This window comes from Bombina bombina, chromosome 2 (assembly GCF_027579735.1).
Source record: "Bombina bombina isolate aBomBom1 chromosome 2, aBomBom1.pri, whole genome shotgun sequence".
NCBI classification, from domain to species: domain Eukaryota; kingdom Metazoa; phylum Chordata; class Amphibia; order Anura; family Bombinatoridae; genus Bombina; species Bombina bombina.
In genome coordinates this window covers 699838304-700126661 of record NC_069500.1, presented here as the reverse complement: position 1 = coordinate 700126661, position 288358 = coordinate 699838304, and the positions used below count along the sequence as shown (strand labels likewise).

The following is a 288358-nucleotide window of genomic DNA, read 5'->3' as shown; positions in this document are numbered from 1 at the left end:
TTTGGCTCGGTTTGGGCAGTAGGGGGTTAATTGACTTGAGATTTGCTGTGCAATCTTTTCAAAGCATTAGGATCATATGGTGAAAATTTCATAAAGATTGGATGATTTTTGGAGGTTTAGTAAAAAAGTAGTGCGCTTTTTATTATTTAAAGGCACAGTACCGTTTTTTCAAAAATTGTATTTTATTGTATTTGAGTGCTGTCAAAGTCTGTTTAACATGTCTGAGCCTACAGATAGACCTTGTTCTATGTGTTTAAAAGCCATGGCGGTCCCCCCTTTACATTTGTGTTTAAAGTGTGCTAATATATATAAACATTTAAAGACCATGCAGTGTCACTTAAAAATGTGGACCCAAGATGATTCTTTAATGGAAGGTAATGAGGATAGCCCTACTTCCTCTCCCATGTGTCGACACCAGTTCCGCCCGCGCAAGCGATGCCTAGCACCTCTAGCGAGCATTGGCCCCTATTACATTGCAACAATTAGCAGCAGTCATGGATAATTCCCTTGCAGCATTTCTATCCAAACTGCCTGTTTTTCCTAAAAAGCGTGATAGCTCAGTTTTAAGAACAGAGGATGAGCAATCAGAAGTTTTGGATAATTTATCTGTTGTACCCCTTCACAATCCTCTGACGTGGGCGGTGAGGGATGTACTGTCTGAGGGAGAAATTTCTGACGCAGTTTAAAAATTTCTCAGCGGGCAGAATCAGATTCCTTAGCGTTTAAACTTTAAGCTCGAACACCTCCGCGTACTACTTAAGAGTTTTTAGCTACGCTGGATGATTGTGACCCTATGGTGGTCCAGAAAAATTGTGTAAAATGGACAAGTTTTTAGAAGTCCCCTGTATACACTGATGCATTTCCGATCCCTAAGAGGGTGGCGGATTTTATGACTGGGGAGTGGGAGAGACCAGGCGTACCTTTAGTTCCCCCCCCTATCTTTAAGAAAATGTTCCCCATAACTGACCCCAGGCGGGACGCGTGGTAGGCGGGTCCCTAAGGTAGAGGGAGCAGTTTCAACACTAGCTAAGCGCACAACTATACCAATAGAAGACAGTTGTGTTTTCAAAGATCCTATGGATAAACAAATTAGAAGGTTTACTAAAGAAAATATTTGTTCAACAAGGGTTCCTTCTTCAACCAATTGCCTGCATTATTCCCTGTAACTACTGCAGCGGCTTTTTGGTTTGAGGCGCTGGAGGAGTCGCCTCCAGAGGGAGACTTCATATGACGAAGTCATGGATAGAATTCATGCTCTAAAGCTGGCTAATTCTTTCATCACAGATGCCGCTTTACAATTAGCTAAATTAAGCGGCGAAAAATTCTGGTTTTGCCATTGTGGCGCGAAGAGCGCTCTGGCTCAGTCATGGTCGGCTGATGTGTCGTCCAAAACAACGTAATATTCCTTTCAAGGGGAAGACCCTATTCGGGCCCGGAGTAGGAAAGAAATTATTTCAGATATCACTGGGGGAAAGGGCCATGCCCCTCCCACAAGATAGACCTTTTAAAGCTAAAAACAAGGCTAATTTTCGCTCTTTCGCAACTTCAGGAGCGGACCCTGCTTCAACCTCTGCAACCGCAAAGCAAGAGGGTAACGTTTCCCAGCCCAAAGCAAACTATGAAAGCCTTTGCAGGGCTGGAACAAGGGTGTAAACAGGCCAAGAAGCCTGCTCCTGCTAACCAGTACAGCATGAAAGGGTAGCCCCCGATCCAGGGACCGGATCTAGTAGGGGGCTGACTTCTCTCTTTGCTCAGGCTCGGGCAAGAGATGTCCCCAGATCCCTGGGCATTAGAAATCGTTGCTCAGGGGTATCTTCTACAATTCTAAGACTCTCCCCTAAGGGGAAGGTTCCACATTTCTCGTTTGTCTTCAGACCATGACAAAGAAACAGGCGTTCTTACGCTGTGTAGAAGATCTTCTAAAGATGGGAGTGATACACCCAGTTCCAACTGCAGAGCAAGGACTGGTTTTACTCAAACCTGTTGTAGTTCCCAAAAAGGAAGGAACTTTCAGGCAAATCCTGGATTTAAAAATTCTAAACAAATTCTTCAGAGTTCCATCATTCACGACTGGAAACCATTCGGACAATCTTTCCGATGATCCAGGAAAGGTCAATATATGACTACCGTGGATTTAAAGGATGCGTACCTTCATATTCCTATCCACAAAGATCACCATCAGTTCCCCAAGGTTCGCCTTTCTGGACAAGCATTACCGGTTCGTGGTCCTTCCTTTTGGGTTGGCCACTGCTCCAAGAATTTTCACAAAGGTGCTAGGGTCCCTTTCTAGCGGTACTAAGACCGCGGGGCATGCGTAGCACTTTATCTGGACGACATATTAAATTCATGGCGCCGTCTTTTCAAAGAGCCAAGGCTCATACAGATATCGTTCTGGCCTTTCTAAGGTCTCACGGGTGGAAGGTGAACGTCGAAAAATGTTCTCTGTCCCCGTTCACAAGGTTTCCCTTCCTGGGAACGCTAATAGACTCGGTTAGAAATAAAAATATTTCTGACGGAGGTCAGGAAGTTAAAACTTTTAACTACTTGCCGAGTTCTTCATTCTATTCCTCGGCCTTCTGTAGCTCAGTGCAAGGAGGTAATTGGGTTAATGGTTGCGGCAATGGACGTTGTCCTCTTTGCCAGAATTCATCTCAGACCATTGCAGCTGTGCATGCTCAAACAGTGGAATGGGGGATTTTGCAGATTTGTCTTCTCAGATACAAATGGAACAGAAAACCAGAGTATTCTCTTCTCTGGTGGATTTCTCGAGGATCACCTGTCTCAGGGAATGTGCTTCCGCAGACCAGAGTGGGATCATTTGTCACGACCGATGCCAGTCTGTTAGGCTGGGGTGCGGTCTGGGACTCCCTGAAAGCTCAGGGCCTATGGTCTCGGGAAGAGTCTCTTCTCCCGATAAACATTTTGGAACTGAGGAGCGATATTCAACACGCTCCAGGCATGGCCTCAACTAGCGGCGGCCATGTTTATCAGATTTCTGTCGGGCCAACATCACTACTGTAACGTACATCTATCTGCAATTCACATCCCAGGAGTAGACAACTGGGAGGCGGATTTTTCTGAGTCGTCAGACTTTCACCCGGGGGAGTGGGAACTCCATCCGGAGGTTTTTGATCAGGTTACCCCAGCTATGGGGTATTCCAGAGTTGGATCTGATGGCATCCCGTCAGATCACCAAACTTCCTCTTTACGGATCAGGTCCAGGGGACCCCCAAGGCGGCATTGATAGATGCTCAAGTAGCGCCCTTGGTCCTTCAATATGGCTTATGTCTTTCCACCAATTCCTCTTCTCCCTCGGCTGGTAGCCAGAAATCAAACAGGAGAAGGCTTCGCGTAATTTTGATAGCGCCTACGTGGCCACGCAGGACTTGGTATGCAGACCTAGTGGACATTGTCATCTGTTCACCATGGACACTGCCATCGAGGCAGGATCTTTCTAATTCAAGGTCCATTCAAGCATCAAATCTAGTTTCTCTGCAACTGACTGTTTGGAGATTGAACGCCTAATTTCTATCTAGGCGTGGGTTATCTGAATCAGTTATAGATACTTTGATCCAGGCTAGAAAGGCCTGTCACCAGGAAATTTACCATAAGATATGGCGGAAGTATCTTGGTTGGTGTGAATCCAAGGGTTACTCGTGGAGTAAGATTAGGATTCCTAGGATTTTGTCATTTCTCCAAGAAGGATTGGAGAAAGGATTGTTACCTGTTCCTTAAAGGGACAGATATCTGCTCTGTCCATTCTGTTACACAAGCGTCTGGCGGGATTTACCAGACGTTCAAGCAGTTGGCACAGGTTTTTGTCAGAATCAAGCCTGTCTATAAACCTGTGGCTCCTCCATGGAGTCTAAATTTAGTTCTTTCAGTGCTTCAAGGGGTTCGTTTGAACCTTTACATTCCTCAGAATATTAAGTTTATTATCTTGGAAAGTTTTGTTTTTGGTAACTTTTTCTTCTGCTCGAAGAGTTACAGAATTGTTCTGCTTTGCAGTGTAATTCACCCTATCTAGTGTTTCCATGCAGAGAAGGTTGTTTTGCGTACAAAACCTGGTTTTCCTTCCTAAAAGTGGTTTCTAATAAGAATATTAACCAGGAAATCATCTGTTCCTTCTCTGTGTCCATAATCCAGTTTCTAAGAAGGAACGACTGTTACTCAATCTTGATGTGGTTCGTGCTTTAAAATTCTATTTAAAAGCAAACTAAAGATTTTAGACACACATCATCCTTGTTGGTTGTCTATTTTGGTAAGAGGGAGAGGTCAAAAAGCTACTGCTTCCTCTCTTTCCTTTTGGCTGAAAAGCATTATCCGATTGGCTTATGAGACTGCTGGACGGCAGGCCCTCCTGAACGAATTACAGCTTATTCCACCAGAGCTGCGGCTTCCACATGGGCTTTCAAGAATGTGGCTTCTGTTGAACAGATTGGTAAGCAGCGACTTGGTCTTCACTGCTACTTTTGCCAAATTTTACAAATTTGATACTTTTGCTTCTTCGGAGGCTATTTTTGGGAAGAAAGGTTTTGCAAGCAGTGGTGCCTTCCATTTAGGTTACCTGACTTGTTCCCCTCCCTTCATCCGTGTCCTAAAGCTTTGGTATTGGATCCCCACAAGGATGAATCCGTGGACTGGATAACCATGTAAGAGAAAACAGGAATTTATGCTTACCTGATAAATTACTTTTCTCTTACAGTGTATCCAGTCCACGGCCCGCCCTGGCAATTAAGTCAGGTTCAAATTTATTTTTGTAAACCTACAGTCACCACTGCACCCTATAGTTTCTCCTTTTTCTCCTAACCGTCGGTCGAATGACTGGGGGGGCGGAGCCTGAGGGGAGCTATATGGACAGCTCTGCTGTGTGCTCTCTTTGCACTTCCTGTAGGGAATGAGAATATCCCACAAGTAAGGATGAATCCGTGGACTGGATACACCGTAAGAGAAAGTAATTTATCAGGTAAGCATAAATTCTGTTTTTTCTGTAGCGTATTTCCTCTTGTCCAAGCCACGTATTCCTCTTGTCAAAACAGAATAACAAAAAATCCAGAAAACCGCATTTCAAAAAAGTAGAGCTGCAATAACTAATCGATATAATAGATAATAATCGATTATGAAAATAGTTGTCAACGAATCGATTAGTTGGTTTGCACTGCTTTACTCCAAATGAGTTCCTGCACATGGTATTGTGTTTTATGGTTATGCCCTTAGCGTAAAAGGACGTCTACAGACATTTACTTTTCACTTTTTTTAGGACAGTATAAGTTTACAACGACTCCTGGCTTATGTGCAACCCAGAAGTAAAATAGAAGTCATCATTTGGATTGTTTATATTAAATCAGGTGATTTCCTTTGTGTTGTAAAGGAATATGTAGTCGAAACACTAACTTTTCTTTTTCTGGTGCATGTCACCCCGCACTCCAAAACCAATGGCTTACCCTGATAAGTTGTGAAAGAGTGCACAAGCAAATAATATATTTATGATATAGCTTGGTATGTGAATCACATGCAAATGTAGCATAAAAAATGGCCATCAGCATATTACAATATTCTATACAGTGTTCTCCACAGAACATAGTTACCAGGCGGGTGGGGGCAGAGTAATACTTTGCAATATTATACAATTTTCTGCCATTTATAAATGTTACTTAAAGGGACATGAAACCCAAACATTTTTTTTAAACAACTTTCTAATTCATTCTATTATCTCATTTGCTTTGTTCTCTTTGTATTCTTTATTGAAAAATATATCTAGGTATGCTCAGTTGCTGTGAGCTAGCTGCTGATTGGTGGCATTGGTTTACTTTATGTGTTCAGGTAACTCCCAATAGTGCATTGCTGCACCTTAAATAAAGGATGCCACGAGAATGAAGCAAAATTAATAATGATATTTGAGGCCTAAAGGGTATTGCAAGATGCCTCAATATCGAGGTATCGTTGCAATACCCTGAGAGCAGCTGGAAGCGATTTTGATCGCTTCCAGCACTCAATTTGACCGAGAATATGCCAGATACGTCCATGGTCCTTTAAAGGGACACTGAACCCAAATTTTTTCTTTCGGATTCAGATAGAGCATGAAATTTTAAGGCAACTTTCTAATCTACTCCTATTATCAATTTTTCTTCGTTCTCTTGCTATCTGTATTTGAGAAAGAAGGCATCTAAGCTTTTTTTTTTTTTTTTTTTTTTTTTTTTTTTTTTGGTTCAAGTACTCTGGACAGCACACTTTTTATTGGTGGATGAATTTATCAAAATCAGATCAGATCAAAACAGACTTATCCTGGATTCAAAACCCAGAATCACCACTTCCAAGTGCTATATGGTACCACTATGCTACTTTTGAAAAGGGAAGAGCATTAAAACTCTGGGTAGTTAACGACCGTACCAGAGATATTAACAGAATTAGATAGATTTGGACAATACTCCCATTTCCTAGTTAACAAGCAGAAATCGGAAATCCTAAAATATAACTTTACCAAATTCCCAATTCCTTTTCCCTATCAAAGATTTGCCCACTAAAATTAAGGAAATGACTGCATTAAATACCTAGGAATATACCTAGCTCTAAACAGACAATACTCTTTCGCAAAAACTATATTACTTTACTAAATAACACACAGAATGACCCTCAAATAAACCATTATCATGGTGGGGGCGAGTTCGGGCCATAAAAATGACCACGCTCCATAGAATTACATACATATTACAAATGTTGCCTATGCATCCTGCCCCGCTGGTACTTAAACAAACTCCAAAGCAGTATCAACTCATTTGTTTGGGGGAAGTGTAAACCTAGAGTGAATAGAGATACAATGTATAGATCAACTGCGGAATGGGGGACTAGGCCTACCAAAAATCGAGGAGTACTACTTAGCAGTCACACTACAAAAGATACTGGATTGGCACGGGAAACAGGAATTAAGGCATGGGTCGCGTTAGATTCACACATACTCAAGACACCCCTAGTACACGCGCTGTGCTGGGTACCAAACGACTTAAGACCACCACAAAGTAGACAACTTAGATATCCACAAAACACTTATTTAAAAGTTGGGACCATATAACATCTACCAACCACATATCTCCTCTAGCAGGTCTCCCTTGTTCCCGTTGTCCTAAACCGTAGAAATGATAGGGTGGCCTTGACAAAGGATTCCCAGAGGGCTCTCTGAGTGGGACTACACCATACCGTTACTTAATTTTATCGAAGCGGGTTAAGCTTCTAGAAAGGACAAACTGACCAGTGTAGCCCATGGCAAATACAATAATTGGCTGAAATATGCACAGTTAAACCACTTTGTACATACCTCCCCCTTTCAAAGCCTACTTGCTAAGAGCACCCACCACATTTGAAACGATATGCAATGGAGGGATCATAGCGAGAGAGGAACATTGTCACTCTCCCGCAAAACTCCTATTAAAAATACCAGGGACACCCTGCCCCCATACACAGCTAAATGGGACACTGACTTGGGAAACCACATAACTGAAGATAACTGGGACAAAATATTTAAATTAGCAAAGAAATCCTCGACACAGCGCCTAACATACTAGAGTTAAATTATAAGATCATTTTACGATGGTATTTAACCCCATCGAAATTGAATAGCATTTACCCAAATCTGTCAGACAGGTGTTGGCACAGCTGCGGGGGTCTGGCAGCCTGATACATATGTGGTGCGATGCGCTAAAGTACGTCCATTATGGAAAGCGATAGAACAGCATTTTAGACAAAGCATCTCACCTGAACTAAACATTTAAACCCAAAAATTGCACTTTTAAGAAAACGACCTTTCCTAATTTACCATGTCGCTTAAAAGCTGTTGGTGTTTCAAATAGGCCTTGATTAGCGCAAGAAAACTATATAGCCCGCCATTGGAAAAAAACAACACCTAACCCTAACTAAAACAATGTGGCTTGAGGAAGTAGAGGAACAATTTACATTAGAACAATATGGCTATCTACGCTGTAATAGGAACTGACACCCTTTTAGATGCCAAGTTTATTTGGCAAGAGTCTTTACACTCCGCATCTACCTCACATTCCCCCCAAAAACCGTTACCCGCCCTCTCTAGGACAGGATGGCCATTTCAACAGCCTGCCAAAACAAAGGAGCGTCCCCCATATTGAGTTACATACAATATGTAAACCTATAGCCCTATGCTAACCAGATTCTCTTCCTCATAGTGAACAGACCTTACAATACCATAAGCAAACACATCTATAAGAGCCAATGCGGTCCAGACGAAGATATGCAGAAGTAAGTTATCATATTATCTATCATATTGTTTGTCTATTTGTTGTATGGATTTGTTGTTTGATCCTGCTCTCTTTTACATGCTTGAAAGTACCGCATGGAAAAGCTGCAATAAGGACATTGAACCATAACCTTTACAATAGCAGCGAATTATATAAGCTTTAGTTCTTAAATGTCAATACGTACTTGTAGATGACCATTGGTTATATTGAAGCTTGCCAATGTTTAAGTTCAAAACTTTCAATAAAAATAACATTTAAAAAAAAAAAAAACTCTGGGTAGATTAATACTGATCGTACTGTTAGGACACAAATTTAGCTTTTCGAGTTTGGTATGCCTATGATTACGGCTTGTTTAAGCTGAAATGCGTAAGCATTCTTCTCAGCTGATATGTGTGCTACTGAGTGTAGCATGTGGACTGTCTGTTAACGTTTTAAATGTTATGCTGCAATAAATGCAAAGTTTTAAGGATATACTCTGGAAGCCTCTCCTTTCTTTGCTTTTTTGTGGATTTTCCTGTTTGCCAGCTTCAAGGAGCAGACTTCACCTTGCAACCAGTGTTTTTTTTTTCCCGCCTGCCTTGTAGCCGTCACTACAGCAGTTGTAGCCATTGCTACAGGGCCGTATACCTGCCTGGAGGGGGTGTCTCCCAGTGACCAATTGCGGCTACACTGGAAGTATCATAGGGAAGGATCCTGATGGCCTTACCTCCAGCCGACGCCCCTTACACTCCCTCAGTGAGCACACTGGATCAGACAGCAACCGGGAGTGACAACGAGTAAGAGAGGGTGAGATCACCCACACCACACAAGGACATCTGTAACCATTTGGGTTTGAGAACCACCCTCTGTATATAAGTTTTACCTTATATGATAAGGCAAATCAGTGGATTGAAGTGTACCCGGAGGGGACTAACATGCACCAACAAATAATGAACGCTCAATTCTGAGACCCTACCAGCTGTTTCTCTAATTATCTAAATCTCTCCACTTCAGGCTAACAAATTAACTAATTAATTTTGACATACAAGTGTGCAAGTATACTATTAACACTACGCCTTCCATATAAGTGTATTATCTATTTGTGTTCCCTCCACATCTCCCCTTGTTTTTGCAATCTAAATCATAACCCCACATTTTTATAAATATATTATATATGGTCACAAATAATAGCTAAACGGTTAAAAAGGAGAGACAATGCCCTTCGCTGAAACCCTAAGGGGTATTCAGTTTACCTCTATATCACATATCTGCTCTAGGCTAAACCATGCGTATAATGTTGTTTCTTAAACCCTTAATGACCAAGGAGCTTGCTATGTACGTCCTCAAAAAACACGGTCGTTAACAACCAAGAATGTACATAGCACGTCCTCAGTCAAATTGAGTGCTGGGAGCAATCGTGATCACTTCCATGCCGCTCTCAGGGTATTGCAGTGATGCCTTGATATTGAGGCATTGTGCAATACCTTTGGCCCCTCTCTGCATCGGCCAGCGATGGTGCCGATCGTTGGTGTCCGTGGGGAGGAATATGAGGAGGCGGGTGGGGCGGCCCATCGCTGGAGGGGGGCGGGAGGGGGTTGTGTGAGGGGCGGGAGCGCTATGCTACGACAGAAAGTTTAGTAGCATAGTAGTTTAGGGGTAGGAGGGAGATAGTGTTTTGTTAAAAGATCTGGGAGGGGTAGGGGAATGAGGGTGAGGGCAGCTACACTACAGAAAAAAAATGGTAATTTTATTACTTTTACAAAAAAACACCTAATTTCCTGCAAAACTGGGTACTTAGCAGACAGCTGCCAGTACCTAACTTGGCGTGCTAATAGGAGAGGGGGAGGGGTTAAATGAGCTGTTTGGGGGGGGCAGGGGAGGTTGGGTGGTAAGGGGGGATCCTACACTGCAGAAAATATTTAAAGTGAAGGTCAATTTTCATGTGAAAGTGCCCGGTTTTAAGAAAACTATTAAAAACAGGGGGCACTTTCATTCATTGAACAATGACATAGCACCATATTTAAAAATACTTACCTTGTTCTTCTGAAACAACTGGATCGCCATTCTGAAACGATGCTCCGCCTGCTTATTCCTGAGTTTACTTACCCAGCAATGACGAAGCGGCTTCCTCCAATCACGGCGTTGCCTCAGGCAATGATTACCCAGGGGGGAAAGCTGTGATTGGAGGATGCCGGAATCGTCATTGCTGACGTATGAAGAGGCATGCGACGGGCTGGTGAAGCACTGGAGCGGCTTCAAGAAGAAAAGGTAAGTATATTTTAAAAAACGGCTGAAATGAATGTCAATTTTCATGAATGAAAGTGCCCTTTGTTTTTATATAGTTTTTTTTAAAAAAAAACTGGGCACTTTCATATGAAAATTAACCACTTTAAAAAAAAACAAAAAAAACTTATTTTTATACTGGCATACTGGTCACACATGGGGTGACCTTTGGGGGGTGGGAGAGGGATAAAGAGCTGTTTGAGAGGAGTCAGGAAAGGATCAAGTGGTGGGGATGTGTAAGGGTGGGAGACTGATCTCTACACTAAAGCTAACATTAACCCTACAAGCTACCTAATTAACCCCTTCACTGCTGGGCTAATACAAGTGTGGTGTGCAGCGGCATTTAGCGGCCTTCTAATTACCAAAAACAAATGCCAAGGCCATATATGTCTGCTATTTCTGAACAATGGGGATCCCTGAGAAGCATTTACAACGATGTGTGCCATAATTGCACAAGCTGTTTGTAAATCATTTCAGTGAGAAACCTAAAGTTTGTGAAAAAGTTGATTTGTTATATTTGATCACATTTGGTGGTGAAATGGTAGCATGAAATATACCAAAATGGGCCTAGATCAATACTTTGGGTTGTCTACTAAAAAAAATATATATACATGTGAAGGGTTATTCAGGGATTCCTGACAGATATCAGGTTCCAATGTAACTATCGCTAATTTTGAAGAAAAAAAAATGGTTGGAAACAGCAAAGTGCTACTTGTACTTATGCCCTATAACTTGCAAAACAAAAACTCAGGACAAAATTTAGAAACTATTTAGCATGGGAATTTTTTAGTGGTTGTAGATGTATAACACATTTTGGGGGTCAAAGTTAAGGGACACTGTACCCCAAATTTTTTCTTTCGTGATTCAGATGGAGCATGACATTTAAGCAAACTTTCTAATTTACTCCTATTATCAATTTTTCTTCATTCTCTTGGTATCCACCAATAAAAAAGTTCTGTCCAGAGTTCTGAATAAAAAAAAAAAGCTTAGATGTCTCTTTTTAAAATAAGATAGCAAGAGAACGAAATTGATATAGGAATAAATTAGAAGTCGCTTAAAATTGCATGCTCTATTTGAATCATGAAAGAAAAAATTTGGGTTCAGTGTCCTTTAGAAAAAGTGTGTGTTTTTTTAAATTTTTTCATCATATTTTATAATAAATTATATGATATGATGAAAATAATGGCAAAAAATAAATGACTTTACAAAGTCCATTTAATGGCTAGAGTAAACAGTTTATATTATGTGTGGGTACAGTAAATGAAAAAGAGGAAAATTACAGCTAAACACAAACACCCGCAGAAATGTAAAAACTGCCCTGGTTTCTTAAAGGGACACTAAACACCAATTTTTTTTTCTTCATGATTTAGGTAAGAGAATACGATTTTAAACAACATTACAAGTTACTGTCTATTATCTAATTTGCTTCCATGCTTAGATATCCTTTGTTGAAGAAATAGCAATGCACGTGTGTGAGCCAATCACACGAGGCATCTTTGTGCAGAACCCAATCAGCAGCTACTAAGCCTATCTAGATATGCTTTTCAGCTAAAGAATATCGAGAGAATGAAAGCAAATTAGATAATAGAGGTAAATTAGAAAGATGTTTAAAATTGCATGTTGTTTCTGAACCATGAAAGAAAAATGTGGGTTGTATGTCCCTTTAACGGTAAGAAATTTTAAAAAATGGTCTGGTCACTAAGGGCTTAAAGGGACATTCAACACTTAGTGTAACAGGTTTTTATATTGTAAATTAAGAAACGGAGGTCCGCCTACACTATACCCCCTCCTCCCTTGCCGCCTTGCTTCTGTCCTAATCAGCGGCGCTAACTACTCTAATACCCGGTCAATATGGATGCCGAACTCCCCCACTATAACGTAGCTGCCTTCTTCTTAAACTGATAAGCAAATCAGAATTCAGTCCTCGGACTGAAATTGCACGCCGCGTGTAATTTCAGTCCGAGGACTGGATTCTGATTTGCTTATCAGTTTAAGAAGAAGCAGCTACGTAATAGTGGGGGGAGTTCGGCATCCATATTGACTGGGTATTAGAGTAGTTAGCGCCGCTGATAGGACAGAAGCAAGGCGGCAAGGGAGGAGGGTATAGTCAGTGTAGGCGGACCTCCGTTTCTTATTTACAATATAAAAACCTGTTACACTAAGTGTTGAATGTCCCTTTAATCAACTCATATGTGTGTATTACACTGAAGGATCATAGATTATTTAATCAAACTATTTAGCCGTATATCACTGAAATAGAACTACATAATAGTAATGTTCTAAGGAGTTGTGCTATCACTAATAAAAAAAGAATATATAAAACTAAGAAAAAAAGAAAAATCTTGTTCGAGGACAGAATACGATTTGTAGAAGCCAGAATGCACTAAAGAAAACTTTGCTACTTGCTGATACTAGAATACATTATAAAAGGGATATGAATTAAAAGTGATAAAACTGTTTTGTGTTTAAAACTTTAAGTAAACGCCTTTAAAAAGTATATTGACGGATATCAGGAAATGCATGTTTGTGCACAGTCGACACTGTGTCTACACTTGTAGGCTCATTATCTTTATTGCTAGGTTGTAAAATGTTTCACAAGAATTCAGCGAAACATTGTGGTCCATCCATTTAAGACCTCGCTACTAGGAGAAGTCAAAAAAAGAAAAAAAATAGCTTTCATATCTGTTTATCTGCAATAGACATGCCCTATGTAATATATGAACATTACCTTCTTATCATGAAAACATATAACCATCTGATTGGAACAAAACGCTAGTAATAAACAGGTAAATATCGTACGGGCAAAACGTAAGAATTAAAAATATGCATGTCACGACAGTCTAGTCTATACATCTGTAAAATACCTGCACCAGGAGGAGGTGTAGCCGCCATCTTTGTACACTAAAAGTGTGGGCGTGGCCAGTAACTCAGCAACAGGAATGGGGTGTTTTAGCCACCATCGGGGATTTTTCCTGTTTTTATCAGCACAGGGGTAAAGTGTTTTCCCCACATTATACAATATACACTTTGTTTTTATATTTACCTTTGTAAACATGCGTTTCTTTACTTTAAAGTTACGCATAGAAAATACAAATTTAAATACGTTATATAGGATTAATACCATATGGAAGATGGCGACAAGTGCGTCCGGAAGTTGCCTGTCCTAGCGTATTTACGTAAAGTGGCGCCTTCCTATCAAGAAGCGCGTTTATTATAATTTGTGTGCTGCGTAACGAAGCATGTGCTAATTTCTTTACTGCCATTAAAAGGATATGGTGTGAGGAAATAATTCTGTAATATGTAAAATATGTTTAACCCTATATAAGTAGTTTTGGTTGATATGTTTGACTTACCATTATTTTTTGAATATTAATAAAGCTTTAGTGGGGAGCATATAAATTTGTATAATAGTAATTTGTCACTAGATGGCAGCCAAGCTACTGTTTGTGTGTTGCTTGCACACAGTCAGCTTGAGAAACCAAGGCATAGCGGATAGCAGCACTTTTCAAGCATATAAATAACGTCGTGGATTTTTTTAAGCTAATACACGAACAATCGTACACCTGCAAATTTAAAAGCAACGACCAATTGATCATAGACTGCATTAAACCCAAATTTTATATTTCATAATTCAGATAAATTATATTTTTAACAACTTTCCATTCTCTTGGTACCCTTTGTTGAAAGAACAGCAATGCACTACTGGGAGTTAGTGAAACACATCCAGTCAGTCAATGACAAAAGGCATTTAATGTACAGCTACCAATCAGCAGCTAGCTTCCAGTAGTGCATTGCTGCTCATGAAGATGCCTAGGTATACTTTTTCAACAAAGGATAACAAAACAAAAAAGCAATTAGATAATAGAAGAAAATGGGAAAGTTGCTTAAAATTGCATGCTCTATCTGAATCATGAAATAAAAAAAAAATGGATTCCTGTCCATTTAACCTCTCTTCAATACTGGGAATTTTAAAAGAAAACCTTGCTCAAAGTACTGGAGAATTGTTAGCATTTTTGCTATCATTCCATTTAAACATAAATAAAGTCTTTCTGCCAGATTACTAATTTTGCATTAGGAGCTGTGCGGGTGCTAACGAGCAGTTTTTTCTCACCGCTCACCTGCAGCGCTGGGTATACGGGTTTTTAGGGCAAGAAGTGAGCGTAGAGCAAAATTGTGCTCCTCCGATTTCCCTGTAGACATCAATGGGGAGAGCCGGCTGAGAAAAGAGTCTAACACCTGCAAAAAAGCAGCGTAAATCTCAGTAACGCAGCCCCATTGATTCCTATGGGGAAACACATTTTATGTTTACACCTAACACCCTAACATGAACCCTGAGTCTAAACACCCCTAATCTTACACATATTAACCCCTAATCTGCCGCCCCCTGACGTCGCCGACACCTGCATTATATTTATTAACCCCTAATCTGCCGCTCCGGACATCGCCGCCACCTACTTATGAACCCCTAATCTGCTGCCCCCAATATCGCAGACACCTACATTATATTTATTAACCCCTAATCTCCCGCCCCCAATGTCGCTGCAACCTATCTACACTTATTAACCCCTAATCTGCCGCCCCCAACGTCGTCGCCACGATATTAAATTTATTATCCACTAAACCTAAATCTAAACCCTAACCCTAACAACCCCTAATTTAAATATAATTTAAATACATATAAATAAAAATTACTATCATTAACTACATTATTCCTATTTAAAACTAAATACCTATAAAATAAACCCTAAGTTAGCTACAATATAACTAATAGTTACATTGTATCTAGCTTAGGGTTATTTTATTTTACAGGCAAGTTGTATTTATTTTAACTAGGTAGAATAGTTACTAAATAGTTATTAACTATTTAATAACTACCTAGCTAAAATAAATACAAATTGACCTGTAAAATAAAACCTAACCTAAGTTACACTAACACTAAATTACAGAAAATAAAAAAACAAATTACAGATATTTAAACTAATTACACCTAATCTATTAGCCCTATCAAAACAAAAAAAGCCCCCCCAAAATAAAAAAAACCCCTAGCCTAAACTAAACTACCAATAGCCCTTAAAAGGGCCTTTTGCAGGGCATTGCCCCAAAGAAATTAGCTCTTTTTCCTGTAAAAAAAAAATACAAACACCCCCCAACAGTAAAACCCACCACCCACACGACCAACCCCCCCAAATAAAATACTAACTACAAAAAACTAAGCTCACCATTGCCCTGAAAAGGGCATTTGGATGGGCATTGCCCTTAAAAGGGTATTTAGCTCTATTGCGGCCCAAAGTCCCTAATCTAAAAAATAAACCCACCCAATACACCCTTAAAAAAATCCTAACACTAACCCCCGAAGATTCACTTACCGGGATAAGTCTTCATCCAAGCGGCAAGATGTCTCAACGAAGCCGGCAGAAGTGGTCCTCCAGACGGGCAGAAGTGGTCCTCCAGATGGGCAGAAGTCTTCATCCAGATGGCATCTTCTATCTTCATCCTTCGGGCGCGGAGCCGGTCCATCTTCAAGTCATCCGACGCGGAGCATCCTCTTCCAACGACGGCTTCTTCGTAATGAATATCACTTTAAGTGACATCATCCAAGATGGCGTCCCTTAGATTCCGAATGGCTGATAGAATTCTATCAGCCAATCGGAATTAAGATAGAAAAAAAGATTGAGCTGGGCATTCTATTGGCTTTTTCCAATCAGAAGACTTCTGCCCATCTGGAGGACCACTTCTGCCCGTCTGGAGGACCACTTCTGCCGGCTTCGTTGAGGACATCTTGCCGCTTGTATGAAGACTTCTCCCGGTAAGTGAATCTTCAGGGATTAGTGTTAGGATTTTTTTAAGGGTGCATTGGGTGAGTTTATTTTTTAGATATGGGACTTTGGGCCGCAATAGAGCTAAATGCCCTTTTAAGGGCAATGCCCATCCAAATGCCCTTTTCAGGGAAATGGGGGAGCTTAGGTTTTTTAGTTAGTATTTTATTTGGGGGGGTTGGTTGTGTTGGTGGTGGGTTTTACTGTTGGAGGGGTGTTGTATTTTTTTTTACAGGAAAAAGAGCTGATTTCTTTGGGGCAATTGCCCTGCAAAAGGCCCTTTTAAGGGATATTTGTAGTTTATTGTAGGTTAGGGTTTGTTTATTTTGGGGGGCTTTTTTATTTTGATAGGGCTATTAGATTAGGTCTAATTAGTTTAAAGATCTGTAATTTGTTTTTTTATTTTCTGTAATTTAGTGGGGGGGGTTTGTGATTTAGCTATTTAATTTATTTAATTGTATTTAATTTAGGGAATTTATTTAATTATAGTGTAGTGTTAGGTGTTATTGTAACTTAGGTTAGGTTTTATTTTACAGGTAAATTTGTATTTATTTTAGCTAGGTAGTTATTAAATAGTTAATACTCTCTCTGTGCAAAGAAATCACAAAGACAAGAGCGCCTCCTCGTGTGATACAGTTTGGACAAATGTAAAAATAGGTGAATACAGATTTTATACTCACAAGTAAAGCAGCACTCTGTTGTACTTATAGAGCAGACTGGGAGTTCACAGTGTCCCAGTTCACTGACCAAGGGAGTGCAACAAATCACTCCAGGGTAGATTTCAATCAAGCTCAGGCTCTCAGCAAAGAGTTAAAATACCATAGTTTAATGGTGCAGTAAAATACAATATAAAATGTCACAGATGTGACCGTAACCATATAAATGTGACCGTAACTTAATCCATTGTTACGGTCACATTTGTGACTATTTTATATTGTATTTTACTGCACCATTAAACTTTTTTTAAAAATTATATTTTAAAAAATTATATATTTCTTCTAGCGCCCCCTAGAGTTACGTTTGCATAGTGTAACAGGTATTACTTAGGTTAATAACTATTTAATAACTATTCTACCTAGTTAAATAAAAACAAACTTGCCTGTAAAATAAAAAATAAACCCTATGCTAGCTACAATGTTACTATTAGTTATATTGTAGCTAGCTTAGGGTTTATTTTATAGGTAAGTATTTAGTTTTAAATAGGAATAATGTAGTTAATGATAGTAATTTTATTTAGATTTATTTAAATTATATTTCAATTAGGGGGTGTTAGGTAAGACTTAGGTTTAGGGGTTAATACATTTAATATAGTGGCGGGGACGTTGGGGGCGGCAGATTAGGGGTTAATAAATATAATGTAGGTGGTGGCGATGTTAGGGATGGCAGATTAGGGGTTAATAATTATTAACTAGTGTTTGCGAGGCGGGTGTGTGGCGGTTTAGGGGTTAATATGTTTATTATAGTGGCGGCGATGTCCGGAGCGGCAGATTAGGGGTTAAACATTTTTATTATAGTGTTTGCAATGCGGAAGGCCCTCGGTTCAGGGGTTATTAAGGTAGTTTATATGGGTGTTAGTGTACTTTGGGGTTTTTTTTGTTTGCTTTTTTTTAAACTTTATTGAAAAAGAAAAGTTATGATACAAATGTTTAGAGGCGCAGATCCTATACTTCACTTTTACAATACAGGCAAATTCCATTATTGAAATAATACAGACAATTACCTTCACAAATACTTCTATCTAACCTAAGATAAATTCTTATATATTTACATGATGTTTATCTGTTTGGTGCCTGTCCTCTATTGTTTATGGCAATTGGAGAGAGTTCTCCACCTCTGCGGAGTGGAGTTATTAAATGCTACAGAAGAATGTGTTTATTAGTTTACAATAACACTCAAATTTCAAGTAGTACGAAAACTCCTGATTCCCCCTTTGAGTCCCATAAATTAGTCTAACTTAACCTTACTTTAAAGGGAGCCTAGAGAGGGAGGCTCATAAAGAGAGGGGCTACGGGGGGGGGGGGGGGGGGAGAGAAAAAAAAGAAAAAAGAGAGGGGAAGATACGGAAGCAATGAAACTAGTAACGTGTAACTGAGGGAGTAGACATATCAATCTCTTTTGAGAGCTAATGGTTTCAAAAAACCATGATCTGGAAAGCGAACCCAGCTCTATTTGACGTTGTACCCACGCTGAAGATTCATATTGAATCAACGCTTGTCTTTGCATCTCTAGGGGAAGTGCATAGATATATTTCTTCCATTTACTAAAAAATCTAGCTATCATTTTTGAATTATTAACTTTTATCTGACACTGTTCCATCACCATTTGGTGCTTGCACTTCTTTTAAGAAATCTGTAAAACCTAGGTGAGTTATGACTTTTCCATTTTTTTAAATTATATTACGGCCGTCAAAATAAGTAAGTTAATAAATCTATTGTTGGGTAAGGCAACTGAATATTTACAAAGAAATAGTACTTGGTGTGGAGTCACTTTAAACTTTGTCCCCGTTATTTTGGCATGCACAAAAGTTTATCTTTTGCCAGAATTGGAATATTTTGGGGCATTCCCAGAAGCAGTGTAAAAAATCTGTCTGTTCTTTACAGCATTTGGGGCAATTCCTATTTTCAAAACTCCATTTTGCCAGTCTAGCAGGCGTTAAATATGCCCTATTTTAATAATTTCATGTGAGTTTCTTTCCAAGTATGCATACATGTTGCCCCTGCTGCTCGTGTAATACTCTGTATAATGGTCTCACTCTCTACCTCTACTTTTTCTTTAGCACACTTTGATGATATCTCTAGTATGTTTTTTCTGGCCCAGAAATTTCATAATTGTACCATAGGTTAGAGAGATAGAGCTCACCCCCTCACAATATTGTGAGATAATGTTCTGCCAATATTTGCTATCTATCTCCAGACCTGATTCCTGCCTTAGTTTCTCTACCCAGTGCCTAATTTGTAGGTAAGCAAAGAAACTGGACCTTGGAAGATCGAACTGCTGTAATATAGTCCTCAAACGAGTGGAGCCTCAGATTGCTCCCTTCACATATCTGGATCACATAGTTCACTCCTCGTTCAGCCCACAACTCAAATATCGAGGGGTTGTGAGCTGCTGGGGAAGCTAGGATTACCACATAAGGGTAAAAATTCTGATTTTCGGAAATCTATTCCAGTTCCTTACATACTTTCTGCCAAGCCTGTACAATATATTTAAAGGAAAAAAGATGGTTAATTGGGTCTGGAAGTTTACTTGCTGGGTGGTGAAGAATCACTTTAAGATTAAACGGTTTTTATCAACATTGACTCCATTTTATAAAACGAGATCAATTTTTTTTTTCGGGTAATCCAGTCCAGAGCAAATTTTGCGACTGCTGCATAATTGTAGAACTTTAAATTGGGACAAGCCATTCCACCAAAAGCTTTAGGTAGTGTTAACTTATGGAGTGATATACGCCGGTTTCTTACCTTGCCAAAATAAATTGATTAAAGGACCTATTGAGGAGAGCCAGATCTTTTTTATATAGCAAGAGAGGGAAATTCTGTAGGAAGTATAGAATTTAGGAAATAAGACCACTTTGATTAACATAATTCGGGCCGTAAGTGAGAGGGGGAGGTTACCCCCAACTCTGTAGTTTAGAGACTAATCCCTTGATACATTGTTTGAGATTGAGCTCATACCAGCGATTGGGATCCCTAGTTAGCCTGATTCCTAGGTATGAGATCTGTAGCGATTCTGTGAATGGATGCTGGCTCTGACCTAAAGGTTTACGGCTCCACATAATATCAGATTTTCCATAATTATTTTGTACCCTGAAAAGGAACTAAACAAATTGCATATTTCCAGAAGACAGAGGATAGAGTCCTTTGTGTTGCTGAGAAAAAGAAGGAGATTGTCTGCGTATAGAGAAAGAACTAACTTGTGACCTTCCTACCTGAATGCCATGTAATTCTTGCCTTAAATAAGTTGCCAATGGTTCAAGGGAGAGATTGAATAGAGAAGGCGATAACGGGCACCCTTGCCGCGTAACCTCGCCCGAGCGTGATCTTTTCCGTTGCTTCCCCATTCACTTTAATTGTGGAAGTTGGCTCCTTATATAGCTGTAAAATGAATTGTTGGAAAATACCAGATATGCCAAATTTCCTCAGAGCCGTTATTAAATGATCCCAAATAATGGAATCGAACGCTTTCTCAGCGTCGATCGTGAGAATAGCGAGGTCTGGTTTAGGATGGGTTCTCTGTCTTTCCACTTTATTCCAGAGAGAGCAAAAGAAAGGGGAAAGAGCAATAGAGAGGGAGAGATACAGCAAAAGAGAGGGGGAGATAGAGAGCGAAAAAGAGAGGGGGAAAGAGCGCAAAAGAGAGGGGGAGAGAGAGCAAAAAGAGAGGGAGAGAGACAGCAAAAGAGAGAAGAGAGAGAGCAAACAAGAGGAGGGGAAAAGAGAGCAAAAGAGAAGGAGAGAGACAGCAAAAGAGGGGGAGAGAGAGCAAAAGAGAGGGGGAAGAAAGAGAGCAAAAGAGAGGGGGAGAGAGAGAAAAAGAGAGGGGGGGGAGAGAGAGAGCAAAAGAGAGGGGAGAGAGAGAGAGCAAAAGAGAGAGCAAAAGACAAAAGAGAGGAGGGATAGAGAGAGAGCAAGGGGTGGGACCGCTGTACTGCAAAAAATGGCCCGTGTACACGGGCTTTAGGACTAGTAATGCATATATACACAAATATAGATCAGCTCTAAGGAATGCGGTAGTCATTCTAGTGTAAATCGTGATTGCGTTCATGCGTTTACGTTTACTCTTACTTGTAATATGAGCGCTAATGATGACGCATGCAAACACCCATGATAAACTCCTTTTGCTTGCACGTAACTGTTATTGTGACACTCGTAATCTGGCCCATTGTCAGCTTTTGCCATTAAGGTCCCTCAAGCATGAAATTGTTTGTATAAATTGATATGTTTGTATATCTTTTTAAACCATTTGAACTGGGGCATTATAGCTATAGTGGGCATGTATATTTGTTGGGTTATGGATTTCTCTACTTTTTATTAGTGTAGAGACATCTCAACCTGCAAAAACTAATTTCGGGGAGGTGGCTTCACCGGCTACTGCCCCCCCCCCCATACACACCCACCAAACATGTATGAACAAGGACATGACATTTTTATTATGACAGAACACAACTATTTATTCAAGAACATATTGCAACTGTTTACACACACTAAAGCAAATAGCTTTTCTACTTATTTTGCAAACTTTCATTGTACAGTAGCTCCTTATAGCAGCTAATTAAAATAACATTAGCTATGGTAATGGTCTAGTAACACCTATTAAACTCACCTCAACATGTCTTTTACAGTCATTTAACCCACCATGGGCACTCTGCCATGGCGCTTGCAGACACTAAACTGAACTGAACTGATGGATGAACTGGAGAGAGCGAGAGGTTGACTGTAAAGCCTGCCTACCGAGAAAACTGATAAGTTGGTTAGCATAAAGACAGACCAATCAGGACACACGCTGTGTCACTCTCTCTCACCACGTCTGTCACTCGCTCTATCAGCTTTTTTCCAGACCTCGTCTACCATTAGAAATGACCATTAAACTCTGTCACTCGATTTCTGGAATAATGTATATAATTTGCGGGTGTCTGGGAGACGCTATTAAAATGCGGGGGACTCCCAGAACTTCCGGGAGAGTTGGGATGTCTGCATCTGTTTGGTGGTATTAGTTCCTGATTATCATCCATATGGCTGTGGTAATGTCAGTGCATTTTGCACATATGCAAAACAAGTGTAGCATCCTATAACTGTTTGGGGTACCAGATAATAAGCTTGTCTGTGAGTTTATCAAGTCTTTCTTAGATGTGAAATTATAAAAAGTGTCTCTGAAAATATGTTTGATAATTACAAAGGTTTTTTATTGTGATCTGTCACAAATGACATTTTAAAGGGACATAAAAGCCACATTTCTTTTGTGATTCAGATAGAGCATTTATAAACAGACCAGCAGTGGCCTGGATTAATCAGCTACAGCAGTTTTAAAACGGTAAATTATTTTTCCAAGTATTGTCAGATAGTGCATTGCTGTCACATGGAAGGGAAATACTGCTGATCTTTGCTTGTTCATTACTGTTTGCACATCCTTAGATTGTATTAAATGAGACGAATCAGCTGATATTAGCATTTTTTCCCCCACTGGAGATAATATGTGTTTGTGTTTAAAGAAAAAATAAAAACAGAATCTTGTTAAACATATAACTACTTAAAGGGACATGAAACCCATACATTTTCTTTCATGATTCAATTATAGAATACATTTAAAAAAAAGTTTCTTATGTACTTTTATTAAATTTGCTTCATTCTCATATTCTTATTCTTTGTTGAAGAGATATCTAGATAGGTAGCGTGCACGTGTCTAGAGCACTACATGACAGGCAAATAGTGCAGCCATCTGTAGTGGGAAAACAGGAAGGCGCCAATAGGGTAGATAACGTTTGAGACCCTTACAGGTAAGTATGAGGAAAAAGGGTACTCACAAGTAGGGCGGCACCTTAGACGTGCCAAACCAAGCAGGCCCGGGACCTCAGCGTCGCCCGAAGACTCAATAAGGCAACAACCAATCGTCAGGCCGGACCAAATTCCGTATGGCCAGTCAAGAGCACTGGATGCTGCCACACCTCTCTCTTCGTATGCCGATTCCAAACACTGGCAAGAGGATAGGAGATAGGGATATCACGTGTGTAGCTCTCCCAATTACCGAGAGTTTAGTTACCACACGCCAACAAACTGGATAACGAACTGGATAGAGGAAGGAGCAAACTCCAGCAAAGTTACTTAAACAAATTTATTAAAAAGTTTAAAAACAATGCATAAAAGCCTAACCGTTGACATACGATAAAGAAGAGCGGCCTCACATCGGATTGTTTGCACTGACTTTCGTTTACGTCACCTTAGGCGCACCTCCATCAAGAACTGCTTTTGTTTTGATTTCTTGTTTCCAAATAGTGCAGCCATCTAGTGTTCTTGCTAATGTATATAACATTGTTGCAAAACTGCTGCCATATATTATATATTTAGCACTCCACTTGTAATCTGGCCCTGCATATTTAAAAGGGGCATGAAACACATTTTTCCTTCATGATTCAGACAGGGCATACAATTTAAACAACTTTACAATTAACTTCTATTATCTAATTTACTTAGGTCCCTTGTATTCTTTGTTGAAAAGACTATCTAGGTAAGCTCATGAACTGGGAGCTAGCAGTAGTGCATTCTTCAACAAAAGAAACCAAGAGAATGAAGCAAAATTGACAATAGAACAAATTTTGGGTTTCATGTCCCTTTAAATTTATTATATCACACTCTGATAATGGTATAATTAATACTTATAATTTGTAATGAGTTATTAATGTACTTATGAATAAAATATGATTAATAAATACACACTAGAATTTTAACACTAGGGGCACGATCCGATATAGATCGTAGTTTGCGGCGCAAGCGAGGGAACCCGCGTCGCCCGCAGTTTCAGCTCGCAACTCGAACTATCCCATATACGGCGCCGTCAGATGCTAACGTGCCGTAAGTCAGATAAAACCAGCGATGTCCAGAAATCTGCGCAAGTACAAATTTCTGGCGTCGCCAGTGACTTACGGCACGTTAGAAACTGCCGGCGCCTACAAAACCTGACTAAAGTCTAAATCACCCGCACTGTCTAACACGCCTCCCTAACATAGCCCGACACGTCTAACCCTCTATCCGCTATCCCCCCTCACTATCTAACAATAAAATATGTATTAACCCCTAAACCGCCGCTCCCGGAGCCCGCCGCTACCTAATAAAGTTATTAGCCCCTTAAACCGCCGCCAGCTATATTAAATCTATAACCCCCTAAGTGAGCCGCCTAACACCGCCGCCATCTACCTTACCTACCCCCTAAAGTGGAGCCTCCCTACCCCGCCGCTATCTATTTTAAAATTATTAGACCCCTAATCTAATCCCCCTACCACCCGCCGCATCTATATTAAATTATTTAACCCCTAAAATACTAAACTATCCCTACCACTAATCCTAAGTCTAAACCCTACAAATAGCCCTGAAAAAGGGCGTTTTGCGGTGGCATTGCCCTCAAAGTAACAGCTCTTTTGCCAGCCCCTATAAAAGGGCTTTTTGCGGGGCATGCCCCAAAGAATTCAGCTCTTTTGCCAGCCCTTAAAAGGGCCCTTTTGGGCGGGGCTTTGTCACAAAGTAAACTGCTCTTTTGCCTACAATCTACATCCCCTACACACGTGGCCACCCTATAATAAATGTTTAACCCCTAATCTAATCCCCCTACACCGCCGCCAGCTATATTAACTATATTAACCCTAATTATATTAGGGTTAATATAGTTAATATCGTTATTATATTATATATATATATATTAAGTATAATAACCCTATCTAACTCTAACATCCTAACTAAACTCTTATTAAAATAAATCTAATATTAATATTATTAATTAAAATATTCCTATTTAAATCTAAATACTTACCTATAAAATAAACCCTAAGATAGCTACAATATAATTAATAATTACACTGTAGCTATGTTAGGGTTTATATTTATTTTACAGGTAAATTGTTATTTATTTTAACTTGGTATAATAGCTATTAAATAGTTATTACCTATTTAATAGCTACCTAGTTAAAATAATTACCCAATTACCTGTAAAATAAATCCTAACCTAAGTTACAAATACACCTACACGATCAATAAATTAAATAAACTACAAATATCTATCTAAAAATACAATTAAATAAACTAAACTAAATTACAAAAAAAAACAAACACTAAATTACAAAAATAAAAAAAAGATTACAAGATTTTTAAGCTAATTACACCTATTCTAAGCCCCTAATAAAACAATAAACCCCCAAAATAAAAAAAAATCCCTACCCTATTCTAAATTAAAAATAGTTCAAAGCTCTTTTACCTTACCAGCCCTTTAAAAGGGCCTTTTGTGGGGGCATGCCCCAAAGAAAACTGCTCTTTTGCCTGAAAAAAAAACACAATACCACCCCCAACATACAACCCACCACCCACATACCCCTAATCTAACCCAAACCCCCCTTAAATAAACCTAACACTACCCCCCTGAAGATCTCCCTACCTTGTATTCACCCCGCGGGCAGAACTCCTCATCCGATCTGGGCGATGTCTTTATCCAAGCGGCAGCAAAGTCTTCTTCCATCCGTCGATGTCTTTCTCCAAGCGGCAGCAAAGTCTTCTTCCATCGGGCAGCATCTTCCATCAAGCGGCATCTTCAATCTTCATTCTTCGCTCCTCCAACGCGGAGCATCCATCCCGGCCGACGACTGAACGACGAATGAGGTACCTTTAAATGACGTCATCCAAGATGGCGTCCGTCGAATTCCGATTGGCTGATAGGATTCTATCAGCCAATCGGAATTAAGGTAGAAAAATCTGATTGGCTGATTGATCAGATTTTTCTACCTTAATACCGATTGGCTGATAGAATCCTATCAGCCAATCGGAATTCGACGGACGCCATCTTGGATGACGTCATTTAAAGGTACCTCATTCGTCGTTCAGTCGTCGGCCGGGATGGATGCTCCGCGTTGGAGGAGCGAAGAATGAAGATTGAAGATGCCGCTTGATGGAAGATGCTGCCCGATGGAAGAAGACTTTGCTGCCGCTTGGAGAAAGACATCGCCGGATGGAAGAAGACTTTGCTGCCGCTTGGATAAAGACATCGCCCGGATCGGATGAGGAGTTCTGCCCGGCGGGGTGAATACAAGGTAGGGAGATCTTCAGGGGGGGTAATGTTAGGTTTATTTAAGGGGGGTTTGGGTTAGATTAGGGGTATGTGGGTGGTGGTTGTAATGTTGGGAGGTAGTATTGTGTTTTTTTTTCAGGCAAAAGAGCAGTTTTCTTTGGGGCATGCCCCCACAAAAGGCCCTTTTAAGGGCTGGTAAGGTAAAAGAGATTTGAACTATTTTTAATTTAGAATAGGGGTAGGGAATTTTTTTTATTTTGGGGGTTTATTATTTTATTAGGGGGCTTAGAATAGGTGTATTAGCTTAAACATCTTGTAATCTTTTTTTTATTTTTTGTAATTTAGTGTTTGTTTGTTTGTAATTTAGTTTAGTTTATTTAATTGTATTTTTAGATAGATATTTGTAGTTTATTTAATTTATTGATCGTGTAGGTATATTTGTAACTTAGGTTAGGATTTATTTTACAGGTAATTGGGTAATTATTTTAACTAGGTAACTATTAAATAGGTAATAACTATTTAATAGCTATTATACCTAGTTAAAATAATTAACAATTTACCTGTAAAATAAATATAAACCCTAACATAGCTACAGTGTAATTATTAATTATATTGTAGCTATCTTAGGGTTTATTTTATAGGTAAGTATTTAGATTTAAATAGGAATATTTTAGTTTATAATATAAATTAGATTTATTTAATAAGAATTTAGTTTAGGGGTGTTAGGGTTAGATAGAGTTAATATAGTTAATATAAATACTATAGTAACTATATTAACTATATTAACCCTAATATAATTAGGGTTAATATATATAATGTAATAACTATATTAACTATAATATACTTAGGGTTAATATAGATAATATAGCTGGCGGCGGGTAGGTAGATTAAATTAGGGGGTTAATAATTTTAATATAGATGGCGGCGGTGTAAGGGGCTTATATTAGGGGTTAATACCATTAATATAGGTGTGGCGATGTAGGGAGGGCAGGTTATAGGGCAAAAGAGCTGTTAACTTTGGGGCAAAGCCCCGCAAAAGGCCCTTTTAAGGGCTGGTAATAGAGTTTATTACTTTATGGATATTAGATTAGGGGTTAATAATATTAATATAGCTGGCGGCGGTGTAAGGGGTCAGATTAGGGGGATAGATCAGGTAGATGGCGGGCGGTTTTAGGGGCTCACAGTAGGGGGTTAGTTTATGTAGATGGCGGCGGTTTAGGGGTTAAATACTTTATTAGGGATTGCGGCGGGCGATCGCGGTTGACAGGTAGATAGACATTGCGCATGCGTTAGGTGTTAGGTTTATTTAGCAGCTAGTTTAGAGAGATACGGGGCTCCAATAGTCAGCGTAAGGCTTCTTACGGGCTGTTTTTGTGGCGAGGTGAAAATGGAGTAAGATTTCTCCATTTTCGCCACATAAGTCCTTACGCTGTATATTGGATACCAAACTGCGCGGGTTTGGTATACCTGCCTATGGCCCAAAAAACTACGGGCGACGGCAGAAATATACGCGCGTAACTTCTAGGTTACGCCGTATATAGGATACCAAACCCGCGCAAATATTGGCGTCGCCAGCTTTTGCGGGCGACGATTTTTATCGGATCGACCCCTAGAATTTAACCCCCTAAAACAAATTCCTAATTTATGTTTGGTAGTTAATGCTAAACACATTGTGCAATTAAAATGATTAAATTATTATAAAACATAACAAATTCAATGACATTAATAAAATACAAACTAAAAATCATTCAAATTATATTTATCCCAATCCAATGATCTGTTACACTATGTCATAAACACATATGATTATTCTGGTTACCACATCCTGACCAAGGCCTAGTTTCCATTGAGTTGGTAAAGTTTGGAAACTGGTGGTAACATAAAACATCTCCATAGACTTTAATGGAGATAAATGTTTTTATCACCAGTTTCCAATCTTTACCACCTCAGTGGAAACTAGGCCCAAGTAACTATAAATCAAATACAACAATTAAAAAGCCTTATGACTATTCCAACAAATCAGTAGCATTTACCAGTTAAACTCTTCAGTCTCAACAGGTAAACTCTATGCTATTAGACTGGTTCAGAAACGCAGATATTTGAATTATTCTCAGAATAGCCACATGTAAAATATACCACACACTGTTATACTGAAATCTTAAATCTTTGGGCCACTATAATGAGTTGAAAACGTTTCCAATATTCATGTACCATTGTGCCTTTTTAACCTCCTAGATCAGACATCCTCAAACTTGGCCCTCTAGAGGTTTTGCAACTACATTTCCCATGATGCTGAGCCAGCATATCAGCTGGCTGAGCACCATGGGAAATGTAGTTCCAAATTATCTGGAGGGCCAAATTTGAGGATGTCTGTCCTAGATCATATTGGATAAACAAACATTAATCATAAATACACAAATGCACCCAAGTTGTTAGTACAAATTGCAAAAGAGATTGATCAGTTAACTGTCTTGATACATATAATTATATTCCAGACCTTATATCAAATTATTAATACTACCATACAATATTTGGATAGTTTAAAGAAATCGTACCCTAGTGAGTATAAATAATTGATTCCCACATTCAAATAAACCGGGACAATCAATACTAGCTGGCTGACAATCCTACATTATTTGCTCTACCAAAAAACATTACTTTAAATAGCCTCCAATGAACTAAACACAGTGCTAACAATGTATCTGCATTTATATACAGAGGCAGAAACTGGGAAGCCACAAAACCAAACTTGACATCTGCATTATTTGACCAATCAGGGGCTTAGTTCCCACTACAAACATACTGCGCAACACTATCGCCCACAATTTAAAGTGCAACTTCTTACAAACAACCAGCTCCTGTGTGTAGTATGATGCATTGCTTTCCTCTGTTAAAATATTGTTACAGCACTGTTGTCACTCTTCCCATCAGTTTTTTAACACACAAAGCTTGACCCGCAGTCACGCTGTGTGTACATTTAACCCTAAAGTATGAGCAGCCCACAAGCTTCCCTTCCCCTAAGAAGAGTACCTCTTCAGTAGCCGTGGGACAATATGGCTTAACAATTAGAATGCACCCCACAATAGTAATGGTGTTAGGTGACACCGTGTCAGCTACAACAGGATCCTCTCCACCAGTCAACTCCAGTAGATCTGCATAGAAGGTTCCAGCAGGGAGTGCACCGAGGTGTTGTACTTGTGCTCTTCTAGCCGCTTAAGTTGCAAGGCTGTAAGGGGCTCCTGCAAACACTGAGAAAGAGCCATGCTCACAGGCTGTCCTGTATCCCTGCTTCCTTGACAGCTGAGCAAGCTCTTCGGTAACTCTTCTGTATCTACTTATTGTAGGGTAAACTGGGTGGATCTGGAGGCCATGTCCCGGGAAGTACAGCACCACATTTTGATGAATAACCGCTTCTGACTACAGGTTAAACTCCACAAGGGAGGAAGGACCAAGCAGCCCTTAAATAACAGCACCACTGGCCCACTGCACCCCACCCACCCTTAAAAAACGGCCCTGGTAAATAGTTCCGCCCCTGAAAACTGGGAATTATAGGGAACTGGGCGGGCCATATACTAACATCATAAAATTCGGGACTTTCCTGGTTTTCCAAGACGTATGGCGACCTTAGTACAGTGGCATAGGAACCTTACTATTTCTGCTGCAAATACCTCTACTAATACAAATTCGCATTTTATTGACCTTACTGGCCAAAATACTACATTGTTCACTAAATTTTAAATAATCTGAAATAATATTTCTCAAGTCCCGTTCCTCTTTTGTTAAAGTCAGTAGTGTCATTGAGTCTATAATTAACATTTGGCTTTTTCTTTTCTAAATGCATACTTTTGCACTTTACAATGTGAAACTTTAGATTCCAGTCATTTGTCCAATCGCCCAATTTTTTTAAATTACTTCTCATTTGGTCCACCGCTCCTGGAACATCAACAACTCTATTACAAATGTTTGTATTATGTGCAAACAGACATACTTTCCTCTGTAGCCCTTTGCTGATATCACAGATAAATATGTTCAACAAAACAGCACAGAACTGACCCCTGTACAACACCACGAGTAACTGCCCCCACTGCTGAATGCAGTCCATTTACTAAAACAATTTGTTGTCTATCCTTAAGCCAGCATTCTATCCAGTTGATGAACTAGTTTGTTGTGTGGGAAGGTGTCAACTGCTATGCTAAAAACTAAATACACTACATATGTGAATCCCCATAGAAGCCACGAGATAATGCAGAGATTGTATTCTCTGCTAGGAGGAAGTGGGTGACTGAGAATTGGTAATTGAATGCTTATTTCTTGGGGAGGGTGAAGTATACACTCTGCACAGCTCCCCGATCCCCAACAATTTGCTCAAGCCAGTGAAAAGTAGTAGTTTAGCTGAACCAAGGTGCATTATTATAGTCCAAGACCAAGCATTCTTAGGAAATAAATTTAAACTGCAAACATACCATAATTATTTTTTTTGGCATACATGGTAAATAATATTAGTTCACCAATAGGGGGGTAGTTATCAAGCCGTCAACCTCAAATACGCTGCGTATTCCGCAGCGTATTTGTGGCGAGGCTGATACGCCTTAGTTATCAAAGGCTCGAGACCGGCAAAAGTAGAATTTTGTGACGTCAGCTTCGATCCGCCGGACTCAGTCCGACACAGATCGATTCTTACGTCACTCCAGATGTTCCGCACACAAGTGCGGCACATTCTCACTACTTTTGCTAGCTATCAAAAAACTAGCAGGTACGCTCGGCACTTTTACGGCCCAGCGTACCTGGTTTTCAAAGCGCCAGCCTGGAGGCGGCGGATCCCATAGGAATCAATGGGAGTCTGACCATAGCGAAAGTACAAGTTCGCTGCTGACAGACATCCCATTGATTTCTATGGGAGCTGTCTACAACCTAACACCCTAACATGTACCCCGAGTCTAAACACCACTAATCTGACCCCCCCTACACCGCCGCAACTAAATAAAGTTATTACCCCCTAAACCGCCGCTCCCGGAGCCCACCGCAAGCTACTCTATACATATTAACCCCTAAACCGCCGCTCCCGGAGCCCACCGCAACTATAATAAATGTATTAACCCCTAACCCGCCGCAACCTATATTAAATGTATTAACCCCTATCCTGCCCCCCCTACACCGTCGCCACCTATAATACATTTATTAACCCCTAATCTGCCCCCCCCTACACCGTCGCCACCTATAATAAATTTATTAACCCCTATCCTGCCCCCCACTACGCCGCCGCCACTGTAATAAAATGATTAACCCCTAAACCTAACCCTAACCCTAACGCCCCCTAACTTAAATCTTAATTAAATAAATCTAAATAAATTAACTCTTATTAACTAAATGAATCCTATTTAAAACTAAATACTTACCTTTAAAATAAACCCTAATATAGCTACAATATAAATAATAATTATATTCTAGCTATCTTAGGATTTATTTTTATTTTACAGGTACCTTTCAATTTATTTTAACCATGTACAATAGCTATTAAATAGTTATTAACTATTTAATAGCTTACCTAGCTAAAATAAAGAGAAATGTACCTGTGAAATAAATCCTAACCTAAGTTACAATTACACCTAACACTACACTATACTTTAATAAATTATTCCTATTTAAAATTAAATACTTACCTGTAAAATAAACCCTAAGATAGCTACAATGTAATTAATAATTATATTATAGCTATCTTAGGATTTATATTTATTTTACAGGTAACTTTGTATTTATTTTAGCTAGTTAGAATAGTTATTAAATAGTTATTAACTATTTAATAACTACCTAGCTAAAAGAAATACAAAATTACCTGTAAAATAAATCCTAACTTAAGTTACAATTAAACCTAATACTACACTATCATTAAATTAACTAAATAAACTACCTACAAAGAACTACAATGAAATACAATTACATAAACTAACTAAAGTACAAAAAATAAAAAAAGCTAAGTTACAAAAAATAAAAAATTAAGTTACAAACATGTTAAAAATATTACAACAATTTTAAGCTACTTACACCTAATCTAAGCCCCCTAATAAAATAACAAACCCCCCCAAAATAAAAAAAATCCCTACCCTATTCTAAATTACATAAATTTCAAAGCTCTTTTACCTTACCAGCCCTTAAAAGGGCCATTTGTGGGGGCATGCCCCAAAAAGTTCAGCTCTTTTGCCTGTAAAATAAAAATACAACCCCCCCCAACATTAAAACCCACCACCCACATACCCCTAATCTAACCCAAACCCCCCTTACAAAAACCTAACACTAATCCCCTGAAGATCATCCTACCTTGAGTCGTCTTCACTCAGCCGAGCCACCGATGGAACTGAAGAGGACATCCGGAGCGGAAGAAGTTAATCCTCCAAGCGGCGCTGAAGAAATCTTCCATCCGATGAAGTCATCATCCAGGCGGCGCTGAAGAAGTCTTCGATCCGGCCGATGTCATCTTCAAAGAGGCGCTGAAGAGGTCTTCTATCCGGGCGAAGTCATCTTCCAAGCCGGGTCTTCAATCTTCCTTCCGCCGACGCGGAACCACCTTCTTCACCGACGGACTTACGACGAATGACGGCTCCTTTAAGGGACGTCATCCAAGATGGCGTCCCCTCAATTCCGATTGGCTGATAGGATTCTATCAGCCAATCGGAATTAAGGTAGGAAAATCTGATTGGCTGATGGAATCAGCCAATCAGATTCAAGTTCAATCCGATTGGCTGATCCAATCAGCCAATCAGATTGAGCTTGCATTCTATTGGCTGATCGGAACAGCCAATAGAATGCGAGCTCAATCTGATTGGCTGATTCCATCAGCCAATCAGATTTTCCTACCTTAATTCCGATTGGCTGATAGAATCCTATCAGCCAATCGGGAATTGAGGGGACGCCATCTTGGATGACGTCCCTTAAAGGAGCCGTCATTCGTCGTAGTCCGTCGGTGAAGAAGGTGGTTCCGCGTCGGCGGAAGGAAGATTGAAGACCCGGCTTGGAAGATGACTTCGCCCGGATAGAAGACCTCTTCAGCGCCTCTTTGAAGATGACATCGGCCGGATCGAAGACTTCTTCAGCGCCGCCTGGATGATGACTTCATCGGATGGAAGATTTCTTCAGCGCCGCTTGGAGGATTAACTTCTTCCGCTCCGGATGTCCTCTTCAGTTCCATCGGTGGCTCGGCTGAGTGAAGACGACTCAAGGTAGGATGATCTTCAGGGATTAGTGTTAGGTTTTTGTAAGGGGGGTTTGGGTTAGATTAGGGGTATGTGGGTGGTGGGTTTTAATGTTGGGGGGGGGGGGTTGTATTTTTATTTTACAGGCAAAAGAGCTGAACTTTTTGGGGCATGCCCCCACAAATGGCCCTTTTAAGGGCTGGTAAGGTAAAAGAGCTTTGAAATTTATGTAATTTAGAATAGGGTAGGGATTTTTTTTATTTTGGGGGGGTTTGTTATTTTATTAGGGGGCTTAGATTAGGTGTAAGTAGCTTAAAATTGTTGTAATATTTTTAACATGTTTGTAACTTAATTTTTTATTTTTTGTAACTTAGCTTTTTTTATTTTTGTACTTTAGTTAGTTTATGTAATTGTATTTCATTGTAGTTCTTTGTAGGTAGTTTATTTAGTTAATTTAATGATAGTGTAGTATTAGGTTTAATTGTAACTTAAGTTAGGATTTATTTTACAGGTAATTTTGTATTTCTTTTAGCTAGGTAGTTATTAAATAGTTAATAACTATTTAATAACTATTCTAACTAGCTAAAATAAATACAAAGTTACCTGTAAAATAAATATAAATCCTAAGATAGCTATAATATAATTATTAATTACATTGTAGCTATCTTAGGGTTTATTTTACAGGTAAGTATTTATTTTTAAATAGGAATAATTTATTAAAGTATAGTGTAGTGTTAGGTGTAATTGTAACTTAGGTTAGGATTTATTTCACAGGTACATTTCTCTTTATTTTAGCTAGGTAAGCTATTAAATAGTTAATAACTATTTAATAGTTATTGTACATGGTTAAAATAAATTGAAAGGTACCTGTAAAATAAAAATAAATCCTAAGATAGCTAGAATATAATTATTATTTATATTGTAGCTATATTAGGGTTTATTTTAAAGGTAAGTATTTAGTTTTAAATAGGATTCATTTAGTTAATAAGAGTTAATTTATTTAGATTTATTTAATTAATATTTAAGTTAGGGGGGCGTTATGGTTAGGGTTAGACTTAGGTTTAGGGGTTAATCATTTTATTACAGTGGCGGCGGCGTAGTGGGGGGCAGGATAGGGGTTAATAAATTTATTATAGGTTGCGGCGGGTTCATGGAGCGGCGGTTTAGGGGTTAAACTATTTATTTAGTTGCGGAGAGGTGCGGGATCAGCAGGATAGGGGTTAATAATTTTATAATAGAGGGCGACGGTATAGGGGGGCAGGATAGGGGTTACTAGGTATAATGTAGGTGGCAGCGGTGTCCGGGAGCGGCGGTTTAGGGGTTAATACATTTATAAGACTTGCGGCGGGGTCTAGGAGCGGCGGTTTAGGGGGTTAATACATTTATAAGACTTGCGGCGGGGTCTAGGAGCGGCGGTTTAGGGGTTAATACATTTATAAGACTTGCGGCGGGGTCTAGGAGCGGCGGTTTAGGGGTTAGTAACTTTATTTAGTTGCGGGGGCCTCCGGGGGCGCCGTATAGGGGGGTAGAAACAGTGTAGTTTAGTGTGAGTGCTTAGTGACAGGCTAGCAATAAAGCTGGGAAAAAAGCCGAAGGGCAGCGAGATCGGATGAGTGATAACTGTCACAGTCCGCTGCTCATCGCCCCGCGGCTTTTTGACAGCTTTATTTGATAACTTAGGCGAACGTATTCAAGGTCCGCGGCGGCGAAGGTAGGCGAGCTTAGGCGGACGTATTGGGCCGGCGAAGCCAGAAAAGTAGACGGCTTGATAAGTAGCCCCCATATTGTTCAATGAAAATTAACACCTTCGGGCTGTTTGGACGTTCCATGCCGTCCTAACAGCACTGCAATTTATTGCTGTTACGACGGCATTGAATGTCCTACCATATACGGCGTCCTGCAGGTTTCCCCCTTTGACAAATCAAGAAACACATATTAATATATATTTATGTGTTAATATGTGTTTATACATATATGAATATATATATATATATATATATATATTATATATATATATATATATATATATATATATACACACAGAGAGAAGCACACACACAGTATCTCACAAAAGTGAGTACACTACTCACATTTTTGTAAATATTTTATTATATCTTTTCATGTGACAACACTGAAGAAATGATACTTTGCTGAGATACTGTACATATAATGAATATTTACTGGGAACACAGTTCTCATAGGCCGCAATGTAAAGGCACTTTTCAGTGCCGTTTTTCCCCCTCATATACATATATATTTACTGGGAACACAGTTCTCATAGGCCGCAATGTAAAGGCACTTTTCAATGCCGTTTTTTTTTTCCTAACACTACACTTCACCCACTTTAGATCCCAAAAACTGCTTATTAAAAAAAAAAAAGCTACATTTTTTTTAATAAAAACTATAATGCCCTCTATTTTAAGGGCATTTGTGGCCCTTTTAGAAAATTAACCAGAGATTGGATCTCTGGTTAATTTTCTGAGCGATAATTGCTACCGCAAGCCAATTTGCCTGTTTGCGGGGTCACGATAATTTAGCACTTCATTTGTAATCTAGCCCTTATTATATTTGTCACTATAAATTGTCTATTAAATAAAATAAGGAAGAAGTTTCATGTCTGTAGAATTGAAGAAATCTAAATAAATTTGACATCTGGTGAGTGTAAAAATATGATATTTTGTGAAATACTATATACTGTAGGATTATTTTTGGTGCGACTGTTATGGGGTTTTTTTTGTTCTTTTTTTTTTTTGCTTTTCAAAAGTTTTGCTCTGCTGGGTAAGTATAGCTATGGCTAGGAGCATGTATATTGTCAAAAATGTGTTAGCCCTTTATGGCCTTAAAAGTTGGTGTCATTTTAATTTTGACATGTGTAAATATTCCTACGTTGTTTTTCATATAATAAAGCAAATAATGAAGCTGCAATTTTTTGGGAAGCACTTGTTCAGCACGTAACAAACCAAATGAACAAATACAACAATAACAAAGTATGAATATTTTTACATGTTTACTCCTTATTTAAAAGATAAGGATAACTGTTTTCAAATAAGGGGTTTCAAATTTCTGTCTGTGTATTGAGGGGGGTTACATTGGCAATAACCCATCCCCTGTTGTGTCATATGCTTTTAGGTGTGTTAGAGAATCACTGTTGCCATTGTAATTAGCTGATAGCCACCTAGACATGTGATCCCTCTTTTGAAAAAGGTGCCTCTTTTAAAAGGAGAAGTCACTTGACCTATTTTAGTGATTACTTAGGGGTGCTAGGGTCACTTTTAAAACCAAGTGCATCATAAATGTCACCTAGTAGACAGGTAATTGCAATTTCTTATGCAATAACCTGCTACCGAAAATCCTCTTTTATGTGAGGGGTATTGCGTGTGTGTGTGTGGTGTATACTGTCATTAATGTATAGGTGCTCCTTTTGATGCCATGCACATACAGTAGAATTTCATAATCAACAAATGCACAATAAAAAGACAATGCAAGAAGTAAATTTCTTTCTGAGAAATTTTAAACCGCTAGATTTAGAGTTCTGCGGCCAAAGGGGTGCGTTAGCTACGCGTGCTTTTTTTCTCCCGCACCTTTTAAATACCGATGGTATTTAGAGTTCACAGAAGGGCTGCGTTAGGCTCCAAAAAGGGAGCGTATAGCATAATTTACCGCCACTGCAACTCTCAATACCAGCGGTGCTTACGGGCGCGGCCAGTTTCAAAAACGTGCTCATGCACGATTCCCCCATAGGAAACAATGGGGCCGTTTGAGCTGAAAAAAAATCTAACACCTGCAAAAAAGCAGCGTTCAGCTCCTAACGCAGCCCCATTGTTTCCTATGGGGAAACACTTCCTACGTCTGCACCTAACACCCTAACATGTACCCCGAGTCTAAACACCCCTAACCTTACACTTATTAACCCCTAATCTGCCGCCCCCCCCGCTATCACTGACCCCTGCATATTTTTTTTAACCCCTAATCTGCCGCTCCGTACACCGCCGCCACCTACGTTATCCCTATGTACCCCTAATCTGCTGCCCCTAACACCGCCGACCCCTATATTATATTTATTAACCCCTAATCTGCCGCCCCCAACGTCGCTGCCACCTACCTACACTTATTAACCCCTAATCTGCCGACCGGACCTCACCGCTACTATAATAAAGTTATTAACCGCTAATCCGCCTCACTAACCCTATAATAAATAGTATTAACCCCTAATCTGCCCTCACTAACATCACCGACACCTAACTTCAAGTATTAACCCCTAATCTGCCGACCGGACCTCACCGCTACTCTATTAAATGTATTAACCCCTAAAGCTAAGTCTAACCCTAACACTAACACCCCCCTAAGTTAAATATAATTTTTATCTAACGAAATAAATTAACTCTTATTAAATAAATTAATCCTAATTAAAGCTAAATACTTACCTGTAAAATAAACCCTAATATAGCTACAATATAAATAATAATTATATTGTAGCTATTTTAGGATTAATATTTATTTTACAGGCAACTTTGTATTTATTTTAACCAGGTACAATAGCTATTAAATAGTTAATAACTATTTAATATCTACCTAGTTAAAATAATTACAAAATTACCTGTAAAATAAATCCTAACCTAAGTTACAATTAAACCTAACACTACACTATCAATAAATTAATTAAATAAAATACCTACAATTATCTACAATTAAACCTAACACTACACTATCAATAAATTAATTAAATAAAATACCTACAAATAAATGCAATTAAATAAACTAACTAAAGTACAAAAAATAAAAAAAGAACTAAGTTACAAAAAATAAAAAAATAATTTACAAACATTAGAAAAAGATTACAACAATTTTAAGCTAATTACACCTACTCTAAGCCCCCTAATAAAATAACAAAGCCCCCCAAAATAAAAAAAATGCCCTACCCTATTCTAAAATACAAATAGAAAAGCTCTTTTACCTTACCAGCCCTTAAAAGGGCCTTTTGCGGGGCATGCCCCAAAGAATTCAGCTCTTTTGCCTGTAAAAATAAACATACAATACCCCCCAACATTACAACCCACCACCCACATACCCCTAATCTAACCCAAACCCCCCTTAAATAAACCTAAAACTAAGCCCCTGAAGATCTCCCTACCTTATCTTCACCACGCTGGGTATCACCGATCCGTCCAGAGGAGCCTCCAAAGTCTTCATCCAAGCCCAAGCTGAATTCTTTGGGGCATGCCCCGCAAAAGGCCCTTTTAAGGGCTGGTAAGGTAATAGAGCTTTTCTATTTTTATTTTAGAATAGGGTAGGGCATTTTTTATTTTGGGGGGCTTTGTTATTTTATTAGGGGGCTTAGAGTAGGTGTAATTATCTTAAAATGGTTGTAATCTTTTTCTAATGTTTGTAACTTATTTTTTTATTTTTTGTAACTTAGTTCTTTTTTTATTTTTTGTACTTTAGTTATTTGTAGGTATTTTATGTAATTAATTTATTGATAGTGTAGTGTTAGGTTTAATTGTAGGTAATTGTAGGTAGTTTATTTAATTAATTTATTGATAGTGTAGTGTTAGGTTTAATTGTAACTTAGGTTAGGATTTATTTTACAGTTAATTTTGTAATTATTTTAACTAGGTAGCTATTAAATAGTTATTGTACCTGGTTAAAATAAATACAAAGTTGCCTGTAAAATAAATATTAATCCTAAAATAGCTACAATATAATTATTATTTATATTGTAGCTATATTAGGGTTTATTTTACAGGTAAGTATTTAGCTTTAAATAGGATTAATTTATTTAATAAGAGTTAATTTATTTCGTTAGATAAAAATTATATTTAACTTAGGGGGGTGTTAGGGTTAGGGTTAGACTTAGCTTTAGGGGTTAATACATTTAATAGAGTAGCGGTGAGGTCCGGTCGGCAGATTAGGGGTTAATACTTGAAGTTAGGTGTCGGTGATGTTAGGGAGGGCAGATTAGGGGTTAATAATATTTATTATAGGGTTATTGAGTGAGACGGACAGGGCCGCCATTAGAAATTTTGGGGCCCCTGACTTAACCATTGATCAGGCCCCACCTCCTTTGACATGTGCAATTTTTGACCAAGTGACTAAAACGTATATGCACTTTATTCTTAAGTGTCTATTTAAACTTGGAAATGTTGTAAAGGTAGTAACATACACTGAAACACACACACATTCACACATAAGAATTCACATATAGACACTCTAGCAAACACGCAAAGAAACTCAGACACAGACACCCAAACAGACACTTAGCACTGGTTTACATTGACCTGACAAGTAATGAGGTAAACTACAGTTTTGTAAAAAAAAAAAAAAAGGAGATTTAGAAAACAAAATATGGAGTTCTGATTATCTTTTTGTAAAGGAAGATACCAAGTAAATGATGACAACAGCATGCAGTGGCTGAAAGGAAGGGCCCTGATCTGCCTAAACAATAATTTAAAGGTTAAATGGTAGATTGATGACTTCCGGAAAGGTCTCATTAGTCTCAAAGTCTGTAGAAAGATGTGAATAATCAGTAGTAAGATCAAAATGTCCTAAAAATGAACAAACAATGGACACACACACACACAAACTCAAACTTGCACATACACCCAAGGAAACACCAACGGAGACAGCCTCAGAAAACACACAAAGACATACACACACACACACACACAGAGACACCCACAAAAAACACATAAAGACATACATACACACCCTCACTGAGACATCCACAGAAAACACACAAAGACATACACACACCCTCACAGAGACACCCACAGAAAATACACACCCTCACAGAGACATCCACAGAAAACACAGACATACATACACACACACTCACAGAGACATCCACAGAAAACACAGACATACACACCCACCCTCACAGAGGCATCCAGAGAAAATACACAAAGACAAACACACGCCCACCCTCACAGAGACACCCATAGAAAAAGCTCAAAGACATATGCACACACCCTCACAGAGATCCACAGAAAATGCACAGACATACACACCCACCCTCACAGAGATACCAACAGAAAAAAAATACATATACACAAACAAAAGCACAAAGACATAAACACAGACACCCACAGAAACACTCACAGTAGGAAACATTTATGCCATTTATGCACCTTGCATCCCCTAAATCAACAGTGTGTGACATGCATGATAAAAAAAAAATGCAGAAATTAAGAGATCACTTTTTAAAGAATCATATTTGTAAATGTGCAAACAAAAATAATTCTGTGAATTCAAAATTGTACATTAATGATCTGGGTAGATGACTAGATGAAGAAAAGTATTTTTAAAAGGTTGACATATGTTTGATATTTTCTCAATTTTCCCCAACCAAGAGCACCACTTCAAATATAGTGTACAAATGTTCCCATCTGTCAGCTGTACTTGTGGATTTTGAAAATGCTGTACTCTATATGGTCTTGGGGGAACCATAAGCTGTGGTACTCATGCCATTAGATCTGGTTAAATGCAGGATTTAAGATTGTTGGTATGCATTTCAAAATTAAGTCAGCTGTAGAGTAAACTGAACAGTTTTAAGTTAACCTGTCTCATTTCCAACACTGAGCAATCTTAGTCTGAGAGTATAACATGTTATGCAGATGTAAAAATCTTAGATAAAATGCCTCCTTGTATCTGGAAAGTCCTTGCATAAAGGGGCAGTAAACTGGAATGTAATATATTTCATTTGTGTATTGAGGAGGAAACATTTCTGCATGGTTTTAAATATAGAATTTCTACAGCATTGTCAAATAATCATAAATACACTGCTGATAAAAAAATTGTTTTTATGGACCCCTGGCCCCACCATACAACTACTACCACACTGAAGTTACAATTTTAAATTGCACAAATAAATAAAAAACATTTGCTAAGTAATTCCTACCTCCTCTGTAAATGAAAGTGATCAGCCGTCTGACTCAGGCACACACTCTACAAACAAAGTGCCAAGTCTGTCTCACACTGTGCATAGTGGTTTAGTGCACACTCAGAAATCCTATCAAATGCTAATACTTTACTCATTGTAATAACATTTCCCATGCTCAATTAGCACTCTGCTGTAGTACCCACTGGTGGCTGCCAAAAAAAAAAAACATTTTTTTTTTTTAGTTCTTGCCTCATGGGGCCCCCCTAGCCCATTGGGCCCCTGACAGGAGTCACCCCTGTCACCCCCTGATGGCGGCCCTGGAGACGGATTAGGGGTTAATAACTTTATTATAGTAGCGGTGAGGTCCGGTCGGCAGATTAGGGGTTAATAAGTGTAGGTAGGTGGCGGCAACGTTGGGGGCAGCAGATTAGGGGTTAATAAATATAATATAGGGGTCGGCGGTGTTAGGGGCAGCAGATTAGGGGTACATAGGGATAATGTAGGTGGCGGCGGTGTGCGGTCGGCAGATTAGGGGTTAAAACATTTTATTAGAGTGGCGGCGATGTGGGGGGCCCTCGGTTTAGGGTTACATAGGTAGTTTATGGGTGTTAGTGTACTTTAGAGCACAGTAGTTAAGAGCTTTATGAACCGGCGTTAGCTCAGAAAGCTCTTAACTCCTGGCTTTTTTCTGCGGCTGGAGTCTTGTCGTTAGATTTCTAACGCTCACTTCAGCCAAGACTCTAAATACCGGCGTTAGAAAGATCCCATTGAAAAGATAGGATACGCAATTGGCGTAGGGGGATCTGCGGTATGGAAAAGTCACGGCTGCAAAGTGAGCGTTAGACCCTTACCTACAAGACTCTAAATACCAGCGGTAGCCCAAAACCAGCGTTAGGAGCCCCTAACGCTGGTTTTGACGGCTAACGCCAAACTCTAAATCTAGGCGATTGTTAGTTAAAATTTCCTTCCTAGTGCCTCAGAAAATGTTTATATAAAAAGATTGTGCACATTTTGACAATGAATTGGAAGTTGTTTACAATTGTATGCTCTATCTGTATCATAAAAGTTTAATTTGTTCCTTTAAGGCCACAAACCCACCCCTGAATTATCAAAATAGATTGCAACACATGTAAAATTTGAGAAACGATAAAAAAATAAAATGGTGGAACAGCAAATTCCCAGAAATGTGATATACATGAACAAGAGCCTATTACACTTTGAAAAGAAATCAGTTCCTGGGTGAAAAATATACAGTAGTTTATTGCAAGGTAGTTGCTTCTTCTCTCCTTTTTCATAAACTTTTATTCTTAAATACACATATGCATACTTAACCATATACATTTTTGTTCATTTCAATCTCTCTATATTGTCCTTGAATGCCTACAAGCAGTTAAATCAGTATCCCATTTATTAACACTCGGCTAGATTACAAGTTTTGCGGTAACAGGGGTACGGTGCTAACAAGCCTTTTTTTTTTTAACGCTACCTTAAGACAACGCTGGTATTACAGGTTTTTTTCAACCCGGCGTTAGCCACAAAAAAGTGAGCGTAGAGCAGAATTTAGCTCCACATCTCACTGTAATACCAGCGCTGCTTACGGTAGCAGTAAGCAGGCTAAACATGCTCGTGCACGATTTCCCCATAGAAAACAATGGGGCACAGCTGGCTGAAAAAAAAACTAACACCTGCAAAAAAGCAGTGTTCAGCTCCCAACGCAGCCCCATTGTTTCCTATGGGGAAACCAAATTTATGTCAACACCTAACACCCTAACATGAACCCCGAGTCTAAACACCCCTAATCTTACACTTATTAACCCCTAATCTGCCGTCCCCGCCATCGTCGCCACCTGCATTATAATTATTAACCCCTAATCTGCTGCCCCCAATATCGCTGAACCCTACCTAAATTTATTAACCCCTAATCTGCCGCAGCCAACGTCGCCGCTACTATAATAAAGTTATTAACCCCTAAACCTAAGTCTAACCCTAACACCCCCTAACTTAAATATAATTTAAATAAATCTAAATAAAATAACTACAATTAAATAAATAATTCCTATTTAAAACTAAATACTTACCTATAAAATAAACCATAAGATAGCTACAATATAATTAATAATTACATTGTAGCTATTTTAGGATTTATTTTTATTTTACAGGCAAGTTTGTATTTATTTTAACTAGGTAGAATAGTTATTAAATAGTTATTAACTATTTAATAACTACCTAGCTAAAATAAATACAAAAGTACCTGTAAAATAAAACCTAACATAAGTTACAATTACACCTAACACTACACTATAATTAAATTAATTACCTAAACTACCTACAATTAAATACAATTAAATTAAATAAACTAAAGTACGAAAAACAACAAACACTAAATTACAGAAAATAAAAAAATAAAAAATAATTACAAAAGTTTAAAACTATTTATACCTACTCTAATCCCCCTTATAAAATAAAAAAGCCCCCCCCCCAAAATAAAAAAATCCCTACCCTATACTAAATTACAAATAGCCCTTAAAAGGGCCTTTTGCGGGGCATTGCTCTTTTACCTGGAAAAAAAAATACAATACCCCCTCAACAACATTAAAACCCACCACCCACACACCCAAACCTACTCTAAAACCCACCCAATCCCCCCTTAAAAAAAACTAACACTACCCCCTTGAAGATCTCCCTACCTTGAGCCATCTTCACCCAGCCGGGCACAAGTGGACTTCCAGAGGGGCAGAAGTCTTCATCCGATCCGGCCAGAAGAGGACATCCAGACTGGCAGAAGTCTTTATCCAGGCGGCATCTTCTATCTTCTTCCATCCGGAGCGGGTCCATCTTGAAGACATCCGACGCGGAGCATCCTCTTCCATCCGACGGCGACTGAAGAATGAAGGTTCCTTTAAGTGACGTCATCCAAGATGGCGTCCCTTCAATTCCGATTGGCTGATAGAATCCTATCAGCCAATCGGAATTAAGGTAGGAAAAATCCTATTGGTTGATGCAATCAGCCAATAGAATTGAAGTTCAATCCTATTGGCTGATCCAATCAGCCAATAGGATTGAGCTTGCATTCTATTGGCTGTTCCAATCAGCCAATAGAATGCAAGCTCAATTCTATTGTCTGATTGCATCAGCCAATAGGATTTTTCCTACCTTAATTCCGATTGGCGATGTTAGGGATGGCAGATTAGGGGTTAATAAAATGTAACTAGTGTTTGCGAGGTGGGAGTGCAGAGGTTTAGCGGTTAATATATTTATAAAAGTGGCGGGGATGTCCGGTCGGCAGATTAGGGGTTAAATAATTTATTTAAGTGTTTCCGATGTGGGGGGGGGGCTCGGTTTAGGGGTTAATAGGTAGTTTATGGGTGTTAGTGTACTTTGTAGCACTTTAGTTAAGAGTTTTATGTTACGGCGTTAGCCCATAAAACTCTTAACTACTGACTTTTAAATGCGGTAGGAGTCTTGACAGGAGAGGGTGTACCGCTCACTTCTTCCAAGACACGTAATACCGGCGTTAGGCAAATCCCATTAAAAAGATAGGATACGCAATTGACATAAGGGGATTTGGGGTAAGCACGAGTCGCGGAAGAAAAGTGAGCGGTACACCTGTACCTACCAGACTCGTAATACCAGCGGGCGTTAAAAAGCAGCGTTGGGACCTCTCAACGCTGCTTTTTAAGGCTAACGCAAGACACGTAATCTAGCCGACTATTTCTCTGAACATCTATATTTCCTACTTTGAATGTCAATACAAAATATCTTTTACTGCCCAGCATTATTCAGTGTAATATTGTTTAACAATAAAGAGACACTGTATAGTACATTGAAAGTAATTTATCACACACCAACTTCTGAAATGAATAATCAAATTCCATTTTAACGTTTTTTGTTTTTTTTTCAGTTTATTTTATAATTAAAAAAAAATATTATAAAATGAGCAATTTGTATTTATTTATTGTAACCTCTAGTGCTGCATAATATGTACATTGCATACTAAGCTTTGCTCACCAAAGCTCTTACTGTGAAGATGGAAATGTATAGCAGGGATGAGCAGGAGCAAAATGAACAGTCAAGTCAAAATTAAACTTTCATGATTCAGATAGGGCATGCAATTTTAAACAACTCTACAATTTACTTTTATCATCAAATTTGCTTTGTACTCTTGGTATTCTTTGTTGAAAGCTAAACCTAGGTAGGCTAATTTGCTCATTTCTAAGCCCTTGAAGGCCACCTCTTATCTCAGTCTATTTTGACAGTTTTTTACAGCTAGACAGCGCTAGCTCATGTGTGTCAAATAGATAACATTGTGCTCACTCCCTTGTAGTTCCTTAGGAGTCAGCACTGTTTGGCTAAAATGCAACCAGTGTTGGTTATGCAAAACTGGAGAATTGGTAATAAAGGGATTATATATCGCTTTAACCAATAAAAATTCTGAAATAGACTGTCCCTTTAAGTGCAACAGTCTTATATGTCCTCAAATGCTTGTTCTACATATCAAAACTAAGGTTGCCATCTGTCTGCGAATGACTTGGACAGTTCGGGTTTCCATTTGTGTGTCCGGGTTTGAAGCTGAGTCAGGCCCAAACATGCAAATGTCCAGGTTTGGTGGGAAAGAGCAAAAGCCAAAAAGGTGGCATTCTGCCTTTGCAACATACTGCACATGCCCTACAGTTATTTCTCTCTTGCAAGTGTGTGTGTTTTTGTGTGGGAGTGTGTCTATGTCTTTGTGTGTGTGTGTGTCTTTGTCAGTGTATTTCTGTGTGTGTGAGTCTGTGCGTGAAAGAGTGATTGTATTCTTGTGTGTATAAGAAAGAGACAGTGGGGCTGATTTATCATATGTATGTCTGTCCAACCGGCCGCTAGCAGGGGGTGTCAATCAACCCGATCGTATCTGATCAGGTTGATTGCTGTCCGCCGCTCAGAGGCGGTGGACCAGTTAAGGAGCAGCGGTCTTAAGGCCTGAAGGCTTGCGCGGAAACAGATTTATTAGGTACCATACGGTGCTTAAAGTGAAGGTAAACTTTGATGAATAAAAGCACGTTTTTTAAAAATACTATTATAAACAGGGGCACTTTCATTCATCATAGTTTACAAAGCAGCCATTTTTATTAAAAACTTACCTCTCTTCTTTGCACAGCCAGAGCAGCTTCCCTCACACGGAGATCCTCTCTTCACAGGTCATCAATGACTAATCCAGCTTCCTCTAACCACGGCTTTCCCCCCAGGGTAGTCATTGCCTGAGGCCATGCCATGATTGGAGGAAGCTGGATTAGTCATTGATGACGTGTGAAGAGAGGATCTCTGTGTGGGGGAAGCTGCTCTGGCTGTGAAAAAAACAAATGTAAGTTTTTAATCAAAACGGCTGCTTTCTAAACTTTGATGAATAAAAGTGCCCCTGTTTTAAATAGTATTTTTAAAAAACAGGCTTTCATTCATTAAAGTTTACCTTTCGTCATAGAATCCTCCATGTGGAGCAATTACAGCCTTGCAGACCTTTGGCGTTCTAGTTATCAATTTGTTGAGGTAATATGAAGAGATTTAACCCCTTGCTTCCTAAAGCACCTCCCACAAGTTGAATTAGTTTGATCGGCATTTCTTACATACCATACGGTCAAGCTGCTCCCACAACAGCTCAATAGGGTTGAGATCTGGTGACTGTGTTGGCCACTTCATTAAAGACAGGATACCAGCTGACTACTTCTTCCCTAAATAGTTCTTGTATAGTTTGGAGCTGTGCTTTGTGTCGTTGTCCTGTTGTAGGAGTAAATTTGCTCCAATCCAGCATCCTCCACAGGGTATGGCATGGCAAAATGGGCTGATAGCATTCCTTCTTCAATGTCCCTTTTACCCTGTATAGATCTCCCACTTTACTATCATCAAAGCACCCCCAGATCATCACATTGCCTCCATGGCGTCAAGCACTTCTCCAGCATCTTTTAATATGGTCTGCGTCTCACGAATGTTCTTCTTTGTGATCTGAACACCTCAAAATTAGATTGGTCTGTCCATAACATTTTTTTCCAATCTTCCTCTGTCCAGTGTCTGTGTTCTTTTGCCCATCTTAATCTTTTCTTTTTTATTGGCCAGTATAATATATGGCTTTTTCTTTGCAACTCTGCATAAAAGGCCAGCATCCTTGAATCACCTTGAGACTGGTGGTTTTTTTTTGTGGGTACTGTTTAATTTAATATGAATTGATAGGTTTACTAAGTTGTTGCACCAATGTTGAGAAAAACACCTGCATATGTTCCCTCCTGGGTGACTGCAGAGTGTGGGAAAATGGTGTTACAAGTTGTAGATCTCATCAACTACATCCTACATTTTCACTTTTCCACCCTACGAGAGCAGCGGAGCAGTGAGAGTGGAAGAGGCACTCAGGTCTGCACTCTCCCCCTGCTTCCTCATGGCAGATCAGATGGAGACGGTATAAAAAGTTCTGAGTTGCCCCAGGTAACAGTGGTGCACCAGGAAAATCTCCCAGTTCTGTCATTCAGCTTACTCTGGTTTTGGCTGCATAAGGGTATGCCTAGGCACACCTATGCCTGAAATAGTGCCTTTTGAGGAGTTGACAAAAAAGTTGGACATTTGTTTAGTAGCAATATCGTTGGATCTGAAGGGGGAATGGTTTCTAATATTTTCTTTATTTCAATCTTAACATTAGACCAAAAGACATAGGCCATAGTGCAGGCCCACCACATGTGATACATGTCGCTATGGTCGGCACCACATCTCCAACACTTCATCCTACATCTAGAAAAGAGTTTGTGCAGTCTTTTGTGTTAACTAAATTTGAGTTAATCAGATCCACAGCCCCGTATAAAAAAAAAAACAATTCAAAAATTCTGGTTCAAAAACAAAGACATTTCCCACAATTTTGTTAAGCCAATAGTTGATTTTGAGCCAAAACTGAATATTTTTTGGGCAAAACCAGAAACAGTGTAAAAGGTCAGCCATGGGGAAATTACATTTAGGGCAGCTGCCACGGCTTGAGGTAGAGCATTTAGATAATCTAGATGGTGTGATATAGACCTTGTTGAGTATTTTTATATGAGATTTTTTCCAGGAGGAAGAAAGAAGTGCCTGCCTAGACCAATTAATGCTTGCTTTAACTTTATCTAAATCCAGATCTTCAAATTACCTTGCCCAATTGGCAAGAATTCTATCAAGATATATTTGACCTTGTTTGGCCAGTAAAATTTTGTATAATAGTGAAATTGAATGAATACCTGTCCTATATAGATTAATGAAATCCCCAATCTTAGCAAAATTGGCCTCTATTGATATATTCTGGGTAATTGAAGGTATGCATAAAAGTTCTTATTGGATAATGTATATTCTTTAGAAATACTGTCAAAAGTCCTTATATTGTATGATTCATCCAATAAATGTATTACATTAATCAGGCCTTGCTGTGCCCATATCTTAAATAGCTCTGAATTTACCCCAGGTAAGTCTGGATTGACTCTCATAGGTAAGAATTTTGAAATACAAAAATTAATATTAAGTGTCTGGCATATTCTCTGGCATGCCTTAACTATGTTGCATAGTCCAGATATTTTTTTAATATCATCTGGAAGCTGAGAAGGGGAACAGTGTAAATTAGCCTGAAAAGAGAAAGGATAGATTATCTTTTCCTCTAAGGAAGTATTAGTCAGATAGTTATTTGTTGTTAACCAATCTACTGCAAATATGGCTAACGTTGTCAGATTATAAGATTTAATATCTGGGAGGGAGAAGCCCCCAAGTTCTGATAGCTGAGAAAGTCTTGATATAGATAACATATGTCTCTTCTCATTCCAGATAAACTTAGCACATTCTTTATTAAAAAATAGAATAAATGAGAGGGTGCTAAAAAGCTAGAAGTAACCAACACATTTATTCTGTAAACATCTAGTCAGATATAAAAGGTATAGAATATAAAATCAGATTAAAATTTGCATAAATCTAAAAATGAAATTACAAACAAGCGAACAGTAAATAATAGTGGGGGACGTCTCCCTTAACGCGTTTCACCCGTTATGTTGGGCTTTTTTTCTTTTCTTGAAAAAGCCCAACATAACGGGTGAAACGCGTTGAAGGAAGCAAAGCTATTTGTCTCACTTAACGCGTTTCACCCGTTATGTTGGGCTTTTTTTTTCTTGAAAAAGCCCAACATAATGGGTGAAACGCGTTGAAGGAAGCAAAGCTGTTTGTCCTGTTAAGAACAAGACTTTTTAACTAGGTACCTAGTCTAACCCACGCATGATACACTCTAAGTGCGGGCCGTCCTATCTTTGGAACACAAACTTTGCAACTGCCGGGATTCTATCAGTAATCTCCACGCATAGGAACTGTGAGTAGTGATATCTATCACACAAGACACCGACCTGGTAGAACTGCGATCCAGCAGGACTGTGAGTCTGAACACAGATAAACAAGCTGCTTTTTGGAAAAAGTGGGGTGCGTGCCATTAATTTTACTTCCCCTGAAGGTGAGCAGTGGTTTATTACAGTTGCCGACCTGAATATATTGGGATCCGGCGGGCTGTGTATAATTCTTTACCAAGGCTGTCTCGTCTTATTGAAGCAACACAGTTACTAATAAGAAGATTTGTCACTCGCTTCAAAGAGTTTCTATAAGTTACCATCTGTTACATTGTTACATGTGGCCACAGTAACATTTTTGATTTGTTGCCTTTTGTATGTAGACACGGACTTGTTGCTTTCTCTTTTCCTGCCTCGGAAAAGTACAATTGTACACTGTTATATGGAACAACATCACCTATAAACATTACTATTTTAAGGTGGTTTTTAATATTATAAGGTGGTATTTTGGCATTTATTTGTGCACATACTTCTTATTTTATGTATTGTTTTTTATGAATACAGGGAGTGCAGAATTATTAGGCAAATGAGTATTTTGACCACATCATCCTCTTTATGCATGTTGTCTTACTCCAAGCTGTATAGGCTTGAAAGCCTACTACCAATTAAGCATATTAGGTGATGTGCATCTCTGTAATGAGAAAGGGTGTGGTCTAATGACATCAACACCCTATATCAGGTGTGCATAATTATTAGGCAACTTCCTTTCCTTTGGCAAAATGAGTCAAAAGAAGGACTTGACAGGCTCAGAAAAGTCAAAAATAGTGAGATATCTTGCAGAGGGATGCAGCACTCTTAAAATTGCAAAGCTTCTGAAGCGTGATCATCGAACAATCAAGCGTTTCATTCAAAATAGTCAACAGGGTCGCAAGAAGCGTGTGGAAAAACCAAGGCGCAAAATAACTGCCCATGAACTGAGAAAAGTCAAGCGTGCAGCTGCCATGATGCCACTTGCCACCAGTTTGGCCATATTTCAGAGCTGCAACATCACTGGAGTGCCCAAAAGCACAAGGTGTGCAATACTCAGAGACATGGCCAAGGTAAGAAAGGCTGAAAGACGACCACCACTGAACAAGACACACAAGCTGAAACGTCAAGACTGGGCCAAGAAATATCTCAAGACTGATTTTTCTAAGGTTTTATGGACTGATGAAATGAGAGTGAGTCTTGATGGGCCAGATGGATGGGCCCGTGGCTGGATTGGTAAAGGGCAGAGAGCTCCAGTCCGACTCAGACGCCAGCAAGGTGGAGGTGGAGTACTGGTTTGGGCTGGTATCATCAAAGATGAGCTTGTGGGGCCTTTTCGGGTTGAGGATGGAGTCAAGCTCAACTCCCAGTCCTACTGCCAGTTTCTGGAAGACACCTTCTTCAAGCAGTGGTACAGGAAGAAGTCTGCATCCTTCAACAAAAACATGATTTTCATGCAGGACAATGCTCCATCACACGCGTCCAAGTACTCCACAGCGTGGCTGGCAAGAAAGGGTATAAAAGAAGAAAATCTAATGACATGGCCTCCTTGTTCACCTGATCTGAACCCCATTGAGAACCTGTGGTCCATCATCAAATGTGAGATTTACAAGGAGGGAAAACAGTACACCTCTCTGAACAGTGTCTGGGAGGCTGTGGTTGCTGCTGCACGCAATGTTGATGGTGAACAGATCAAAACACTGACAGAATCCATGGATGGCAGGCTTTTGAGTGTCCTTGCAAAGAAAGGTGGCTATATTGGTCACTGATTTGTTTTTGTTTTGTTTTTGAATGTCAGAAATGTATATTTGTGAATGTTGAGATGTTATATTGGTTTCACTGGTAAAAATAAATAATTGAAATGGGTATATATTTGTTTTTTGTTAAGTTGCCTAATAATTATGCACAGTAATAGTCACCTGCACACACAGATATCCCCCTAAAATAGCTATAATTAAAAACAAACTAAAAACTACTTCCAAAACTATTCAGCTTTGATATTAATGAGTTTTTTGGGTTCATTGAGAACATGGTTGTTGTTCAATAATAAAATTAATCCTCAAAAATACAACTTGCCTAATAATTCTGCACTCCCTGTATATAAATCTTCTATCATTATTATTATCTTTCAATTAAGGGAGACGTCCCCTGCTATTATATACTGTTTGCTTGTTTGTAATTTCATTTATTAGATTTATGCAAATTTTAATCTGATTTTACATCCTATACCTTTTATATATGACTAGATGTTTACAGAATAAATGTGTTGGTTACTTCTAGCTTTTTAGCGCCCTCTCATTTATTCTATTTCTGTATTGCCTATTGTGTCCATTTTAAGGGAGGTGGTCTGGGAGTGGCAAGTTGTAACCTTTAGGCTTAGAGCTGTATTTATATCTTGTTGTGCACATTCTTTATTAAAACAGTTGATATCTTTAGTTAGGATAAATAGTGGTAAGTTGCTTTTAAAGTATAGTAGCTGGGGAAAGAGGATGGACTTTATCATCATTATTTTTGCAGAAAGAGAAATAGGGAATGAACTCCATCTTTGTAGTGTGGAGGATGCCTCAGAAAAAAAGGCATATAGTTCATTCTATACCATTTATTGGGATCTTTATGAAAGTGAATTCCTAGATATTTCAAGTGCTCTACCTCTTTAAACGGATGTTGGGTATAGCTATCTTTACCTTTGTGGATCCAAAGTACTTCTGTTTTGTCTCTATTAATATTATATCCGGAGAAGGAACTAAAGAAATCAAAGGCCTTAGAGTTCTTAAAGTATAAGGGCAGATCATCTGCATATAGGGACATAACTACATTTTGATCTCCAAAAGCAATACCTTGTAATTCCTGTCTGAGGAAAATAGCAAGGGGTTCTATGGCAATATTAAATAAGAGGGGAGAAAGAGGGCAACCCTGTCTAGTTCCTTTAACTTTAATAAAGAAGTAGAGCTAGCATTATTAAGAATGGAAGAAATAGGGTGACTGTAAATGGACTTAATGAAAGACATATATTTCCGGAAAAAAACAAATTTAAACAAAGCAGTACATAGATGATCCCATACTATTAAATTGAACGCCTTCTCAGCATCCACTGTCACTATAGCAAAATCTTGTTTAATTGATTTATTCCTTTGCACCTTGTCCCACAAATGTTCCAGTAATAGATAAGTTCTCCGTTTATTTGTAGTTGGTGATCTTCCAGACTTGAAGGCTGTTTGATCATCGTGTATAATTTCCCCTAAACATGGTTTAAATCTATTGGCTATTATAGAGGTGAGTAATTTAGGAGTGAAATAGGTTTAGAGGCTCCGGGTTCCAGAGTGTCCTTACCTTTTTTCAGTTTTAAAGTGATAAGTGATGCTGAGAAGTAGTCCGATATTACCTGTTTTTTGATGAAATAATCATTAAATAAATTAGTTAAAGTATTGGCCACTTCTAATGTAAGAATTTTGTAGAATTCTGAGGGCAATTGGTCTGGTCCAGAAGCTTTATTTAATTTGGCGGCCTTTATAGCTTCCAACACTTCATCCAATTTAAAGGGATACTAACCCCACATTTTTCTTTCATGATTCAGATAGTGCATGCAATTTTAAGCAACTTTCTAATTTACTCCTATTATCAATTTTTCTTTGTTCTCATGTTATCTTGATTTGAAAAAGCAGTAATAAAAGGTCAGGAGCTGGCCCATTTTTTAGTTCAGCACCTTGGTAGAGCTGCTGATTGGTTTGCTACATTTAGCCACAAATCAGCAAGTGCTACCCATGTTCTGAACAAAAAATGGTCTGGCTCTAAAGCTTACAGTACTGCTTTTTCAAATCAAGATAGCATGAGAACAAAGAAAAATTGATAATAGGAGTAAATTAGAAAGGTGCTTAAAATCTCATGCTCTATCTGAATCATGAAAGAAAAAAATTGGGTTTAGTATCCCTTTAATGGGAGAGTTTAATCCCTCTAGTTGACTAGAGGAGATTTTTGGGATAACAATTTTATTCGAGGAAGTATTTTTATTGACTAAGTCAATCTCTTGGGATGCATATACATTTTGATAATAATTAAGGAACACCTCTTTAATATTGGGGAGATCAATTATTCTATTATTCCCTTCTTGGAAGCCGCAATCATATTATTTTTACCCTAGCTTTATCAAGTCTAGAAAGATATTTAGCAGATCTGCCATATTGACCTCAACAGACAGCACTTAATTTAAGTTCCTCACGCACTACCAATATATGCAAAATTATTACCTCTATACTCTCTCCATTTGTGTATTAACACATTTTGAAATTGAATATCATTACCTAGATGTTTAGGGAAACAAAAAGTTGGCTGTGGGATCTGAATGAGATAGTCTTAACGGTATTGCTAATGACATAATAGCATGATCAGAAATAATAATATCGTTTATTTGTGACGACCTCTAAATTAAGTAAAGAATTGGATATTAGAAAAAAATCAATCCTTGATAGGGATCTATACGATTTAGACTCACAAGAAAATGTGTATAGCTATCTTTACCTTTGTGGATCCAAAGTACTTCTGTTTTGTCTCTATTAATCTTATATCCTCTGCTCGAGACTTCACAAAGCCGGCATCCGCGACAAGGCCCTGGAATAGATCACCTCCTTCCTCGCCGGCAGAACCCAGAAAGTCATACTCCCATCCTTCACCTCCAAGCCCACAGAAATCAGCTGCGGTGTACCACAAGGCTCCTAACTAAGCCCCACACTCTTCAACATCTACACTGCTCCCCTCGCAGCTATCGCCTGACATCACAACCTCAACATCATCTCCTACGCCGACAACACCCAGCTAATCATCTCTCTCACCAGAGAACCCACCACCAGAAAGAGAAACATCCAAGAAGGGCTTACAGCAATCGCCTCCTGGATGAATAACAACTGCCTCAAACTGACCGCAGACAAAACCGAAGTACTCCTCCTCAGACGCCACACCTCAGCTTGGAATAACTCTTGGTGGCCCACAGCCCTCGGACCCTCTACAACCCCCACCAACCGTGCACGAAACCTAGGCTTCATCCTAGACTCATCACTATCCATGAACCGACAAGTCAACGCCGTCTTCTCTGCAGGCTTGCACATGCTCCATCTACTGCAAAAAATCTTCAGATGGATCCCACCCGACACCAGAAAAAACGTGACCCACGCACTCGTCAGCAGCAGACTAGACTATGGCAACGCACTCTACGCCGGATTCACCATCAAGCTCAAAAGAGACTCCAGCGCATTCAGCATGCCTCTGCCAGACTTATCCTCAACATCCCCCGCCAATGCCCCATCACAAAACACCTGCAAGACCTTCACTGGCTCCCCATCAACAAAAGAATGACCTTCAAGCCTCTTACCCATGCGTTCAAGTCCCTCCACAACACCAGCCCTGAATACCTAAACCACTGTGTCACCTTCTACACCCCCACCAGGCAACTGCGATCGGCCAACCAAGCCCTCGCTCTCATCCCCCGCATTAGAAAAACCACGGCTGGAGGCAGATACTTCTCTTACGAAGCAGTCAAAACCTGGAACACCCTCCCTTTGCACATCAGACAGGCTACCGACCTAACGAAGTTCAGAAAGGACCTCAAAACCTGGCTTTTCGACTGAACTCCATATCTACTCGCACCTAATCGGTACCCATCAGCGCCTCGAGACCCTTATGGGTGATTAGCCGCGCTTTATAAAAACCCAATAGATAGATAGATTTAGTCAGGGAATGGAATACAACATATCAGAGGAGGTTTAGTTCTTCTACTACTCTGGCTGGGAGATTAATATTTAAAAACTAGAAATAGTTTTTTAATACATCACAATTTAGAATTATTAGTATTTGAAACATAAAATACAGTTATACCATTTCAGATTCCAGACCTGCAACCTGAAATTAATATTTAGTAAAATGTGCATGAACACACAGGACAGGGAGAGTCATGGAGCTAGCTGAGCAGAGGTCAAATAGGCCAAGAAATACTTAAACTTTCAAGCTAAAATTGAGATAATCAGAGCCTTCATAAGGATGTAACAATTAATATACAAGGATGAAAAGTTATTGCTTTTAAAATGACTTTTCACATGAGACTGCAACTAAAAGGAGACTTTTTTCAAGCATTTGCACACAATTAATTAAAGAAGGAAGATATGTTTCACTACTCTACCCAGCTAAATTCAGAATCAAATCAGGCAATTACTTTCTTGTTTTTGAACCTCCTGAACAGGCACAACTTTTTTTGGACAAGAATTAAACCATTTCTTAAATTTTGGGGTTGACTTCCCTTTCATTACTTTTTTTTTTTTTAATGTCTCTTACACCACCAACTGGTGGAACTTCAATAGGAGTAGGTTATGGGTATGGAATAAGTATTATTGAAAATACAATTAGAAACTTAAATTGCACAAAGTATAGTTTAGAAACTGAATATTTAATAGGCGGTTATTGTTGTATAGCACGAGAGCAATTAAATGGAAAATTCAAACGGAAAATGTCTGTAAATAATGCAGGGTGGAGGACCCTACTATCCTCCATTTGATATATTTCTGTCCAAAATGATGTCAGCTTTGGGGCAAAATTGAATATTTAACCTTGTCTATTTTGGGAAGAACTATTAGGATAACAATAGAAAATATCTTGTTTAAAAAATTAAAGCAGTAGATTGGGGTCCAAAGTATAAGTTTCTGAATTATAAGCTCTGTCTACTGATCAACCCTTCTTGGTTTTTCATCAGGATAAAGTCTTCCTCCGAACTAAATATGATTTTCTTCCGAAGGTAGTGTCTTCAGAGAATATTAATCAGGAAATTGTTGTTCCTTCACTGTGCCCAAATCCTTCTAATTCTAAAGAAACGCCTACTACACAATTGGATGTAGTCAGAGCCTAAAAAGTCTACTAAAAATTTTAGACAGACTTCTATCTTATTTGTCCACTTTTCAGGTCCCATAAAGGGTCAAAAGGCTACAGCGTTGGTCTTGGCATAATGGCTGAAGCAGAGTATTCGTAAGGTTTACGTGGTTGAAGGAAAAATTACCCCTCCTTGGAACAGATTTGCAAGGTGGCAACTTTGTCTTCTCTCCATACCTTTTCTTAATTTTACCATTTTAAAATTAATGCTTCTTCCAAAGCTTCTTTTCGCAGGAAAGTCCTTCAGGCCGCAGTGTCCAACAAATAGTAACTACCATCATTTTTATCCCACCTGTCCTTAACATGCACTCTCAGCTTGTATCCCACATGCTATGTACATCTATGGACTCTCATCATCTTACGAAAGAAAACAGAATTTATACTTACCTATAAATATCTTCCTTTCTGAATGATGAGAGTCTATAGGATCTGCCTCTGGTTTTGCTATATTGGCGACAGTTCTTATTTGCGACTCTTCATCTTGCTTTCTGTCTTTCCTACCTTTTCTGTCTCTCTCTCCACTACTCGGCTATATGTCAACTGAGTGGGGAGAGTAGGTGGGAGGGATAAAAGCTCTTGACCTCCCCCTAGTGGCAGGAAATATATCCCACATGTTATGGACAACTATGAACTCTCATCATTCCGAAAGAAAGAAATTTATTAGAAAGTATAAATTCTGTTTTTTTTTACAGTAATGTAGGGAGGGCTAGTACATTTGTGTTTGAGTATGTGTTTTTGTGTATGTGTGTGACTGGTAGTGTACTATCCCAACTTCCCCTATCCTTTCTTGTTCTTAATCCTTTCCTACCCTATTCCAAACCCCCTAACTCTTATTAAAAACTAAATGTTATTAATTTTTATTTCAATAAAGTGCAAAAAGTAAAACACCAAGCAGTTTGCTTGACTACATGCCGTAATATATATCTCACAGCAACTATTTCTTTTTATTTTTCTACAAAAACAAACATGCAGAGGAAGAAGCCTGCCAACAAGGGGCATGCCCCCTTAAAGCACAGACCTGCTTCTTACATAGGTATCACAGCCACAACAACATCTGTAGCAACCCTTGCTACAACCACAGCCACTGTAATAATGGAGTGACCCTCTGCCATTGCCACCAGTACTAGTAGAGGCGGAGGGCTGTTCTATTTGAATAGTTGTTAGACATAATTTCTAGTAATAGCCCTCTTATTGTATTCTGTTTGCAAGTTAAAGGGACAGTCTACAATATAATTTTTATTGTTTTAAAAGATAGATAATCTCTTTATTACCCATTCCCCAGTTTAGCATAACCAACACAGTTATATTAATATATATATACTTTTTACCTTGTATCTAAGCATCTTCTGACAGCCCCCTGATCACATGACTTTGTATTTATTATCTATTGACTTGCATTTAGTACTGTGTTGTGCTAAATCTTAAATAACTCCTCAGGTGTAAACACGTTATCTATATGGCACTATCTATATGGCACACATGAACTAGCAGTCTCCTGTTGTGAAAAGCAAAAATAAAGTATGTGATTAAGAGGCTGTCTATAGTGGCTTAGACAGAGGTTTAAAGGGACAGTCAACACCAGAATTTGTGTTGTTTAAAAAGAAAGAAAATCCCTTTATTACCAATGCCTCTGCTAGGCTCATCTTCCTTACTCGTCGATCTTCATCTGCTGCGCCTCTCTGCCAATACCTCTGCTGGCTTCCTCTTGCCTCTAGGATTAAACACAAAATCCTCACTCTGACATACAAAGCTCTCAACTGCACTGCTCCCCCCTACATTTCAGAACTTGTCTCCAGATGCTCTCCCTCCCGTCCCCTTCGATCAGCTCAGGATCTCCTCCTCTCCTCCTCTCTTGTTACTTCCTCACATTCATGTTTACAGGACTTCTCCAGACTGGCCCCCATCTTTTGGAATTCCCTGCCTCGCTCCACAAGACTCTCCCCTAGTTTTTACAGCTTCAAGCGCTCCCTAAAAACTCTACTATTCAGGGATGCTTACAACCAGCACTAACCTTTCCTAACTCCATTGCTTTCCCCTTGAACCCCTTAGAATGTAAGCCTATGAGCCCAGCTGTTTGCAGATCGCCTTCATAAGAGCCGACTACAACAGTGAAACTCTCGGCAGGGCACTCTACCCACTTGATCCCTGCAAAAGCTATCCTGTACACCGACTATGTTCACAGCGCTGCGGAATCTGTTGGCGCTCTACAAATACCTGATAATAATAATAATAATTCCCCAGTTTTGCATAACCAACACTGTGATAGAAATACACGTTTTACCTATGTGATTACCTTGTATCTAAGCCTCAGCAGACTACCCCCTTATTTCAGTTCTTTTGACAGAATTGCATTTTAGCCAATCAGTGCTCACTCCAGGGTAACTTCACGTGCATGAGCTCAATGTTATCTATAGGAAACACATGAACTAATGCCCTCTAGTGGTCAAAATGCATTCAGATTTGAGGCAGTCTTCAAGGTCTAAGAAATTAGCATATGAACCTCCTAGGTTAAAGGGTCATGAAACCCAAATTTTTTCTTTCGTGATTTAGAAAGAGCATGTCATTTTAAACAACTTTCTAATTTACTTCTATTACCTCATTTGCTTCATTCTCTTGATATCACTTGCTGAAAAGCATATCTAGATATGATCAGTAGCTGCTGATTGGTTGCTGCACAGAGGCCTTGTGTGATTGGCTCACACATGTGCATAGCTATTTCTTCAACAAAGGATATCTAAAGAATTGAGCAAATTAGATATTGGAAAGTTGTTTAAAATTACATGCCCTATCTGAATCATGAAAGTTTAATTTTGACTAGACTGCCCCTTTAATCTTTGTTTAAAATGACATGCCCTATATAAATCATTAAAGTTTTTTTTGGACTTGACTGTCCCTTTAAATGTTATAAAGTATATTAATATATCAATGTTGGTTGTACAAAGCTGGGGAATGCGTAGTAAAGGCATTATCTATCTTTTTAAACAATAACAATTTTATTGTAGACTGTCCCTTTAACTGATGACTATAATAATTTTCAACTGGGGTTATTTGTATATTCATGTACTGTCTCTTTAATTATTATGGTATAAAATGTATACAAGACCGGGGCTCCTTAGGGCAGTGATCAAGTGCACATAAAGTCCATCTGCCACAGAGTGTCAGCCTCCCCTGCTATATTGCTTTTGATGTTTTTATTCAGGAGTCTGGATTTTTCTATTTTCTGCTTTTAATGAATAAATAAACTTGGACTTTTATATGCCACACATTGGATATACTTTGCAGTGTTCGTATCTTGGGTGCTGTGATATTCACAATGGGAATGTGGCCCCTGCTTGCCAATAGGCTCCGAGGCACCCCAGAAAAGTGGCCACTACTAGCCAAAAGGGATCCAATCAGCCTGGGAAAGTGGCCCCTACTAGCCAATATGTTGCAATACATTCTGAGAAAGTGGCCTATGCTTGACAATCGGTGCACAGACACCTTGAGAAAGTGGCCCCTGCTCGCCAATTGGCTTACTGTCACCGTGATAAAGTAGTCCCTGCTCGCTATTAGGCACCCAGGCATAGCGGGAATGTGGCCCATGCTTGCCATTAGGAGCCCAGACACCCTGGGAAAGCCCTTGCTTGCCAATAAACACCCAAGCACCCTGGGAAAATAGCACCTGCCAAAAGGCACCATGGGAAAGTGTCTCCTGCTTGTCAATAGCCGTCTAGGAACCCTCAAGAAAAGTGGCCCCTCCTCACTAATTGGTGCACAGGCACCCTGGGAAAGTGGCCTCTGCAGGTCAGTAGGTAGGCATGTTTTGGTGAAGAGGGGCCACTTTACTGGGGTGCCTACTGGCAAACAGAAGCCATTTTCTAGGGTGCTTTGGCTCATATTGTCAAGCAGGGGCAACTTTCCTTGAGGGTTCCTAAGCAGCTATTGGCGTGCACCGGCCACTTTCCTGGGGTTCATAGGGCCCTATTGATGAACAAGGGACACTTTCTTAGGGTGGGGACACTCTCTTAGAGTGTCTGGGCATCTATTGGCAAGCAGGGGCCATTTTCCCGGGGGGCTGGAAACCTTTTGCTGAGCAGGGTCCACTCGCCTTCAGGGTTCCTAAGCAGCAAGTAGGGGACACTTTATTGGGTTGCCTAGGCTCCTGTTGATGAGCTCGGGACACTCTCCTGGAGTGCCTGGGTGTCTATTGGCAAGCATGGGCCACTGTCACCATAGTGAGCAGGTGCTGCTGCACAGAAGTACCTGGGTGCATATTGGTGAGCAGGGGCCATTTCCTTGAGGGTTCCTAGGAGGCTATTAGTGACCAGGAGCCACTTTTCTGGGGGTGCCTATTGACAAGCTGGGGACACTATCCTGGAGTGCCTGGGCACGTATTGGCAAGTAGGGGGCACTTTCCTGTGTGCCTCTGAACCTATTTGTCTACAGGAGCCACTTTCCTTGGGTACCTAGGTGCATATTAGTGAGCAGGGGGCACTTTCCTGTGGCACCAGGGTTTTTGTTGGCAAGCTGGGGCCACTGTCACAGCCTATTAGCAAAAAATCCAAAGAACTCCAGCCTCCACATTCAATAAAAGACCTTTATTCTTTCACATATAGGGTCCCAGCAACATATACAACGTTGGCTTGAAACATTGTATATGTTGCTGGGACCCTATATGTGAAAGAATAAAGGTCTTTTATTGAATGTGGAGGCTGGAGTTCTTTGAATTTTTTGGATATTGAGGAGACTTGGCAAGTCTGTCACTCCGTGCCCCACTGGAAAAGATAAAGGTATGCTGTTTCCATTAACTTTGGATATCACAGCCTATTAGCAAGCAGGGGCCACTCTCCAAGTGTACCTAGGGATATATTTGCAAGCAGGGGCCATTTTCCCTGGGTGAATATTGGTGAGCAGGGGCAACTTAAATATAAAACCAACTTTAGACCTGTACCCTAAAGTCCCTCTGCCAGCCCCTGTGCTTGATTTGCAACAGCCCTTGACCTTGTGTGGGAAGAAAAGCAATCAGCCATTGATGCAGTGCTCTCCAAGTGCCTCTTGAAAACACTGGTTTCACAATAAAGCTCTTATATTCTGTAGTTATCAGGATACAATTAAACAGTATGAAAGCATTTTCAGTATATATATATATATATATATATATATATATATATATAATAGATCAATACAAAGCAAAGTACTATATTAAAGTCATATTTCAATAGATCTTCAAATGTAAAATGTTTGGACACAGTTCAAATGATTACAAATATTTAAGAGATGTCAAAGCTTGACACACTGGCTTATGTTTGCAGTACTGTAAACATGTACTAAAGCAATCCGAAAACTATCTGCTTTATAGTACAGACAGAGCACAGTCCTAACAAACACTTCCTGCAACCAAGGCTTGAGGTTAACTTCCTCTTAGTCACAGAGAATGGGAGGGGGTTAAATTGGAATGGAGGAAAAAAGAGATAGAAAGAGAAAAAGGAGGAGTCTGAGGAAAGCTGGAACTGTTACAGCTCTTCTTGCTCCACTGGTTTCATGTAAACTCGATTTTGTTTAAAATTATTTGTTTTTGTGCGTGAAGGACCTAAAGGAAGGGCAGAAAGACTCTGAGTGGAGTTGCTGACAGACGCTTTGCTGAACCTCATTTTCTCCATTGCTTCTGGAGCAACAAGCCTCGACCCAGGGGAGGGTTGGATAGATTTTTGCTAGTAAAGAAGACAACGAGCACTTCCAATTGTTAGAGAGTGGGGAAAAAAACCTGTATGTTGTAGGCAACACGGATGATGTAATGTGACTGAGGCAGATGTAATGTGACTGAGGCGGTTACTGCTGATGGTTTTCTGCCTGTTTGCGTTGCAGTTCAAGCATCACATAATCTTGATTTTGTAAATGACTTTCCTGAATTAATCCTTATATTACACCTCCAGCCCCACCGGACACCCACTCCCATGCTGTTTGTGTGCAGCTCCCTGGTGATGTGGCCATGACTTTGGGTTATTGACATAAGCTTTAATTTTGCATTTTTTTTATTTTTTTTTATGATTCTCTAATCTGCTAAATATGTCAGGCTCAAGTACACCTAAATCTTTGACCTCTTCTGGGCAGAAGTCCCTGCACGACATAAAACACCCTCTCAGCTGCTCCCCCGGGGCTGAAGATGAGGCAGAATGTGGTGAAGGGGCAATTATTAGTGGTACGCCAAGCCCGGACCTACCCCACACCGAACCCAGCAGTATAGCAGACAAGGTAAGCCATCAGGGATCTAAAATATATAGTAAACCTTGAGTGCCGGTAAAATCTGCAACGCATGTTGTTGGTCTCTGACAAACAAGGGGTTAATGCTGTGCCTCTGTTGTCTATGAAGTGGATATTATAATAGTGTGACCTGGATACGGTTTGTGTGAAGTACTCTTGCGCTTATTCGTCGTCATAACATATGTTTATGTATACATTTTATTTAAATGGATGAGCTTTGCTGGCCTCGTATTTTTGCATTGCTTTGCTAGAGCGTACATATCGATAAAAACTTCTGCAGATCTTCTACAGCGACACTTGAATAAGTTGAATTTGTCATTTATCCCCTCCTCCAAAAAATGTGTTTAATACATAACTGTCTTTTTTGACAATAGACGATGAAATAAACTTCTGATACATATTGTGTTTTTTTTTTATTGCTGCTTTGCTGTATTGATTTTTGTTTTTTTTTATGCAGAAAATGTAGTGTATAACAAAAAAAATCTGACATGTAGATGAGTAACTTTCTATATTAAGGTGGTAGTGTAGCTGTGTATTGTAAGCATGTGAGTTATTAGTTGCCTTTTATGAAAGAAGCATTATTGTGATTACAAAGGACTAAGTGATAATAAAGAACATATGATTTTGCTAAGGATTATGGGAGATAGTGTCTGTACATCACTAATATTTGTTTTAAATATGTGAATACTAATTGCAAATGATTTTGAACAAAAACAAGTGAAAGCATCAATGTGTTTTTCTGTGATTATTGCATAAACAACAGTGAAGATCATGGGAACCAAATAATGGTAAGGACTCCTGAAATTGCACTGATTGCTATTATTGTTTTGGAAATGTGTAATGTATTTTTAGGTGAGCCTTCCTGATGCTCAAGTTTAAATAAAAATAATTACATTTTTATATATATATATAATCTATATCAATAAACAAATGGCTAGCACTCACTGGTCCTTTTACTTATGTGCTTTTATTTGTCAACAAATAAAAGCACATAAGTAAAAGGACCAGTGCGTGTTAGCCATTTGTTTATTGATATTCATTTTCTGCATGCACCCTGGCAAGCTGACCCAAGAAGTGCTATATATATATATATCTATCTCTCTTCAGGCGTACCTTGGTGATATTGCAGGTTTAGTTCCATACCACCGCAATGAAGTGAGTCACACTAATCTCTGTTTCCTAGTGCATGTAAAAGTTATATTTACTCTATACTGTAGTCTATTAACCCCTTGTACAAACACTAGGATTGACTATTAAAAGAAATAAAGGGCACTTTCATTCATGAAGTATAATATGCTTCATGTAGAAAGCTCCTTTATTTGTTTCAACAGATCGCCATTCTTAGCTGCTACAGCAGCCCACGGCTAAAAAATTTTTTTTGTTAAGAGGTTTTCACCTCTTGGCCAATAACCGTGCGGTAAATCCGGCTTGGTGCCCATGGGAACGTCACCTCTTACCAATTTTTTTTTTAGCCATGGGCTGCTGTAGCGGTTGAAACAAAGGAGCTTTCTACATGAAGTATCTTATACTTCATGAATGAAAGTCCCATTTATTTGTTCTAATACTACGCTAGGATTGATTTTCACTTTAAGGACCAGACAATTTTTCATTTTCTTACCCTTAAAGGGACAGTAAAGGTTCAGAATAATGTTATATAATTCTGCACACAGTGCAGAATTATATAACATTATTTAAGCGGTAACTTTGAAAATTAAAAGCATTTCCCAATTTTGCTGTGTAACGTTGGACTCCAATATCCAAGACGCTTTGTGGGCTTGCTGGCTAGTTACAGCATGCCTGGTCGCGCTATTGGAATAAATGTAGCTCGCTCCCGCTACTAGACAAGAGCGGGAGCGAGCTACATTTATTCCAATAGCGCAACCTGCTCAGTAGATCCTGGAGCGGAGTCCAACGTTGCACAGCAAAATTGGGAAATACTTTTGATTTTCAAAGTTACCGCTTAAATAATGTTATATAATTCTGTGTGCAGAATTATATAACATTATTCTGGACCTTTACTGGACCAGGGCTATATTTACATTCCTGTGGTGTTTGTGTTTAGCTGTAATTTTCCTCCTACTAATTTTACTTTACCCACACATATTATTATATACCGTTTTTCTCGCCATTAAATGGACTTTCTAGAGATACAATTATTTTCATTATTTCTTATAATTTACTTTAATTTTTTTTTATAAAATATGATGAAAAAAACTTTTTCTAACTTTGACCCCCCAAATCTTACACATCTACAACCACCAAAAAACACCCAATAGCTAAATAGTTTCTAAATTTTGTCCTGAGTTTTGAAATACCCAATGTTTACATGTTCTTTGCTTTTTTTTGCAAGTAAAAGGGCAATAAGTACAAGTAGCACTTTGCTATTTCCAAACCATTTTTTTTTTCTTCAAAATTAGCGCTAGTTACATTGTAACACTGATATCTGTCAGGAATCCCTGAATATCCCTTGACATGTATATATATTTTTTAGTAGACAACCCAAAGTATTGATCTAGGCCCATTTTGGTATATTTCATGCCACTATTTCACTGCCAAATGCAATCAAATAAAAAAAAAAAAAAGTTCATTTTTTCACTAACTTTTTCACAAACTTTACTTTTCTCACTGAAATTATTTACAAACAGCTTGTGCTATTATGGCAAAAATGGTTGTAAATGGTTCTTTGGGATCCCCTTTGTTCAGAAATAGCAGACATATATGGCATTGGCATTACTTTTTGGTAATTAGAAGGCCGCTAAATGCCGCTGTGCACCTCGCTTGTATTATGCCCAGCAGTGAAGGGGTTAATTAGGGAGCTTGTAGGGTTAATTTTAGCTTAAGTGTAGAGATCAGCCTCCCACCTGACGCATCCCATCCCGATCCCTCCCTGACCCCCCTCAAAAAGGTCTCGGCCCTCACCATTGTCACCGCCATCTTAATTTTTGAGTACTGGCAAAAAGTCTGCCAGTGCTAAAATAAAAGGCTTTTTTTTCATATTATTTTGTAGTGTTGGCTTCTCCTTGATCTCCCCCCCCCCCCCGTTTTTTTGTTTTTTTTTTACCCCATCCTTTTTAATCCCTATCATTTTAAGTTGGCTCCCTCCATACCCCCCCCTCCCTCCCAGATCCCTTTCCCAACCTTTTATTTCTTCTTTCTTCCCCTCTTCCACCTTCTCTTATACTTGATCACTTGTGATCTGAAGCGGGCTCCTGCGCATGACCGGAACTTAGATCCCCCCCGGCATTACCGGAACAGCTCCAGCGATGGGCCGCCCACCTGCCTCCCTGCTATGGCTCCCACCGACTGCCCGATGCAGAGAGGACCACAGAGTGTCCCTCTCTGCATCGGTAACTCTGCAAATCTATTTCTGCAGTGCCCCACTCATGGAGCATGCAGAAATAGTGCGATCTCGCTATTTTTAGTGAGATCGCAGCAGAGAGAAGCCCAGGACTGCAGCAACGTACAGGGTACGTCGGTGGTCCTTAAGGGCATAACGACCAGCGTCGTACAGGGGTTAAGTGTGCAATAGCATTATGCCTAAAGAAAACAATGTTCATACCTTAGTTAAAAAAATGCTTTATTGCTACAAAAATCTAATTATCATCTGAGCCTTCAATGAGTCATAATCTCTTTGCTGGTGGTGTGTATTAATGTACACATATGAAAAATGGCGCTGATAAACTTGCTTGACCCAGGGTTGCCATGAACCTTTCATTTGTAAAAAGAGCAATATCTGCAAAGTGCTATAAGGCTACTGAGGAATGACATATTTTTGCCATTTCATGGATATATAATATCCCTTTAGATAATATTGTAGACATTCACTCACTAACTTTCACTCACCACTGTTAAATTTCAACTCGCCAATGGCTAGTGAGCTATTAAAAATAAATAAATAATATATATATTTATTACTGAGCATAAAGAAAGGGCAATCTTTGTATACAAAAATTCTCTCTTTATCAAGAGATTAAAAAAACAAAGAAACCTGTGTATACATGGTTTCCAAATACATTTTAGGATACTTTTTTGGAGTTTAAAGAGCCGGAGAGTACGTTTTTCTTTATGTTCCAGATTATAGTGAGCACCCGGGCACATGTTACATTGACCTAAAGATCAGCTTTTATTTTTAAAGGAACAGTAAAATCAAACTAAAATTATGTGCTCTGTCTCATCAATTTAAAACAACTTTCAATAAACTATAAATAATCAATTTTGCTTAGTTCTCTTAGTAGCCTTTGTTAACGAGTAATCCTAGGTGAGGTCCGGAGCATGCACTTGTCTATAGCCACCTGGCAGCAGTGTTTGTAACATTGTATAACACTGTTTATTGCAATGTTTCAAACATTGGTGCCATAGACTGCTAAAGGCACGTGCATGCTCCTATTAGCCTACCTAGGTTTACTCTAAACAAAGGATATTGAGAGAACAAAACAAATTTAATAATTGAAGTAAATTGGAAAGTTGTTTAAAACTGCATGCTCTAGCTCGGGGTTCTTCAAACCACGGGTCGGGACCTATTACTGGGTCACACCACCATGTGTACTGGGTCACACCACCATGTGTACTGGGTCACACCACCATGTGTACTGGGTCGTGACTTGAGTGTGTGTGTGTGTGGGTTACATGAAAATGTGTGTTATATGAGAGTGTGTGTGTTGTTATGTTTTTACAACACATTCAAATTTGATTACAATCAGGAATAAAGCATGCACATATTTTAGTCTCTTTGCCAAAAATTGCAGCTATCATGTTGGTCTGAAAATTTCTTAAGAAATAAACAAGTATAAAAATTGGGTCTCAAAGGTATGTGGTATCATGGAACTTGGTCTTAGGGGAAAAAGTTTGAAGGATCCTGTTCTAGCTGAATAAATAACAAGTTAAGTTTGGATAATTTCTATGTTACAACCAGTTTCCAAACTTTACCACCTCAATGGAAACTAGCCCTTAATCTGCACAATAATATGAAACATTTCAAATATTAGATCCGACAATGTTTCCTTTGAAAGGATTTATCTTTTTCAGTGCTCAGGAAATAACATGCACTGTGTAAGCAAACTGATATGGACCTTATCAGATGCATTATTAAAAGCCTTGCAAAATTACTTTAAAGGAACATGAAAATTTAAAACCAAACCTTCATGGTTCGTATAGACTGCAATTTTAAGAGATTTTCCAATTTAATTATCAAATGTGCTTGGTTTTCGTAGTGTACGTATTTGAGGTAGGCTCAGGAGCAGCAGTGAGTGCACTATTAGACACTGTTAATTGGTGACTACACAAATATGCCTGTCTTCATTGGCTCACCAGATGTGTTTTAGTTAAATTACAGTAATGCACTGCAGCTCATATGTGGTTCATATCTTTGCCTGGGAAAAATCACATTGTATAATGGGTTTGTTACATGCGTATAATGCAAGCGATACAAAACGTAAGTAAAATGGGAAATGTTTTTTTAATTGTATGCACATCATGATAGTTTAATTTTGACTACCATATCCCTTTAAAAAGACACACAACTGGTATTAAATAGGTTAGCTATATCACATGGAGTTTTGTAGGAAATCATTTCAGAAATAATATGCCTTGCATAGTACTGTCTATATACTTATAGTTTATTTTTTTCATATGGTTTTAAAGGGACATAAATTCAAAATTATGATTCAGAGGCCTCCCTAACAGGACAATTTTTGAGGATATGTGAACTAGAGCATAGGTGAAATAATCAGCTGATTAGTAAAGATAGTTATATTACCTGCTCTCACCCAAGGTGATCCTGAAAACCTGGCCTGTTGGGGAGGCCTGGGGATAGGCTTGAAAACCAGTGAGAGAGCATATAATTTTAAGCAACTTTCCAATTTAGTGTCTGTTATCTAATTTTTCTTTGTTCTTTTAGTATCTTTTGTGGGAAATCATACCTAGGAGCAGCAATGCACTGCTGGGAGCTAGCTAATCACTCTACTGAAGAGTCATCCACTTTATACTTTGTTGCAACTTGGCTTGCTGATCCATCTGTGCCAACTAGTAAGGATATTCTCATCCCTAAAGAGCCAGAACGGTGCAGCATGCAGCGGTGGCTCTACAAACGATCCGGCCTCTACCCACCGGTGACCCCATTATTGCAAATTCTTATGCTGTTCTAATGTTTTGTATTTGCTTTTTAAATTCTGCAAAGGAATTTGGAATGATTAAGAGATCTGGCCTACAAAGCACTTTTAGTGCTTTTACTGAGGTTAAACATTGGCCTTGGTGAGTGGCCTAAACAGATTTCATATATGTAGTGTGCTGAGGTGATGCAAACAAATCAAATAGAAGAATCTTACTTGCAGCTCACAACTGTGCCCGGCTCTAGTTACTGTGTAAGCTCTCTCTACTGGGAGGTGGAGGCTATTGAGACCGGGCTGCTGGAGATTTTGGAATCTGAGTGTAGCCATGTGTCTGCATTAGCTGCAGAGGTTGAGGTGTTGCTAGTTGAGGTGCACTCTGCCACCCTTTTGCCTTAAGATACTCAAGGAGACTCTGACATACTGGAGCAGAAGGAACTTCAGTGTTTCACGTGTGCAACACTATTGATAGAGGATGAGAGAGACCCCAGCTTTTGACTAGAATTCTATGGGTTTTACTCTTCACCCGCCACCCTGCTATGGCTCCCACCCACCAACGATCTGCACCATTGCTGGCCGATGCAGAGAGGGCCACAGAGTGGCTCTCTCTGCATCAGTGTCTAAAGAAAAGGGTATTGGGGTATATATATAATATATATAAAAAAAAAAGAAACACAAATTTTTTCTTTTATGATTTGGGTAGAGCATACAATTTAAAAAAAAACTTTCCAATTTATTTCTATTATCTAATTTGCTTCATTCTCATGGTATCTTTTGCTGTAAAGCATATCTAGATGAGCTTGGAGCTAGCTGCTGATTGGTTGCTGAACTTGTGTGTCAAATTTCATTGGCTTACAAATGTGTTCTCAGCTAACTCCCAGGAGTGCATTTTTGCTGCTTCAATAAAAGGTACCAAGAGAATAAAGCAAAATTGATAGCGGAAGTAAATTGGAAAGTTGTTAAAAATGGTATAATCTCTGAATCATGAGAAATTTTTGGGGTTTCATGTCCATTTTTTTCTATTTGATATTGCTCATTTTATCATATCTCAAAGTATCTAACTCAATTTATGTATTTTGAGTTTTTATAGTGCTTTATAATTGAGTTTAACATGATATATATATATATATATAATGTGTATATATGTGTATGTGTGTGTGTGTATGTGTAATAAATAAATATATATATATATATATATATATATATATATATATATGTGTATGTGTATATATATGTGTATATATATATATATATATATATATGTGTATGTGTGTGTATATATATATATATATATATATATATATATATATATATATATATATATATATAATTTTATGTGTCTTATTTGTTAATTATTTCTTCTGCTGAGATACTGATTTATGAGTGGCCCTACCAGATTTGCAGGCTTCTTTTGACAGTTTGATTAACATCCCTATTGAATAATATTATTCTTTGCTCACTATACCAACTGCTAATATTTTAACTATATATGTATAATGTGTGTGTTAAAGGACCAGTAAATACAATAGATCTGCATAATAAACAAATGCATGATAAAAAGACAATGTCATAGTACTTAGAGCCCCATTACATATGCCGCGTCGCCAGCATTTACGCAGTTTTGGTATCCAATATACAGCGCCGCATATAAATGCGGCATGTATATTTCACCCATCGCCCGCAGTTTTTACTCCCAAAAGCTAACATGGGGCCGCATCGCAAATTGGTATCCAATATTCAGCGCAAGGACTTACGTGGCGAAAATGGAGAAATGTTACTCCATTTTCAGCTCGCCACACAAAGGCAGCCGCAGCAAGCCTTGTGCTCAGTATGGGAGCACCGTAACTCCCAAAACTGCCTGCAAAAATAAACTAACACCTAACGCATGCGCAATATCTACCTGTCAACCGCAATCCCCCACCACAATAATTAATAAAGTGTATTAACCCCTATATCCACCATCAAACCCACACCGCAACTAAAAATAAAGTATTAACCCCTAAATCTGCCAACCCCAACATCGCAAACTACCTAATAAAACTATTAACCCCTAATCCGTCATTAACCCACAACGCAATAAACCTATTAAATCTATTAACCCCTAAACCACCAAATTCACAACGCAAACTACCTATTAAAACTATTTACCCCTAAAACGCCATTCCACACAACTCAAATAATTAAATTACCAAGCCCCCTAACCTAAAATCCCCTAAATGAGCCCAAATTACCTAAATTACAAAATACTAAAGTTACTAGTAAAATAAAAAAAGCTAACATTACTTTAATTTATACTTAGTTTTTTTTAATTTTTAAAGTGACAGTTTAGTCAAAATTAAATGTCTGCTCTGTAGACTGTCCCTTTAAGCTACAATTACAGAAAAAAAAATCTTATATTACAGAAATTATCAAATTTGAAAAAATTATACCTAATCCCTATGAAAATAAAAAGCCCCCCCAAAATACCCCCCCCCCCCCCCAATTTAATGCTTAACTACCAGTAGCCCTTTAAAAGGGCTTTTTGCAGGGCATTGCCCTAAGTTAAACAGCTCTTTTACATTCAAAATACACAAAGGTCGCCGCTTGGAAGAAGATTTCACCTAATTTAGATTAGGGTAGGCAATTTGTAAAAGAGCTAAATGCCCTTTTAAGGGCAATGCCCGAACAAATGCCCTTTTTAGGGCAATGGGTAGTTTAGGTTTTTTAGTGTTTTTTTTTTTTTTGGGGGGGGGGATTTGATGGGTGGGGGGTTTTACTGTTAGGGGGGACTTTGTATATTTTGAATTTAAAAGAGCTGTTTAACTTAGGACAATGCCCTGCAAAAAGCCCTTTTAAGTGCTACTGGTTGTTTAGCATTAGATTAGGGTTTTTATTTTTATTTTGGGGGGGCTTTTTTATTTTCATAGCAATTAGGTATAATTTTGTAAAATTTGATAATTTTTAGTTTTTTTATTTTCTGAAATATTAGATTTTTTTTTATTTTCTGTAATTGTAGCTTATAGTGAAGGTTCATTTTGATGAATTAGTGCTCTTGTTTTTAATAATCCTATTAAAAACAAGGGCACTTTAATTAATCAAAATTGACATTTCACTGTTTTCTTCAAAAACTTACCTTTTTAATCCTGAATGCCGCTCCAGCAATTCCCCCGTCCGTCGGAAGCCTCTGCAGACGTCAGAAATGACGAATCAGGCTTCCTCCAATCGCAGCTCCCCCAACCCCCGGGGAATCGTGGCCTGATGCAACACTGTGATTGGAGGAAGCTGGATTCGTCATTTTTGACCCGCGAAGACGGCTTGCGACGGGCGGAGGAAGTGCTGGAGCGGCTGCCAGGATTAAAAGGTAAGTTTTTGAAGAAAACGTCGAAATGTCAATTTTGATTAATAAAATTGCCCTCGTTTAATAGGTTTATTAAAAACCAGGCACTAATTCATCAAAATGGACCTTCACTTTAAAGGGACAGTCTACAGCAGAATTTTAATTTTGCCCAGGCTGTCACTTTAATTTATACTTTTATTTTTGTTGTAATTTTAAAGTAATGTTAGTTTTTTTTTTATTTTAATAGTTTGTAACTTTAGTATTTTGTAATTTGGGTTTATTTAGGGGGTGTTGGGTTAGGGGGCTTAGTAATTTAATTATTTACGTTGTGTGGGATGACAGTTTAGGGGTTATTAGTTTTAATAGGTAGTTTGCGTTGTGGGCTTTGGCAGTTTAGGGGTTAATAGATTTAATAGGTTTATTGCGTTGGACTTTAAAGTGATTTGTAAAGTGTCTTAATTTAATGAACAGTGTATATACATTTTAGTCTGCAAAACAGGGGGACTTTAATTGATTACATTTTTCTTTACTTTACTTTATTTGAAAACTAGTTACCATTTTGTGAAGGTAAACATTGTGCCGTTCCTCCGGCTGCATTTCATTCTTCCTTTAGCTGAGCGATGACGAATCAGGCTTCATCCATTTGTTGCGTGCCCCACGAGCCGGATGCCATATGGGGCACCTAACTTGTTGTTTGCATAAATGCTTCCTTGAATAGTTATCATAGGCTTTGTAATAACAACATTTTGTGTGAACTCTAACACTGAGCATACAACAGTAGGCCACTTGCATGTGCACAAATGCTCCCACCACCAAAGCATAAAATGTCCTTATAGAATTAAAGGGCCATAATACCCAAATGTTTAAACACTTGAAAGTGATGCAGCATAGCTGTAAAAAGCTGACTAGAAAATATCACCTGAGCATCTCTATGTAAAAAAGAAAGATATTTTACCTCAAAAGTTCCTCAGTAGCCACATCCCATTGTAAAGGATTTCTAAGCAGCATATTAGTGTGTCTGTCCTGGGACATCTGAAGGGATGAGCATCGTGAACTCTCATATTATTTCACCAATCAGGTAAAGGAAGCTTACTATGAAATCTCATGAGAGTTAAGTCAAATCTCATGAGATCACAGTAAGAGTTCATGACCTCAGCACTGCTGATGCTGATTGGCTGCTGTTCATTTCTTCATTTTTTTTTTTTTATTTTTACCTGCAGCTGGGAGCAGGTGAAGTATAACTTTTTACACAGAACTTACTCTGCAGAGCTGAGGAGATTGTGAGGTAAAATATCTTAGAGATGCTCAGGTGATATTTTCCTGTCAGCTTTTTAGTTATACTGCATCAGTTTCAAGTGATTTAACATATGAGTATTATGTCCCTTTAAAAGTGCACTGCTGTGTGTTTCAAATTAACTTTGTCTGTTTTGGGTTGACAATCAGTAGGAAGTTCCTGACCACTTGCAGTTATTCATACACTGGATCTGTGGTTCAAGCTGCTGCAATAGAACAGGTATTAAGGAATCCTGGGGGCAACAGTTTCTAGAATGTTACCTCTAGGACCTATTTATTTGTTGTTGATTATTCTACTTACAGTATGTCTGTATGCAAAACAATTGTACAGCTCTGCTGGTTCTTCATTTTTCTGTCTCGCTTCCAGATTTTATATATTTTTGATATCCTCCTGGATGAGAGAGAGAGGTTCACTAAAGTCAAACTTTCATTATTCAGTGTACAGTATATGGTTCATACATATAGTACACTCCTGTATCTAGGAAAGAACAAGATTTCATAACATGTTTTGTTTAAATTATACACACCCAAATGCATTTGTTCTCAACCTGTTGAGTAATGAGATAAACATTTCCTATAACGTATCCACTATGCAGCTAAATTGATTGCCCTCTTTCCTGGACATAGATTTTCTTTCTCCTGACAACTAAATAATGTTTATAATAATGGTAGAAGGATAATGTGAAGGATTCCTTTTTATGTTTTAGGATCAGAGCACAGCCGTGTTTACAGCACACTGTTGTCATTCATACAATGGGCTTGGTGGTTTTCAGTCAGACCAGTGCCTACTTATGGCATACAATGTAGTACAAATGGAGGCTGAGCTGTGGGAGGGACAAGTGAGTGTGTTAGATTTAGTGACATAGCAATGGCTTAAAAGTGATTAGATGCATCCACTGAACTGTATGGGATAAACAATCGGCCAACGAGTGTTGTGCAAAGAACACAACTTATTTAAACAATGGAAATGGTTCATATCGACCAGCTAAAAGTAAGGAGTTCTCATATGTTATATAATGTGTGTATGTATAATGCCTGAATCTATCACGTGAATAGCTTCTTCCTTCTCTGTGCCTTAAACACTTTTTTTTTTTATTGTATCTTTTTTTTTTTGTATTGTTTTTTTGTAAATATTTACTTGGGTTATGCCCTTAAGCCTTAGTTGTTGTTTTTTGTCTCTTGATACACATATTGATGAGTATCTGTTTTTAATTTATAGTGCCATAATGATAAATTGCAGGCTGGGGCTGTAGATCAGTTTGTGATATTGATGTATTTATTTTAACACCTTCAGTGCCAAGAACATTCATTTTAATGTGCTCCTGGAATTGGGTTTTCAGCGCCAAGCGTATTAAATGAATGTATATTTGGGAAAGTTGATCAGACTATTTGAGCTGTAGTAAAGAGAAGGGGCAACTGTCATATCCCATTCTGTTTTTTTTTATTATGTATTTCAATTTCTTTACCTGAATGATATAAAAAAGTTTATTTAAAAAAACAAAAACAAATAGGATCAAATCACCCCCCCCCCCTGGAGGTCTTTGGGGGAGTGACACTAGTGTCTAGTGCTGGTGATGGGACAGCAGAGTGCCATTAGTAATGTTACTGTCTCTTTCCCCCCTCCAGGTTATCTATCATATTGGCTGGGTTTCAACTGTTTATAGTTCTGAATTCCATAAGTTCTGGGTAAGGGGTCTACGTGCATGTCAGTGCCCCTCATCACCACTAGGCACCAGGGTTGTACCCCATGGAACTTTTGGTACAGGATACATACCCTTTGTGGTAGAAAGGCAATGGTGACTTTAATAAAAAAAAAAAAAAATTAAGTTAAAAAAACCGTGATAAAAGATTGGATAGTAAAAAAAATAAAAACAATTAAAGGGGCAGTAAACAAATAAACAATAATATTTTTTTTCTTACTACAAAAGATCTTTCCCAATACCCCCCCCCCCCCACCCTGGTTCCTGGCGCTGCAGTTTCTTGCCTATGGGTTTGGAATGCGATGTCCAACAAGCTCTTAGAGGTGTGATAGTAAGTTGTCCAAATACTTTTTGGCCATATAGTGCAGTGATTTGCAACCTTTTTTTTCCCGTGGCACACTTTTTTACATAAAAAAATCCTGTGGCACACCACCATCCAAAAATTTTACAAATTCACACATTGTAGCCTAATACAGGATATATATACAATGTGTGTGTGTGTATATATATATATATATATATATATATATATATATATATATATATATATATATATATATATATATATATATATATATACATACACACTGTACTATGCTGTCATGCCATGCCTCCTACAAACTATACATGACATATTGACATTCATTCACAAACAATCATAATGATTGTCTGAATGAATGTCAGTGTCATGGTTGTAAATGATGCCGGATGAGCCTGTCACATACCTCCCAATATTTAAAAATTTGAAAGAGGGACACCCCCACACTGTTGTCAGTCTGCCGCGGCACACCTGAGGATTTCTCACGGCACACTAGTGTGCCACGGCACACTGGTTGAAAAACACTGATATAGTGTATAGGATTATAATTGTTAGAAATATATATTGGATAATAGCAGAGGGGAAATATATTTTAATTCATTGTTTCAGATGTATTACGTCATATTTTAACCTTATTGTATGTTTTTACATTAATAGATGGAAGCTAAAATTACAGCTAAAAAATTAGTTTACCTGTGTACATGTAATTCTGTATTGATACATGGCAAAATTTTTGTAAAATCTGTGGCACCAAAATTTTGGTGCCAGTCAAAGTATTAAGAAAAGAGTGCAATAATTACACATGCGCTGACTGGTGGGTCTGTGCTGCTTTAACGGGGGGTTTGGGATCCCCATGGGATGACTTAAAACTTTCTGGGGGTCCCCACAAGATTTGATAATCTACTGTACACAGGGAGACAGGAGGGAGCTAAGTTGCAATTACTAACTAAACTACAGCAGTGCAACAAATAGTTAGAAAGGAAAAGGAGGCTGCTTGCTCGTCTTCGACTCTTCACACAACCTTGTTCATGAAAGGAAAATGAATGAAGGTACAATTCTTTGTATTAAAGGGCCATAATACCCAAATGTTTAAACACTTGAAAGTGATGCAGTATAGCTGTAAAAAGCCGACTAGAAAATATCACCTGAACATCTCTATGTAAAAAAAGAAAGATATTTCTCCTGTTAAGTGTAGTCAGTCCACGGGTCATCATTACTTATGGGATATTAACTCCTCCCCAACAGGAAGTGCAAGAGGATCACCCAAGCAGAGCTGCTATATAGCTCCTCCCCTCTACGTCACACCCAGTCATTCTCTTGCACCCAACTAATAGATAGGATGTGTGAAAGGACTGTGGTGATTTAACTTAGTTTTTTATATCTTCAATCAAAAGTTTGTTATTTTAAACGACACCGGAGTGTGTTGTTTCCTTCTCAGGCAGAATTTGAAGAAGAATCTACCTGAGTTTTTGTATATGATCTTAGCGGACGTAACTAAGATCCGTTTGCTGTTCTCGGCCATTCTGAGGAGTAAGGTAACTTCAGATCAGGGGACAGCGGGCAGGTTCACCTGCAAAGAGGTATGTTGCAGTATATTATTTTCTAAGGAATGGAATTGACTTTGAAAATACTGCTAATACCGATATAATGTAAGTACAGCCTTAAATGCAGTAGTAGCAACTGGTATCAGGCTGACATGTATATATGTTAACACTTAAGTATTTCTGGGGAATGGCACTTCACTGGGAAAATACTGTATGCATATAATTTTTAGCCTAACTTGCAGTGGGAGCGACTAGCAGCAGGCTTTTTAAAGACATTTCATATATTTGATTTTAAACGTTTGCTGGCATGTTAAATCGTTTAATTCTCTGAGGTACTAGGTGAAAATTGCTTTGGGCTTTATTTTCCACATGGCTGTCGTTGTTTTAAATTAAAACAGTTTACTGAGCTCCCCTCACTGTTGTAGTGTGAGTGGGAGGGGCCTATTTTGGCGCTTTTACTACGCATCAGAAATTCAGTCACAGTCTGTCTTTTTCTCCCTGCATGATCCAGGACGTCTCCACAGAGCTCAGGGGTCTTCAAAACTAGTTTTGAGGGAGGTAATCACTCACAGCAGACCTGTGAGACTGTGCTTGACTGTGATAAAAACGTTTATATTGTCAATTGTTATACGTTTTTTTCTGATATTAAGGGTTAATCATCCATTGCTAATGTGTGCAATCCTTTGCTAATTTTCATTTATATAACTAATCCGGTTCATTGTTATTCAACTGTGATAGTTTTTGTGTGCTTCTTAAAGGCACAGTAACGTTTTTACATATTGCTTGTAAATTTAGTTGAAAAGTATTTCCAAGCTTGCTAGTCTAATTGCTAGTTTGTTTAAACATGTCTGACTCAGAGGAAACTCTCTGTGCAATATGTTCAAAAGCCGAGGTGGAGCCCAATAGAAATTTATGTACTAATTGCATTGATGCTACTTTAAATAAAAGTCAATCTGTACATGTTAAGCAACATTCACCAGACAACGAGAGGGAAGTTATGCCGACTAACTTGCCTCACGTGTCAGTACCTGCATCTCCCGCGCAGGAGGTGCGTGATATTGTAACGCCAAGTACATCAGGGCGGCCATTACAAATCACTTTACAAGACATGGCTAACGTTATGACTGAAGTTTTGTCTAAATTGCCAGAACTTAGAGGTAAACGAGATCACTCTGGGATGAGAACAGAGTATACTGATAATGCTAGGGCCATGTCTGATACTGCGTCACAATATGCAGAGCATGAGGACGGAGAGCTGACGGATCTGATCCAAATAAATTGGATTCAGACATTTCAAATTTTAAGTTTAAGCTGGAAAACCTCCGTGTGTTGCTAGGGGAGGTGTTAGCAGCTCTGAATGATTGTAACACAGTTGCAATCCCAGAGAAAATGTGTAGGTTGGATAAATATTTTGCGGTACCGACGAGTACTGACGTTTTTCCTATACCTAAGAGACTTACTGAAATTATTACTAAGGAGTGGGACAGATCCGGTGTGCCTTTCTCACCCCCTCCTATATTCAGAAAAATGTTTCCAATAGACGCCACCACACGGGACTTATGGCAGACGGTCCCTAAGTTTCTACTTTAGCTAAGCGTACCACTATCCCGGTGGAGGATAGCTGTGCTTTTTCTGATCCAATGGATAAAAAGTTAGAGGGTTACCTTAAGAAAATGTTTGTTCAACAAGGTTTTATATTACAACCCCTTGCATGCATTGCGCCTGTCACGGCTGCGGCTGCATTTTGGTTTGAGTCTCTGGAAGACACCCTTGACTCAGCGACATTAGATGAGATTTCACTTAAGCTTAAAACCCTTAAGCTAGCTAATTCATTTATTTCCGATGCCGTAGTACATTTAACTAAACTTACGGCTAAGAATTCCGGATTCGCCATTCAGGCACGCAGAGCGCTGTGGCTAAAATCCTGGTCAGCTGATGTAACTTCTAAATCGAAATTACTTAACATACCTTTCAAGGGGCAGACTTTATTCGGGCCCGGTTTGAAAGAAATTATCGCTGATATTACGGGAGGTAAAGGCCATGCCCTGCCTCAAGACAGAGCCAAACCTAGGGCTAGACAGTCTAATTTTCGTGCCTTTCGTAACTTCAAGGCAGGAGCAGCATCAACTTCCTCTGCTCCAAAACAGGAAGGAGCTGTTGCTCGCTACAGACAAGGCTGGAAACCTAACCAGACCTGGAACAAGGGCAAGCAGGCCAGAAAACCTGCTGCTGCCCCTAAGACAGCATGAAGGGAGGGCCCCCGATCCGGTAACGGATCTAGTGGGGGGCAGACTCTCTCTCTTCGCCCAGGCTTGGGCAAGAGATGTCCAGGATCCCTGGGCGTTGGAGATCATATCTCAGGGATATCTTCTGGACTTCAAAGCTTCTCCTCCACAAGGGAGATTTCACCTTTCAAGGTTGTCAACAAACCAGATAAAGAAAGAGGCGTTTCTACGCTGTGTACAAGACCTTTTACTAATGGGAGTGATCCACCCAGTTCCGCGGTCGGAACACGGACAAGGGTTTTACTCAAATCTGTTTGTGGTTCCCAAAAAAGAGGGAACCTTCAGACCAATATTGGATTTAAAGATCCTAAACAAATTCCTAAGAGTTCCATCGTTCAAGATGGAAACTATTCGGACAATCTTACCCATGATCCAAAGAGGTCAGTACATGACCACAGTGGATTTAAAGGATGCTTACCTTCACATACCGATTCACAGAGAACATTACCGGTATCTAAGGTTTGCCTTCCTAGACAGGCATTACCAGTTTGTAGCTCTTCCCTTCGGGTTGGCTACGGCTCCAAGAATCTTTACAAAGGTTCTGGGCTCTCTTCTGGCGGTACTAAGACCGCAAGGAATTTCGGTAGCTCCGTACCTAGACGACATTCTGATTCAAGCGTCAAGCTTTCAAACTGCCAAGTCTCATACAGAGTTAGTACTGGCTTTTCTAAGGTCGCATGGGTGGAAAGTGAACGAGGAGAAGAGTTCTCTCTTACCACTCACAAGAGTTCCCTTCTTGGGGACTCTTATAGATTCTGTAGAAATGAAAATTTACCTGACAGAGGACAGGTTAACAAAGCTTCTAAATGCTTGCCGTGTCCTTCATTCCATTCAACACCCGTCAGTGGCTCAATGCATGGAGGTAATCGGCTTAATGGTAGCGGCAATGGACATAGTTCCTTTTGCACGCCTGCACCTCAGACCGCTGCAATTGTGCATGCTAAGTCAGTGGAATGGGGATTACTCAGATTTGTCCCCTACGCTGAATCTGGATCAGGAGACCAGAGATTCTCTTCTATGGTGGCTTTCTCGGCCGCATCTGTCCAGGGGGATGCCCTTCAGCAGACCAGACTGGACAATTGTAACTACAGACGCCAGCCTTCTAGGTTGGGGCGCTGTCTGGAATTCCCTGAAGGCTCGGGGATCATGGACTCAAGAGGAGAGTCTCCTTCCAATAAACATTCTGGAACTGAGAGCAGTTCTCAATGCCCTACTGGCTTGGCCTCAGTTAGCAACTCTGAGGTTTATCAGGTTTCAGTCGGACAACATCACGACTGTGGCTTACATCAACCATCAGGGAGGGACAAGAAGTTCCCTAGCGATGATGGAAGTCTCAAAGATAAATCGCTGGGCAGAGTCTCACTCTTGCCACCTGTCAGCGATCCACATCCCAGGAGTGGACAACTGGGAGGCGGATTTCCTAAGTCGCCAGACTTTTCATCCGGGGGAGTGGGAACTTCATCCGGAGGTCTTTGCCCAAATACTTCGACGTTGGGGCAAACCAGATATGGATCTCATGGCGTCTCGCCAGAACGCCAAGCTTCCTCGTTACGGGTCCAGGTCCAGGGACCCGGGAGCGGTCCTGATAGATGCCTTGACAGCACCTTGGACCTTCAGGATGGCTTATGTGTTTCCACCATTCCCGATGCTTCCTCGTTTGATTGCAAGGATCAAACAGGAGAAAGCATCGGTGATTCTAATAGCACCTGCGTGGCCACGCAGGACCTGGTATGCAGATCTAGTGGACATGTCATTCTGTCCACCTTGGTCTCTGCCTCTGAGACAGGACCTTCTAATTCAGGGTCCTTTCAAACATCAAAACCTAATTTCTCTGAAGCTGACTGCATGGAAATTGAACGCTTAATTTTATCAAAGCGTGGATTTTCAGAGCCAGTAATTGATACCTTAATACAGGCTAGGAAACCTGTTACCAGGAGAATTTACCATAAGATATGGCGTAAATACTTACACTGGTGCGAATCCAAGGGTTACTCATGGAGTAAGGTTAGGATTCCTAGGATATTGTCCTTTCTACAAGAAGGTTTAGAAAAGGGTTTATCTGCTAGTTCGTTAAAAGGACAGATCTCAGCTCTGTCCATCCTTTTACACAAGCGTCTGTCAGAAGTTCCAGACGTTCAGGCTTTTTGTCAGGCTTTGGCCAGGATTAAGCCTGTGTTTAAATCTGTTGCTCCGCCGTGGAGCTTAAACTTAGTTCTTAACGTTTTACAGGGTGTTCCGTTTGAACCCCTTCACTCCATTGATATCAAGCTGTTATCTTGGAAAGTTCTGTTTTTAATGGCTTTAATGGATTTTTCATTCAGACAAGGTAGTTCTACGTACAAAACCTGGGTTTTTACCTAAGGTAGTTTCCAATAAGAATTTCAATCAAGAGATTGTTGTTCCATCATTGTGTCCTAACCCTTCTTCAAAGAAGGAACGACTTCTGCACAATCTAGATGTAGTCCGTGCCCTGAAATTTTATTTACAGGCAACTAAAGAGTTTCGACAAACTTCTTCCCTGTTTGTCGTTTATTCTGGACAGAGGAGAGGTCAAAAAGCATCTGCTACCTCTCTATCCTTTTGGCTTCGTAGCATCATACGTTTAGCCTATGAAACTGCTGGACAGCAACCTCCTGAAAGGATTACAGCTCATTCTACTAGAGCTGTGGCTTCCACTTGGGCCTTTAAGAACGAGGCCTCTGTTGAACAGATTTGCAAGGCTGCAACTTGGTCTTCTCTTCATACTTTTTCCAAATTTTACAAATTTGACACTTTTGCTTCTTCGGAGGCTGTTTTTGGGAGAAAGGTTCTTCAGGCAGTGGTTCCTTCCGTATAGAGATCCTGCCTGTCCCTCCCGTCATCCGTGTACTTAGCTTTGGTATTGGTATCCCATAAGTAATGATGACCCGTGGACTGACTACACTTAACAGGAGAAAACATAATTTATGCTTACCTGATAAATTCCTTTCTCCTGTAGTGTAGTCAGTCCACGGCCCGCCCTGTTTTTTAAGGCAGGTCTAAATTTTTTAATTATACTCCAGTCACCACTGCACCCTATAGTTTCTCCTTTCTCGTTTGGTTCCTGGTCGAATGACTGGGTGTGACGTAGAGGGGAGGAGCTATATAGCAGCTCTGCTTGGGTGATCCTCTTGCACTTCCTGTTGGGGAGGAGTTAATATCCTATAAGTAATGATGACCCGTGGACTGACTACACTACAGGAGAAAGGAATTTATCAGGTAAGCATAAATTATGTTTTTACCTCAAAAGTTACTCAGTAGCCACATCCCATTCTAAGCAGCATATCAGTATGTCTGTCCCGGGACAGCCGAAGGGTTGAGCCTTGTGCACTCTCATGTTATTTCCCTATTCAGTGTAAGGAAGTTTACAATGAAATCTCATGAGTTAAGTCAAATCTTATGAGATCACAGTAAAAGAGTTTATGACCTCAGCACTGCTGATGCAGATTGGCTGCTGTTCATTTCTTCATTTGTAAAAAAAAAAATGTTTACCTGTAGCTGGGCTGCAGCTAAGTATAACTTTTTACACAGAACTTACTCTGCTGAGCTGAGGATATTGTGAGGTAAAATATCTTCCTTTTTTACATAGAGATGCTCAGGTGATATTTTCCTGTCAGCTTTTTACAGTTATACTGTATCGGTTTCAAGTGATTTAGCACCCTTTAATGTTATGGGACACCCTGGCAGTGTGTGTGCGTATTTATGTATGTGTGTTTGTGTGCGTATTTATGTGTGTGTGTGCGCGTATCTGCGTGCGCGCGCATGTGTGTGCCTGTGTGTGTGTGTGCGTGCCAGTGGTCCCAGGTGAAAATAGTTTAAAGGGATATGAAACCCAAAAGTTTTCTGTCATGATCCTGATAGAGCATGCAATTTTAAACAACTTTCTATTTACTTGTATTATCAATTTTTCTTAATTTTATTGGTATCTTCGGTGGAAAAGCAGGGACGTAATGCTTAGGGGCCGGCCCATTTCTAGAGCTCAATGGGTTAGATTTATCAAAGGCTTCACCTTGATAAACTGCAGGTTCTCACAAGAGAACCTGCAGTCGGTATTTATCAAGCAGTGGTTATCAGACCGCTGCTTTCCAGCCTCTTTTCCACCTTTTAGGTGAATAATTTCAATCTCCCTGGTCTCGTCCGACCGGGGAGATTGACAGCTCCTGCCAGCGCATGAAGGGCTGCGCGTGGGCGGTGTTGCACAAGAGCACAAAATAGCGCTCTTGTGCAATGCTGAATTCCGCCAACGTAATTCATCCCGCCAGAGGTGAGCTGCGGTGGACAGGGGCGCATATGTATATATCGCTTGATAGATCGAGCCCTATACGGCAGCAGTTTTGCAAGAATGTTATCCATTTGCAAGAGCACTAGATAGCAGCACTATTTCCTGCCATGTAGTGCTTCAGATGCCTACCTAGGTATCTCTTCAATACAGAATATCATGGGAACAAAGCTAATTTGATAATAGAAGTACATTGGAAACTTTTTTTTTTTAAAATGGTAAGATCTGACTGAATCACAAAATAATTAATTTTTTTGAGTTTTATATTAGTTTAAGAAGCTCTTGTGCCCAAGAGTGCACTTACTTATCTGCAAGCACCTTCCTAACTCAGCACCTGGAACAGTTTAAGGTGTGTTGAATTAATACAAAGAAAAAAAATGTTGCTTATAGCCCTTCCTCTCCCCCCCCCCCCCCCACAAGGGTCTAGGAATATAGCAACCTACCAAGTGTTTAAATAAAATCTCAAGTTAACATTTTTGAAATACTGATTTCTTTCATGTAATTGGCAAGAGTCCATGAGCTAGTGACATATGGGATATACAATCCTACCAGGAGGGGCAAAGTTTCCCAAACCTCAAAATGCCTATAAATACACCCCTCACCACACCCACAATTCAGTTTTACAAACTTTGCCTCCCGTGGAGGTGGTGAAGTAAGTTTGTGCTAAGATTTCTACGTTGATATGCGCTTCTCAGCATTGTTGAAGCCCGATTCCTCTCAGAGTACAGCGAATGTCAGAGGGACGTGAAGGGAGTATCACCTATTGAATACGAGGATTTCTCTAACAGGGTCTATTTCATGGGTTCTTTGTTATCGGTCGTAGAGATTCATCTCCTACCTCCCTTTTCAGATCGACGATATACTCTTATATACCATTACCTCTACTAATTGTTTTAGTACTGGTTTGGCTATCTGCTATATGTGGATGGGTGGCTTTCGGTAAGTATGTTTTCATTACTTAAGACACTCTCAGCTATGGTTTGGCACTTTATGCATTTATATAAAGTTCTAAATATATGTATTGTACGTATATTTGCCATGAGTCAGGTTCATGTATTTCCTTATGCAGACTGTCAGTTTCATATTTGGGAATATAAACACTTTAAGAAATTTATTTCTTACCTGGGGTTTAGTCTTTTTTCAATTTGACTACTTTTTGCAATTGCGGGTGTTAGGCCCGCGGGTGCATCAAATGTTAGACTTTATTGCGTCATTTTTGGCGCAAACTTTTTTGGCGCGGAAAAATACGTGATTTTATCTTCTCAGAGTGTCAGTTGTTTGTAATTTAACCTTAGAAACTTTATCTTACAGTGTTGCAAAAGCTTCCTAGCACACTGCTTATTTTCATATTGAGTATCAGTTGCGAAATATAAGTAGGTTTCATTAGCAACAAACTGCTTATCATTTCCAGATCTGATTAGTGGGAGGTTTTATTTTGGTTTCAGCTTGTCCCTTATTCCAGTTGAATGAAATTTAGGACACATAATCACCTGCCCTTCCGTTTTACCTGCTTTAATTTGATGTTCTGAAACAATTCCCTTCAGAAATGTAAATGAGATATTGATCCCAGTGTTCTTTTAGAGGCTGTTTTCAGTTGTTTTATGCCATAAACTCTGTTCTTTTCTGCTGTTTAGAAAATGACAGCAGGTTATGTAGAGCATAAGAACATATTTTGAACAAGAAGGGTAAATTAAAGGGATATGAAACCCCATAATTTTTTGTGTGATTCAGAGCATATGATTCAGAGCATATGTTTTTAAAAAGTTTCACATTTACTTTTATTATGAAATTTGCTTTGTTCCCATGATATTCTTTGTTGAAGAGATACCTAGATAGGCATCTGGAGCATTACATAGCAGGAAATAGTGCAGTCATTTTGTGCTCTTGCAAATGGATAACATTCTTACAAAACTGCTGCCATATAGTGCTCCAAAAATGGGCAGGCCCCTAATCATTCATCCCTGCTTTTTCAACAAAGATACTAAGAGAACAAAGAAAAATTGATATTAGAAGTAAATTAGAAAGTTGTTTAAAATCGCATGTTCTATCTGAATCATAAAATAAAAATTGTGGGTTTAATATGCCTTTTTAAAAACAAAATGTTTCTTTCATTATTAATATAGACCATACGCATTTTAAGTTTTCAATATACTTCTTTTACAAAATTTACTTTTTCTTTCAAGGTGTATCCAGTCCACGGATTCATCCTTTACTTGTGGGATATTCTCATTCCCTACAGGAAGGAGCAAAGCTGTCCATATAGCTCCCCCTCTAGCTCCACCCCCCAGTCATTCTCTTTGCTGGCTCTAAGCACTAGGGTCTCTCTCGGGAGTGTAAAGTGAATGGGGTGTTAGAATTGTAGTTTTATTATCTTCAATCAAAAGTTTGTTATTTTAAATGGTACCGGTTTGTACTATTTACTCTCTAGCAGAAAAGTGAGGAAGATTTCTGCTGAGAGGAAAATGATTTTAGCATGTTGTAACTAAAATCCACTGCTGTTCCCACACAGGACTGAGGAGTACCAGAAAACTTCAGTTGGGGGGGAACAGTTTGCAGGGTGATCTGCAATAAAGTATGTTCAGTCATTTATTTCTAGACAAGACTGAGATAATGCTAGAAGAGACTGACAATATCCCCATGAGGGGAGGGTAAGCTATGTTCAGACTTAGTAAGGAATTGAATGCTTACATAATAGATTGTTTGGCTAAGGAAAAATCATTTTGCAAGACACTTTGAAAGCCCTTTTGTTTTTTTTCTGTGGTTATTACCACATGACTGTTTGTTAGTCACTTAGGAGTGATTTACTAGGCCTCACAGCTCCGGAGTAGAGTGGGAGGGGCCTAATTTCGCGCCTCAGATGCGCACTTAGAATTGCAGATAAGTTCATGCTGTTTCACATGGAGGGTCCTGCTGATGTTTGAGGGCCTAAAAGAAGCTATATTCCCCCAAATCTAATCCCTAAGGGAAGGTAGGGCCACAGCAAGGCTGTGGCAAGGTGCTGTAGTGATTTAACCAGGTGTTGGCTTTAGGCTGCTCCGGTTTGGGCATTAAGGGGTTAATCATTTAGAAACTTGGGGTGCAATCTTATTAAGGCTTTAGCTACATACTGTGAAAATTTCAGAAAGATTGCTGCATTTTTCACCGTTTTGTAAAATTGTGTGCTCTTTTTATCTCTTAAAGGCACAGTAACGTTTCTTTCAAATTGTGTTTTTTATTTGATTAAAGTGATTCCAAGCCTGTTTGTGTACTCTACTACTCTGTTAAACATGTCTGACACTAAGGAAAATCCTTGTTCAATGTGTTTAGAAGCCATGGTGGAACCCCCTCTCAGAATGTGTCCCACTTGTACTGATATGTCTATACACTTTAAAGATCATATTGTTGCACTTAAGAATGTGGCCCAAGATGATTCTCAGACTGAAGGTAACGAGGGTAGCCCATCTGCCTCTCCCCAAGTGTCACAACCAGTTACGCCCGCGCAAGCGACGCCTAGTACCTCTAGTGCGTCTAACTCTTTTACATTACAAGACTTAGCAGCAGTCATGGACAATTCTCTTACAGCCTTCTTATCTAAACTGCCCGTGTTACCTGCAAAGCGTGATAGCTTCGTTTGAAGAACAGATTATGAGCATTCTGACGCTTTGGTAGCCGTATATACCCTCACAACGCTCTGAAGTGGGAGCGAGGGATTTGATGTCTGAGGGAGAAGTCTCTGATTCAGGAAGGGTTCCTCCCCAGACAGATTCAGCTACATTGGCTTTTAAATTTAAACTAGAACACCTCCGTGTTTTACTTAGGGAGGTATTAGCTACTCTGGATGACTGTGACCCTTTGGTGATCCCAGAGAAATTGTGTAAAATGGACAAGTACCTAGAGGTCCCTGTTTACACGGATGCGTTTCCTGTCCCTAAGAGGATTGCGGATATCGTTACTAGGGAGTGGGATAGGCCAGGTGTCCCTTTTGTCCACCCTCCTGTTTTTAAGAAAATGTTCCCCATATCTGACCCCATGCGGGACTCGTGGCAGACGGTCCCTAAGGTGGAGGGGGCTGTTTCTACACTAGCTAAACGCACAACCATACCAATTGAAGACAGTTGTGCTTTTAAAGACCCTATGGATAAAAAATTAGAGGGTTTACTTAAGAAAATTTTTGTTCAACAAGGTTTTCTTCTCCAACCTATTGCCTGCATTATTCCTGTAACTACTGCAGCTGCTTTCTGGTTTGAGGCGCTGGAAGACTCGCTCCAGACGGAGACTTCATATGAGGAAATTATGGATAGAATTAAGGCTCTAAAGCTAGCTAATTCTTTTATCACTGACGCCGCTTTCCAAATAGCTAAGTTAGCGGCGAAAAATTCAGGTTTCGCCATTTTGGCGCGCAGGGCGCTATGGCTAATGTCCTGGTCGGCCGATGTGTCGTCTAAATCCAAGCTTTTGAACATTCCTTTCAAAGGGAAGACCCTATTCGGGCCTGAATTGAAAGAGATTATTTCAGATATCACCGGGGGAAAAGGCCATGCTCTCCCTCAGGACAAAGCCTTTTAAACAAAGAACAAAGCTAATTTTCGTTCCTTTCGCAATTTCAGGAACAGCCCCGCTTCATCCTCTCTGGCTGCAAAGCAAGAGGGTAACGCTTCACAGCCCAAGGCAAACTGGAAACTTTCCCAGGGCTGGAATAAGGGTAAACAGACCAAAAAGCCTGCAGCTGCCACCAAGACAGCATGAAGGGGTAGCCCCCGATCCGGGACCGGATCTAGTAGGGGGCAGACTCTCTCTCTTCGCTCAGGCCTGGGCAAGAGATGTACACGATCCTTGGGCATTAGAGATTGTAGCCCAGGGATACCTTCTAGAATTCAAGGACTCTCCTCCAAGGGGAAGGTTCCACATTTCTCTTCTGTCTACAGATCAGACAAAGAAAGAGGCGTTTTTACGCTGTGTAGAAGATCTACATACCATGGGAGGGATCCACCCAGTTCCAATTGCAGAACAAGGACTGGGGTTTTACTCAGACCTGTTTGTGGTTCCCAAAAAAGAAGGAACTTTCAGACCAATCCTGGATCTCAAAATTCTAAACAAATTCCTCAGAGTCCCATCATTCAAGATGGAGACCATTCGGACAATCTTACCAATGATCCAGGAGGGTCAATATATGACTACTGTGGATCTAAAGGATGCGTATCTGCACATTCCTATCCACAAAGATCATCACCAGTTTCTCAGGTTTGCCTTTCTGGACAAGCATTTTCAGTTTGTGGCTCTTCCTTTCAGGTTGGCCACTGCTCCCAGAATTTTCACAAAGGTGCTAGGGTCCCTCCTAGCGGTTCTAAGACCGCGGAGCATAGCAGTGGTGCCTTACCTAGACGACATCTTAATTCAGGCGTCAACATTCCAAAGAACCAAATCTCACACAGAGATTGTATTGGCCTTTCTGAGGTCTCACGGGTGGAAGGTGAACATCAAAAAGAGTTCTCTCTCTCCCCCCTCACAAGAGTTCCATTCCTAGGAACCCTGATAGACTCGGTAGAAATGAAAATATTTCTGACGGAGGTCAGAAAGCTAAAACTCTTAACTACTTGCCGAGCTCTTTTTTTTTTTTTTTTTTTAACATATCATTTTTATTAGTGTGGAGTAGGTTGATACAAATACAATCACGTTATAGTAAAGCATAAATATGCAAACAACCAAGAACAATACAGTTATGTGATACAGTTAATGTCGACATCTGGTACATTCAATACAATGATTTTGCAATATGAGTTTATTGGATGTAGTGTCATATATCAGCATATGCCCCTAATAACCCCCACCTATCCATTTTCCATTTTCTTAGTAGTCCTACTTACTACCTATCTATATTAACCTAAACAATAAAACTCAACAAGTCTCAATAAATAACTGTAGATACTAACGTGAAGCTAGCTCCCAGAAGGCCCGACGGCGGTGGAAGAAAAAAAAAAAAAAAAAAAAGGGAGAAGCGTACAAGGGGGAGTACAGGAGGGGGGAAGAGAGAAGAGTTCTATCCCAGGTTCATCGGTTCAGTAAGTAAGTGCTCCCACTCGCCCCTCAGCCCTCCCTCCAAGAAGGCAGCTGAGTCTTTAAATGGGAACAGTATTTGTCTTTGTATCTCTAGTTCAAAGGTGAGTATAAGCCTGCGCCATTTACGCAAGAAATGGCCCAGTCTATTTTGAACATCTATCCTGACATCTACCTGTTCAATGAATATCTGTGTTCTGAGTAGGTTCTTAAAGCCTTGAAAAGAGGGGCCTCTCCTCCCCGTCCACTTATTTAGAATACATTTTCTAGCTAACAATATTATCAGACTCAGCACTGCATCTTGTTGTTTGTGTTGTGATTTCCAGTGTAAGAAAATGACAGTTTCCGGTAGGATTGTGAGTCTTATCTGTAGAGCTTGATTAATCCAATATTGTATTTTACCCCAATATTGCCTGACTGTTGGGCATTCCCAAATATAGTGTAAAAGGGTAGGGGCTTCCATTGAGCACTTTGCACACACGTTAGGGTGCATTGGCACCCATTTAGCCAGATGTCTCGGAGTGAGGTACGCTCTGTGAAGAAAGCGAACCTGAGTTTCCCTGAACCCGGCCGACAAAGTGGCTAACTTAGTTCTCTCCAGCCCTGTTCGAATATCCTCCCACGAAACTTCACTAACTCCCTCTCTGGACCAACCGGTCCGAAGCTTTTCTCGCACTCCCTCCGAATGTTTATGTATGAGTGATTGGTAAATTTCGGATAGAGAGAATCTCCCCATCTGGTACAGCGCCTGAGTCACCTGGAAGGGAGAACCCTCCCAGAATTCAGATGTGTCTCTTATTAATTATAAATAAGAAAGAGGGCGCCACATAGCGTAATACGGTCTGGAAATCAGCAAAGGAAATATAGTCGAAAAAGGCTTACCGGAAGAAAATGCACCGTGCTGTGACCGGTGCTAGCAGGCAGACTAACACTCACAGTGGTTAGTACACTGGTGGATCTGTGGTCTGTGGCGTCTGGATCAGACAGGTGAGCTCTTGTATCACTCTAGGCTGGATAAAATAGGTCAAAATTACTTTTTGTAATTTTTTTAAATGTTTCAAAAGACATTCCAGTGATCAAACTTAACATTGTTATAAACAAACACACAATTTGGATGACAAATACAAAAAATAAAACAAATTTACTAGATCCATAGAAATTCGTTTTGAAAAATTATATTAGAATTTTACATCTATAATCCTATGTCACCTTAGGCACATATAATAATAATAATAATAATAATAATAATAATAATAATAATAATTACTTTTATTATTATCTCTTGTTACAAAATTTATGCATCAAATTTGCAAACGCAAATTTCAACAAATGCTTGTTCTTTATTACCAAATTTTAAACTAAATTCTCTACAAAGCCTGCTTATATAATTTCATTAACGAACTTATTTTTAAACAAACAAGTTATACATCAGTCTTACCATTAGCAATCTAAGCTTTCATAGTTTAATTAAATACCATTGCGCTTAGTGTGTTTGTCCGGGTTCCGTGAAGTCCCGACTTATAAATTTAAATTCATGTACTTTCGCATTTATATATCGCTTTAGTAATTTACATTTAACACTACAAATTTTTATGACAAAATTTTTTATGACTTTTCACTTTATTATTTTCGCTGTTCTTATTACATATAATTTTTTTTCGTCCTTTCATACAACACCTTTTTCTCAGATAAATTTATTAGAATATTAATTTGGATAGAGATAGGCTATATTTGTCAATGGGGTATCAAGTTCTTTGACATTTCTATTACTGTTATTTTAGCAACATACAATTGTATTGTATCAATGGGCTGGTACACAGGTGTACATTTCTATCAGTGCTTACAATTAACACAGTGTATACCATGTTACCATTGGTCTATTTTTAGGTTTATGACAACTTCCGTTTTTTAGACACACCTGTATTTAAGGTTTTAAACTTGTATTGATTGTATCCATTGTTTTTTGCCTGATGAAACGACCAGTTAACGGTCGAGAAACGCGTAGCAGTAATCATTTGGATTAAAATTTGTTTTACTCTGCGGAAGTTGTCTTGCTTTATATCCCTACTTTGGTAGGGCTCATGGACTGCACACACTTTGCCTGGTTGCATTATTACACTCCACCAGAAGGCGATTTATCCAGCCTAGAGTGATACAGGAGCTCACCTGTCTGATCCAGACGCCACAGACCACAGATCCACCAGTGTTATAACCACTGTGAGTGTTAGTCTGCCTGCTAGCACCGGTCCCAGCACGGTGCATTTTCTTCCGGTAAGCCTTTTCGACTATATTTCCTTTGCTGATTTCCAGACCGTATTACGCTATGTGGCGCCCTCTTTCTTATTTATAATTTTTCAGAATCTTCATACCGAGGACCAGAGGAGCTGCCGCCACAGTTGTATGCTCGTTATTTGGAGCCACCCTTCGTTGTCCGTCCCCACACCTGGTTTGACGGTTTGTGCATAGACTGCCTTGTCATTACTTAGCGCACCCCCCTTTTTGGTTCCCCTCTGGGTTCCAATGTTGACTCTGTGTCTCTTATTAAGGCAGTGGTATAATGCCGCGCCTGTATGAAGGCAAAGAAGTGTGTCCTTGGCAGGCCAAATTCCCGTTGTAAGGTCCCAAAGGTTTTGACCTCTTTTGACAGAGGGTCCAGAAATTGTTTAAGGGATCTCAGCCCTCTTTGTTCCCATATCAGGAAAGGTTGCGTTTCTGACCCAGCCAGAAAGTCAGGGTTTTTAACAAAGGGTAAGTAATTTGAGGCATGGCATGATCTCTTCAGAAATTTGTGAGCCTGGTGCCAGGCTTTTAAGGGGTCTGTAAAAAGCATATTGAGGCCCAGGGCCTTCACCGATTTCATATTTGTAATGTGTGGCAGGTATGCCAGGGAGACATTCCCCAGAACTGCCTGTTCCAAAGCGGGTTGACAGAAGTGATGAGTGCCCACCTGCCAGTAAAGCACCAAGCGTATCAAGGCTGCCCAGTTATACAACTTGAAGTCTGGCAAAGCCAGACCCCCCTTAAGGAAATGCATACTTAGCTTTTCTCTGGAGATGCGTGGCTTCCCCCCTTTCCATATGAAACGGGTCGCTGCCGCATTCAACCTTTTGACGTCAGTTTTGTTTAGAAGCATGGGTAACATTAAAAGAGGATAGAGAAGACGAGGCAGCACTACCATTTTGAGCAGGCTCACCCTGCCTGATAACGAGAGGGGCAGAGATCTCCAGCTATTCATCTGAGCCTGTAGTTTTGAGCAAATAGGTGTCAAGTTGTTAGCATAGAGTTTGTTAGGATTGGCAGAGATCCTAACACCAAGGTATGTGATGTCATGCTTGGCTACAGTAAACGGGAAATCTCCATCACTACAGGTCTTTCTGTGTAACCATAAGATCTCCGACTTCTGCATATTCACTTTATAGCCTGAGAACAGGCCAAACTCAGTGAGGATCTCGAGTATAGGTGGTATGTTAGTTTGGGGGTCTTGGACGAACAAGAGCATATCGTCCGCGTACAACGCCAGGTGTTGCGGATGACCCACCGCGTCAATGCCGGGAAAGGCATGCCGCAATCTGATTGCCAGTTGCTCCATGGCTATGTTAAAAAGAAGAGGCGACAGGGGACAACCCTGTCGCGTTCCTCTATGTAGATGAATGTTGGTGGAGAATGTATTATTAACAAGAATGTTGGCATATGGAGCGTGATACAGATTTTTGATAAACTCAAGAAACAGGCCAGAGAAAGCTGCCTTGGTCATGGTGTGGAAGAGATGGTCCCATTCTACCCGGTCAAAGGCCTTCTCTGCGTCAAGAGACAGCAGGATGGCCTCCTCCCCATTCTTTACGGAGTCTACATGTTTTTTGGTCCAGTAGTGATGTATAACCTGTAGGACTCTACGAACATTAACCACTGAGGACCTCGCATACATGAATCCCGTTTGATCCCCATGAATAATATCAGGCAGGATGAACTTAAGCCTCTCCGCCAGCAGCTTGGTCAATATCTTGTAGTCCGAGTTTAGCAATGAGATTGGACGGTACGACTCAGGCAGTAGACCATCCTTTCCGGCCTTTGGAATTAAGGTAATATATGCTGCAGAGAAATCGGGGGCTGGTGCTCTTTCCCCGTCAAAGTAAGTGGCGTATAGAGCCGCTAAAGCCGGAGATACTTGTGCTTTAAGCAGTCGGTAGAATTCCACCGGTAGCCCATCAGGGCCTGGAGCTTTGCCCAATGACATTGACATTATCGTCCTCTGAATCTCTTCCTCACCTATGTGAGCATTCAGTTTCTCTAATTGGGAGTCTGAGATCTGTGGAATGTTGACACCTTTCCAGAATTCATCTCTCCTCGCCACTCCAGTAGCTTGTTCGCTGGAGTATAAAGCGGAATAATATTCCGCAAATGCCTCTGCGATTGACTCTGCATCCTTTACAATTTTACCCCGAGCTTTCAGTGCCGCCACATGCTTAGAGGTAGTGTTGATATTTACCAAGGATGCCATAAGGTTCCCTGACTTGTCCCCAAACCTATAGTATTTACCTCTAGATCGTAACAGTGCCTGTGAGGCCTGACTGGCAAGTAGCGCATCATATTCCCTCTTTGCGGTTATATATTTGCCATAGTTAGGGCTGGAGGGTGCCAAACAGTAAACACGATAGGTCTCCGTTAGGCTTTCCCTGAGTCTCTCGAGTCTCTCTGTACATTGTTTTTTCCTGCGAGCCAGGAATGCGATAATGTTACCCGACAGGACAGCCTTAGCCGCTGTCCAAAACAGCTCTGGGGAGTCCGTGTGTTGTGCATTAGTTGCCTGATAGTCATCCCAGGAATGAACCAGGTAATTTTGGAATTCCTGTGAATGAAGGAGATGTTTTGGAAATCTTAGTGTACGTCTGTTAGAGATTGGTGGATTCTTATTAAGGAAGAGTGCAATGGGCGCGTGTTCCGAGACCACCACATCCCCAATTTTGGTGTCAATAATGTGTGTGAGTAAGGAGTTTGAGACCAAAAAGAAGTCTATACGAGACAAAGTGGGAGACGCGCGCGACGCACACGTGTAATCTTTCCCGTCATTGTTCAGCTGTCTCCAAATGTCTACCACATCCAGGGAGCTGCCCAAGAGCGCAAAGATGTCTTTTTCGTATTTCTCCGAAGTTCTGGCTGATTTACCAATTTTCCCCCCCTGTGGCAATCTTAGCCTATCGCAATGAGAGTTGGGTGTGAGATTGAAGTCCCCTCCCAGGATTATGTGTGTACCCAGATAGGGGGTAATGACTGCAACCATAGTGTTCCAGAATGCTCTATCCCTTTGGTTAGGGGCGTAGATATTGCATAAAGTGTAAACTTTCCCTGCAAGGCAAATTTGTACCAATATGTATCTACCCTCTGGGTCTTTAAGTACCTCCCTAATTTCGTATTCCAGCCTCTTCCCCAAGAGTATTGCCACTCCCCTACTGGCTGAGCTATAGGAGGCATATTCAACCCTCCCCACCCAATCCGACTTCAGTTTCTCATGTTCTAAATCTAGGAGATGCGTTTCCTGAAGGAACGCAATCTCTGCTTTCTTTTTTCTAAGGTGAGTAAGAATAGTTTTCCTCTTTATTGGGGAGTGAATACCTCCAACGTTCCATGAGTAGAGATTAAATGTCAATTAACCAACTAGAACCCATAAGCATGGTGTGAGTATGAGTGTAGGTTGTCAATACATACAAGAAAGCAATCAAAGAATTGGAAGAGGGAGGAGAGAAAGGAGGGACAGGAGAGGGAAAAGGGGAGAGAGAGAGAGAGAGAAAGAAGAAGAAAAAAAAAAAAAACCCTCTCACCGCACCGTACAGGCTTCCGGTTCAGCCTCCCTATGCGACGAGCCACCGCCAGGCCCCCGTGAGTAGCCAGCTTCGCTTTTTCCAAGAGCTGCTCTATGGTAAAGAAAAAAGGGTTTGTTATCCCAACATTCAATATACCTATTTGGCTTTGCAGGAAAGGTATTTTATGCATATTAAAAAAACTCAGGCCCTTCAGATATTTTAAGAACATTTTCACGAGCCTCTCGTATAGAGAACCTGATCTCTTAAAGTCTCGAGCTTGCATAGTAACAATCAACTTTTGTTCTACATAGTAAACAAGAGAATCTAGGCTTTCGGCCCATGTTATTATCAGGTGAACATGTGGGTAGAACAACATAGACAGAGTTAACAAAGTTCTAAACTTCAAACAGCCTATAAACAATAAAAAAAAACAACTTGTAGATTTCCCTAGAGAGGGATATGGCCCCTTAGGGTCTGTTCCCTGAAAATCAGTTAATGATCTAACATAGCCATTTGACTCATAGGTCTCACCCGTATCTTTCAGCTGAATTGTGTGGCATTGACATTTCCCCCCCAATAAAAACGTCCCAGCAAGGACAACTAACCTCAAAACGTAACTTGTACATGATATCTCGGGTCGTTTCTTGTTAGATAGACTCTGAGCCATCATGAAAAATAAATTTAGTTACCTGACCAGAATGTTGTGTGATAGGTACACATCTATTTATTCCCTTCAGCCTAGTTCCCCCCCCATCTTGCTCTCTGACCGGGCTATGCACAGGGGACCCTCCCTTCTCCACAAATTCCTGAGCTTCTATGGGATTGTCGAAGAATCTTGGACCTCTAGAAGTGATGATTTTTAACCTAGCAGGGTATAAAAGATAGGCTTGTCTACCCTCCCTGTGCAATCTAGAGCAAATGGGCGAGAATTCTCTACGCCTGCGCGTGAGATCTGCAGAAAAGTCTTGAAATAGTAGCAGACGTGCATTCTCAAAAGTCAGATGTTCTAGCTTTCTATATGCTCTCATGATGGTTGTTTTTGTCTGAAAATGCAGAAATTTGATCATAATAGGGCGGGGCTGTGATCTATCTGCGCCTAGCTTCTCTACTCCTACCCTATGCGCTCTCTCCACTCCTCCATCTAGATCTCTACGTGGGATGTTTAGTAAAGAAGGCAGTATTTTTTCTACAAATTGCAGTATGTCACCCGGTTTAACCGTTTCTGGCAGGCCCAAGAGACACACATTATTGCGTCGCGATCTGTTTTCCAGATCATCTACTTTTAGTTGTAAAGTTAGAGCTTGCCTTTCGAGATTCCTAATTTTGTTGACATTAGCTACATTGCTATCTTCCAAGTCAGAGATTCTACCCTCAGCTTCAGCTACTCTGGTTGAGAATTGCTTGACATCGTCAGTGATCGTGTCAACCCCTCTTTGTAAGTTATCAATTTTAGGCATGAACAGCATTGAAATCTGTTTTACAATAGGGTGGGCATCTATCTGACTGGTTTCCTGAAAGGGGTCTACAATGGAACTTTGAGAGGCCTGTTCAGTGCCTGCCCTGTTTCTTCGCTCACTGTTTTTATTGCGGCTTGACATTGTGTGATTAGTTAAAAATTTCTCCATGTACCCATAAAGCAGTTAAAAAAAGAAAGAAAAAAAAAAAGAAAGAAAAACAGATGGGTGTAACACAAGTGAAGATAGAATAACACAGTGAATCCAAACACAGTATAGATAATATAAACCCAGCTATACCATACAGTAAATTTGTTGCAGGAAAATGCGTTTGCTGAGTTCAGCAATCTAAGGATTGCAGGCCATAAAAGAGATTCTAGTGGAGAAATGCAATATCACCTTACAGCATGTAACAAACACAGTTTCAGCCTGATGAAAAATAAACAGATTACAAAGAGTAACTTTCAACTGTCACTCACTCTCTGGATGTAGGTTATAGCCTGCGCTCAAGGTGCCACATACAAGTACTTTTCTTAGATATAACCACTCACTCCTGTCTCATTCATACAGTTTCTTTCACATCATATTAGGTGTCCTTTAATAAGGCAAAAGTTCAACCACAATGTATCCTTATCACCGTACACCGGGTAGTGCACAGCAGCTGCTCTAAGTAGGTAAGGCTGTCTCAGTGGTTAAGGTGATGCTGCGTGGGCTTCCCGGCCCTATGTATGAGTGGCCCTGTGCCTGTAAGGTATGCCTCCAGTTGCTCCAGTTAAAAGTCAGTAGCTTTGGTGGATCCCAATGTCCCTGTGTGTCTGCTATAACACTGTACAGCCCAGTGTGTCATAGGGCTCTGAGAGATGTAAGCAAGATCAGTCCAGAGTCTGCCACGTGATATGCTGTGACTTGTTATGTGGCTTTTGATCCCAGGGGCCCCACCAGGGGGGACGCAGCAATCTTTAGGGCTTGTATCAAAGTAGGGCTGTATAGTAGTGGCCAATGTCACAGGAGTTATCCCGGGTGTAGAAGGTATAGAGACAAGTATGGCTTAAACCCCAGGCAGCGTTCCGCTTTCACTGCCGTTGTGCAGGGGCATGGGGGGAAAAAGAGCGTCTTTAAGAGGACCGGCTGGTCCGTTAACAGTGTGTGAGCCTAAGCGTCCCTATGTCTCCCGGTGCCCAGCACTGTGTCTCTCAGTCAGCTCTTACCCACCGCACTTGTCTCCTTGTCCCCGCTCGGCCGTTATTAAAGATGGCGCCGGTTTTCGCGCCAAAGGAGATTTCTCTGCGCGCGTGGTAAGTGCAGGGCCCGGGGTATTCTCCGTCTTCTGCGATCTCCACAGTGACTCCTTACTATGCCACCCCGGGAAGAGCCAAAAGGGGATTTCGGGATCCTGGGATCTATAACGGGAATCTCCCGTGTCTGCGTGCCGCCAGAGTACCTTCCTCCTACCAGGTGCTCTTTACCCTTCTTTGCAAGCGGTCTGTCTGTTCGCGGCCACAGGGTAGCAATCTGCTCCTCTCAGGGCTGGGGAGATCCTTCACTTCTGCCCCGGTTGCGCTCTCCTAAGGCCAATGTTCCTTGCGGCCTTCCGGTGGTGGAGCGGTGTCGTGCTCACCCGATCTCTATGGAGGTCTGATAAAAGTAGAATCCCCCACTCCGGGCAGCAGAATCTGCCAAGGAAAAGATCGCTGGATATGAGATCCACTAAATGCTCCCGTGCTAGTTACAAATTGTGGATTCCAGGCTGTATATAGCCTACATTAGTATTGTCAGAGCACGGAGCTCTTTGTCTTTGCTGCTAACTCTTAGGCCAGCCCACCGGAAGTCTGCCGAGCTCTTTTTATTCCATTCCTCGGCCATCTGTGGCTCAGTGCATGGAGACAATCGGACTAATGGTTGCGGCAATGGACATATAGTCCCTTTTGCTCGGATAAACCTCAGACCACTGCAACTATGCATGCTCAAACAGTGGAATGGGGATTATGCAGATTTGTCTCCTCAAATTCAGTTGGACCAGGAGACCAGAGATTCTCTTCTCTGGTGGTTGTCTCAGGATCACCTGTCTCAGGGAATGTGTTTCCGCGGACTAGAGTGGATCATCCTAACGACCGACGCCTGTCTGTTGGGCTGGGGTGCAGTCTGGGACTCCCTGAAAGCTCAGGGCTTATGGTCTCGGGAAGAAACTCTTCTCCCGATTAAACATTCTGGAACTGAGGGCGATATTCAACGCTCTTCAGGCATGGCCTCAACTAGCGGCGGCCAAATTCATCAGATTTCAGTCGGACAACATCACGACTGTAGCTTACGTCAATCATCAGGGGGGAATAAAGAGTTCCCTAGCGATGACGGAAGTAACCAAAATAATCAGGTGGGCGGAGGATCACTCCTGCCATCTCTCAGCAATTCACATCCCAGGAGTAGACAACTGGGAGGCGGATTTTCTAAGTCGTCAGACTTTTCACCCTGGGGAGTGGGAACGGAGGTATTTGCCCAGCTGACTCAGCTATGGGGCACCCCAGAGTTGGATCTGATGGCGTCCCGTCAGAACACCAAACTTCCTCTCTACGGGTCCAGGTCACGGGATCTCAAGGCGGTATTGATAGATGCTCTAGCAGCGCCTTGGTCCTTCAATCTGGCTTATGTTTTTCCACCGTTTCCTCTCCTCCCGCGTCTGGTTGCCAGAATCAAGCAGGAGAAGGCTTCGGTGATTCTGATAGCGCCTGCGTGGCCACGCAGGACTTGGTATGCAGACCTAGTGGACATGTCATCTGTCCCACCATGGACACTGCCAATGAGGCAGGATCTTCTAATACAGGGTCCGTTCAAGCATCCAAATTTAGTTTCTCTACGTCTGACTGCTTGGAGATTGAACGCTTAATTCTATCAAAGCGTGGGTTCTCTGAGTCAGTTATAGATACTCTGATTCAGGCTATAAAGCCTGTCACCAGGAAAATCTACCATAAGATATGGCGGAAATATCTTTGTTGGTGTGAATCCAAGGGTTACTCGTGGAGTAAGATTAGGATTCCCAGGATATTGTCCTTTCTCCAAGAAGGACTGGAGAAAGGATTGTCAGCTAGTTCCTTAAAAGGACAAATATCTGCTTTGTCTATCCTGTTACACAAGCGTCTGGCAGAGGTACCAGACGTTCAAGCGTTTGCACAGGCTTTAGTCAGAATCAAGCCTGTCTATAAACCTGTGGCTCCGCCATGGAGTCTAAATTTTGTTCTTTCAGTTCTTCAAGGGGTTCCGTTTGAACCTTTACATTCCTTAGATATTAAGTTGTTATCTTGGAAAGTTTTGTTTTTGGTAGCTATCTCTTCTCTTCTGCTCGAAGAGTCTCAGAATTATCTGCCTTACAGTGTGATTCACCTTACCTGGTGTTCCATGCAGATAAGGTAGTTTTGCGTACTAAACCTGGTTTTCTTCCTAAGGTGGTTTCTAACAAGAATATTAACCAGGAAATTGTTGTTCCTTCTCTGTGTCCCAATCCTTCTTCGAAGAAGGAACGTCTGTTGCACAATCTTGATGTAGTTTGTGCTCTAAAGTTCTATTTGCAAGCAACTAAGGATTTCAGACAAACATCTTCTTTGTTTGTTATCTATTCTGGTAAGAGGAGAGGTCAGAAAGCGACTGCTACCTCTCTTTCCTTTTGGCTGAAAAGCATCATCCGTTTGGCCTATGAGACTGCTGGCCAGAAGCCTCCTGAAAGAATTACTGCTCATTCTACCAGAGCAGTGGCTTCCACATGGGCTTTCAAGAATGAGGCTTCTGTTGAACAGATTTGTAAGGCAGCGACTTGGTCTTCACTGCATACTTTTTGCCAAATTTGACAAATTCGATACTCTTGCTTCTTCGGAGGTTATTTTTGGGAGAGAGGTTTTGCAAGCAGTGGTGCCTTCCGTTAAAGGTACCTGTCTTGTTCCCTCCCTTCATCCGTGTCCTAAAACTTTGGTATTGGTATCCCACAAGTAAAGGATGAATCCGTGGACTTTATAAACCTTGCAAGAGAAAACAGAATTTATGCTTACCTGATAAATTACTTTCTCTTGCGGTGTATCCAGTCCACGGCCCGCCCTGGCAATTAAGTCAGGTAAATTTTTTTTGTTTAAACTATAGTCACCACTGCACCCTATGGTTTCTCCTTTTTCTTCCTAACCTTTGATTGAATGACTGGGGGGTGGAGCTAGAGGGGGAGCTATATGGACAGCTCTGCTTTGTGCTCTCTTTGCCACTTCCTGTAGGGAATGAGAATATCCCACAAGTAAAGGATGAATCCGTGGACTGGATATACCGCAAGAGAAAGTAATTTATCAGGTAAGCATAAATTCTGTTTTTTCTTCTATAAGATACGACGAGTCCACGGATTCATCCTTGTGGGATATTATCCTCCTGCTAACAGGAAGTGACAAAGAGCACCACAGCAGAGCTGTCTATATAGCTCCTCTCTTGACTCCACCCCTGCCTACTCTAAGTAATAGGAAGGGTAAAGTGAAAGAGGTGATAAAATGTTAGTTTTTATTTTCTTCAAGCAATACTTTTTTATTTTAAATGGTACCGGTGAGTGCTATTTTTCCCAGGCAGCAGATGGATGAAGACTTCTGCCTGGAGACTGATGATCTTAGCAGTTGTTACTAAGATCCAGAGCAGTTCCCACAGAATGGCTGAGGAGTACTTAAGAAACTTCAGTGTGAGGAACGATTTTCATGCTACAAGCATTGAGGTATATTCAGTCATTTTTTTCTGGAGAGACTGTGTTATTTCAGAATTGGCTGACAGTATCCCCATGAGGGAAAGGGTAAGCAGTAATCCTAATGCATAGAGTGGGTTATTACTGGACCTGTATATTGGGCTATAAAAAAATGGTTGACACTGATGATATGATGATTGTGGGCAAACGTTTAGATGTTGGGAGTGAAAGATAACGTTTTTTTATGGCAAACGTTTTTACTTTATTTTATGAATGGAGGGTACACATGGCTTCACTAAATGGGTATATGAACCCACTTGGCTAGGTTTAGACCGCTCTGGTGCGGTTATTTTAGGCTATGAGACATCGAGTGAGATGGGCGGGGCCTATTTTCGCACCTCAGTTGCGCAGTTGTTTTTCCCAGACAAGCAGCAAGCTCCAACTCTGGTGGGCCTTTCAGAGACAGTTTGGGCCTAATCGAAGGGTTAATCCGATTTTGCAGACCCCTGAGGGCAGGTAGGCGCCACAGCAGGGCTGTGGCGAGGTGCAGGGGTGTTTTTGTTTGAATTTAACATTTTTAGCAATGTTTTTTTGGTCTAAGGGTTAAGTATTCCTTTCCTTGTGGGGCAAACTTAGCTGACAAGTTGGGATGCATTTATCATAAAATTGTGTTAATTTTATCGTTTTAAAGCAGTTTTGGAAAAATTGTATGCTTTTTTTTTCTCTTAAAGGTGCAGTACCGTTTTTTCAGCAATCTATATCCCAGGAGTGGAGAACTGGGAAGCGGATTTTCTGAGTCGTCAGACTTTTCATCCGGGGGAGTGGGAGCTCCATCAGGAGGTGTTTGCACAATTGATTCATCAATGGGGCACACCAGAATTGGATCTGATGGCATCTTGTCAGAATGCCAAACTTCCTTGTTACGGGTCCAGATCAAAAGATCCTCAAGCAGTACCGTGGTTGTTCAACCTGGCTTATGTGTTTCCTCCTTTTCCTCTCCTTCCTCGTCTGATTGCCAGAATCGAACAGGAGAGGGCTTTGGTAATCTTGATAGCGCCTGCGTGGCCACGCAGGACTTGGTATGCAGATCTGGTGGAAATGTCATCTCTGCCACCGTGGAAACTGCCACTGAGACAGGACCTTCTCATTCAGGGTCCATTCCAACATCCAAATCTAGTTTCTCTGCGGCTGACTGCCTGGAGATTGAACGCTTGATTTTATCTAAGCGGGGATTCTCTGAGTCGGTTATTGATACCTTGATTCAGGCTCGAAAGCCTGTCACTAGGAAAATTTATCTTAAGATATGGCGTAAATATCTTTATTGGTGCAAATCCAAAGGCTATGGAGTAAGATCAGGATTCCTAGGATTTTGTCCTTTCTCCAAGAAGGATTGGAGAAGGGGTTATCGGCTAATTCCTTAAAGGAACAGATTTCTGCTTTGTCAATCTTACTACACAAGTGTCTGGCAGATGTCGTTTTGTCAGGCTTTGATTAGAATTAAGCCTGTGTTTAAAGGGACAGTACACTGTAAAATTGTTTTTCAATTAATGTATTTTAAATGACCTGTTATACCAACTGCAGAGTATAAAATATTTGAGAAATTGCATTTTCGGGTTTATTTGTGTATGTGAAGTAGCTGGTTTTGTGCTTTGAACCACAGCCTATTACAATGGGTTGAGCTTCAGGTAATATCAGTTCTCATTATGTTATCACTTTTATGTACACACACTTGCTTCCTTATCTTATATTTGTCTGGAACACCAAAGCTCAATACATAGAGAGAACAATGGAAAATTATCATTTTATTACTTAAACTTAGCGCTGCGGAATCTGTTGGCGCTCTACAAATAACCGATAATAATAATAACTATCCTGCATCCCACTGGGAGTGTAATCTCTTCTGCTGGCTGTGTTTACTAAGGCTTAGGAATAGCGTATACGCCAGTATCAAAACTTTCAGTATAGGTTGGGAAACCACAAGCTAAATCAGCTATTTCAAATGCTGAAATATGAGTAAAGGAGCTACTTGCAACCAATTTAATACACTCTAGCAGGTAAAAAGGATCATTGGGAATAATTTAAAGGGGAGAAAGTTTTTGGGTGAACTGTCCCTTTTTTTTTTTTAAATAATTTTTTTATTGAAGTTAAAACATATATCATTACAACAAGACCTCGCCCTAAGGTCAAAGTTACAACAAAGAGATTAATACATAGTCTATCCAAAGGTGTTATTGAGAAAGCACTGTGCACATACAGCAATAGAAAATACATTTCAAGTCTGGTTATGAAGATAGACAGTAACTTAGGCGAGATAAAATAGAACTTCATTTTATATTATAATGTTAGTGTATGAACTCCACATTCTAACAATATTTTATCTAAAACCAAAATATCAGCTTGTGGAGAGTTAACATAAGTATCTGCCACTCTTGGGCTGAGATATATAGGGGGGAAGGGGATATTCAGCGGGTAAGCACCGCTATACGCATAGGGAAGGGGAGTGGGGGGGGACGGAGCCATATATAAATGTGAGTAGTATAGGGTGCCTGGATATATCATTCCTTAAGCTTTTATAGATTGACATGTTCGGCAGTGTAACTTATGGTCTAAAACTAGCCATCTAGGCAATTACTGTCATATAGTACAATAGCAGGGTTATCTGGGCCTCAGGCCACCACATAAGCAGGAGTTGTATATATAAAGTATAATAACCAACATGTTAAAGGGCGCGAGGGCAAAGAATGCTAATCTATATGCACCCATAAATGCGTAAGAGCTTGTAAGTAAATCATGAAGCAGCCACTAAAGCTAATAGGGTTGTAAATAATTAGGAAATTAAGCTAGGTCCAATAGTACCCCTTACATACAAAACATTAAACTTGAGTAATAGAGTTATGAGTTAGTATATAAACTAGCTAAATTGTCCAGCACATTGACAATTGGTATCTAAAACATACAGATGAACCTATTGCATATATAATCCATATTAGTGCGATCAGAAGGGCATCATTTTTCAGAGCCCGGATTACATGTTAACGGTATTGTTAGGTGATAAGCTAGGGCAAAAGTATCTATTGAATACTTGGGTATATAGTATAACAGGTGAGAATACGCTTTCAACTGTGAAAAATATGGCCTTATTCATTTATGTAAATAGCATATCAAAACACTATGAATCTCTAATGTGAAGATACAACTAATATAGGCTAAGGAACCTACCTGGTTATGACATATTTATTATTCTATATAAGCTAAGCCTGTAAGTTAACTGACGCAGTCAAATAAACAAGTGTTTAATACTGAGGAAAAGTAGTAACGCTGCAGCAATAAAATTTGCACGTAGCGAGGTAATACAAGCTGCATTAGTTAGGATTCAATTAGTGGAAATCATAGGAGTCATTGCTTTTCACTAGTTACAGTGATGTGTCCTACTATTATAAAACTACTAATTGCGTCTTATCTAATAGACATTACAAACATTAAGGACATGTTACACAGAGAATAGAACAGAACCCCTGAAAGCTTTACATGAGTGCATGGTAACTGTGGAATTGGGTGGTAGACTAGGGCACAAATATTTATTGATTACCTGGGTATATAGTATGATAGGGAAGAATAAGCTTTCCACTGTGACATGGGGAGACATATTTTCCGTATATCTAAGCATAGTATACAATTATAGAACACCTAGCTTTCTCAGACATCATTTCAGGCACATCTAAAGGGAGAAACCATTTAGCGTGGGAGCATAAAGGGGCAGCTAGTCTAATATTTGAAATATCAACTCTGAACCCTGTCTTAATCAAGGTACTAGCTCAGTCTGTGGTGTCAGACTGTTAGATGTGTGTGTGTGACCAGGACCCTAAGGGGAAGCCATAAGTCTCATCTGCTGCTGGTTTAATAACATAACAAACAGTTAAAGCAGATTGTTATTCATGCCAACTTAAATCTAACATGTGGAAGAAAAATGTATGAAAGATAATGCATCTGTAGGACACACTGAAGACGAGTATGTGACTCTACTAGTTGCATTCTATCTAGTAACTGCTATAAACTTTAGGGAGATACACTGCATGCCGATAAACCGCAATAGCTAAATACACCATTCACAAGCAGATGCAGTGTTCAAATAAATTACATTGCAAACTCGTTAGAACTGACCCCTCAACATCATGTGGGAAAGAAAAGTTGCACTATTATACAGGTATACAGGTAACGGTCAGTCAGCATATATAAACTTTAATTGAAGTCCCGAACATGAACCCAGCTGTTGCAACATGTAAAGAACGGTCACAGTCCACTTATGTAGGTAAGGAGTTTCCTCCTTTTTTTTTTTTTTTCCTCTTTAGCCAACACCAGCTCTAAGGTATCTTACTTCATTGGGATCGAGCATGGTCGCGGAATACATGAGACATAGTGACTGACACCCTATTTCAGCCCTTACATGTTGTCCTATGAGATTGCTGCGGTCAGGTTGCGGCTCTAGCCCGCATGATGTGGAAATCCCACTGGTCGGCTGTAACCCAAGTCCACCAGAGCCAACCAAATAGTGCATCAAGAAATTGCCCTTCGGGGTAATACAGCCCGCTCTCCCAGCATTCAGTAGAGGCAGTCCATCAGCCAAAGTACCTTCAGAAACAGGATTGCGGTTCAAAATAACAGCCGCTTTATTGTAAAGCTTTGCGGGAGGGTCACTTGCGTCCCACTCTGAGGTTTTTCTGCAGCTCCCTCCTGGGGAAGAGAGCGCAAAGGGAGATATAGAGAGTCCGTGGATTCTCCGCCTCCCACCCGGAGGCTCGACTGTTGTCCCCAAAGCCGCCGACAAAGCTAGCGGTGGGTACCGCTCTTCAGTAGTAGGAAGGTGCGGCTTGGGGCCCAGAGGCAGTCGCAGCGAACGCTGCATATCTGTAATCTGGAGGAATCCCTTTAGTCTCGGTACATCAGTCTTTACATGAACCGTAACGGCTAAGTTTGTTGGTATCAGGTCATTGCCTACATTACTAGGTATATCTGTAGTCGAATCCCTTCTGTGCTGCTTTGCTTGTAGTGGCTCAGAGGGGTATTGTGTAGGTAGCTCACTTTCTGATCGGCCCGCCACGTGGGTGTCATATCTGGACAAGCGAGCAGCGCCATCTTGGCCGCGTAGCTCCTCAATGTCGGATCTTAAGCTGCAAAAGTGAGCATCAGCTTTGTCAAGAAGGTCCCTCAGGATAGAAACAAAGTGTATGGTAGATTCCTCCATCACATAAGCTTGATAGATAGAATATAAAGATTTCTAGAACAGCATATATAAAGGCTTTAGTGGCCAGGTTTTAGGAGCTCTCCAAAAACACGTCTGTCCTCTATAATAGTTGGCTCCGCCCCCCGTGAACTGTCCCTTTAAACCTGTTGCTCGGCCATGGAGTTTGAATTTAGTTTTAAATGTTCTTCAAGGGGTTCCGTTTGGACACATGCATTCCATAGATATTAAACTTCTATCTTGGAAAGTTCTGTTTTTAGTAGCTATCTCTTCTGCTCGAAGAGTTTCTGAGCTATTTGCATTTCAATGCGACTCGCCTTATCTTCTATTCCATTCTGATAAGGTGGTTTTGCGTAGTAAACTTGGATTCCTTCCTAAGGTTGTTTCAAATAAGAATATTAATCAGGAAATTGTTGTTCCTTCTCTGTGTCCTAACCCTTCTTCTAAGAAGGAGCGTCTGTTACATAATTTGGACGTGGTTCGTGCCTTGAAGTTTTACTTGCAAGCGACCAAGGATTTCCGTCAAACATCTTCTCTGTTGTCTATTCTGGAAAACGTAGAGGTCAAAAAGCTACGGCTTTCTTTTTGGCTGAAAAGCATCATCCGTTTGGCATACGAGACTGCTTGACAGCAGCCTCCTGAAAGAATTACAGCTCATTCCACTAGAGCGGTGGCTTCCACATGGGTTTTTATAAACGATGCTTCTGTTGAACAGATTTGTAAGGCTGCGACTTGGTCTTCCCTTCATACCTTTTCCAAATTTTACAAATTTGATACTTTTGCTTCTTCGGAGGCTATTTTTGGGAGAAAAGTTCTTCAAGCAGTGGTGCCTTCTGTTTAGGTATCTGTCTTGTCCCTCCCGTTCATCCGTGTCCTGTAGCTTTGGTAATGTATCCCACAAGTAACGGATGAATCCGTGGACTCGTATCTTATAGAAGAAAAGGAAATTTTATGCTTACCTGATAAATTGATTTCTTCTATGATACGACAAGTCCACGGCCCGCCCTGTCAATTTAAGACAGATTATATTTTTTGGTTCAAAACTTCAGTCACCTCTGCACCTTTTAGTTTCTCCTTTTTCTTCCTATACCGTCGGTCGAATGACTGGGGGGTGGAGTCAAGAGAGGAGCTATATAGACAGCTCTGCTGTGGTGCTCTTTGCCACTTCGTGTTAGCAGGAGGATAATATCCCACAAGTAAAGGATGAATCTGTGGACTCGTCGTATCATAGAAGAAATCAATTTATCAGGTAAGCATAAATTTCCTTTTTATGTTCTGTGAATTCCAGTCCCAGCACATGAATAGCTTGATGTGTTATAAGACAATGCTAAGAAAACCCTCAGTTTATAAATAAGGGAAATTAAATATGTTCCTCCTACCCTCTCTGGTACTATACATCACATATATACTTCAACATACCTGACACCTGACCTCACACTGCTAAACTTTTAGTGTAACATAAGACAACAGATAAGAAATAAGACTGCCACAGCGCCTTCTATGGTGGGAGTACTGCACTGCACGCAATATTCATAAACTATATACAAAATTAAACTAAATTAGACTAAATTGAACATGGGACAAGCTGAAAAGGCAGGGACAGAAAGCCCAAAAAATGGGACTGTCAAGAGAAAACCTGGACAGTTGACAACTATGAACATTTATGCTCTGTATACCTAAGCTATACAGATACTGTATATTCTAGACATGTGCTCTTGATCTGACCACATCTCTTGTGAGCAGGGCAACATTTGTATTAAAAGTGCATGAACAGTTAACCCTGTACATGAATCATAACATTTTGAGTTCCTTTTTTGTTCCTTTCTTCTTCACCCTAGTAGTGTTTTATATGTTGTAAACATGTAGAAACAGCTTTTCTGCTATCTCTAATTTCTGAATCAGGGCTTCACAAATTGATATCAAACTTAGAGCCAGGCCAAATAAAGGTTTTTGTATATGGATATAAGTAAATGATAGACACATTTAGGAACCATGGATAACATGCTGGGAACCTTGTCTTTGAGATTTGCTGTTTGAAGAATTATTTAGATTTTTTATGTTAAAGGGTTGGAGGGGTCAAAATGTAAATGTGTATGGGTGCATTTAAATTTTTAATAGAAGCATTTTATGCCCTCACAGTATATGTGCGTATGCTGCTGAAAACCAGTAATAACTGGAAATATATTGCAAAAAGTGCTTCTATTTAAAATCTAAATGCACCTATGCACGTTTCAATTTTGACCTTTCAATATTAGTGCAACAACCACTTATTAATAAGAGGGTGTGAAGAATCTCTGTAAGGTTAATAACTTATTGTGCATACATTATAAATTAGTCTGCTTTAAATTTCTGATTGGTATTTCCTTTTGAAATGTGCATTTCAGCACTCTTTGGTTTTCTAAATTCCTTTATTCTGTTTTTTTTTTCACTTCTAAAGGCTAGACCACAGCAGTTTACTTTTTCAGCTGACTAAGCATGCATGTAACTTTCGTTCTAAAAATAGGAAACCCCCTTTTTATAAACTCTTACTGTAGTTTATTTTTGTGTTAATGAATAACGCACAGTTGACTTGTAGCCTGCCATCCAGGTATTTTATTAAGTTTCCTTGCAGTGAATAAGTATCAGGTTAATCTGTTTTTAATCTAATTGATTTTAGTTGTCGACTTTGACAGCGGGAGCTGCAACCTGGGGGCAGAAGGCTTCTGCCTTCATATGGCAAGGGGAACACTGATCATGCTCAGTTACCATATGAAGCCAGATTGCTTATTGCTACAAACAGTGACACTGTCTGTAACAATCTTTGCGGTGAAGCCTGTGGGTGGCTCATCGTAGCGGGGGGGGGGGGGGGGCGGCGTATCCCTACACTTCGGCGGCAAAAGAGATTTGTCGGGTGAAAGGGAGGAAAAATATCAGTTGGAGGTGGGACCCTACACTACAGATAAAAATACTGTAAGTTGGCGGGAAACAAAGGGAGGGGGCAGGGTTAGAGAGCAGTTTGGGGGACCAGGTTGGTGGGAGTTTGAGGAAGGATCCATACACTACAGAAAATAACTAAATAGTTAAAAAAAATATTATATATATATATATATATATATATATATATATATATATATATATATATATATATATATATATATATATATATAATCCCAGAGAAGCTTTTACAACAATTTGTCTTATGACTGCGGTAATTGTGTGTAAATAATTTCGGTGAGAAACCCAAAGTTTTCGAAAAAGTTAATTTTTTTTATATGATCGTATTTTGCGGTCAAACACTGGCATCAAATATACCAAAATGGGCCTATAATCAATATTTTGGGTTGACAACTTAAAAATATATAGCTACAGATAAAAATCTTTTTTATCCTAGCTGTATCAAAAGGATGCCAATGTACACAAATGTTATTTTTTTCTCTAAAGTTAGGAAGCTACAGGTTTTTGTGGAATGCGATCATTAAACTTTTTATATATACCTGTATATATTTTTCAGTAACTTCTGAATTCTGTGAATTATTAGCTAGTTGAAACTGTCATCCACTGAAAGCTAATTTCTTTCCTATGGCATGGAGAGTCCACTATTTCATTCCAATTACTAGTGGGATTCGACTCCTTGCCAGCAGGAGGAGGCAAAGAGAACCCCTGCAATGTTTTTAAGTGTCACTTCCCTTACCCATAATCCCCAGTCATTCTCTTTGCCTCTGTCAAGGGAGGATGTGCAAAGATGGTGTCTGAAGAGATTTAATCCTTTAATGGGTACTTGGGCTATGCTGTGTCCATGTCAATCTCTTTAGTAAGAGTAATGGTGGCTTTTAGCAGTTAGAAGACGGCGAGGTAGTCTTTGCTTAACCTATAACATCAGTGCTACTCCTATATAGAAAACCAGGGTTGGTTACTCTGTTTTTTCTTTTCTACAGGTCAGTGTCAGGTGGATTACTCTGTCACACCTAAGAAGCTGTTCCTGTCCGACAGCCGGATCCACAGATAAGTTCTTTTCCCTTCTAGTTTAGAAGGTTATAGCACTGTGGAGGTCTATCCTCAGGGTTTTTTTCCATGATCTTTGATCGGGATATAATTAATTATGGGACTTTACTATCTGTGTGAGATATAGATATATATATATATATATATATATATATATATATATATATATATATATATATATATATATATATATATATTTAATGGACAGTTTGGGGACACTTCATCTGCTTAAGGGTTTAAGATCTGTTTTTTCATGCAACTGCTGCTTCAGTTACTTCTGTTAACGGGCAGGCTTAAGTGTGGATTAGAAGCCTTTATATGCCCTAGGCTTGAGAGTGGTAGGACATAGAAATGTATATCTTTCTTTTTTATTTTTAATGCTTATTAAAACTCAGCTCTGATGTTTTTTCATTATTAGCTCCGTGCAGTGTATTTTGTGCACTTTCTTCCTATGGCGCAGCTTAAGAATTTTGCCGTCGTGTGACCCTACTCCGCTGATTTGGGAGCGGAGCTGATATCGCTGTAGACACAGTGAGTATTGTGTGTAGACCACAAAACTTCCCCCTGTTCCATTGGATATCTCACCTAGATGGACGCTATCTGATGCTGTGGGCACACTTTCTTAATATAATATAATAGACACGCTTAAATATAGTCATTGTGATTTTAAGGTGCCGGTGTGTATCGACATGTTTTCTCTTACAGGAGTCAGAGGTTTAAGTTAATTATGCTTAAAACGGATACTTTCGTTTTCTCAGCTGTGCTGAGGTCTTTAGGTGCCGGTAGAGATTATATTATAATAATTATATTAAATCTATATATTTTAATCTGACTTTTTCTCTTAAAATTTTTAATTTTGTCAGTTCAATTTACAAGAGCAATTTATTTTATGACGTTTTTCTTGTCCTTGTTTTTTTGTTATATGCTTTTTGCTTAGAGGTTTAATAATTTTCCTCTGTGCAATTTTGATTCTCTTTTTGAATCTATATGTTTTTTTGTCTAAATAAGCATACCCTCTCAGAGCCATTTATCGCTAAGGATATATGTTGTCCATTTTATGCCTCGGCTTCCCCTCTAACGTCCCAATTTTTATTAGCAGTACAAGCAGTACACTGTGGTTTCTCTCAACCAGTTCCTGGATGGTGTATTTTTCCAGGAGATTTTGCTGCGCAACCATCTTTCGTTTCTGCAGTTCTTATCAGCCTTTCTGTTTAATAGAGGAAATCTAAGAATATTTTTCTTGCAAGCGTTCTGACGCTGCTATGTTTGCGTCAGTCAGTCTCTCTCGGTTTTCTGATGGAGATTAGTCCTTAGTGGCTTCTGAGGGCGAGTTTTCTGATTCTGAGTCTGCAGTGGCTAGTTCTGCAGACCTAAAAGAGGTTAATTTTAGATTCAGCTGAACCGATTGATATTGAAGGAGGTTCTTGCAACTTTGGAGGACTCCGACTCTACTGTCGCTGAGACTCGAGGGTAGTCTACTAAGCTTAACAGCGTGTTTGATATCAAACCTTTAGCTGTAGTAATAATTCCAGCTCATTGCATGTTTTGACATTATATCTCGGGAATGGGTGAAGCCGGGGATTATTTGCCCGTCCCCTGTTTTCTGGAAGATGTTTCCTGTTGCTGATTCTGTTCATAACTAGTGGAGCTCTGTCACTAAGGTTGAAGGTGCTATCTCCTCTCTAGCTAAAAGCACTTCTATCCCACTAGAGGATAGTGCTTCTTCAAGCTTCCTATGGTGTAAAAGCTGTAAACCCAAAAAAAGATATATTTTCATCTGAGTTTCCTATGACTTCCAGTGGCATTTTTTGCTATGTTTCTGGTGCATCTCCTTGTCTGATCTAATTTCAGAGAAGACTACTTTGGAGGAGATCCAAGATAGGATCAAGGCTCTAAGGCTGGCTATTTCTTTTATCTGTGAGGTCATTATGCTAATGGTTAGGCTGGGAGCATTGCGGTTCTAGCTTGCTGAGCTCTAGGACTAATGTCTTGGTTAGCAGATGTTGCACCCAAATTCAATCTTCTGTCATACTTTAAGGGCAAGACTTTATTTGGACCTGGTCTGGTCGCAATCTTTTTCGAAATTTCTAGGGAAAGGGATTTTCCTTCTTCAGGAAGCTGGAGCAATCCAGGACTTCATGGAGATCCGGTCAACCTTGGAATATAGGGAAGTAATCCTAAACTCCTTTCTCTGAATTAAGTCAGTGTAAAGTGGCCACCCCCAGTCTTGGATTAAGTGGGGGACAGACTTTCTACACAACAAAAGGGTGAGCGCTAATAAATAGCTAATAATAACCTCAATGATATATGAGCATATAAATACAATTATAATTGCCAGCAATTTGGCATATTAAAGGAAAGTTCAATTTCAGTGTATCAAGTTCAAGAAAGTGTATCTTTCTTCCCAACGATGGCAGCCTCCTCCTCACCAACAATGGTCCAGAGATGCTATATAAAAGACAAAACAAAGGGGCGCCTCATGTGTAGTATCATCAAATAAGCACAAAGCCACAGAAAAAAAGCCAAATGGGTACTCACAAGGCTCTGGAGCACACCTATGTGCTTGTAGGGACAGGCTGCAGATTTTATCATGTGTGACAGCTCACCCACAGAGGATATCGGTCATTAACTGTAGTGGAAAGATGAAACACAGGAAAAGCATTAAATTGTGCAGATCACAAAGGATATGGTGTTTGACTTGGCACAAAGGAAGATTGGGTACTCACATGTTAGATTAGCACACTTATGTGCTAGTAGGAGCAAGCTGGCATATTATGGTAAGGTGTGTCAGCTCACCACCAAGGTACTTTTCCTTAGGATGCAATATCCAAAAGTGGCAGACTTCTGTGTGTTAGGTTCCACTCCAAGCAGGTGCAGGCAGGTAACATCACTCACAAGAGTATTTTTACAAATTAAAAAATACTATTTATCAAAACAAATTAAATACATGTACAAATGAGTGAACTAGGGGCATACAGTCAAGCCCCCCTGTAAATGCAACGTGTTTCTCGGCTCAGACTTTCCTGTTTTCACCAGGCTTGGATATGTGCTGCCCCAGATCCTTGGGCTGTGGACATAGTATACCAGTGTTACAGTATAGGATTAATGTCTTGCCCTCCCAGGGGCATATTTATCCTGTCAAGTTTATCTGCAAACCAGGTAAAGAGAGAAGCCTCCTTAATTTGAGGACCTATCTTCTCTGGGAGTGATTTTTCCAGTTTCCGTAGAGGAACAGGGTCAAGGATTTTATTCAAATCTCTTTGTGGTCCCATTTTAGACCTAAGGTGTCAACAACAAATTCCTCTAGGTTCCGTCCTTCAAAGGGGAAACCATTAATTCCATTCTTCGCTTGGTCAAAGAGGGTCAGTTCATGACGACCATAGACCTGAAGTATGCATATTTTCATGTTCCCATTTACAGGGATCATCACCAGTTTCTGAGGTTTGCTTTCTGGACAAGTTTTTCAAGTTTTTTGCCCTTCCTGTTGGCCTTGCTACAGCTCCCAGGTTCTTCACAAAGGTTCTCGGGGCTCTCTTGGCAGTAGTCAGATCTCAGGGAATGGCGTGATTTGCCGTTACCATGGGTGGAAACAGAGATGATGATGATGTCTATTCAATGTTACCACGGGTGGAAAGTGAATCTGGAAAAGAGTTCCCTAGTACCAGACACATGGGTGTGTTTCTTGGGAACAATTATAGATTCTCTATCCATAAAAAATAATAATTTTATGACGGATGTCAGAAATTCCAATCTTCTATGGAGGTGATCGATCTGATGGTAGCTTCCATGGACATTGTTCCTTTTGCTCAGTTCCATCCGAGACCTCTATGAGTTATGCTCAGTCAATGGAATGGTGACCACTCAGATCTCACTGAGGATAGATCTGGATCCCCTAACAAGAGACTCTCTTTCATGGTGGATTTCACAGGACCATCTGTTTTGGGGCACATGCTTCATGAGACCTTCATGAGTGATTGATTGTGACCATGGACGCCAGCCTGTTGGGCTGGGGAGCAGTTTGGGGCTCTTTAATAGATCAGGGCCTGTGGGCTCGGGAGGAGTCTTCTTTTCCCATAAACAACTTAGAGTTGAGAGCAATCTTCAATGCCTTGACAGCTTGGTCTTAATTAGCCTTGGTCCGGTTTATCAAATTCCAGTCTGACAACATCTCCTCGGTGGCTTACATCTTACACTAAACAAGAACTCTGAGTTCATTAGCAATGAAGAAGGTAACACGCTTTCTTCAGTGGGCGGAAGCTCACAATTGTCTCTGATCTGCCATCCACATTCCAGGGGGGACTACTGGGAGGGGGATTTTGTGAGCAGACGGATCCTTCCGGGGTGTAGGTTCTCCATCCAGAGGTATTCTCAAAAATAACCCTCAGGTAGGGGGGTTCCGGACTTGGATCTGATGGCGTCTCTTTAAAACGCCAAGCTTTCAAGGTTAAGAGATCCTCAAGATGTTCTGATAGACGCTCTGGCAGTTCATTGGAACTTAAATCTGGCATACCTGTTTCCTTTGTTTGCTCTCCTTCCATGAGTCATTGCTCGTATAAAAAACAGGAAAGAGTGTCTGGGCTTCTTATAGCTCCTGCATGGCCTTGCAGGATCTGGTTCGTGGATCTAGTGGAGATGTCGTCTCTTCCACTTTGGAGGTTCCATCTGAGAGAGAACCTTCTACTTCAGGGTCCCTTCCTTCATCTAAATCTAGAATCTCTGGAGATTGAACGTCCAATTTTGGCTAGATGTGGCTTCTCTGAGAAGGTCATCAATTCAATGCTTCAGACTCGTAAGCCGGTTTCTCGCATAATTTACCATAAGGTGTGATTCTAAGTCGGTCAGTTCTCTGAAGGGTCAGATTTTGGCTCTGCCAGAAGTTCTATCCTTTGTATAGGCCTTGATCAGTATCAGGCCTGTTTTTAGATCTGTTGCTCCTCCTTGGATCTTGTTCTTAAAGTTTTGAAGCAGGCTCCGTTTGAGCCGATGCATTCTGTTGATATTAAATTTCTATCTTGGAAGGTTTTGTTTCTTCCTGCTCTTTCTTATGTTTGCTGAGTTTCCGAACTTTCGACTCTGCAGGTTGATTCCCTTGCCTTATTTTTCATCAGGGGCGGAACTACAATTGGTGCAGCAGGTGCAATCACACCAGGGCTCAAGAGCTGGAAGGGGCCCATAGCAATCTATACATAGGTGTGTGCAGAATGTTTACAATCTTAATGCAGGGGAGCCTTTGATTAGTGCAGGTTGTAGGTTCATCCTTCTACCTGTCTATCTATCTGTCCTTCTATCCTCAATCATAAAAAAGGGTAATTTTGGAGTTTTGCATGGTTTGTTATGTTTAGGACTTTTCATTATGAGCTAGGATCAAGCTATTTAAACAGGGACATCCTCACCTTTTGAGTCCTACCACTGACAATACAAACCCGGCTACTTACTGCTAAACTATAATGTCTAATAATTACTTTTGTCATGATTTTTTCCGTTCATCGCCGTGTCACTGCGGCTCCCGGATCTTCTCTGTGTGAATGACGTCACGTTGCTTAGCAACGTGAAGCATCCTCTGACACAACCCTTTCTGATTACGTCGCCGCTCCTGCCTTTAAACCACGGCGGGAGATCTTACTCAGAGCCCGTTTGTTTGATTCCCTTGGCGTTTGTGAGTACTTTACCAGAATCTGTTTCTATTCTTGTGTACCGACTACTGCCTGCCTGACCTAGCTTTTGCCTTAACCCTGCTACTGATGTTTGGATACCGACTACTGCCTGCCTGACCTTGCTTTTGCCTTAACCCTTCTACTGATGTTTGGATACCGACTTCTGCCTGCTTGACCTTGCGTATGCCTTATCCCTCAATCTTCTCTTGGATATATTTTCCTATTTACTACCTGCTTAAAGGGACATTTACTTTTACAAGCTGCAAAAGAGAACTTTGTCTTTTTGTTGTTACAAGCCTGCTTAAAGGGACATTTACTTTTTCAAGCTGCAAAAGAGAACTTTGTCTTTTTGTTTGTTACAAGCCTGCTTAAAGGGACATTTACTTTTACAAGCTGCAAAAGAGAACTTTGTCTTTTTGTTGTTACAAGCCTGCTTAAAGGGACATTTACTTTTTCAAGCTGCAAAAGAGAACTTTGTCTTTTTGTTTGTTACCAGTCTGCTTAAAGGGACATTTACTTTTACAAGCTACAAAAGAGAACTTTGTCTTTTTGTTTGTTACAAGCCTGCTTAAAGGGACATTTACTTTCACAAATTGCAAAAGAGAACTTTGTCTTTTTGTTTGTTACCAGTCTGCTTAAAGGGACATTTACTTTTACAAGCTGCAAATAAGAGCATTATCTTTATATATTACTAACCTGCTTAAAGGGACGTTTTCTTTTGTGGCTTTCCAGCGTACTGGAACAATTATTATTTTTAGTAACCAATCTTATCTGCTTCCTGAGTGGATCACGTCCTGGTTATTTCTCAGTGTGCTAGCGTGTGTTTTACTATTCACGCTAGCAGTTGGGTTGCACCCCGGACTGATTCCTAAACGGCTGACAACTTTCTTTGTTTTTTATACATTTTTAACCTATTATAGGTTCAGCTTAAATGTGTTTACAGTCTAGCTTTATATTAATATTGATATCTAATTTCTGCTGAAGCCATTAAAGGGACATGTAAGTGACAACTTCTAGGGATAATGTTATTGGTAAATTTAATTTCCCATTTTGTGTGGAAAAGTCAGATGACTTAACCACTACTGCTGTCATGCTATAGAGATGGGTCTCTTGTACCACAGAAAATCACACACTTTCTAGCATGAACATATGCACTACAATCTCTCTGCATCTCTTCCCCCCCCCACAGCGACAGAGAATGAAGTGGGTTCCTTATTGTCTTCCTCACACATCACTACCTGCCCGCTTGACCCTATCCGTTCACATCTAATACCTTCTCTGCCTTCCACCCTCACTACAACTCTTACTCACAACCTATTCCAATCTTCTTTCAAACATGCAAAGGTCACCCCCATCCTCAAAATAAACCTCCCTCGACCCAAATTCTCCTGCAAACTACCGCCCCTTATTACTGCTTTCACTAGCTTCATAACTCCTGGAAAAACTAGTTTTCGACTGTCTAACCCACTTCCTATCCTCCAACTCCTTGCTTGACCCCCTGCAATCTGGCTTCCATCCCCAAAACTTAATTGAGACTGCCCTCACAGCCACTACTAAATACTCATCTTACTTGACCTCTCTGCTGCCTTTGACACAGTTCACCACCCCCTCCTCCTACAAACTCTCAACTCTCTTGGTTTCTGTGACACTACCCTCTCCTGGATCCACTCTTATCTCTCTAACAGGTCCTTTTCTGTCTCATTTGCTGGTGACTCCTCCTCTTCATTGCCCTTGTCTGAGAACCTCAAGGCTCTGTCCTGGGTCTTCTACTCTGCTCTTTTTATACTTCTTCACTGGGTAAAGGTTTCAACCGCTATGGCTTCAGATGTCAACTCTATGCTTATTATACTCAAATCTACCTCTCCACCCCTGCTCTCTCTCCTTCTGTTCTTTTCTCTTGTAAGATGTATCAAGTCCACGGATTCATCCTTTACTTGTAGGATATTCTACTTCCCAACAGGAAGTGGCAAAGAGCACACAGCAGAGCTGTCCATATAGCTCCCCCTCTAGCTCCACCCCCAGTCATTCTCTTTGCCGGCTCTAAGCAATCGGAAGGGTAAAGTGAATGTGGTGATGTAGTTTTTATTTTCTACAAGCAAGAGTTCGTTATTTTAAATGGTACCGGTGTGTACTATTTACTCTCTAGCAGAAAGGAGATGAAGATTTCTGCAGGGAGGAAGATGATTTTAGCATGTTGTAACTAAAATCCACTGCTGTTCCCACAAAGGACTGAGGAGTGCAAGAAAACTTCAGTTGGGGGGAACGGTTTGCAGGTTAGGCTGCAATAAGGTATGTTCAGTCATTTATTTCTAGACAAGACTGTGATAATGCTAGAAAAGACTGATAATATCCCCATGAGGGAAGGGTAAGCTGTATTCAGAGACTAAGTATGGAATTTCAAGCTTACATAACAGGGCTGGTTTATGCTGGTTGACATTACTTTCTTGGCAAACGTTTTGTTTTTTGAAAATATCGTTTTTTTGAGACACTTTGAAGGTTCATTTGGTTTTCTTTCAGGGGTTGTTACCCACATGGCTATTATTAAAACACTCGGGAGTGTTTCTTTAGGCCTCACAAGCGCCGTAGTGAGGCGGGAGGGGCCTAATTTTGCGCCTCAAATGCGCAGTTATATTTGACTAGAAGTTCAGGCTGTTTCACATGGAGGGTCCGGCTGCAGTTTGAGGGCCTATAAGAAGCTTTTTCCCCACAAATCTGGTTCCTAAGGGCAGGTAGGGCCACAGCAGAAAGCTGTGGCAAGGTGCTGAACGTTTTTTAACCGGTCTTTTGGCTTACTGTCGATCCGGTTTGGGCATTAAGGGGTTAATAGTTTTTATTGCTAGTGGTGCAATCTTACTAATGCTTTAGGTACATACTGTAAAAATTTCGAAAAGTTTGCTGCATTTTTTCACTGTTTTGCAAAAGTGTGTTTTTACTTGATTAAAGTGATTTCCAAGCCTGCTTGTTTTACTACTAGTCTGTTAAACATGTCTGACACCAAGGAAAATCCTTGTTCAAAGTGTTTAGAAGCCATGGTGGAACTCCCTCTCAGAATGTGTCCCACTTGTACTGATTTGTCTATACATTTAAAGAACATATTGTTGCACTTAAAAATGTGGTCCAAGATGATTCTCAGACAGAAGGTAACGAGGTTAGGCCGTCAACCTCTCCCCAAGTGTCACAACCAGTTACGCCCGCTCAAGTGACGCCTAGCACCTCTAGTGCGTCTACCTCTTTTACCTTGCAAGACTTGGCGGCAGTTATGAATAATACCCTCTCAGAGTTCTTATCTAAACTGCCCGGGTTACCTGCAAAGCGTGATAGCTCTGTTTTAAGAACAGATACTGAGCATTCTGACGCTTTAGTAGCCGTATCCGATATACCCTCACAATGCTCTGAAGTTGGGGTGAGGGATGTGCTATCTGACGGAGAAATTTCCGATTCAGGAAAGGTTTCTCCTCAGACAGATTCAGATATGTCGGCTTTTAAATTTAAACTAGAACACCTCCGCTTATTGCTCAGGGAGGTATTAGTTACTCTGGATGACTGCAACCCTATGGTGGTTCCAAAGAAATTGTGTAAAATGGACAAGTACCTAGAAGTTCCTGTTTACACTGATGTGTTCCGGTCCCTAAGAGGATTGCGGATATTGTTACTAGGGAGTGGGATAGACCAGGTATTCCCTTCGTTTCCCCTCCTGTTTTTAAGAAAATGTTACCCATATCTGACCCCATGCGCGACTCGTGACAGGCGGTCCCTAAGGTGGAGGAGGCCATTTCTTCACTTGCTAAACGCACAACCATACCAATTGAAGAAAGTTGTGCTTTCAAAGACCCTATGGATAAAAAATTAGAGGGTTTACTTGAGAACATTTTTGTTCAACAAGGTTTTCTTCTCCAACCCATTGCGTGCATTGTTCCTGCAATTACTGCAGCTGCTTTCTGGTTCGAGGCGCTGGAAGAAGCGCTCCAGACGGAGACCTCATATGAGGATATTATGGACAGAATTAAGGCTCTTAAGCTAAATAATTCTTTTATCACAGATGCCGCTTTACAACTAGCTAAGTTAGCGCCAAAGAATTCAGGTTTCGCCATTTTAGCGCGCAGGGCGCTATGGCTAAAGTCCTGGTCGGCCGATGTGTCGTCAAAATCCAAACTTTTGAACATACCTTTCAAAGGAAAGACCCTCTTCGGGCCTGAATTGAAAGAGATTATTTCAGACCTTCAAAATAAAGAACAAACAAGATAATTTTCATTCCTTTCGGAATTTCAGGAGCGGTCTCGCTTCATCCTCCCCTGCTGCAAAGCAAGAGGGTACCGCTTCCCAACCCAAGTCAGCCTGGGAACCTTACCAGGGCTGGAACAAGGGTAAACAGGCCAAGAAGCCTGCAGCTCCCTCCAAGACAGCATGTAGGGATAGCCCCAGATCCGGGACCGGATCTAGTAGGGGGCTGACTCTCTCTCTTGGCTCAGGCCTGGGCAAGAGATGTACACGATCCCTGGGCCTTAGAGATTGTATCCCAGGGATATCTTCTAGAATTCAAGGACTCCCCTCCAAGGGGAAGGTTCCACATTTCTCATCTGTCTACAGACCAGACAAAGAAAGAGGCGTTCTTACGCTGTGTAGAAGACCTACATACAATGGGAGTGATCCGCCCAGTTCCAATTGCGGAACAGGGGCTGGGTTTTTACTCAAACCTGTTTGTGGTTCCCAAGAAAGAGGGAACTTTCAGAAATCCTGGATCTCAAAATTCTAAACAAATTCCTCAGAGTCCCATCATTCAAGATGGAGACCATTCGGACAATCTTACCAATGATCCAGGAGGGTCAATATATGACCACAGTGGATTTAAAGGATGCGTATCTGCACATTCCTATCCACAAAGATCATCACCAGTTTCTCAGGTTCGCTTTTCTGGACAAGCATTACCAGTTTGTGGCTCTTCCTTTCGGGTTGGCCACTGCTCCCAGAATTTTCACAAAGGTGCTAGGGTCCCTCCTGGCGGTTCTAAGACCGCGGGGCATAGCAGTGGCGCCTTATCTTGACGACATCTTAATTCAGGCGTCGACTTTCCAAAGAGCCAAGTCTCACACGGAAATTGTATTGGCCTTTCTGAGGTCTCACGTGTGGAAGGTGAACATCAAAAAGAGTTCTCTCTCCCCCCTCACAAGAGTTTCCTTCCTAGGAACTCTGATAGACTCGGTAGAAATGAAAATATTTCTGACGGAGGTCAGAAAGTTAAAACTCTTAATCACTTGCCGAGCCCTTCATTCCATTCCTCGGCCATCTGTAGCTCAGTGTATGGAGACAATCGGACTAATGGTAACGGCAATGGACATAGTCCCTTTTGCACGGATACACCTCAGACCACTGCAACTATGCATGCTCAAACAGTGGAACGGGGATTATGCAGATTTGTCTCCTAAAATACAGCTGGATCAGGGGACCAGAGATTCTCTTCTCTGGTGGTTGTCTCAGGATCACCTGTCTCAGGGAATGTGTTTCCGCGGACTAGAGTGGATCATCCTAACGACCGACGCCTGTCTGTTGGGCTGGGGTGCAGTCTGGGACTCCCTGAAAGCTCAGGGCTTATGGTCTCGGGAAGAAGCTCTTCTCCAGATAAACATTCTGGAACTGAGGGCGATATTCAACGCGCTTCAGGCATGGCCTCAGCTAGCTGCGGCCAAATTCATCATATTTCAGTCGGACAACATCACGACTGTAGCTTACGTCAATCATCAAGGGGGAACAAGGAGTTCCCTAGCAATGACGGTAGTAACCAAAATATTCAGGTGGGTGGAGGATCACTCCTGCCATCTCTCAGCAATTCACATCCCAGGATAGACAACTGGGAGGCGGATTTTCAAAATCATCAGACTTTTCACCCGGGGGAGTGGGAACTTCACCCAGAGGTATTTGCCCAGCTGACTCAGCTATGGGGCACTCCAGAATTGGATCTGATGGCGTCCCGTCAGAACACCAAACTTTCTCTTTACGTGTCCAGGTCCCGGGATCCCCAGGTGGTGCTGATAGATGCTCTAGCAGCGCCTTGGTCCTTCAATCTGGCCTATGTTTTTCCACCGTTTCCTCTCCTCCCTCGTCTGGTTGCCAGAATCAAGCAGGAGAGGGCTTCGGTGATTCTGATAGTGTCTGCGTGGCCACGCAGGACCTGGTATGCAGACCTAGTGGACATGTCATATGTCCCACCATGGACAGTACCAATGAGGCAGGACCTTCTAATACAAGGTCCTTTCAAGCGTCCAAATCTAATTTCTCTGCGTCTGACTGCTTGGAGATTGAACGCCTAATTCTATCAAAGCGTGGTTTCTCTGAGTCGGTTATTGATACCCTAATTCAGGCTAGAAAGCCTGTCGCCAGGAAAATCTGCCATAAGATTTGGTGAAAATATCTTTTTTGGTGGGAATCCAAGGGTTACTCATGGAGTAAGATTAGGATTCCCAGGATATTGTCCTTTCTCCAAGTAGGATTGGAGAAAGGATTATCAGCTAGTTCCTTAAAAGGACAGATATCTGCTTTGTCTATTCTTTTACACAAACGTCTGGCAGAGGTACCAGACGTTCAAGCGTTTAGTCAGGCTTTAGTCAGAATCAAGCCTGTTTATAGACCTGTGGCTTTGCCATGGAGTCTGATTTTAGTTCTTTCAGTTCTGCAAGGGGTTCCGTTGGAACCTTTACATTCCATAGATATTAAGCTTTTCTCTTGGAAAGGTTTGTTTTTGGTAGCTATCTCTTCTGCTCGAAGAGTTTCAGAGTTATCTGCTTTACAGTGTGATTCACCTTACCTGGTTTTCCATGCAGATAAGGTAGTTTTGCTTGCCAAACCCGGTTTTCTTCCTAAGGTTGTGTCTAATAAGAATATTAACCAGGAAATTGTTGTTCCTTCTCTGTGTTCTAATCCTTCTTCGAAGAAGGAACGTCTGTTACACAATCTTGATGTGATTCGTGCTTTAAAGTTCTATTTACAAGCAACTAAGGATTTCAGACAAACACCTTCATTGTTTATCTATTCTGGTAAGAGGAGAGGTCAGAAGGCGACTGTTTCCTCTTTCCTTTTGGCTGAAAAGCATCATCCGTTTGGCCTATGAGACTGCTGGCCAGCAGCCTCCCGAAACAATTACAGCTCATTCTACCAGAGCAGTGGCTTCTGTTGAACAGATTTGTAAGGCGGCGACTTGGTCTTCGCTTCCTACTTTTCCAAATTTTAAAAATTTGACACTTTTGCTTCTTGGGAGGCTTTTTTTGGGAGACAGGTTCTACAAGCAGTGGTGCCTTCCGTTTAAGGTACCTGTCTTGTCCCTCCCTTCATCCGTGTCCTAAAGCTTTGGTATTGGTATCCCACAAGTAAAGGATGAATCCGTGGACTCGATACATCTTACAAGAGAAAACAGAATTTATGCTTACCTGATAAATTACTTTCTCTTGTGATGTATCGAGTCCACGGCCCGCCCTGGCTATTAAGTCAGGTAGCTTTTTTGTTTAAACTACAGTCACCACTGCACCCTATGGTTTCTCCTTTTTCTTCCTAACCTTCGGTCGAATGACTGGGGGGTGGAGCTAGAGGGGGAGCTATATGGACAGCTCTGCTGTGTGCTCTCTTTGCCACTTCCTGTTGGGATGGAGAATATCCTACAAGTAAAGGATGAATCCGTGGACTCGATACATCACAAGAGAAAGTAATTTATCAGGTAAGCATAAATTCTGTTTTCTCACGTTAGCGACTGCATATCTGGCATTTCTTCCTGGGTGGCCTCTCACCACCTAAAAATTAACATTTCCAAAACTGAGCTCCTTCTAACCCCCCTCCTTCTATACTCCCTCCCCCAACTCTAACTTTTCTATCACTGTTGGGGCACCACTACCTTCCCATCACCCCATATCCACTGCCTCAGAGTTGCAGTTGACTCCAATCTGTCCTTCATAACCCACATCCAATTGCTCTCTTCATCCTGCCGCAACATCTCCAATATGACGCCTTCAAGCAGCTAATCCACTCCCTGGTAATTTCCTGACTCGACTACTGTAATAATATAACTGGCCTTCCTCTCCCACCTTCAATCCATCCTAAATGTCTCTGCAAGGCTAATCTACCTTTCCTGACAATCTGTATCTGTGGCACCTCTCTGAAAATCCCCTCACAGACTCCCCATTCACAGCAGAATCAAATTCAAACCCCTTACCAACGCTGCCCCCCTACCTGTCCTCACTAATCGACAAATATACTTCAGCCTGCCCCCTAAGATCTAACAATTACCTGCTCCTTGCATCTTCTACCATCACATCCTCCCATGCTAGTCTGCAGGACTTCTCTCATGCGGCACCAACCCTCTGGAACACACTTCCCTGCGCTGTCAGACTTTCCCCTAATCTGTCCTCCTTTAAACGCTCCCTAAAGATGTTTTTGTTCAGGGACGCCCACTACCCCTCATCTAACCCCCACTAACATCATTCTCACCTTTGCAGTCCCCACCTCCTGTTTCTCACCCTCCTACCCTTCTAGATTGTATGTTTCCACTAGAATAGAGCCCTCCATTCCTCCTGTTTAAAAAAATGTTGTCCTGTGTCTTACCCTTACCCATAAAATAAAAATGTATTGACACTTTATAAATAAAGTACTGTATAATAATAAGAATAATATGCACAATCTAATTTGGATTTGGTCTTGAGGGGAACAACATTAGTCATCCTTATGCCAGAAAGGTTTAATGGTTTCTATAAAAGCGGGGGGCGGGGGGGAAGGATTTAGCAAATTGTGCACATCAGAAGCTCTCCTACTATTTGATGTAATATTTGTGCATAGCTTGTTTTGTTTATTCCATAAAAACCTCATGGTTTGATAAATCCATAGAACCACTGTTAGTATCAAATTGTGCACATCAGAAGCTCTCCTACTATTTGATGTAATATTTGTGCATAGCTTGTTTTGTTTATTCCATAAAAACCTCATGGCTTGATAAATCCATAGAACCACTGTTAGTATCATTTTTATTTCTGGAGCTGAACTTCTTTCTTCTGTTAAGTGTGATCAGTCCACGGGTCATCATTACTTCTGGGATATTACTCCTCCCCAACAGGAAGTGCAAGAGGATTCACCCAGCAGAGCTGCATATAGCTCCTCCCCTCTACGTCACTCCCAGTCATTCTCTTGCACCCAACGACTAGATAGGATGTGTGAGAGGACTATGGTGATTATACTTAGTTTTATATCTTCAATCAAAAGTTTGTTATTTTAAAATAGCACCGGAGTGTGTTATTACCTCTCTGGCAGAGTTTGAAGAAGAATCTACCAGAGTTTTGCTATGATTTTAGCCGGAGTAGTTAAGATCATATTGCTGTTCTCGGCCATCTGAGGAGTGAGGTAAACTTCAGATCAGGGGACAGCGGGCAGATGAATCTGCATAGAGGTATGTAGCAGTTTTTATTTTCTGACAATGGAATTGATGAGAAAATCCTGCCATACCGATATAATGTCATGTATGTATACTTTACACTTCAGTATTCTGGGGAATGGTACTTCACTAGAATTACACTGTAAGAAATACATAAAGCTGTTTAATAACTAGAGATTATGTTTAACGTTTTTGCTGGAATGTAAAATCGTTTTCATTTGCTGAGGTACTGTGTGAATAAATGTTTGGGCACTATTTTTCCACTTGGCAGTTGCTTAATCTGTTTTTCTGACAGTTTCTGTTCTCCCTCACTGCTGTGTGTGAGGGGGAGGGGCCGTTTTTTGGCGCTTTTTCTATGCATCAAATATTTCAGTCAGCAACTCATTGTATTCCCTGCATGATCCGGTTCATCTCTACAGAGCTCAGGGGTCTTCAAAACTTATTTTGAGGGAGGTAATTTCTCTCAGCAGAGCTGTGAGAATTATAGTTTGACTGAGATAAAAAACGTTTATTCTGTAATTTGTTTCCTGCTTTCAGAATTTGTTATCTTTGCTAATGGGATTAAACCTTTGCTAAAGTTGTGTTGTTTACAAGGATTGAGGCTATAACTGTTTCAATTTATTAATTTTCAACTGTCATAGATCTTCTGTGCTTCTTAAAGGCACAGTACATTTTAATATTATTCTAATTGAATTGTATTTCCAAGTTGCAAGTTTATTTGCTAGTGTGTTAAACATGTCTGATTCAGAGGATGATACCTGTGTCATTTGTTGCAATGCCAAAGTGGAGCCCAATAGAAATGTATGTACTAACTGTATTGATGCTACTTTAAATAAAAGTCAATCTGTACAAATTGAACAAATTTCACCAAACAACGAGGGGAGAGTTATGCCGACTAACTCGCCTCACGTGTCAGTACCTACATCTCCCGCTCAGAGGGAGGTGCGTGATATTGTAGCGCCGAGTACATCTGGGCGGCCATTACAAATCACATTACAGGATATGGCTACTGTTATGACTGAGGTTTTGGCTAAATTACCAGAACTAAGAGGTAAGCGTGATCACTCTGGGGTGAGAACAGAGTGCGCTGATAATATTAAGGCCATGTCAGACACTGCGTCATAGGTGGCAGAACATGAGGACGGAGAACTTCATTCTGTGGGTGACGGTTCTGATCCAAACAGACTGGATTCAGATATTTCAAATTTTAAATTTAAACTGGAAAACCTCCGTGTATTACTAGGGGAGGTGTTAGCGGCTCTGAATGATTGTAACACAGTTGCAATACCAGAGAAAATGTGTAGGTTGGATAAATATTTTGCGGTACCGACGAGTACTGAGGTTTTTCCTATACCTAAGAGACTTACTGAAATTGTTACTAAGGAGTGGGATAGACCCGGTGTGCCGTTCTCACCCCCTCCGATATTTAGAAAAATGTTTCCAATAGACGCCACCACAAGGGACTTATGGCAAACGGTCCCTAAGGTGGAGGGAGCAGTTTCTACCTTAGCTAAGTGTACCACTATCCCGGTGGAGGATAGCTGTGCTTTTTCAGATCCAATGGATAAAAAATTAGAGGGTTACCTTAAGAAAATGTTTGTTCAACAAGGTTTTATATTGCAACCCCTTGCATGCATTGCGCCGATCACGGCTGCAGCGGCATTCTGGATTGAGTCTCTGGAAGAGAACATTGGTTCAGCTACTCTGGACGACATTACGGACAGGCTTAGAGTCCTTAAACTAGCTAATTCATTCATTTCGGAGGCCGTAGTACATCTTACTAAACTTACGGCGAAGAATTCAGGATTCGCCATTCAGGCACGCAGGGCGCTGTGGCTAAAATCCTGGTCAGCTGATGTTACTTCTAAGTCTAAATTGCTTAATATACCTTTCAAAGGGCAGACCTTATTCGGGCCCGGGTTGAAAGAGATTATCGCTGACATTACAGGAGGTAAAGGCCATGCCCTGCCTCAGGACAAAGCCAAAGCCAAGACTAGACAGTCTAATTTTCGTTCCTTTCGTAATTTCAAAGCAGGAGCAGCATCAACTTCCTCTGCACCAAAACAGGAAGGAGCTGTTGCTCGCTACAGACAAGGCTGGAAACCTAACCAGTCCTGGAACAAGGGCAAGCAGACTAGGAAACCTGCTGCTGCCCCTAAAACAGCATGAATTGAGGGCCCCCGATCCGGGATCGGATCTAGTGGGGGGCAGACTTTCTCTCTTCGCCCAGGCTTGGGCAAGAGATGTTCAGGATCCCTGGGCGCTAGAGATAATATCTCAGGGATACCTTCTGGACTTCAAATACTCTCCTCCAAGAGAGAGATTTCATCTGTCAAGATTGTCATCAATCCAGACAAAGAAAGAGGCGTTTCTACGCTGCGTACAAGAGCTCTTGTTAATGGGAGTAATCCATCCAGTTCCACGATCGGAACAGGGACAGGGGTTTTACTCAAATCTGTTTGTGGTTCCCAAAAAAGAGGGAACTTTCAGACCAATCCTGGACTTAAAGATCCTAAACAAATTCCTAAGAGTTCCATCGTTCAAGATGGAGACTATTCGGACAATTTTACCTATGATCCAAGAGGGTCAGTACATGACCACTGTAGATTTAAAAGATGCTTACCTTCACATACCGATTCACAAAGATCATTATCGGTACCTAAGGTTTGCCTTCCTAGACAGGCATTACCAGTTTGTGGCTCTTCCATTCGGATTGGCTACAGCTCCAAGAATCTTCACAAAGGTTCTGGGTGCTCTTCTGGCGGTACTAAGACCGCGGGGAATCTCGGTAGCTCCATACCTAGACGACATTCTGATACAAGCTTCAAGCTTTCAAACTGCCATGTCTTATACAGAGTTAGTGCTGGCATTTCTAAGGTCACATGGATGGAAGGTGAACGAAAAGAAAAGTTCACTCGTTCCACTCACAAGAGTTCCCTTCCTGGGGACTCTTATAGATTCTGTAGAAATGAAGATTTACCTGACAGAGGACAGGCTAACAAGACTTCAAAGTGCTTGCCGCACCCTTCATTCCATTCAACACCCGTCAGTGGCTCAATGCATGGAGGTAATCGGCTTAATGGTAGCGGCAATGGACATAGTACCCTTTGCACGCTTACACCTCAGACCACTGCAACTGTGCATGCTAAGTCAGTGGAATGGGGATTACTCAGACTTATCCCCTTCTCTGAATCTGGATCAAGAGACCAGAAATTCTCTTCTATGGTGGCTTTCTCGGCCACATCTGTCCAGGGGGATGCCATTCAGCAGACCAGACTGGACAATTGTAACAACAGACGCCAGCCTTCTAGGTTGGGGTGCCGTCTGGAATTCTCTGAAGGCTCAGGGACAATGGAGTCAGGAGGAGAGTCTCCTGCCAATAAACATTCTGGAATTGAGAGCAGTTCTCAATGCCCTCCTGGCTTGGCCCCAGTTGACAACTCGGGGGTTCATCAGGTTTCAGTCGGACAACATCACGACTGTAGCTTACATCAACCATCAGGGAGGGACAAGAAGCTCCCTAGCTATGATGGAAGTATCAAAGATAATTCGCTGGGCAGAGTCTCACTCTTGCCACCTGTCAGCAATCCACATCCCGGGAGTGGAGAACTGGGAGGCGGATTTCTTAAGTCGTCAGACTTTTCATCCGGGGGAGTGGGAACTTCATCCGGAGGTCTTTGCCCAAATACTTCGACGTTGGGGCAAACCAGAGATAGATCTCATGGCGTCTCGTCAGAACGCCAAGCTTCCTCGTTACGGGTCCAGATCCAGGGATCCAGGAGCAGTCCTGATAGATGCTCTGACAGCACCTTGGGACTTCAGGATGGCTTACGTGTTTCCACCCTTCCCGTTGCTTCCTCGATTGATTGCCAGAATCAAACAAGAGAGAGCATCAGTGATTCTAATAGCACCTGCGTGGCCACGCAGGACTTGGTATGCAGACCTGGTGGACATGTCATCCTGTTCACCTTGGTCTCTACCTCTGAAACAGGACCTTCTGATACAGGGTCCCTTCAAACATCAAAATCTAACTTCTCTGAAGCTGACTGCTTGGAAATTGAACGCTTGATTTCTTTCATGTAATTAACAAGAGTCCATGAGCTAGTGACGTATGGGATATACATTCCTACCAGGAGGGGCAAAGTTTCCCAAACCTTAAAATGCCTATAAATACACCCCTCACCACACCCACAAATCAGTTTTACAAACTTTGCCTCCAAGGGAGGTGGTGAAGTAAGTTTGTGCTAGATTCTACGTTGATATGCGCTCCGCAGCAAGTTGGAGCCCGGTTTTCCTCTCAGCGTGCAGTGAATGTCAGAGGGATGTGAGGAGAGTATTGCCTATTGAATGCAGTGATCTCCTTCTACGGGGTCTATTTCATAAGGTTCTCTGTTATCGGTCGTAGAGATTCATCTCTTACCTCCCTTTTCAGATCGACGATATACTCTTATATTTACCATTTCCTCTACTGATTCTCGTTTCAGTACTGGTTTGGCTTTCTACAAACATGTAGATGAGTGTCCTGGGGTAAGTAAGTCTTATTTTCTGTGACACTCTAAGCTATGGTTGGGCACTTTATTTATAAAGTTCTAAATATATGTATTCAAACATTTATTTGCCTTGACTCAGAATGTTCAACTTTCCTTATTTCCAGACAGTCAGTTTCATATTTGGGATTATGCTTTAATTATCATATTTTTCTTACCTCAAAAATTTGACTTTTTTCCCTGTGGGCTGTTAGGCTCGCGGGGGCTGAAAATGCTTAATTTTATTGCGTCATTCTTGGCGCGGACTTTTTTGGTGCAAAAATTCATTTCCGTTTCCGGCGTCATACGTGTCGCCGGAAGTTGCGTCATTTTTTTGACGTTATTTTGCGCCAAAAATGTCGGCGTTCCGGATGTGGCGTCATTTTTGGCGCCAAAAGCATTTAGGCGCCAAATAATGTGGGCGTCTTATTTGGCGCCAAAAAATATGGGCGTCGCTTTTGTCTCCACATTATTTCAGTATCATTTTTCATTTGCTTCTGGTTGCTAGAAGCTTGATGTTTGGCATTTTTTTCCCATTCCTGAAACTGTCTTATAAGGAATTTGATCTATTTTGCTTTATATGTTGTTTTTTCTCTTACATATTGCAAGATGTCTCACGTTGCATCTGAGCCAGAAGATACTACAGGAAAACCTCTGCCTGCTGGATCTACCAAAGCTAAGTGTATCTGCTGTAAACTTTTGGTAGCTATTCCTCCAGCTGTTGTTTGTATTAAATGTCATGACAAACTTGTTAATGCAGATAATATTTCCTTTAGTGATGTACCATTGCCTGTTGCAGTTCCCTCAACATCTAAGGTGCAGAATGTTCCTGATAACATAAGAGATTTTGTTTCTGAATCCATAAAGAAGGCTTTGTCTGTTATTTCTCCTTCTAGTAAACGTAAAAAGTCTTTTAAATCTTCTCTCTCTACAGATGAATTTTTAAATGAACACCATCATTCTGATTCTTTGGACTCTTCTGGTTCAGAGGATTCTGTCTCAGAGATTGATGCTGATAAATCTTCATATTTATTTAAGATGGAATTTATTCGCTCTTTACTTAAAGAAGTACTAATTGCTTTAGAAATAGAGGATTCTAGTCCTCTTGATACTAATTCTATACGTTTGGATAAGGTTTTTAAAGCTCCTGCGGTTATTCCAGAAGTCTTTCCTGTTCCTAATGCTATTTCTGCAGTAATTGCTAAGGAATGGGATAGATTGGGTAATTCATTTACTCCTTCTAAACGTTTTAAGCAATTATATCCTGTTCCGCCTGACAGATTAGAATTTTGGGACAAAATCCCTAAAGTTGATGGGGCTATTTCTACCCTTGCTAAACGTACTACCATTCCTACATCAGATGGTACCTCGTTTAAGGATCCTTTAGATAGAAAAATTGAATCTTTTCTAAGAAAAGCTTATCTATGTTCAGGTAATCTTCTTAGACCTGCTATATCATTGGCTGATGTTGCTGCAGCTTCAACTTTTTGGTTGGAAACTCTAGCGCAACAAGTAACAAATCGTGATTCTCATGATATTATTATTCTTCTCCAGCATGCTAATAATTTCATCTGTGATGCCATTTTTGATATTATTAGAGTTGATGTTAGATTTATGTCTCTGGCTATCTTAGCCAGAAGAGCTTTATGGCTTAAGACTTGGAATGCTGATATGGCTTCTAAATCAACTCTACTTTCCATTTCTTTCCAGGGAAACAAATTATTTGGTTCTCAGTTGGATTCTATTATTTCAACTGTTACTGGTGGGAAAGGAACTTTTTTACCACAGGATAAAAAGTCTAAAGGTAAAAACAGGGCTAACAATCGTTTTCGTTCCTTTCGTTTCAACAAAGAACAAAAGCCTGATCCTTCGTCCTCAGGAGCAGTTTCAGTTTGGAAACCATCTCCAGTCTGGAATAAATCCAAGCCTGCTAGAAAGGCAAAGCCTGCTTCTAAGTTCACATGAAGGTACGGCCCTCATTCCAGTTCAGCTGGTAGGGGGCAGGTTACGTTTTTTCAAAGAAATTTGGATCAGTTCCGTTCACAATCTTTGGATTCAGAATATTGTTTCAGAAGGGTACAGAATTGGTTTCAAGATGAGACCTCCTGCAAAGAGATTTTTTCTTTCCCATGTCCCAGTAAATCCAGTGAAAGCTCAAGCATTTCTGAATTGTGTTTCAGATCTAGAGTTGGCTGGAGTAATTATGCCAGTTCCAGTTCCGGAACAGGGGATGGGGTTTTATTCAAATCTCTTCATTGTACCAAAGAAGGAGAATTCCTTCAGACCAGTTCTGGATCTAAAATTATTGAATCGTTATGTAAGGATACCAACGTTCAAGATGGTAACTGTAAGGACTATATTGCCTTTTGTTCAGCAAGGGAATTATATGTCCACAATAGATTTACAGGATGCATATCTGCATATTCCGATTCATCCAGATCATTATCAGTTCCTGAGATTCTCTTTTCTAGACAAGCATTACCAATTTGTGGCTCTACCGTTTGGCCTTGCTACAGCTCCAAGAATTTTCACAAAGATTCTCGGTGCCCTTCTGTCTGTAATCAGAGAACAGGGTATTGTGGTATTTCCTTATTTGGACGATATCTTGGTACTTGCTCCGTCTTTACATTTAGCAGAGTCTCATACGAATCGACTTGTGTTGTTTCTTCAAGATCATGGTTGGAGGATCAATTTACCAAAAAGTTCTTTGATTCCTCATACAAGGGTAACCTTTCTGGGTTTCCAGATAGATTCAGTGTCCATGATTTTGTCCTTAACAGACAAGAGACGTCTAAAATTGATTACAGCCTGTCGAAACCTTCAGTCTCAATCATTTCCTTCGGTAGCCTTATGCATGGAAATTCTAGGTCTTATGACTGCTGCATCGGACGCGATCCCCTTTGCTCGTTTTCACATGCGACCTCTTCAGCTCTGTATGCTGAACCAATGGTGCAGGGATTACACGAAGATATATCAATTAATATCTTTAAAACCGATTGTTCGGCACTCTCTAACGTGGTGGACAGATCACCATCGTTTAATTCAGGGGGCTTCTTTTGTTCTTCCGACCTGGACTGTAATTTCTACAGATGCAAGTCTCACAGGTTGGGGAGCTGTGTGGGGATCTCTGACGGCACAAGGAGTTTGGGAATCTCAGGAGGTGAGATTACCGATCAATATCTTGGAACTCCGTGCAGTTTTCAGAGCTCTTCAGTTTTGGCCTCTTCTGAAGAGAGAATCGTTCATTTGTTTTCAGACAGACAATGTCACAACTGTGGCATATATCAATCATCAAGGAGGGACTCACAGTCCTCTGGCTATGAAAGAAGTATCTCGAATTTTGGTTTGGGCGGAATCCAGCTCCTGTCTAATCTCTGCGGTTCATATCCCAGGTGTAGACAATTGGGAAGCGGATTATCTCAGTCGCCAAACGTTGCATCCGGGCGAATGGTCTCTTCACCCAGAGGTATTTCTTCAGATTGTTCAAATGTGGGGGCTCCCAGAGATAGATCTGATGGCCTCTCATCTAAACAAGAAACTTCCCAGGTATCTGTCCAGATCCCGGGATCCTCAGGCGGAGGCAGTGGATGCATTATCACTTCCTTGGAAGTATCATCCTGCCTATATCTTTCCGCCTCTAGTTCTTCTTCCAAGAGGAATCTCCAAGATTCTGAGGGAATGCTCGTTTGTTCTGCTAATAGCTCCGGCATGGCCTCACAGGTTTTGGTATGCGGATCTTGTCCGGATGGCATCTTGCCAACCATGGACTCTTCCGTTAAGACCAGACCTTCTGTCTCAAGGTCCTTTTTTTCCATCCGGATCTGAAATCCTTAAATTTAAAGGTATGGAGATTGAACGCTTGATTCTTGGTCATAGAGGTTTCTCTGACTCCGTGATTAATACTATGTTACAGGCTCGTAAATCTGTATCTCGAGAGATATATTATAGAGTCTGGAAGACTTATATTTCTTGGTGTCTTTCTCATCATTTTTCTTGGCATTCTTTTAGAATACCGAGAATTTTACAGTTTCTTCAGGATGGTTTAGATAAGGGTTTGTCCGCGAGTTCTTTGAAAGGACAAATCTCCGCTCTTTCTGTTCTTTTTCACAGAAAGATTGCTATTCTTCCTGATATTCATTGTTTTGTACAAGCTTTGGTTCGTATAAAACCTGTCATTAAGTCAATTTCTCCTCCATGGAGTTTGAATTTGGTTTTGGGAGCTCTTCAAGCTCCTCCGTTTGAACCTATGCATTCATTGGACATTAAATTACTTTCTTGGAAAGTTTTGTTCCTTTTGGCCATCTCTTCTGCTAGAAGAGTTTCTGAATTATCTGCTCTTTCGTGTGAGTCTCCTTTTCTGATTTTTCATCAGGATAAGGCGGTGTTGCGAACTTCTTTTGAATTTTTACCTAAAGTTGTGAATTCCAACAACATTAGTAGAGAAATTGTGGTTCCTTCATTATGTCCTAATCCTAAGAATTCTAAGGAGAAATCATTGCATTCTTTGGATGTTGTTAGAGCTTTGAAATATTATGTTGAAGCTACGAAATCTTTCCGTAAGACTTCTAGTCTATTTGTTATCTTTTCCGGTTCTAGAAAAGGCCAGAAAGCTTCTGCCATTTCTTTGGCATCTTGGTTGAAATCTTTAATTCATCTTGCCTATGTTGAGTCGGGTAAAATTCCGCCTCAAAGAATTACAGCTCATTCTACTAGGTCAGTTTCTACTTCCTGGGCGTTTAGGAATGAAGCTTCGGTTGACCAGATCTGCAAAGCAGCAACTTGGTCCTCTTTGCATACTTTTACTAAATTCTACCATTTTGATGTATTTTCTTCTTCTGAAGCAGTTTTTGGTAGAATAGTTCTTCAGGCAGCGGTTTCAGTTTGAATCTTCTGCTTATGTTTTTTGTTAAACTTTATTTTGGGTGTGGATTATTTTCAGCAGGAATTGGCTGTCTTTATTTTATCCCTCCCTCTCTAGTGACTCTTGTGTGGAAAGATCCACATCTTGGGTAGTCATTATCCCATACGTCACTAGCTCATGGACTCTTGTTAATTACATGAAAGAAAACATAATTTATGTAAGAACTTACCTGATAAATTCATTTCTTTCATATTAACAAGAGTCCATGAGGCCCACCCTTTTTTTGTGGTGGTTATGATTTTTTTGTATAAAGCACAATTATTCCAATTCCTTATTTTATATGCTTCGCACTTTTTTTCTTATCACCCCACTTCTTGGCTATTCGTTAAACTGATTTGTGGGTGTGGTGAGGGGTGTATTTATAGGCATTTTAAGGTTTGGGAAACTTTGCCCCTCCTGGTAGGAATGTATATCCCATACGTCACTAGCTCATGGACTCTTGTTAATATGAAAGAAATGAATTTATCAGGTAAGTTCTTACATAAATTATGTTTTTATCAAGACGTGGGTTTTCTGAGTCAGTTATTGATACCTTAATACAGGCTAGGAAACCTGTTACCAGAAAGATTTACCATAAGATATGGCGTAAATACCTATATTGGTGTGAATCCAAAGGTTACTCTTGGAGTAAGGTTAGGATTCCTAGGATATTGTCTTTTCTACAAGAAGGTTTAGAAAAGGGTTTATCTGCTAGTTCATTAAAGGGACAGATCTCAGCTCTGTCCATTCTGTTACACAAACGTCTGTCAGAAGTTCCTGACGTCCAGGCTTTTTGTCAGGCTTTGGCCAGGATTAAGCCTGTGTTTAAAACTGTTGCTCCACCATGGAGTTTAAACCTTGTTCTTAATGTTTTACAGGGCGTTCCGTTTGAACCCCTTCATTCCATTGATATAAAGTTGTTATCTTGGAAAGTTCTATTTTTAATGGCTATTTCCTCGGCTCGAAGAGTCTCTGAATTATCAGCCTTACATTGTGATTCTCCTTATTTGATTTTTCATTCGGATAAGGTAGTCCTGCGTACTAAACCTGGGTTCTTACCTAAGGTAGTTACTAACAGGAATATCAATCAAGAGATTGTTGTTCCTTCTTTATGCCCAAATCCTTCTTCAAAGAAGGAACGTCTACTGCACAACCTGGATGTAGTCCGTGCTCTAAAATTTTACTTACAGGCAACTAAGGAATTTCGACAAACGTCTTCTCTGTTTGTCATTTACTCTGGGCAGAGGAGAGGTCAAAAAGCTTCCGCTACCTCTCTTTCTTTTTGGCTTCGTAGCATAATTCGTTTAGCTTATGAGACTGCTGGACAGCAGCCTCCTGAAAGAATTACAGCTCATTCTACTAGAGCTGTGGCTTCCACTTGGGCCTTCAAGAATGAGGCCTCTGTTGAACAGATTTGCAAGGCTGCAACTTGGTCTTCGCTTCATACTTTTTCCAAATTTTACAAATTTGACACTTTTGCTTCATCGGAGGCTATTTTTGGGAGAAAGGTTCTTCAGGCAGTGGTTCCTTCTGTATAAAGAGCCTGCCTATCCCTCCCGTCATCCGTGTACTTTTGCTTTGGTATTGGTATCCCAGAAGTAATGATGACCCGTGGACTGATCACACTTAACAGAAGAAAACATAATTTATGCTTACCTGATAAATTCCTTTCTTCTGTAGTGTGATCAGTCCACGGCCCGCCCTGTTTTTAAGGCAGGTAAATATTTTTTAATTTATACTCCAGTCACCACTTCACCCTTGGCTTTTCCTTTCTCGTTGGTCCTTGGTCGAATGACTGGGAGTGACGTAGAGGGGAGGAGCTATATGCAGCTCTGCTGGGTGAATCCTCTTGCACTTCCTGTTGGGGAGGAGTAATATCCCAGAAGTAATGATGACCCGTGGACTGATCACACTACAGAAGAAAGGAATTTATCAGGTAAGCATAAATTATGTTTTTTTTGTGTGTGATTTACTCTATTTTTCTATTTATAAATTCATTATCTGGCTCCTGTTATCATACACATTTATCAACAGCTGGTATAACTAGCTACCTTCTCTGCAATTTAAAAACATTGTGGTTTAAATTTGTATGTTTTATAAAGAGGGCTGCACATCTTGTAGACACAGTATGGTGGGCGATGAGAGAGGTTATCTACCCTCCATGATTTTGCATACAGATGATTACGGTTTCTATACCGGTTATCTGTTACCTAGATGGCATAAAGCCTCTTGTTTAAAATCTATGGATCCGCTTACACAGCTATTTTTTTGGATAACTAGTGTATTTAAAACATGAGCATTTCATCTCATACAAGTTATATTTTACTTAAAAGTATAATTTATAATAAAAATCAGCAATTATAAATGATAAAAAATGAAAATGTTCCATACTGTTGAAAACTTAAAGCTTTTGGATAATTTGTATTATTTACCAGGCATATCATTTTTTCCCTACTTTTCATTCATCCCTTAGGACTTGAGCTTGCCAAATGGTACTCCTGTTGATACCTCCAGCCCTGCTTCATCGTCGTCCCTTCTTAATAGACTACAACTGGATGATGACCTTGATGGTGAAACAAGGGACCTTTTTGTTACTGTTGATGACCCAAAGAAACACGTGTGCACTATGGAGACCTATATTACCTATCGGGTGACGACCAAGGTAATCAAGGATGTAGCTGCATTTCTTAGTCTTTACAATACACATTAATGTACAGTTTGTGATATACAATATATTTAGGGATTTTTTCAGCAGCAACTTAAAGGGACATGAAACCCCACATTTTTTTTATGATTCAGAAAGAGCATGTAATTTTAAACAACTTTCCAATTTACTTCTATTATTATTATTAATAATTTTCTTTGTTCTCTTGTTATCGTTTTCTGAAAGGTTTATCTAGGTAAGCTCAGGAGCAGCAAAAGACATAGGTTCTAGCTGCTGATTGGTGACTGCATTTATGTGTGTGTGTATATGTATATATATATCTATATCTCAATTGTCATTGGCTCACCCATGTGTTCAGTTAGAAACCAGAAGTGCATTGCTGCTCCTTCAACAAATGATACCAAGAGAGTGAAGAAAATTTGATAATAAAAAAATCATAAAATATTTTTTTTGGGTTTCATTTCCCTTTAAATTATTACTGAGTGTATTTTTTACTTTACTAAATAAAATATTTTCTGCCATCAGATGGTGAGATATCACATGTGGGAAATTACCCTCTAGTCCACTAGGAGGAGGCAAAATACCAGAAATGTAAATCCCTCCCATTTATCCTTTATCATCAGTAATTTTTTAACTGTCACCCCTCCATTAAATAGTGGTCTCTTGAATCTCACTGCTTGAATATAGATTCTCACTTCTGATATTTTGTGGACTCTCACCTTCTGGTGAAAGAAAGCAAAATATTTTTATTAATTTCTTTTATGATGGTGTGTGTCTATGACCCACCCCCCTTTCTTTTGAACAGGTGGTGGCACCTCTTGTTTTGCACTTCATTTGCCCCACTTTGTCTCATCTGCTTTTCTGTTTCTTCCATGTGCTTGTCCACAGTATTTGTGTGATTGGAGATTCAGGGTAAGTAGGAGGGATATAAACCTCTGGTATGTTGGGGTGTTTTTGCCTCCTCCTAGTGGACTGGAGGGTAATTTCCCACATGGTGATGTCTCACGGACTCTCACCTTAATAAAAATATATTTCTCTTGTAAGGTGTATCCAGTCCACGGATCATCCATTACTTGTGGGATATTCTCCTTCCCAACAGGAAGCTGCAAGAGGATCACCCACAGCAGAGCTGTCTATATAGCTCCTCCCCTAACTGCCACCTCCCAGTCATTCTCTTGCAGCTCTCGACAAGATAGGAAGTAGCTAGAGATGTGGTGCATTAATGTATTTTATCTTCAATCAAAAGTTTGTTATTTTCAAATGGTACCATAGTTGTACTATTTTAGCCTCAGGCAGAAAGTTGAAGAAGAGTCTGCCTGTGGTCTTTGATGATCTTAGCAGGTTGTAACTAAGATCCATTGCTGTTCTTACACATAACTAAAGAGATGAGGTAACTTCAGCTGGGGGAATAGCGTGCAGGGTCTCCTGCTATTGAGGTATGTACAGTTTTAAATTTTTCTAGAGAAATGATATGCTAGAAAATGCTGACAATACCGGATTTATTTAAGGTAAGCCTGATTACAGTGATTTAATAACTACTGGTATCATGCTTGCTGTAAAGGGTAATATTTTTTTTTTTATTTACTCACATTACTGAATAGATATAACGTTTGCTGAAGGTGTATGAACGTTTATTACATATTGGTGATAAAACTTTATTCTGGGGCCCAGTTTTTTCCACATGGCTGACTAGATTTTGCCTAGGGATAGTTTTTTAAGGCCCTCTCACTGTGAGTACAGACTGGGAGGGGCCTATTTTCGTGCCTAAATTGTGCATTAGTTTTTGCAGTTTGAGACATCCAGCTTCCCTGAAGGAGTCCCCTGAACATTTAGGACCTCTCTCTAAAGGGTTTTTGTGCCTTCCAAAGTCATTGTATGGGCAGGTAGGAGCCACAGTAGAGCTGTGGCAGTTTTGTGTGACTGTTTAAAAACGTTTATATCGTTTTTTGATCCGGTTTTGAAACTAAGGGGTTAATCCTCCATTTGAAAGTGGGTGCAATGCTCTTTTAGCCTATTATACACACTGTTTTTCACTGTTTTGCAGTTTTTGTGATTGTTTTTTTTTTCTCTTAAAGGCACAGTACCGTTTTTATTTTCTGCTTGTTCACAGTTATTAAAGTGTTTTCCAAGCTTGCTGGTCTCATTACTAGTCTGTTTAAACATGTCTGACATAGAGGAAACTCATTGTTCATTATGTTTAGAAGCCATTGTGGAACCCCCTCTTAGAATGTGTACCAAATGCACTGATTTTACTATAGATTACAGAGACCATATTCTGGCTTTAAAAAATTTATCACCAGAAGAAATTGACAAGGAGGAAGTTATGCCGTCTAACTCTCCCCACGTGTCAGATCATATAAATCCCGCTCAGGGGACGCCTAGTACATCTAGCGCGCCCATTGCGTATACCTTGCAAGACATGGCGGCAGTTATGAATCATACCCTTACAGAGGTATTATCTAAACTGCCAGGATTGCAAGGAAAGCGAGACAGCTCTGGGACTAGAATAAATACAGAGCTCTCTGACGCTTTAGTAGCTATGTCTGATACACCCTCACAGTATACTGAAGCTGAAGCAGGGGAGCTTCAATCTGTGGGTGAATTTTCTGATTCAGGGAAGATACTTCAATCTGATTCTGATATGTCTACATTTAAATTTAAGCTTGAACACCTCCGCGTATTGCTCAGGGAGGTTTTAGCAACTCTGGACGACTGTGACACTATTGTAGTCCCAGAGAAATTATGTAGATTGGAGAAATCATGTAGATTGGATAAATACTGTGCAGTACCTACTTACACTGATGTTTTTCCAATCCCTAAAAGGTTTTCTGAAATTATTACTAAGGAATGGGATAGACCAGGTGTACCGTTCTCTCCCCCTCCTGTTTTTAAAAAGATGTTTCCTATAGACGCCGCTACACGGGACTTACGGCAGACGGTCCCTTAGGTGGAGGGAGCAGTTTCTACTCTAGCTAAGCATACCACTATCCCTGTCGAGGACAGTTGTGCTTTTCTAGATCCAATGAATAAAAAATTAGAGGGTTACCTTAAGAAAATTTTTATTCAACAAGGTTTTATTCTCCAGCCTCTTGCATGCATTGCCCCAGTCACTGCTGCTGCGGCTTTCTGGTTTGAGTCCCTAGAGGAGGCTCTACAGGTTGAAACCCTGTTGGAAGATATTATTGACAAGCTTAGGGCCCTTAAGCTAGCCAATTCATTTGTTTCTGATGCCGTTGTTCATTTAACCAAGCTAACGGCTAAAAATTCAGGTTTTGCTATTCAGGCGCACAGGGCGCTACGGCTTAAATCCTGGTCAGCTGACGTGACTTCAAAGTCTAAACTTCTCAACATTCCCTTCAAAGGACAGACCCTATTTGGGCCTGGACTGAAGGAGATCATTTCTGACATAACTGGAGGAAAAGGTCATGCCCTTCCTCAAGACAGGTCCAACAAATTAAGGACCAAACAGTCTAGTTTTCGGCCCTTTCGAAACTTCAAGAGTGGCGCAACTTCAAATTCCTCTAACACAAAACAAGAGGGAACTTTTGCCCAGTCTAAGCCGGTCTGGAGATCTAACCAGGCTTGGAACAAGGGGAAACAGCCCAAAAAGCCTGCTGCTGCCTCTAAGACAGCATGAAGGAGCAGCCCCCGATCTGGAAACTAATCTAGTAGGGGGCAGACTCTCTCTCTTCGCCCAGGCTTGGGCAAGAGATGTCCAGGATCCCTGGGCATTGGAAATTGTGTCCAAGGATTATCTTCTGGAATTCAAAACCTCTCCCCCAAAAGGGAGATTTCATCTCTCACTTTTATCTGCAAACCAGATAAAAAGAGAGGCATTCTTACATTGTGTTCAAGACCTTCTAATTATGGGAGTGATCCACCCAGTTCCGCAGGAGGAACAGGGTCAGGGCTTCTATTCAAATCTGTTTGTAGTTCCCAAGAAAGAGGGAACATTCAGACCAATCTTATATCTCAAAATCTTAAACAAATTTCTCAGAGTTCCATCCTTCAAGATGGAGACTATTCGAACCATCCTTCCTATGATCCAGGAGGGTCAATATATGACTAACTTAGACCTAAAGGATGCTTATCTTCACATCCCGATACACAAAGATCATCATCGTTTTCTCAGGTTTGCCTTTCTAGACAGGCACTACCAGTTTGTGGCTCTTCCCTTCGGGTTGGCCACGGCACCAAGAATCTTTACAAAGGTTCTAGGGTCCCTTCTAGTGGTCCTAAGGCCGCGGGGTATAGCAGTAGCCCCTTACTTAGACGACATTCTGATACAGGCGTCGACTTTTCAAGTTGCCAGGTCCCACACGGACATTGTTCTGGCATTTCTGAGGTCCCATGGGTGGAAGGTGAATGAAGAAAAGAGCTCTCTATCACCTCTAACAAAACTTTCATTCCTAGGGACTCTGATAGATTCGGTAGAAATGAAGATTTACCTAACGAAGGCCAGATTGTCAAAACTTCTAGACTCTTGCCTTGTTCTTTATTCCACTTCTCGTCCTTCAGTGGCTCAGTGTATGGAAGTAATCGTTTTAATGGTAGCGGCAATGGACATAGTACAGTTGGCCCGCCTACATCTAAGACCGCTGCAACTTTGCATGCTCAGTCAGTGGAATGGGGATTACTCAGATTTGTCCCCTCTACTAAATCTGGTTCAAGAAACCAGGGATTCTCTTCTCTGGTGGCTATCTCAGGTCCATCTGTCCAAGGGGATGAGCTTCCGCAGGCCAGATTGGACTATAGTAACGACAGATGCCAGCCTTCTGGGCTGGGGTACAGTCTGGAACTCCCTGGAGGCTCAGGGCTCATGGACTCAGGAGGAGACACTCCTTCCGATAAACATTCTGGAACTAAGAGCGATATTTAATGCTCTTCAGGCTTGGCCTCAGCTTGCTGCGGTCAGGTTCATCAGATTTCAGTCGGACAACATCACGACTGTAGCCTACATCAACCATCAAGGGGGAACAAGGAGTTCCCTTGCAATGTTGGAGGTTTCAAAAATAATTCTATGGGCAAAGGTTCACTCTTGCCATCTATCAGCTATCCATATCCCAGAAGTAGAGAACTGGGAGGCGGATTTTCTAAGTCGGCAGACTTTTCATCCGGGGGAGTGGGAACTCCATCCGGAAGTGTTTGCACAGTTGATTCAACATTGGGGCAACCCAGAATGTGATCTCATGGCGTCTCGTCAGAACGCCAAGCTTCCACCGTTTCCTCTGCTCCCTCGTCTGATTGCTAAGATCAAGCAGGAGAGAGCTTTGATGATTTTGATAGCACCTGCGTGGCCACGCAGGACTTGGTATGCAGATCTGGTGGACATGTCATCCCTTCCACCATGGACTCTACCGCTTAGACAGGACCTTCTACTTCAGGGTCCTTTCAACCATCCAAATCTAATTTCTCTGTGTCTGACTGCTTGGAGATTGAACGCTTGATTTTATCAAAACGCGGTTTCTCTGAGTCAGTCATTGATACCTTAATTCAGGCTCGAAAGCCTGTCACCAGGAAAATCTATCATAAGATATGGTGTAAATATCTTCATTGGTGTGAATCCAAGGGTTACTCATGGAGTAAAGTCAGGATTCCCAGGATATTATCTTTTCTCCAAGAGGGATTGGAGAAGGGATTGTCAGCTAGTTCCTTAAAGGGACAGATTTCTGCTCTGTCTATTCTTTTGCACAAGCGTCTGGCGGATGTTCCAGACGTTCAGGCGTTTTGTCAGGCTTTAGTTAGAATCAAGCCTGTGTTTAAACCTGTTGCTCCGCCATGGAGTTTAAATTTAGTTCTTAAGGTTCTTCAAGGGGTTCCGTTTGAACCTCTGCATTCCATAGATATCAAGCTTTTATCTTGGAAAGCTCTGTTTTTGGTAGCTATTTCTTCGGCTCGAAGATTTTCAGAGTTATCTGCCTTACAGTGTGATTCCCCTTATCTGATCTTCCATGCAGATAAGGTAGTTTTGCGTACCAAACCTGGGTTTCTTCCTAAGGTGGTATCTAATAAGAATATCAATCAGGAGATTGTTGTTCTGTCACTGTGTCCTAATCCTTCTTCAAAGAAGGAACGTCTATTACATAATCTTGACGTGGTTCATGCTTTAAAGTTTTATTTACAAGCTACTAAGGATTTTCGTCAAACATCGGCATTGTTTGTTGTTTACTCTGGACATAGAAGAGGCCAAAAGGCTTCAGCAACTTCTCTTTCCTTTTGGTTAAGAAGTATAATCCGCTTATCTTATGAGACTGCTGGCCAGCAGCCTCCTGTAAGAATTACAGCTCATTCCACTAGAGCAGTGGCTTCCACATGGGCTTTTAAAAATGAGGCTTCTGTTGAACAGATTTGCAAAGCGGCGACTTGGTCTTCGCTCCATACTTTTTCTAAATTCTACAAATTTGATACTTTTGCTTCTTCTGAGGCTATTTTTGGGAGAAAGGTCTTACAGGCAGTGGTGCCTTCCATTTAAGCACCTGCCTTGTCCCTCCCTTCATCCGTGTCCTAAAGCTTTGGTATTGGTATCCCACAAGTAATGGATGATCCGTGGACTGGATACACCTTACAAGAGAAAACGAAATTTATGCTTACCTGATAAATTTATTTCTCTTGTGGTGTATCCAGTCCACGGCCCACCCTATGTTTTTAAGGCAGGTGTTTTTGAAATTTTTAAACTACAGTCACCACTGCACCCTATAGTTTCTCCTTTCTCTTGCTTGTCTTCGGTCGAATGACTGGGAGGTGGCAGTTAGGGGAGGAGGTATAAAGACAGCTCTGCTGTGGGTGATCCTCTTGCAGCTTCCTGTTGGGAAGGAGAATATCCCACAAGTAATGGATGATCCGTGGACTGGATACACCACAAGAGAAATACATTTATCAGGTAAGCATAAATTTCGTTTTATTAGCATACATTTTTGTGTTTTCATGCATGTCACTAAAAAAATGTATACCTGCATTGTTAAAAAAAAAAAAATAATAATGGTCCGACCATCGACCAGGATGGCTGCTTCTTAACTAGGGCTAAATAGAGGAGCTGTTAAAACCATTGTTTACCACTCTAAATCCCACATACCAAGCTTATCCTTAGACGTGGTGACAATTAGCATCTGTGGAGAAGATTTGAGCACAATTTGTTGTGTATCCTAGCCCAGCAGACCAGAATTGATGAGGTACGCAGCGGAGGCCTGTTGTTGGCCTGGACCCTCATCCACCCCTCCATATTCCTGACGCTGTCAGTTTAACCAGCCAGTTGAGCTGAAGAATGACCACAGAAACTCCTGCTTTTACAAACGGGAGTGTCTCAAAATGGAACTGCTAGAAGAACTGGATCGCTTATTTTCTGAGAACTTTGCACGCTCAGGGACCTGCATATGGGACGCATGGGGCAGCGCTGTTATACACCATGTGCAACCTGAGACTAAGGAAGTCTGGGTGTTTAATGGGGAATTAACATAGCCCTTTCCAATGGTGGCTGCTAGGATGGGCGAGATAGCTGAGCCTGAAGCAAACCGAAATATGGCGTGGAGTCCACGTCAGCCAAGTGGAAAGATCATCATGAGGAATCCTCAACAACACAAGGCGGCTGGGTTATGCCTGCCGCGGAGGCCTTGGGCAAAAGTGGCGGATGGAGAAGTAGTAGAGCATATATCTCCTAAGAGCCGACAAGATATGTTCGCACACCGATATGGGAGAGGGACCACCTCAGACAGAGATCATGCTGCATACATTAGTGGAAGCCTTGAACGATATTCCCTGAAACAGAAAAGTACCTTATTCGGCGGGAGCAAGACCGGGATAGGTTAAACATATTGGATATTGATGTGAATTTGGCTCCAATAATTGTGAGACGTTGCTTATTACAGCTGGATCCCCAGGGACAGACACTTTGCACTTTTATTATACTTTCTTTCATGTAATTAGCAAGAGTCCATGAGCTAGTGACGTATGGGATATACATTCCTACCAGGAGGGGCAAAGTTTCCCAAACCTTAAAATGCCTATAAATACACCCCTCACCACACCCACAATTCAGTTTTACAAACTTTGCCTCCCGTGGAGGTGGTGAAGTAAGTTTGTGCTAGATTCTACGTTGATATGCGCTTCGCAGCAAGCTGGAGCCCGGTTTTCCTCTCAGTGTGCAGTGAATGTCAGAGGGATGTGAAGAGAGTATTGCCTATTTGAATTCAATGGTCTCCTTCTACGGGATCTATTTCATAGGTTCTCTGTTATCGGTCATAGAGATTCATCTCTTACCTCCCTTTTCAGATCGACGATATACTCTTATATATACCATTACCTCTACTGATTCTCGTTTCAGTACTGGTTTGGCTTTCTACTACATGTAGATGAGTGTCCTGGGGTAAGTAAGTCTTATTTTTTTGTGACACTCTAAGCTATGGTTGGGCACTTTTATATAAAGTTCTAAATAGATGTGTTTAAACATTTATTTGCCTTGATTCAGGATGATCAATATTCCTTATTTCAGACAGTCAGTTTCATTATTTGGGATAATGCATATGAATAATTAATTTTTTTCTTACCTTAAAAATTGACTTTTTTTTCCCCTGTGGGCTATTAGGTTTGCGGGGGCTGAAAATGCTTCATTTTATTGCGTCATTCATGGCGCTGATTTTTTTTGGCGCAAAAATTTTCTTTGTCATTTCCGGCGTCGTACTTGTCGCCGGAAGTTGTTTGTGAATGCGTCATTTTTTTGACGTTTTGCTCCAAAAATGTTGGCGTCGCCGGATGTGGCGTCATTCTTGGCGCCAAAAGCATTTAGGCGCCTAATAATGTGGGCGTCTTTTTTGGCGCTAAAAAATATGGGCGTCATTATTGTCTCCACATTATTTAAGTCTCATTGTTTATTTGCTTCTGGTTGCTAGAAGCTTGTTCTTGGCATTTTTTCCCATTCCTGAAACTGTCATTTAAGGAATTTGATAGATTTTTTTTTTATATGTTGTTTTTTCTATTACATATTGCAAGATGTCTCAGATTGACCCTGGATCAGAAGCTACTTCTGGAAAAACGCTTGACTGAGTTCAGTCCTACCAAAGCTAAGTTCATTTATTTTAAATGTTATGAATGTTTATCTTTAGCTATGGTTTGTAATAGGTTATCATGATAAACTTTTACATGCAGAATCCATTAGTATTTATGCTTTATATATTGCCATTCTTTTTACATCTTATGTACAAGAAATATTTAGAAGATTTTTAAGAAATATTTTTCTGATTCTATTTTAAAGGCTTTGTCTGACTTTGTGTCTTCTAATAAAATTTTTAGGTCTTTTTCAAACTTCTTTTTTATTGAAGTTTCAAATGACCAACAACATACTGATTTATCCTTCTCTGATGATGTTTTTTCTCATTCAGAATTTTCTTCGTCAGATATTGACACTAACAAATCTACTTTTTTATTAAAGTACATTTGTTCTTTGTTGAAAAGGTGTTGATTATTTTGGACATTAAGGTAACTAGTTCTTTTTCAAGACTAGCTAACACTATTTCTGCTTATTTATTCTTCTGTGTTTTCAGAGGTTTTTTTCCAATCCCTTATACTAGGGAATGGAATAGGCTGAGAATTTTCATTTATTCCTTCTTCAAAGGTTTTAAACTATACTCTTTGCCGGCAGTTTAATTCAATTTGGAGGGTTCTCCAATTTATTGGGGCTATCTCTACTCCTACTAATTATGCTATTGTTTCTATAGCAAAATAGTATTTATTTTCCTTTAGATGGTTGTATCTTATTTATGGAAAATTATTTAGTTTCAGGTACCTTTCTTGGACCTGTGATTTATTTGGATGTTGCAATTGCTTCAGTTTTTCTGTTTACTTTAAGATCAAGTATCAGATTATGATTTATTTTAGCATTGTTAAAGGGACAAAATTTACTAGACTAGGTGCTGTTGCATTTGTCTTGTTGTTTTGCATTTATTGATTATGCAAGTCCATTGTATTGTCTGGTCCTTTAACTGGACTATCATGCTAATAATTTCATTTGTGTCTTCATTTTAAATAATTTTTATTGAGGATCAAGTGATACAAGAAAGTGTATAAACATACAAAACAAGTCACAAATCTACATTTACAGTAACTCCACGGTTCTAGCATGTATGTGTATTGAATAAAGTCCTCTTTTTTTTTAAATTTTTCTCACTACAACCCCCTTGTTGTAATTTTATAGGTCACTTTTGGACCTTTTGTATATAAGCAGTATACAATGAGGGGCTAACTCAAAACATGAATACAAAAGAGAAGGTAACATCTTAATTCCATAGCTGTAATTAGGTTAGCAATGATGACTGACCCTGATATAAGCTTTTGCTGACTGGGATATGTAAAGTCCTCATCTTGTAATTAGTATCTGAGTGCAGGTTCTAACTGATGTGGAGCTAGCCTCGGGTTTTTATTCCCCTCAACTATAGGGAACCTCAACAAGCCATGACAGACTAATAAAAGGGTTTCTGTTTTATAGCAAAGGCTAAGTGTTAATCTGCAACAATATGAAGCTAGTATATATATGTGCTTATACCATAAAACTTCTAGTTGGTTGAATAAAGGTTATATCTGCAATAATGAAATTGAACATGGATACCTAGGGGCAAGTCTGGTAAACCGGAAACGTTAATCTAGTAGAACACTAAAACAGTATAAACGTGGGAATACATGGCCCATAACGAAAAACTAGTAGCAGCAAACTTATCAGGACCACAGGATTGACTGCTATATCAGCTACTGAGGTATAGTTACTTTTGCAGAGTTCAGTTTTTCTCCATTCTAGATACCTCTGCGACCGTAATTACCCTATGCCAGTCTTGTGTGGTGTGTTGAGCGCTATACATTTCAAGAGCTGTTTAAGCGCTGTGGGTCCTGTGGAGGTGAACTCTTTAAGGATGGTTGTCTTGCCAAATGTGCTGAGTGCTTTTTCATACATAGGCATGGTGGGGTCCCTATAGTGTAGACTCAGTTCTTGGTATCTGGACCCCAGCTGAAGATTGAGGAGCAGCATATGCGGAGTCACCGGTACCTGCAAAGGGGTGTTTACAAAGGAGTCTCCGTTGCGCAGTGTACCTGCATCTTCACTGCGAGGCCCCCACAACAAAATGTCTACAACGTATGTACAGGGTTTATGGGGCGTGCTATGTGGTCTTACCCCTGCATAAATTGGTGTTCCCAAATGCTGAAAGCGCCGATTTTGTATTGCCGCTGTGGTCTTTAGGGAGATAGATGGCTCAGAGTGAGGATGACATGCTGCAGTATAGAGGCTTTGCGGTAGCGAAATGGTGTTCTTCAACTCCCGGTTGCCTGTATAGCCTGTAGTGATCGTGTGAGGAAAGTGTACTAGCTTCCGGGCATCCAATGTCTGCACAAGCGGACGTGTGCCATTGAGATCCAGGTACTCTTGAGTGGATTTAGTCAGCTCTCTGTCCGTTATTCTATCAGGAGGATTATGCAGGGAGAAGCGGTTCTGCACCATTGCCTGTGCCGTCTGACTGTTATCATTGGTTGCTGCTTGCAGATCGTTCTGCTCAGGTGCCCCCGCCATTATGCGCTCTAAAAGATCTCCGGATAGAGATTTTTGATAAAGCTTCTGTAGCAATTGATCTAATTTCGCAAAGCGTTGGTCAAGGTGTTGAGTTAGTACAGTTTCCCATGCGGTCGCCATTTTGTGAAATTTTTCAGGCAAATGCACTGTAGAGTGAGGCTTCTCCAGACTGTCAGTTCAAAGGTGGTATGTCGTGACTTGTAGTGATTTAGAAGGATGCAGTAAGGCAGATGTGTTCTGCCAGCACTGATAACCCGGTGAGTCCGGGGGGGAACGCTACCCAGATATAGGCCGCTGCCCTGGGTTTTAAACTGCCGATCTGTAGTCCTGTAGTCATAAAAACAGCAATCAAAAACATAGATATGTCCCCAGTCTGAGGTGCAGTTATGGTTTGAATAATGGTATAGTTGATTTTTGCTGTTGTAATTCCGTAATCAGCGGATTAAAGAAGATCTTAAGCAGAGCTCACAGAAAATGCGTCCATGCTGGTACGCTGTTCGGACACGCCCCCTGTGTCTTCATTTTATTGAATATTTTCGCAAATGAGGTTTAATATATGTCTTTAGCTGTTTGAGCTAGAAGAATTTTGTGATTTCTAAAAATCCATATTTCTTTTGTTCTAAGATAATCAATTATTTGTTTTATAATTGGATTCAATTCTTAACTGTTACTCTGGGCTTCAAGATTGAGTTCTAAGACTAAAACTTTAAGCTTATACTAATTTGGTTGTTCTTATTAAGGAATGAATTCCTGAATTCTTTCCCAAGTAACATGTTTTTAATTGGAATTTTTTTCAGTTCGAAATCAGCTCCCTTAAATTGCGATGTATGTGCCGTATTCCAGCTTGGCTGGCAAGGGGCAGGTTAAGACTTTTTTGAAATTTATTTGGTTCTATTCGGTCCAAATTCCAGTAAAGCTAACACTTTCATTAAGTGTGTTTCGGTCCTATTTATTTTGGGTACTGTTGAAGCATGGCTGGTCACCCGTGGGGTTCAAGCGCTGCTCAGACCTGGAATCTTCTGGAGTATTTCTTCCAGTTCCATTTTTAGGAACTGGGTTTTGGAGTTTTTATTCAAACTATTCTGCCTTTTTTTGGTCAGTGATAGCATTATTTGTTTTCATTAGATACAATAAATGCATATTTTTTCTGTATTTATTCAGATTATTTTCTGAGGATGCGGAATCTCATGTGATTCACTTTGTTCTTCAGGACATAGTTAGAGGATCTTTTTTTCAAAAGCTCTTGATTCCTCTCACAAGGGTCACCTTTTTTAGGTTTCCAGATAGTTTGTGTCACTGTCTTTGTCTCTATCAGACAAGGGACAATTTTATTGGGTTCCGTCTGTCGGTACCTTTAGTCTCTATTATTTCCTTCAGTTGCTATATATGCATAGAAGTTTTAGGTCTTATGGCCACAGCATTGGATTCAATTCCCTTTGCTCATTTTCAATAGACAGAACCTTTCCAGTCTTTTATGCTGAATTATGGTGCAGGGATTCTAGGATTTCGCATTTTAAATCTTCAAATCCTAATATTTATCTCTCTTGATTTGGTGGTTAAGATCACCATCATTTAGTTCTCAACCTGGACCATGATCTCTACAGATGTGAGTCTTTTTGGTTGGGAGGCTGTCTGAGGATCTCTGTCAGCACAAGGGGTTTGGAAATCTCAGGAGGCGAGATTACCATTTGATATTTTAGAACTCCGTGTTTTCTCAGAGTTTTTCAGTTAGTTTCTTTTTGAGGAAGAGACGTTTATTGTTTTTCAGACAATATCACAACTATGGTGTATGTCAATCATCAGGGTAGGACTATCAGTCCTTAGGCTGTGACAGAAGTGTCTCGGATATTAGCTTAGGCTAAATCCAGCTCCTATCTAAATTCTGTGGTTTTTTCCCAGGTATAGATATTTGGGAAGTGGATTATCTCTGTTAATCAAGCTTTACATCCGGGAGAATGGTCTCTCATACCCAGATATGTTTTTCAATTTTTCAGATGTGAGCATTTCTAGAAATAGATGTGTTGGCATCTCATCTGAATAAAGAACTTCCCAGGGGCCTATTCAGGTCCGGGGATCCTCAGGCGGAAGTAGTGTATGCATTGACATTTCTTTGGAAATTATCTTTTTGCCTATTTCTTTCCGCCTCTAGTTCTTCTTCCAAAATGATTTCCAAAATTCTTATGGAGTATTTGTTTGTTATGCTGGTGGCTCCAGCATGGCCTCTCAGGTTTTGGTATGCGGATTTCATTCGGATGGCCAGTTGCCAACCTTGGACACTTCCGTTTAAACCAGATCTTCTTTCTCAAGGCCCATTTTTTCCATCAGGATCTCAAATCATTAAATTTGAAGGGATGGAGATTGAACGCTTGGTTTCAGGCTCGTAAATCTGTCTTTAGAAAGATTTATTATCGAGTCTGGAAGACCTACTTTTCTTGGCATTCTTTTAAAATTCATAGAATTTTATTATTTTTTTCAGGTTGGTTTGGATAAGGTTTTGTCTGCAGTTCTTTGTTAGGACAAATCTCTACTCTTTATGTTCTTTTTTCACAGAAAGATTGCTAATCATCCTGATATTCATTGTTTTGTTCAGGCTTTGGTCCGTATCAAGCCTGTCATTAATTCAATCTCTCCTCTTTGGAGTCTCAATTTGGTGCTGAGGGCTTTACAGGCTCCTCAGTTTGAAACTATGCATTTTCTGAACATTAAATTACTTTCTTGGAAAAGTATTGTTCCTTTTGGTTATTTCTTCTGCTAGAAGAATTTTTGAGCTACCTGCTCTTTTTTGTGAATATCTTTTTCTGATTTTTCATCAGGATAAGGCAGTGTTACTTCCTGATAGTCATCATTTTTTCAGGTTTTGATTCGTATCAAACCTGTCATTAAGCCAATTTCTCCTCCTTGGAGTCTTAATTGGGTTCTGAAGGTTTTTCAGGCTCTTCTATTTGAGCATATGCTTGCTCTGGACATTAATTACTTTCATGGAAAGTATTGTTCTTTTTGGACATCTCTTCAGCTAGAACAGCTTTTGAATTATCTGTTCTTTCTTGTGAATCTCTTTTTTCTGATTTTTTTCATCAGGATAAGGTGGTTTTTGCTGTCCTCATTTCAATTCTTACCTAAAGTTGTAAATTCTAACAAACATTAGGAAGGAATTATTGTTTTCCTAAGACTTCTTTGGTGAGATTCTTACTTTCTATGTTGAAGCTATTCAGATTTCAGATAGACTTCTAGACTATTTTTTATCTTTTCTGGTTTTAGGAAGGTCAAAAAGCTTCTGCCATTTATATGGCATCTTGCTTAAACTTTTGATTCATCATTCTTATTTGGAGTCGGGTGGATTCCCGCCCCGGAGGATTATGGCTCATTCTACTAGGTACGTTTCTACTTCCTGGGCTTTTTAAAGAATGAAGCTTCTGTTGATCAGATTTGCAAAGCAATGACTTTGTCTTCTTTGCATATTTTTACTATGTTCTACCATTTTGATATTTTCTCTTCTTAGAAGCAGTTTTGGTAGAATGGTACTTCAGGCAGCTGTCTCAGTTTGATTCTTCTGCTAATAATTTCAGTTTTTTTCATTATAAAAATTGAAACTTTTATGATTTGGGTAGTGGATTCATTTTTCAGCAGAATTAACTGTCTTTATTTTATCCCTCCCTCTCTAGTGACTCTTGCGTGGAAGTTCCACATCTTGGGTATTTATTATCCCATACGTCACTAGCTCATGGACTCTTGCTAATTACATGAAAGAACTTACCTGATAAATTCATTTCTTTTATATTAGCAAGAGTCCATGAGGCCCACCCTTTTTTGTGGTGGTTATGATTTTTTTGTATAAAGCACAATTATTCCAATTCCTTATTTTTTTGATGCTTTCGCTCTTTTCTTATCACCCCACTTCTTGGCTATTCGTTAAACTGAATTGTGGGTGTGGTGAGGGGTGTATTTATAGGCATTTTAAGGTTTGGGAAACTTTGCCCCTCCTGGTAGGAATGTATATCCCATACGTCACTAGCTCATGGACTCTTGCTAATATGAAAGAAATGAATTTATCAGGTAAGTTCTTACATAAATTATGTTTTCCACTTGCTATTTCTTCTCCGGGCACTCACATTCTCAGGACCTTTCAAATAGAAATCTATATATTCGCAGATTCAAGCATTTTTTTTAATTTATTTTTGTACATAGACCTTTATTCATACTCATTATAATCTAAATGTCTTCAACTTATTATTATTACACCGGGGACAATGTGTTTGTTGGCAATTGTTCTTCAGACATTTTTGTTAATTGTGTGTTTGTAGGGAACTTCTTTGACAGACTGCTGCAGGTGTATCATTATGCCCCTCGGCTTGCGGCCGGAGCCGACTTGTTACATTGAAAACTGAGCTCATACGATATGTCCATAGCAACACATACATATAATCCTGGTATCCCCTTACAGGCAGAATATCCCCAGAGTTTAATTATCCAAACATTAGACATAGTCTAACGTAATTAGTTGCCATCAAAATAGATTCACATAGTTAACTCCATTTTCCATCCCCGCAGTTGAATCTGTCTCATTTAGAATATTGAGGTTGAAGTATCTCTTTATCATGCTTGCTGATAACTTCATCAATAGGACTCCTGCTACATGCTCTGAACCACTTTATGCACCTCCCCTTATACTACCCAACTTGTTTGAATGTGCTATACTATTTGACTTGTCAGTATTATACTCCATTTACTTAAGTCATAATAACCTAATTGTTACTCAGATCTCCTTTCGTTAACCTTAGATCACTATATTTTACTAAATACACTATACTTATGTTTCCCTATAAGTAATGTACTGCTGGTGCACCCTAATTTATATGGACAGAGACCCACATATTGATCACACATCTATCCAGGTCTTGTATATTCATTTTATGTGATGTATTTATACACATCTAGTTTAGATGCATTTATAACTGTTATGATATATAAGTTCCAGCCCCTGTATTTAATTAGCTCTGATAACTCCATAGTATTCTCCCTATAGGAAGGAATGATATCCATAAATATAATCTCTGCTGATGAAGACCTCTGATTTGACAAACTGAGAGAAACTATGGGTCATTTCCTTTTATAGTTTATATGCTCATATTGATCTACCGTATATGTCCTGTTAAAGTTACCTTTTTCTTCTTTGATTGTTTACGTTTGGTGTGAGTTGAGACCTCCTTGCATACCTAATCATTTACGTGCCAAAAGATTGATACATAAAATTATTTCTGAGAGTGGCTTTTGAATGCATGGTAAAAGGTTGAAATCTTAGAATGATTCAGATAGACTTCCTTACTACTGCTGGGATCCAAAAGTGGTTCCCTATTTTTCAGTCGCCTTAACAGTATTTGTGAACAAGTTTGGGCCCAATAGTGACCCAGTGTGCCAGCTAGAAGGTTTCACTTCAGATCCCCTATATTGCTTCATTTGAGTAACTAGGTCCACGGGTGACCATATTTGATCTAGGGGGAACAGATACAAGAGAAAATAAATAAAAATGAGGTATCCCTTCTATAACTTAATTTATGATGTAGGCTAATAGTTCATGCACTGTTACTGATACTTACAAGATTATTTTTTGATTTGTCTACAAGCTGGAGGCAGGTTAATTCATTGTTATGATATTTGATGTTAGGCTAAATATTTTTCCAGATAACATGACTACTGTGTAATATGTTCTTATTTGTTTATTCTGGTTCTTTAATCTACTGTAACCTGTCTCTTGAGAATAATTGAAATTGAATTCTCAGTATATACTGTATGTTTTGAAAACCGTAATAAAACATTTAAAAAAAATAAAATACTAATTAAAGAAGCTAAATTCTATTTTTGTCACTTAGCACAATCCTTACAATTTATGCCGAAAATGTGCAGGCATTAAGTATCTAACAATAAAAATATTAGATACATTTATTATCTTTCTGGGATTTCCAGGTTCCTCCCCTTTTATTACAAGATTCAGTGAGTTCTACCTTTTGTGAATCACTGTTGTACAAAAAATAAAATATAAAATAGAAAGTGCAAAGTTTAAATGTAATAAAATGTAATCTGAAGTGTAAATGCATCAGAACTGTCATGTCATGCAGTGCTATATTGCACTGGGCTTGTCTCTCCACATACAGAAATGCAGGGAACGACCCATGGAGAAGTAAAGCAAAATCTGCCTTTTGAAAAATTCACTAGGGATCTCGCAGTGCTGGTGGATCATTTTAGATCATCTCACCCGAGTAAAGAGGTTTTGAATATCAAGGCCTAAGGCTGATGGGCACTTGTAGGAGCACTGTTATTCCTACAATCCTCAAACCTTTGATATACTGCAAGATATCAGCACACTTTCTTCTCCTGCACGATGTCTGGTATATCTGTCTGTCTGTCTGTCTGTCTATCTATCTATCTATCTATCTATCTATCTATCTATCTATCTATCTATCTATCTATCTCTATCTGTCTATTGAGATATATATATATATATCTATATCTCAATAGACAGATAGATATAGATAGATAGATTGATATATATTTTATATGTATATCTATCTATTTAAAGTAGGGATGCACCGAAATTTCGGCCGCAGAAAGTTTCGGCCGAAAATGGCATTTTTGGCTATTTCGGTTTTCGTTTTTTTTGCCTGTTATTTTCGGTAAAATTATTGTGTAGCATGTTTCAAATTTGATGCTAGCCTAGAGCTGCTGTTTAAGGTTATTACTTGACTTACTGTTCTGCATATAATGAGTTTTCTAGGACTATACTTTATTTGGATAATTGGTAAAAAAAAAACTATTAAATATGATTCTGTTACATAGAACTAAATGAAGAATAATACAGTATATTGATATTTATAATTGTTTTAACTAGGGATGCACCAAAATTTTGGTCGCAGAAACATTTTGGCAGAACATGGCATTATTTTTTGACTGTTTTTTTCTCCAACATAGGTGTGTCCGGTCCACGGCGTCATCCTTACTTGTGGGATATTCTCTTCCCCAACAGGAAATGGCAAAGAGCCCAGCAAAGCTGGTCACATGATCCCTCCTAGGCTCCGCCTACCCCAGTCATTCTCTTTGCCGTTGTACAGGCAACATCTCCACGGAGATGGCTTAGAGTTTTTTAGTGTTTAACTTCACAAAAAGCTGGCAGCTGTGCCAGATGTTCAAGCCTTTGTTCAGGCTCTGGTTAGAATCAAGCCTGTTTACAAACCTTTGACTCCTCCTTGGAGTCTCAATTTAGTTCTTTCAGTTCTTCAGGGGGTTCCGTTTGAACCCTTACATTCCGTTGATATTAAGTTATTATCTTGGAAAGTTTTGTTTTTAGTTGCAATTTCTTCTGCTAGAAGAGTCTCAGAATTATCTGCTCTGCAGTGTTCTCCTCCTTATCTGGTGTTCCATGCAGATAAGGTGGTTTTACGTACTAAACCTGGTTTTCTTCCAAAAGTTGTTTCTAACAAAAACATTAACCAGGAGATTATCGTACCTTCTCTGTGTCCGAAACCAGTTTCAAAGAAGGAACGTTTGTTGCACAATTTGGATGTTGTTCGCGCTCTAAAATTCTATTTAGATGCTACAAAGGATTTTAGACAAACATCTTCCTTGTTTGTTGTTTATTCAGGTAAAAGGAGAGGTCAAAAAGCAACTTCTACCTCTCTCTCTTTTTGGATTAAAAGCATCATCAGATTGGCTTACGAGACTGCCGGACGGCAGCCTCCCGAAAGAATCACAGCTCATTCCACTAGGGCTGTGGCTTCCACATGGGCCTTCAAGAACGAGGCTTCTGTTGATCAGATATGTAGGGCAGCGACTTGGTCTTCACTGCACACTTTTACCAAATTTTACAAGTTTGATACTTTTGCTTCTTCTGAGGCTATTTTTGGGAGAAAGGTTTTGCAAGCCGTGGTGCCTTCCATTTAGGTGACCTGATTTGCTCCCTCCCTTCATCCGTGTCCTAAAGCTTTGGTATTGGTTCCCACAAGTAAGGATGACGCCGTGGACCGGACACACCTATGTTGGAGAAAACAGAATTTATGTTTACCTGATAAATTTCTTTCTCCAACGGTGTGTCCGGTCCACGGCCCGCCCTGGTTTTTTAATCAGGTCTGATAATTTATTTTCTTTAACTACAGTCACCACGGTACCATATGGTTTCTCCTATGCAAATATTCCTCCTTAACGTCGGTCGAATGACTGGGGTAGGCGGAGCCTAGGAGGGATCATGTGACCAGCTTTGCTGGGCTCTTTGCCATTTCCTGTTGGGGAAGAGAATATCCCACAAGTAAGGATGACGCCGTGGACCGGACACACCGTTGGAGAAAGAAATTTATCAGGTAAACATAAATTCTGTTTTTTTCTTGGTAAAATTATTGTGTAGCATATTATTGTTTTAAGATATTTTTGTGCAATTTTAGTGTGTTACTTTAATAAAAGTGTGGGCTTTTTTTTCTAGGCTCTAATTATGCAAAAAAAAAAACCTAAAAAAAAATAATTTGAAAAAATACATTTTCGGTATCAGTTTCGGTTTTCGGCCAAGTGCATCCCGGATTTTCGGATTCGGTTTCGGTCCAGAATTTCCATTTCGGTGCATCACTAATTTAAAGTCATTATTGCACAGTACCACATATATCATCTGTCTAGTCTACTTGCATATACTTGCAGGTATATGTGGCCATAATTTTAGCACAGCATGTCCTGTTTTAATGTGTAGGTACTTTTCATAATTATACAGTGCAGTTTAATTTTCAGTGTATAAATGTTCAGCATCATTATGCAGCACAGTGTTCACCATCAGTGTATAGGCACCAATCATCATTATGCAGGGCTGTCTGTTATTTTTTTTTAGTGTATTAGCCCTCAACATCATTATATAGTGCAGCATACATTATATGTTATCAGTATATAAGTGATCTGGTGTATAGACGCCTTGCAGTATCATATAGTCTAGAGTGTTGTGATTATTAGTGTATAAATGTTTATTATCATCACTATACAGTGACACAAGTGTGAGTTGTACTGGTCTCCGCTGCAAGTTATTGTGATCTATTGTAGGGCTTGAAGAGTTTATCAAGATGCATTTGCAACTTCTGAGAATTTGCAGTTTAGGCTTCTGAGAGTGACTCTGCAACCACAAATGTAAGAACAATCTCTGCTGCTTATCCTAGGTGCCAGAGAAAAAAACACCTCAAACTTTTTCTGTGTGATTGACAGATCCTGCTCTCACACAATTGGTTGCCCAAGAGCAGGGGGCCGCACTGAACAAAGCTGCATTCTTAAATTTTGCCAAGTGGTGATTGCTGGTGGACAGATTCTATGCTTGATAAGTTCCCGCCTGCAGCTTGATAAATGTTCCTGTTAGACATGCTAGTGCAAAGCCACCACTTTCGTACATTGTCATGCAAATATTAATCATTATAACTATTAATATGTTTAATAAATCTGATTAACAGAAAACAGTTGGATGTTATACGGGAAATCTATTTTCTGTATCATAGATAAAATAGTTTGGCTTAACACAGCACTAGAACATTTTGTTAAGAAGCAGTAATGGCAGGATTTATAATTTCTATGTGGGGAAGGGGGGAAACATATGTTTCTTCTGTTAAGTGTGATCAGTCCACGGGTCATCATTACTTCTGGGATATTAACTGCTCCCCTACAGGAAGTGCAAGAGGATTCACCCAGCAGAGCTGCATATAGCTCCTCCCCTCTACGTCACTCCCAGTCATTCTCTTGCACCCAGCAACTAGATAGGTCGTGTGAGAGGACTATGGTGATTATACTTAGTTTTATATCTTCAATCAAAAGTTTGTTATTTTAAAATAGCACCGGAGTGTGTTATTACCTCTCTGGCAGAGTTTGAGGAAGAATCTACCAGAGTTTTGCTATGATTTTAGCCGGAGTAGTTAAGATCATGTTGCTGTTCTCGGCCATCTGAGGAGTGAGGTAAACTTCAGATCAGGGGACAGCGGGCAGATGAATCTGCATAGAGGTATGTAGCAGTTTTTATTTTCTGACAATGGAATTGATGAGAAAATCCTGCCATACCGATATAATGTCATGTATGTATACTTTACACTTCAGTATTCTGGGAGAATGGTACTTCACTAGAATTACACTGTAAGAAAGACATAAAGCTGTTTAATAACTAGAGATTATGTTTAACGTTTTTGCTGGAATGTAAAATCGTTTTCATTTGCTGAGGTACTGAGTGAATAAATGTTTGGGCACCATTTTTCCACTTGGCAGTTGCTTAAATCTGTTTTTTCTGTCAGTTTCTGTTCTCCCTCACTGCTGTGTGTGTGGGGGAGGGGCGCTTTTACTATGCATCAAATATTTCAGTCAGCAACTCATTGTATTCCCTGCATGATCTGGTTCATCTCTACAGAGCTCAGGGGTCTTCAAAACTTATTTTGAGGGAGGTAATTTCTCTCAGCAGAGCTGTGAGAATTATAGTTTGACTGAAATAAAAACTTTTATTCTGTAATTTGTTTCCTGCTTTCAGAAATTGTTATCTTTGCTAATGGGATTAAACCTTTGCTAAAGTTGTGTTGTTTACAAGGATTGAGGCTATAACTGTTTCAATTTATTAATTTTTAACTGTCATAGTCTTCTGTGCTTCTTAAAGGCGTGTGTTAAACATGTCTGATTCAGAAGATGATACCTGTGTCATTTGTTGCAATGCCAAAGTGGAGCCCAATAGAAATTTATGTACTAAATGTATTGATGCTACTTTAAATAAAAATCAATCTGTACAAATTGAACAAATTTCACCAAACAACGAGGGGAGAGTTATGCCGACTAACTCGCATCACGTGTCAGTACCTACATCTCCCGCTCAGAGGGAGGTGCGTGATATTGTAGCGCCGAGTACAGCTGGGCGGCCATTACAAATCACATTACAGGATATGGCTACTGTTATGACTGAAGTTTTGGCTAAATTACCAGAACTAAAAGGTAAGCGTGATCACTCTGGGGTGAGAACAGAGTGCGCTGATAATATTAGGGCCATGTCAGACACTGCGTCACAGGTGGCAGAACATGAGGACGGAGAACTTCATTCTGTGGGTGACGGTTCTGATCCAAACAGACTGGATTCAGATATTTCAAATTTTAAATTTAAACTGGAAAACCTCCGTGTATTACTAGGGGAGGTGTTAGCGGCTCTGAATGATTGTAACACAGTTGCAATACCAGAGAAAATGTGTAGGTTGGATAAATATTTTGCGGTACCGACGAGTACTGAGGTTTTTCCTATACCTAAGAGACTTGCTGAAATTGTTACTAAGGAGTGGGATAGACCCGGTGTGCCGTTCTCACCCCCTCCGATATTTAGAAAAATGTTTCCAATAGACGCCACCACAAGGGACTTATGGCAAACGGTCCCTAAGGTGGAGGGAGCAGTTTCTACTTTAGCTAAGCGTACCACTATCCCGGTGGAGGATAGCTGTGCTTTTTCAGATCCAATGGATAAAAAGTTAGAGGGTTACCTTAAGAAAATGTTTGTTCAACAAGGTTTTATATTGCAACCCCTTGCATGCATTGCGCCGATCACGGCTGCAGCGGCATTCTGGATTGAGTCTCTGGAAGAGAACATTGGTTCAGCTACTCTGGACGACATTACGGACAGGCTTAGAGTCCTTAAACTAGCTAATTCATTCATTTCGGAGGCCGTAGTACATCTTACTAAACTTACGGCGAAGAATTCAGGATTCGCCATTCAGGCACGCAGGGCGCTGTGGCTAAAATCCTGGTCAGCTGATGTTACTTCTAAGTCTAAATTGCTTAATATACCTTTCAAAGGGCAGACCTTATTCGGGCCCGGGTTGAAAGAGATTATCGCTGACATTACAGGAGGTAAAGGCCATGCCCTGCCTCAGGACAAAGCCAAAGCCAAGACTAGACAGTCTAGTTTTCGTTCCTTTCGTAATTTCAAAGCAGGAGCAGCATCAACTTCCTCTGCACCAAAACAGGAAGGAGCTGTTGCTCGCTACAGACAAGGCTGGAAACCTAACCAGTCCTGGAACAAGGGCAAGCAGACTAGGAAACCTGCTGCTGCCCCCAAAACAGCATGAATTGAGGGCCCCCGATCCGGGATCGGATCTAGTGGGGGGCAGACTTTCTCTCTTCGCCCAGGCTTGGGCAAGAGATGTTCAGGATCCCTGGGCGCTAGAGATAATATCTCAGGGATACCTTCTGGACTTCAAATACTCTCCTCCAAGAGAGAGATTTCATCTGTCAAGATTGTCAACAATCCAGACAAAGAAAGAGGCTTTTCTACGCTGCGTACAAGAGCTCTTGTTAATGGGAGTAATCCATCCAGTTCCACGATCGGAACAGGGACAGGGGTTTTACTCAAATCTGTTTGTGGTTCCCAAAAAAGAGGGAACTTTCAGACCAATCCTGGACTTAAAGATCCTAAACAAATTCCTAAGAGTTCCATCGTTCAAGATGGAGACTATTCGGACAATTTTACCTATGATCCAAGAGGGTCAGTACATGACCACTGTAGATTTAAAAGATGCTTACCTGCACATACCGATTCACAAAGATCATTACCGGTACCTAAGGTTTGCCTTCCTAGACAGGCATTACCAGTTTGTGGCTCTTCCATTCGGATTGGCTACAGCTCCAAGAATCTTCACAAAGGTTCTGGGTGCTCTTCTGGCGGTACTAAGACCGCGGGGAATCTCGGTAGCTCCATACCTAGACGACATTCTGATACAAGCTTCAAGCTTTCAAACTGCCAAATCTCATACAGAGTTAGTGCTGGCATTTCTAAGGTCACATGGATGGAAGGTGAACGAAAAGAAAAGTTCACTCGTTCCACTCACAAGAGTTCCCTTCCTGGGGACTCTTATAGATTCTGTAGAAATGAAGATTTACCTGACAGAGGACAGGCTATCAAGACTTCAAAGTGCTTGCCGCACTCTTCATTCCATTCAACACCCGTCAGTGGCTCAATGTATGGAGGTAATCGGCTTAATGGTAGCGGCAATGGACATGGTACCCTTTGCACGCTTACACCTCAGACCACTGCAACTGTGCATGCTAGGTCAGTGGAATGGGGATTACTCAGACTTATCCCCTTCTCTGAATCTGGATCAAGAGACCAGAAATTCTCTTCTATGGTGGCTTTCTCGGCCACACCTGTCCAGGGGGATGCCATTCAGCAGACCAGACTGGACAATTGTAACAACAGACGCCAGCCTTCTAGGTTGGGGTGCCGTCTGGAATTCCCTGAAGGCTCAGGGACTATGGAGTCAGAAGGAGAGTCTCCTGCCAATAAACATTCTGGAATTGAGAGCAGTTCTCAATGCCCTCCTGGCTTGGCCCCAGTTGACAACTCGGGGGTTCATCAGGTTTCAGTCGGACAACATCACGACTGTAGCTTACATCAACCATCAGGGAGGGACAAGAAGCTCCCTAGCTATGATGGAAGTATCAAAGATAATTCGCTGGGCAGAGTCTCACTCTTGCCACCTGTCAGCAATCCACATCCCGGGAGTGGAGAACTGGGAGGCGGATTTCTTAAGTCGTCAGGCTTTTCATCCGGGGGAGTGGGAACTTCATCCGGAGGTCTTTGCCCAAATACTTCGACGTTGGGGAAAACCAGAGATAGATCTCATGGCGTCTCTACAGAACGCCAAGCTTCCTCGTTACGGGTCCAGATCCAGGGATCCAGGAGCAGTCCTGATAGATGCTCTGACAGCACCTTGGGACTTCAGGATGGCTTACGTGTTTCCACCCTTCCCGTTGCTTCCTCGATTGATAGCCAGAATCAAACAAGAGAGAGCATCAGTGATTCTAATAGCACCTGCGTGGCCACGCAGGACTTGGTATGCAGACCTGGTGGACATGTCATCCTGTCCGCCTTGGTCTCTACCTCTGAAACAGGACCTTCTGATACAGGGTCCCTTCAAACATCAAAATCTAACTTCTCTGAAGTTGACTGCTTGGAAATTGAACGCTTAATTTTATCAAGACGTGGGTTTTCTGAGTCAGTTATTAGTACCTTAATACAGACTAGGAAACCTGTTACCAGAAAGATTTACCATAAGATATGGCGTAAATACCTACATTGGTGTGAATCCAAAGGTTACTCTTGGAGTAAGGTTAGGATTCCTAGGATATTGTCTTTTCTACAAGAAGGTTTAGAAAAGGGTTTATCTGCTAGTTCATTAAAGGGACAGATCTCAGCTCTGTCCATTCTGTTACACAAACGTCTGTCAGAAGTTCCTGACGTCCAGGCTTTTTGTCAGGCTTTGGCCAGGATTAAGCCTGTGTTTAAAACTGTTGCTCCACCATGGAGTTTAAACCTTGTTCTTAATGTTTTACAGGGCGTTCCGTTTGAACCCCTTCATTCCATTGATATAAAGTTGTTATCTTGGAAAGTTCTATTTTTAATGGCTATTTCCTCGGCTCGAAGAGTCTCTGAATTATCAGCCTTACATTGTGATTCTCCTTATTTGATTTTTCATTCGGATAAGGTAGTCCTGCGTACTAAACCTGGGTTCTTACCTAAGGTAGTTACTAACAGGAATATCAATCAAGAGATTGTTGTTCCTTCTTTATGCCCAAATCCTTCTTCAAAGAAGGAACGTCTACTGCACAACCTGGATGTAGTCCGGGCTCTAAAATTTTACTTGCAGGCAACTAAGGAATTCCGACAAACGTCTTCTCTGTTTGTCATTTACTCTGGGCAGAGGAGAGGTCAAAAAGCTTCCGCTACCTCTTTCTTTTTGGCTTCGTAGCATAATTCGTTTAGCTTATGAGACTGCTGGACAGCAGCCCCCTGAAAGAATTACAGCTCATTCTACTAGAGCTGTGGCTTCCACTTGGGCCTTCAAGAATGAGGCCTCTGTTGAACAGATTTGCAAGGCTGCAACTTGGTCTTCGCTTCATACTTTTTCCAAATTTTACAAATTTGACACCTTTGCTTCATCGGAGGCTATTTTTGGGAGAAAGGTTCTTCAGGCAGTGGTTCCTTCTGTATAAAGAGTCTGCCTATCCCTCCCGTCATCCGTGTACTTTTGCTTTGGTATTGGTATCCCAGAAGTAATGATGACCCGTGGACTGATCACACTTAACAGAAGAAAACATAATTTATGCTTACCTGATAAATTCCTTTCTTCTGTAGTGTGATCAGTCCACGGCCCGCCCTGTTTTTAAGGCAGGTAAATATTTTTTAATTTATACTCCAGTCACCACTTCACCCTTGGCTTTTCCTTTCTCGTTGGTCCTTGGTCGAATGACTGGGAGTGACGTAGAGGGGAGGAGCTATATGCAGCTCTGCTGGGTGAATCCTCTTGCACTTCCTGTAGGGGAGCAGTTAATATCCCAGAAGTAATGATGACCCGTGGACTGATCACACTACAGAAGAAAGGAATTTATCAGGTAAGCATAAATTATGTTATTTGCCTGTGTATCCAAAAATCCTAGCACCGGCCCTAGTATATTTGTTGATGAGTGAGGACAATTTTGCTTTTTTTCTCTTGGTATTTTTAGTTGAAAGCTAAATCTAGGAGGTTTATATGATAATTTCTAAGCCCTTGAAGGCCGCCTCTTAACTCAGGGCAGTTTTACACCATTAGAGGGTGTTCATGTGTTTCATATAGATAACACTGTGCTCACGCACGTGGACTTCCTAGGAGCCAGCACTGATTTGCTAAAATGCAAGTCTGTCAAAAGAACTGAAATAAGGGGGCAGTCTGCAGAAGCTTAGATTCAAGATAATCACAGAGGTAAAAAGTGTATTAATATAACTGTGTTGGTTATGCAAAACTGGGGAATGGGTAATTTTAAGGGATTATCTTTTAAAACAATAAATATTCTGGTGTAGACTGTCCCTTTAATGTTAAAATGATTTGAATTATGTTTAAAACTGCAGAGGACAGCTGTGTCGCTAATAACGCTAAATGTACGTCTAAATGGGCATAGTGGTCTTAGAAATTTTACATGGTTGTCATTCAACAACTGATTGCTGATAAAGAGGACCACGCAGAATGTCACACTTGCACGCGGAGCCTTGAGGTTCATTAGCAGTCTAGCTTGAAAATGTCACATCCCCAAGAGGAATTGTAACCTGCTGTCTTCTAAAAGGTTCTGACTTCTTATATTAGTGCATTTTTTTCCAATATAGCTGTTTGCTGACCACCAGTATTAATAAAAAGAAACGTAGTCAGACATTGCAGTGGGGTAGCGTGGGTTGTCAGTGCCCAGGGCAAGGCAAGTATTGCGCCCTCTAACTCATTAGCACTGACTGAGTCTCTTTCACCAGTACAGTAGGGATTAGCAAATTTGCTTAGAATTTAGGAGCCAGCTAAACAACTTAGGAGACAGTTTTTAAAAAAAAAAAACAACAAAAAAAAAAACAACAAAACAAACAAAGCTTTATTTCTCTTGTTAAGTGTAGTCAGTCCACGGGTCATCCATTACTTATGGAATATATCTCTTCCTAACAGGAAGCTGCAAGAGGATCACCCAAGCAGAGCTGCTATATAGCTCCTCCCCTCACATGTCATATTCAGTCATTCTCTTGCAGCCTAACTAAAGATAGGTCGCTGTGAGAGGTCTGTGGTGTTTTTTAACTTAGTTTATTTCTACAATCAAAAGTTTGTTATTTTAAATGGCACCGGAGTGTGCTGTTTATTCTCAGGCAGCATTAGAAGAAGAATCTGCCTGCGTTTTCTATGATCTTAGCAGACGTAACTAAGATCCACTGGCTGTTCTCATCTGAGGAGTGAGGTAACTTCAGAAAAGGGGAATAGCATGCAGGGCCCCCCTGCAAATGAGGTATGTGCAGTAATTCTTTTTCTGAGGAATGGAATTGACTGAGAAAATACTGCTGATACCAATGTAAAGTAAGTTCAGCCTTAAATGCAGTGATAGCGACTGGTATTAGGCTGATGAGTGTGTGTACACTGAATGTATTTCTTCTGTTATGTGTGATCAGTCCACGGGTCATCATTACTTCTGGGATATAACTCCTCCCCAACAGGAAATGCAAGAGGATTCACCCAGCAGAGCTGCATATAGCTCCTCCCCTCTACGTCAGTCCCAGTCATTCTCTTGCACCCAACGACTAGATAGGATGTGTGAGAGGACTATGGTGATTATACTTAGTTTTTATGACTTCAATCAAAAGTTTGTTATTTTAAAATAGCACCGGAGCGTGTTATTACTTCTCTGGCAGAGTTTGAGGAAGAATCTGACAGAGATTTTTTACTATGATTTTAACCGGAGTCGTTAAGATCATATTGCTGTTCTCGACCATCTGAGGGAGGTAAAGGCTTCAGATCAGGGGACAGCGGGCAGATGAATCTGCATTGAGGTATGTGGCAGTTTTTATTTTCTGAATGGAATTGATGAGAAAAGCCTGCCATACCGTTAAAATGACATGTATGTATACACTTCAGTATTCTGGGGATGGTATTTCACCGGAACTACTGTGTTAAGGTCACTAATCCTTTTAATAACTATTCTCATGTTAAACGTTTTTGCTGGAATGTAGAATCGTTTACATTGCTGAGGTACTGTGTGAATAAATGTTTGGGCATTATTTTCCACTTGGCAGTTTTTTGCTTTAATTGTGACAGTTTCGTTTCTCTTCACTGCTGTGTGGGAGAGGGAGGGGCCGTTTTTGGCGCTCTTTGCTACGCATCAAAAAATTCCAGTCAGCTACTTTTATATGTCCTGCATGATCCGGTTCATTTCTGACAGATCTCAGGGGTCTTCAAACTTCTTTGAAGGGAGGTAAATTCTCTCAGCAGAGCTGTGAGAATTCTTATAGTGACTGTGTATAAAAAACGTTGTTTTGTTTTCTTATGTACAAATTTAATTAGTGTTGTTTTTTACTAATGGGAACAAACCTTTGCTAAAAGTTGTGTTGTTTTAAAATTTGATGCAATAACTGTTTTTCAGTTCATTATTTCAACTGTCATTTAATCGTTAGTACCTCTTTGAGGCACAGTACGTTTTTTGCTAAAAAAGATTATAACCAAGTTGTAAGTTTTTTGCTAGTGTGTTAAACATGTCTGACTCAGAGGAAGATATCTGTGTCATTTGTTCCAATGCCAAGGTGGAGCCCAATAGAAATTTATGTACTAACTGTATTGATGCTACTTTAAATAAAAGTCAATCTGTACAATGTGAACAAATTTCACCAAACAGCGAGGGGAGAGTTATGCCGACTAACTCGCCTCACGCGACAGTACCTGCATCTCCCGCCCGGGAGGTGCGTGATATTTTGGCGCCTAGTACATCTGGGCGGCCATTACAGATAACATTACAAGATATGGCTACTGTTATGACTGAAGTTTTGTCTAAATTACCTGAACTAAGAGGCAAGCGTGATCACTCTGGGGTGAGAACAGAGTGCGCTGACAATGCTAGGGCCATGTCTGATACTGCGTCACAGCTCGCAGAGCATGAGGACGGAGAGCTTCATTCTGTGGGTGACGGTTCTGATCCAAACAGATTGGACTCAGATATTTCAAATTTTAAATTTAAATTGGAGAACCTCCGTGTACTACTAGGGGAGGTCTTAGCAGCTCTCAACGATTGTAACACTGTTGCAATACCAGAGAAACTGTGTAGGTTGGATAAATACTTTGCGGTACCGGCGAGTACTGACGTTTTTCCTATACCTAAGAGACTAACTGAAATTGTTACTAAGGAGTGGGATAGACCCGGTGTGCCGTTCTCACCCCCTCCAATATTTAGAAAGATGTTTCCAATAGACGCCACCACTCGGGACTTATGGCAAACGGTCCCCAAGGTGGAGGGAGCAGTTTCTACTTTAGCTAAGCGTACCACTATCCCGGTGGAGGATAGCTGTGCTTTCTCAGATCCAATGGATAAAAAATTAGAGGGTTACCTTAAGAAAATGTTTGTTCAACAAGGTTTTATATTACAACCCCTTGCATGTATCGCGCCGATTACGGCTGCGGCAGCATTTTGGATTGAGTCGCTGGAAGAGAACCTTAGTTCCTCTACGCTAGACGACATTACGGACAGGCTTAGAGTCCTTAAACTAGCTAATTCTTTCATTTCGGAGGCCGTAGTACATTTAACCAAACTTACGGCTAAGAACTCAGGATTCGCCATACAGGCACGCAGGGCACTGTGGCTAAAATCCTGGTCAGCTGATGTTACTTCTAAGTCCAAATTACTTAATATACCTTTCAAGGGGCAGTCCTTATTCGGGCCCGGTTTGAAAGAAATTATCGCTGACATTACGGGAGGTAAGGGCCACGCCCTACCTCAAGACAAGGCCAAAGCTAAGGCTAGACAGTCTAATTTTCGTCCCTTTCGGAATTTCAAAACAGGAGCAGCATCAACCTCCACTGCACCAAAACAGGAAGGAGCTGTTGCTCGTTACAGGCAAGGCTGGAAGCCTAACCAGTCCTGGAACAAAAGCAAGCAGGCCAGGAAACCTGCTGCTGCCCCAAAGACAGCATGAACCGAGAGCCCCCGATCCGGGACCGGATCTAGTAGGGGGCAGACTCTCTCTCTTCGCCCAGGCCTGGGCAAGAGATGTTCAGGATCCCTGGGCACTAGAGATCATATCTCAGGGATACCTTCTAGACTTCAAATTATCTCCCCCAAGAGGGAGATTTCATCTGTCAAGGTTGTCAACAAACCAGATAAAGAAAGAAGCGTTTCTACGCTGCGTACAAGATCTGTTAACAATGGGAGTGATCCATCCGGTTCCGTGGTCGGAACAAGGACAAGGGTTCTACTCAAACCTGTTTGTGGTTCCCAAAAAAGAGGGAACTTTCAGGCCAATCTTAGATTTAAAGACTCTAAACAAATTCCTAAGAGTTCCATCGTTCAAAATGGAAACTATTCGGACTATTTTACCCATGATCCAAGAGGGTCAGTTCATGACCACAGTGGATTTAAAGGATGCTTACCTTCACATACCGATCCACAAAGATCATCACCGGTATCTAAGGTTTGCCTTCTTAGACAGGCACTACCAGTTTGTAGCTCTTCCATTCGGATTGGCTACGGCTCCAAGAATCTTCACAAAGGTTCTGGGTGCCCTTCTAGCGGTACTAAGACCGCGAGGGATTTCGGTAGCTCCGTACCTAGACGACATTCTAATACAAGCTTCAAGCTTTCAAACTGCCAAGTCTCATACAGAGTTAGTTCTGGCATTTCTAAGGTCGCATGGATGGAAAGTGAACGAAAAGAAGAGTTCTCTCTTTCCTCTCACAAGAGTTCCATTCTTGGGGACTCTTATAGATTCTGTAGAAATGAAGATTTACCTGACAGAAGACAGGTTAACAAAACTTCAAAATGCATGCCGCGTCCTTCATTCCATTCAACACCCGTCAGTAGCTCAATGCATGGAGGTGATCGGCTTAATGGTAGCGGCAATGGACATAGTACCTTTTGCACGCCTACACCTCAGACCGCTGCAACTATGCATGCTAAGTCAGTGGAATGGGGATTACTCAGATTTGTCCCCTACTCTGAATCTGAATCAAGAGACCAGAAATTCTCTTCTATGGTGGCTTCATCGGCCACACCTGTCCAGGGGAATGCCATTCAGCAGGCCAGACTGGACAATTGTAACAACAGACGCCAGCCTACTAGGTTGGGGCGCTGTCTGGAATTCTCTGAAGGCTCAGGGACTATGGAATCAGGAGGAGAGTCTCCTTCCAATAAACATTCTGGAATTGAGAGCAGTTCTCAATGCCCTTCTGGCTTGGCCCCAGTTAATAACTCGGGGGTTCATCAGGTTTCAGTCGGACAACATCACGACTGTAGCTTACATCAACCATCAGGGAGGGACAAGAAGCTCCCTAGCAATGATGGAAGTATCAAAGATAATTCGCTGGGCAGAGTCTCACTCTTGCCACCTGTCAGCAATCCACATCCCGGGAGTGGAGAACTGGGAGGCGGATTTCTTGAGTCGCCAGACTCTTCATCCGGGGGAGTGGGAACTTCATCCGGAGGTCTTTGCCCAAATACTTCGACGTTGGGGCAAACCAGAGATAGATCTCATGGCGTCTCGCCAGAACGCCAAACTTCCTCGCTACGGGTCCAGATCCAGGGATCCGGGAGCAGTTCTGATAGATGCTTTGACAGCACCTTGGAACTTCAGGATGGCTTATGTGTTTCCACCCTTCCCGCTGCTTCCTCGATTGATTGCCAAAATCAAACAGGAGAGAGCATCAGTAATTCTAATAGCACCTGCTTGGCCACGCAGGACTTGGTATGCAGATCTAGTGGACATGTCATCCTGTCCGCCTTGGTCTCTACCTCTGAGACAGGACCTTCTGATACAGGGTCCATTCAAACATCAAAATCTAACTTCTCTGAAGCTGACTGCTTGGAAATTGAACGCTTGATTTTATCAAAACGTGGTTTTTCTGAGTCGGTTATTGATACCCTGATTCAGGCTAGGAAGCCTGTTACCAGAAGGATTTACCATAAAATATGGCGGAAATACCTATACTGGTGCGAATCCAAAGGTTACTCCTGGAGTAAGGTTAGGATCGCTAGGATATTGTCTTTTCTACAAGAAGGTTTAGAAAAGGGTTTATCAGCTAGTTCATTAAAGGGACAGATTTCAGCTCTGTCCATCTTGTTACACAGACGTCTGTCAGAAAATCCAGACGTCCAGTCCTTTTGTCAGGCTTTAGCTAGGATCAAGCCTGTGTTTAAAGCTGTTGCTCCACCATGGAGTTTAAACTTAGTTCTTAACGTTTTACAGGGTGTTCCGTTTGAACCCCTTCATTCCATTGATATAAAAATGTTATCTTGGAAAGTTCTGTTTTTAATGGCTATTTCCTCGGCTCGAAGAGTCTCTGAGTTATCAGCCTTACATTGTGATTCCCCTTATCTGATTTTTCACTCAGACAAGGTAGTTCTGCGTACTAAACCTGGGTTCTTACCTAAGGTAGTCACTAACAGGAACATCAATCAAGAGATTGTTGTCCCATCCTTGTGTCCAAATCCTTCTTCAAAGAAGGAACGTCTTTTACACAATCTGGATGTAGTTCGTGCCCTCAAGTTCTACTTGCAGGCAACTAAAGATTTTCGCCAAACTTCTTCCTTGTTTGTCGTTTACTCTGGACAGAGGAGAGGTCAAAAAGCTTCTGCTACCTCTCTCTCTTTTTGGCTTCGTAGCATAATACGTTTAGCCTATGAGACTGCTGGACAGCAGCCTCCTGAAAGAATTACAGCTCACTCCACTAGAGCTGTGGCTTCCACTTGGGCCTTTAAGAATGAGGCCTCTGTTGAACAGATTTGCAAGGCTGCAACTTGGTCTTCGCTTCATACTTTTTCCAAATTTTACAAATTTGACACTTTTGCTTCTTCGGAGGCTATTTTTGGGAGAAAGGTTCTTCAGGCAGTGGTTCCTTCTGTATAATGAGCCTGCCTATCCCTCCCGTCATCCGTGTACTTTTGCTTTGGTATTGGTATCCCAGAAGTAATGATGACCCGTGGACTGATCACACATAACAGAAGAAAACATAATTTATGCTTACCTGATAAATTCCTTTCTTCTGTTGTGTGATCAGTCCACGGCCCGCCCTGTTTTAAGGCAGGTAAATATCTTTTAAATTATACTCCAGTCACCACTTCACCCTTGGTTACTCCTTTCTCGTTGTTTCTTGGTCGAATGACTGGGACTGACGTAGAGGGGAGGAGCTATATGCAGCTCTGCTGGGTGAATCCTCTTGCATTTCCTGTTGGGGAGGAGTTATATCCCAGAAGTAATGATGACCCGTGGACTGATCACACAACAGAAGAAAGGAATTTATCAGGTAAGCATAAATTATGTTTTTTCTAAGGAATGGAATTGACTCTGAAAATACTGTTAATACTGAAATAATGTATGAGCCTTAACTGCAGTAAAAGCGACTGGTAGCAGGCTTATTAATAACAATTCATAACTTTTCAAATGTATGTTTAAAACGTTTACTGGCATGTTAATCGTTTTTTGTGAGGTACTTGGTGATAAATCTTATTGGGGCATGATTTTTACCACATGGCCATCTTTATTTTCTGCATAGAAACAGTTTTCTGAGCTTCCCCACTGTTGTAATATGAGTGGGAGGGGCCTATTTTAGCGCTTTTTTGCGCAGTAAAAATTCAGTCACAATCTGTCTACTTCATCCTCCATGATCCAGATCGTCTCTAGAGAGCTCAGGGGTCTTCAAAATTCATTTTGAGGGAGGTAATCAGTCACAGCAGACCTGTGACAGTGTGTTTTGACTGTGAGAAAAACGTTAATTATTAAATTGTTATCCGTTTTTGGGTATTAAGGGGTTAATCATCCATTTGCTGGTGGGTGCAATCCTTTGCTAACTTAATACATTTACTGTGAAAAATTGGTTGCTATAACTATTTTGGTTCATTGTTATTTCAACTGTGACAGCTTTTTGTGCTTCTTAAAGGCACAGTAGCGTTTTTTATATTGCTTGTAAATTTATTTAGAAAAGTATTTCCAAGCTTGCTAGTCTCATTGCTAGTCTGTTTAAACATGTCTGACACAGATGAATCTCTTTGTTCACTATGTTTAAAGGCCAATGTGGAGCCCAATAGAAATTTGTGTACTAATTGCATTGATGCTACTTTAAATAAAAGTCAATCTTTACATGTAAAGAAATTATCACCAGACAACGAGGGGAAAGTTATGCTGACTAACTCTCCTCACGTGTCAGTACCTTCGCCTCCCGCTCAGGAGGTGCGTGATTTTGTGGCGCCAAGTACATCAGGGAGGCCCTTACAAATCACTTTGCAAGACATGGCTACTGTTATGACAGAAGTATTATCTAAATTGCCAGAATTAAGAGGCAAGCGCGATAGCTCTGGGTTAAGGACAGAGCGCGCGGATGAGGTGAGAGCCATGTCAGATACTGCGTCACAGTTTGCAGAACGTGAAGACGGAGAGCTTCATTCTGTGGGTGACGGATCTGATCCAGGGAGACTGGATTCAGAGATTTCTAATTTTAAATTTAATCTTGGGAACCTCCAAATATTGCTAGGGGAGGTATTAGCGGCTCTGAATGATTGTAACACGGTTGCAATTCCTGAAAAATTATGTAGGTTGGATAGATACTATGCGGTACCGGTGTGTACTGACGTGTTTCCTATACCTAAAAGGCTTACAGAGATTATTAGCAAGGAGTGGGATAGACCTGGTGTGCCTTTTTCCCCTCCTCCCATATTTAGGAAAATGTTTCCTATAGACGCCACCACACGAGACTTATGGCAGACGGTCCCTAAGGTGGAGGGAGCAGTTTCTACTTTAGCTAAGCGTACCACTATCCCGGTGGAGGATAGTTGTGCCTTTTCAGATCCAATGGATAAGAAATTAGAGGGTTACCTTAAGAAAATGTTTGTTCAACAAGGTTTTATCTTACAGCCCCTTGCATGCATTGCGCCTGTCACTGCTGCAGCGGCATTTTGGTTTGAGTCTCTGGAAGAGGCCATTCGCACAGCTCCATTGGATGAAATTATGAACAAGCTTAAAGCACTTAAGCTAGCTAACGCATTTGTTTCTGATGCCGTCGTACATTTAACCAAACTTACGGCTAAGAACTCCGGATTCGCCATCCAAGCGCGCAGAGCGCTATGGCTTAAATCCTGGTCAGCTGACGTGACTTCTAAATCTAAATTGCTTAATATTCCTTTCAAAGGGCAGACCTTATTCGGGCCCGGCTTGAAAGAAATTATAGCTGACATTACGGGAGGTAAGGGCCATGCTCTACCTCAGGACAGGGCCAAATCAAAGGCCAAACAGTCTAATTTTCGTGCCTTTCATAACTTCAAGGCAGGAGCAGCATCAACTTCCTCCGCTCCAAAACAGGAAGGAGCTGTTGCTCGTTACAGGTAGGGCTGGAAAGTTAACCAGTCCTGGAACAAGGGCAAGCAGGCCAAGAAACCTGCTGTTGCCCCCAAGACAGCATGAAGAGAGTGCCCCCTATCCGGAAACGGATCTAGTGGGGGGCAGACTTTCTCTCTTCCCAGGCTTGGGCAAGAGATGTCCAGGATCCCTGGGCGTTGGAGATCATATCTCAGGGATATCTCCTGGACTTCAAAACTTCTCCTTATCAGCAAACCAAATAAAGAAAGAGGCGTTTCTACGCTGTGTACAAGACCTCTTACTAATGGGGGTGATCCACCCAGTTCCGCGGACGGAACACGGGCAGGGATTCTATTCAAATCTATTTGTGGTTCCCAAGAAAGAGGGAACCTTCAGACCAATCTTGGACTTAAAAATCCTAAACAAATTTCTAAGAGTTCCATCATTCAAAATGGAAACTATTCGAACCATCCTTCCCATGATCCAAGAGGGTCAGTACATGACCACAGTGGACTTAAAGGATGCCTACCTTCACATACCGATTCACAAGGATCATTATCGGTACCTAAGATTTGCTTTCCTAGACAGGCATTACCAGTTTGTAGCTCTTCCCTTCGGATTAGCTACGGCTCCAAGAATCTTTACAAAAGTTCTGGGCTCACTTCTGGCGGTACTAAGACCGCGAGGCATAGCGGTGACTCCGTACCTAGACGACATTCTGATACAAGCGTCAAGTTTTCAAACTGCCAAGTGTCATACAGAGATAGTTCTGGCATTTCTGAGGTCGCATGGGTGGAAGGTGAACGTGGAAAAGAGTTCTCTATTACCACTTACAAGAGTTCCCTTTCTAGGGACTCTTATAGATTCTGTAGAGATTAAAATTTACCTGACAGAGGCCAGGTTATCAAAACTTCTAAATGCTTGCCGTGTCCTTCATTCCATTCCACTCCCGTCAGTAGCTCAGTGCATGGAAGTAATCTGCTTAATGGTAGCGGCAATGGACATAGTACCATTTGCGCGCCTGCATCTCAGACCGCTGCAATTGTGCATGCTAAATCAGTGGAACAGGGATTACTCAGATTTGTCCCCCCTACTAAATCTGGATCAAGAGACCAGAGATTCTCTTCTATGGTGGCTTTCTCGGCCCCATCTGTCCAAGGGGATGACCTTTCGCAGGCCAGATTGGACGATTGTAACAACAGACGCCAGCCTTCTAGGCTGGGGCGCAGTCTGGAACTCCCTGAAAGCTCAGGGATTATGGACTCAGGAGGAGAAACTCCTCCCAATAAATATTCTGGAATTAAGAGCAATATTCAATGCTCTCCTAGCTTGGCCTCAGTTAGCAACTCTGAGGTTCATCAGATTTCAGTCGGACAACATCACGACTGTGGCTTACATCAACCATCAAGGGGGAACCAGAAGTTCCCTAGCGATGTTGGAAGTCTCAAAGATAATTCTCTGGGCAGAGTCTCACTCTTGCCACCTGTCAGCGATTTACATCCCAGGCGTGGAGAACTGGGAGGCGGATTTTCTAAGTCGCCAGACTTTTCATCCGGGGGAGTGGGAACTTCATCCGGAGGTCTTTGCTCAACTGATTCATCGTTGGGGCAAACCAGATCTGGATCTCATGGCGTCTCGCCAGAACGCCAAGCTTCCTTGTTACGGATCCAGGTCCAGGGACCTGGGAGCGGTGCTGATAGATGCTCTGACAGCCCCTTGGGTCTTCAACATGGCTTATGTGTTTCCACCATTCCCGATGCTTCCTCGTTTGATTGCCAAGATCAAACAGGAGAGAGCTTCGGTGATTCTGATAGCGCCTGCGTGGCCACGCAGGACCTGGCATGCAGACCTAGTGGACATGTCATCCTGTCCACCGTGGTCTCTGCCTCTGAGACAGGACCTTCTAATTCAGGGTCCTTTCAACCATCCAAATTTAATTTCTCTGAGGCTGACTGCATGGAGATTGAACGCTTGATTCTATCAAAGCGTGGCTTCTCGGAGTCGGTTATTGATACCTTAATACAGGCTAGGAAGCCTGTTACCAGAAAAATTTACCATAAGATATGGCGTAAATATTTATATTGGTGCGAATCCAAGAGTTACTCATGGAGTAAGGTTAGGATTCCTAGGATATTGTCCTTTCTACAAGAGGGTTTAGAAAAGGGCTTATCTGCTAGTTCGTTAAAGGGACAGATTTCTGCTCTGTCTATTCTTCTACACAAACGTCTGGCTGAAGTTCCAGACGTTCAGGCTTTTTGTCAGGCTTTAACTAGGATTAAGCCTGTGTTTAAGTCTGTTGCTCCGCCGTGGAGCTTAAACTTAGTTCTTAATGTTCTTCAAGGTGTTCCATTTGAACCCCTTCATTCCATTGATATCAAGCTGTTATCCTGGAAGGTTTTGTTTTTGATGGCTATTTCCTCGGCTCGAAGAGTCTCTGAGTTATCGGCCTTACATTGTGATTCTCCTTATCTGATTTTTCATTCAGACAAGGTAGTTCTGCGTACTAAACCTGGGTTCTTACCTAAGGTAGTTACTAACAGGAATATCAATCAAGAGATTGTTGTTCCATCACTGTGTCCTAACCCTTCTTCAAAGAAGGAACGACTTTTGCATAATCTGGACGTAGTCCGTGCCCTGAAGTTCTATTTGCAGGCAACTAAAGATTTTCGTCAAACTTCTTCCCTGTTTGTCGTTTACTCTGGACAGAGAAGAGGTCAAAAGGCTTCGGCTACCTCTCTCTCTTTTTGGCTTCGTAGCATAATACGTTTAGCCTATGAGACTGCTGGACAGCAGCCTCCTGAAAGGATTACAGCTCATTCTACTAGAGCTGTGGCTTCCACCTGGGCCTTTAAAAATGAGGCCTCTGTTGAACAGATTTGCAAGGCTGCGACTTGGTCTTCGCTTCACACCTTTTCAAAATTTTACAAATTTGACACTTGCTTCTTCGGAGGCTATTTTTGGGAGAAAGGTACTTCAGGCAGTGGTTCCTTCTGTTTAATGTTCCTGCCTTGTCCCTCCCTTCATCCGTGTACTTTAGCTTTGGTATTGGTATTCCATAAGTAATGGATGACCCGTGGACTGACTACACTTAACAAGAGAAAACATAATTTATGATTACCTGATAAATTTATTTCTCTTGTAGTGTAGTCAGTCCACGGCCCGCCCTGTCTTTAAGGCAGATCTAAATTTTAATTAAACTCCAGTCACCACTGCACCCTATGGTTTCTCCTTTCTCGTCTGCTTTGGTCGAATGACTGAATATGACATGTGAGGGGAGGAGCTATATAGCAGCTCTGCTTGGGTGATCCTCTTGCAGCTTCCTGTTAGGAAGAGATATATTCCATAAGTAATGGATGACCCGTGGACTGACTACACTACAAGAGAAATAAATTTATCAGGTAAGCATAAATTATGTTTTTTTTTTTTTTTTTTTTTTAATATTATTTTTTATTGAGGCAAACAGCACATACAGCAGTTACAAAATGAAGGATAACATCTCAAGAACAAAAATACAGGTCCATGGTCACAAGCAGTAAAATAATATTGGATAAAACATTAACCTAGACAAAGTATTACCCTTCATCCCTGCCTCTCTTTTCAATGATTAAGGGCTCTAGCGTCTTCTATAACGTAAAGACCCACTCGTGGGATCTGATGGTTGGGCTTATCTGAAGACATGTCATGAGACTCTAAAGAGTCCTTGTCACTAAATAGAAATTATAAGGATTACAAACTTAATCAAATCTTAATTGAACATTGCATATTTATGATATACTTTAGGTGAGCATAGCATATACTGAAACAGGTCATAACAATTAACATAACAACACAAGGTACAAGATTGAACACTACTGTGTCGACTATACTCCTCTTCAGGCTAGCTTTTAGCTAAGTTAGGTTACGGCAACCAACAATCTAAGAGCTCAAGCAACATTTGTGCTGGTTACCATAGATTCTCTAACTTCTACGTATCATAACAAGGAATCTAACGCCTGTAAGGGAAATAAACATGGACTGGTGAGAGTACAGTAATTACCAAGATGAACATATTGTAGATAATAGGACACACAGTAATAATCAAAACATAACTTTCGGTAGTGGGGTCCGGGTAGCCTTTCTTACAGACATACAGGTACATTTCAGAACCAAGGCCCACGGATAGGACAGAGACTACTAAACTCTGTCAAATAAGAGGTGTGGGGGATAAGTTGTTTATCCCTTACCACCCAGTGAGGGGGGGGGGGGCGGATTTAAAGCTGGTGATGAAGTACCCTTCCTCAGATAAATTATACAACCTAAGGTATACTTGGTATACCAGCACCACTCAACCCTACATTTATTACCAGAAGGAAGCTACCTCAATTTCAAGGAGAGTGATAATGTTAACTTATAATCTAGTGTAGGACACAATAATAAGGGCAGCGTCCACTATATTCACCGCCAGGGACTTAATGTTAGGACAGTAATAGTGTATGTCAGGTGCGTTTTGGTATAAGTCCAGGTGAGCCTTAATAGTTCCCGTAGCTATTTCTTGCTCAACAAATTTTATGTTTAGACATTTACATGTATAGTGTTGGGAAAGGATGGCGCAGATTTATCTACCTAAGCTTAGAGAGAGCCGTCCTTACATTTTATGGGCTATATGGCGGGTAAACCAAGTGTGAAGGAGCTCACTGAGTGATCATATGGGATGAGGAGCACTTAGTAGTAACCATTTTGTAAGACTCGTTTAACCTTTGGGAATCTACTCTACCAAATAATCAAACAAATATAAAAGTGCCATGCTATTGACTGATAGGGGAGAGTCCAAAATAAATACTGAACTTGGCCACCAGGAGGAGGCAAAGACACCTGAGCCAAAGGCTTAAATTCTCCCCCTACTAACCTCATATCCCAGTCATTCTTTGCCTTTCGTGCCTACTGGTGCGACTCCTTATCTAAATTGATCAAAGTGGAGGGTCCCCTTCGAGGTGATCCATGGAAGAATTAAGGCCTTAAGAGTGGCTAATTCTTTTATTTGTGATGCAAATATGCAGATTATTCACCTGAATGCTAAGGCTTCAGCTTTTTCTGTTCAAGCCAGTAGGGCACTCTGGCCGAAGTCCTGGTCTGCGGACATGACTTCGAAGTCAAGACTTCTTTCCCTCCCATTTAAGGGAAAGATTCTATTTGGTCCAGGACTGGACTCAATTATCTCCACGGTTACTGGAGGCAAAGGTGCCTTTTTACCTCCAGAATAAGAAGAACAAACTCAAGGGACAAGGTCCTAACTTTTGTTCCTTTAGTTCGGATAAATCCCAACATCAGCAGCCCGAGCAATCCAAGAATACTTGGAAGCCGGCTCAGTCCTGGAAAAAATCCAAGCAAAACAAAGTCAGCATGAAGGGACAGCCGACGATCTGGCTCTCGATCTTGTAGTGGGCAGACTGTCGCTCTTTTCGGACACTTGCTTTGGGGGTGTGCAAGGCCCGTGGGTCCTGGAGGTCATCGCTCAGGGATACAGGATAGGTTTCAAGTCTCATCCACCCAGGGGCAGATTCCTCTTGTCAAACCTGTCTTCAAGGCCAGAAAAGAGAGAAGCCTTTCTGGGGTGTGTGAGGGAGCTCTCCTCCCTGGGAGTCATTGTACCAGTATCTCTTACAGAAAGAGGTCTTGGATACTACTCAAACCTTTTTGTGTTCCCAAAGAAGGAAGGAACTTTCCGCCCGATTCTGGACCTAAAGTGCTTAAACAAATTCCTAGCTGTCCCCTCGTTCAAGATGGAGACAATAAGGTCCATCCTTCTTTTTGTTCAGGAAGGACAGTTCATGACCACAATAGATCTGAAGGATGCTTACCTTCACGTTCCAATACACAAGGAACACTTCAGGTTTCTAAGGTTTTCGTTCCTGGACCATTACTTCCAGTTTATCGCACTTCTGTTTGGTCTAGCTACTGCGCCAAGAGTTTTTACAAAGGTTCTAGGGGCTCTGCTTGCAGTGGCCAGAACCAGCGGTATCGCAGTAGCGCCATACTTGGACGATATTCTGGTTCAAGCACCATCCTGTTGTCTGGCAGAAGACAATCCGAAAGCTCTTCTATTTCTTCTACCATCTCATGGATGGAAGATAAACTTAGAAAAGAGTTCTCTTATTCTCAGTACCAGGGTGGAATTCCTGGGTACTATAATAGACTCAGTATCCATGAGGATATTCCTTACGGACCAGAGACCTTACAAGCTAACTTCCGCTTGTTTTGCCCCTCCAAACCTCCTTAAGGCCCTCTGTGGCTCGGTGTATGGAGGTGATTGGTCTCATGGTGTCCAGCATGGACATCATTCCTTTTGCCAGATTCCATCTCAGACCACTTCAGCTGTGCATGCTGAGACAGTGGAATGGCGATCATTCGGATCTGTCTTAACAGATTTCTCTGGATACCGGTCGAGAGAACCGCTCTCTTGGTGGCTCTGTCCAGATCACCTGTCCCAAGGGACATCCTTCTTGAGACCATCCTGGGAGATTGTGACTACGGACACAAGTCTATCAGGATGGGGAGCTGTTTGGGGTGCCAGGAAGGCACAGGGCCTCTGGACTCGAGAGGAATCCCTCCTCTCGATCAACGTTTTGGAACTTCGAGCGATCTTCAATGCTTTGAAGGCTTGGCCTCTTCTGGGTTCGTCCCAGTTTATCAGATTCCAATCAGACAACATAACCTCTGTGGCTTACATCAACCATCAGGGGGGAACGAGGAGCTCCCGTGCAATGTGGGAAGTATCTCGGATTCTGGAATGGGCGGAGGCCCACAACTGCTCGCTGTCGGTGATCCACATGCCGGGTGTGGACAACTGGGAAGCGGATTTCCTCAGCAGACAATCCTTTCATCCGGGGGAATGGTCTCTCTATCACAAGGTGTTTGGGGAGATTTGCAACAGATGGGGGACGCCGGAGATAGATCTCATGGCGTCCTGGCTCAATTCCAAGCTACCCAGATATTGGTTGTGGTCTAGGGATCCTCAGGCGGAGCTAATAGATGCATTAGCATTGCGTTGGAGGTTCAATCTAATTTACATTTTTCCACAGTTACCACTTCTCCCTCGTGTAGTGGCCTGCATCAAGCAGGAGCAAGCATCAGTGATACTGATTGTTCCATCGTGGCTGCGAAGGATGGGGTTCGCGGACCTGGTGGGGATGCCTCATCTCCTCCATTAAAGTTACCTTGTCGCAGGGATCTGCTGGAACAGGGTTCTTTTGTTCATCAAAATCTAGATTCTCTGAGGCTGACTGCGTGGAGATTGAATGCTTAGTCTTAGCCAAGAGAGGTTTCTCTGAGAGGGTTATTGACCCTCTCATTCAGGCTCGTAAGCCTGTAACTCGTCGCATCTATCATAAGGTGTGGAGAGTTTACTTGTTCTGGTGTGAGCGTGGTTTCGCCTGACATAAGGTCAAGGCTGCCAGGATTCTTTCCTTTCTCCAGGAGGGTCTGGAGAAGGGCCTTTCTGCCAGTCCCCTGAGGGGACAGATTTTGGCCCTTTATGTTTTGTTGCACAAGAGGCTTGCAGAGCTCCCTGATGTGCAATCCTTGATTAAAGCTCTCATCAGGATCAGACCTGTGTTTTGATCTAACGCTCCACCTTGGAGTTTGAATTTTGTTCTTAAGTTTTTGCAACGGGCTCCGTGTGAGCCTATGCATTCGGTTGACATTAAATTGTTGTCCTGGAAGGTTCTTTTTCTATTGGCTTTTGCGTCTGCACGCAGCGTTTCTGAAATGGCTGCCTTGTAATGTGAGCCTCCTTATCTGGTGTTCCACACTGATAAGGCTGTACTACGTACCCACTGGGTTTTCTTCCTAAGGTGGTGTCTGATCGTAGCATCAGTCAGGAGATTGTGGTTCCTTCCTTGTGTCCAATTCCTTCTTCTTTGAAGGAACATTTACTTCATAATCTGGATGTTGTTCGAGCTTTGAAGTTTTATCTTCAAGCTACTAAGGATTTTAGACAAACTTCTTCCTTGTTTGTTATCTACTCTGGGAAGCGTAAGGGTCTGAAGGCCTCTTAGACTTCCTTATCTTTTTGGTTGAGGAGTGTTGTATGCTTATTTTACAAGTCAGCGGGACTTGGACCTCCTCAGAGGATTACGGCTCATTCCACTGGAGCGGTGGCTTCCTCTTGGGCCTTTAAGAACGAGGCCTCTATGGATCAGATTTGTAAGGCGGCTACCTGGTCCTCCTTACATACTTTTTAAAAATTCTAAAAATTTGACGTTTTTCTTTCGGCTGAAGCAGCTTTTGGAAGAAAGGTTTTGCAGGCTGTGGTGCCCTCAGATTAGGGTCCGCATTTTCTTTTACCCCTCCTGTTATCATTCAGTGTCCTTTAGAGCTTGGGTATAGTTTTCCCAACAGTAAGGAATGATGCCGTGGACTCTCCTCATATTAAGAAGGAAAACATAAATTATGCTTACCTGATAATTTCATTTCCTTCTGTATGAGGAGAGTCCACGGCCCCCGCACGTATACTCAGATGGGCGGACCAAAATTTTGTTTTTCTCTTCCGGCACCATTTATACCCTGATATTTCTCCTACTGTTCCTTGTTCTCTTGGCAGAATAAATGGTATATGAGGGAAGTAGAGGGAGTATTTAAGTATTTAAAGGGCCATTATACACTCATTTTTTCTTTGCATAAATGTTTTGTAGATCTATTTATAAAGCCCATAAAGTTTGTTTCTCTTGTTAAGTGTATCCAGTCCACGGATCATCCATTACTTATGGGATATTCTCCTTCCCAACAGGAAGTTGTAAGAGTCAACCCACAGCAGAGCTGCTATATAGCTCCTCCCCTAACTGCCATATCCAGTCATTCTCTTGCAAGCTCTCAACATAGCTGGAGGTAGTAAGAGGAAAGTGGTGTAAGATAGTTAGTTTTTTCTTCAATCAAAAGTTTGTTTTTAAATGGTACCGGAGTTGTACTATTTTATCTCAGGCAGCATTTAGAAGAAGAATCTGCCTGCGTGTTTCTATGATCTTAGCAGAAGTAACTAAGATCCACTGCTGTTCTCACATATGTCTGAAGAGTGAGGTATCTTCAGAGGGGGAATGGCGTGCAGGTTATCCTGCTATAAGGTATGTGCAGTTATAAGTTTTTCTAGGGATGGAATTGCTAGAAAATGCTGCTGATACCGGATTAATGTAAGTTAAGCCTAAATACAGTGATTTAATAGCGACTAGTATCAGGCTTACTATCAGAGTTATATACTCTTGTAAATTTGCAATATAAAACGTTTGCTGGCATGTTTAATCATTTTTATATATGCTTTGGTGATAAAACTTGATTGGGGCCTAGTTTTTTCCACATGGCTGGCTTAAATTTTGCTTAGAAACAGTTTCCTGGGGCTTTCCACTGTTGTAATATGAGTGGGAGGGGACTATTTTAGCGCTTTTTTTGCGCAGTTAAAATTACAAAATGAATCATCCAGTTTCCCTCAGCAGTCCCATAAATACTATAGGACATCTCTAAGGGGCTAAAAAGGCTTCCAAAATCGTTTATAGGGAAGGTAAAACCACAGCACAGCTGTGGCAGTTTGTTGTGTCTGTTAAAAAACGTCTGTCGTTTTTTTGATCCGTTTTTTACATTAAGGGGTTAATCATCCATTTGCAAGTGGGTGCAATGCTCTGTTAACTTATTACATATACTGTAAAAAATTTTTTTGATTTACTGCCTTTTTTCACTATTTTTCAAATTTTGACAAAATTTGTTTCTCTTAAAGGCACAGTAACGTTTTTTATATTTGCTTGTTAACTTGATTTAAAGTGTTTTCCAAGCTTACTAGTCTCATTACTAGGCTGTACAAACATGTCTGACAGAGAGGAAACTCCTTGTTCATTATGTTTAAAAGCCATGGTGGAACCCCATCTTAGAATGTGTACCAAATGTACTGATTTCATGTTAAGCAATAAAGATAATTTTTTGTCTTTAAAAAATTATCACCAGAGGATTCTGTCGAGTGGGAAGTTATGCCGACTAACTCTCCCCACGTGTCAGACCCTTTGACTCCCGCTTCAGGGACTCACGCTCAAATGGCGCCAAGTACATCAAGGGCGCCCATAGCTTTTATTTTACCAGAGGATTCTGTCGAGGGGGAAGTTATGCCGACTAACTCTCCCCACGTGTCAGACTCTTCGACTCCCGCTTCAGGGACTCACGCTCAAATGGCACCAAGTACATCAAGGGCGCCCATAGCGTTTATTTTACAAGACATGGCGAAAGTTATGAATAATACTCTGGCAGCGGTATTAGTCAGACTACCTAAAATTAAAGGAAAGCAAGATAGCTCTGGGGGTAGATACAGAGCATACAGATGCTTTAAGAACCATGTCTGATACTGCCTCACAATATGCAGAAGCTGAGGGGAGCTTCAGTCTGTGGGTGATATTTTTGACTCAGGGAAGATGATTTAACCTGATTCCGATATTTCTACATTTAAAATTTATGCTTGAGATCCTCCACTTGTTGCTCAGGGAGGTTTTAGCTTCTCTGAATGACTGTTACAATCACAGTGCCAGAGAAATTGTGTAGACTGAATAAATACTATGCAGTGCCGGTGTGTACTGATGTTTTTCCAATACCTAAAGAGGTTTACAGAAATTATTAATAAGGAATGGGATAGACCAGGTGTGCCGTTCTCTTCCCCTCCTATTTTTAGAAAAATGTTTCTAACAGATGCCACCACACGGGACTTATGGCAGACAGTTCCTAAGGTGGAGAGAAGAATTTCTACTCTAGCTAAGCGTACCACTATCCCTGTCGAGGACAGTTGTGCTTTTTTAGATCCAATGGATAAAAAATTAGAGGGTTACCTTAGGAAAATGTTTATTCAACAAGGTTTATCCTGCAGCCCCTTGCATGCATTGCTCCTGTCACTGCTGCTGCGGCGTTCTGGTTTGAGTCTCTGGATGAGGCTTTACAGGTAGCGACTCTATTGGATGAATATACTTGTCAAGCTTAGAGCACTTAACCTAGCCAATTCCTTTGTTTCTGATGCCTTTGTTCATTTGACTAAACTAACGGCTAAGAATTCTGTTTTTACTATACTGGCGCGCAGAGCGCTATGGCTTATATCATGGTCAGCTGTCGTGACTTTAATAAATAAGCTACTTAACTTCCCTTCAAGGGGCAGACCCTATTCGGGCCTGGTTTGAAGGAGATTATTGCTAATATCACTGGAGGAAAAGGTCATGCCCTTCCTCAGGACAGGTCCAAATCAAGGGCCAAAAAGTCTAATTTTCGTGCCTTTCGAAACTTCAAGGCAGGTGTGGCATCAACTTCCTCTAAGGCAAATCAAGAGGGAACTTTTGCTCAGTCCATGACGGCCTGGAGACAACCGGACCTGGAACAAAGATAAGCAGGCCAAGGAGCCTGCTGCTGCCTCTAAGACAGCATGAAGGAACGGTCCCCTATCCGGTAGTGGATCCTGTAGGGGGCAAACTTTCATTCTTCGCCCAGGCGTGGGCAAGAGATGCCCAGGATCCCTGGGCATTGGAAATTATATCCCAGAGATATCTTCTGGATTTCAAAGCTTCCCCTCCAAAAAAGGGGAGATTTCACCTTTCACAATTATCTGCAAACCAGATAAAGAAAGAGGCATTCTTACATTGTGTACGAGACCCATCCAGTTCCAAGAGAGGAACAGGGACAGAGTTTTTCTCAAATCTGTTTGTGGTTCCCAAGGAGAGGGAACCTTCAGACCTATTTTGGATCTAAAGATCTTAAACAAATTCCTCAGAATTCCATCATTTAAGATGGAAACTATTCGTACCATCTTAACTATGATCCAGGAGAGTCAATAGAGGACTACAATGGATTTGAAGGATGCTTATCCTCACATTACGATGCATAAGGATCACCATCGTTTTTCAGATTTGCCTTTCTAGTCAGGCATTACCAGTTTGTAGCTCTTTCCTTTGGGTTAACTACAGCCCCAAGAATCTTTATGGAGGTTCTGGGGTCGCTTTGGCGGTCCTTCGGCCGCGGGGCATAGAAGTGGCCCCTTATTTAGGCGTCGAACATCCGAATTGCCAAGTCTCATACGGACGTAGTACTGGCATTTCTGAGATCGCATGGGTGGAAAGTGAACAAGGAAAGAGTTCTCTATCCCCAATCTCAAGGGTTTCCTTCCTAGGGACTCTGATAGATTCGGTAGAAATGAAAAATTTACCTGACGGAGTCCAGGTTGTCAAAGTTTCTAAATTACTGCCGTGTTCTTCATTCCATCCGCGCCCTTCGGTGGCTCGGTACATGAATGTAATCGGCTTAATGGTAGCGGCAAGGGACATAGTACCGTTTGCACGCCTACATTTCAGACCGCTGCAACTATGCATGCTCCGTCAATGGAACGGGGATTACACAGATTTGTCCCCCTCTTAAATCTGGACCAAGAGGCCAGAGATTCTCTTCTCTGGTGGCTATCTCGGGTCCATCTGTCCAAGGGTATGACCTTCCGCAGGTCAGATGGGACAGTTGTTGCAACAGATGCCAGCCTTTTAGGTTGGGATACAGTCTGGAACTCCCTCAGGAGGAGACCCTCCTTCTAATAAATATTCTGGAACTGGGAGCGATATTCCATGCTCTTCAGGCTTGGCCTCAGTTAGCAACTCTGAGGTACATCAGATTTCAGTCGGACAATATCACGACTGTGGCTTACAGCAACCATCAAGGGGGAACAGAAGTTCCCTAGCGATGTTAGAAGTCTTAAAATAATTCACTGGACAGAGACTCTCTCTTGTCTATCAGGTATCCATATCCCAGGTGTTGAGAACTGGGAGGCGGATTTTCTAAGTCGTCAGACTTTTTCATCCGGGGAAGGGGGAATTCCCTCCGGAGGTCTTTGTACAAGATCAAGCAGGAGAGTGCTTTGGTGTTTTTGACAGCGCCTGCGTGGCCACGCAGGACCTGGTATGCAGATCTGGTGGACATATCATCCTTTCCATCATGGTCTCTGCTTATGAGACAGGACCCTCTACCTCAGGGTCCTTTCAACCATCTAAATTAAACTTCTCTGAGATGGACTGCCTGGAAACTGAACGCTTGATGTTATCAAAGCATGGCTTCTCAGAGTCAGTCATTGATACCTTAATACAGGCATGAAAGCCTGTCACTAGGAAAATTTAACATAGTTATGGCATAAATATCTTATTGGTATGAATCCAAGGGTTACTCATAAAGTAAAGTCAGGATTCCCAGGATATTATCTTTTCTCCAAGATGATATTGAGATAAGGGTTGTCAGCTAGTTCCTTAAAAGGACAGATTCTACTCTGTATATTCTTTTGCACAAGCGTCTGGCAGATACTCCAGACGTTCAGGCATTTTGTCAGGCTTTGATTAGAACCAAGCCTGTGTTTAAACCTGTTGCTCCGCCATGGAACTTAAACCTGATTATTAAGAATCTTCAAGAAGTTCCGTATGAATCTCTTCATTCCATAGATATCAAACTTTTTATCTTGGAGAGTTCCTTTTCGGTAGCTATTTCCTCGGCTCGTAGAGTCTCCGAGTTATCTGCTTTACAATGTGATTCTCCTTATCTGGTCCTCCGTACGGATAAGGTAGTCCTGCGTATCAAACCTGGGTTTTTTACCTAAGGTGGTATCTAACAAGAATATCACTCAAGAGAGTGTTGTTCCATTCTTGTATCCTAATCCTTCTTCGAAGAAGGAACGTCTATTACACAATTTGGACGTGGTTCGTGCTTTAAAGTTTTACTTACAAGCTACTTCAGATTTTCATCAAACATTTACTTTGTTTGTTGTCTACTCTGGACAGAGGAGAGGTCAAAAGACTTCAGCAACCTCTCTTTCTTTTTGGTTAAAAAGCATAATTCGTTTAGCTTATGAGACTGCTGGACAGCAGCCTCCTGAAGGGATTACAGCTCATTCTACTAGAGCTGTGGCTTTCACTTGGACCTTTTTAAAAGGAGGCTTCTGTTGAACAGATTTACAAGATGGCGTCTTGGTCTGCGCTTCATACTTTGCTTCTTCGGAGGCTATTTTTGGGAGAAAGGGTTTTTTTCAGGCAGTGGTACCTTCCGTTTAAGTACCTGCCTTGTCCCTCCCTTCATCCGTGTACTTTAGCTTTGGTATTGGTATCCTATAAGTAATGGATGATCCGTGGACTGGATACACTTAACAAGAGAAAACATAATTTATGCTTACCTGATAAATGTAATTCTCTTGTAGTGTATCCAGTCCACGGCCCGCCCTGTCATTTTAAGGCAGGTAATTTTTTCATTAAAACTACAGTCACCACTGCACCCTATGGTTTTTCCTTTCTCTGCATGTTTCTCTTGTTAGGTGTATCCAGTCCACGGATCATCCATTACTTGTGGGATATTCTCCTTCCCAACAGGAAGTTGCAAGAGGATCACCCACATCAGAGCTGCTGTATAGCTCCTCCCCTAACTGCCATATCCAGTCATTCTCTTGCAAGCTCTCAACATAGCTGGAGGTAGTTAGAGGAAAGTGGTAAAATATAGTTAGTTTTTTCTTCAATCAAAAGTTTGTTTTTAAATGGTACCGGAGTGTACTATTTTATCTCAGGCAGCATTTAGAAGAAGAATCTGCCTGCGTTTTTCTATGATCTTGGCAGAAGTAACTAAGATCCACTGCCGTTCTCACATATGTCTGAGGAGTGAGGTAACTTCAGAGGGAGAATGGCGTGCAGGGTATCCTGCAATAAGGTATGTGCAGTTAAGTTTTTCTAGGGATGGAATTTGCTAGAAAATGCTGCTGATACCGGATTAATGTAAGTTAAAGCCTAAATACAGTGATTTAATAGCGACTAGTATCAGGCTTGCTATCAGAGGTATATACTCTGATTAATGTGCAATATAAAACTTTGCTGGCATGTTTAATCGTTTTTATATATGCTTTGGTGATAAAACTTATTGGGGCCTATTTTTTTCCACATGGCTGGCTTTATTTTTGCCTAGAAACAGTTTCCTGAGGCTTTCCACTGTTATAGTATAAAAGTTACAGTTGGTGCAGTTAAAATTACAAACTGTGACATTCAGCTTCCCTCAGCAGTCTCCTGCATGCTATAGGACATCTCTGAAGGGCTCAAAAGGCTTCAAAAGTAGGAGCTGTGGCAGTTGTTATGACTGTTTAAAAAACATATTTTTCGTTTTGTTAATCTGTTTTTTGTATTAAGGGGTTAATCATCCATTTGCAAGTGTGTGCAATGCTCTGCTAACTTGTTACATACACTGTAAAAATTTCGTTAGTTTAACTGCCTTTTTTCACTGTTATTTCAAATTATGGCAAAATTTGTTTCTCTTAAAGGCACAGTAACGTTTTTTTATATTGCTTGTTAACTTGATTTAAAGTGTTTTCCAAGCTTGCTAGTCTCATTGCTAGTTTGTATAAACATGTCTGACATAGAGGAAACTCCTTGTTCATTATGTTTAAAAGCCATGGTGGAACCCCATAGGAGAATGTGTACTAAATGTATTGATTTCACTTTAAACAATAAAGATCAGCTGTTATCTTTAAAAGAATTATCACCAGAGGATTCTGACGAGGGGGAAGTTATGCCGACTAACTCTCCCCACATGTCGGACCCTTTGACTCCCGCTCAAGGGACTCATGCTAAAATGGCGCCAAGTACATCAAAGACGCCCATAGCGATTACTTTGCAGGACATGGCGGCAATCATGGATAATACCCTGTCAGCGGTATTAGCCAGACTGCCTGAATTCAGAGGAAAGCGCGATAGCTCTGGGGTTAGACATAATACAGAGCGCGCAGATGTTTTAAGGCCCATGTCTGATACTGCGTCACAATATGCAGAAGCTGAGGAAGAGCTTCAGTCTGTAGGTGACGTCTCTGACTCGGGGAAACCTGATTCAGATATGTCTACTTTTAAATTTAAGCTTGAGAACCTCCGGGTGTTGCTTGGAGAGGTTTTAGCTGCTCTGAATGACTGTGACACAATTGCAGTGCCAGAGAAATTGTGTAGACTGGATAAATACTACGCGGTGCCGGTGTGTACTGACGTTTTTCCAATACCTAAAAGGTTTACAGAAATTATTACTAAGGAGTGGGGCAGACCCGGTGTGCCGTTTCCCCCCCCCCCCTCCTATTTTTAGAAAAATGTTTCCAATAGACGCCACCACACGGGACTTATGGCAGACGGTCCCTAAGGTGGAGGGAGCAGTTTCTACTTTAGCAAAGCATACCACTATCCCTGTCGAGGACAGTTGTGCTTTTTCAGATCCAATGGATAAAAAATTAGGTTACCTTAAGAAAATGTTTATTCAACAAGGTTTTATCCTGCAGCCCCTTGCATGCATTGCTCCTGTCACTGCTGCTGCGGCGTTCTGGTTTGAGTCTCTGGAAGAGGCCTTTCAGACAGCTACTCCATTGACTGAAATACTTGACAAGCTTAGAACACTTAAGCTAGCTAATTCTTATGTTTCTGATGCCATTGTTCATTTGACTAAACTAACGGCTAAGAATTCTGGATTCGCCATCCAGGCGCGTAGGGCGCCTGGATGGCGCCCTACTTAACATTCCCTTCAAGGGGCAGACCCTATTCGGGCCTGGTTTGAAGGAAATTATTGCTGACATTACTGGAGGTAAGAATCATACCATTCCTCAGGACAGGGCCAAATCAAGGGCCAAACAGTCTAATTTTCGTGCCTTTGAAACTTCAAGGCAGGTGCAGCATCAACTTCCTCTGCTACAAAACAAGAGGGAACTTTTGCGCAATCCAAGCCGGCCTGGAAATCTCATCAGGCCTGGAGCAAAGGCAAGCAGGCCAGAAAGCCTGCTGCTGCCTCTAAGACAGCATGAAGGAACAGCCCCCTATCCGGCAACGGATCTAGTAGGGGGCAGACTTTCTCTCTTTGCCCAGGCGTGGGCAAGAGATGTTCAGGATCCCTGGGCGTTGGAGATCATATCTCAGGGATATCGTCTGGACTTCAAAGCTTCCCCCCCACAAGGGAGATTTCACCTTTCGAGATTATCTGTAAACCAGATAAAGAAAGAGGCATTCTTACGCTGTGTGCAAGACCTCCTAATAATGGGAGTGATCCATCCAGTTCCACAGATGGAACAAGGACAGGGATTTTATTCAAATCTGTTTGTGGTTCCCAAAAAAGAGGGAACCTTCAGACCAATTTTGGATCTAAAGATCTTAAACAAATTCCTCAGAGTTCCATCGTTCAAAATGGAAACTATTCGGACAATCCTACCTATGATCCAGGAGGGTCAGTACATGACCACAGTGGATTTGAAGGATGCTTACCTTCACATACCGATTCACAAAGATCATCATCGGTTCCTAAGGTTTGCCTTTCTAGACAGGCATTACCAGTTTGTGGCTCTTCCCTTCGGGTTAGCTACAGCCCCAAGAATTTTTACAAAGGTTCTGGGGTCTCTTCTGGCGGTCCTAAGACCACGGGGCATAGCAGTGGCCGCTTATCTAGACGACATCCTGATACAGGCGTCAAACTTCCAAATTGCCAAATCTCATACGGACATAGTGTTGGCATTTCTGAGGTCGCATGGGTGGAAAGTGAACGAGGGAAAGAGTTCTCTATCACCCCTCACAAGGGTTTCCTTCCTAGGAACTCTGATAGATTCTGTAGAAATGAAAATTTACCTGACGGAGTCCAGGTTATCAAAGCTTCTAAATTCCTGCCGTGTTCTTCACTACATTCCGCGCCCTTCGTGGCTCAGTGCATGGAAGTGATCGGCTTAATGGTAGCGGCGATGGACATAGTGCCATTTGCGCGCCTACATCTCAGACCGCTGCAATTATGCATGCTCAGTCAGTGGAATGGGGATTACACATATTTGTCCCCTCTGCTAAATCTGGATCAAGAGACCAGAGATTCTCTTCTCTGGTGGCTATCTCGGGTCCATCTGTCCAAAGGTATGACCTTTCACAGGCCAGATTGGACAATTGTAACAACAGATGCCAGCCTTCTAGGTTGGGGTGCAGTCTGGAATTCCCTGAAGGCTCAGGGATGGTGGACTCAGGAGGAGAAACTCCTCCCAATAAATATTCTGGAGTTAAGAGCAATATTCAATGCTCTTCTAGCTTGGCCTCAGTTAGCAACCCTGAGGTTCATCAGATTTCAGTCGGACAACATCACGACTGTGGCTTACATAAACCATCATGGGGGGACCAGGAGCTCCCTAGAAGTCTCCAAGATAATTCGCTGGGCAGAGACTCACTCTTGCCATCTATCAGCGATCCATATCCCAGGTGTAGAGAACTGGGAGGCGGATTTTCTAAGTCGTCAGACTTTTCATGCGGGGGAGTGGGAACTCCCTCCGGAGGTGTTTGCTTAATTGGTTCATCGTTGGGGCACACCAGAATTGGATCTCATGGCGTCTCGCCAGAACGCCAAGCTTCCTTGTTACGGATCCAGGTCCAGGGACCCAGAAGCGATGCTGATAGATGCTCTAGCAGCACCGTGGTTCTTCAACCTTGCTTATGTGTTTCCACCGTTTCCTTTGCTCCCTCGACTGATTGCCAAAATCAAACAGGAGAGAGCATCTGTGATCTTGATCGCGCCTGCTTGGCCACGCAGGACCTGGTATGCAGACCTGGTGGACATGTCATCCTTTCCACCTTGGCCTCTGCCTCTGAGACAAGACCTTCTGCTACAAGGTCCTTTCAATCATCCAAATCTAATTTCTCTGAGACTGACTGCCTGGAGATTGAACGCTTGATTTTATCAAGGCGTGGCTTCTCAGAGTCAGTCATTGATACCTTAATACAGGCACGAAAGCCTGTAACCAGGAAAATCTACCATAAGATATGGCGCAAATATCTTCATTGGTGTGAATCCAAGAATTACTCATGGAGTAAGGTTAGGGTTCCTAGGATATTGTCCTTTCTCCAAGAGGGTTTGGATAAAGGATTATCAGCTAGTTCTTTAAAGGGACAGATTTCTGCTCTGTCTATCCTTTTGCACAAGCGTCTGGCAGAGGTTCCAGACGTTGAGGCATTTTGTCAGGCTTTGGCTAGAATTAAGCCTGTGTTTAAACCTGTTGCTCCTCCATGGAGCTTAAACTTGGTTCTTAAGGTTCTTCAAGGAGTTCCGTTTGAACCCCTTCATTCCATTGATATCAAACTTTTATCTTGGAAAGTTCTATTTTTGATGGCTATTTCCTCGGCTCGTAGAGTCTCTGAGTTATCAGCTTTACAATGTGATTCTCCTTATCTGATTTTCCATACAGATAAAGTAGTTCTGCGTACAAATCCTGGGTTTTTACCTAAGGTAGTTTCCAACAAGAATATCAATCAAGAGATTGTTGTTCCATCATTGTGTCCTAATCCTTCTTCAAAGAAGGAACGTCTTTTACATAATTTGGACGTAGTCCGTGCTTTAAAGTTTTTCTTACAAGCGACTAAAGATTTTCGTCAAACATCTTCCCTGTTTGTTGTTTACTCTGGACAGAGGAGAGGTCAAAAGGCTTCGGCAACCTCTTTCTTTTTGGCTTCAGAGCGTAATACGCTTAGCCTATGAGACTGCTGGACAGCAGCCCCCTGAAAGGATTACAGCTCATTCTTCTAGAGCTCTGGCTTCCACCTGGGCCTTTAAAAAGGAGGCTTCTGTTGAACAGATTTGCAAAGCTGCGACTTGGTCTTCGCTTCATACCTTTTCCAAATTTTACAAATTTGATACTTTTGCTTCTTCGGAGGCTATTTTTGGGAGAAAGGTTCTACAGGCAGTGGTCCCTTCCGTTTAAGTACCTGCCTTGTCCCTCCCTTCATCCGTGTACTTTAGATTTGGTATTGGTATCCCACAAGTAATGGATGATCCGTGGACTGGACACAACTAACAAGAGAAAACATAATTTATGCTTACCTGATAAATTTATTTCTCTTGTGGTGTATCCAGTCCACGGCCCGCCCTGTCCTTTTAAGGCAGGTCTAAATTTTAAACTACAGTCACCACTGCACCCTAGGGTTTCTCCTTTCTCGGCTAGTTTTGGTTGAATGACTGGATTTGGCAATTAGGGGAGGAGCTATATAGCAGCTCTGCTGTGGGTGATCCTCTTGCAACTTCCTGGGAAGGAGAATATCCCACAAGTAATGGATGATCCGTGGACTGGATACACCACAAGAGAAATAAATTTATCAGGTAAGCATAAATTATGTTTTTTATTTCTTTAATCCCACTATTTCAAGCCAAGACTATACCAATCTCTGCTGGCTTTAGAATGGAAGCATCTTCCTCTGAGCAGTGCGCCGGGCGGGAGGAGTTAAAAATACAATCTAGCTACGGAAGTTGCAAATGTACTACGCAACATGCATAGGGAGATTGAAATTTAACTCCTCCTCTGTCGGTTTTAATGATGTCCAGCCAGGCACTGTAGGGAGTTGCGGCGCGACGGTGGACACCATCAGAGGAGATTAATTCCTGCTTGATGGTGTCAAGGACCACCAACATCTTCTCGTGGACCACCAGTTGGCGACCGCTGAGCTAGATAGGTCCTCTTGTTACAGCATTATTTCTGAATTTATTAATAGCCGGCTGCAAAAAATATTGTTTGTTTCTAACTGCTTTATATTATACAAACCAAGTACAATGTTTCATATCTAGATACATGACTCTGAGGTATTATTCACATACCTTTGCTATATATTGATATTGAGAGAGTTCAAGCAGACTGAATCTATTACATTGAGCAGCTGTGCTGAAGTTAACTGTGCAAGCAAGGACTTTATAATTGCAGATAGAGTATTAGCTAGATAGCTTTAATCTCATAACCTGACATTCCACATATTAACAGGTCCTCTTGTTACAGCATTATTTTTTAATTTATTAATAGCCAGCTATAAAAGATATTGTTTATATCTGACTGCTTGATATTATACAAACCAACAATGTTTCATATCTAGACACATGATTCTCAGAGGTGTTATTCACATACCTATACTAAATATTAATATCTAGAGATTTTAAGCAGGCAGAATCTTTCACTGAACAGCTGTGCTAAAGTTGACTGTGCAAGCAAGGACTTTATAATTACAGATAGAGTATTAGCTAGATAGCTTTAAAGGTACATGAAACCCAAATCTTTTCTGTCATAATTCAGATAGAGAATACAATTTTAAACAACTTTCTAATTTATTTCTTTTATCTAATCTGTTTCATTCTATTGGTATCATTTGTTGAAGTAGCAGCAATGCACTACTAGTTTCTAACTGAACACATGGGTGAGCCAATCACATTCAATATATATATGCAGCCACCAATCAACCGCTAGAACCTAGGTTTTCTGCTGCACATGAACTTGCCTAGATAAACCTTTCAGCAAAAGATTAGAAGAAAAGGAAGCAAATGAAATAATAGAAGTAAATTGGAAAGTTGTTTAAAATTGTATTCTCTATCTGAATCATGAAAGAAAAATTTTGGGTTTCATGTCCCTTTAATATCACAATCTGACATCCCACATATTAAAACATACATACACATACACACACACACATACAGGGAGTGCAGAATTATTAGGCAAATGAGTATTTTGACCACATCATCCTCTTTATGCATGTTGTCTTACTCCAAGCTGTATAGGCTCGAAAGCCTACTACCAATTAAGCATATTAGGTGATGTGCATCTCTGTAATGAGAAGGGGTGTGGTCTAATGACATCAACACCCTATATCAGGTGTGCATAATTATTAGGCAACTTCTTTTCCTTTGGCAAAATGGGTCAAAAGAAGGACTTGACAGGCTCAGAAAAGTCAAAAATAGTGAGATATCTTGCAGAGGGATGCAGCACTCTTAAAATTGCAAAGCTTCTGAAGAGTGATCATCGAACAATCAAGCGTTTCATTCAAAATAGTCAACAGGGTCGCAAGAAGCGTGTGGAAAAACCAAGGCGCAAAATAACTGCCCATGAACTGAGAAAAGTCAAGCGTGCAGCTGAAAAGATGCCACTTGCCACCAGTTTGGCCATATTTCAGAGCTGCAACATCACTGGAGTGCCCAAAAGCACAAGGTGTGCAATACTCAGAGACATGGCCAAGGTAAGAAAGGCTGAAAGACGACCACCACTGAACAAGACACACAAGCTGAAACGTCAAGACTGGGCCAAGAAATATCTCAAGACTGATTTTTCTACTGATGAAATGAGAGTGAGTCTTGATGGGCCAGATGGATGGGCCCGTGGCTGGATTGGTAAAGGGCAGAGAGCTCCAGTCCGACTCAGACGCCAGCAAGGTGGAGGTGGAGTACTGGTTTGGGCTGGTATCATCAAAGATGAGCTTGTGGGGGCCTTTTCGGGTTGAGGATGGAGTCAAGCTCAACTCCCAGTCCTACTGCCAGTTTCTGGAAGACACCTTCTTCAAGCAGTGGTACAGGAAGAAGTCTGCATCCTTCAAGAAAAACATGATTTTCATGCAGGACAATGCTCCATCACACGCGTCCAAGTACTCCACAGCGTGGCTGGCAAGAAAGGGTATAAAAGAAGAAAATCTAATGACATGGCCTCCTTGTTCACCTGATCTGAACCCCATTGAGAACCTGTGGTCCATCATCAAATGTGAGATTTACAAGGAGGGAAAACAGTACACCTCTCTGAACAGTGTCTGGGAGGCTGTGGTTGCTGCTGCACGCAATGTTGATGGTGAACAGATCAAAACACTGACAGAATCCATGGATGGCAGGCTTTTGAGTGTCCTTGCAAAGAAAGGTGGCTATATTGGTCACTGATTTGTTTTTGTTTTGTTTTTGAATGTCAGAAATGTATATTTGTGAATGTTGAGATGTTATATTGGTTTCACTGGTAAAAATAAATAATTGAAATGGGTATATATTTGTTTTTTGTTAAGTTGCCTAATAATTATGCACAGTAATAGTCACCTGCACACACAGATATCCCCCTAAAATAGCTATAACTAAAAAAAAACTAAAAAATACTTCCAAAACTATTCAGCTTTGATATTAATGAGTTTTTTGGGTTCATTGAGAACATGGTTGTTGTTCAATAATAAAATTAATCCTCAAAAATACAACTTGCCTAATAATTCTGCACTCCCTGTACACACACACACACACACACACACACACACACACACACATATACACACACACACATATACACACACACACATATACACACACACACATATACACACACACACACATACATACACACACACATACACACATGCATGCACACATACATACATACACGCATGCACACATACATACATAAACACACACAAAGCTTGTAGCTTGTATACACACGGTTGCCATGGAAATTTGTGTAGCCAATCGGATCGGACTGACGCTTTTCGCTCACGCTTGAGCGTGATGACGTCAGGGGTGAAGTTGGTGATTTGCCGAGCGGGAGGATTTAGGTTTGTTTGTATATAAGGTGGGTATTAGAGATATTATGTTAGCAATTTTTTCACTTTGGGGACATGATTGTTCTAGGATACTGATACTGGCAGAACATTTGACAAAGATGTCATAACGACATCGAAACGTTATTGATGTATTTGCTTTCTTGACACAATATTAAAAATAGTTTTTTCTAAAGACCAGTGAGTGCCTTCTTGCAAACAAGGAACGTACATAAACACACACAAACATATATATATATATATATATATATATATATATATATATATACACAGCTGTTTAAAATTATAAAGTAAAGGCCAGTGAGCTATTTGTAAACCATTTAATATAGTCCAGAAGGTAAAATGCATCACTAGGAGAGAAAAGTATAGAGTACGTATGTCTCTAGTGCTAATAATGTTATTTGTAACCCAAGGCTTATCTCAGTCTAGACAAGATCTGGGCACCCCAGTTGTCATGGCAGCAGATAAATCTGACCCTACACTAGTGGAGTAGCCCATTGTTACTGGGCTGGATCTCAGGAACCGCGCATTCTTACAATGACAATAAACTAAAAATGTAATTCCCTATAAAAGTTTAAACTATGCACAGCGCTCAATTTATCTTTTTTTACCCCTGCTTTTCTTTTATAGTAAATATGCATTTGGTAATTTTTCTACTTTCTTTAGGGAGGCTGGGGCATGTTCTCTACTCTATCACACGATGCACAGTGCCCACTTGATCAATGCAGGCGCTGATTTATATCTGCCCATTATTGACTACAGCAAAGGAGATATGATTAAAAAAAACAAGACGCTACTCAAAAGAGCACCTCTTTCAAATGAGGAATTACTTGGCCCACTAGATGTTACATTATTGATAAATTTGTAAATTTAATCAACTTAACACATTTATATAGATAATGCACACTGAACTATTCCATACTCTTTCTCAAAAACAAACAAAAACACATGCTTGAAAACATTTTGATGTTAAAGGGACAGTGAAGTCATAATTAGACATTCATGATTTAGACAGAACATACAATTGTAAAAAACTCTTCAATTTACTTCTATTTATTTAATTCTCTAGTTATCCTTTGCTCAAAGGTTTATCTCGGAAAGCTCAGGAGCATCAAAGAACCTAGGTTCTAGCTGCTGATTGGTGGCTGCATGTATATACAGATTGTCATTGGCTCACATGTGTTCAGTTAGAAACCAGTAGTGCATTGCTGCTCCTTCAACAAATGATGCCAAGAGAATTAAGGAGTTTTGATAATATAAGTAAACCGGAAAGTTGTTTTGAATAGTATGTTCTACCTAAATCCTGTTTCATGTCCCTATTAAACCTACTCTATTTTATTTGTATATTTATTTATGCATGTATTTTTTTAAGCTTATGGACTCTTGTTCTCAACCATTTATTAACAGTTTTTTATATATATATATATATATATATATATATATATACACACACACACACACAGTATCTCACAAAGGTGAGTACACCCCTAACATTTTTGTAAATATTTTATTATATCTTTTCATGTAACAACACTGAAGAAATGTCACTTTGCTACAATGTAAAGTAGTGAGTGTACAGCCTGTATAACAGTGTATATTTGCTGTCCCCTCAAAATAACTCAACACACAGTCATTAATGTCTAAACATATATATATATATATATATATATATATATATATATATATATATATATATATATATATATATGAGAAACCAGACATTAATGGCTGTGTGTTGAGTTATTTTGAGGGGATAGCAAATGTACTCCGTTATACAGGCTGTACACTCACTACTTTACATTGTAGGAAAGTGTCATTTCTTCAGTGTTGTCACATGAAAAGTTATAATAAAATATTTACAAATATGTGAGGTGTGTACTCACTTTTGTGAGATACTGTGTGTGTGTTTGTATGTGTGTGTATATATATATATATAAAACCAGAATATTAATTTAATCTATGCATTTTGTTTTGCAGACGAGTAGAACTGAATTTGATTTGCCTGAATACTCTGTACGCCGAAGGTATCAGGATTTTGATTGGCTGAGGAACAAACTTGAAGAAACACAATACACCCACTTCATTCCCGTAGGTAGTAAGCTGATGCTTTTGAGCTACCAGTTAATGACTTTTTTTTCCTAGTATATTATTTCGAATTCACGTGCAAGAAAGGATGTGGTTAAGTGTTCTCCTACATTTTTCTTTTCTGAAAATGTAGCTTGGGAAGTCCCCCCTAGTGGTTTTTAGTCATTGATAGATGATTTTTTGGGAAGCTTAATATAAGTAAATATAAAAAATAAAAAAAACTTTGGATATAGAACCTATGTTATTGCCTGTTTTAAACAATATTAGGTATGCTCTTAATAGAGTATTACCTCAATAGATTTACACAATTGGTGCACATTTTGACATTCTTTTTAGTGCTCTTAGCTTGTTAAGTAATGTTTATGCACATGTAAACTAGAAAATGCATATCCATTTTCCATCTAAAGGGGAGGAGAGTCCACAGCTTCATTCATTACTGTTGGGAATTTAGAACCTGGCCACCAGGAGGAGGCAAATACACCCCAGCTAAAGGCTAAAATACCTCCCCCACTTCCCTCATCCCCCAGTAATTCTTTGCCTTTTGTCACAGGAGAACGGCAGAGAAGTGCCTAAGATCGGAGTAGTCTCTTATGGATGGTAGTACTCTTCGCATTGGGACTGGAGTTTTAGGTAGTCCTGTCAGCCTCTGTGAAGAATGGATGAAAGTTAGAGTCCGGAGATGCAGGGAGAGTCTTTCTGCGAAACTATCCAGACATATTAACAGCTCCACAAGCAATCGGTGTTGACGAGTTTCGGTGCCTGCTTTTTACACTCAAGTCCATGTCAGGAGTGAGGCTACTAACCTGTCACACTTAAAGGGCCATGTTCCTGTTCCACGGCGTAGATTCTGGTTAGATCGTTTAATTTTTTATTACATAATGATAACACGAAAGACAGGGTCACAGTGTAGCACCTTTTTATCTTTTAAGAACCAAGTCCGGGTCATAGGAAGTGGTGAGTGCCCCGGCCATTGGTGGTTATAAAGGTGCCTATTTATTTAGTTAATCTAGTCTGTATTAACACCGTAAGCTATGGAGGACTCTGACGCGTTAGAGGGTTCTCCCTCTTTAACAAGGTCTCATTCCTGTGTTTATTGTGAGGAGGTTCTGGTAGAACAGCCTGCTAAACTATGTTCCACATGCTTTAATAAAGTTACGACATCTCCAATTGCACATGCAGTGCTCCAGGGTCCAACCATTACTCCTGCGGGAGAGATTCGTTGGCCGTCAGATTTTGCGCTTTTTGCTGAAGCAAGTGCTTGCTACTCTGGAGGTTCCTTAACCAAAGCTTTTGGAGGAACCTGCAATTCCTAAGCTTGATAAGGTATGGGAGGACGGGGTGGTGCCTCTGGCCTTTCCGGTTCCTGTTACGATGGCTAATATAATTAAGAATGAATGGGAGTGATTAGGTTCTTCCTTTTCCCCTTCTTCCTTTAAGAAACTGTTCTCCAGTCCGGACTCTCAGCTTGAGCTGTGGGGTACTGTCCTTAAGGTGGATGGTGCTATCTCCACGCTCGCAAAGCGAACAACTATTCCCTTCGAGGATAGTTTTTCGTTTAAAGAGCCCATGGATAACATGTTAAGGAAGATGTTTCAACATACAGGGTCTGTTTTTCAGCCGACAGTGGCTATAGCCGAGGTTGCTGGAGCTGCGACATATTTGTGTGAATCCCTGTGTGAAATGGTCGAGGGTGAGACATCCATCGACGAGATTCAGGATAAGATTAAGGCGCTGAAGGTCGCCAAATCTTTCATCTGTGATGCCAATATGCGACACAGGAAGATTGTGTCCTCTTGTCTTGCCCTTCAGTCCTCCTCAAGCCCCTCGGTGGCTCAGTGTATGGAGGTGATCGGACTCATGGTTTCCAGCATAGACGTCATTCCATTCGCCAGGTTCCATCTCAGACCTCTTCAATTGTGCATGTTGAGACAGTGGAACGGCGATCATTCAGATCTATCACAGCAGATATCCATGGATGCTCGGACTCGGATTTCCCTCTCTTGGTGGATCCATCCGGAGCAACTGTCCATGGGGACGTCCTTCTTGACACCGGCCTGGGAGATTGTGACCACAGAGGCGAGTCTGGCAGGATGGGGAGCTGTTTGGGGTGCCAGGATGGCATAAGAAAAATGGTCCCGGGAGGAGTCTCTCCTTCCGATAAATATTCTCGAACTCCGAGCAATCTACAATGCTCTGAAGGCATGGCCTCCTCTGGGGTCATTCAGCTTCATCAGATTCCAGACCAACAACATTACCTCAGTGGCTTACATCAACCATCAGTGGGGTACGAGGAGATCCCTAGCCATGAGTGAGGTGTCTCAGATATTGGAGTGGGTGGAGGCCTACTGTTGCTCGCTCTCAGCAATTCACATTGCAAGTGTGAACAACTGGGAAGCAGACTTTCTCAGCAGGCAATCTTTCCATCCGGGGGAATGGTCTCTTCACCCTGAAGTGTTTGCGGAGATTTGTCTCAGGTGGGGAACGCCGGAGATGGATCTCATTGCGTCCAGACTCAATTGCAAGCTACCCCGATATGGGTTGAGGTCCAGGGATCCCCAGGCAGAGCTGATAGATGCATTAGCAGTGCCTTGGGGGTTCAGCCTAGCTTACATTTTTTCACTATTACCACTTCTACCTCGTGTAGTGGCACGCATCAAACAGGAGCGAGCTTCGGCCATTCTGATTGCTCCATTGTGGCCGTGGAGGACGTTGTTTGCAGATCTGGTGGGGATGTCATCCTCCCCGCCGTGGAAGTTACCCTGTCGCAGGGATCTGCTGGAACAAGGCCCATTTCAACATCAAAATCTCGATTCTCTGAGGCTGACTGTGTGGAGATTGAACGCCTAGTCTTGGCCAAGAGAGGCTTTTCTGAAGGTGTGATTGATGCTCTAATTCAGGCAAGAAACCAGTCACTCGTCGCATCTACCATAAGTTGTGGATGACTTACTTGTCCTGGTGTAAGAAGCATGGATATCCTTGGCATAAGGTGAAGGTATCCAGGATTCTGTCCTTTCTCCAAGATGGTTTGGAGAAGGGTCTTGCCGCCAGTTCCTTAAAGGGACAGATTTCGGCATTATCAGTCTTGTTGCATAGGAGACTCGATGAGCTCCCTGACATGCAATCTTTTGTTCAGGCTCTGTCAAGAATCAGGCCTGTCTTTAGACAGTCTGCTCCCCCATGAAGCTTAAACTTGGTCTTTAAGGTTTTGCAGAGGGTTCCGTTTGAGCCTATGCATTTCATTGACATTAAGATTCTAGTACTCTTCCTGTTGGATTGGCGCGCAGAGTTTCTGAAATGGCTGCCTTGCAATGTGAGCCTCCTTATCTGGTTTTTCATGGGGATAAGGCTGTGCTTTGCACTGGTTTGGGTTTTCTTCCCAAGGTGGTGTCTAACCGTAACATCAATCAGGAAATAGTGGTTCCTTCTTTGTGTCCTAATCCTTCTTCTTCTTCTAAGGAGAGGTTACTTCATAACCTGGATGTAGTTCGTGCCCTAAAGTTCTATCTTCAGGCTACAAAGGATTTCAGACAGTCTACATCTTTTTTGTGGTGTATTCATTGAAGCGCAAGGGGCAGAAAGCCTCTTCTACTTCTTTGTCCTTTTGGTTGAGGAGCTTGATTCGCTTGGCCTATGAGACAGCGGGACATGAGCCTCCTCAGAGGATCATGGCTCATTCAACTAGAGCTGTGGCTTCGTCTTGGGCCTTCAAGAATGATGCCTCTAGGGAGCAAATTTGTAAGGCGGCTACCTAATCCTCCTTACACACTTGTAGAAAGTTTTACAACTTTTACGTTTTTGCTTCTGCGGAAGCTGTTTTTGGGAGAGAGGATTTGCAGGCTGTGGTGCCCTCAGATTAAGGTCCACCTTTTACCCTCCTGGTTTCATTCAGTGTCCTCTAGAGCTTCGGTATGTGTTCCCAACAGTAATGAATGAAGCCGTGGACTCTCTCCTCCTCTTTAGATGGAAAACATAAATTATGCTTACATGATAATTTCATTTCCATCGAGGGGAGGAGAGTCCATGGCTCCTGCCCGTATCTCTGATAAGCGGACCTAAATTTTAATTATCTTCTGGCACCATTTATACCCTGTTTCTCCAACATAGGTGTGTCCGGTCCACGGCGTCATCCTTACTTGTGGGATATTCTCTTCCCCAACAGGAAATGGCAAAGAGCCCAGCAAAGCTGGTCACATGATCCCTCCTAGGCTCCGCCTTCCCCAGTCATTCTCTTTGCCGTTGTACAGGCAACATCTCCACGGAGATGGCTTAGAGTTTTTTTGTGTTTAACTGTAGTTTTTATTATTCAATCAAGAGTTTGTTATTTTAAAATAGTGCTGGTATGTACTATTTACTCTGAAACAGAAAAGAGATGAAGATTTCTGTTTGTAAGAGGAAAATGATTTTAGCAACCGTTACTAAAATCGATGGCTGTTTCCACACAGGACTGTTGAGAGGAATTAACTTCAGTTGGGGGAAACAGTGTGCAGACTTTTGCTGCTTGAGGTATGACACATTTCTAACAAGACGATGTAATGCTGGAAGCTGTCATTTTCCCTATGGGATCCGGTAAGCCATTTTTATTACATAAAGAAAAAAAGGGCTTCACAAGGGCTTTTAAGACTGTAGACATTTTTCTGGGCTAAAACGATTCATATATAAGCATATTTTATACCCCATAGCCTTGAGGAATTATTTTAATCTTGGATAACCGGCAGGCACTGTATTGGTCACCTTATTCTCTAGGGGCTTTCCCTAATCATAGGCAGAGTCTCATTTTCGCGCCTCTATTGCGCACTTGTTTTTGAGAAGCATGACATGCAGATGCATGTGTGTGGAGCTCTGATACATAGAAAAGACTTTCTGAAGGCGTCATTTGGTATCGTATTCCCCTTTGGGCTTGGTTGGGTCTCAGCAAAGCAGATACCAGGGACTGTAAAGGGGTTAATTATAAAAACGGCTCCGGTTCCGTTATTTTAAGGGTTAAAGTTTCCAAATTTGGTGTGCAATACTCTTAAGGCTTTAAGACACTGTGGTGAAATTTTGGTGAATTTTGAACAATTCCTTCATACTTTTTCACATTTGCAGTAATAAAGTGTGTTCAGTTTAAAATTTAAAGTGACAGTAACGGTTTTATTTTAAAACGTTTTTTGTACTTTTTTATCAAGTTTATGCCTGTTTAACATGTCTGAACTCAATGTTTTCTTACAGCGCTGAAAGTGTGGACCTATAGCTCCTGTCTATAGTGGGTCCCCAGGTGCCCACTTTTAGAAAATATGTGTCAAAACGTGGTTTAGAAAGGAGCGCCAAATCTTGGCGAGGTCTGGTGCGGTATAGGTGTGAAAATATGGTATTCTGTCTGAGAAATTGTATAGCGCTATAGCTCAGCTACAATTATGGTAGTTGTGCTTTATAGATGTGTAGGTTTTGATATCTAGATATAAGATCTAAGAGTGGCACAGTTGATACATAAAAGCATTTAATACATATTAAACATATAAAACAAGGGTGTCGTTTAAAATATATTTTAACAGAACGGCAAGAAATAATGTGTAAAAACTTTGAGAAGGGATTATTGGACATTATTTACTTTTCATTGTTTTTTATTATTTTTTATTGTTTATTATTTTCAGATTTATGCCAACACAACTATATATGAGACGAATTTTATGAGACATTATACATACAGCTAAAAAGCAAAACACGCGTGTTTTTATAGATATTTATGTGTTTATGTGTTTTTACACATTATTTCTTGCCGTTCTGTTAAAATATATTTTAAACGACACCCTTGTTTTATATGTTTAATATGTATTAAATGCTTTTATGTATCAACTGTGCCACTCTTAGATCTTATATCTAGATATCAAAACCTACACATCTATACAGCACAACTACCATAATTGTAACTGAGCTATAGCACTATACAATTTCTCAGACAGAATACCATATTTTCACACCTATACCGCACCAGACCTCGCCAAGATTTGGCGCTCCTTTCTAAACCACGTTTTAACATGTCTGAACTACCAGATAGACTGTGTTCTGTATGTGGGGAAGCCAAGGTTCCTTCTCATTTAAATAGATGTGATTTATGGGACACAAAATTTAGAGAAAATGATGCCCAAGATGATTCCTCAAGTGAGGGGAGTAAGCATGGTACTGCATCATCCCCTCCTTCGTCTACACCAGTCTTGCCCACACAGGAGGCCCCTAGTACATCTAGTGCGCCTATACTCCTTACTATGCAACAATTAACGGCTGTAATGGATAATTCTATCAAAAACATTTTAGCCAAAATGCCCACTTATCAGCGAAAGCGCGACTGCTCTGTTTTAGAAAATACTGAAGAGCATGAGGACGCTGATGATATTGGTTCTGAAGTGCCCCTACACCAGTCTGAGGGGGCCAGGGAGGTTTTGTCTGAGGGAGAAATTTCAGATTCAGGGAAAATTTCTCAACAAGCTGAACCTGATGTGATTACATTTAAATTTAAATTGGAACATCTCCGCGCTCTGCTTAAGGAGGTGTTATCTACTCTGGATGATTGTGAGAATTTGGTCATTCCAGAGAAACTATGTAAAATGGACAAGTTCCTAGAGGTCCCGGGGCCCCCCGAAGCTTTTCCTATACCCAAGCGGGTGGCGGACATTGTAAATAAAGAATGGGAAAGGCCCGGTATACCTTTCGTCCCTCCCCCCATATTTAAAAAATTGTTTCCTATGGTCGACCCCAGAAAGGACTTATGGCAGACAGTCCCCAAGGTCGAGGGGGCGGTTTCTACTCTAAACAAACGCACCACTATACCCATAGAAGATAGTTGTGCTTTCAAAGATCCTATGGATAAAAAATTAGAAGGTTTGCTTAAAAAGATGTTTGTTCAGCAAGGTTACCTTCTACAACCAATTTCATGCATTGTTCCTGTCACTACAGCAGCGTGTTTCTGGTTCGATGAACTAGAAAAGGCGCTCAATAATAATTCTTCTTCTTATGAGGAGATTATGGACAGAATTCATGCTCTCAAATTGGCTAATTCTTTCACCCTAGACGCCACTTTGCAATTGGCTAGGTTAGCGGCGAAAAATTCTGGTTTTGCTATTGTGGCGCGCAGAGCGCTTTGGCTAAAATCTTGGTCAGCGGATGCGTCTTCCAAGAACAAATTGCTTAACATTCCTTTCAAGGGGAAAACGCTGTTTGGCCCTGACTTGAAAGAGATTATCTCTGATATCACTGGGGGCAAGGGCCACGCCCTTCCTCAGGATAGGTCTTTCAAGGCCAAAAATAAACCTAATTTTCGTCCCTTTCGCAGAAACGGACCAGCCCCAAGTGCTACGTCCTCTAAGCAAGAGGGTAATACTTCTCAAGCCAAGCCAGCCTGGAGGCCAATGCAAGGCTGGAACAAAGGAAAGCAGGCCAAGAAACCTGCCACTGCTACCAAGACAGCATGAGATGTTGGCCCCCGATCCGGGACCGGAACTGGTGGGGGGCAGACTCTCTCTCTTCGCTCAGGCTTGGGCAAGAGATGTTCTGGATCCCTGGGCGCTAGAAATAGTCTCCCAAGGTTATCTTCTGGAATTCAAGGGGCTTCCCCCAAGGGGGAGGTTCCACAGGTCTCAATTGTCTTCAGACCACATAAAAAAACAGGCATTCTTACATTGTGTAGAAGACCTGTTAAAAATGGGAGTGATTCATCCTGTTCCATTAGGAGAACAAGGGATGGGGTTCTACTCCAATCTGTTCGTAGTTCCCAAAAAAGAGGGAACATTCAGACCAATCTTGGATCTCAAGATCCTAAACAAGTTTCTCAAGGTTCCATCGTTCAAAATGGAAACCATTCAAACAATTCTTCCTTCCATCCAGGACGGTCAATTCATGACCACGGTGGATTTAAAGGATGCGTATCTACATATTCCTATCCACAAGGAACATCATCGGTTCCTAAGGTTCGCATTCCTGGACAAGCATTACCAGTTTGTGGCACTTCCGTTCGGATTAGCCACTGCTCCAAGAATTTTCACAAAGGTACTAGGGTCCCTTCTAGCGGTGCTAAGACCAAGGGGCATTGCAGTAGTACCTTACTTGGACGACATTCTGATTCAAGCGTCGTCCCTTCCACAAGCAAAGGCTCACACGGACATTGTCCTGGCCTTTCTCAGATCTCACGGGTGGAAAGTGAACGTAGAAAAAAGTTCTCTATCTCCGTCAACAAGGGTTCCCTTCTTGGGAACAATAATAGACTCCTTAGAAATGAGGATTTTTCTGACAGAGGCCAGAAAATCAAAACTTCTAAACTCTTGTCAAATACTTCATTCTGTTCCTCTTCCTTCCATAGCGCAATGCATGGAAGTAATAGGTTTGATGGTAGCGGCAATGGACATAGTTCCTTTTGCGCGAATTCATCTAAGACCATTACAACTGTGCATGCTCAGTCAGTGGAATGGGGACTATACAGACTTGTCTCCGACGATACAAGTAGATCAGAGGACCAGAGATTCACTCCGTTGGTGGCTGTCCCTGGACAACCTGTCACAGGGGATGAGCTTCCGCAGACCAGAGTGGGTCATTGTCACGACCGACGCCAGTCTGGTGGGCTGGGGCGCGGTCTGGGGACCCCTGAAAGCTCAGGGTCTTTGGTCTCGGGAAGAATCTCTTCTCCCGATAAATATTCTGGAACTGAGAGCGATATTCAATGCTCTCAAGGCTTGGCCTCAGCTAGCAAAGGCCAAGTTCATACGGTTTCAATCAGACAACATGACGACTGTTGCGTACATCAACCATCAGGGGGGAACAAGGAGTTCCCTGGCGATGGAAGAAGTGACCAAAATCATTCAATGGGCAGAGACTCACTCCTGCCACTTGTCTGCAATCCACATCCCAGGAGTGGAAAATTGGGAAGCGGATTTTCTGAGTCGTCAGACATTTCATCCGGGGGAGTGGGAACTCCATCCGGAAATCTTTGCCCAAATTACTCAATTGTGGGGCATTCCAGACATGGATCTGATGGCCTCTCGTCAGAACTTCAAGGTTCCTTGCTACGGGTCCAGATCCAGGGATCCCAAGGCGACTCTAGTAGATGCACTAGTAGCACCTTGGACCTTCAAACTAGCTTATGTATTCCCGCCGTTTCCTCTCATCCCCAGGCTGGTAGCCAGGATCAATCAGGAGAGGGCATCGGTGATCTTGATAGCTCCTGCGTGGCCACGCAGGACTTGGTATGCAGACCTGGTGAATATGTCATCGGCTCCACCATGGAAGCTACCTTTGAGACGAGACCTTCTTGTTCAAGGTCCGTTCGAACATCCGAATCTGGTCTCACTCCAACTGACTGCTTGGAGATTGAACGCTTGATCTTATCAAAGCGAGGGTTCTCAGATTCTGTCATTGATACTCTTGTTCAGGCCAGAAAGCCTGTAACTAGGAAAATCTACCACAAAATATGGAAAAAATATATCTGTTGGTGTGAATCTAAAGGATTCCCTTGGGACAAGGTAAAAATTCCTAAAATTCTATCCTTTCTTCAAGAAGGTTTGGAGAAAGGATTATCTGCAAGTTCTTTGAAGGGACAGATTTCTGCCTTGTCTGTGTTACTTCACAAAAAGCTAGCAGCTGTGCCAGATGTTCAAGCCTTTGTTCAGGCTCTGGTTAGAATCAAGCCTGTTTACAAACCTTTGACTCCTCCTTGGAGTCTCAATTTAGTTCTTTCAGTTCTTCAGGGGGTTCCGTTTGAACCCTTACATTCCGTTGATATTAAGTTATTATCTTGGAAAGTTTTGTTTTTGGTTGCAATTTCTTCTGCTAGAAGAGTTTCAGAATTATCTGCTCTGCAGTGTTCTCCTCCTTATCTGGTGTTCCATGCAGATAAGGTGGTTTTACGTACTAAACCTGGTTTTCTTCCGAAAGTTGTTTCTAACAAAAACATTAACCAGGAGATAGTCGTGCCTTCTTTGTGTCCGAATCCAGTTTCAAAGAAGGAACGTTTGTTGCACAATTTGGATGTAGTTCGTGCTCTAAAATTCTATTTAGATGCTACAAAGGATTTTAGACAAACATCTTCTTTGTTTGTTGTTTATTCTGGTAAAAGGAGAGGTCAAAAAGCAACTTCTACCTCTCTCTCTTTTTGGATTAAAAGCATCATCAGATTGGCTTACGAGACTGCCGGACGGCAGCCTCCTGAAAGAATCACAGCTCATTCCACTAGGGCTGTGGCTTCCACATGGGCCTTCAAGAACGAGGCTTCTGTTGATCAGATATGTAAGGCAGCGACTTGGTCTTCACTGCACACTTTTACTAAATTTTACAAATTTGATACTTTTGCTTCTTCTGAGGCTATTTTTGGGAGAAAGGTTTTGCAAGCCGTGGTGCCTTCCATCTAGGTGACCTGATTTGCTCCCTCCCTTCATCCGTGTCCTAAAGCTTTGGTATTGGTTCCCACAAGTAAGGATGACGCCGTGGACCGGACACACCTATGTTGGAGAAAACAGAATTTATGTTTACCTGATAAATTACTTTCTCCAACGGTGTGTCCGGTCCACGGCCCGCCCTGGTTTTTTGATCAGGTCTGATAATTTATTTTCTTTAACTACAGTCACCACGGTATCATATGATTTCTCCTATGCAAATATTCCTCCTTTACGTCGGTCGAATGACTGGGGAAGGCGGAGCCTAGGAGGGATCATGTGACCAGCTTTGCTGGGCTCTTTGCCATTTCCTGTTGGGGAAGAGAATATCCCACAAGTAAGGATGACGCCGTGGACCGGACACACCGTTGGAGAAAGTAATTTATCAGGTAAACATAAATTCTGTTTTCTCCTACTGTTCCTTGTTCCCTCGGCAGAATGACTGGGGTATGAGGGAAGTGGGGGAGGTATTTAAGCCTTTGGCTGGGGTGTCTTTGCCTCCTCCTGGTGGCCAGGTTCTAAATTCCCAACAGTAATGAATGAAGCTGTGGACTCTCCTCCCCTCGATGGAAATTAAATTATAAGGTAAGCATAATTTGTTTTTAATTCAAAAAAAGTTTTTATTGAATTTTCCAATTACAAAGAAATGTTTACATGACTAAAAATTCACGATTTATTATTGCCATCAAATTTACATTCTTGACAAATCTGTCCTTCTATCTCTCCTGAGAACGTTTATATAATTCAAACAAAGTATATTACCATGACATTTATTTCAAGACATGAAATCCCCTTCTAGGGTGGAGGCCCAGCCCAAAAGAAACCCGAGCATACATCAGTTATCTATCGTAAAGACTCACCCCTGCCTCGAGGAACATGGGATTCGAAAAAAAAGGAAGTGTGAAATGACCCGTCCAGATAGGCTGGACGGGAGCGCAGGAGGCAGGAGATGCAGTCCTCCCTACATACTCAAGTGGAGTTTAATTAAGTACCCTATTATCATGCTGTCTGTTCCTACTTTCAATATAAATAAACCAAGGTTCCCAAATCGAAAGAAACTGCTATTTGTTGCCTAGTAAGTCTGCAGAAGCACTACTCATCTGATAATAGAAATCAATCTTGTTCCTAATTATCGAATAAGTCAGGATTATAGTTTTCCAGTATCTTCCATGCTTAATTTAGTTACAGTGCAAATGGTAGTTACTAATTTATTTGCCTTAGAGTTTAGGTCTGGAAGAGGATCGTGTAATAGTGCCTGAGTAGGGGCTAAGTTAATTTGCCTGTCTAGTATTTCACTCAGAAGAGCCAAAGTTTGGGACCATATATTAGATACGTGACAGCATTGCCACCACATATGAGGATATGTACCCCTCTCAGCTCAACCACGCAGACAATTAGTGCTAGTATGTTCCTTATTATGTATTCTAGAAGGATGGAAATACCAATGAAAAGCTACCTTAATAAACTTTTCCTTAAGGTGGGCACATATTGAAAAAGAAGTACCCGACCTCAACGTGTCACACCATTTTTCAGCTGACCAATTAAAATTAAAGTCTGATTCCCATTTTAGCATAAACGGTAGTTTACTTAATTTAGAAGGAACATTAAACTGAATATATAGGTTGGAAATAACACCTCTTGTGCGCCCAGGAGCTAAACAAATACGCTCTAAATATGAGCTAGTAGTTAGTCTGTTACTTCACTTAACTGTATTTACTCTGGCCCTCAACTGGAGATAATGGAACCAGCTAGATCGCTCTTGCCTATTTAGTTCAGCATATTGATTAAAGGACAGCAGCTTAGTACCTATCAAAGCATCTGCAATACGGTATAGACCTTTGTTTGCCCACTTCTCCTTCATGACTTGGTCATAATCAGTTGACAAGGTTACCAAGGGGGTTGCCTTCAAACCCTTCTGAATCAAAGAATATTTAACGGTCAGGGATTCCCACAATGACAAGGTATGTGAAATAGTGACAAATGATTGCCAGTTAGGAGGTCTATCATTTTTAGCGGTCCAGAGCAGCTTGTAAATGGGATTTATCATCATATCTGATTCAATTTGGACCCATTGAATCCTATTTGATTGATTATGCCATAAGGAGGACTGTGCTATTCTGGCAGCGTAGAAGTAAGCGAGTAAATCTGGGAGCCCCATCCCTCCACCTCTCCTATGTAATCAATCTACCGTAGAGGGAGAAGTTAAGCTTACTCCACCTAGATATCACATTTTTAATTTGTGTAAATAAGGGTGAATAGTTGAGTTTTGTAGAGGAAAACTAAGTTGTTGGGGATAGTGATGCCCAAGTATCTCATGCCCTTATCTGACCATTTGAAATCAAAGTTTAGTGCTAATAAATGTTTTGTGTGTTCTGGAAGATTTACGCTAATTGTCTCGCATTTATCATTGTTTATCTTGTATCCTGAAATTGTGGCAAACTTATTAATAGTTGAATATATCAAAGGGAGAGAAATCATAGGTTTGGTGACCGAAAGAATAACATCATCTGCAAAAAGGCTAATTTTATGCTCCCGGGTGTGTATTCTAATTCCAGAGATGTCCACATTTTGCCTAATACTGGCTGCAAGAGGCTCGATACATAGGGCGAATAATAATGGCGATAACGGACATCCCTGTCTAGTTCCGTTGAGTATATTGATAGGTTTAGATTTATAACCCGCTATTTTAATGAATGCAGATGGACTAGAGTATATTGAGGAAATTGCTGCACAGAAATTACCCGTAAATCCCATGGTTTTTAACACGGAGTCCAGAAAACCCCAGTTCCCTCAGTCAAATGCCTTCTCTGCGTCCAAGGAGAGAAACAGAGAAGGCACTTTTTGCTTTGTTGAAAAGTCTATTAAGTCTATGTTTTGTACATTGTCAGGGGCCTCTCGGTTACGGATAAATCCCACCTGATCCGGATGGATACGTTTAGGTAGTATATCATTCAGCCTAGTAGCTAAAATCTTGGTAATAGCTTGATGTCAAAATTAAAGAGATGGGCCTATAATTTCTCCAACATTGGTGTGTCCGGTCCACGGCGTCATCCTTACTTGTGGGATATTCTCTTCCCCAACAGGAAATGGCAAAGAGTCCCAGCAAAGCTGGTCACATGATCCCTCCTAGGCTCCGCCCACCCCAGTCATTCTCTTTGCCGTTGCACAGGCAACATCTCCACGGAGATGGTTAAGAGTTTTTTGGTGTTTAAATGTAGTTTTATTCTTCTATCAAGTGTTTGTTATTTTAAAATAGTGCTGGTATGTACTATTTACTCTGAAACAGAAAAGGATGAAGATTTCTGTTTGTAAGAGGAAGATGATTTTAGCAGACAGTAACTGAAATCAATTGCTGTTTCCACACAGGACTGTTGAGATGAAGTAACTTCAGTTGGGGGAAACAGTTAGCAGTCTTTTCTGCTTAAGGTATGACTGGCCATATTTCTATCAAGACCATGTAATGCTGGAAGGCTGTGATTTCCCCTCATGGGGACCAGTAAGCCATTTTCTTAGTTAAACATAAAAGAATAAAGGGCTTCAAAAAGGGCTTAAAAACTGGTAGACATTTTTCTGGGCTAAAACAATTGCTTTACTAGGCATATTATGCAGATTCTAACTAATTATTGGTATTATAATCTTGGGGAACGTTTAGAAAAACGGCAGGCACTGTGTTGGACACCTTTTTCAGATGGGGGCCTTTCTAGTTATAGACAGAGCCTCATTCTGGGACTGTATAGGGGTTAAATGTAAAAACGGCTCCGGTTCCGTTAATTTAAGGGTTAAAGCTCTGAAATTTGGTGTGCAATACTTTTAATGCTTTAAGACACTGTGGTGAAATTTTGGTGAATTTTGAACAATTCCTTCATACTTTTTCACATATTCAGTAATAAAGTGTTTTCTGTTTGAAATTTAAAGTGACAGTAACGGTTTTATTTTAAAACGTTTTTTGTGCTTTGTTGACAAGTTTAAGCCTGTTTAACATGTCTGTACCATCAGATAAGCTATGTTCTATATGTATGAAAGCCAATGTGTCTCCCCATTTAAATTTATGTGATAATTGTGCCATAGTGTCCAAACAAAGTAAGGACAGTATTGCAACAGATAATGATATTGCCCAAGATGATTCCTTAAAATGAGGGGAGTAAACATGATACTACATCATCCCCTACTGTGTCTACACCAGTTATGCCCACACAGGAGGCCCCTAGTACATCTAGTGCGCCAATACTTATTACCATGCAACAATTAACGGCTGTAATGGATAACTCCATAGCAAATCTTTTATCCAAAATGCCTACTTATCAGAGAAAGTGCGATTGCTCTGTTTTAAACACTGAAGAGCAAGAGGACGCTGATGATAACTGTTCTGACATACCCTCACACCAATCTCAAGGGGCCATGAGGGAGGTTTTGTCTGATGGAGAAATTTCAGATTCAGGAAAAATTTCTCATCAAGCTGAACCTGATGTTGTGACATTTAAATTTAAATTAGAACATCTCCGCGCACTGCTTAAGGAGGTGTTATCTACTCTGGATGATTGTGACAATTTGGTCATTCCAGAGAAATTATGTAAGCTGGACAAGTTCCTAGAGGTTCCGGTGCCCCCCGACGCTTTTCCTATACCCAAGCGGGTGGCGGACATAGTAAATAAAGAGTGGGAAAGGCCCGGCATACCTTTTGTCCCCCCCCCTATATTTAAGAAATTATTTCTTCTGTTATGTGTGATCAGTCCACGGGTCATCATTACTTCTGGGATATAACTCCTCCCCAACAGGAAATGCAAGAGGATTCACCCAGCAGAGCTGCATATAGCTCCTCCCCTCTACGTCACTCCCAGTCATTCTCTTGCACCCAACGACTAGATAGGATGTGTGAGAGGACTATGGTGATTATACTTAGTTTTTATAACTTCAATCAAAAGTTTGTTATTTTACAATAGCACCGGAGCGTGTTATTGCCTCTCTGGCAGAGTTTGAAGAAGAATCTACCAGAGTTTTTACTATGATTTTAACCGGAGTAGTTAAGATCATATTGCTGTTTCTCGGCCATCTGAGGGAGGTAAAAGCTTCAGATCAGGGGACAGCGGGCAGATGAATCTGCATTGAGGTATGTAGCAGTTTTTATTTTCTGAATGGAATTGATGAGAAAATCCTGCCATACCGTTATAATGACATGTATGTATACTCTACACTTCAGTATTCTGGGGATGGTATTTCACTGGAATTACTCTGTTAAAAGTACATTAAACCTTTGAATAGGTATTTATTATGTTAAACGTTTTTGCTGGAATGTAGAATCGTTTGCATTTTCTGAGGTACTGAGTGAATAAATGTTTGGGCATTATTTTTCCACTTGGCAGTTGCTTGTTTTAAATTGTGACAGTTTCGTTTCTCTCTCACTGCTGTGTGTGAGGGGGAGGGGCCGTTTTTTGGCGCTCTTTGCTACGCATCAAAAATTTCCAGTCAGTTACTCTTGTATTTCCTGCATGATCCGGTTCATCTCTAACAGAACTCAGGGGTCTTCAAACTTCTTTGGAGGGAGGTAGATTCTCTCAGCAGAGCTGTGAGACTTATATATTGACTGTGATTAAAAAACGTTGCTCTGTAATTTTTATGTTTCAAATTTAATTATTGTTACTTTACTAAGGGGAACAAACCTTTGCTAAAAGTTGTGTTGTTTTTAAGGATTGATGCTATAACTGTTTTTTTCAGTTCATTATTTCAACTGTCATTTAATCGTTTAGTGCTTCTTTGAGGCACAGTACGTTTTTGTTAAATAAGATTGTAACCAAGTTGCAAGTTTATTGCTAGTGTGTTAAACATGTCTGATTCAGAGGAAGATACCTGTGTCATTTGTTCCAATGCCAAGGTGGAGCCCAATAGAAATTTATGTACTAACTGTATTGATGCTACTTTAAATAAAAGCCAATCTGTACAAATTGAACAAATTTCACCAAACAGCGAGGGGAGAGTTATGCCGACTAACTCGCCTCACGTGTCAGTACCTGCATCTCCCGCCCGGGAGGTGCGTGATATTGTGGCGCCTAGTACATCTGGGCAGCCATTACAGATAACATTACAAGATATGGCTACTGTTATGACTGAAGTTTTGGCTAAATTACCAGAACTAAGAGGCAAGCGTGATCACTCTGGGGTGAGAACAGAGTGCGCTGATAATACTAGGGCCATGTCTGATACTGCGTCACAGCTTGCAGAGCATGAGGACGGAGAGCTTCATTCTGTGGGTGACGGTTCTGATCCAAACAGATTGGATTCAGATATTTCAAATTTTAAATTTAAATTGGAGAACCTCCGTGTATTACTAGGGGAGGTTTTAGCGGCTCTTAATGATTGTAACACTGTTGCAATACCAGAGAAATTGTGTAGGTTGGATAAATACTTTGCGGTACCGGCGAGTACTGACGTTTTTCCTATACCTAAGAGACTAACTGAAATTGTTACTAAGGAGTGGGATAGACCCGGTGTGCCGTTCTCACCCCCTCCAATATTTAGAAAGATGTTTCCAATAGACGCCACCACACGGGACTTATGGCAAACGGTCCCTAAGGTGGAGGGAGCAGTTTCTACTTTAGCTAAGCGTACCACTATCCCGGTGGAGGATAGCTGTGCTTTTTCAGATCCAATGGATAAAAAATTAGAGGGTTACCTTAAGAAAATGTTTGTTCAACAAGGTTTTATATTGCAACCCCTTGCATGCATCGCGCCGATTACGGCTGCGGCAGCATTTTGGATTGAGTCTCTGGAAGAGAACCTTAGTTCAGCTACGCTGGACGACATTACGGACAGGCTTAGAGTCCTTAAACTAGCTAATTCATTCATTTCGGAGGCCGTAGTACATTTAACCAAACTTACGGCTAAGAACTCAGGATTCGCCATTCAGGCACGTAGGGCGCTGTGGCTAAAATCCTGGTCAGCTGATGTAACTTCTAAGTCCAAATTACTTAATATACCTTTCAAGGGGCAAACTTTATTTGGGCCCGGTTTGAAAGAAATTATCGCTGACATTACAGGAGGTAAGGGCCACGCCCTGCCTCAAGACAAAGCCAAGGCTAAGGCTAGACAGTCTAATTTTCGTCCCTTTCGGAATTTCAAAGCAGGAGCAGCACCAACTTCCACTGCACCAAACAGGAAGGAGCTGTTGCTCGTTACAGACAAGGCTGGAAACCTAACCAGTCCTGGAACAAGGGCAAGCAGACCAGGAAACCTGCTGCTGCCCCAAAGACAGCATGAACCGAGGGCCCCCGATCCGGGACCGGATCTAGTGGGGGGCAGACTCTCTCTCTTCACCCAGGCTTGGGCAAGAGATGTTCAGGATCCCTGGGCGCTAGAGATCATATCTCAGGGATACCTCCTAGACTTCAAATTCTCTCCCCCAAGAGGGAGATTTCATCTGTCAAGCTTGTCAACAAACCAGACAAAGAAAGAAGCGTTTCTACGCTGTGTACAAGATCTGTTATTAATGGGAGTGATCCATCCGGTTCCGCGGTCGGAACAAGGACAAGGGTTTTACTCAAACCTGTTTGTGGTTCCCAAAAAAGAGGGAACTTTCAGGCCAATCTTGGATTTAAAGATCCTAAACAAATTCCTAAGAGTTCCATCGTTCAAAATGGAAGCTATTCGGACAATCTTACCCATGATCCAAAAGGGTCAGTACATGACCACAGTGGATTTAAAGGATGCTTACCTTCACATACCGATTCACAAAGATCATTACCGGTATCTAAGGTTTGCCTTCTTAGACAGGCATTACCAGTTTGTAGCTCTTCCATTCGGATTGGCTACGGCTCCAAGAACCTTCACAAAGGTTCTGGGTGCCCTTCTGGCGGTACTAAGACCGCGAGGAATTTCGGTAGCTCCGTACCTAGACGACATTCTGATACAAGCTTCAAGCTTTCAAACTGCCAAGTCTCATACAGAGTTAGTTCTGGCATTTCTAAGGTCGCATGGATGGAAAGTGAACGAAAAGAAAAGTTCTCTCTTTCCTCTCACAAGAGTTCCATTCTTGGGGACTCTTATAGATTCTGTAGAAATGAAGATTTATCTGACAGAAGACAGATTAACAAAGCTTCTAAATGCATGCCGTGTCCTTCATTCCATTCATCTCCCGTCAGTAGCTCAATGCATGGAGGTGATCGGCTTAATGGTAGCAGCAATGGACATAGTACCCTTTGCACGTCTACATCTCAGACCGCTGCAATTGTGCATGCTGAGTCAGTGGAATGGGGATTACTCAGACTTGTCCCCTACTCTGAATCTGGATCAAGAGACCAGAAACTCTCTTCTATGGTGGCTTTCTCGGCCACATCTGTCCAGGGGGATGCCATTCAGCAGGCCGGACTGGACAATTGTAACAACAGACGCCAGCCTACTAGGTTGGGGCGCTGTCTGGAATTCTCTGAAGGCTCAGGGACAATGGAATCAGGAGGAAAGTCTCCTGCCAATAAACATTCTGGAATTGAGAGCAGTTCTCAATGCCCTTCTGGCTTGGCCCCAGTTAAAAACTCGGGGGTTCATCAGGTTTCAGTCGGACAACATCACGACTGTAGCTTACATCAACCATCAAGGAGGGACAAGAAGCTCCCTAGCAATGATGGAAGTATCAAACATAATTCGCTGGGCAGAGTCTCACTCTTGCCACCTGTCAGCAATCCACATCCCGGGAGTGGAGAACTGGGAGGCGGATTTCTTGAGTCGCCAGACTTTTCATCCGGGGGAGTGGGAACTTCATCCGGAGGTCTTTGCCCAAATACTTCGACGTTGGGGCAAACCAGAGATAGATCTCATGGCGTCTCGCCAGAACGCCAAACTTCCTCGCTACGGGTCCAGATCCAGGGATCCGGGAGCGGTTCTGATAGATGCTTTGACAGCACCTTGGAACTTCGGGATGGCTTATGTGTTTCCACCCTTCCCGCTGCTTCCTCGATTGATTGCCAAAATCAAACAGGAGAGAGCATCAGTGATTCTAATAGCGCCTGCGTGGCCATGCAGGACTTGGTATGCAGATCTAGTGGACATGTCATCCTGTCCGCCTTGGTCTCTACCTCTAAGACAGGACCTTCTGATACAGGGTCCATTCAAACATCAAAATCTAACTTCTCTGAAGCTGACTGCTTGGAAATTGAACGCTTGATTTTATCAAAACGTGGTTTTTCTGAGTCGGTTATTGATACCCTGATACAGGCTAGGAAGCCTGTTACCAGAAGGATTTACCACAAGATATGGCGTAAATACCTATACTGGTGCGAATCCAAAGGTTACTCCTGGAGTAAGGTTAGGATTCCTAGGATATTGTCCTTTCTACAAGAAGGTTTAGAAAAGGGTTTATCGGCTAGCTCATTAAAGGGACAGATCTCAGCTCTGTCCATCTTGTTACACAGGCGTCTGTCAGAAAATCCAGACGTCCAGGCCTTTTGTCAGGCTTTAGCTAGGATCAAGCCTGTGTTTAAAACTGTTGCTCCGCCATGGAGTTTAAACCTTGTTCTTAACGTTCTACAAGGAGTTCCGTTTGAACCCCTTCATTCCATTGATATAAAGTTGTTATCTTGGAAAGTGTTATTTTTAATGGCTATTTCTTCGGCTCGGAGAGTCTCTGAGTTATCAGCTTTACATTGTGATTCTCCTTATTTGATTTTTCATTCAGATAAGGTAGTTCTGCGTACAAAACCTGGGTTCTTACCTAAGGTAGTCACTAACAGGAACATCAATCAAGAGATCGTGGTGCCTTCCCTGTGCCCGAATCCTTCTTCAAAGAAGGAACGTCTTCTACACAATCTGGATGTAGTTTGTGCCCTCAAGTTCTACTTGCAGGCAACTAAGGATTTTCGACAAACTTCTTCCCTGTTTGTCGTGTACTCTGGTCAGAGGAGAGGTCATAAGGCTTCGGCTACCTCTCTCTCCTTCTGGCTTCGTAGCATAATTCGTTTAGCCTATGAGACTGCTGGACAGCAGCCTCCTGAAAGAATTACAGCTCATTCTACTAGAGCTGTGGCTTCCACTTGGGCCTTTAAGAATGAGGCCTCTGTTGAACAGATTTGCAAGGCTGCAACTTGGTCTTCGCTTCATACTTTTTCCAAATTTTACAAATTTGACACTTTTGCTTCTTCGGAGGCTATTTTTGGGAGAAAGGTTCTTCAGGCAGTGGTTCCTTCTGTATAATGAGCCTGCCTATCCCTCCCGTCATCCGTGTACTTTTGCTTTGGTATTGGTATCCCAGAAGTAATGATGACCCGTGGACTGATCACACATAACAGAAGAAAACATAATTTATGCTTACCTGATAAATTCCTTTCTTCTGTTGTGTGATCAGTCCACGGCCCGCCCTGTTTTTTAAGGCAGGTAAATATCTTTTAAATTATACTCCAGTCACCACTTCACCCTTGGTTTCTCCTTTCTCGTTGATTCTTGGTCGAATGACTGGGAGTGACGTAGAGGGGAGGAGCTATATGCAGCTCTGCTGGGTGAATCCTCTTGCATTTCCTGTTGGGGAGGAGTTATATCCCAGAAGTAATGATGACCCGTGGACTGATCACACAACAGAAGAAAGGAATTTATCAGGTAAGCATAAATTATGTTTTCCTATAGTCGACCCCAGAAAGGACTTATGGCAGACAGTCCCCAAGGTCGAGGGGGCGGTTTCTACTCTAAACAAACGCACTACTATTCCTATCGAAGATAGTTGTGCTTTCAAAGATCCTATGGATAAGAAATTAGAGGGTTTGCTTAAAAAGATTTTTGTACAGCAAGGTTACCTTCTACAACCAATTTCATGCATTGTTCCTGTCACTACGGCAGCGTGTTTCTGGTTCGAGGAACTAGAAAAATCGCTCAGTAAAGAATCTTCGTATGAGGAGGTTATGGACAGAGTTCAAGCACTTAAATTGGCTAACTCTTTTGTTTTAGATGCCGCTTTGCAATTAGCTAGATTAGCGGCGAAAAATTCAGGGTTTGCTGTCGTGGCGCGCAGAGTGCTTTGACTAAAGTCTTGGTCAGCGGATGTGTCTTCCAAGACAAAATTGCTTAACATTCCTTTCAAAGGTAAAACATTATTTGGACCTGATTTGAAAGAGATTATTTCAGACATCACTGGGGGAAAGGGCCACGCCCTCCCACAGGATAGGTCTTTTAAGGCTAATAATAAGCCTAATTTTCGTCCCTTTCGCAGAAACGGACCAGTCTCTAATTCTGTATCCTCTAAGCAAGAGGGTAATACTTCACAACCCAAACCAGCCTGGAAACCAATGCAAGGCTGGAACAAGGGTAAGCAGGCCAAGAAGCCTACCACTGCTACCAAAACAGCATGAAGGGATAGCCCCCGATCCGGGACCGGATCTAGTGGGGGGCAGACTTTCTCTCTTTGCTCAGGCTTGGGCAAGAGATGTTCAGGATCCTTGGGCGCTAGAAATAGTTTCTCAAGGTTATCTCCTGGAATTCAAGGAACTACCCCCAAGGGGAAGGTTCCACAGGTCTCAATTATCTTCAAACCAAATAAAGAGACAGGCATTCTTACATTGTGTAGAAGACCTGTTAAAGATGGGAGTGATACATCCAGTTCCAATAAGAGAACAAGGAATGGGATTTTATTCCAATCTGTTCATAGTTCCCAAAAAAGAGGGAACATTCAGACCAATTTTGGATCTAAAGATCCTAAACAAATTTCTCAGGGTACCATCGTTCAAAATGGAAACTATTCGAACGATCCTACCTACTATCCAGGAAAATCAATTTATGACTACCGTGGATTTAAAGGATGCGTACCTACATATTCCTATCCACAAGGAACATCATCAGTTCCTAAGGTTCGCTTTTCTGGACAAGCATTACCAGTTTGTGGCACTTCCATTTGGATTAGCCACTGCTCCAAGGATTTTCACAAAGGTACTAGGGTCCCTTCTAGCGGTTCTAAGACCAAGGGGCATTGCAGTAGTACCTTACTTGGACGACATCCTGATTCAAGCGTCGTCCCTGTCAAAAGCAAAGGCTCATACGGACATCGTCCTAGCCTTTCTCAGATCTCACGGATGGAAGGTGAACAAAGAAAAAAGTTCTCTGTCCCCGTCAACAAGAGTTCCCTTCTTGGGAACAATAATAGATTCCTTAGAAATGAGGATTTTTCTGACAGAGGTCAGAAAATCAAAACTTCTAAGCTCTTGTCAAGTACTTAATTCTGTTCCTCGTCCTTCCATAGCGCAGTGCATGGAAGTAATAGGATTGATGGTTGTAACAATGGACATAGTTCCTTTTGCACGAATTCATCTAAGACCATTACAACTGTGCATGCTCAGACAGGGGAATGGGGATTATACAGAATTGTCTCCGACGATTCAAGTAGATCAAAAGACCAGAGATTCACTCCGTTGGTGGCTGACCCTGGACAATCTGTCACAGGGAATGAGCTTCCGCAGACCAGAGTGGGTCATTGTCACGACCAACGCCAGCCTAGTGGGCTGGGGCGCGGTCTGGGAATCCCTGAAAGCTCAGGGTCTATGGTCTCGGGAAGAGTCTCTTCTCCCGATAAACATTCTGGAACTGAGAGCGATATTCAATGCTCTCAGAGCTTGGCCTCAACTAGCAAAGGCCAAATTCATAAGGTTTCAGTCAGACAACATGACGACCGTTGCATATATCAATCATCAGGGGGGAACAAGGACTTCCCTGGCGATGAAAGAAGTGACCAAGATAATTCAATGGGCGGAGGATCACTCCTGCCACTTGTCTGCGATCCACATCCCAGGAGTGGAAAATTGGGAAGCGGATTTTCTGAGTCGTCAGACATTCCATCCGGGGGAGTGGGAACTCCATCCGGAAATCTTTGCCCAAATAACTCAATTATGGGGCATTCCAGACATCGATCTGATGGCGTCTCGTCAGAACTTCAAGGTTCCTTGCTACGGGTCCAGATCCAGGGATCCCAAGGCGACCCTAGTAGATGCACTAGTAGCACCTTGGACCTTCAACCTAGCTTATGTATTCCCACCGTTTCCTCTCATCCCCAGGCTGGTAGCCAGGATCAATCAGGAGAGGGCCTCGGTGATCTTGATAGCTCCTGCGTGGCCACGCAGGACTTGGTATGCAGACCTGGTCAATATGTCATCGGCTTCACCATGGAAGCTACCTTTGAGACAGGGCCTTCTTGTTCAGGGTCCATTCGAACATCCAAATCTGGTTTCCCTCCAACTGACGGCTTGGAGATTGAACGCTTGATTTTATCAAAGCGTGGGTTTTCAGATTCTGTAATAGATGCTCTGATTCAGGCTAGAAAGCCTGTAACTAGAAAAATTTACCATAAAATATGGAAAAAATATATCTGTTGGTGTGAATCTAAAGGATTCCCATGGAACAAGATAAAAATTCCTAAGATTCTATCCTTTCTACAAGAAGGTTTGGAGAAAGGATTATCTGCAAGTTCTCTGAAGGGACACATCTCTGCTTTATCTGTTTTACTTCACAAAAGACTGGCAGCTGTGCCAGATGTTCACGCATTTGTTCAGGCTCTGGTTAGGATCAAGCCTGTTTACAGACCTTTGACTCCTCCCTGGAGTCTAAATCTAGTTCTTTCAGTTCTTCAAGGGGTTCCGTTTGAACCCTTACGTTCCGTAGATATTAAGTTATTATCTTGGAAAGTTTTGTTTTTGGTTGCAATTTCTTCTGCTAGAAGAGTTTCAGAGTTATCTGCTCTGCAGTGTTCTCCGCCCTATCTGGTGTTCCATGCAGATAAGGTGGTTTTGCGTACTAAGCCTGGTTTTCTTCCGAAAGTTGTTTCCAACAAAAATATTAACCAGGAGATAGTTGTACCTTCTTTGTGTCCGAATCCAGTTTCAAAGAAGGAACGTTTGTTACACAATTTGGACGTAGTCCGTGCTCTAAAATTCTATTTAGAGGCTACTAAAGATTTCAGACAAACATCTTCCTTGTTTGTTGTTTGTTCTGGTAAAAGGAGAGGTCAAAAAGCGACTTCTACCTCTCTTTCCTTTTGGCTTAAAAGCATTATCCGATTGGCTTATGAGACTGCCGGACGGCAGCCTCCTGAAAGAATCACAGCTCACTCCACTAGGGCTGTGGCTTCCACATGGGCCTTCAAGAACGAGGCTTCTGTTGACCAGATATGTAAGGCAGCGACTTGGTCTTCACTGCACACTTTTACTAAATTTTACAAATTTGATACTTTTGCTTCTTCGGAGGCTATTTTTGGGAGAAAGGTTTTGCAAGCCGTGGTGCCTTCCATTTAGGTGACCTGATTTGCTCCCTCCCTTCATCCGTGTCCTAAAGCTTTGGTATTGGTTCCCACAAGTAAGGATGACGCCGTGGACCGGACACACCAATGTTGGAGAAAACAGAATTTATGCTTACCTGATAAATTACTTTCTCCAACGGTGTGTCCGGTCCACGGCCCGCCCTGGTTTTTTAATCAGGTCTGATGAATTATTTTCTCTAACTACAGTCACCACGGTATCATATGGTTTCTCCTATATATATTTCCTCCTGTCCGTCGGTCGAATGACTGGGGTGGGCGGAGCCTAGGAGGGATCATGTGACCAGCTTTGCTGGGACTCTTTGCCATTTCCTGTTGGGGAAGAGAATATCCCACAAGTAAGGATGACGCCGTGGACCGGATACACCGTTGGAGAAAGTAATTTATCAGGTAAGCATAAATTCTGTTTTTTTCAGTGTTTGCTTTTACCAGGCTTTGGCAACACTGATATACAAGCCTCTAAGAGTTCTGGGGGGATATATCCTTCTTCCAGAATATGATTAAATGTGGTAGCTAAAATGGGGCTAACACCCTGTAGTAGAGTTTTGTCAAATATACCAGAGTAGCCATCTGGACCAGGTGCCTTACCAGTCTTTAGATCACGGATTACTTGTTTCACTTCCTGGATGGTTATATGTGAATTTAGTTTGTTCAGATCCTCTATATCTATTTTATGTAAATTACAATTTTGTAAAAAGTCAGCCGTTTCTATGTATAACTGGGGGGGGATTATTGTGAGCGGGAAGAGCATATAATTTTTGGTAATAATGAGCGAAAGTGTCCGCAATGACTTGGGGATGGTTAGAAATTTGCCCATTATGCTTCTGAATTTGTGGCCCTGATGCTGCTCTTGAAATTTCCTTCAGTTTATGAGCTAACATTTTATCAGGTTTATTAGCCTGTATGAAGTATTGGGTATCGATAAGTCTTAAAGACCTAGCTGCTTCGGATGTTAAATGATAAAAAATATTCTCTTGACAAGCTTTTAATAATCTAAGGGTCCCTCCATATTTTGGTGTTGCGACTGAAGATGTATGATCTCCTGTTTAAGTTGTTGAACTTGTTGCAAATCCTCTTCTGCTTATTAGATTCTTTTATCAGGATACCCCTTGTAAATGCTTTTAAGTTGCCCCCAAATATGCATGGGATTTGATACAGAATTATGGTTTGTCGCTAGGAATTGGGCTACTTCTGTCTGTAAGGTCTGCGTGAATAGTTAATCCCTAAATAACGTTGGATTCAGTGTCCAACTCCTACTTCTAGAGGGGTCAATTAAGCCTGACAATGTTGTCATCACAATGTTGTGGTCTGACCAAGTTGCTGGTAGAATATCTGATGCCATTATTAGTGGGGACATAATCTGACTAACCAGGATATAGTCTATCCTGGAGTATACCTTATGTGACGTGGAGTAAAATGTATAATCTCTGACTTTTGGGTTCTGGTCTGTCAACCAGATTGTGGTCTAGGATAAAATCATGCATGAGTTTTTTAAAGTTTTGGGATGATATTGATTGGGGGACAAATTATTTATCTGCCTCTACCAGACTACCAGATTAAAATCACCCCCCACAATTAAACGAGATTTTTTCCATGTAGTTAATAATTTCCCTATATTGGACAAGAAAATGGCTTGAGATTCGTTAGGTGCATATATGTTACCTATTATCACATGTGTGTCGTGGATTCTACCTTTAACAATAATATAACGTCCAGCCTTATCCACTATTAATTCATCTTCCTTAAAATTAAGGTCAGAATGGATCAGTATTGATACCCCGCACTTTTTAGATTGGCATGTGGCGTGAAATTGTGTAGGATAACTTCTGTCCCAATACTTAGGAGTTTTTACTTTTGTAAAATGAGTTTCCTGCATTAAAACTATATGGACATTCAGTGATTTATAAACATCTATTGCCTTACGTCTCTTAACATTGGAATGCAACCCTCTAACATTGTGTGATACTACATTTATCGACCTCTTTTAGGTATATGTGAGGTACTCAAATAAAACAGACATTTGAACTTATCCAATACTAGCAGGCTGGGCCCCCTCCCCCACATCAACACAGTGCACTTGACCATGTACTTCAGGAATTGTAAGAGATAGATCTCACTTATATAGAATTCACATATTGTTGAAATGGAAAAACAATTAACAATCATTAGAATAACAAATAACCATAACAATAAAACAAATAACAAGTGACCGTACTCTGTCAGAACCCGAAATATAGGGTCAAACATATGGCAAAAAAAACTATAAAAATAAAGAACTTCGGGCATACATGACTGAAATTTTAAACACATTTTAAGAGAAAATTAGGAATAAATTAGGAATAATGGTGGATCTCTTGATCAATCCTAGCTAAACACAAAGAAATTGGCATAGTTAATAGCAGGATTCAAATCAGGCAATATGGAACAGCCTCTCTGGGCTTGCACTTTCAAAACAAGCTGAGCAAGTCACTCAATCCCACTGAATGGGAAACAGTTTGTATTGCATACAAAACAGGAACTTCAGCAATAGAACTCAGGTCGGGCTCTCTGATCCTTGGCTACGTCTTTGTGCCCTTCCATTTTTGTGGACTGGTGTCCAGGTACGTGCCAATGCCTTCCGTTGTGGTTTGGGTGATTGATCATTGTTTTATCAATCTGGAGCTTATTCAGGATAGTTTGCCCCTCCTCCACTGTAACGTATGAGAAGGAGGTTTTGTCCACCATGAAGGACAGACGAAAGGAAACCCCCATCTGTATTTTATCTGAGCTTTAGTGAGTGCAGCTACTATTGGTTTAAAGTCTCTCCTCTTCTTTAAAGTGATGGGTGAGAGGTCAGCAAATAGTTGAATCCTATGTCCCTCGAAAGTGATTTCTGGAACTCCTCGAACAGCCTGCATAATTCTGTCTTTAATATGGTAATAATGGAGTTTGGTTATAACATCTCTGGAGGTCCCAGAGTTTAGTGGTTTGGTCAGAGCTCGGTGTACGCTATCCATCAAAAAGAGTGATGTATCCTCTTCAGGGAGTAATTGCTGGAAAATCTGTATTATGACATCTGAAAGATTATTATACTTTCTTAGGTAAATTACGTATGCGGATGTAAGACCTTCTGGATCTGTTTTCCAGATCTTCAAGATGTTACTCTAATTTCTGGATCTGGGTTTGTTGCGAGGCCACAGTAGCTTGTAATTCTGGGATCTCTTCGGATATTTCATCCACTTTATCTTCTAATGATGAGGTTCTCTCACCGATGTCTGAGATATTGTTTCAGTTCTGAGAGGGCCGCTCTCATTTCTTCATGGAACATTTACTTTATTTGCTTTAATAGTGCCTCATTCGAGGCAGAAGTCTTAGGGGAAGATGGTGAATGAGTCACTGTATCATTGTCATGTTCTATATAGTGTGAGGACTCCAGCAGTACTTGTTTCTTCTTCTGTTGTGACTTTGACAAGCATTCCTTGACCGATTGTGTACGGCTCTTCATGATTGTACTGAAGTTGGAAATGAGATGTTGAGGAGACTCTTGTGCCTTGAACTAGGTATAGTCTGGAATCTAAATATGTGGCTTCTTTTTCCAAGCCAATACTACCCCCACACCTATAGAGTGGTTGAGATGACCAATAACGCTCATGGATCCACCTTTGCCTTGCTTATTATTCAGTCGTGCCCGAAACTTCCATGGGCTAGGTCATTTGGGCTTATATCATATCTTCCTGGATTGAAGTTTGAAGAAGGAAATGTCAGAGTGGGTTGAATTGAGGCCTGCTATGAATACCTCTCATGTAGTCTTTGTCACCAAAAAAAGTCTCTAGGCTATAGGATGAGAGGTTAGCAAGTGACAAAGGCCCCTACAAATACTGCACCACCCTATCAAGATGCTCTCTGCTAATTCATAATCATGTAGGACTAAGCTTGTTTTTTACACTGTTCCTGAGTGCATCTGAGATCAGAATAGCACTCAACTCCTCAGGGAAGGATTTCGGGAAGGGAGCCTGGGATATGACCCACCAGCACAGTTGCTGGCAGGAAAAGGGAGAGGAGAGAATGTTATTCCCAGCAACTTTTAGTTCCTAGAATTCAATTGCAGCTTATTCAACTTTAACAGAACCGTGGTCAGGTTTAGTGATTTATGTAAAGGAAGGCTAGGCTGCTCCCCAGTTGCAATTAGTAGGTACATAAACTGCTCCCTCCTTATCAGCCCTGTTGCATATATATATATATATATATATATATGTATAATAGGGCTCAATTGCAGCTATTGACAGTCTCTATGCTTTCCCCCCGTATCTGTTGATTAACATGACTGTGAAGACTCAAATCCCCCCCCGTCATCTCCTCCTCTATGCTTTGTAAATGGGTAGGAGGGGAATTTGTACCAGGAAACTAGATACATAATTTTTTTTTTCTTTTCTTTTCTTTAAACCCTTTTGGTAATATATTGTGTTTAATCAGGTAGCTGTGGGAAAATATCCAATTAGATATTTGGATTTTCATTTAAAAACACTGGATTTTGAAACAATAGTCAGGAATAGACAGGTGGAACCTGAGCAGCCAACAGGGGGAAAAGAGTTGAAAGAAAAACAGTAGCCTGAATTTTCTCTCACTGTCAAAACCATGTCATTACTTTTATTCTACAGCAACACAACAGATATGCCTTGTCATTACAAAGTGTTTATTGTCCCTTTAAGCAGATAAATAGGAGTATGTAGGGTAAGGGGTAATCCATCCTTTTGACTTCTAACATTTGATTCTACCTATATCATTTAGTTAAATGTAAGGTTTCCACAGTCAAATTTTAGGAGCTGTGGGTTTAAAGGGAAATTGTGGTGGTTATAACAGTTAATCAGAGGATATTACTGTAAAATTTACCAATTTGTGATAAAACCACAGTTTTATGGAATTCACCCTTTCAACTGTTTTGTTTTTGTGTTTTTACAGCCTCTCCCAGAGAAATTTGTGGTTAAGGGAGTAGTTGACCGTTTTTCTGAAGAGTTTGTTGAAACCAGAAGAAGGGCCTTAGACAAGTTTCTGAAGAGAATTGCTGACCACCCAGTCCTGTCTTTCAACGAACATTTCAATGTTTTTCTCACGTCTAAGGTTTGTGTATTGTAAATATGTTAGATATTACAGAAGACTGGTAAACTGGAGGACACAAATCATAATCATGACATTGAACACTAACACTACATTTTATAAGCATGGTATTGCGGTTATTTCTTGCCTCCCTTTAGTCATGGTGGTGCCACTTTCACGACATTCCAGTGCTGATGTGTTTGCACTTGTGCAGCAACTCTACTTCAGATACCTGCAATATAACCTAGGTTCCATAATGGCGGCATAAGAGGGTGGGGCATGAAATGTGCTTAGTGTCCCTTTAAGCTAAAAAATATGTAATTACTGAAAATATAACCACATTGCAAGAAATGCATTATTTAATTTTTCGGATTTTGTTGTAAAATAAATCTGAAAATTGTGTGTGTTCCACTTCTTCCCAGAAATGCTGGAGCTCAACTGTGTGTTTACTTTTTCTCCTGCTCTAGCATTTACCCAGCACAGGCTCCTCAGCCGTGTATTCTCTTAATGTGGATTATCAGTGTTGTTGTTCATGACAGGCGAAATCATTGTTTGCAATAGCAGCAAGTGTCCTTTTGTGTGTTAATCCCCCATCATATTATTTATCCTCACACTAATGTGTACAACAGTGTTGTGGCATGTCAGGCTGTGCTGATAATTGTTTAAAGGCAAATCCATGTTTCAAGCAAATTCTAAAAGAAACACCTTGCACCTAGGCACTTGCCATCCGTGCCATCCCTATGATCTAGCTCTAGACAAAGCATTGACTTGAACCTCTTCTGTCATCCACGGTGTAGGGGCAAATAGAAAGTAGCAGAATGAATCTAGAGCTGCTACTTAACTACCCTCGCAAGCTCTGAGCCGCCTTCGCTTTTGCGGTGTGCGGTGCCATCAGTAGTGGAATCTGGACTGGCACAGCTCACAATCTGCCTAAGTTCCTAAATTCAGCTCTGCTTTTGTACTGTATCGTGTGGTATCTCTCAATAATAGCACTGTGTGGGGGACAAAAGTAGAGCTAAAGTTAAGGATTTAAGCAGAGAAGTGAACTGTTTCGACCCTTATTCCTTAACTAATCGCTGGTGGCTCAGGGGACAATTGCCATCATGCCTTCTGGTCCACAAATTATTGGTAAAACTTGTAAACTGATCAGTTTTTAAGGATTAAAGGGGCAGTCTACCTGAAAATTGTTATTGTTTTTTAAAAAAAATAATCCCTTTTATTACTCGTTCCCCACACTTTTTACCTCTATGATTTCCTTGTATCTAAACCTCTGCAGACTGCTTTTTATATCCGTGCTTTTTACAATCTTGCATTTTAGCCAATCAGTGTTGGATCTTGCATAATCATTATCATTTTCAATGAGAGTGAGCACAATGTTATCTATATGACACTTATGAACTAGCACTGTCGTGCTCTTGTGCAAGTTTTAAAAAGCTAATAAAAAGCACTGAGATGAGAGGCGGCAACAATGTTGACGTTAAAGTATATAAAAAAAAATAATCAAGTAGACCGTCCATTTAAAGGGCCATTATAGTGCAAAAATTAATCAGTTGTAATGAAGTTGCGCTATAACTTACTTATCCATCTTAATATGGGAAGAGTCCACAGCTGCATTCCTTACTTGTGGAAAATACTGAACCTGACCACCAGGAGGAGGCAAAGACACCCTAGCCAAAGGCTTAAATACCTCCCCCACTTCCTCATAACTCCAGTCATTCTTTGCCTTTCGTCACAGGAGGTTGGCAGAGAAGTGTTAGAAGATTTCAGAGTGGTCTCATATGGAGGGTAGTACTCTTTGAGATGGGACTGGAGTTTTAAGTAGTCCTGTCAGCCTCTGTTAGAGCATGGATGAAAGTAAGAGTCCGGAGATGCAGGGAGAGTCTTTCTGTGAAACCATCCTGACTCATATTAACAGCTCCATAGGCAATCAGCATTGATGAGTTTTGCTGCCTGCTTTCTTCACTCAAGTCCATGTCAGAAGCGATGTTACTATCTGTCACACTTGAAGGGCCGTGTTCCTGTTCCACGGCGTAGATTCTGGTAAGATTGTTTCATATTTTATACATGTATGATAACGCAAGAAGAAAGGGTCACAGTGTGACTCCTTTTATCTGTATAGAGTCGAGGGTTAATATCTCATTAGGGTTTTATTTCTCTAGTTCTCCGGTTATTGCACTAGCGATGGAGGATTCTGTTACTTTAGAAGGCACTCCCTCTATTCCTAATGAGTAATTCCTGTTTATATGGTAAGGGGACCTTAGTTCCGCCCTCTCAATTATGTTCCATATACCTTGATAATGTGATAATATCAAACATATTTGATACCACGGAGCTGTCCACCTCTAAGGAGTTGTCGTCCAGTGAGGTGCGTACCCTACATTCTTATATCTCTACACATGCAGTTTCCCCGTAGCATTGCTGATCCTCCATCTGGAGGGGGAATTTTTTCACCAGACGTTACTGCACAGTTCAGACGGCGGTGTCTGCGGCCTTTAATGCTTTACCTCGCCCTGCTAAGCGCAAGCGAAAGGTTACATATTGCACTCCTTCCCCGAGTACATCAGATAATTTATTGGATTTAACTGAGGTCTATCCGAGGATAAAGTTCTTTCTGAGACTTTAGAGTATGAACATTCTGGGTCGGAGTCTGCTGCCTCTAAACCTCTGGCTGCGGAAGAACCAGACTTTAGTTTAGGAATTTGCGCTTTTTTCTAAAGGAAGTTTTTGGCGAATTCAGAGGTTCCAGGGGCCAAATTGCCTAATGAACCTTTAATTCCTAAATTGGATAGAGTTTGAGGACAGGGAGGTACCTTATCCTTCCCTGCTCCTGTTAGATGGCGAACATTATTAAGATTGAATGGGACAGGACAGGACAGGATTGGATTCCTTTTCCCCCTCTTCTCCCTTTAACAAATTGTCCCTGGTCCTGGACTCTCAATGGAGTTGTGAGGTTCCGTCCCTAAATGGAATGGCGTTCTCTTCACCCTTGCTAAACGTACTACTATCCCGTTTGAGGGTAGTTCTTCGTTTGAAGAGCCCATAGATAAAAGATGGAAACTCTGTTAAAGATGTTTCAGCATACAGGATATTTGTTTCAACCGGCGGCGGCTGTTGCCGCGGTTACTGGAGAAACTACCTTCTGGTGTGACTCCTTATAGGATTTGATCGGGGTGGAGGATCCCCTCGACGTTACTCAGAAAAGATTTACAGCCCTTGAGGGTTGTTAATTCTTTTATCTGTGCTGCTATTAGGCAGTTTATTCGCTTGAATGCTATGGCTTCAGCTTTTTCTGTTCAGGTCCGTCGGGCTCTGGCTGAAGTCATGGTCTGCGGATATGACTTCTAAGTCTAGACGTCTTCCCTCCCTTTAAGGGAATGATTATGTCTGGTCCAGGCCTGGACTTAAATTATCTCCACGGTCTCAGGGGGCAAGGGTTCCCTCCTACCGCAAGAGTATATGAACTAATCTAAGGGACGATTTTGGTTCTGATAAAGCCCATGTCAGCAGTCCTCCGCTAAGCCAGAGCAAACCAAGAGCTGTTGGAAGCCGGCTCATTCCTGGAACAATGCCAAGCAGAGCAAGAAGCCCGCCGAGTCTACGTCAGCATGAATGGGCGGTCCCCGGTCCTCTTCTGGATCATGTAGGGGGCAGTATGTCGCTCTTTTTAGTTGCTTAGTTTAAGGAAGTGCACGATCCATGGGTCCTGGTGGTCATAGCTCAGGGTTACAAGATAGGTTTCAAGTCTCAGCCACCCAAGGGCAGATTCCTTCTGTCTTCCTGATCAGAAAGGAGGGGGAAGCCTTTCTGGGGTGTACGGGATCTATCCGCTAGGAGTTATTGTCCTGGTGCCTATAGCAGTGATACTATTCAAACCTTTTTGTGGTACCTAAGAAGGAGGGAACTTTCCGTTCCGATTCTAGACATAAAGTTCTTAAGCAGGTTTTTAGATGTCCCCTTGTTTAAGATTGAGACAATAAGGTCCATTCTTCCCCTCGTTTGAGAGGGGTGGTTTATGACCACGATAGATCTGAATTATGCTCCCTTCTCGTACCAATCCTCGAGGACCACTTCCAGTTCCTTAGGTTTGTATTCCTGGACCAGCACTTCCAGTTTATTGTCCTTCTGTTTGATCTAGCTAAAGAAATTTTTCGAAAAAGTGGACCATTCGGAATAGCTCCTCTGTCTTCTTCGATCACATGGATGGCAGATAATCTAGAGAGTTCTCTTGTATCAAGTACCAGGGTAGAATTATCGGGTACTATAATAGTCTCCATAGACATCAGAATATTTCTAACAGACCAGAGACATTGCAAGCTAGCTTCAACATGCCTTGCCGTCCAGATCTCCTTAAGGCCATCTGTGGCTCGGTGTATAGAGGTGATTGGTCTCATGGTGTCCAACTTGGACATAATTTCCTTTGCCAGGTTTCACCCCAGACTGTTGCAACTACGCATGCTAAACTAGTGGAACGACGATAATTCGGATCTGTCTCAACAGATTTCTCTGGACAACCGATCAGGAGAATCGCTCTCTTGGTGGTTTTGGCCGGATCACTTGTCCTGAGGGACGTCCATCTCAAGACCATCCTGTGTGATTGTGACTACGGTTGCGAGTCTGTCAGGATGGGAAGCTGTTTGGGGTGCCAGGAAGGCACAGGGCCTCTGGTCTCAGGAGGTAAAGCTCCCTCCTGATCTCATTTAGGATCTTCGGGCATTATACAATGCTCTGAATGCTTGACCTCTGCTGGGTTCGTCCCAGTTAATCCAGATTCCTATCCAACAATATATCCTCAGTGGCTTACATCAACCATCAGGGGGAACGAGTAGCTCCCTAGTTTTGAGGGAAGTATCTTGGATTCTTGTGTGGGGGAGACCCGCGTTTGTTCCCTGTCAGCGATCCACATTCCGGGTGTGGACAACTGGGAAGCGGATTTCCACAGCAGACAATCCTTTCATCCGGGAGAATGGTCTCTCCATCCCGAGTGTTTGCATAGATTTGCAAGAGGAAGATCTTATAACGTCTCAATACCAAGCTACCCAGATAGTGGTCGAGGTACATGGATCCTCAGGCGGAGCTAACAGATGCATAAGCTTTACCACTACTTCCTAGTGTAGTGGCTTGAGTCAAGCAGGCGTCAGTGATACTGACTGCTCCGTCTTGGCCGCAAAGGATATGGTTTGCGGATCTAGTGGGCATGTCATCATCTCCTCCGTGTAAGTTACCTTGTCGCAGGGATCTGCTGACCAAGGTCTCTTTGTTCATCAATGTCTAGATTCTCTGAGGCTGACTGTGTGGACATTGAACGCTTAGTACTAGCCAAGAGAGGATTTTCTGAGAGAGTTATTTTTACTCTCATTCAAGCTCGTAAGCTGGTTGCTCGTCGCATATATCATAAGGTGTGGAGGACCTACTTATTCTGTTCTCCAGGATGAACTGGAGAAGGGCTTTTCTGCAAGTCCCCTGAAGGTACAGTTTTCGACCCTGTCTGTGTGCACAAGAGGTTTGCAGTGCTTCCAGATGTGCAGCCATTTGTTATGGCTCTGCTGGGATCAGACCTGTGTTTAGATCTAAGGCTCCTTCTTGGAGTTTAAATCTTGTCCTTGAGGTTTTGCAACGGGCTCTGTTGGAGCCTATGCATGAAGTAGACATTAAATTGTTGTCTTGGAAGGCTCCTTTCTACTGGCTATTGCTTCTGCGCGCAGAGTATCAGAGTGATTGCTGCCTTGCAATACGTCCCTCCTTATCTGGATTTTAATGCTGATAAGGCTGTTCTACGAACCAAGTTAGGTTTTCTTCCTACGGTTTGGTCAATTCGCAAAATCAATCAAGAGATTGTGGTTCCTTTCTTATGTCCTAATCCTTCTTCGTCGAAGGAACGTTTATAACGTATTTCTGGATGTGGTTTGTGCATTGAAGTTCTATCTTCAGGCCACAAAGGAATTTAGACAAATCTCTTTCTCCGTTTGTTCTCTTTTCCGGGAAGCGTAGGGGTCAGAGGGCCTCTTCGACTTCCTTATCTTTTTGTCTGAGGAGTGTCATCCGTTTAGCATAGAAACGGTGGGCCATAAGCCTCCTCTGAGGATTATGGCTCATTCTACGAGAGCAGTGATTTCTTCTTGGGCCTTCAATAATGAGGCTTCTATGGATCAGATTTGTAAGCGGCTACCTGGTTCTCCTTACATACTTTTTCCAAAAGTACTCTAGAGCTTGGGTATATGTTTCCCACAAGTAAGGAATGCAGCTGTGGACTCTTCCCATATTAAGATGGAGAACATTAATTATGCTTACCTGATAATTTCATTTCCATCTGTATGGGAAGAGTCCACAGCTGCCGCCCGTGCAGATGGAAATTAAATTATCAGGTAAGCATAATTTATGTTTCTTCTGTTAAGTGTGATCAGTCCACGGGTCATCATTACTTCTGGGATATTAACTGCTCCCCTACAGGAAGTGCAAGAGGATTCACCCAGCAGAGCTGCATATAGCTCCTCCCCTCTACGTCACTCCCAGTCATTCTCTTGCACCCAGCAACTAGATAGGTCGTGTGAGAGGACTATGGTGATTATACTTAGTTTTATATCTTCAATCAAAAGTTTGTTATTTTAAAATAGCACCGGAGTGTGTTATTACCTCTCTGGCAGAGTTTGAGGAAGAATCTACCAGAGTTTTGCTATGATTTTAGCCGGAGTAGTTAAGATCATATTGCTGTTCTCGGCCATCTGAGGAGTGAGGTAAACTTCAGATCAGGGGACAGCGGGCAGATGAATCTGCATAGAGGTATGTAGCAGTTTTTATTTTCTGACAATGGAATTGATGAGAAAATCCTGCCATACCGATATAATGTCATGTATGTATACTTTACACTTCAGTATTCTGGGAGAATGGTACTTCACTAGAATTACACTGTAAGAAAGACATAAAGCTGTTTAATAACTAGAGATTATGTTTAACGTTTTTGCTGGAATGTAAAATCGTTTTCATTTGCTGAGGTACTGAGTGAATAAATGTTTGGGCACCATTTTTCCACTTGGCAGTTGCTTAAATCTGTTTTTTCTGTCAGTTTCTGTTCTCCCTCACTGCTGTGTGTGTGGGGGAGGGGCGCTTTTACTATGCATCAAATATTTCAGTCAGCAACTCATTGTATTCCCTGCATGATCTGGTTCATCTCTACAGAGCTCAGGGGTCTTCAAAACTTATTTTGAGGGAGGTAATTTCTCTCAGCAGAGCTGTGAGAATTATAGTTTGACTGAAATAAAAACTTTTATTCTGTAATTTGTTTCCTGCTTTCAGAAATTGTTATCTTTGCTAATGGGATTAAACCTTTGCTAAAGTTGTGTTGTTTACAAGGATTGAGGCTATAACTGTTTCAATTTATTAATTTTCAACTGTCATAGATCTTCTGTGCTTCTTAAAGGCACAGTACATTTTAATATTATTCTAATTGAATTGTATTTCCAAGTTGCAAGTTTATTTGCTAGTGTGTTAAACATGTCTGATTCAGAAGATGATACCTGTGTCATTTGTTGCAATGCCAAAGTGGAGCCCAATAGAAATTTATGTACTAACTGTATTGATGCTACTGTAAATAAAAATCAATCTGTACAAATTGAACAAATTTCACCAAACAACGAGGGGAGAGTTATGCCGACTAACTCGCCTCACGTGTCAGTACCTACATCTCCTGCTCAGAGGGAGGTGCGTGATATTGTAGCGCCGAGTACAGCTGGGCGGCCATTACAAATCACATTACAGGATATGGCTACTGTTATGACTGAAGTTTTGGCTAAATTACCAGAACTAAAAGGTAAGCGTGATCACTCTGGGGTGAGAACAGAGTGCGCTGATAATATTAGGGCCATGTCAGACACTGCGTCACAGGTGGCAGAACATGAGGACGGAGAACTTCATTCTGTGGGTGACGGTTCTGATCCAAACAGACTGGATTCAGATATTTCAAATTTTAAATTTAAACTGGAAAACCTCCGTGTATTACTAGGGGAGGTGTTAGCGGCTCTGAATGATTGTAACACAGTTGCAATACCAGAGAAAATGTGTAGGTTGGATAAATATTTTGCGGGTACCGACGAGTACTGAGGTTTTTCCTATACCTAAGAGACTTACTGAAATTGTTACTAAGGAGTGGGATAGACCCGGTGTGCCGTTCTCACCCCCTCCGATATTTAGAAAAATGTTTCCAATAGACGCCACCACAAGGGACTTATGGCAAACGGTCCCTAAGGTGGAGGGAGCAGTTTCTACTTTAGCTAAGCGTACCACTATCCCGGTGGAGGATAGCTGTGCTTTTTCAGATCCAATGGATAAAAAGTTAGAGGGTTACCTTAAGAAAATGTTTGTTCAACAAGGTTTTATATTGCAACCCCTTGCATGCATTGCGCCGATCACAGCTGCAGCGGCATTCTGGATTGAGTCTCTGGAAGAGAACATTGGTTCAGCTACTCTGGACGACATTACGGACAGGCTTAGAGTCCTTAAACTAGCTAATTCATTCATTTCGGAGGCCGTAGTACATCTTACTAAACTTACGGCGAAGAATTCAGGATTCGCCATTCAGGCACGCAGGGCGCTGTGGCTAAAATCCTGGTCAGCTGATGTTACTTCTAAGTCTAAATTGCTTAATATACCTTTCAAAGGGCAGACCTTATTCGGGCCCGGGTTGAAAGAGATTATCGCTGACATTACAGGAGGTAAAGGCCATGCCCTGCCTCAGGACAAAGCCAAAGCCAAGACTAGACAGTCTAGTTTTCGTTCCTTTCGTAATTTCAAAGCAGGAGCAGCATCAACTTCCTCTGCACCAAAACAGGAAGGAGCTGTTGCTCGCTACAGACAAGGCTGGAAACCTAACCAGTCCTGGAACAAGGGCAAGCAGACTAGGAAATCTGCTGCTGCCCCCAAAACAGCATGAATTGAGGGCCCCCGATCCGGGATCGGATCTAGTGGGGGGCAGACTTTCTCTCTTCGCCCAGGCTTGGGCAAGATCCCTGGGCGCTAGAGATAATATCTCAGGGATACCTTCTGGACTTCAAATACTCTCCTCCAAGAGAGAGATTTCATCTGTCAAGATTGTCAACAATCCAGACAAAGAAAGAGGCTTTTCTACGCTGCGTACAAGAGCTCTTGTTAATGGGAGTAATCCATCCAGTTCCACGATCGGAACAGGGACAGGGGTTTTACTCAAATCTGTTTGTGGTTCCCAAAAAAGAGGGAACTTTCAGATCAATCCTGGACTTAAAGATCCTAAACAAATTCCTAAGAGTTCCATCGTTCAAGATGGAGACTATTCGGACAATTTTACCTATGATCCAAGAGGGTCAGTACATGACCACTGTAGATTTAAAAGATGCTTACCTGCACATACCGATTCACAAAGATCATTACCGGTACCTAAGGTTTGCCTTCCTAGACAGGCATTACCAGTTTGTGGCTCTTCCATTCGGATTGGCTACAGCGCCAAGAATCTTCACAAAGGTTCTGGGTGCTCTTCTGGCGGTACTAAGACCGCGGGGAATCTCGGTAGCTCCATACCTAGACGACATTCTGATACAAGCTTCAAGCTTTCAAACTGCCAAATCTCATACAGAGTTAGTGCTGGCATTTCTAAGGTCACATGGATGGAAGGTGAACGAAAAGAAAAGTTCACTCGTTCCACTCACAAGAGTTCCCTTCCTGGGGACTCTTATAGATTCTGTAGAAATGAAGATTTACCTGACAGAGGACAGGCTATCAAGACTTCAAAGTGCTTGCCGCACTCTTCATTCCATTCAACACCCGTCAGTGGCTCAATGTATGGAGGTAATCGGCTTAATGGTAGCGGCAATGGACATAGTACCCTTTGCACGCTTACACCTCAGACCACTGCAACTGTGCATGCTAGGTCAGTGGAATGGGGATTACTCAGACTTATCCCCTTCTCTGAATCTGGATCAAGAGACCAGAAATTCTCTTCTATGGTGGCTTTCTCGGCCACACCTGTCCAGGGGGATGCCATTCAGCAGACCAGACTGGACAATTGTAACAACAGACGCCAGCCTTCTAGGTTGGGGTGCCGTCTGGAATTCCCTGAAGGCTCAGGGACTATGGAGTTAGGAGGAGAGTCTCCTGCCAATAAACATTCTGGAATTGAGAGCAGTTCTCAATGCCCTCCTGGCTTGGCCCCAGTTGACAACTCGGGGGTTCATCAGGTTTCAGTCGGACAACATCACGACTGTAGCTTACATCAACCATCAGGGAGGGACAAGAAGCTCCCTAGCTATGATGGAAGTATCAAAGATAATTCGCTGGGCAGAGTCTCACTCTTGCCACCTGTCAGCAATCCACATCCCGGGAGTGGAGAACTGGGAGGCGGATTTCTTAAGTCGTCAGACTTTTCATCCGGGGGAGTGGGAACTTCATCCGGAGGTCTTTGCCCAAATACTTCGACGTTGGGGCAAACCAGAGATAGATCTCATGGCGTCTCGACAGAACGCCAAGCTTCCTCGTTACGGGTCCAGATCCAGGGATCCAGGAGCAGTCCTGATAGATGCTCTGACAGCACCTTGGGACTTCAGGAGGGCTTACGTGTTTCCACCCTTCCCGTTGCTTCCTCGATTGATAGCCAGAATCAAACAAGATAGAGCATCAGTGATTCTAATAGCACCTGCGTGGCCACGCAGGACTTGGTATGCAGACCTGGTGGACATGTCATCCTGTCCGCCTTGGTCTCTACCTCTGAAACAGGACCTTCTGATACAGGGTCCCTTCAAACATCAAAATCTAACTTCTCTGAAGCTGACTGCTTGGAAATTGAACGCTTAATTTTATCAAGACGTGGGTTTTCTGAGTCAGTTATTAGTACCTTAATACAGACTAGGAAACCTGTTACCAGAAAGATTTACCATAAGATATGGCGTAAATACCTACATTGGTGTGAATCCAAAGGTTACTCTTGGAGTAAGGTTAGGATTCCTAGGATATTGTCTTTTCTACAAGAAGGTTTAGAAAAGGGTTTATCTGCTAGTTCATTAAAGGGACAGATCTCAGCTCTGTCCATTCTGTTACACAAACGTCTGTCAGAAGTTCCTGACGTCCAGGCTTTTTGTCAGGCTTTGGCCAGGATTAAGCCTGTGTTTAAAACTGTTGCTCCACCATGGAGTTTAAACCTTGTTCTTAATGTTTTACAGGGCATTCAGTTTGAACCCCTTCATTCCATTGATATAAAGTTGTTATCTTGGAAAGTTCTATTTTTAATGGCTATTTCCTCGGCTCGAAGAGTCTCTGAATTATCAGCCTTACATTGTGATTCTCCTTATTTGATTTTTCATTCGGATAAGGTAGTTCTGCGTACTAAACCTGGGTTCTTACCTAAGGTAGTTACTAACAGGAATATCAATCAAGAGATTGTTGTTCCTTCTTTATGCCCAAATCCTTCTTCAAAGAAGGAACGTCTACTGCACAACCTGGATGTAGTCCGGGCTCAAAAATTTTACTTGCAGGCAACTAAGGAATTCCGACAAACGTCTTCTCTGTTTGTCATTTACTCTGGGCAGAGGAGAGGTCAAAAAGCTTCCGCTACCTCTCTTTCTTTTTGGCTTCGTAGCATAATTCGTTTAGCTTATGAGACTGCTGGACAGCAGCCCCCTGAAAGAATTACAGCTCATTCTACTAGAGCTGTGGCTTCCACTTGGGCCTTCAAGAATGAGGCCTCTGTTAAACAGATTTGCAAGGCTGCAACTTGGTCTTCGCTTCATACTTTTTCCAAATTTTACAAATTTGACACCTTTGCTTCATCGGAGGCTATTTTTGGGAGAAAGGTTCTTCAGGCAGTGGTTCCTTCTGTATAAAGAGCCTGCCTATCCCTCCCGTCATCCGTGTACTTTTGCTTTGGTATTGGTATCCCAGAAGTAATGATGACCCGTGGACTGATCACACTTAACAGAAGAAAACATAATTTATGCTTACCTGATAAATTCCTTTCTTCTGTAGTGTGATCAGTCCACGGCCCGCCCTGTTTTTAAGGCAGGTAAATATTTTTTAATTTATACTCCAGTCACCACTTCACCCTTGGCTTTTCCTTTCTCGTTGGTCCTTGGTCGAATGACTGGGAGTGACGTAGAGGGGAGGAGCTATATGCAGCTCTGCTGGGTGAATCCTCTTGCACTTCCTGTAGGGGAGCAGTTAATATCCAAGAAGTAATGATGACCCGTGGACTGATCACACTACAGAAGAAAGGAATTTATCAGGTAAGCATAAATTATGTTTTTTAATATAGAGCATCAATCCATATAATAAAGTCACTGCACCACAAATATCTTCAAAGGATATTACCTTTATTCAACAGAAAACATGCAACTTTTCTGCCTCATTGGCCTTAATCATGCAAAATCATATATGAGAGGGGAATGCAGTAACCGCTGCTATGTGCACCTACCACAAGAATGGAACTAAGAAATATTGTGTTCAGTGATGGGCCTATTTATTATTTATGGTTACTTTTTAATATAGATATAAAATTCAAATACCCTGTGTTCCACCGCCCACTTCAAGAGTTAATTTTTCTGTAAGCGAACGGTTTGAATTTTTCTCTAATCCGTGCTTTAGCTACAACAAAAGTGCCATATGGGAAGATCGCTGATTGGACAACAATGATAATGTTCATAATTGGCAACAGGAGACCATATTTTTATTTCTTTTTCTTTCTTTTTTTTGGTGCTTGAACATTTTAGCATCCCTGGCTCCCTATACTTTTATTGTCATAACCAAAAGACATAAGTATGCAGGAATGCTGTAGAACTGGAAAATGGTGATAGCATGTTGAGTTTCTATTTCTTTATGTGTTTAGGAGTAATTCTCCTATTGTTAAAAAAATATTAACTTTATTTTTTATTTTTGTTGCATCCAAAAGAGGAGGATGTTTTAAGGACCAAGGTTTTTCCCAGTTTCTGTTCTTAAATGACACAGGCAATTTTGGCGTTTTTGCTCACTGTTGGTTTCACCTTAATTATCCACTCTCATGTTAAGTGAACCCATACCTATTATATAATGTTTAACAGACAAGAATGCCTTTCTTATGATATCCTTATATGGGTAAATAAAAAACAAAAACACTTGACTGTACTGTTGAAGGATGTCTTACATGCAGCGTGTCTCATGTTATCGAGACACCCGTGATCTGAGCACCAACAGGAATGCAATCACAGGGACACCCTGTCCTTGCCATTGCTAACCTGGTGGGGGGGGGCTCAATACTGCTATTTCTGCACTGCCTCTGTCGTGGGGCATGCAGGAATAGCGAAATTTGCCACTGTTAGATCCCAGTAATCGGCGCGGTACAGGGTACGGTGCTGGTCCGTTAAGGGCTAAGTGACCAGTGCCTTACCCTGTACTGCGCTGGTCCTTAGGGGGTTAAATATGTATTTAAATTGTGTGGGGGGGGGTTTAAAAATAGAAATTCTAGTGCATTTTTTTCCTGTTCTTATGCTTGTGATTCTCAAACCACCAATAGAACTATGTCCGTTTTCTTTATCAGCCAGTCATGCATGCCTGGTGAGTTTGCTAATCAAAATAATCCCTTTTAACTTTTTTATTACTGTATACCATGTTTAACATGTCTTCATAGTTCTTTCATACACATGATAAATAAAACATTTTTTCCCCTTGTTTCAGGATTTAAATAGTCACAAAAAGCAGGGAATTACTCTTCTTTCCAAAATGGGGGAGTCTGTGAGATATGTTACAAGTGGTTACAAGCTAAGGAATCGTCCTGGTGAATTTTCAGGGATTGCAGATTATTTGGACACATTTTCCCTAAAACTTGGAACTATTGACAGAATAGCACAACGCATTATCAAAGAGCAAGTTGGTATGTTCTATTGTCTTGTAGATCAAACTTTATAATGACCAAAGGGAAAAACATTTTGAAAGTAATCTAGCTGTACTTCATTATTAGTATTAACAATATAAACATATGTATGTGTCCAATCTTCTTTTTTTGGTGTTAAAGGGACAGTCTAGTCAAAATTAAACTTTCATGATTCAGATAGGGCATGTAATTTTATCAACTTTCCAATTTACTTTTATCATCAAATTTGCTTTGTTCTCTTGGTATTTTTAGTTGAAAGCTAAACCTAGATAGGCTCATATGCTAATTTCTAAGCCCTTGAAGGCCACACCTTCTCTGAATGCATGTGACAGTTTTTTACAGCTATAGAGCGTTCATGTGTGCCATATAGATAACATTTTGCTCACGCCCGTGGAGTTACTTATGACAGGGTACCGATTGGCTAAAATGCAAGTCTGTAAAACAACTTATCATGTGACAGTCTTGCTTTTAATCCTTATTTTCTTCTTAAATGGAAAGAGTCCACAGCTGTATTCATTACTTTTGGGAAATAAGAACCTGGCCACCAGGAGGAGGCAAAGACATCCCAGCCAAAGGCTTAAATACTCCTCCCATTCCCCTCATCCCCCAGTCATTCTTTGCCTTTCGTCCCAGGAGGTTGGCAGAAAAGTGTCAGAATTTGTTTTGTCTCTTATGGAGGGTAGTACTCTTCAGCATGCGACTGGAGTTTTAAGTAGTCCTGTCAGTCTCTCAGTGAGGGCTTGGATGAAAGTTAGAGTCCGGAGATGCAGGAGGAGTCTTTCTGCAAAACCATCCCGACTCATGTAAACCGCTCCTCAAGCAATAGGTGATGTCAAACTTTGCTCTGCTGCCTGCTTTCTTCTCTCAAGTCCATGGCGGAGGTGATGCTACTATCCGTCACACTTGAAGCGCTGTGTTCCTGTTCCACTGCGTAGATTCCGGTAAAATCGCTTCATTTTACTTTCTTTATAAATGTACTGTAATACAAATGTGTTCCCGAGAGGCTACCACCTTGCGGGTCTAATTTAACATAAGGATCTCAGTGAGTCTCCTTTAGTATCTTGGAATCAAGGGTTAATATCTCCTGAGGGGGGTTATTGAACAGGGTGGTTTATAATCATGTTTGTGATTCAACCTGCTTATGTGTTGGAACATTGAGGCCTTTGGAAGTGACGCAACCTTATGGTTGGGCGCACTTTTTTTAGACTATACGGTTCACCTTGTGGTCGGGTGTGGTTACGCTCCGTCCTCCATTTCAGCATTCCCGACTGTGTGACGAAGGAGAAATTCTAGTTCGCAGGGGTCTGGTCATAGGAGGTGGTGAGTGCCCCAGCCATTGTGGGTGTTAAGTGCCGTTTTTGTTTTACTTCTTTAGTCCATATTTGCATATCCTCTATCCAGCTATGGAGGATTCTGATGCTGAGATTGTGTGCAAATTTCAGATTCAGTTATTGAGGATTATGATACTGAGACTATTTTAATTTCAGATTCAGATTCTGCATCCGGTGAAGAATCCGGATTGGCCTTGTTGACACATGTCAATCAGTTTTGTTCTGTATGCCATATGAGAGCGCCTTGTTCCTCGGGCTTCGGGGAATCAAGGGACAGCTGAGCCATTAGCCTCTGGGGGTATTGTCCTCCGAGAGGCCAGTTTCCTACCGCTCCATACTACACATGCGGGTAACCCATTTTATGATTATTCCTCCATGCAGGGCTGCGCGTTTCCCCTGGAGGTTGCAGCACATTTTCGCTTCCACATATTCTTGGCGATTATTCGTCTGCAGAGTCCGGACGTTTATGCACGTTTGTGCTCGTGCCCTATTGTCCCATTTCTACCACCTTGGGGAGGGCCTGTACAGTTCCTTGCGGGTGTAACTGACCCTGAGTGTTGTGCCTTTCGTTATAGAGTGACGCGTCTTCGTGTCTTACTCAGACATGTTCTTCAGTTATTAAATGATCCTATTCTTTTCGGATATGGGAAGTTTCAGTCTGCTTCAAATGGTGCTCCTCATTAGACATGTGGGGATGATGTAATCTCCTGACTGTTCTTTTTTTTAGATCCTTCCCAGTTTTTTTGGAAGATTAGGGCTCTGTTTGGCTGGTGCTGCGGAAGGCCTGTTTTCTTATTGGACGTTACCTACGGGTTGCCTTATATTTTCTTTCTATCCGTTTAAGATGTCTTTTATTTTGTTTATTATTTTCCTTCGGGAATCTTAAACTGGGATCGATACTCTTTGTTACTTCTGTGGAAGTGTTTTTGGGGACATGTTAGTCCTATATTTGTCTGTTTCCCTTCTTCCCCTCTGAGGGAGGATTTATGCAGCCTGACGGTTAGGACCCGGATGCAGGCTGGTCCTGTTGGGTTCGGTTCTGTCTTGTGGCTGTTCAGACACATGGCGCCGTTCTGATTGGCTGGTCCAGTCGAGGTGCTGAGTGCTCATGTTATCATTTGTTTTACATTCAATTAAGCATTCTAGAGGACCCGTGGGTCTACAAGGCAGGAAGGATTGTCTGAGTTCTTATAGCCTTCAAATTGAATGACTGGGTCAGTGGAGTCTCCGCTGCGTCATTTTCTATGGCGTCTGGTATTGCTGGACCCTAGTGTTCTCCCACGTGGTGGAGAGTTGGAGGGCTTACCGCCTTCTTCCCACCATGTGCCGGTTTAGCCTTTTTCTTTTGAGGCTTGAGGATTGTCATGGACTTGGTCCTCAGCAGCTAGTAAGTTGAAGGGTAGTTTGGCTGCCTTGCAGTGGTTGGGTTGCAGAATGTAACCAGCTGCAGTTATTGCACATCGACTGTGTACTGTCTAGCGTTTTTTCTGAGACTTTTTTTCTCTTCCTTTGTGGTCTCCATGTTGGATGTACTTTTAGGGACCTGGTAGATGTTTGTTCCCTGTTAGGGACACTGGGCGTGGTCTCCTTGGGGTTCCTCCCAGAACGGGGGTTGGTTTGTGCCCCTTTCTCCTTGTGATCATCCTCTTGTATGGAGGTGATGTGGAGACTAGCCTTTGCTCGAGTGGTTTTGACCTCGAGGTATCCCCTTGCCTTATTGTCCTGAGGTTGTTGGTGAGTCTAGAAGCTCTAGCGTGATACGACTTTTACCGCGTTGGCTCCTTTGGAGAGTGGGACTTCGGCAAGGGTTGGTCTCTTCCTTAGGTCGGGACTTGCGAGTTTTTCTTATCTGGGCTGATCTGGATTTTGCATTAGTATCCCCTGTGGTCTGGGTTGTTCTTCAGACAGGGTGTTCAGTTTGCGGATTTTGTTTATCTAAACAGTTGGGGGTTCGGACCTGTTCTTCCTGGGGCTTCCAGTTGCTGGATTTCATTCAGCATTTTCCCTTGTGGATCCCGTTGTGGGTTGTTACCAGACCTTTAGACTTCAGGGTTGGTTCGGGGTTCCCAATTCCTGGAAACTTGGACTATGTCCTTTTACTCTGATTTCTTGATCTGGTCCTGGTTGGCCAGGTTTTCTGAGTTTGTTGCTCATTGGGGCTTGTGTTGACGGTTTCCCTTGGTCAGCTTGCTGTAGTATCCATTGAATTCTCTGCTCTGCAGGTGAATAGACTTGCAGTGTCACTGCTGCTATGATTGCACATTGGTTGCGTGTCAGCAGGCTAGTTTTTAGGGGAATCACTTTCAAGGGGGATTGATCTCACTTTTAACCTGTGGCTTCATGGCTTATGGAAGGTGCTGCCTGTTAGCCCTTTTCCCCTTCTTGGGTGAGAGCTTAGTCTCCTTTTTATGGAGATGTGGTCCTTTTCTTAAGGCTTCTTCTGGTTCAGGAGTTGGGACTTGTAAGTTTCCCTTGCTGAGAGGGATTTTCTCTCTGGGTTACGTTCCCTTTGGAGTCTTGCTGGCTCCGTGTCAAGACTAAGTTGGACCTTTTTGCTAGATCCTTTGGGTCTACGACCCTGTTGTCTGTCCTAAGGAGTTGGGTTGCACCCGTGCTCTGTTGGATTGGCTGTGGCCATTTTTCCGCTTGTTTTTTAGCTGGTTTTTGGGGTGTTTCTGTTCCCCTGTTTCAGACCTGCCGGGGCTGGCACAATGGCTAGCTGGCTCCCTAAGCTTACAAGCAGAGGGTCTAGTATTGCTCCACCTCGGGTTCAGGGTATCACTTCTCTTCTTGGGGTCCGAATACCCCTTTTTTGATAGAGCTGTGCGTAGGTCTAGCGGCTTGCATTGCCTAGAGGGTGCCCTCTGTCTGGGAGTTGTCCTCTGCAATCTTTTCTTTTGCTGGCCGTTTTTGCTCTCAGCGAGTATTCCCTGTGTCATCCTGTGGATGGGAGCGTGTTCTTGACTCAAGGTTTTTCGTATGGGTCTGTTACACGTCTTTTTGTTGCGGAATACTTCAGTGTGAGGACTCTTCTGTTGTCTTTGGTGCTTTTGCACAACGTTTGAGAAAACGTTTTCTCTGTTTTTATGCTCGGTCCTATACTTCTGGTTTCTCTGGTCTAGGCGTAGTCTCCCCTTGTCTGTCGGGACCCATTTGGGCCCTTGTGAGCTGGGTTCGCTCTGGGGGGTTTTCCTTTTATGGATCTTGTGACCTTTCGATTTTTTCCTTCGGTTCTTCCTGGCCCTCTCCCTTTGGAAGTTTAGTCTGGTGTTCCCTTCTTTAGTGTGGGGTGAGTGGGGAGGGACCGGCTGTTGGGCGATGGCGTCTCCTGGAGGCCTGTTGGCTCAGTTGAGTCTAATTTTTTGCGGTCTCTAGCTAGGCTCTGGACTACCTGTGGGTCAGTGTCCTCGGGGCTTTTCCTTTCAAAGTTTTCTTGGCTTCGGACGAAGCTGGTTTTTTTTGTGGGCAGTGGTTTCAGGCTTGGTGCCCTTAGAATGGGCCCCCTAATGTACCCTCCCGTCTTGGCATTGTGTCCTCTAAAGCTTGGGTTTTGTTTTCCCAAAAGTAATGAATGCAGCTGTGGACTCTTTCCATTTAAGAAGAAAAGCATAAATTATGCTTACCTGATAATTTTCTTTTCTTCTGATGGAAAGAGTCCACAGCTCCCCACCCATAATTTTTATGTGGGGCGTCCTTTTATTCTTATGGCACCTTTTACCCTGATATTTCTTCTACTGTTCCTTGTTCCTCGGCAGAAAGACTGGGGGATGAGGGGAGTGGGAGGAGTATTTAAGCCTTTGGCTGGGGTGCCTTTGCCTCCTCCTGGTGGCCAGGTTCTTATTTCCCAAAAGTAATGAATGCAGCTGTGGACTCTTTCCATCAGAAGAAAAGAAAATGATCAGGTAAGCATAATTTATGTTTTTGGAATAAATGTTACGTTTTATACAATTATTCTGCTGCTCCTTTTATCCTATCTTGGACTGTGGTAGATACAAGGTAATCACAGAGGTAAAATGTGTATTAATATAACTGTGTTGGTTATGCAAACTGGGGAATGGGTAATAAAGGGATTATCTATCTTTTTAAACTATAACAATTCTTGACTAGACTGTCCCTTTAACAATATAAACCTATGTATGTATCCAATCTTCTGTATGTTAAGTTTGTTCGGTGTAGTTGTTGTAGTAGGAATGCCTTTTCAAGTTTTTATTTTATTTTTTTGCTACTTCATATTATTTTAAACCTAATTCTACATTGAAAAACACCCTCCTACTCCTTTAGTTTAAAACATAATTATTTGATCATCTTTTCATAACAACTGGTGTTAAGAGCAGATTTTACTTTTTTAAAGAAATCACATTTAGAATTTCAATACCAGGTTTGCTTGTGAGATTTCTAGATACAAATTTTATTCAACTCTCAAACTTAAAGGGACACTGAACCCAAATGTTTTCTTTCGTGATTCAGATAGAGCATGCAATTTTAAGCAACTTTCTAATTTAGTCCTAATATTAAATTTTCTTCATTCTCTTTATTTGAAAAGCAAGAATGTAAGTTTAAAAGCCGGCCCATTTTTGGTGAACAACCTGGGTTGTTCTTGCTGATTGTGAATAAATTCACCCACCAATAAACAAGTGCTGTCCAGTGTCTGAATCAAAAATTGTCTGTCTCCTTAGCTTAGATGCCTTCTTTTTCAAATAAAGATAGCAAGAGAACGAAGAAAAACTCTTTTTAAGGGGGGAGGAGTCATATAGACCCATAGCCCTCTAAAACTCAGATTACAAGATACTTTCCTCAATCATAGCTCAGAGGCTTCCGATAACGCTTTCTAATATCATTCATACAGATCAAGCCGGGTTTTTGCATATGCGAAACTCTTCAGCAAAAATAAGAGAAGCTTTGGTAACTGCAGAGTACTTTGGGAACTTGAAGGCATTGTTTCAATCGACGCTGAGAAAGCATTTGACTCGGTACACTTTGATCACATATTCACTTCCTTAGACAAGTTTGGTTTCAGAGGCGGGTTCCTCAACTTCATAAAAAATCTGTATAATGACCCACATACGATAATGATAGTCAATAATATTCTGTCCCCACAGATTACGCTGGGGAGGGAAACCCGCCAGGGATGTCCTCTCTCCCCTCTTCTCTTCAATGTTTCCATTGAGCCACTAGCAATTGTGGTCAGGCACCGACTGGAGGGTATTAAAATAGGTAAACAGGAGATGAAAATCGCGTTGTATGCGGATGATATACTCTTATATTTCGCAAATACTAAAATAACCATACCTAAACTCCTTCGGATTATTGATCAATTTGAGTCTTTTTCAGGATATAAGGTTAACACAGCAAAATCAGAACTCTTATGGCTCAGAAAATGTAGCAACTCTCCATCTAATATTCCTTTTAGAGTAGTCCAAGACTCATTTAAATATCTAAGGATTTTGATCCCATCTAAGCCAGGTGACATTTATAATCTTAATATACCTCCAGCCCTAGCAAGCATCATGGAGAAATTAAAAAGCTGGCAAAATTCACCAATATATATTTCTGGGCAGATATCCCAGTTTAAGATGGTTCTTCTCCCGAAGTTGCTCTATGTTTTACAGAATACCCCAATAATCCTTTTAGAGAGGGATATCCGATTTGTTTAAGAGCACACTTAGAAGATTCATATGGCAGGAGAAAAGACACAGGATATCCTTAACTAAACTTTCCCTTTCAAAGGAATGTGGAGGCCTTGCACTGCCTGACATTCAACTGTATAACTATGTCTTTCTAGCACGTATAGTGGCAGATTGGATCTTTGCCAACAATTATGTTGTGAATAATGCACTTGAGGAAAGCATTTGCAACCCATTTCTCCCGATAGCATTAATCCACTGTGAGCCAAAAGGGCTACCAATGGAAATTAACGGCTAAATTACGAGTTTGGCGTTAGAAGCCTTGCGGTGCTAATGAGCAATTTATGCTCACCGCTCACTTACAGACAGCGCTGGTATTACGGGTTTTTACAAACCTGGCGTTAACCGCAAAAAAGTGATCGTAGAGCAAAATTTTGCTCCACATCTCACCTCAATACCAGCTGCTTACGTTAGTGGTGAGCTGGCTGAACGTGCTAGTGCACGATTTCCCCATAGGAATCAATGGGGGAGAGCCGGCTGAAAAAAAACTCTAACACCTGCAAAAAAGCAGCGTTTAGCTCCTAACGCAGCCCCATTGATTCCTATGTGGAAAATACATTATGTCTACACCTAACACCCTAACATGAACCCCGAGTCTAAACACCCCTAATCTTACACTTATTAACCCCTAATCTGCCGCCCCCGACATCGCCGACACCTACATTATACTTATGAACCCCTAATCTGCTGCCCCCAACATTGCCGACACCTACATTATATTTATTAACCCCTAATCTGCCACCCCCAATGTCGCCGCAACCTACCTGCACTTATTAACCCCTAATCTGCCCCCCCCCCCAGCGTCGCCGCCACTATATTAAAGTTATTAACCCCTAAACTTAAGTCTAACCCTAACACTCCCTAGCTTAAATATAATTTAAATACATCTAAATAAAATAACTATCATTAACTAAATTATTCCTATTTAAAACTAAATACTTACCTATAAAATAAACCCTAAGCTAGCTACAATATAACTTATAGTTACATTGTATCTAGCTTAGGGTTTATTTTTATTTTACAGGCAAGTTTGTATTTATTTTAACTAGGTACAATAGTTATTAAATAGTTATTAACTATTTAATAACCACCTAGCTAAAATAAATACAAAAGTACCTGTAAAATAAAACCTAACCTAAGTTACAATTACACCTAACACTACCACTATAATTAAATTAATTCCCTAAATTAAATAAAATTGTCTAAAGTACAAAAAAACCCCCACTAAATTACAGAAAATATTTAAAAAATTACAAGATTTTTAAACTAATTACACCTAATCTAATCCCCTTAACAAAATAAAAAAGCCCCCCAAAATAAAAAAAGCCCTACCCTACACTAAATTACAAATAGCCCTTAAAAGGGCCTTTTGCGGTTCATTGCCCCAAAGTAATCAGCTCTTTTACCTTTTAAAGAAATTACAAATCCCCCCCCCCCCCAACATTAAAACCCACCACCCACCCAATATCCCCTTAAATAAACCTAACACTAACCCCCTGAAGATCACCCTAACGGGAGACGTCTTCATCCAGCCGGGCAGAAGTGGTCCTCCAGACGGGCAGAAGTCTTCATCCAAGCCGGGCAGAAGTGGACCTCCAGACGGGCAGAAGTCTTCATCCAGACGGCATCTTCTATCTTCATCCATCCGGCGCAGAGCGGGTCCATCTTCAAGACATCCGACGCGGAGCATCCTCTTCATCCGGAGTCTTCTTACTAAATGACGGTACCTTTAAGTGACGTCATCCAAGATGGCGTCCCTTCAATTCCGATTGGCTAATAGAATTCTATCAGACAATCGGAATTAAGGTAGAAAAAATCCTATTGGCTGATGCAATCAGCCAATAGGATTGAAGTTCAATCCTATTGGCTGATGCAATCAGCCAATAGGATTGAGCTGGCATTCTATTGGCTGTTCCAATCAGCCAATAGAATGCAAGCTCAATCCTATTGGCTGATTGCATCAGCCAATAGGATTTTTTCTACCTTAATTCCGATTGGCTGATAGAATTCTATCAGACAATCGGAATTGAAGGGACGCCATCTTGGATGACGTCACTTAAAGGTACCGTCATTTAGTAAGAAGACTCCGGATGAAGAGGATGCTCCACGTCGGATGTCTTGAAGATGGACCCGCTCCACGCCGGATAGATGAAGATAGAAGATGCCGTCTGGATGAAGACGTCTGCCCGTCTGGAGGACATTCGGCAGATTAGGGGTTAAAAAATTGAATTGATGTGGGGGGGGCCTCGGTTTAGGGGTTAATAGGTAGTTTATGGGTGTTAGTGTACTTTTTAGCACTTTAAGAGTTTTATGCTACGGCGTTGTAGTGTAAAACTCTTAACTACTGACTTTTAAATGCGGTACCAGTCTTGACTGGAGAGGGTGTACCGCTCACTTTTTGTCAAACTCGTAATACCGGCGCTATGCAAGTCCCATTGAAAAAATAGGATACGCAATTGACGTCAGTGAATTTGCGGTATTTCCGAGTCTGGCCAAAAAAGTGAGCGGTACACCTGTACCTGCAAGACTCGTAATACCAGCGGGCATTAAAAAGCAGCATTGGGACCGGCCAACGCTGCTTTTTAAGCCTAACACAAGACTCGTAATCTAGCCGTAAGAGACTCAAAACTTTTTTTAATCCATTGAAGGTCTGGTGGAAAATAAGCAATCTTCTATCAATAAACTGTAAGGTCTCTCAGTATCTACCTCTGATGGGGAATCCAAAATTTCAAGCAGGTTTAAATTCAGCAGTACTTAAGAAATGTCACACTGCAGGGGCTGGAAAGGATATCGCATCTCATCGACAAAGAAAAAAAATGTGTTAAAACATTTGAGGAACTAAAGAATGAATTCAATATCACTAATAAGGAGTTTTTTTTGCATATTTGCAAATAAGACATTTTGTTTTATAATTAATGAAGGAGGTAGGCTGGTGTTGGGCCTTGGGTAAATTGGATAGTTGGCTCATATTGGTCAAGAATGGGTGCATGTCTATCACCCCGTGTTACCAACTCCTCTAAGCTAGCAAGGAAGTCCCTATTTTAGAGAAAATTGCATCAGATTGGATCCTGTTGATACCTCAGAATAATAATGATTCTAAATGTATACAAGTATCTATTCATAAAGTATCGCAGGCCACTCTGTCAACCTCCTGGAGGGAAGCACATGTTAAACTTTTACATATGACATATTTTACTCCTGAAAAAGGCTTCAATTTCCAAAACTACTTAAGTTTCAACAAATGTCCTAAATGTTCCCTCCCTGCAGCAGATCTGCTACATATGTTATGGAACTGTTCAAAGATCAGACATTTTTGGCTGAACAAATCACTAAAGACTTCCCCTGGTATTATCATTGATGCAGATTATATTTTGTTTAAAATATTTTGAGGGACACCAATCTAGTGAAAAATTAATAATCTTGTCTGTTTTGGTAGCTAGGTACTTAATTTTCAAAAAATGGAAAACGATAGCGATTGCAAGTATCTCAGAGATTAGAAACTGCTTGAAAAAGCAATGTATATTGGAACAGAGGGATACCAACATAGATAATGAATCAGATATCAGACAATTTTTTAAGAAATGGACAGCATTTATTAAATTGCTCCCGGTTACCGAGATTGATCATATGATATTTCCGTTTAGGAATTCAGAACTAGTACTCCTGGGCATTTGGTAATACATTAATGTGGTTGAACAGCGAGAAAAAAGCGGATGCATTCTACCTGCCTCCTCTCCCTGCTCCATTTCCCCCCCCCCCCCCAATTTGTGGGATAGGGGTATAATAGAAAATAAAACAACAGTGTAGAGTAGAATCACAAAGACATCCCTGTCAAGTCTTACTGGTTTAATTAAGTTCTGATTTAAAACAATGTAAATATTGTATTATGTTTGCTTGGTATGACCTTATTGATTGTTGGCCCTGCAAGGCGTAAACTATATGTTCATTTTTACACTGCTGGTTCTAAAATAAAATATTTAAAAATAAATAAAAAATTGCATCATCTATCTGAATCACAAAAGAAAAAAATTGGGTTCAGTGTCCCTTTAATGCAGTAGTAGGATTTTTTTATTCTAAGCTTTCCTTTTAATTCATGTGAAGGAAGCTCTTAAGGTATGATTTGGTGGACTTTTTTAGCTTGCACAGTTGTGTTCAGAGGAGACTTAAAAGGTGGACAACATTATATTTATTGTTCTCAACTAAGATGTTCTCTTTACCCAACCTTTATACAACACTTTATATTTATTCTCATGCTATGCCTTAATCTTTGCTTCTGCTTGAATTGACTCATGCTGCAAAAGGAGCATATCCTTTGACAGTCTTGATACCTGGGTGATCTAGATATGGAGATTAGGGGTGGAACTTATTTGCCGCAAATTTCTTATTAGAACTCAAGTTCTCATTTAATTTCAGAATACCTAGTCGAACTTCGTGAATATGGTCCTGTCTACTCCACTTGGAGCGGATTGGAAGGGGAGTTAAGAGAACCCCTAGAGGGAGTGTCAGCCTGCATTGGGAATTGCAGCACTGCATTGGAAGAGCAAACAGAAGATATGACAGAGGACTTTCTGCCGGTGCTTAGAGAGTACATCCTCTACTCTGAATCCATGAAGGTGAATAAGAACATGCTGCTTAGTTAAATTATTTAGATCAGAATTTATTTTCTAGGTATAAATGATTGATTGTGTTTTAGGTTACACACACTATATGGCCAAAAGTATTTGGAACCCTCTACTAATTGAGTTCAGGTGTTTCAGCCGCACCTATTGCTAACAAGTGCATAAAATCTAACCCATAGCCATGAAATCTGTAGTCAAACATTGGCAGTACAGTGTCTCATACTAAAGTGCTTAGTGACTTTATTTTGTGACATTATCATAGGGATGCCACTTTTGTCACAGGTCAGTTTGTGAAATTTCCACTTATGCACTGACAAGGAGTCAGTGGGTTTTCTGAACAGAAAGGATAGTGTATAATAAGTCTTCTAAATATCTGCAATCTTTTGGAGACATTTATGTTTACAGTCAGCACAACAATTGCTAGATTATGGACATATTACACATTTTGAAGTAGTGAATAAATATTTTCATTTAGGTACTTCTATATTTTTCAGAATGTCATAGAACAAAATCAGTATAGGAATTCTAATGAGATTTGCGTATCACAGGGTGTGCTGAAGAGGAGAGACCAGGTGCAAGCAGACTATGAAGCTAAACTAGATGCTGCAGCTTTGAAAAGAGAAGAGCGAACTGGGGTATGTAGTTTTTGCAGTGGAATTGTAGTTTGGGAGATAAGAAAACCTCACTAAAAAACTTTTTTGGGTAAAATGCAGCAAATGTTTTCTTTGTTTTCCTTCTTTTGTTCCTTAGTGGCTTTGTGACGTGTTACATAGAACTTTTTTTTTTTTCATTTTGCCAACATTAATGTAGTGATTCATTTTTTTAATTGAATTAATTTAATTTTTTAAAGATTATTTTGGTGTTTAATCATTCTTTATGGGGAAAACAAGTTATTGGCATACTGGTTCTATAGCCCCTATTATTTTCATTAGATTATGTTTTTTAATGAACCAATGTATTCAGGAACTAAGCATACATGAAAGTCAAAATCAGGGCCGTTTCTAGAGGCGGACGAACCCAACAGCAGCCAGGGTGCAATAGGATGGGGGTAGCGTAATAGCTGGCACCATTCCCTCAGACAGCGCACACTACTTTTAAAATAGTGCACTACAGATCATTTGCAGTACGTTTGTATTGTTTTTTTATTATTTTTAATGGTGGTATATTTCTCCAACATAGGTGTGTCCGGTCCACGGCGTCATCCTTACTTGTGGGATATTCTCTTCCCCAACAGGAAATGGCAAAGAGCCCAGCAAAGCTGGTCACATGATCCCTCCTAGGCTCCGCCTACCCCAGTCATTCTCTTTGCCGTTGTACAGGCAACATCTCCACGGAGATGGCTTAGAGTTTTTTAGTGTTTAACTGTAGTTTTTATTATTCAATCAAGAGTTTGTTATTTTAAAATAGTGCTGGTATGTACTATTTACTCAGAAACAGAAAAGAGATGAAGATTTCTGTTTGTATGAGGAAAATGATTTTAGCAACCGTTACTAAAATCCATGGCTGTTCCACACAGGACTGTTGAGAGGAATTAACTTCAGTTGGGGGAACAGTGAGCAGTCTCTTGCTGCTTGAGGTATGACACATTCTAACAAGACGATGTAATGCTGGAAGCTGTCATTTTCCCTATGGGATCCGGTAAGCCATGTTTATTAAGATTGTAAATAAGGGCTTCACAAGGGCTTATTAAGACTGTAGACTTTTTCTGGGCTAAATCGATTCATTATTAACACATATTTAGCCTTGAGGAATCATTTAATCTGGGTATTTTGATAAGCTTATATCGGCAGGCACTTTTTTAGACACCTTTCTCTTTAGGGGCTTTCCCAAATCATAGGCAGAGCCTCATTTTCGCGCCGGTGTTGCGCACTTGTTTTTGAGAGGCATGACATGCAGTCGCATGTGTGAGGAGCTCTGATACATAGAAAAGACTTTCTGAAGGCGTCATTTGGTATCGTATTCCCCTTTGGGCTTGGTTGGGTCTCAGCAAAGCAGACACCAGGGACTGTAAAGGGGTTAAAGTTAAAAACGGCTCCGGTTCCGTTATTTTAATGGTTAAAGCTTCCAAATTTGGTGTGCAATACTTTTAAGGCTTTAAGACACTGTGGTGAAATTTTGGTGAATTTTGAACAATTCCTTCATATTTTTTCGCAATTGCAGTAATAAAGTGTGTTCAGTTTAAAATTTAAAGTGACAGTAACGGTTTTATTTTAAAACGTTTTTTGTACTTTGTTATCAAGTTTATGCCTGTTTAACATGTCTGAACTACCAGATAGACTGTGTTCTGAATGTGGGGAAGCCAGAGTTCCTTCTCATTTAAATAAATGTGATTTATGTGACAATGACAATGATGCCCAAGATGATTCCTCAAGTGAGGGGAGTAAGCATGGTACTGCATCATTCCCTCCTTCGTCTACACGAGTCTTGCCCACTCAGGAGGCCCCTAGTACATCTAGCGCGCCAATACTCCTTACTATGCAACAATTAACGGCTGTAATGGATAATTCTGTCAAAAACATTTTAGCCAAAATGCACACTTATCAGCGTAAGCGCGACTGCTCTGTTTTAGATACTGAAGAGCATGACGACGCTGATAATAATGGTTCTGAAGGGCCCTAAACCAGTCTGATGGGGCCAGGGAGGTTTTGTCTGAGGGAGAAATTACTGATTCAGGGAACATTTCTCAACAAGCTGAACCTGATGTGATTACGTTTAAATTTAAGTTGGAACATCTCCGCATTCTGCTTAAGGAGGTATTATCCACTCTGGATGATTGTGACAAGTTGGTCATCCCAGAGAAACTATGTAAAATGGACAAGTTCCTAGAGGTCCCGGGGCTCCCAGAAGCTTTTCCTATACCCAAGCGGGTGGCGGACATTGTAAATAAAGAATGGGAAAGGCCCGGTATTCCTTTCGTCCCTCCCCCCATATTTAAAAAATTGTTTCCTATGGTCGACCCCAGAAAGGACTTATGGCAGACAGTCCCCAAGGTCGAGGGAGCGGTTTCCACTTTAAACAAACGCACCACTATACCCATAGAAGATAGTTGTGCTTTCAAAGATCCTATGGATAAAAAATTAGAAGGTTTACTTAAAAAGATGTTTGTTCAGCAGGGTTACCTTCTACAACCAATTTCATGCATTGTCCCTGTCGCTACAGCCGCGTGTTTCTGGTTCGATGAGCTGGTAAAGGCGGTCGATAGTGATTCTCCTCCTTATGAGGAGATTATGGACAGAATCAATGCTCTCAAATTGGCTAATTCTTTCACCCTAGACGCCACTTTGCAATTGGCTAGGTTAGCGGCTAAGAATTCTGGGTTTGCTATTGTGGCGCGCAGAGCGCTTTGGTTGAAATCTTGGTCAGCTGATGCGTCTTCCAAGAACAAGCTACTTAACATTCCTTTCAAGGGGAAAACGCTGTTTGGCCCTGACTTGAAAGAGATTATCTCTGATATCACTGGGGGTAAGGGCCACGCCCTTCCTCAGGATCGGCCTTTCAAGGCCAAAAATAAACCTAATTTTCGTCCCTTTCGTAGAAACGGACCAGCCCAAGGTGCTACGTCCTCTAAGCAAGAGGGTAATACTTCTCAAGCCAAGCCAGCTTGGAGACCAATGCAAGGCTGGAACAAGGGAAAGCAGGCCAAGAAACCTGCCACTGCTACCAAGACAGCATGAAATGTTGGCCCCCGATCCGGGACCGGATCTGGTGGGGGGCAGACTCTCTCTCTTCGCTCGGGCTTGGGCAAGAGATGTTCTGGATCCTTGGGCGCTAGAAATAGTCTCCCAAGGTTATCTTCTGGAATTCAAGGGGCTTCCCCCAAGGGGGAGGTTCCACAGGTCTCAGTTGTCTTCAGACCACATAAAAAGACAGGCATTCTTACGTTGTGTAGAAGACCTGTTAAAAATGGGAGTGATTCATCCTGTTCCATTAGGAGAACAAGGGATGGGGTTCTACTCCAATCTGTTCATAGTTCCCAAAAAAGAGGGAACGTTCAGACCAATCTTAGATCTCAAGATCTTAAACAAGTTTCTCAAGGTTCCATCGTTCAAAATGGAAACCATTCGAACAATTCTTCCTTCCATCCAGGAAGGTCAATTCATGACCACGGTGGATTTAAAGGATGCGTATCTACATATTCCTATCCACAAGGAACATCATCGGTTCCTAAGGTTCGCATTCCTGGACAAGCATTACCAGTTCGTGGCGCTTCCTTTCGGATTAGCCACTGCTCCAAGGATTTTCACAAAGGTACTAGGGTCCCTTCTAGCTGTGCTAAGACCAAGGGGCATTGCTGTAGTACCTTACTTGGACGACATTCTGATTCAAGCGTCGTCCCTTCCTCAAGCAAAGGCTCACACGGACATTGTCCTGGCCTTTCTCAGATCTCACGGATGGAAAGTGAACGTGGAAAAGAGTTCTCTATCTCCGTCAACAAGGGTTCCCTTCTTGGGGACAATAATAGACTCCTTAGAAATGAGGATTTTTCTGACAGAGGCCAGAAAAACAAAACTTCTAGACTCTTGTCGGATACTTCATTCCGTTCCTCTTCCTTCCATAGCGCAGTGCATGGAAGTGATAGGTTTGATGGTAGCGGCAATGGACATAGTTCCTTTTGCGCGCATTCATCTAAGACCATTACAACTGTGCATGCTCAGTCAGTGGAATGGGGACTATACAAACTTGTCTCCGAGGATACAAGTAAATCAGAGGACCAGAGACTCACTCCGTTGGTGGCTGTCCCTGGACAACCTGTCACAAGGGATGACCTTCCGCAGACCAGAGTGGGTCATTGTCACGACCGACGCCAGTCTGATGGGCTGGGGCGCGGTCTGGGGATCCCTGAAAGCTCAGGGTCTTTGGTCTCGGGAAGAATCTCTTCTACCGATAAATATTCTGGAACTGAGAGCGATATTCAATGCTCTCAAGGCTTGGCCTCAGCTAGCGAGGGCCAAGTTCATACGGTTTCAATCAGACAACATGACAACTGTTGCGTACATCAACCATCAGGGGGGAACAAGGAGTTCCCTGGCGATGGAAGAAGTGACCAAAATCATTCTATGGGCGGAGTCTCACTCCTGCCACCTGTCTGCTATCCACATCCCAGGAGTGGAAAATTGGGAAGCGGATTTTCTGAGTCGTCAGACATTGCATCCGGGGGAGTGGGAACTCCATCCGGAAATCTTTGCCCAAGTCACTCAACTGTGGGGCATTCCAGACATGGATCTGATGGCCTCTCGTCAGAACTTCAAAGTTCCTTGCTACGGGTCCAGATCCAGGGATCCCAAGGCGGCTCTAGTGGATGCACTAGTAGCACCTTGGACCTTCAAACTAGCTTATGTATTCCCGCCGTTTCCTCTCATCCCCAGGCTGGTAGCCAGGATCAATCAGGAAAGGGCGTCGGTGATCTTGATAGCTCCTGCGTGGCCACGCAGGACTTGGTATGCAGATCTGGTGAATATGTCATCGGCTCCACCATGGAAGCTACCTTTGAGACGAGACCTTCTTGTTCAAGGTCCGTTCGAACATCCGAATCTGGTCTCACTCCAGCTGACTGCTTGGAGATTGAACGCTTGATCTTATCGAAGCGAGGGTTCTCAGATTCTGTTATCGATACTCTTGTTCAGGCCAGAAAGCCTGTAACTAGAAAGATTTACCACAAAATTTGGAAAAAATATATCTGTTGGTGTGAATCTAAAGGATTCCCTTGGGACAAGGTTAAGATTCCTAAGATTCTATCCTTCCTTCAAGAAGGATTGGAAAAAGGATTATCTGCAAGTTCCCTGAAGGGACAGATTTCTGCCTTGTCTGTGTTACTTCACAAAAAGCTGGCAGCTGTGCCAGATGTTCAAGCCTTTGTTCAGGCTCTGGTTAGAATCAAGCCTGTTTACAAACCTTTGACTCCTCCTTGGAGTCTCAACTTAGTTCTTTCAGTTCTTCAGGGGGTTCCGTTTGAACCCTTACATTCCGTTGATATTAAGTTATTATCTTGGAAAGTTTTGTTTTTGGTTGCAATTTCTTCTGCTAGAAGAGTTTCAGAATTATCTGCTCTGCAGTGTTCTCCTCCTTATCTGGTGTTCCATGCAGATAAGGTGGTTTTACGTACTAAACCTGGTTTTCTTCCAAAAGTTGTTTCTAACAAAAACATTAACCAGGAGATTATCGTACCTTCTCTGTGTCCGAAACCAGTTTCGAAGAAGGAACGTTTGTTGCACAATTTGGATGTTGTTCGCGCTCTAAAATTCTATTTAGATGCTACAAAGGATTTTAGACAAACATCTTCCTTGTTTGTTGTTTATTCCGGTAAAAGGAGAGGTCAAAAAGCAACTTCTACCTCTCTCTCTTTTTGGATTAAAAGCATCATCAGATTGGCTTACGAGACTGCCGGACGGCAGCCTCCCGAAAGAATCACAGCTCATTCCACTAGGGCTGTGGCTTCCACATGGGCCTTCAAGAACGAGGCTTCTGTTGATCAGATATGTAGGGCAGCGACTTGGTCTTCACTGCACACTTTTACCAAATTTTACAAGTTTGATACTTTTGCTTCTTCTGAGGCTATTTTTGGGAGAAAGGTTTTGCAAGCCGTGGTGCCTTCCATCTAGGTGACCTGATTTGCTCCCTCCCATCATCCGTGTCCTAAAGCTTTGGTATTGGTTCCCACAACTAAGGATGACGCCGTGGACCGGACACACCTATGTTGGAGAAAACAGAATTTATGTTTACCTGATAAATTACTTTCTCCAACGGTGTGTCCGGTCCACGGCCCGCCCTGGTTTTTTAATCAGGTCTGATAATTTATTTTCTTTAACTACAGTCACCACGGTATCATATGGTTTCTCCTATGCAAATATTCCTCCTTAACGTCGGTCGAATGACTGGGGTAGGCGGAGCCTAGGAGGGATCATGTGACCAGCTTTGCTGGGCTCTTTGCCATTTCCTGTTGGGGAAGAGAATATCCCACAAGTAAGGATGACGCCGTGGACCGGACACACCGTTGGAGAAAGTAATTTATCAGGTAAACATAAATTCTGTTTTTAATTATGGATGTCACGTGGTGTTGCGCTACTCATAGCTAGTTGGAGAGGGAAGTTAGAAGGCGGGAAATATTACAAACCGTTTCGCTGCCCTCCTGCCTGCACTTCAGTTTGCGCAGCTTGAAAGTGATTGAGTGGCGTGCAGAGGGATGGAGTTTCACATTTTTAAACGGTAAAGTAAGAATATCTGGCTGCTATATATTGACATACCCTGGAAATGAATAAAATGCAGAGCCTCAAGTATGTACCCATGAAGTAAATAGTGAAAACAAAATAACTGTGTATATTGTAATCCTTGCTGGATGTTGTGGATTACTTGCTCACAATAGTGTGAATATGGCCTTTGATGGAAATGTATAAGATGCAAATTTATAATCAAATCTGGATGAGCTTTGCCAATATTTTTTGGTGTGGAAGCTGCAGATAACTTGTGGAAAAGGAACTTTTAGTCTGCTTTTTGAATATATTTCAGAACATACTATGAAAAAGACTAATAACTTTTATAAGTAGTAGTGTGTACAGTGTGTGCTCTGATTCTCAAACTGCATAAAACCCCCTAAATCTGCTTGGATACTACCAACATTTAATTAAATACAGTCACATATTTTAAATGCTTTTATGGTTATTTTTCTTTAGTTAAATAACATAATTTATGTAAGAACTTACCTGATAAATTAATTTATTTCATGGTGGCGAGAGTCCACAAGCTAGTTACTGATGGGATATACATTTCTACCAGGAGGGGGCATAGTTTCCCAAACCTCAAATGACTGAAAGAAATTAATTTATCAGGTAAGTTCTTACATAAATTATGATTTCTTTGATATAGGTGGCGAGAGTCCACAAAGATAGTTACTGATGGGATAGAATAATACCCAAGATGTAGAAGTCCACGAGTAACTATAGAGGGAGGGATAAAATAAAAACAGCTATTATTTGTTTTCTTAAAAATTGAAAAAACTTAAATCATAGGCACTACATTCAAACTGAAACATCTGCCTAAAGAACCTTTCTACCAAAAACTGCTTCCGAAGAAGCAAAAAAGTATGCAAAGAAGACCAAGTGGCTGGTTTGCAGATTTGATCTACTGAAGCTTCATTCTTGACAGACCAAGATGTGGCAACTGATCTTGTAGAATGAGCTGTTATTCTCTGAGGCAGAGGTACCCAGCCTCCAAATAAGCTTTATGAATCAGAAGTTTTAACCAATATTCCAAAGAAATGGCAGAGACTTTCTGACCTTTTCTGGAACCAGAAAAAATAACAAATAGACTAGAAGTTAATTCTTGGCGATTTCAACATCCCTCTTGAAAATCCCACTGCCTCCTCTGCAAAGCAACTTCTGCAACTCACTTCCTCTTTCGGTATGTCACAATGGACTGATTCTCCCACTCACAAAGATGGTCACTCCCTTGACCTGATCTTTAGCTATCGATGCACTATTTCAAACTTCACAAACTTTGCTTTTCCTCTTTCTGACCACCATCTCCTCACTTGCAACATCTCATCCCTCTCTACAACTCTCCTTCCTTCTACTCCTCACACCAAACTTCACAGAAGCATTATGTCATTAGATCAGCAGCAGCTTGCTAATTCCCTTGAACCTCTTATCCATCTCCTCCTGCCCTGACCAATCTATCTGCCACTATAATTCCACCCTTACATCGGTCCTTGACAATCTAGCCCCTCTTATCATTGCTCGGAAATCACTTACTCATCCTCAGCCCTTACATACTCCTCTGACACGGTACCTACAAAGATGTTCCTGTACTGCTGAGCGGCACTGGAGAAAATCTCGGAGTTCAGCTGATTTCCTTTATTACAAGTTGATTTTGAATTCCTACTATTCTGCCCTTAATCTCTATAAGCAATATTACTTCTCTACTCTTATCTCTAATCTTTCTTCAAACCCAAAAAGTCTGTTCTCCACTTTCAATACTCTTCTCCGCCCACCCCCACCCCCTAATACAACTTATCTGTCAGCTCAAGACTTTGCCAGCCACTTCAATAACAAAATCAACTCCATCAGAAACGAAATCGGCTCTCAACATACTTCCATTCTCTCATCCCCTCAAACGCTCGCTATCAACCATATCCCAGATAGCCATAAATTTAGCTCTTTCTCCCCTGTTACTGAGGAAGAAGTTTCGGCACTTATAACAAGCTCTACCCCTATACCCCTTATTACCCCTATACTCGCACACATTTCAACCTCTCCCTCAACACCGGTATATTTCCCTCATCCCTGAAACATTCACTGGTCACACGTATCCTCAAAAAACTTTCTCTTGATCCAACCTCCCCATCCAACTACCGCCCTATTTCCCTACTCCCTCTTGCCTCAAAGCTTCTCAAAAAGCTAGTGTATGCATGCCTATCCTATTTCCTTACATTAAACTCCCTCCTCGAACAACTGCAATCTGGATCAATCCACAGAGACGGCAATCGTTAAGGTTACCAACGACCTACTTACCGCAAAATCAAAAGGCCACTTCTCTCTGCTTATCCTCCTTGTCCTGTCCGCAGCCTTTGATACTGTTGACCATCCTCTTTTGCTCCAAACTCTTCTAATCCTTCTGCATTTGTGACACAGCCCTCTTGTGGTTCTCTTCCTACCTGTAAAACCGTACCTTTTAGTGTAGCCTTCTCTGGGGCCTCCTCTGCCCTGTCACCACTTTCTGTTGGGGTACCGCAAGGCACTGTAATTTGGTCCCCTTCTCTTCTCAATCTACACGTCATCATTAGGTTCCCTAATAAAGTCCCATGGGTTCCAATAGAATTTGTATGCCGACGACACCCAAATCTACTTCTCCGCACCAGACCTATCTCCTTCCTTGCTAACCCGTGTCACTTACTATCTTTCTCACATCTCTTCCTGGATGTCCTCTCACTACCTCAAGCTAAATTTCTTCAAAACTAAGCTCCTTATTTTACCCCTTCTTCCAAAATCTCCACCCCCAATCTCTCTGTAACTTTCGACAACTCCATCATTACCCCTACCCCGCATGCCGATGTCTTGGGGTCACACTTGACTCAGGTCTTTCTTTCTCTCCTCACATTCAGTCCATGGCTAAATCCTGCCGCTTCCACCTTAAAAACATCTCTAAAATTAGACCTTTCCTTACACACAAGACGCAACTAAGATTTTTATCCACTCTCTCATCCTTTCCTGCCTCGTTTACTGCAACTCTGTCCTCTCTGGTCTCCCAAGCTGCCGCCTAGCTCCTTTACAATCCATAATGAATGCCTCTGCCAGGCTCATCTCCTTACATGTCTCTCTTCATCTGCTGCACCTCTCTGCCAATCCCTTCACTGGCTTCCTCTTGCCTCCAGGATTAAACACAAAATTCCTCCACTGCACTGCTCCCCCCTATATTAAGACCTTGTCTCCAGATACTGTCCCTCCTGTCCCCTTCGCTCTGCTCATGACCTCCTACTCTCCTCCTCTCTTGTTACCTCCTCACACTCCCGCTTACAGGACTTCTCCAGACTGGCTCCCATCTTGTGGAACTCTCTGCCTCGCTCGACAAGACTCTCCCCTAGTTTTGAAAACTTCAAGCGCTCCCTAAAAAAAACTCTACTGTTCAGGGATGCATACAACCTACACTAACCTTTCTTTATACCGGTTTCTCTCCTCCATTGCTATCCCCTTGAATCCCCTTAGCATGTAAGTCTAAGAGCCATGCTGTTTGTAGATCACCTTCTTTAGAGCTGACTACAACAGTGCGACTCTTGGCAGGGCCCTCTACCCGTCTGATCCCTATAAATGTTTCCTTGTATTCCGCCTATGTTTATAGCGCTGCGGAATCTGTTGGTGCTCTTCAAATAACCGATAATAATAATAGAAGTCTTTCTGAAATCTTTAGTAGCATCAACATAATATTTCAAAGCTCTTACCACATTCAAAGAATTTAAAGATCTTTCAAGAGTATTCTTAGGATTAGGACACAAGGAAGGAATAATAATTTCCCTATTAATGTTGTTAGAATTCACAATTTAAGGAAAAACAGCTTTATCTTGATCAGATAAGGAGACTCGCAAGAGAGCAGACAATTCAGAAACTCTTCTAGCAGAATAGATAGCCATGATAAATAACACTTTCCAATAAAGTAGTTTAATGTCCAAAGAATGCATAGGCTCAAAAGGAGAAACCTGCAAAGTCTTTAATAACAAATTTAGAGTCCAAGGAGGAGAGAGAGATTTAATAACAGGTTTGATACGAGTCAAAGCCTGTACTAAACAGTGAACATCAGGAAGATTAGCAATATTTCTGTGAAATAAAACAGAGCAGAGATTTGTCCTTTCAAAGTATTGGCAGACAAACCTTTATCCAAACCATCCTGAAGAATCTTAGGAGTTCTAAAAGAATGCCAAGAATAATCATGAGTGGAACACCATGAAATATAGGTTTTCCAAACCTTGTGATATATTTTCCTTGAAACGGGCTTACGAGTCTGTATCATAATGTGAATCACTGAGTCAGAGAAACCTCTATGACTAAGGACTAAGCTTTCAATTACCATGCCTTCAAATTTAGAGATTTAAAATCCGGATGGAAACACAGGCCTTTGAGACAGAAGGTCTGGTCTTCGAGGAAGTAACCAAGGTTGGCAACTGGGAGGCCATGCTGGTGCTATCAGAAACACATAAGATTGTTCCATTATGATCTTTTAGATCACTCTTGGAAGAAGAACCAGAGGTGGAAAAATTTAAGCAGGTTGGTAAAACCATGGAACTGCTAAAGCATCCATCAATTTTGCCTGGGGATCCCTGGACCTGGAGAGGTATCTGGGAAGTTTCTTTTTTAGACGAGAGACCATCAGATATGTCTGGAAGACCCCACATCTTCACAATCTGATAGAACACATCTCCATGGAGAGACCACTCCCCCAGATGTAGAGATTGCCGGCTGAGATAATCCGCTTCCCAATTGTCTACACCTGGTATATAAATCGCAGTGATTAGACAAGAGTTGGATTCCACCCAAGAAAGTATTAGAGATACTTCTTTCATTGCTAAGGGACTGCGAGCCCCCCCCTTGATGATCGACATATGCCACTGTTGTGACATTGCATTGTCTGTTTAAAACCGAATATACGGTAATCTCTTTAATAGAGGCCAAGCTTGAAGAGCTCTGAAAATAACTCGGAGCTCTAATATTGATTGGTAACTTTGCCTCTCGAGGATTCCAAACTGCTTGTACTGTCAGAGACCCCCAGACAGCTCCCAAATCTGTGCGACATGCATCTATTGTGATAACAGTCCAGGTAGGACGAACACAGGAGGCCCCTTGAACAATAAGATGATTGTTGGGATTTAAGTATATCAGTTGTGATATCCGAGTATAATCCCTCTACCATTGGTCCAACATGAAAATCTGTAGAGGTCTCATATGAAAACAAGCAAAAGGGATCGTGTCCGATGCTGCAAACATGAGACCTAAAATTTCCATTCACATAGCCACTGAAGGAAATAAGAGACTGAAAGTTTAGACAAGCTGAAAGTAATCTCATATGTCTCTTTTCTGTTAGGGATAGACATAGTCATGGACACTGAATCTATCTGGAAACCTAAAAAAGGTGGCCTTTGTCTGAGGAATAAAAAAACTCTTTGGTAAATTGATCCTCCAAACATCTCTTTGTAGAAACAACATAAATTGTTTTGTGTGAGATTCTGCTAAATGAAAAGATTGAGCTAATACCAAGATATTGTCCAAATAAGGAAACGCCGCAATACCCTGCTTTCTGATTACAGATAGAAGGGCACCTAGAACTATTGAGAATATTCTTGGTGCTTTTGCAAGGCCGAATGGAAGAGCGACAAATTGGTAATGCTTGTTTAGAAAAGAGAATCTCAGAAATAGATAGTGATCTGGATGAATCTGATTGTGAAGGTAAGCGTCCTGTAAGTCTATTGTGGACATGAAGTGACCTTGCTGAACAAAAGGCAGAATAGTCCTTATACTCACCATCTTAAAAGTTGGGACTCTTACAAAACGATTTAAAGTTTTCAGATCCAAAATTGGTCTGAAAGAATTTTCCTCCTTTAGTACAATGAATAGATTTGAATAAAAACTCAAATCCTTGTTCCTGCTGTGGAACTGGGATAAATACCCCTGAAAGTTCTAGATCTGAAACATATTTCAGAAAGGCTTAAGCTTTTACTGGGTTTTTTGGTACATGGGTAAGAAAGAATCTACCCAAGAGAGATCTTATTTTGAATAATGTTCGATACCCCCTGAGAAATTATATTCTGAATCCACTGATTTTGGACAGAGTCTGTCCAAACTCTTTGAAATAGCTTTAGTCTGCCCCACACCAGAAGAACTGGCTTGAGGGCCACACCTTCATGTAGGTTTAGGGGCAGGATTTGGTTTCTTATAAGGCTTGGATTTATTCCAATTTGGAGATGGTCTCCAGAGGCCTTATGGGAAGGAGTGGTTTTCTTTTCTTTATTCTGACAAAAGCAACAAAAATGATTGGGAGCTTTAAATTTACCCTTAGATTTCTTGTCTTTGAGCAGAAAAACTCCCTTACCCCCAGTAACAGTGTAGATAATAGAATCCAATTGTGAACCAAAAAGATTTTTACCTTGAAAAGAGAGAGATACTAATCTTGTTTGACACCATGTCAGCATTCCAAGATTTAGGCCATAAAGCTCTTCTAATTTGACATTGATCTTTATAACATCAAATATAGCATCACAAATAAAATTGTGTATGTTTGAAGTAAAACAATAATGTTAGATAATTCAGAATCTAAAGACAACTGTTGTGCTAAACTGGCCAACCATAATGTAGAAGCAGCAGCAATATCAGCCATAGATATAACATGTCTAAGAATATAGACAGTATTCATTTTTGGCACCAAAAAAACGGTCGCAAAATGATGACACGTCACGCTATGACATAAGTAGCATCATCACATGGGCGACATGCAAAGATGTAGTAAATTTCTAATACACCTTTCACTCTAAAAAGCAGGTAAGAACTTTGATTGTAAATACAAAAAAACAAAATGTACCTAAAAAAAAACAACTAATAGACTATTATAACTACATAAAATGTGATTATCAACATTCCATGAGACTAACATAATACTTAGCATCCTAATTTATAAGTAAATTACTAGCTCCAAAAAAATCCTGTATATTTCACAGACCATGAAGTTATGAAACAAAAAGTGGATGATTCAATTCGTAGGATAAAATCTTCAATATTTATTGTGATCAATGGTTAAAACCAAAATAGGGGGTACATCCAAAACCTTCAAGCAAATCATACATACTGGTGCGTAGTCCTAGAACGACTTACGCGTTTCGGGTAACATCCGTAATCATAGCCTAAGATGAACTAGTTGCTACTGACTTAAAAAAAACGTTGTCCATCTGCAATTGGTTAAAAAATCAGGCCGCACCACAGTATGATTGCTACTCAATTAACAATATAATCGTAATCCGTAAATGTTATCACGAAAAACAGTAATATAGAAAAATTGTGTTTACCTGCACTCCAATTAAGCACTACCTGTTCTCACATTGCTAAAATATAAGATCTCAAATGAACTATAATAATGGTAATTAAAAATATATATATATATATATATATACACCAAACACTTGAAAGTGATGTCAATAAACATAAACGTAAAAACACATTACCGAAATATATGTATGGAATGTCACACTGTTATACAATATCCATGGTTGCATACTATCAAATAGCCAAATGTGGATACTCTGATATAAACAAGCATACGCTACAATATACTATCTGTGTCAGAGAAATTTGAAAAAAGAGGGAATTGCAAATAACTATGCAGTATACAAAAATGAGGATACAATGTGGATAAGATGTATATTACCATACTATCCTAGTGTGAAAACGACATGGGTAGAGATATCCTCAAAATGTATCACTCAAAACAAAAATGCATAAATATGTACAAATGTCTTGAAACTAACAGTAAAGAAACCTAATTACTGCCATAAATTCATATGATATATCTTGAATTTAAATCATGAGGCAATCTGGTATTTAGTGTAAAGATCCAATAGGCCTCTCGTCTAGCCAAAATGTTATCGAGATCACCTCCTCTCCTAGGTCTAAGTATCTTTTCTATAGCACACCAGGAAAAACTCTCTTAAGGTTCCCATTATGGTAAATACCAAAATGTTGCACAAGTGGTGTAGAAGATCTCTTAGTACTAAAAGAGGATAAATGTTCTCTAATTCTAGAATTGACATCCCTAGATGTGAGACCTACATATTGGATCTTGCATGACGTGCATTGTATGAGATAAATAACATTTTGTGATGTACAGTTTAGACAAGCCTCAATTTTGTAATTTTTACCCGTTACTGTGCTAGAAAAAACCTTGGTAAGTTTAACAAAATCACAGAGTTTACACTTCCTGTGTCCACACCTGTACATGCCCCCATGTTTGAGCCAAGCACCCCCTTGTTGTTGTTGCGATCTCAAAAGAGTTGGAGACAAAATTGAGCCCAAAGTAGGACTTTTTCTGTATGAGCATCTCAAACCACTTTACACTGTATCTACTAGTTTGTCCTCCGCAGACAATATAGAAAAGTGTTTGCGTACAATGTGGCATACTGCAGGGTATTGAGCACTATGTCCTGTGACAAATGTTACATCCTCAAAATTAGCAACCTTCCTATGGTTTCCTGACAAAAGATTTTCCCTTGGTATGGCATTAACTGCCCATTTGGCCTTTTTTGATTGCTTTCATTGGATACTTCCTGGCTACTAGGCGTTTCTCTAGATCTATTGCCTGAGTATCAAAATCCTGGGGATTCAAACAATTCCTTTTCAATCTGGTAAATTTACCCTTTGCTATCGCATATTTAGGATGACAGCTTGTACCTAAAAGAAGTGAATTGCCTGAAATTGGTTTTCGATAGACTGTAGATTCTATTGACCCTGTATTGATTCCCTTTAGTGTAATATCAAGGAAATTAATATCAGTGACATTGTACTCAAAGGTAAATTTTAGACCTATATCATTACAGTTGAAATAATCCATAAACAATGGTACATATTCATAGAGACCTTCCCAAATAAACAAAGATTCATCTATATATCTCTTGTATAAAGAGATATATTGTCTGTAGGGATTACTATCTCCAAAGATGTGGCAGAACTCCCACCAACCTAGAAAAAGGTTAGCAAAGGAAGGAGCAAATTTAGCTCCCATAGCTGTGCCACATCTCTGGAGATAGTAAGCACCCTCAAACTGAAAGAAATTGTGTGTAAAAAGAAAACCCAGGACTTTAATCACATAAAGTTTAAAAATGTCAGTGTAATCAGTAAAATTATCAAGAAAAAAAACAAACAGCCTCTATCCCCTTTAGGTGTGGAATGCTTGAGTATAGAGATACTGCATCCACTGTGAGCCAACCTGATTGTTCAGACCACTTGTGTGTATTCACTAAATTAAGTATGTGTTTGGTATCTTTTAGATAAGAGTGGAGTGATGTAACCAAAGGTTGAAGTACTGTATCCATACATTCAGATAAGTTGCCTAAAAGGGAATCTATGCCACTCACTATTGGCCGACCATCCACATTGTCCAAACATTTATGCACCATTGGTAGATGGTGGAAAAGAGGTGTTTATGGAAAATCTGCAAAAAGATATTCTGCCGTTTTAGAATCAATGCACCCCGGTTCAACACCATCATCCAAAATCTGCCTTAATTCTTCCTGGAAAAGGCTAGTGGGGTCTCCTTTAAGGATTAAATAATCCGATTCTCTCTAGCTGTTTTAAACCCTCTTTAATATACTGGGTGAGATCCATGACAACTACCATTCCTCCCTTATCAGCCCCTTTAATTACCAGTTCAGTATTGTCTTTGAGAGCAATAAGTGCTTTCCTTTCCATTTCCGTTAAGTTGGATGATACTTTGGGATGATTGTCCTTGAGTTTTAATATATCCTTTTCTATCCTGTTGTAAAAGGTTTCAATAATATTGCCCCTTTTATGTATGGGATAAAATGTAGATTTTTTTCTTGAAATTAGGATCTCTGCTCAAGTCACCTGACTCCATTGGTGCCTCCAATTGTAGTTGCTGTAATGCTAGAGGGGTGTGCAGTGTCCTCCCTGTCAGATTCATGGTCTGTGGAATTTCTTGAAAATAATTTTTTTAGTGTAATGTTTCTCACTAATCTATTGACATCCATGAGTGTATGAAAAACACTGAAATTATTAGATGGGGCAAAAGAAAGTCCTAGGCCTAAAACTTTCATTTCTACATCACTCAAATCATGGGAAGATAAGTTAATAACATTATCAAAATTATGTATTTGTATCTTGTTTGAGGTCTCGATTCTCTCTGGGAGTATCTCTCCTGATTGGGGTTTATATTTGGATTGCCAATGGTGGTTGCCCCTGCTATTCTCTGATCCTGTGGAAAAACCTGATTAAGGGTTGTCTGGTCAACTCTGTTTCTATCATTCATTAATTCCATTATATCTATCTATCTATCTATCTATCTATCTATCTATCGGGTTCTTGTAAAGCGCGGCTATTCACCCGTAAGGGTCTCAAGGCGCCATTTGTAATGTATTCTCAGACTGACAATGTTTAGATCTGACTACCTGTATGTTGGACATTGTGATAGCTGTATTTTGACCAGTTGTAGCTATTGAAGCAGCATTAATCCCTGTATTATAATGTGATAACTGTAAGGGAAAAGGAGTGGGATGGGACGCATTGAGCAGCATAGAAACCTTGACCAACCTTGACAAATATTTAGCCACAAATTAAGTCGCTAAAAAAGAGCACTGAATTACTAACTCAAGGCATGTATACAAGCAATATATAACAACTTTACTTAAAAAGTGCCCAATCCATAGCTGAGAGTGTCTTACATAATAAAAGTATATACTTGCCGTGTAAGACACCCATCCACATATAGCAGACAGCCAAACCAGTACTGAAACATGTCAGCAGAGGTAATGGTACAAGAGTATATTGTCGATCTATAAAGGGAGGCAGCAGATAAATCCCTGCAATTGATTTACAGAGAGCCTTATGAAAAGCTTTCCCATAGGCGAAAACATGGTATCATCAAGCAATACTCCCTTCACATCCCTCAGACAAACACTGCACTTAGAGAGTAACTGGGCTTTAACCGCATCTCACTGAAGAAATCAAGCACATCATGCTTCACCACCTCCTAAGGAGGCAAAGTTTTTAAAACTGAGGTATGAGTGAGGTGGGAGGTCTATTTATAGGCATTTGAGGTTTGGGAAACTCTACCCCCTCCTGGTAAGAATGTATATCCCATCAGTAACTAGCTTGTTGACTCTCGCCACCTATATGAAAGAAAAAACTATTCCAATTGTTGTTATTAAAGGGACAGTCAACACCAGAATTGTTGTTGTTTTAAGATATAGATAATCCCTTAATTACCCATTCCCCAGTTTTGCATAACCAACACAGTTATTCAGTTATTATAATACACGTTTTTTACCTCTGTAATTACCTTGTATCTAAGCCTCTGCAGACTTCTTCCTTATTTTCTTTCTTTTGACAGACTTTCATTTTAGCCAATCAGTGCTCACTCCACGGTAAATTCACATACCTGAGCTCAATGTTATCTATATGAAACACATGAACTAATGCCCTCTAGTGGTGAAAAAAATGTCAAATTTGTTTAGATTAGAGGCGGCCTTCAAGGTCTAAGAAATTAGCTTATGAGCCTCCTAGGTTTAGCTTTCAACTAAGAATACCAAGAGAACAAAGTAAAATTGGTGATAAAAGTAAATTGGAAAGTTGTTTAAAATTGCATGCTCTATTTGAATCATGAACGGGTTTATTTTTGGACTTGACTGTCCCTTTAACCCCTTCGTGACCAGACCACTTTTTAATTTGTTGACCGTCTGGGACCCTAGGCTATTTTTGCATTTCTGCAGTGTTTGTGTTTAGCTGTAATTTTCCTCTTATTTAATGTACCCACACATTATATACCGTTTTTCTCGCCATTAAATGGACTTTCTAAATATACCCTTATTTTCATCATATCTTATAATTTACTATAAAAAATATATAAAATATGATGAAAAAATGGAAAAAAACACACTTTTTCTAACTTTGACCCCCAAAATCTGTTACACATCTACAACCACCAAAAAACACCCATGCTAAATAGATTCTAAATTTTAGAAATACCCAATGTTTACATGTTCTTTGCTTTTTTTTGCAAGTTATAGGGCAATAAATACAAGTAGCACTTTGCTATTTCCAAACCACTTTTTTTCAAAATTAGCGCTAGTTACATTGGAACACTGATATCTTTCAGGAATCCCTGAATATTCCTTGACATGTATTTTTTTTTTTAAGAAGACATCCCAAAGTAAATTTATCACAATTTTTGTTTTCTCACTGAAATTATTTACAAACAGCTTATGCAATTATGGCACAAATGGTTGTAAATGCTTCTCTAGGATCTCCTTTGTTAAAAAATAGCAGACATATATGGCTTTGGCGTTGCTTTTTGGTAATTAGAAGGCCGCTAAATACCACTCGGCACCACACATGTATTTTGCCCAGCAGTGAAGGAGTTAATTAGGGAGCTTGTAGGGTTAATTTTAGCTTTAATGTAGTGTAGTAGACAACCCAAAGTATTGATCTAGGCTCATTTTGGTATATTTCATGCCACCATTTCACCGCCAAATGCGATCAAATAAAAAAAAATTGTTCACTTTTTCACAAGTTTTAGGTTTCTCACTGAAATTATTTACCAACAGATTGTGCAATTATTGTACAAATGGTTGTAAATGCTTCTCTGGGGTCCCCTTTGTTCAGAAATAGCAGACATATATGGCTTTGGCGTTGCTTTTCGGTAATTAGAAGGCTGCTAAATGCTGCAGCGCACCACACGTGAATAATGCCCAGCAGTGAAGGGGTTAATTAGCTTGCAGGGTTAATTTTAGCTTTAGTGTAGAGATCAGCCTCCCACCTGACACATTCAACCCCCTGATCCCCCCCATACAGCTCTCTTCCCTCCCCCACCCCAAAATTGTCCCTGCCATCTTACGTACTGGCAGAAAGTCTGCTAGTACTAAAATATTTAGTTTTTTTCTTTGTTTTTAAAAAAATAATAAAAAATATATATATATATATATTGCTGTTTAGGATCCCCCCCTGACCCCCCCCCCCATACAGCTCTCTAACCCTCCCCCCTCTACCTATTTGCCGCCATCTTGGGTACTGACATGTGTGAGATGTGGCTCAGGCAGATGTTGGCACGTACAGGTTTTACTTTCACTTTGGAGCGCTGCGCAGCCGATTAGGCTTGGCGTGCTTTTAGTGGGGCAGGGACTGTCCTGCTTGGCGCACCATGTGACCAGGTGTGGTCACAGTGATTCTCTTCTTCCTGACCGTGCGGTGTCTGGAGACGAAGTGGTTTCTCTCTTGGGCCTGGAAAGTCTTGCCACCTTTCCCTGCTACAACTACGTCACATGCGGATCCGGTCACCAACATCAAACATGGATGTGACCTTCGAAGGGCCGCCCACCGCCCTCCCAACTGCAGCTCCCACCCACCAATGATCGCCCCATCGATGGATGCAGGGAGGGGTAAAATGGATATTGCAGTGATGCCTGAATATCGAGGCATCACTGCAATACCCAGGATGCAACTGGAAGCGATCAGGATCGCTTCCAGAGCTTCAAACCCCAGAGGACGTGCCAGGAACGTCCTTGGTCGTTAAGGGTGTTTTTTTGTAGGACGTTCCTCGCATGCCCTTGGTTGTTAAGGGGTTAAGGTAATCATTATTTTCTCCTTCCAGTAAAGTGCAGCTGAAAAGTTGATTAGATATGAATGATTAACCTATTAAGCTGGAGATAGTTCACCTCCCAATAATGTCATTCATTTCAATAATCTTTCTATGCATATCTAATGATATATAACCAAATCAGTAATCCTCTGATATAACAGGAAAAGTAATCTGAAAAGTTATTATTCTTAAAATGAAAACCATGATATGAGGAGAGTCCACGGCTTCATTCCTTGTGGGAATACTGAACCTGGCCACCAGGTGGAGGCAGACACCCCAGCCAAAGTCTTAAATACCTCCCCTACTCCCCTCATCCCCCAGTCATTCTTTGCCTTTCGTCACAGGAGGTTGGCAGAGATGTGTCAGAAGATACAGAGTAGTTCCTTATGGAGGGTAGTACTCTTCAAATGGGACTGGAGTTTTAAGTAGTCTTGTCAGCGGTTTCTCTCTTGGGCCTGGGTCATAGGAGGTGTGAGTGTCCCAGCCATTGGGGGTATAAAGGTGCCATTTATCTTTGTTTTAGTCCTTTTTATAAGCGCAAGCTATGGAGGACTCTGATACGTTAGAGGGTACTCCCTCTTTACCTAATGCTAATGCCTGTCTATATTGTGAGGAGACCACGGTATACCCGCCTGCTCAATTATGTTCCACATGCCTTGATAAAGTAATCTTATCAAAGAAAGCTAATATGTTTAGTACTACTAAGCCTTCTACCTCAGAGGAGTCTCCGCCCCATGAGGTGCACACCCTACATTTATCTCCTAATACACATGCAGCTTCCTGTAGCACTCCTATTCCTCTATCTAGAGGGACCCTTTTACCATCAGACTTTACTGAACAGTTACAGACGGCAGTGTCTGCGGCCTTTAGTGCTTTACCTTGCACTGCTAAGCGCAAGTGAGAGGTTAAATATTGCTCTCCCTCCCAGGGGTCATCTACTAGCTTATTGGATTTATCTGATACAAGATTATCCGATGATGAAGACGCCTCGGATACTTCAGAGGATGCTCTTTCTGGGTCGGCATCTACTGCCTCCAGCTGCGAAGGAACCAGACTTTAGCTTTAGGATTGAACACTTACGCTTTCTGCTAAAGGAGGTGTTGGCTACTTTAGAGGTTCCAGGAACCTTGCATTCCTAAATTAGATAAGGTCTACGATGACAGGATTGTACCACAGACTTTCCCGGTTCCCGTAAAGATGGCGAACATTATTAAGAATGAATAGGAAAGACTTGGTTCTTTTTCCCCTTCTTCCTTTAAGAAATTGTTCCCGGTTCCGGACTCTCAGTTGGAGTTGTGTGGTTCCGTCCCTAAGGTAGACGGTGCTATCTCCACACTTGCAAAACGCACTACTATCCCACTTGAGGATATTTCGTTGTTTAAAGAGCGCTTGCGGGAGCGTCTACCTACTGGTGCGACTCCTTATCTGAGTTGATCGAGGTGGAGGGTCCCCTCGACCCGATCCTAGAAAGAATTAGGGCCTTGCAGGTAGCTAATTCTTTTATTTGTGATGCAAATATGCAGATTATTTGGCTGAACGCAAAGGCTTCAGGTTTTTCTGTGCTAGCCCATAGGGCACTCTGGCTGAAATCTTGGTCTGCGGGCATGACTTCGAAGTCTAGACTTCTATCTCTCCTATTCAAGGGAAAGATTCTTTTTGGTCCAGGCCTGGACTCTATCATATCCACAGTTACTGGAGGCAAAGGTGCCTTTTCACCTCAGGATAAGAACAAGCCTAAGGGACAAGGTCCTAATTTTCATTCAGACAAATCCCAACGTCAGCAGCCCTCTGCAAAGCCAGAGCAGTCCAAGGGAACTTGGAAATCTCCTCAGTCCTGGAATAAATCCAAGCAGAATAAGAAGCACGCCGAGTCAAAGTCAGCATGAAGGGGCAGCCCCTAATCCGGCTTTGGATCTGGTAGGGGGCAGACTATCACTCTTTTCAGAAGCTTGGTTTGGGGACGTGCAAGACCTGTGGGTACTGGAGGTCATCGCTCAGGGATACAGGATAGGTTTCAAGTCTCTTCCTCCCAGGGGCAGATTCCTTATCAAACCGGTCTTCAGGGCCAGAAATAAAAGAGGCTTTTCTAGGGTGTGTGAGGGATCTCTCTGCCCTGGAGGTCTGGGATACTACCCAAACCTGTTTGTGGTCCCAAAGAAGGAGGGTACTTTTCGTCCAATTCTGGACCTAAATTTACTTAGGACAAATTCCTGTCTGTCCCCTCGTTCAAGATGGAGACAATAAGGTCCATTTTTCCTTTAGTCCAGGAAGGACAATTTATGACAACGATAGACCTGAAGGATGCCTAACTTCACGTTCCTATACATAAGGAACACTTCAAGTTCCTAAGATTTGCGTTAATGGACCAGCACTTCCAGTTCATTGCACTTCTGTTTGGTCTAGCTACTGCTCCAAGAGTTTTTACAAAGGTTCTGGGGTCTCTGCTCGCAGTGGACAGAACCAGAGAGATTGCAGTGGCGCCATACTTTGGTTCAAGGAGAGATTGCAGTGGCGCCATATTTTAGTTCAAGGACCATTCGAAAGCTCTTCTTTCTCTTCTTCAATCTCATGGATGGAAGATAAACACTAACTTCCAATTGTCTTGCCCTCCAGACCTCCTTCAGGCCATGTGTCTTGGTGTATGGAGGTAATTGGCCTCATGGTGTCCTGCATGGAAATCATCCCCTTTGCCAGGTTCCATCTCAGACCTCTTCAGCTGTAAATGCTGAGACAGTGGAACAGCAATCATTCAAATCAGTCTCAACAGATTTCTCTGGTCAGCCGGTCGAGAGAATCGCTCTCCTGGTGGCTTTGTCCAGATCACCTGTCCCAAGGGACGTCCTTCTTGAGACCATCCTGGGAGATTGTGACTACGGACGCGAGTCTCTCAGGATGGGGAGCTGTTTAGGGTGCCAGGAAGGCACAGGGCCTGTGGACTCAAGAGGAATCCCTCCTCCCGATCAACATCTTGGAACTTCGAGTGACCTTCAATGCTCTGAAGCCTTGGCCCCTTCTGGGTTCGACCCAGTTTATCAGATTCCAAACGGACAACATAACCTTGGTGGCTTACATCAACCATCAGGGGGGAACTAGAAGCTCCCTAGCAATGAGGGAAGTATCTCGGATTCTGGAGTGGGCGGAGGCCCACAGCTGTTCGCTGTCAGCGTTCCACATTCTGGGTGTGGACAACTGGGAAGCAGATTTTCTTAGCAGACAATGCTTTCATCCGGGGGAATGTTCTCTCCATCCTGAAGTGTTTGCGGAAATATGCAACAGGTGGGGGACGCCGGAGATGGATCTCATGGCGTCTCGTCTCAATACCAAGCTACCCAGATGTGGGTTGAGGTCCAGGGATCCTCAGGCAGAGCTAATAGATGCATTAGCAGTGCCTTGGAGGTTCAGTCTAATCTCCCTTTTCCCGCCGTTACCACTCCTTCCTCGTGTAGTGGCCCGCATCAAACAGGAGCAGGAGTCAGTAATACTGATTGCTCCATCGTGGCCGCGAAGGATGTGGTTCGCGGATCTAATGGGGATGTTATCTTCTCCTCCATGGAGGTTACCTTGTCGCAGGGATCTGCTGGAACAAGGTCCTTTTGTTCATCAAAATCTTGGATGGTTCTCTTTTTACTGGCTATTGCCTCGGCGCACACAGTATCTGAGATGGCTGCCTTGCAATGTGAGCCTCCTTACCTAATATTCCATGCTGATAAGGCTGTTCTTCTTACTGGGTTAGGTTTTCTTCCTAAGGTTGTTTCTGATCGCAACATCAATCAGGAGATTGTTGTTCCTTCCTTGTGTCCTAGCCCTTCTTCTTCGAAGGAGCGGTTAGTTCATAATTTAGATGTGGTTCAGGCCTTGAAGTTCTATCTTCAAACTACTAAGGAGTTTAGACAGACTTCTTCTTTGTTTGTTGTCTACTCTGGGAAGCGTAAGGGGCAGAAAGCTTCGTCCATTTCCTTGTCTTTTTAGTTGAGGAGCATTATTGGCTTAGCTTATGAAACAGTGGGACATATGCCCCCTCAGAGGATTAAGGCTCATTTTACTAGAGCAGTGGCTTCCTCTTTGGCCTTCAAGAATGAGGCATCTATGGAGCAGATTTGTAAGGCCGCTACCTGGTCCTCCTTGCATACCTTTTCAAAATTTTACAAGTTTGACGTTTTTTTGCTTTGGCTGATGCATCTTTTGGAAGAAAGGTTTTGCAGGCTGTGGTGCCCTCCGAATAGGGTCTGCCTCTCGTTTTACCCTCCTGTTTTCATTCAGTGTCCTCTAGAGCTTGGGTATATGTTTCCCACAAGTAAGGAATGAAGCCGTTGACTCTCCTCATATTAAGATGGAAAACATAAATTATGCTTACCAGATAATTTCCTTTCCATCTGTATGAGGAGAGTCCATGGCCCCCGCCCGTTTTCTCCGTTGTTCGGACCAAAGTTTTTTGTTCTTCTGGCACCATTTATTCCCTGATATTTTTCCTACTGTTCCTTGTTCCCTCGGCAGAATGACTGGGGGATGAGGGGAGTGGGGGGAGGTATTTAAGCCTTTGGCTGGGGTGTCTGCCTCCTCCTGGTGGCCAGGTTCAGTATGCCCACAAGTAAGGAATGAAGCTGTGGACTCTCCTCATACAGATGGAAAGGAAATTATCTGGTAAGCATAATTTATGTTTTCAATCTATTTAAACTGGTCTTACTGGCTAGTGATTTAAATCAAATCCCTCCTGTCATTAACAGACCATTGTTATACATGCAACACAATTAGATTACAATTATCCATTCATTTTTCTGTTTTACCAGACTCAGGTACCAACAGATGCGGAGAAGTACCAGGATAAGGTGGAGTGCTTCAATGCGGATCTGAAAGCAGACATGGAGAGGTGGCAGAATAACAAGAGACAAGATTTCCGCCAGCTGCTTATGGGAATGGCAGACAAAAACATTCAGTACTATGAGAAGGTGAAGCATAATGAGGTTTTAGTCACTGTCCTGAGTCTGGGATTATACACTCTTCACACTAGTTCATAAATAGAACAAATGAATGATTTGCTACACAATGCTAGTTTGTTGTTAAAATCATATAAGTGTAGTTAGTAAAACTCTTTAGGAAGCTTTATTGTAAGAATTGTTTAGATTGTATAATAGCTCTTCTCAGGCTCTAGCATTAGCACAGTATTTAGTATGCCAGTCATTATTCGCTCTAGGGGGGTAACATAATGCTTTACCAACAACAGTAACACACCGTCCCCTGGCCTTACTTAAGGGGGAGAGGCCATGGGAGAAAAAGGCGCTGGGTGTTTCAAGGCTCAAGAAGAGGAAAATGAAATATATATTGGGATTAATCCAATTTTTGCCTGGAGTTAAAGATTTAGGCCTACTTGTGCTTAAACCTCCATTATTTCTTTAATTCTGATAGAGTAAACAGTTTAAAAAACAAAGCAAAATCTAATGTAATTCTATTATTACATTTTCTTAATTCTCATTATATTCTTTGTTGAAGAGAATACCCAGGTAGGTAGTTTGTATGTGTCCGGAGAACTATATAGCTGCTGTTCTGCCAGAATGTTTTTTTTTTTTTTTTTAATAATGTTATACACATTTGAGTATTATTTATAACATTGTTAAAATCGTTCTGGCAAAAATGCTGACATATAGTGCTACAGGCTCATCCACTCTCCTGAGCCTACCTGCTTTTCAACAAAGGATACTAAGAGGACAAAGTAAATTTGATAATATAAGTTAACTGTAAGGGGGTTTTTTTCCCAAAAGGGTACTATTTATTTCAATCTTGAAAGAAAACTTTTGTGTTTCATGTCCCTTTTGAAGTGAAGTTGTAGTAGTGAAGTATTTTTTGTGTGTCAGAAATTAATTACTACATTACAAAAGACCTGCAGAAAAAAACAAAAAAGATTTGAAAGCATTTAAAATGGTTGTTTTATTAGCAAAATGTGCATTGTTTTGCATTCCAGGGATGCATCCTTTGAATAGTTTCTTGTTGTTTATCTTAACTTCTCTGTTGTCACCACTTAGAGACAGATGTAAACGAGCTCCTGAACTGATCATGCAGCTGCTGTGCAGCACATAGGATTCTTAATACCAAGGAATGTTCTCCAAAGTATGTCAGACTAGTCTAGATTAAAGGGACATAAACCACACTTTTTTCTTTCATGATACAGATAGGACATACAATTTTTAACACATTTCCAATTTACTTCTATTATCAAATTTGCTTCATTCTTTTGGTATCTATTGTTGAAGGAGCTGCAATGCACTACTGGGAGCTAGCTGGATCTGACCCAATGACAAGTGGCATATATGTGAAGCCACCAATAATCAGCTACCTTCCTGTGGTGTATTGCTGCTCCTGAGTTTTATATTATTACAGGTAGTTGTCTATTAACCGTATCAGTTATGTTTAGCTTCCTTTAAATCTGTATTAATGCTAGTTCTGTGTTTTTATGAGTTGCTGTAGCATTTACTGTGAGCTCACTTACCTGCTTCCCTTGTTCCTCTGTCCATTTTGCTCCTTGATGTGTTCTCTCTAACATAGATTGTCTAATCCAAATCCCATGGGATCCCCTCCATATTTTTTCACACCCTACATTTTCATTCTGTCAGCCATCTTTGATTCCTTTTGTGGTGCATTTTTGTTACATTAGTGGATTGGGGATCAGTCAGAGGTGCAGGGAGGAGTTTAGTATCTGAGATTGTATTATAACAAGCTCAACTCATTTGTTTTGCACACCATCAAATCATAAACTTTGTAATACCATTTAATATATAGATGTTGCAGTAAAATTGTTATGCTTGATTCAACTATACAAATAATTTTGCATTTAGATGATATTACATGAATATGTTGTTTTTTTCTGAATAGTGCCTTACAGCGTGGGAGTCAATTATACCATTACTGCAAGACAAACAAGAGCCTAAGTGAACTGTCCTGTTTGCGTCATCGATTGAGTCCTCAATTCACCATGCTGTGTGATTTAAAATATTGAAGAATGTTCCCAGCATAAATGTTGTAATGCAATGCATTAAACTATACCAAAAGCATCCAGTTCAATCTCCACATCATTTTTTCTACTATTTTTTTTTTTTAATTCATTACTCTACTTCAAAATTCCACCAAGAACAGAAAAGTGCACACTACCGGATAGACAACACGCAATTTATGTAACTGAAGGAGTTCTACCTTGGCTTTTAAAATGCTAAACGGAAAAGACAAAGAAGACCTGTTGACTGCAGTCTCACGGCGCAGCTTTCCACAGGAAGCATTTTCAAGAGTTTCTATACAGTTTACCTCCCCTTTTTTTCTTAGTAAATTACAGGCGTTCAAAGTTTGACGCACTGAGTATATATTACAAGGGGCTATTTCTAAAGATTTTGTGTGCAGTCAATGTTTTCCTCATTTTTATAGAGGATTATGATGTTCGCATGAACTGTATTGGTAAATGTGGCATGAAGTAATCTTTCCCAAATGTTTTTTTCTCCCCTCCCTGAGAGTTTAGAGTTGCTAAAATACAGTGTATTGTATCTCTGCACATGGAGCCAGGTTTGAGAGCATAACTTAAGTTTACACTGGGGCCTTATATGAAGCGCATCAAAGGGAACATTTGAGAACCATTTGTTATTGTTTTTGAAAATCAGTGCAAAAAATGTTTAATTTTTTTTTATTAAACATATCTAAAGCTTTAAAAGTGTCTTTTTTTTTACTTTTAACTGTTTAGATGAATTCACCATTCCATAGTGGGGAAAGTGTGATTTAGGAAGGAACTATAGGGGGGAAATGCACAATTCTAGTACTCTCGGAACAATCTGAAAGTTTGGTTAATGGAAAAGAATTGGTTGGCATTAAATAATGCACATACAAGTCTGTAGTTTTTGTAATTAATTTTAAGTGCTATTCAGATGTTAGCATTTTTTATTTTAGCACTAGGGCTGTCAACCTAGTCTTTTCTAAATCACTGGTTACATTGTATTTGTTTGCCTTCACTTGTTAGATTGCATTTATTTACCTGTGTGCTTGTCTGAGCAGTAGATCAGTCACAATGACACTGCAGGTAAGCCTGTAACTTTGATTAATGGGTTTCAAGCGACCGTCTACACGGAAATTGTTATTGTTTAAAACTCCTTTCTACCCAGCTTTGCACAACCAACATTTAAACCACTAAATTTCTGCCTGTTTCAAAGGCTCTATAGACAGCCTCTTAATTACATGCTTTTGTATTTGCTTTTCACAACAGGAGACTGATAGTTCATGTGGGCCATATAGATAACATGTTGTTCACGCCCGGGAAATTATTTAAGAGTTAACACAACACAGTATTAAATGCAAGTCAATAGATTTTAAATAGTCAGTCATGTGATCTGAGGGCTGTCAGAAGATGCTTAGATACAAGGTAATCACAGAGGTAAAAAGTATATTAATAGAACGGTGTTGGTTGTGCAAATCTGTGGAATGGTTAATAAAGGAATTATCTATCTTTTAAAACAATAAAAATTCTATTGCAGACTGTCCCTTTAAGGGGTATCAACAAAATATACTTTCTAGTTTTCCCTAAAACTAGAAAAGGGTGGGGGGGGAATCATCCCACTATTATATACCACTAACTGCTGCCACCACAAGGACCATTTAGTAGGGAGAACTAGAGGGGGAAAAAAAACTATATCTATATTTGAACATAATACGGTTTATACTACTATTAACTGTTAGAACTGCCTTCTCCATAAAGTGGTTCAGATATTAGAACAAAACCAAAACTTAAAGGGATAAAAAGGTGAAAATTAAAATGGGCAAAGGTGCATTTCAATTTATATAGAAGTATTTTTGCATTAGTCCCGTGGAAGTATGTAGATGCTATCATGTTTCTCAGGTCTAAGCTACGTCGTACGTATACACATGCTTGCAGCACTGGTGCAGGTCAGTTCATGCTCAGTTTGTTTTATGTTGCCAGAAGAGTTTGTCACTGGAGCCGCACATTCTAGAAACCAGCTATTTGATTGTAATGCTGTTGGAAAGTACTATGACCATATGACCATATATCCTCATGCATCAGTGCTGAATTAAGCTTATTTATCAGCAATAAAAGCTTCATATTGATGTGCACTGGGTGGAGAAGCCTGTTGAAATTTTATATATATATATCAATGTAAATATTTGCATAGGAAATTAGCACATCTAGGCAAGATTCCCCGCTTGCTTTTTCCCAGAAATACTTAATATACAATGTTACCAATGCACAAGAGTATTCTTGGTAAGATATGCAAATTAGATATGAAAATTATCAGTTTTTTTGCTTCAAAATACTGTTTTTACACAGTGATCCTTTTATCAGGATTATTGCAGCAAACCAGAAATCACTCACCACTAGACGGCCTGTTTCGTTCTTTTTGGAACTCATCAGTAGGAGATAGATTTCTGGTTGCTGCATTTGGTTAAACCAAAATTCATTAAAATTATGGGGGGAGATAAAAAACTGAACTTAAAATCCTCCATGTTTCAAAATTAAATCAATGTAAATATTTGCATAGGAAATTAGCACATCTAGAACCAGGCTTCCAGATTTTCACAGTAAAACCACCAATAAGCAAGAGTAACCAAGGTTCTGAACTAAAATGGGCCAGCCCCTAAGCTTTACATTCCTGCTTTTAAAATAAAGATAGCAAGAGAATTAAGAAAATTTGATAATAGGAGTAAATTAAAAGGTTGCTTAAAATTGCAGGTTCTATCTGAATCATTAAAGAAAACAATTTGGTTTCAAGAGGTAGCAAATAGCCATTTTAATTATATGGAGTTGATTCATTTCTCTGCTGTATTCAAACACTGAGACCAAAAATGTTGTCACAACAAAGGAACTGTGTTTAGTAAAACATCAGAAATAACAACTTGTGCTCAGTGTCTGACAATTTATGGTGGAAGATTTTTCCTATACTCAGCAGTCTGATACACTGCTTTAAATGTTGAACATTTTGATTCAGAACGTGTTTTACTACTACCATACACATGGCAGTTTTTCTCAGAAGCTCCTGCAACCTACCTCCTCGGACTGATTTGTTAGTTTTCTTACCATTATTTACTGTTTTTCAATCTGTTATTGAAATGGCTATGGTGCCGTTTTTAAAATCAGAGACACCGTTTGAATCTCTCAAAAATACTTTTAAATTACTGACTTCTAACATTTCTTGCTAATCCTTTTTGAAGTTAATTATGTAATAATGTCATCCTATAATATAAAAGGCCAAGTGTGTTTGTCCGAAGCTGTCACAGTAGAGGACAAATACACATGGCCTTCAACAGACTGAGAATGACCCTGGTATCTGGGACTGACCGAGCGTGACGGGGTGGTGCCGTCCGGGCGTGACGAGGGCAGAGCTAGGCTGGGATGTGACATTGGCTGGGGTCGTGCGGAAGTGAGGGAGGGAGCTCAAGAGGGGGGGGGATAGAGAGAGCAAAAGAGGGGGGATAGAGAGAGCAACAGAGAGGGGAGAGAGAGCAAAAGAGAGAGAGAGTGAGAACAAGGGGTGGAACCACTGTACTGCAAAAAATGGCCCGTGTACACGGGCTTTAGGACTAGTAGTTTATATATCACTAAAAATTACATTAACGGTTAATGAAATTGTGATCCTTCACTTGAATTTACCATGTTTTCTTCTAAAGATGTGGTGAGTCCACGGGTTCATCTTAATTAGTGTTGGGAATACCACTCCTCGCTGGCAGGAGGAGGCAAAGAGCACCATAGTAAAAACTGTTAAATTCACTTCCCTACCCATAAACCCCAGTCATTCTCTTTGCCTCTAAGTGCATGGAGGAGGTGAAGTTTAGTGTGTAATTAAAATAATATTTCTGTGAAGATTGATACTTCAAGCAAGCTTTAAAGTGGTGGAGAACTTGAAAAGTGGTACTTGCTGGGCTTTCTTTTACAAAGATATGACGAGTCCACGGATTTCATCCTTGTGGGATATTAACCTCCTGCTAACAGGAAGTGGCAAAGAGCACCACAGCAGAGCTGTATATATAGCCCCTCCCCTTCCCCTCCACCCTCAGTCATTCTCTTTGCCTGTGTTATACTAGGAAGACATGGTAAAGTGAGGTGTTAGTTTTAGTTTCTTCAATCAAGATGTTTTTTATTTTAAATGGTACCGGTGCGTACTATTTTCCTCAGGGGGATATGGAAGAAGATTTCTGCCCTGAGGTTTGATGATCTTAGCATTTGTAACTAAGATCCACGCTGGTTCCCACAAGACTTCTGAAGGTAACCATGAGACATCTTCAGTGTGGAGACCGGTTTCATGCTACAAGCAGCATTAAGGTATGTGCAGCCATTTATTTTGTAAGGTGTATCCAGTCCATGGGTTCATCCATTACTTGAGGGATATTCTCCTTCCCAACAGGAAGTTGCAAGAGGACACCCACAGCAGAGCTGTCTATATAGCTCCTCCCCCAACTGCCACCCCCAGTCATTCTCTTGCAACTCTCGACAAGAAAAGAAGTATCAAGAGATATGTGGTGACTTAGTGTAGTTTTACCTTCAATCAAGAGTTTGTTATTTTTAAACGGTACCGGCGTTGTACTGTTTTACTCTCAGGCAGAAATTAGAAAATAATTCTGCCTGGAGGTTTGATGATCTTAGCGGTTTGTAACTAAGGTGCATTGCTGTTCTCACACATAACTGAAGAATATGGGAAAACTTCAGTTGGGGGAACGGTCTGCAGATTACCTGCTTTGAGGTATGTTCAGTATTTTTATTTCTAGAGAGATGAATAAGTTCTAGAAAATGCTGACAGAGCCTTGTGTATTTGAGGTAATCCTGATGCAGTGATTTAACAGCGACTGGGATCATGCTTACAAAAACAGAGCAATACTCATGTTAATACTCATATTACTTAGTGTTAAAACGTTTACATGATTTCATAAATAGGACGTTTTTTCTCTGAGGGAGATAATTCTTTATTTGGGGCCTAGTTTCCACATGGCTACTCAGATACTCCTAGGAGTATTTTCTTAAGGCCCCTCTGACATCCAGTACATGGTGGGAGGGGCCTATTTTAGCACTCTAACTGCGCAGTTTTAATTCAGACTGAGACATCCAGCTTCCCTAGAGGAGTCCTCTGGCATCTGAGGACCATTTCAAATGGGTTATTTCTGCACAAAATCGTATTTAAGGGCAGGTAGGAGCCTCAGCAGAGCTGTGGCAAGGTGCTCAATTGACTTTTAACATTTTTTAACGTTTTTCAATCCGGTTTGGGGCCTAAGGGGTTAATATCCATTTGCAAGTGGGTGCAATGTTACTTTAGTCCCTTACACGCACTGTAAAAATTTCAAAGATTTTACTGTATTTTTACACTGTTTTGAAGTGCTAGTTTGTTTCTCTTAAAGGCACAGTAAGGTTTTTGTTTAATTGCTGTTTCACCTTTATTAAAGTGTTTTCCAAGCTTGCTGGTCTCATTACTAGTCTGTTAAACATGTCTGACATAGAGGAAACTCCTTGTTAAATATGTTTGGAAGCCATGGTGGAACCCCCTCTTAGAATGTGTACCAAATGTACTGATATTTCTATAAACTATAAAGACCATATTATGGCACTTAAAGATTTATCTCCAGGGGATTCTCTGACTGAAAAGAGGGAGATTATGCCATCT

General features: G+C 41.1%; 2 protein-coding genes across 4 annotated transcripts in view; one reads left to right on the top strand and one right to left on the bottom strand.

The window, feature by feature from the left end:
- INIP (INTS3 and NABP interacting protein) overlaps positions 1-13418 on the bottom strand; it is a 60717-nt gene extending 47299 nt beyond the window's left edge. The window contains exon 1 of the mRNA XM_053700010.1: positions 13391-13418. Within this exon, the coding sequence (XP_053555985.1) occupies positions 13391-13418 (28 nt within the window). The remainder of the gene's footprint in view (positions 1-13390) is intronic.
- A 48398-nt stretch (positions 13419-61816) lies between these two features.
- On the top strand, positions 61817-283416 carry SNX30 (sorting nexin family member 30). 3 transcript variants are annotated; one of them, XM_053702680.1, is made up of 9 exons: positions 61817-62634; positions 137656-137844; positions 199568-199678; positions 229277-229435; positions 243071-243266; positions 254695-254894; positions 255449-255535; positions 280517-280675; positions 282594-283416. In XM_053702680.1, the coding sequence occupies exons 1-9, from the start codon at positions 62449-62451 to the stop codon at positions 282651-282653; spliced, it is 1347 nt and encodes a 448-aa protein (XP_053558655.1). In that variant the 5' UTR covers positions 61817-62448; the 3' UTR covers positions 282654-283416. The 3 variants fall into 3 exon arrangements, with proteins under 3 accessions (XP_053558655.1, XP_053558654.1, XP_053558656.1); XM_053702679.1 differs by having other exon boundaries at positions 255395-255535; XM_053702681.1 differs by lacking the exon at positions 61817-62634 and adding an exon at positions 73982-74347 and having other exon boundaries at positions 255395-255535.
- The last annotated feature ends 4942 nt before the right edge of the window (positions 283417-288358 follow it).

Bases quoted from the DNA above. Each gene is read 5' to 3' on its own strand.
- SNX30 (XM_053702679.1), top strand. From the start codon at position 62,449: ATGTCAGGCTCAAGTACACCTAAATCTTTGACCTCTTCTGGGCAGAAG. The intron at 229,436-243,070 runs GTTTGTGTATTG...CCCTTGTTTCAG, and splicing joins ATGTTTTTCTCACGTCTAAG to GATTTAAATAGTCACAAAAA. The intron at 254,895-255,394 runs GTGAATAAGAAC...TATATTTTTCAG, and splicing joins TCTACTCTGAATCCATGAAG to AATGTCATAGAACAAAATCA.